This window comes from Cervus elaphus, chromosome 26, assembly GCF_910594005.1.
Source record: "Cervus elaphus chromosome 26, mCerEla1.1, whole genome shotgun sequence".
Lineage (NCBI taxonomy): Eukaryota > Metazoa > Chordata > Mammalia > Artiodactyla > Cervidae > Cervus > Cervus elaphus.
The window spans coordinates 19,328,043-19,616,400 of record NC_057840.1 but is presented as its reverse complement, the minus strand read 5'-3'; the positions used below and the strand labels follow the sequence as shown (position 1 = coordinate 19,616,400).

The 288,358-nt window shown below is 40.1% G+C and overlaps 1 protein-coding gene and 3 long non-coding RNA genes across 8 annotated transcripts in view; 1 reads left to right on the top strand and 3 right to left on the bottom strand.

Annotated features, from left to right (window-relative positions):
• Window positions 1-4,496, bottom strand: part of LOC122684321 — a 25,527-nt gene extending 21,031 nt beyond the window's left edge. The window contains exon 1 of one of the 2 annotated variants that reach the window (XR_006337990.1): window positions 4,428-4,496. This is a non-coding gene — a long non-coding RNA (uncharacterized LOC122684321). Of the gene's footprint in view, window positions 1-371; window positions 507-4,427 lie in introns of those variants that run through there. The other variant, XR_006337991.1, reaches the window with a different exon arrangement.
• Window positions 4,497-77,389: 72,893 nt separating this feature from the next.
• LOC122684337 lies at window positions 77,390-153,629 on the bottom strand. The gene is made up of 4 exons (XR_006337994.1): window positions 153,518-153,629; window positions 132,980-133,059; window positions 77,989-78,139; window positions 77,390-77,571 (listed from the first exon to the last, which is right to left on the bottom strand). It is a non-coding gene; the product is annotated as an uncharacterized LOC122684337 (long non-coding RNA).
• On the top strand, window positions 139,289-250,389 carry SGK1 (serum/glucocorticoid regulated kinase 1). 4 transcript variants are annotated; one of them, XM_043888392.1, is made up of 14 exons: window positions 139,289-139,999; window positions 184,264-184,479; window positions 222,447-222,522; window positions 245,116-245,191; window positions 245,632-245,707; window positions 246,120-246,224; window positions 246,328-246,411; window positions 246,513-246,644; window positions 246,906-247,018; window positions 247,357-247,480; window positions 247,912-248,007; window positions 248,469-248,624; window positions 248,727-248,816; window positions 249,209-250,389. In XM_043888392.1, exons 1-14 carry the CDS (start codon window positions 139,931-139,933, stop codon window positions 249,374-249,376), a joined length of 1,581 nt encoding a protein of 526 aa, XP_043744327.1. In that variant the 5' UTR covers window positions 139,289-139,930; the 3' UTR covers window positions 249,377-250,389. The 4 variants fall into 4 exon arrangements, with proteins under 4 accessions (XP_043744327.1, XP_043744330.1, XP_043744328.1 ...); XM_043888395.1 differs by lacking the exons at window positions 139,289-139,999; window positions 184,264-184,479; window positions 222,447-222,522 and adding an exon at window positions 241,517-242,342; XM_043888393.1 differs by lacking the exons at window positions 139,289-139,999; window positions 184,264-184,479; window positions 222,447-222,522 and adding an exon at window positions 243,635-244,074.
• Window positions 170,210-178,014, bottom strand: LOC122684338. Its single transcript, XR_006337995.1, has 4 exons — window positions 177,999-178,014; window positions 174,622-174,720; window positions 171,282-171,364; window positions 170,210-170,326 (listed from the first exon to the last, which is right to left on the bottom strand). It is a non-coding gene; the product is annotated as an uncharacterized LOC122684338 (long non-coding RNA).
• Window positions 250,390-288,358: the final 37,969 nt, after the last annotated feature.

Here is a 288,358-nt window from a genome sequence, read left to right as displayed (position 1 = left end):
AAACATCCTGAAGAATGACTTCAATATGGCTTTGAGGAAACATAACTAAAACCAGCATTTATCAAACCAGAACACTACAACCAAAAATCTAGTACTTGAAACATTGGGAGGTAAGGAAAAATAAAAGTTCTTTCTAATTCTTTCTAGTAGCTGTGTGAACAATAAACCACGGGGGCTCAGAGCTTATGTAGAAAGACCAACCACGCAACTGTCGAGAGAAACTGAGAGAGAGACCAAAGTCAAGGCGGACTCCCAGACGCCTGAGTGATGGGCAGGACCCGGGTGCTCCACGACGAAGTGAGGAATGGGAGGAGTTCGGCGCTCTGGGACAGGGGGAGGTTTAGGCACTGGTTATAAATAGCAGAACTCACGCAGCCTATCTAAGCAGCAAAGGAACTGTGTTCAGTTTTCAGAGTAGATGCAGGTGAGCCAAGGGCCAGGCCTGGCAGCCCCACGCACAGCCCCAGACGAGCTCCACCGCCCAGGAGACCCGAGGCCAGGTTGACCCCGGACACCGGAAGCTGCGCCCCTGCTGCCGCCAGCCCCAGCTGTATTGTTGCCCTCCCCAGAAAAAAACATATAAATAAATACTGTATTCCATACGCTCCTGCTTCTCACTTCCCTCCTCAGCTAAGGGCCGCCTGAGGGGCAGAGCTGGGTCACCGGCTGCAGAGGACCTGGCCGCAGGCTCCGGTTTCCAGCGGGAGGATTTGAGTGAGACTCCCCTCCCCGCAGAAAGCGATTCCAAGGCTTCACCACCCGCAAACCCCAAGATCTTCTTGTAATTATTCCTTTGCTCATTACTAAGTGCTCAGTGGACCTATTCTTAAAAGGGACATCATTTTCTTCTCTACTTGCAGTTCTAGACCAAGTTTCTTGTCGAATGTGCAGCTGGGCCTGTCTCAAAGCAGATAAAGGCCTGAAGCATCACTGTTTGAGAAACAGTTCTTTGGAGCAGGGGAGGACCGGTTCGGGGAGTGGGCAGGGAACAAGAAGAATAAGAAAAATAAGATATTTGAAACTTGGGAATAAAAGAGTTCCAGAGAAGAGTTAATAATAGTCTTCACATCTTCATTTGGGCTTCCCTGGTGGCTCAGCTGGTAAAGAATCTACTTGTAATGTGGGAGACCTAGGTTCCATCCCTGGGTTGGGAAGATCCCTTAGAGAAGGGAATGGCTACCCACTCCAGTATTCTGGCCTGGAGAATTCCACAGACTGTATAGTCCATGGGGTTGCAAAGAGTCGGACACGACTAAGGGACTTTCATTTATTCAGGTGTAAGAGGGAATGCACACCACATAAATGACAAATGGATAATTTAAATTGCTAACATTAGTATTTAAAAATTGGGAATTTGAGAGGCATTGGTCTGGCACTCCTTAAGAATAGTCATTATCACCAGGTAATTATTAACTCTTCATTATTATTTATTGAGAGGTTACTAATGCTAAATGCTACTGTGCGAAATGCTTACTTTCAACATCTCATTTGACTTTCACAATAGCCACTTTAGGCAAGACTAGACTCAGAGAATTTAAGTATCTTGTCTAACCGGTAAGGAATTCCAGCGTCTTAAACACTCCTCTAGGAAGCTATATGCTTTAATTTAATCTCTAAGAAGACAAAATGTCGTTAGAACCCTGGAGATCCACAATACAACAATCTGCTCCAAATAAATTTTATTTCATGTGTATCTTGTTTTTCACGAATCTTTAAAATAGTTTGCTATGTCTTCATTGCTGGGAATTTAACCTTCATTGTTTACAAAATTATGCACCTATGTACAAAGGCACTTATTCTAGGTATTTTTGTTTTTGTTTTCCATAAGAAGGAAACTAGAACTCTAATGTCATCAATTAGGAACTTTGTAAATAAGTTTTGACATACCTACATAATTGCATTTGTGAGTGAATTATTTTAAAGATATTTAAAGATATTATTTGAAGCTTGAAACATCTTGATGAAAAACAGTGGTTATGGTGTGATTCCATCTGAAAAGCTGGACGCACGAATTTATATGCCTATAGATACATAAAACACTTCTAGGAGGATATGCAAATATTGTAGGAAGGGAAAGGAATTTGTAAAGAGCAAGGGAGACTTTTACCTTTCAGTTTATATCTTTCTGTATCATTTCTACTAAAAGTGTTCTACTTTTACAGTTACTGAAAGGGATTGTTTTCAATAAATTCTCTGTGTGTGAAATGCTGTTGAGCCTTTTGAAGAAGCTATTTCATGCTTTTCTATCCTTCATTTTTAAATTATAAAGCTGAAGAGAACTTTTGCTTTTCATACTGAATGTTTTTATATATTCTTGATTCTTTCTTCAATGTTTGTGGCTAAAGCAAATTGCGCAGTATTAATATGCAGATATTTGCATATTGGCCAAAGCTTCCCTCTAAATAAAAAGAACAGAGAATTGAACACCTAGAAATGGTTAAAATGGTCAATTTCATGTTATATATATTTTAACCACAATTTTTTAAAAAAAGATACAGAACTTCATAATATGAAGTATTGATTGGAAAGGTAAGACTTCTTTGGTGCCTGCTTAGGGCCAGGCTCTGTGAAAAGCGTGTTGCATGTTTATCTCTTTGAATCTTCAGACTTCTACAGTCTTGCTGCTTTTCCTGCCCATCTCACAGAGAACACTGAATGAAATGATTTGCCCAAGGGCCTGCAGCTGGCAAGCAGTGAATGGAGAGGAAGCCCAGAAATTCTGATTCCAGACACAGGAATCCATGTGTTGATATATTACTCTTCACAGCCTCTGTAATTCAAATGAGCTTGACTGCTGGAAATACACCTATGACATTCCCAAAGAAACTAACTCACTCCTTGTATACACACACAGTGCAACATGAAGCTTAAAAACATTTTAAAAATTATTTGGTCATTGTATCTGGGCATTTTAGGGCTAGGTTTTTCTGATTTATATAAAACAAATTTTGACACCAGTACTCGATATTCCTAGTTATTAATTTGTAGGTGGTGTTTTCCATATACAATAAGTAACAGGAGTACACCGGCTAATTAAATTTTCTGGCTATATCAGTGATGAACAGAAAACTTCTTTTGTTTTCATCCTTATTACTGAAAACATTTGAAATATGTTAGTATACCTTCTTTTCTTAGTAAAATAATAATAAAGTCTTCTTCTGATAAAAGAATTTCTGGTGCAATTATTACCATATCAATAATCATTGTCTAAAAATATGTTAAGCTGAAAAAAAGGACCTGAAAATATTCTTTTTTTAAAATACTAAGTCATCAATAGGAGTTTGTTTTAGGTAATTTCCTCATGTTTCTAAAAGTAGAATTTTCAAAGTGATTCTGGCTAAGTGGATTTCACTTAATAAAGTTGTGCTAAACACTGATGTTTCATATAGTCCCACAAACATGTAAGTCTTGAATTACTGGGTTTGGAGAAAGCTCTACATTTACTAAAAGACACTAAATGGAGGACAAATACTGAAAGTATTGTTTGTTATTAATAAAAAGGATATCGTGCTTTTACAAAATACACATTCCTGCCTCATCCTAATCCCGTCTCTTACCCAGATACTCCCTAGGAAACGATAGGTAGTTGTGATTCTGTTCTCTTTTTCTCCTCACCCACACTTTTACATGTTTTCTTTAGGTGCACTCACTAGTGTGTGTGTGTGTGTGTGTGTGTGTGTGTTACAAGATCCTTAAGAATCAGCTAATCAAACTTCTAACCTAGGTGTAGACATGCCTTCAGCAGCATTCCCAACAGGCTATAATCAAATCTGAAAATTAATTCTTTTATTAATAGTTATAGGACATCACTGGACATTCTTCAGACAATTCTAGTTGCTATCATCCTTCTCCCACCAAAACAGTCAACCATGGATACTAGTTCCAGTACCTAGAGAAACCCAGATCATGAACACACTCACTTTTCCACAAAAAGACTTCCAAGTGTTCTTTGCCCAAGAATTTCCCGTATCCAGTTAGGGAGTTACTGAAAATGATAAAACCAGAGGCTGTACAAGACTCCTTATAAGGTCTAAATAAAATACTTACTGAAATGTATTGCTTTGTCTTACATGGCAGAGTATCCCAGACTGAATTTATTTTTAACATGAATGGAAGCAATGCACTTGCATTGTGTATTTGAATAGCACAGGTATCTACATCCAATTTTTCTCAGGTTATTGACATCCAATGGAGCTATACTAGAAGTCATGCAAAACGTGTTTTACTCCTTGTAGCAAAGTACTCAGCTCACAGGATGAATAAATTAAGACAGAATGACAAGCAAAAATATAATAATGATCTATACATACAATCATTAACACACTAAAAGGCAGCAAGATAACAAGAGCACAAGATAACAAGGAGGTAAAAAAATTCCATAATTAAACTTTAAGAATGTCTTTAGTTGTGAAATGTGAATGATTTACCTGGTGATGCTGGATGTGGGTTAGGAAATGTTCACCTCTCTTAAACTATCTGGTAGAAGCCAACCTGGCTTCATGTTTTGCCAGTCTACTGGGTGTTTGCTCTACTGGGAATTATTAGCCAACCAGTTTGACAAGAGTTCTTTGTTTTTTGCACTGATATGATTTATTTATTGAGTTGCCTGAACAAACAGGTTGTAATTTAGGCTATTGTATGAAGAAGCCTGAAATTGTTTTTTGGAGAAGTTAAAGCTCTCTCCCAAGGAAGAACTATTAGACAGTTACAGTAACTGATGAGAAATGAGTCTCTTAATGTCCACACGTCAGTGAGGCCACTGGAGGGTGGGGAAGCAGCACTGTAGTTTAATATGAATGGTGGAACATAACTCATTGAACCAGTTCCCTTGAAAAAATTCTCAGCCAAATATTTCCTAACCTCTCTCCTCCCTGGGGTACTCTTAATAGACTGGAAGGGGAGTTTACACGGAAACCTTTGGTGCTTGATATGAAGACATTCTAAATATTTTATTTGTAGGCGATTTGATGGAGAGAGAAACGAGGCTGCCTGTGGGAAAACATCACCCTTTGAAAGATCAAACTTGAAATCAAACCCCAGTTCTGCTATCATTAGCCTCATGACGTCAGATGCTCTCTGAGTCTCAGTCCTCAACTGTGAAACTTATATGACCCACGTAAAACACCCAGGGTTGTGTCTGGTACAGTGGTTTTCCAGACCAACAGTATCAACGTCACCAGGGAACTTGTTAGAAATGCAGATTCCAAGCCCCACCCTAATGAATCAGAGGGAAACAGGGGGAAGAGAGCAGCAAGCTGTCCAGGTGATTGTGATTAGCACAGTAAGTTCTCAGAACCACTATCCTGGAAATTAAAATTTCCTCCAAAAGGGCAGCTGTTATAAACTTCATATTAGTCCAGTACTTTACGTCAAGGGCTTTTCTCATAGCTCAGTGGTAAAAAATCTGCCTGCCAATGCAGAAGACGCAAGTTCAATCCCTGGGTCAGGAAGATTCCCCGGAGAAGGAAATGGCAACCCACTCCAGTATTCTTGCCTGGGAAATCCCATGGGAAGAGTAACCTGGCGGGCTACAGTCCATGGGGTTGCAAAAGAGTCAGACACAATTAGCGCCTAAACAATTATAGCTTACAGAGTTACTTTTCTGCCCAAAATACCATCTATTAATACTTTGCTCAGATCTTCATTTCTTTTGACCCAATAATTTCACTTTGTGGAATTTTCCTCAGGAAATAATCAGAGATGTTCAGAAAAAAATATGTAGTTGGTTATTCATAGAGGAATTAGTCATGTAGTAAAAATTTGGAAACTAGAGTTAACTAAACACTATGGGATGGATTTAATAAATTATGGCATGTCTAGGTAATATAACAATAGTGTAGCAATTAAAAATCATATCATATATCGTGTTTATCAGAGCAAGGGCTGAAAATCAACTAGACCAGAATCACCTGGGAGGCCTTTCAAAATGCAGATCTCTGGTCTTTATCTCAGATTTACGAGTTAGAATCTGTGAGTGAGGAACCTGAGAATTTTTCCTTTCCATGTACTCCCAGGTAACTCTTGATGCACACAGAAGTTTGAAAATAGTGTTTCAAATTAATACTTAATAACATGGCAAGTATTTGTGGTATATTACTGAGTGAGTAAAGCATTACAAAGCAAATATTTACAGTATCTCAATAATATAGGAACCATGCACATGTCCGTATAAAGATGACCAAAAATACATGCGCTAAAATGCTAAATAATTATCTCTGGATGGTAAAACAGCAATTCTGCTGGTTGTTTATTGCCTTCTTGTTCTAAATTTTCCACATTTCCCATAATGTGTGTAACTTCAATGAGAAAATGAGTATTATTTCTAAAACCACATTTTAGTGTGTGCATCGTTGATCTACGGAATGAGGACTTCATATTTATACTTAAGGAAAGAAAACTCTGATGTAGACACATATGAACAAAAAATTTTAAACATAAGAAAATCAAGACATTGATAGACTTCCCTGGTGGTCCAGGGATTAAGAATCTGCCTGCCAATGCAGGGGACATGGGTTCAAACCCTGGTTTGGGGAGATTCCGCACATTCCAGGACAGCTAAGCCATGTGCCACAACTACTGAAGCTCAAGCTCTACAACAAGCGATGCCACGGCAACGAGAAGCTGGAACACCACAACTAGAGAGGAGCCCCTCCACTTTCTGCAACTAGAGAAAGCCCCCACACAGCAATGAAGACCCAGCACAGCCAAAAATAAATAAAGTAAAAAAAATAAAAAGTAAACACATGAATGCACAAAGCAAATATACTTGTGTCTCAAAAGGGAAGACATTTAAGTCTGCTTGAGGAGTGTGGGCCAAGATAAATTCAGAATAAGGTTGGAAATCATTCCTGCTCTTCTCCAGTCCCTGGGCTCTGCCCAGTGGATACAGATGCAATCTGCCATCCATTAGGCAATGCAGGCGGCTCAGCATACTGGTGACTCTGTGTCCTTGATGATGACTGAGGACAGAAAGAAAGAAGCCAGAGGATGCTAATCTGGCACAGAAGTTGCTGAGCATTCATGAAGCTCTTTTATAATAGGAGAGTAGCCCATTTTTCAGGGGTGGTATAGGCGTGGTACTTTCTGAAGTCAGAGCAATGGTGTAAAAACAAATCACAATGGTTGTAAACATTACAACTGAATTCTTGGCCAGACCCTTCGAGTCCCCTGTGATTGGCACTAGCAGGTAAGTGATAGGAGTACCTGCAGGAGACAGTCTCATGGAAAATGCTCCTCCATCCCAACTGATCACAGCAACTTGCGGTTAAAGACCTTTCAGCAAGGGACACATATTAATAAAACGGGAGGACTTATTGGAAGAGGTTCTTCCCTTAATGAGTATTTCTTATCTGTCTGAAAACACTAATTTACCCGGGAATGGTGTATCCCTTGAAAGGATCACATTTTACAGCAAATTGTGTAGTTAAATAAGTTTCTTTAAAGGGAATCTCTAGTGACTAGAGACCAGAACACAGTCCTGCTTAATTATCAATATATGCTGTTCATTTTCCAGTAGTCATGTATGGAAGTGACAGTTGGACCATAAAGAAGGCTGAGCACAGAAGGACTGATGTTTTTGAACTGTGGTGTTGGAGAAGACTCTTGAGAGTGACTTGAGAGTCCCTTGGATTGCAAGATCAAACCAGTCACTCCTAAAGGAAATCAGTCCTGAATATTCATTGGAAGGACTGATGCTGAAGCTGAAACTGGAGTACTTTGGCCACCTGATGTGAAGAGCTGACTCATTAGAAAAGATCCTGATGCTGGGAAAGATTGAAGGCAGGGGTGAAGGGGACGACAGAGGATGAGGTGGTTGGATGGCATCACCGACTCAATGGACATGAGTTTGAGAAAGCTCTGAGAGGTGGTGAAGGACAGGGAAGCCTGGTGTGCTGCAGTTCATGGGCTTGCAAGAATCGGACATGACTGAGTGACTGAACAACAAAATGCTGTACAAACGATCATTCTAATCCTCTTTCTCTCTCTCAACCTCTCTCTCTCTAAATATATGTAATCTATATATTCTAATATGTATTATATATATAATATATATATTCTAATACTTTTTCTAATTAAAACTAATTAGAGAAAGTATTGGGAGTCTAACAGACAACTGCTTAGGCTTTTGCAAAACAATCCTGGGAAGAAAAAAGCACAATCATAAAAGGGGGTTGAGTTCACCTTTCTTCCTAGAAATCTTTCCAGCAAGTTCTATTATTTTCCTCTTCAGAAAACAGTTCATTTTTAAAAATTAAAAATAGTAAATTGAGCTTTTTTGAAAGCATGCGATCAGTCTGTTCGTTAGCATTCTGGAAGGTTAAGGACACACATGCACAAACAAATTGCAATGCAAATGCTTATTAGTGCAAAATATATGCATATTTATAAAAGTCAATTACATTTCACAATAATTTCTAAATTACCCCATAGAGTTCAAAACCACTTTAGCTGCTCAATAAAGTGAGAGAAATCCATTAAGCTCCTGAGTCCTGCTGAGTGTCCTGATGAGAGAGAACAGGAGCTTAGTCATTACATGGGGAAGAAGGAGTATGTGTTTAAGGAGGTCTTTTTAAGACCTAGACCTTGACCTAGTTTACTTCAAGTCACATGGGCTCCTTCCTTTCCTCTAGCAAATGAATGAGCCAGGATCCTCTTACTGATTTGTATGCTTGTGTGTCCTGTATTATGGAGAAAAGGGTGTAGGTAGGAAGTGGTTGATGGCCTAAGCTCAGCTTCCTGTCAGAGGTAAGATTCTTGTTTATCTCTGTAGCTGGGTATGTTTGGGGAGTTGGGGTGGAGTCTGCAGGTACTCCTGTCCTAGAAAAAAAAAAGAAGTGAAATGAAGTCACTTCAGTCATGGCCAACTCTGTGACTCCGTGGACTGTAGCCTGCCACGCTCCTCTGTCCATGGGATTTTCCAGGCAAGAATACTAGAGTGGGTTGCCATTTTCTTCTCCAGGGGATCTTCTTGACCCAGGGATTGAACCTGGGTCTGTATTGCAGGCAGGCTCTTTACTTTCTGAGCCACCAGGGAATCCCTTAGACCCAGGGAGATAAGACCCAAGCCTGAGGCCCATGCTTTAAGAGGCAAGAAGACTACGCAGCCAAGTGACATGCCCACCTGGAGCCAATATACTTTCTTCTAGAACATGTTTTGGATATCCTGAAGCTCGAAACTTTATAAATGTCCCAGCCTGCTTCTAGAACTTGCGTGGTCCTATTCTTCTCATGCAGTATTTGGGAGATACATCTCAGAGTCATCTATGTGGTAATGTGACTTGCAGGTTAAAAGCCATTTGGGGACTTCCCTTTCCCTGGTGGTCAGTTGGCTAAGAGTCCATGCTTGCAATGCAGGCAGCCTGAATTCAATTCCTTGCCAGGAAACTAGATCCCACATGCCACAACCAAAAAAACAATCCCATATACTGCAAGAAAAATCGAGGATCCCAAGTGTCACAACTAAGAAAAAGTTATGACCAACCTAGACAGCATATTAAAAAGCAGAAACATTACTTTGCCAACAAATGTCCATCTAGTCAAAGGTCTGGTTTTTCCAGTGGTCATGGATGGATGTCAGAGTTGGACTATAAAGAAAGCTGAGCACCGAAGAATTGATGCTTTTGAACCGTGGTGTTAGAGAAGACTCTTGGACAGCAAGGAAATTAAACCAGTCCATCCTAAAGGAAATCAGTCCCGAATATTCATTGGAAGGACTGATGCTGAAGCTGAAACTCTAATACTTTGGCCACCTGATGCAAAGAACTGACTGATTGGAAAAGGCCCTGATGCTGGAAAAGATTGAAGGCGGGAGGAGAAGGGGACGACAGAGGATGAGATGGTTGGATGGCATCGCCAACTCAGTGGAGTATGCTCCGGGAGGCCTAGAGTGCTGCAGTTCATGGGGTCACAAAGAGTTGGACCCGACTGAGCGACTGAACTGAAGACCTTGCCCAGCCGAATAAATATGTATTTTTTTTTAAAAAGTCATTTGATGCCAAGGATATGTCTTTTATTATTTTTATCGAAATATAATTCAAATGCCATCAAATTCGCCCTTTTAAAGTGTAAAATTCAGTCTTCCTTATTGTATTCACAAAGTCATACAACCAGCAGATCATATTAACTGTGGTGCTTCTCCCAGCTTGTTCACTGTAAAGGCCTTTTCAAAAACAAAATGTGTACTTAGGAATCCTTCTTTCTAAAATGTACAAAACCTAGGAATATTTAAAAGGTTCAAAGTAGAAACATGGCACTGTGCTCTACTTCAGTTCTTTGTGACTCTCCTCTTAGAACCACAGACCATGAAAACCAAAATCTTGGAAGATGAGCATAGGAACTTAGCAGGTGTGGGTGAACACTTTTTTCTCCAAAAGGATCCTTCACTCCTTCTAAATAGGGTCAAGAATGGGGAAATATAGAAACATAGATAGGGTTTCCCTGATGGCTCAGTGGGCAAAGAATCTGCATGGAATACAGAAGACACACTGGAAATGTGGGTTCCATTCCTGGGTTGGGAAGATTACCTGGAGCAGAAAATGGCAACCCACTCCAGTCTTCTTGCTGAAAAATCCCATTGGCAGAAGAGCCTGGCGGGCTACAGTCCAAAGGGCCAAAAAGAGTCAGACACAACTGAGTGACCATGCAAGCACCCCATCTTGGTTAATAAGATATGTGTCATATTTTTTATCCCTGTAGACAGCTGACCTGACTACACCCCAACTAGTTGAAAGTGAAAAATTCAGCCACAAAGCATCAAGTCTTTTAAAAATGATAACCCAGAGTTATTTTTGGTAGTCTTCCCCCTTCAAATTTATTTTGTTTGTAGACATGACCACAATTTGAAGAACAGAATGTGTGCTCAGAAACGTGCTACATTGATAAATTATGCCACAAAAAAAGAGGCAGGCTATATTTTTGACTTTTCTAGTTAACAGTTACAATTTGCATTTCTTACTTTCCATGTATGTCATCATAGCTTTTTCCCTATAGGTTTCTCAGTGTTCCTCCCTGTTCCTTTCTTGTTTTCTTCAATTTTGACCCCATAATTCCTGAATCACCATTTCACCACTTGTGATTGTTTTCAAACTAATGTGTTTCACACATACGTTCCAGGGATATATCCATCAGGAGAAAATTGCAAGTGCCAGTAAAAATCGTCTCTCTAATTTGCTAATGCATGTCTGAAAAAATACAGAAAGTGTGAGATGAGTACAGAAATAACTTGAAACAGAAGGCTGAGGAGTGGGAAGGAGAGGAAATGTACATAATAAGTAGTTTGCTGATTTTTCCCCTCATAAACTAACCCACATGTCACTGCCTGCTACGGGGTTTGTCTAGTGCCCGCATTTTTAGCATCCACCGGTGGAGTTCCAGGCCACTGACTCTCGGGGTTCAGGCTTGTCAGTCATTGATCATTCATGCATCCAGCGTGTTCCTTTCCTGGCAACTCTTCTAAGAGATGGAAAGTTGGAGCCTCATTCTAATCATAAGGTTCCTTGGGAAAATCTCTTGGACGCTGTACAAACCACTCAGTTCTAATCTTTCACTAGGGATAACTGAAATTTTCAAGTCTACCATTATGATTTGTATTTGTGGTCCTTGTGATTTGTATTAACAATAAGCCTCCAGAGTGTCAGAAAGAGTTCACTGCATACACAAAGTCACCAAAGATACTGAGGGCATTTGCTGCCTGAAGACCATGATGCACATTATCCTGTGTAGTGGAGACGAAGAGTTGCCCAGCCTGTTCTTTCTCAGTTCAGCTCAGAGAACATTACTAGGCACAGTCCCGTTCTAGGCACCGAGGGGCTTGTAGGAATCACTTGTTCTTGAAAAGCACAGGAAAAGGACTAAGAAAAAATAAATAAGCTCATGATAGAACAATAGACTCACAAGTACATGCTGTGGTGGCATAACATGTGTATACAAATGCTTAGAAAATGAGGAAATCATTAGGTGGAAATAATCTGAGCAGACTTCATTACAGAGTTAATTATTCAGCTGACCATTGTAAGAATGATAAGATTGAGTTGGGCAAAGTAGAGAGAGAATTGCTTCTGATCTATAGCAGAAGAGTTGGATTAAAAGAATAGAGAGAGGCAAAAGTCCTAGCAATGTAACCTGAAATTTAAATGTTTTCTACTCCACAAATCTCTTCTAGTTAAAGGTGGCCACATGACCTAGTTCTGGCCAAAAAGTTAACTGAATTCTGCTGGGTGCCTGAGTGACAAGGCTTTACTTTTTTCTATGCAGTGGCAGACACAGCAGCTACAAACTTCTTTCCTCTCATTCCTGCCTGGAAAGATACAATGAGCTTGATCTGTGAAGCTGCAGCTGCTTGCCTCCAACATGAAGGAAAGGCCAGAGAATCAGAGACGCTGGACTTGACACCTCTGGCTCCTCTGTACATGGGGAAAATAACCCCTCTTGGTTATAAGGCACATTTTCTATTTTTTGTAGCCTAGCATATTCCTACTTGATATTCTTAGGTGGATTTTTGGTCAGGAAGACATTGCCCAGATTTTAGTTGTACTGGGTAAAAGAAATCTTAAAGATGCACATGATCATAACTTTATTTCATGAAAAAGTGAATGTTTTAAAGCTTGCAAGTTTATTCAGTTGAAGAATAGCACTTAAATAATTCTCTCTATATATACATCCATTTCATAATTGTAGCTAAAAGCAGATTTCCTGAGCTTCAGCCACATTTAGTCCATTAAGCCTCACTAGCTCAGATGAGCATGTCTAAGCCCTTCTGTGTGACCGTGAATTTAATGTCAGCTAGGATTTCAAGGGATAGATCCTTTTACAGCGTCATTTATTTTCCTTTAGTTTCTCTCCCAAGTCCACGAAGTAATATGTATCTGCTAGCATTTTTTTTTTTTTCATATTTGGAAGATTGTTGTATCTGCTCCAAAAGTCTAATCTTTTTACAGGGCCTTCTCATATTTCATAAAATAAAAGTGGCTAAAGAATGCATAGTCTCCAAGCCCTTCGAGAGTTACTTTTTCACCAATTTTAGTAACTGTCAGCAGGGATAAAGGATAGCATATCTTAAAAGCAGCAATTTTCCACAGGCTATAAAAATTGGAAGGGACTATAAGGGCTAATGGATCCCATCACTGGTTGATCTTCAAAATCATCTTTTTAAAGATAAAATTTCTGAGATTCATCCCCAGAAACCCTGATCCAGTGGATCAGGAATGAAGGCCAGAAATACCTTTCAAAAAAATCTTTCCAAATACTTCCCAGGCAAGTTGGGAAGTGCTAATCTATCTCAGGACTTCTCCAAATGTGCACAGCACCCAGCTTGGGAGCAGGTTAGAAGGTAGTTAGGATTTCAGCAGGTCTCCAGGTGGTCTGAGATGCTGTTTCTCTAATAAGCTCCTAGATGATGTGCGTGCGGATGTCCATCAACCACACTGTGAGTGAGGGGCCTTCAGGCCACTGGCCACCTCTGTACTCTAGGTGTGACAGCCGAGACCCAGAGAGGTCAAATGAGTTGCCCAGGTCACACAGGCACGGAGTGAGCAGCAGCACCAGGACTAGAGCCCAGATCCCTGAATCCCCAGGCTGGTGCTCCTCTGCACCATTCCTCTGACTCCAGAGAAGCGCCATCTGTCCATGAGACCAGCTGGTGTTGGTGAGGGCCGGAGAACATGGAGTCTCTTTGGTTCACTCTCTTGTTTTACTATGGAAGCTAGGTCTTTTGTGATCCCTTTGGCTACCTATCTTCAGCTTCTCTTTCTACTTCCTATGAGGCAGTGGTGTGCTGGTAAACATTTAACTACTGGCTCTCCAGATGGAGGGAGGAGAGAGGGAAGGCCTGATTTGCAACAAATACTGGTTTCCATGGTGTAGACTTCTAGCACAGCCAATTACAAGATACTGATGAAAGAAATGTTCACGTATTGAGACATAGGAAAGTTATTCTGGCTTCTACGTGAGTTAACTTAAATTTTATTTTTATTTTTGGCTGTGCTGGGTCTTCATTGCTTTGCTTGGGCTTTTCTCTAGTTGCAGTGAGCGGGGTCTCCTCTTCACTGTGATGCACAGGCTTCTCATTGCAGTGGCTTATCTTGTTGCAAAGCACAGGCTCTAGGTACGTGGGGTTCAGAAGTTGCAGCAAGCAGACTTGGTTGTTGTGGCTCTAAGGCTCTAGAATGTGGGCTTAGTAGTCGTGGTACAGGAGTTTAGTTCCACACACACATCATGCGGAATCTTCTTTGACCAGGGATCAAACCCATGTCCCCTGCATTGGCAGGCAGATTCTTATCCATTGCACCACCAGTGAAGTCCCAGAGTTAACTTAAATTTTATGCTAACCCAAACAGCATGTTTGTGGCCTATCAGACATACACTGTACATCTGCTTTGATTATCAGAGAAAAGGGTACATTGACCAGAAGTAAAGAATGTCCATGTTAAAAATAAAGATGAAACACCTCCCTTCCTGGGATGCCAATGCTGGTACTCCTTAGATGATAAAACTCCCCTCCCTGATGCCGAGGCCATGCTGACTTGCTGTGTACATGCTGATCTGTGTGTGTGTGTGTGTGTGTTAACTTGAAGACGCGTATTCCTGACTTGTTTAATATTCTTGACAAGATATAAAACTGTGCTGAAAAACCCTGCATTTCCGGAACAGCTTCTCAGAGTAATCTGGGAAGCAGGTTTCTGAGCTAGTCTTCAATTTGGCACAAATTAAACGTTTCTGTTCTTATTATTGATTGCTTATTGATTACTGACTATACCCACCTGAGGTTACTGAACCTAGAGCTGGATAAAGATGCACACAACCAGCTCTCATGATTTAGAAGGAGCTAACTCCAGCCTTTCCCTCCTCCGGCTCTCCTCTGACCCTGAGGAGTGGAGGCCACAGGTCAGGACAGCAGCTGTGGTTCCAGCCAGACTGCTAGGAGTTGGTACCTGGTTAGGGGCAGGAGAAGAAATAACACTATTGTTTTTTTTTTGCTCTGTTTTGCTTTGTTTTGTCTGCAACTCTCGGAATCTCAGTTCCTGCAACCAGGGATTCAGGGACTGAACCTGGGCCATGGCAGTGAAAGGCTGGAATCCTAACGACTAGGCCACCAGGGAACTCCCAAAATAGGACTATTGTTTTTCATGCAAGTCAACCTCCGGTGTAACTGGTAAGGATGTATTGATTGTGTGTTAACAATGAAAATGTCTTAGGAGAGCTATTTCCAAGAAGAGCAGAAAGATCACGGGGAAAGTATCAGCTTATAAAGGAACTAAAACATTTAGAGACTGAAAACAAGTAAGCAAAAATGAACTAATTAACCCCAAATTGGACAAGTATATAGAAGGGTGCTTGCTTCTTGTTTCATTTGTTTCATAAAAATAGAACCAAAAACTGGATTAATTTTTTAACTTAATTTCTTAATGTATAGTTGATTTACATTGTTGTGTTAATTTCTGTTGCACAGCAAAATGCCTCAGATCCGCATCCAAGTTTTTTCATTATAGTTTATTACAGAATATTGAATATAATTTCCTGTGCTATACCATAGGATCTTGTGGTTGATTCATTCTACGTAAAACAGTTCACATCAGCTAATTCCAAAGTTCCAATCTATCCCTCCTCCACCCGCTCCCTTGGCAGCTATAGGTCTGTTCTCAATGTCTGCGAGTCTGTTTCTGCTTCATAGGTAAGTGCATTGGTGTCGATTTCAGATTCCACCTGTAAGTGATATCATATGATACTTGCCTTTCTCTTTCTGACTTACTTCATTTAGTATGACAATCTCTAGGTCCATTCATGTTACTGCAAATGGTAAAATTTGAATTTTTAATTCAAGACTTCAGTATTGGCTGAGTGCCTCCAGTGTTCAGAACATTCAGCTAGGTTCTTGCATATAGGTTTTATTTTCATGTGATCTGATTGTAATTTTATTTTCTTTTTCCTGATACAAACCACTTCTGCTAGGAGTCTCACCAGAGAAGATAAGACAAACAGTACCTGGATCAGTGCCAGGGTGACTACACTTCATTGACCCCTGGCCACCAGGTAATTTATGATTTTTTTAAAAATGAAAGCTCTCTATTAAAAGAGATTTATTGTGTTAATCAGTTCATACAGTCAGAGACTACACATAGACATGCATAGCAGTTACCATTGGAATTGGATTGAACAAAAACTAGTCCATATAGCAAAAAGTCTACATTATTTAGATCTAAGTCATACTAAATAGTGCAGATATAATATTATTCTTATTCATTAAAAAGTACTTACAAGTTTCATAGGAGTACTATTTTCCCATGTAATTAATGAACAATGAAAATAAGTGCAAGAAAAAAAAAAACAAATATGGGCTTTCAGTATGAAGCTCAGATATCATATTTCTTACAAAAATAGCCTTGTTTTTTCTCTTAAATTTCCATTCTCACCTATTCTCTCTACTGAATAGAAATTCCTTTCACCAACAAAAAAACAATCTCACATCTTCCTCCTAAATGTTATCACCACTCACAAACACTCTCAGAGGAAAAAAAGGTAATTCTTTCTTTCTCATCTCATGTATTTGGTAAGTGCTACATAGAATCAGAAACACCTACAATAAGTTCAGTTACTTTTCTGCTGTTATCAACCCTTGAAGTTCAGTGGGACAAGCCAAAAGTCGAAGAAAATTCAGAGAATTTCTGCTTAAACTACATCTAGCAAAACTAAGCCAATAAGTTTAGAATCATGAGACTATTACCGAGTGACATTGTATATACAAAAACATTAGGCAAAACCTAATATGAACGAATTCAATTTTTTAAAAATTTAGAGATATCTAGACATTTAGTGGAGAACGCAATGGCACCCCACTCCAGTACTCTTGCCTGGAAAATCCCATGGACGGAGGAGCCTGATAGACTGCAATCCATGGGGTCGCTAAGAGTCAGACATGACTGAGCGACTTCACTTTCCCTTTTCACTTTCATGCATTGGAGAAGGAAATGGCAGCCCACTCCAGTGTTCTTGCCTGGAGAATCCCAGGGACGGGGGAGCCTGGTGGGCTGCCATCTATGGGGTCGCACAGAGTCGGACACGAGTGAAGCGACTTAGCAGCAGCAGCAACAGACATTAAACTCCCTGGAGAAAGGAATGGCAACCTACTACAGTGTTCTTACCTGGGAAATCCTGTGGACAGAGGAGCCTGGTAAGCTACAGTCCATGGGGTCGGACATAATTTAGTGAGTAAAACACAACAACAGACAGTAAATCACAAATTCTTTGAATGTTTGTTTTCAACTTACCTGGTGGGTTTGTTTTCATGTTCACAGAATGCCAATTTAGTTCAAGAGTCTATTTCAGTAAATACGTATTGAGCACCTACTATATGCAAGGTCCTGGGCAAGACATTGAAGATACAACTGCAAGTATTAACAGGGAACACAAAATAACCTTCTATTTTTTTTTTTAACATCAGCACTATGCTAAAAAATATTTTGAGCTATGATCTAATATTTAATCCAAGGTGGAAAAATCCAGATGGTTTAGAATATAATCCAGTTGACTCTAATAAAGTAAATGTCTCCATTATACATTCCTGACAATAACAATTCTTAAATATTTTGATCACTAGAGAGCAAGAATACAAAGAAGAACTGTACAAAAAAGATCTTCACGACCCAGATACTCACGATGGTGAGATCACTCACCTAGAGCCAGACATCCTGGAATGTGAAGTCAAGTGGGCCTTAGGAAGCATCACTACAAACAAAGCTAGTGGAGGTGATGGAATTATAGTTGAGCTATTTCATCCTAAAAGACGATGCTGTGAAAGTGCTGCACTCAATATGTCAGCAAATTTGGAAAACTCAGCAGTGGCCACAGGACTGGAAAAGGTCAGTTTTCATTCCAATCCCTAAGAAAAGCAATGCCAAAGAATGCTTAAACTATCGCACAATTGCACTTATCTCACACGCTAGTAAAGTAATGATGAAAATTCTCTAAGCCAGGCTTCAGCAATACGTGAACCATGAACTTCCAGATGTTCAAGCCAGCTTTAGAAAAGCAGAGGAACCAGAGATCAAATTACCAACATCTGCTGGATCATTGAAAAAGCAAGAGAGTTCCAGAAAAACATCTACTTCTGCTTTATTGATTATGCCAAAGCCTTTGACTGTCTGGATCATAATAAACTGTGGAAAATTCTGAAAGAGGTGGGAATACCAGACCACCTGACCTGCCTCTTGAGAAACCTGTATGCAGGTCAGGAAGCAACAGTTAGAACTGGACATGGAACAACAGACTGGTTCCAAATAGGAAAAGGAGTACGTCAAGGCTGTATATTGTCACCCTGCTTGTTTAACTTATATGCAGAGTACATCATGAGAAATGCTGGGCTGAAGGAAGCACAAGCTGGAATCAAGATTTCCAGGAGAAATATCAATAACCTTAGATATGCAGATGACACCACCCTTATGGCAGAAAGTGAAGAGGAACTTCTTCACTTGATGAAAAGTGAAAGAGGAGAGTGAAAAAGTTGGCTTAAATCTCAATATTCAGAAAACTAAGATCATGGCATCTGGTCCCATCATTTCATGGCAAATAGATGGGGAAACAGTGGAAGCAGTGACTGACTTTATTTTTCTGGGCTCCAAAATCACTGCAGATGGTGACTGCAGCCATGAAATTAAAAGACACTTACTCCTTGGAAGGAAAGTTATGACCAACCTAGACAGTATATTAAAAAGCAGAGACACTACTTTGCCAACAAAGGTCCATCTAGTCAAGGCTATGGTTTTTCCAGTGGTCATGTGTGGATGTGATAGTTGGACTATAAAGAAAGCTGAGCAGAGAAGAATTGATGCTTTCAAAGTGTGGTGCTGGAGACGACTCTTGAGAGTCCCTTGGACTGCAAGGAGATCCAACCAGTCCATCCTAAAGGAGATCAGTCCTGGGTGTTCATTGGAAGGACTGATGCTGAAGCTGCAACTCCAATACTTTGGCCAGCGGAAACTCCAATACTGATGCAACGAGCTGACTCATTGGAAAAGCCCTGATGCTTGGAAAGATTGAGGGCAGGAGGAGATGGGGACAACAGAGGATGAGATGGTTGGATGGCGTCACTGACTCGATGGACATGGGTTTGGGTGGACTCCGGGAGTTGGTGATAGACAGGGAGGCCTGGCGTGCTGCGGTTCATGGGGTCGCAAAGAGTCAGACACAGCTGAGCGACTGAACTGAACTGAACTGAGAGAGATAAATGAGAGAGCGTAAATCCAGCAGAAATCCATCCTCAATGTGGAACACCATCTTGAGGGTCTGAACAAAAGGGCAAAAAGTTTTTGTTAGCCTCATAGTTTAGCAGGGTTCAACCTATCTAATAGATTTCTTATGAAGATCAGAAAAGATGAAACATACAGAGAATTTGTAAACTGAAAGCAGCATACAGATATCAAGTGAGATAATTATTATTATGTATTAGGTTTTTACCTACAGAAATTTCCAGGGTTGACTTTTTAAAAAATCGTAGTGTAAAATGTGGTATTTTCTCCTTCTAGAAAACATTAAAAAATTGGTCAGTATCTGACTTTTTTCTTTTCCCACAGTTAATCTGAGTGTACTGTAACTTTCTCCCATGGTAAGGCATATGTTTTACCCTTTATTTCTGAAATCTTTTTGCTTTGCTTGTCTTCTCTTTCTTTTTGTGAAATACACACTCTCCCTTCCTTAAAGAACCTAAAAATCACTATCACCATCATCATCATGACTTTTATAGCTAAAAGAGACTGTGCCATCTTTCATGTTTCAAAGGAAGAAAAGAGAGCCAAAAAAGGAAATGTCAGTCAGAAATAGTGGTGAAGATAAGCATACAGCCTAGATTTCTAAATACTAATCAAGTATTTTCTTTGGTGCATTTGGCCTGATAAGAGGGAAGTAAATCCAAGTTTTGAGGATTCCTAAGCTTTGGGCTCAGGGACAGGAAAGTTACATTAAGCCAGAGTTGAGTAGGATAAAAATAACGTGAATTATTTATTGACTTGGAATGAGGCATTGGTGAGAGATACATGTCAAATAGGTGTCTTCTGTATCTACCTTGAAATACTTAAATTGTTTCTGTTGAATTATATAGTTAAATGCATGTATTCTTCATTCAGTCAGCTGTAGAAAAATGAAACTCTCTGAACACTTTTCCTGAAATGCTTTCAACACAATTGGAACCATAATTTTTTGAAATGTTGGGACCAGACTGTAAGTTTTTCCCTGGAAAGATCTTGTATATCCATCCTTTGATTTCTAATTTCAGATATTGTAGTTTTCAGTTCTAAAATTTCCATTTGCTTCTCTTCCGATCCTCTTCTCGTCCTTTACCAAAATTTTCAGCCCTGCCTTTTAATTCCTTAGACATATTAAGTGGAGTATTTAAAAATAAATGAATGATAGGTGCATTGCCCATATCAATATCTATATGAGTCTGCGTTTATGAAATGTTCTTTACTTTGGTTTTTGGTCATATGATCTCCTTTAATGCTTTGTTACTTTTGACTGGGTTCTGGAAATTTTTTAAAGAATTCTATTTTATTTTATTAATTTTTTGGTCATGCCCCACCCATATGGGGTCTTAGTTCCCTGACCAGGAATTGAACCCATGCCCCCTACATTGGAAAGAAGTTTCTTAACCCTGAACTATCAGGGAAGTCCCAGTTCTGGACATTTTGTATGAAGAAATTTAGAAGTAATTTTATGCTCTTAATGATATCATCTTTATGTAAGGATGATTTACTGTTGCTTCTAGCAAGTAGCTAAACTTGAGGTACTTGCTATCTGAAAATATTGTAAATATGGATTAGAATGATTCAAACATGGTGTTGAGCCTCTATAAGGGCTTATCTGTTAATGAAATTGGCAATCATTTCAGGGGAAAGTGGCTCCCAAATACCAGACTATATTCTCTAGTGTTGTTCCTCTTCCAATCTTTTTCCCTCAATACCTCACTGAACCATTACTCAGTTCAGTTCAGTTCAGTTCAGTTCAGTTCAGTTCAGTTCAGTTGCTCAGCTGCGTCTGACTCTTTGCAACCCCATCGACTGCAGCACACCAGACTTCCCTGTCCATCACCAAATCCTGGAGCTTGCTCAAACTTCTGACCATCGAGTTGGTGATGCCATCCAACCATCTCATCCTCTGTTGTCCCCTTCTCCTCCTGCCCTCAATCTTTCCCAGAATCAGGTCCTTTTCCAATCAGTCAGTTCTTGGCATCAGTTGGCCAATGTATTGGAGTTTCAGCCTCAACATCAGTCCTTCCAATGAATATTCAGGACTGATTTCCTTTAGGATGGACTGACTGGATCTCCTTGCAGTCCAAGGGACCCTCAAGAGTCCTCCAACACCACAGTTCAAAAGCATCAATTCTTCTGTGCTCAGCTTTCTTTATAGTCCAACTCTCACATCCTACATGACCACTGAGCTTTGACTAGATGGACCTTTATTGGCAAAGAAATGTCTCTGCTTTTTAATAAGCTGTCAAGGTTGGTCATAGCTTTTATTCCAAGGAGCAAGTGTCTTTAAATTTCATAGCTGCGGTTACCATCTGCAGTGATTTTGGAGACCCCCCAAAATAAAGTCTGTCACTATTTCCATTGTTTCTCCATCTATTTGCCATGAAGTGAAGGGACCGGATACCATGATCTTAGTTTTCTGAATGTTGAGTTTTAAGCCAATTTTTTCACTCTCCTCTTCCGCTTTCATCATGAGGCTCTTTGGTTCCTCTTCACTTTTTGCCATAAGGGTGGTGTCATCTGCACATCTGAGGTTATTGATATTTCTGCCAGCAATCTTAATTCCAGCCTGTGCTTCATCTAGCCCAGCATTTCGCATAATGTACTCTGCATATAGGTTAAAAAAGCAGGGTGATAATATACAGCCTTGACGTACTCCTTTCCCGACTCGGAACCAGTCTGTTATTCCATGTCTGGTTCTAACTGTTGCTTCTTGACCTGCATACAGATTTCTCAGGAGGCAGGTCAGGTGGTCTAGTATTCCCACCTCTTTCAGAATTTTCCACAGTTTATTGTGATCCACACAGTCAAAGGATTTGGCATAGTTAATAAAGCAGAAGTAGATGTTTTTCTGGAACTCCTTTGCTTTTTTGATGATCCAACGGATGTTGGCAATTTGATCTCTGGTTCCTCTGCCTTTTCTCAATCCTGCCTGAATACACGAAAGTTCATGGTTCACGTATTGTTGAAGCCTGTCTTGGAGCATTTTGGGCAATACGTTGCTAGTGTGTGAGATGAGTGCAATTGTGCAGTAGTTTTAACATTCTTTGACATTACCTTTCTTTGGGATTGGGATGAAAACTGACCTTTTCCAGTCCTGTGGCCACTGCTGAGTTTTCCAACTTTGCTGGTGTATTGAGTGCAGCACTTTTACAGCATCATCTTTGAGGAGTTGAAATAGCTCAACAGGAATTCCATCACCTCCACAAACTTTGTTCATAGTGATGCCTCCTAAGGCCCACTTGACTTCACATTCCAGGATATCTGGCTCTAGGTAAGTGATCACACCATCGTGTTCCTCTGGATCATGAAGTTCTTTTTTGTATAGTTTCTTTTTTTGTATGGAACCATTGGTGGTGGTCGTTTAGTGGCTAAGTCGTGTCCAACTCTTGCAATCCCATGGACTGTAGCCTGCCAGGCTCCCCTGTCCATGGGATTCTCTAGGAAGCATACTGGAGTGGGTTGCCATTTCCTTCTCCAGGGGATCTTCCCAACCCAGGAACCTGGGTCTCCTGCGTTGCAGGTAGATGATTTACCAGCTGAGCTATGAGGGAAGCCCATAGAACCAATACTACCCCAGAATAAAACCAGTAACGTCTTTAAAAATCTTTTGAATGTGCATGATTTCATGTGCTTAGTTTAATATCAAGCATTACATAAAACAGGTTTAAACTGATAGATTTAATATGATTTCCGAAATATCTCAAGCCATGTAATTCAAAAGAGTAACTTGGATAGGATAGACAAAGTTCTACCTTTCTACATTTTCCTCTGATAATATTCAACAATTTCGTATCTGCCAAACCTGAGACAATTCTTCATGAAATTTCAAAGCCTTTCAGTCTTTTGAAGTGTCAGTGACCTCTATGAACCTGCTAACTTGATCTTATATCCCATCTACCCAGGCTCCATCTCTATCTTCTCTTCTCTTCTCTTCTCTTTATCATGATTCTGCTCAGTTCAGTTCAGTGATTCTGCTCAGGCATGGTGAAATAACTAGACAAGACCAGCTCCCTGAAAATTTTGGTAGGCATTAATCACTACTCTTTATTAATTCTCTATTGGCATACATGCAGTTCATTCTACAGTAAAAGAACACTTTATGATTCACCACAGACTTCCTCCAGAAGGGTTGAAATAGATATCTAAGTTTTATATTACAAATTAGAAAGTAGATACAGATTTTTAACCTGATCAGAAAGCAAAAATATGAAGGAAAGAAATGGCAAGATCTTAACCAGATCAATGGCAAAACTGGCAGTAGTAGGCAGTCCTCCTGATTTTGAGTTTAAAATTGTAACCTGAAGAGGTAGATATGTTTAAGTGAAATAACCAATAAGATGATCAGCAAGTTATATCATTCTTTTTTTAAAAAAAAAAACAACTTTTTATATTGTTCCAGTTACTTTGGAGACCATGACTTGTCCCCTTTATGCAAACACAAGCAGAAACAGTGAGTACTTTCATTTTGCCTCTAATGCTAACTGTAGCTCTGGGAGGCTGCACATGAAACCCAGTTCTCTCTCTAAATCCCTAGCTCCACCTGCAGTGACTGGCAGTGACATATGATAATCATATGAAGGATGCACATTTTCTTGTTAACTAAATTAAATATTTTATTTACTTTAATGGTAACTTACAAGTTTTGTATAATCCTTGCAAGATGACAAGAAAGCTCTTTTGGGGGAAGGGAGTATAATCCTCCTCTGTGCTAATTTTTACCCATATCCTCTCCTTCCAGCACCCTCTCACTTCCCTCCAGCCCACCCTTCCCTTCCATCCCTGTTTTAGAAATCCAGTGAACCTGATTATAATCCAATATAAAAGGGAGATCATTTTAATGAAGCATTATTTTTGATGCTTTGCCTTATTCCAGAATTTGCAACAATGCCAAGATTCTTAATAGAGGCAGCAAGTGCTGCATGTATTTCAAAAGGGGAAACACTCAAGCCAAAGAATAGCATCTACCATGGAGAAAGGCCAGCATGGGAGAACAGCTCTCTAATTCACACCATCAGCAGTAGCACAGAATGTGGACTAAACTCTAAGAGCCTGTATATTGTGTCAGTATTTAAGTGCCAGTCATACCTGTGGGTTTCAGAGGTCACTTCTTCATTTGTAGCTGAAGAGTGGAAGGTGACCCTTGTGTCTTTGCTATTGATGTAAATAGAATAGCATGGGTGGCCCTTTGGGGAGATGGAGAAGGGACCGAGTGGGGTGGTACAGGAATGATCTTCCCACCCTCTTTCCTCTTCTCACTTGTCCACAAACTGAGCTTTGTAAGGTGCCTAAGGACATCGACTTAGTCCACAACAGGTACCACTGAGACAGGCTGGGACCTGGGACCCCTTTGGCCCCACTCACTGATCCACTCCCTACCCTCACCACATTAAAGGAAGCAGCTCCTCCCTACCTCAAGCTGTGAGCAAGGACACCTGATGCTTGTTCTCGCTCCCTCCTGCTACAGCCTAAGTCCCAATAAAGCCTTGCTTGAATTCTTCATCTGGCCTCTTAACTAATTCTATTGATTAAAGAGTCCAAGAACCCTGGTCAGTAACACAAACATTCAAGATTACAGTGAGTTTTGACTTTAATTAGCTTAGGTACCAAAATAAATCCCACAGTCTGTCAACCTGACCTTGCCTTTCTTTGGGTGTTTATATACTCCTGGAAAGAAAATAATTCCATGACATAAAGGAAATTACAAAAATAATGTACCCAAGCCCCACAGAGTAATTACAATATTGCATCACTTCTGCAGTAGTTTAACAATTTCAAATCAGCATGAAATGTTGGCCAGGGACAGGAATGAATGTCCTTAAATGTGAACATTTTGAATCTTTTATTTAGTTAAACCCATTGAAAATCTTTATGCCTTTGGTGCTCTTTAGGCACATCATCATTATATGTATGTTGGGAGTTGACTTCCAAGAGAAAGATATGTAAAAGAAATCTTTCAATCCAGCTGTGACATTCTTATAGGGGCTTCCCTGATGGCTCAGCAGATAAAGAATCCACCTGCAACGCAGGACTCGTGGGTCCAGTCCCTGGGTTAAGAAGATGCCCTGAAGGAGGAAATGGCAACCCACACTAATATTCTTGCCTGAAAAATCGCATGAACAGAGGAGCCTGGTGGGTTACATTCCAAGAGGTCACAAAGAGTCAGATACAATTGAGTGATCAAGCATACACACCTGACATTCCTATAGGTACTGAAAATTTGTAGATCTTATATGACAACTGATTTCTGCTCTATCTAGCTTGTAGGATGGCATAAGTTATTTCTAAAAGCACATCTGTTATTTATAATTTCAATTATAATTTGGATTTTTAAGAGTTTCTCTGTAAGAATTGCCTTTCCTTCAGGCTCATATCTACCCTAACTGCTGTTAACATCTGTAATAGAAGGATAGGATTTTAAAGGCAAGATTGTTACTTGAGAATGTATGAATGCTCCCTGTGGCTTGCCATTTCTTTGAAGATAGGAGAGTGGTGTGAGATGCCCTCTCATTTTCAAAAGGTTCTCTGGGGAGCGTTGTCACTCACAGTTACCTAGATGCTGTGAGCAAGATCACACAGCAAAGAATCACCGGGGCTGAAAAAGGCGTTGCCACAATTTCAAATGCCTCCAACTGTCAACACTTTGGTGAAGAGAAACGCGTTTTTCAGCAGTTGTGCTGCGCTTGTTGTGCTTTTTCAAACTAGCCATTGTTGGTGCTCATTTCTGAACAACGCATAGCTTACTGTAAATGGCCACAGGCTTAGTCACTCAGCTCACCCCTCCTTTGAATTTGCATTTCATGAGCACAAGGGGCGAGGCTGCGGTGTTTGCCAGTGAGTCACTGCGGTCCTTACACTCTGCTGCTCTCGGTGATGAATGACCAGGAAGATGACTGCATCCCACCATTGTTGCGGTTTTCAGAAGCTAGTAAACACTGACATTTTGTTTTAGCGACAAATGAAAACAAAACTTTCTTTACATTTTTTGTGAGTATATGTGGACGTAAATATACTCATAAAGGACACATACACCTGGAAATTCAAACAGATATGGGGAGATGTGAGTGGAGTGTCCTCTTGAGATCCAAGTAGGAATAAGTAGTAACTGTCAGATAAGGTTCATTACCAAGAAAACCTAAGGATGAGGTAGATGAAAAACTGCCCAATAGTGGCTTTACCCCACCTTTAGTTTGCTCATTTCACTTAAAGAATGCCCCATAGCCTTATCATCTCTTAGTCTTACCTCTTCAAATATAATATTTTTAATAAATCACACAATTTTATAGGATGTTGAAGTGAGAGTTACAGGTATAAAACTTAGATCTACAAAAATTACACAGAACTGTTCTGCACAGGGGATTCATCTATTCTCTCCTATTTGCTTATTTATTTAATCATTTATTTAAATCCATATGGACATGTGGCTATTTATACTTTGAGTTACAATCCAATACTGATTGATTGATGTCTGTCCTTAGTATAAATAATCTCTGTATATTAATTTTGTTAATTAATTAACTTTCCTCCAACTTTACCAAATTCATTGATGAGCTCTAGAAGTTTTCTAGCAGTGCCTTTAGGGTTTTCTATGTACAGTGTCATGTCATCTGCAAAGAGGGACAGTTTGACTTCTTCCTTTCCAGTTTCATTTCTTTTACTTCTCTGGTTGCTTGGCTACTTACAAGTTATGTTGGAAAAAAGTGGTGATAGTGAGCATCCTTGTCTTCTTCCTCATCTTAGAGGAAATGCTTGCAGCTTTTCACCGTTGTGTTATGTTAGTTGTGGGTTTGTCATGTGTGTGCTATGCTAGTTTACTTTAGTTGTGTCCAACTCTTTGCGACCCCATGGACTATAGCCCACCAGGCTCCTCTGTCCATGGGATTCTCCAGGCAAGAATACTGGAGTGGGTTGCCATGCCCTCCTCCAGGGGATCTTCCCAACCCAGCAATGGAACTCACGTCTTTTATGTCTTCTGCACAGGCAGGCAGGTTCATTACCACTAGCACCACTTGGGAAGTCCAGATTTATCATATATGGCCTTTATTATGTTGAGGTAGTTTCCCTCTATGCCCACTTTCTGGAGATTTTTTTATCATAAGTCAATGTTGATCTAAGTATTCTCAATGAAGATGCCCTTTTACCCTCCAGAAAGATTTTGCACACATTAAGGATCATGCTTTGGGCTGGTAAGTTCTACTCTCTGCTCAAGGAGCTGACATAAGTAACTCTCACCCCATTAAGCAGGAACTGTACCAGTGATTTCCGTCTAGAGGATGCAGCGCAGACGAGGTGGGGAGGAGAGTTCCTCTACGGTGGAGAGCCTGACACTCGCTACCTTGGCCAGGTGGTCAGGGTTAACAGCACCGGTCTTAGATCCTATTGATAGCAAGTACCCTCAGTATGGGGATATGATGAGAATGGAAATTACTTGTGTGATCTTCCTCCCCAAAACTCATGACTTCAGTCTAATCATAAGAAAAACATCCAAGAAACCCCAAATGAAGGACATGCTACAAAATACCTGGCCGAATTGTCCTCAATACTGTCAAAGTCATGAAAAAAACATGGGAAGTCTGAGAAACTGTCCCATTCTTGAGTATCCTGAGGAGACAAAATAACTAAATGTAGTGTGGTATCCTGTGTAGGATCGTGGAATAGAAATAGGACATCAGAAAAAAGCTATGGGTAACTGAATATACTATATTAATACTGGCTTACTAATGGTGACAAATGTACCATAATAATGTTAACAATAGGGGAAATGAGTATACAGTGCATGGAACCAATCTTCTTAACATTTCTACAAATCTAAAAATGTTCAAAAATTAAATGTTTATTTTAAAAAACAAAAAATAAAGCAGAAAAAAATAGATCTGTTGCCTTAAGGGGAAAAAAAAGGACTTGTAAGTTTGAGAAAAGAGACTGTTGGGGCAATGTTGCTTCAGTTCACTTATAAAGCATATTTTCCCTATGAAGAAATCTTGCAGGGTGTTTGACTTTTTTGTTTTTTTGTTTTTACATTTAAAAGTAGGGCACTTCCTGTGAATCTAGCCAGTAGGAATGACCCAGAGGAACTCATCTCTGAAGATGTATTTAGATTGTGTTTCTTACCTTGAAAATGAACTGATGACCCAAAAACCTTATTTCAAATGCTAATCAGCATCTATTAAACAGAAAGTTGTTATATTCTAGGATACAATGTGGGTCCTTTAATTGGCAATTGGAGTGTAAGTCCATATCTACTTCTCTTTGGTACTTTTACTTTAAACACAAGTATTTTACTTTAAAACACAAAAGACTGTTTCTTCAGGGTGAAAACTATGGGTTCAGTTCAGTTCAGTAGCTCAGTCGTGTCCAACTCTTTGCGACCCCATGAACCGCAGCACACCAGGCCTCCCTATCCATCACCAACTCCTGGAGTTTACCCAAACTCATGTCCATTGAGTCAGTGACATCATCTAACTATCTCATCCTCTGTCATCCCCTTCTCCTCCTGCCTTCAATCTTTCCCAACATCAGGGTCTTTTCAAATGAGTCAGCTCTTCGCATCAGGTGGCCAAAATATTGGACTTTCAGCTTCAACATCAATCCTTCCAATGAACTTCCAGCACTGATCTCCTTTATAGTGGACTGGTTGGATCTCCTTGCAGACCAAGGGACTCTCAAGAGTCTTCTCCAACACCACAGTTCAAAAGCATCAATTCTTCGGCGCTCAACTTTCTTTATAGTCCAACTCTCACATCCATACATGACCACTGGAAAAACCATAGTTTTGACTAGATGGACCTTTGTTGACAAAGTAATGTCTCTGCTTTTTAATATGCTGTCTAGGTTGGTCATAACTTTCCTTCCAAGGAGTAAGCATCTTTTAATTTTATGGCTGCAGTCACCATCTGTAGTGATTTTGAAGACCCCCAAAATAAAGTCAGCCACTGTTTCCCCATCTATTTGCCACACTCAATCCTATTTTGTTCTCAAACCCTGTGAAATAGGTTTTTTCTTTTTCTGTTATTGTGGTAGAACGTGTATAACATAAAATTTTCCATTTGAACTGCTTTTCAGTATACAATTCAGTGACATTGATTACTTTCAGGATGTTGTATAACAATCACTGCTATCAATTTGCAATATTTTTTCATCACAACAGTAACTCTGGACCTATTAAACAATCACATCCCATTCCTCCTCCTGCCAGCCTCTGGTAACGTCTAATCTACTTTCTGTCTCTATAAATTTGCCTCCCCTAGACACTTAGTAAAAGTAGAACCATACGATATCTGTCCATTTATTTCTGACTTATTTCACTTAGCACAATGTTTTCAAGGCTTGTCCACATTATAATACGTCAGATGTCCATTCCTTTTTAATGGCCGACCAATGCTCATAATGGGTTTCCGGGTGGCACAGTGTAACAATGCAAGAGACACAGGAGACTCAGGATCAATCCCTGGGTCGGGAAGATCCCCTGGAGAAGGAAATAGTAAGCCACTCCAGTATTCCTGCCTGGAGAATCCCATGGACAGAGGAGCCTGCTGGGCTACAGTCTGTGCAGTCCCAAAACATTGGACACACACACACACACACATACAAAATGTCTGACATGTCTGAGCATGCAATGTTCTTATTGCACATTTTGTTCATATCCATATTTTGTTTATCAATTCATCTGCTAATGGACATTAGTGTCATTGCTATCTTTTGGCTATTCTATACAATTGGCTTTGTAAGCATAAGTCTTTTTAAAAAAAAAAAAGTTTGTTGAACTTTCTTGGAATTCAAAACTTGGCTTAATTGTAGTTACCACCAATACCTTTAATTTGATGCCAAAGGAATAAATACACTAGAAATGAATCAGTGAATTCTGTGTCACTGGCATTGGCAGAGGTGACTCTAGAGGCCCCAGGCCAATGTCATCACTGTATTTTTCCAGAAAGACTTCCTTCTGTTGTCTGTCTTTTACGTTTGGTTTGGCACAATTTTTGGGGGTGGTAGGGGCAACTGTTTTAAATGTTGTATTCTTGCTTTTTCCCTTTTCTTCCTTCCTTTTAACACGGCTATATTATCACCAGTAAACTTGGGTAATTCACTTTTCAATCGAAGTATGTTGATTATTAATTAGCATACCAACCACCACCATAACTTATAAATCAAATTCTGCTGGCTGGCCTAATTAACTAGGCCGTATGGATGACAGGAACATGAACTTAAGAGGTTGAGATCGACATAATCTACCTGTGGAATTTGTACACCCCATATGTAGTTCCTGGTTTTTCCTAAGTAGATTCTCTAAATTTTGCCCCTCGGTTACCAATATTACTATTCACCTCACCACCCAAGAAAGACCCCAAAGAACTGCTGTCGACACCCTCCTCTTTCTCACCCCCTACTATAAATCCTACAGATTTTTGCAGTGTGTAAATATTTATCAAATTTCCCACTCCTCTCTATTCCTTGATTTCTACTTGCTCAGCTCCAATAGAAGCCCTCATCACTCCTCAGAGTTCAACTTGGATACTTAGACAAGAGAGGCCCTTCTCCTGACGCCGTGCTGTAGAAAGACCAGCATATCACAGACACAAAAAGTGGTTGATGAGCACGCAGTGACTATCACTTAGGATGTGATGCTCAGCACTGAAATAGTCAGCCCATAACTCCAAACATCTACTTTCGAGACTAACAGTGTTAAAGCCCCAAGGAAACCCTTCTCTAATTTCTTATCCACATGTCTCCCCTTAGGTTCCTGAAACAAAATGCAACCAACCATGTGAATGCTGTTAAAGGTGACATTTGTGTCATTACCTAGATAAGAGAAAAAACACTGCTCCCTTCATGTTGCCGAGAAATTTAAGTGGGCAAGTGTTTAGGTGAAAAGAAAGGCAAATGAATAAACTTGCTGTGATGAATTGTGTCCTCCCCAAATTTCTGTGTTGAAGTCCTATACCCCAGTACCTCAGAATATGACTATATTTGGAAAGAAAGTCTTTAAAGAAGTAATTACGTTAAAAAGAGGTCATCAGCGTGGACCCTAATGCAATACAATTGATGTTCTCATAAGAAGAGGAAATTTGAACATAGACACACACAGAGGGAAGACAGTGTGTGGACACAGGGAGAAGGCAGCCATCTTCTTCAAGGAGGAAGCTTCCCAGGGGGCTCAGTGGTAAAGAATCCAACGGCCAAAGCAGGAGACACAGGAGAGGCGGGTCTGATCCCTGGGTCAGGAAGATTCCCTGGAGGAGAAAATGGCAACCCACTCCAGTATTCTTGCAGGGATAATTCCATGGACAGAGAAGCCTGGAAGACTATAGTCCACGAGGTCACAAAGAGTCAGACAGGACGGAGCGACTGAGCCTGCTTGCATAAACCAAGAAGGGAAGCCTCAGGGGGAACCGACCCTGCGACTCCTTCATTTTGGACTTTTGGCACCCAGAACTAAGGAAATAAATTTCTGTTGTTTAAGCTACCTAGTCTGCAGTACTTTATTATCATGGCAGCTCTAGTAAGCTAATACATTTGTCAAAGTACTTCCTCTCAGATAGCATGACTGAACATTTGTTCACAGAATGCTTTTTTTCCCCTCTCTTTGTGCTCCAATTTATGGTTCTGAGTAGCACCCTCAGGGTTTAGCCCTGAGCCTGTACTTTAAAGAGCTCCTTTGGCCATGCCTCTCCTCACAGGCTTAGGAGTATAGAGGCCACGACTTGCCAACCTGAAGTCTTATCGCCTCCCATCCCAGAATTCCTGGTCCCTATAGCCCTGAGCTGTCACCAGGGACTATGCCGGCCCCTCCCAAATCCTTGCTCAGGAAGATGGACTGAACCACTGCTGTGTATACACCTAAGCCTGAGAGACACCCAGAGTAGCTGTTTGTGGGTGACACAGTTGGAGTGTGGACACGTGAACTAGAATGTCCACATGCAAGTGTGCAAGAAGGTGTCAAGAAAAGGGTGTGAAGTGTGGGGCTGAAGCTTCAGGGCAGTTTTGCTTTTGCTGTGACCTTCTGACATGGTCTCCGAGAAGCCCAGGAGCTCTTAATTGCATCCTGACTTTCAGATCCATAAGAAGGTATATTCATCAACAATCAGGGAATAGCACATATTTTGTTTTATGGGGTTTTTTTAGAGGGCAAATTTTAAGGACTAAAAATTTTTTTCTGATTAATAAATTTTTGGCTGCACTGTCTTTGTTGCTCTGCCCGGGCTTCCTCTAACTGCAGTGAGCGGGAGCGGCTCTCTAGCTGCGGAGCACGGATCCCTCAGTGGCTCCTGGTTGCAGAGCACAGGCTCCAGGCTCTCGAGTTTGCGGGCACAGTATTTGTGGTGATGGGCTTAGTTAGGGTCTTCCCAGACCAGGGATTGAACCCGTGCCCCCTGCATTGCAAGGGGCATTCTTAACTACTGGACCATCAAGGAAGCCCTATGATTTGTTACTAAGATTTATAACCTTTATGCATTTAGATATATGACACCTGAGTCTTCAAATCTTGCTTCAAATCCCACAAATATTAGGATTAGGCTTGGTGGTTCTAGATGGACTCAAAAATTGCAATGATACTTGCCACTGTTGCACATAGAATCTAGGGAAAAATTTGCAGTGTTAAATAATTCATTTAACCCTTAAATTTGTATGTAAGCATATCTATCTAGATAGAGCATGTGTGACACATGATATCAGTTTTAATATTAGCAATGAGGTGCATATTAATATTAAAATTGTAATACTTGTATTTTTATAAACATTCAATACAATTTCATTGTTTTTAAAATCTTGTACATTTAAATTTTTAAAAATTCAACAAAAATTTTGTCTTGCTTGAATAATTTTAAGTCTTACTGTACTTTGTCATTAGTACTTTGGTTTACATTTTAATGAATTGTATGTTTCAAAACAAAAATACACTTTAAACCAGAGGTAACATTTTATTTTCTTTACCTTATTATAATTTATAATTTTTGACAATACATTAAAATCTTGTAAATTTTTCAAAGAATTCATGCATCTTGATTATAATTACATTTTCTTTTTTATTCCTTTCCTTTAGAATAAGGAAAAATTGTGAGTATAATAGAAATGGAAAATGCAACAATGGAGTGCAGTGAAGATATAAAAAGGGAAAAAAAATAGAAAATCTTCCAAGAGGCAAATCTGCTTAAATTTTTAAAAACTGGACTCAATAAAAGTGAGCAGGTTTTTACTGAGTGTGTCTTCCACGAAAATTTTGACTAACACGTGACAAATTCTTTATTTAATGAGGATTTGATTATTGATCAAAACAATTGAAAATGAACAAGAATACTATTTTAATAGAATCTAAAACTTGGGAAGAGGCCCAATGCAATCCCTGCAAGTTCAAATTCTTTATTAAATAAAGAGTTAAGTTCGGACTGGAACAGTGAAGACCTCTGTGGTCCTCTCTGACATCTGCCCTAATGCCTTGCATTATTCCCAAAGATAGCCTCCTCACAGACCTCTGTACACATCCTCCCTCCCCTCATCCTGTCTTACATGCTGCTGCTAGAATGAGGGGCCTGGCATCTCTCTCCCTCCCCTTCACTGAAAGGCCCTTCCGGCAACCATGTGGAGTAGAACTGCCCCAGGGCATATCCCCTGGGTGATTGATGGCACTGGGCCCAGTGAAGGGTTCTGTGGTTACACAAGTTGTACATAGTACAACCACTCTTCTCTCGGAAGACTTGAATAAATGAATTGCTTGTTTGAATCTCCAAAAGAGATCTATATCAGGCAGATAAAGCAAGTGTTTTCCCTGAGAGGTTTGCAGGACTGGTGGTCTTGGATAAGTTAGTCTAGAGCATTCCCACATGTGGTAGCCGCTAGCTATGGATGACTAGCAAGCACTTGAAATGTGGCTTGTTTTGATTAAGACACATTCTAAGAATAAAACACATTGTATTTCAAAGACTTAAAACAAGAGAAAATGCAAAATGCCTCCATAATAATTTTTACATTGAATGCATGTTGAAATGATAACAAGTCATTAATAACATATATCACTTAACATCAACAACAGAAAGCAAACTCAAAGTTAAAGAGAACAGATTGGCAGTTGCCAGAGGTGGAGGTTGGGGGTGTGCAAAATGGGTAAAGAGGGTCAAAAAGGAAAAAAAACTTCGTGTTTAAAACAAGTAAGTTATGCAAATATAATGTGTGGCATTGTGAGTATAATTAGCAACACTTTACTATATATTTGAAAGTTGCTTAGAGAGTAGATCTTAAAAGTTTCATTGCAAGAAAAAAATTTGTAACTGTGTGGTAAGTGATGTTCGCTAAACTTACTGTGGTGATCACTTTGCAATATGCACAAATATTGAATAATTATGTTGTGCCCTTGAAACTAATATATATATATGTATATACATGTGTGTGTGTATATATATATATAGAGAGAGAGAAAGAGAGAGAGAAATAGATTGCAAAAATTAATTTTACCTGGTTCTAGTTCAACATTGAGAAAACTAAGATCAAGGCATCTGTGAAACAAGTGTCCCATCACTTCATGGCAAATAGGTGGGGAAACAGTGGAAACAGTGGCTGACTTTATTTTGGGGGGCTCCAAAATCACTGCAGATGGTGACTGCAGCCATGAAATAAAAAGACGCTTACTCCTTGGAAGAAAAGTTATGACCAACTTAGTCAGCATATTAAAAAGCAGAGACATTACATTGCCAACAAAGGTCCACTTAGTCAAGGCTGTGGTTTTCCCAGTAGTCATGTATGGATGTGAGAGTTGGGTTATAAAGAAAGCTGAGCGCTGAAGAATTGATGCTTTTGAACTGTGATGTTGGAGAAGACTCTTGAAAGTCCCTTGGACAGCAAGGAGATCCAACCAGTCCATCCTAAAGGAAATCAATCCTGAATATTCATTGGAAGGGCTGATGTTGAAGCTGAAACTCCAATACTTTGGCCACTTGATGCGAAGAACTGACTTGTTTGAAAAGACCCTGATGCAGGGAAGGATTGAAGGTGGGAGGAGAAGGGGACAACAGAGGATGAGGTGGTAGGATGGTATCACTGACTCAATGGACATGAGTTTGAGTGAGCTCTGGGAGTTGGTGATGGACATGGGGGCCTGGCATGCTGGAGTCCATGGGGTCGAAAACAGTCAGACATGACTGAGCAACTGAACTGAACTGAACTGATTTTAATTTTTAATGCCATTACTAGATAGTTTAAAATTCCACCCATGATTTGCACTTTATTTCTATTGGACAGCAATGACCTATTGGATGACATGATACATAAGACTGCCCAGAATCTCTCCAGATCTTTCTCTCATTGCTGTTTCCCTTTGGGCTCTAATTGCTGCATACTCTTTAAAGAAATCCCTCCCTATCCCTACCAATCATGACCATCAGCAGTGTCAAGTGTTGTTTTTCCATTTGTTCAACTCCTGGAACTACATCAGGCTAATTCCTATTAAGCCCTTAGGTATCAAGCATCAATCACTCATACAGGAAGCCTATCCTGAAATCCAGTCATACCTATCCCTTAGCCTGGTTAGGTGACCTTCCTCCAAGCACCAGTAATTTCCTGTCTAAACCTTTAACACGTACTCACTACTTGTGTTTATAAGCATCTGCTTACATATCTCATGGGCTTTCCAGGTGGAGCCAGTGGTAAAGAACCTGCCTGCCAATGCATTAGACTTAAGAGACGCGGGTTCAATCCCTGGGTTGGGAAGATCCTGTGGAGGAGGCCATGGCAACACTCTCCAGTATTCTGGCCTGGAGAATCCCCTGGACAGAGGAGCCTGTGTTAAAGTCTCTCAGCTGTGTCTGACTCTTTGTGACCCCATGGACCCCATGGAATTCTCCAGGCCAGAATACTGGAGTGGGTAGCCTTTCCCTTCTCCAGGGGATCTTCCCAATGCAGGGATTGAATGCAGGTCTCCCACATTTCAGGCAGATTCTTTACCATCTGAGCCAAGCCTGGCAGGCTATAATCCATAGGGTCATCAGAGTCGGGCACGACCAAAGCAACTTAGAGCAACACATGTATCTCACTCTTCTTCATTAAGAATCTTGAGAGCAAAGATACATCCTCCTTTTTTTTTTGACTGTGCCACATGGCATGAGGGATCTTAGTTCCTTGACCAGGGATCAAAACTCTACCCCTGCCGTAGAAGCATGGAGCCTTAACCTCTGGACCACAAGGAAATTCCCTTTGTCTTTTATATTCCTAGCATCTAACACAATAGATGAATGAATGAATAATTCAAGAATGAAGCAAATGTGGTCCCTTCCCAGGTGGAGTGCCTTCCGGAAGAGGAAGCAGATAGGTGAGTAGATAATTCAAATATGTTGCTTTCAAGTGTGCCGTTAACAATATTGAGAATTATAGGGAAATTCTGAGCAGAACACTTAACTAAGGCCAGCTTTATGGATGCACAACCTGTACTATTGCACAGGGCTCCACACCCACCAGACATTCAAGTTCAGGGATGGGATAGGGAATGGATAGAATGAAGCTGGACAGGATTTAGGGGTGGCACCAGGAAGGATCTCATTTCAAGGAGCTCCATTGTTCCACAAAGGCAATTTTATAACTCAGGCTATATAGCCACTGATTTGTGTTTATCCCAGATAACCTTACCCACCTACTATTGGATATCAAGTCACTATAAGATTAAAAAATATCAGATATTTTTTTCTGATGTCTCTATTAAAAAGCTAGTTAAAAGTGAAATTGTCAGTTCTTTGGAAGAATGAAGACAGTTATTATAATGAATTGAAAGGTATTATTTTCTGTTCTGTTTATTGTTTCAGTTCAGTTCAGTTGCTCAGTTGTGTCCGACTCTTTGCGACCCCATGGACTGCAGCACACCAGGCTTCCCTGTCCATCACCAACTCCTGGAGCTTGCTCAAACTTATGTCCATCAAGTCGATGATGCCATCCAGCCATCTCATCCTCTGTCATCCCCTTCTCCTGCCTTCAATCTTTTATTGTTTACCTTTAATTAATTAAAACTAGTCGATGTACTTATACAAAAATTTAAATGTAAATACTCCTTTATTGTTCACTATCGCTTTCCCCATTGCAAGTTATATGTTATGTGTCATCACCTCTCCCAGATTATTCATTTTAGGCCTCAGTCTCTAAATTATAGTATGGATGTTTCCCCTTCCTCAGTTTAAAATGACCATGATTTTCTTTTATGTAGGAACACGTGTTGGTATTTGAAATTAAGCTTTGTTTTTGTCAAAGAATTAAAGTTCTCTACTGGGCTTCCCAGGTGGCTCAGAGGTAAAGAATCTTCCTGCCAGTACAGGAGACTCCAGTTTGATCCCTGGGTCAGGAAGATCCCCTGGAGGAGGGCATGGCAATGCACTCCAGTATTCTTGTCTGGAAAATCCCATGGACAAAGCAGCCTGGTGGGCTATAGTCCATAGGATCTCAAAAGAATCAGACATGATTTAGCACCTAAATAACAACAACAAAGTTTTCTACTGTCTACATATAAAGACATTTATGTTTCTGGTTTGACTGCTAACCCCTGAATTTTGTGTCAAAGCATATAGCGCTGATGGGTTAGAATTTCCTTCCATAAAATGAGGGTTTTCACACATCTTAAGAATTCTCAAACAGGGGCTCTAGGGAGATGGAAGGGAGGTCCAAGAGGGAGGGGACATATGTACCCCTATGAGTGATTCATGTTGATGTTTGGCAGAAAATAACAAAATTCAATTAAAAAGTAAATCAATTTTAAAAAATTCTCTGAATGATTCATTCAACATTGCTCTAGCAATAAAATACAACGTGGCATTGTAAGTTTCCCTCTTAGGGCTTATAATGCACTAATCTTTATAACAGTATTTTCCCTAAGATTACTGCCATATTATATCTTTTACAATTCTTAGCATCAGAAGAAGGAAAAGAAATGGTAAAATTACCCTCCAAAATATTAGCTGAACACAGGCTTCTGTAACCAATGGTGAAAGTTAAATTCAACAAGTTGTTTTGTTTATACTATACTGTTTAAAAGTTATTTTTTCCTGAAAAATAAAATTTTTATATTTTATAAAATTCATTCATTCAACAAGTATTTATTGAATCATTACTACCTGCTACTGTTTTTCTAGGCTCCAGAGACACAGCAGGGAACGAGACACCATGATCCCCAGCCCAAAGGAGTTGATAATCTCATGCAGAAAATAGAAAATAATTGGTACATAAAATATCTCAGATGATGATCTGAAAAGAATGAATGTTGTGAGGAAATGAGAATACGGAAAGTGATCTGTCAAAAGGGGTCAGGAAGATGCACCCGCCTTGAGTGTTGCGTGGCTAAGATTCACTTGACTGCATTCTAACAGTATTAATCTCATCTTGCCCAAGTTTTTGTTGATTCAGTAGTCATTTAATGAAAATGATAACTCTTCTACTCTTGCTGCTCCCTTGTATTTTATTCACATTATTTACTGTTTCTATTCTTTTTCAGTTACCTTTATGACCACATAAATGATAGGCAAAGGAAGAAAGCTCAGCAGTATTTTGGTGAAGATAATCTGTTCAGTTTTTCTTGGTTTACTCCCTTGAAGCAAAAGTCATTTGATGGAAAGAGAAAGGAACATGAAGTCAGAAACTTGGTTTTGAACCTCTTCTTTTCTACTTATTAGCACTTATTTAACCTGAGTCATGGTTTTCTTGTCTCTGAATATGGGGCGGGGGGGGGAGGGGGAAATGACATGATGCCACTGTGAGATGTTAATTAAGAAGTAATACATGGATCATCCAACCAAGCAAAGGGCACCTGCCGAGTATTGACTTTCCATCAGGCAGCCGGTAACTCTGACAAAAATGCAAGACCCACTCTGTTCTCTAAAAGATTATGACAAAATTCCCATTAATATAAACATTCAAGTTCTAGAAACAACACAAAGATCATGCTTCAGTGAAGCAATAACTCAGGAATAACAAGTAAGCATTTAGACATGTGAGGTCTGTTCTTGTTCCATTGGCAAGAAGGTAAATGAAGAATAAATCCAAGTGTAGGAAAAAAGAACCACCTTGACTACTGGGATCTGGGAGTTATCCTTGACTCCTCTCACCTCCCATATCCTATGGATTACCAAATCCCATCAATGCCGCCTCCTTCATATCTCTTGTCTGTTTCCATACCATGTTCTTAGCTCACACCGGCAGCAGCTCCTCACCTGGGCTACCTAAGAGCCTCTTCCCTTTTCACCCACATCTTGCCTAACTAACCCTTATAATATCTTCTGTGCTTGCGCTGCGCTAGATTTCGCTTCTGTCATGCCTGACTCTGCGACCCCGTGGACTGTAGCCTGCCAGGCTCCTCTGTCCATGGGATTTTTCAGGCAAGAATACAGAAGTGGGTTGCCATGTGCTCCTCCAGGGGATCTTCCCAACCCTGGGATCGAACCTGCAAGTCCTTTGTCTCCTGCATCGCAGGCAGATTCTTTACCGCTGAGCCACCAGGGAAGCCCTTATAATGACTCTTGAGGTACCCACATTTCTGTGACTTCCTTCCCATAGATGAGGAAACTGAAGCCCAGAGTGGTTACCTGATTAGTAAGAAGTGAGTCTCAGATTCAAATTTGCCTGGGCTGTCTCCCAAGTCCATGCTCAAACCCCAGGACTCACCAGTTCGGATAATGTTAATTCTCTATCTGTGAGTCCTCATTCTCTGAACTTCTGTTTCTGTTTTTGTTTTTTTTTTAACCTCTTTGTGTATCTTTTCTTTTTTGAGGCTAGGTGATTTTTTATCAAATACTAGATTTTATCAAATCTTCCTTCCTAGACTTTGAAATAACTCACGATTTCCCCTGGATTTGATTCATCTTGGAGTCTGAAAAGTTCAGAATTGTGACTTCCATATATCAGGGCTTAAATAATCTTTTTTCACAAAAGGATGAATATAAGTAAATAAATAAGATAGTGGATTTCTCTGGTGGTCCAGTGGCTAAGATTCCATTTTCCCAATGCAGAGGTCCTGAGTTCAATCCCTGGTCAGGGAACTAGATTTCACATGCCACAACTGAGACCTGTTACAGCCAAATAAGTAAATATTTTTTTTAAATGGATAGCAAGTTCTAAACAGTCCATTTAAAAAGAGTATCACCACTTGGTGAGCTGGGAACTGTCTGTATTCATATTTAGTCAACAATATCTTACAAATTGTGATGATCAACAAAATCATCACAGATCAACTTCCCTCAAACTGTCAGTATCTAAAATGTTGCCTCTTAAGAATTCCTTCTTAGATAAAACTATATTAGGAAATATTGTTAATATATTAACCATAGTTGAAGAAAAATTCCTCAGATTTGCATTTGGCAGACTCATCAAACACATAAACAACTGGTGCCTATAACAATTGTCAGATTCATTTTCCTCATTCTACTTTGCAGTTTAATAAACATAGTCATTTCTTTCTGCAAAAGTTGTCTTCCATGTCATCTCTCTTTCCCTTTGGGGAAATTAAACATCAATATTCATTCTTCATGACTTTTGTTCACACACTTGCCTAAACTTTCACCTGTATTTTATAGTCAGAAGAGGAGAGGACTTTAAATGAAGGAACAAGAGGACACAACCCAGCCCATCCCTTCCCCACCCGCATCCACCAGCATCTCCCCTATCTTCTCTTCCTCAGACATGGCCATAAACCTGTCTAACCACTTTTTCTCATTTCCCTTTTCCTGGAGCCTCCCAGTATTAAAGGTGGCCACTCTACCAGAAAAATATCAACCCTGTTTCCATCTGAGGGGTTGGTGCAGACAACTAGACAACCACCTTCCTGATTGACTCATATCACAGGTCACTCACTGACTCATGACCTTCATCGTCATGAAAGTCTAATCTAATTTACAGACCATGAAACATTCTGTACATCTGGTCAGAGAGCCAGAGAGGTGATTAATATGGGTTGTTGCTGTTGGTAGTGCTTTTTTCCACCCCCCCACAGAAACAAACACTCCATCTCTTTCAATTTGCAATGGAATGTGAAACCTCAGTTGCTGAGAACCTTCCCCACTGCAATTGAAGAATTTTCCATCTGGTAGGAAATTCAGGTGGTGATGAAGAAGTGTTTAGTAATAGTTATTTTTGCTTCTTTTTATTTGACAGCACTTGGAGATTATACTGCCTCAGGGTTTATCTGTATTGAATTTTAAGCATAACTGGGAAATAATCTTAAACTCTCAGGTTCAGATCTGATGTTTCTTTGACCAATAAGGCAATGGAATGAGGAAGTGGGAGACAGAGGTGGAAAGAGAGTGGAAATACATTTTCCCTATGAAAAGTAACTCTCTGATTCCATTAAAGTTTCAGAACAAATCTGGTATGTTAAAAGTAGCCTGAGATGTTTGTTTAATCACTATGTTATTGGACAAACTAGTGTAACAATTCCTTTTGCTTTAGTGAAGAGCATTATCACACCAGTTTAATAAGTCAACTGCTCTGATTTTCTCTGGTTTGTGTACTTGGATGTCCTTTAGACTGCTAATAGATAGGAAAAATGTAAGTCTGCATCATACTATTATTTTCCTTCTTTCCCAGATCCTTTTATTTATTTAGGAGAAGATAACTTGAATCTTGATGCATACAAGAATTTGAAGTACCATCATAAAAAATATATGTCCCCACTTCATTGTCCAAGGGTTGTACTAGGTACGCTGGAGAATAGAAAGATCTTGTCTTTTGAGACTACAATGTAGCGTCAGAGACAGAACAGACGCATGGAAAAAAACAAACTGTAGATGAAAGAGTTGATGGTCTTCATTCCCATGACACACCCACTCATTAAGACGAGAGATGACACAGGTGACATGAAGGCTGACTCTTCTACTTCCTCCTCAAGTCTGTTTATTTACTGACTCTAGGAAAGATCAACTAAGATATCATCGTCATATCTGTGCAATTCTCACGGCCAAAAGCAGATCCTGAGCCAAGAGAAAGATAAAAAATAGTTTTCTTCTTGAGAATTGAATCCGTCTGTCTTCACAGTTCTGCAAGTTATTCCTGCTAAGGATGAAAAGATCAGGCCTGGGGATAGCTGATAGAAGCGTGGTGGTTTTAGTGGAGAGAGTGATGGAAAGTGAGGTTGAATCCAGATTCTTATGTCAGGCAGAGTCTGGGTCATCCCAAAAGTCAAGGAGAGCCATACATCTCTGAGCAGGTAAGAAACAGAGTAAACTTTTGAGCTTGGAGACTGGTATACTTGGGGAGGAACTCACTAGCTCTAACCTTAACTCAATGACATTGTCTTCAGTGAGTTTTTATGACCTGACCTGGTCTGGAGATGTCTTCACCATTTACAGCATTGTTTCTATTGAAAAATATTTTAAAAATTTCAAACAGCCAGCAGGCAAACAAACTTTTGGAAAACAACTTGTTCATAAAATGAGGTATGAGGTTCTCTGGTAGCAAATGGGGTCATGAGACACTGGGGGGAAAAAAGCCACAACAACATAATCTCTGAAGGATTGAGAAGAACGAATAAAGCAACATTGTCTTATTTCTGAAGCTCTCAAAAGATCAGTCAGAAACCTTGCCCTAACATCTTCTGTTATTTAGGTTCATTTCCATATATCATCCTCAAATGATGAAATTAGCATGGTACTGTCATTCATTCTGAGAGCTGTTCAGACAACATATATAGATGAAGCTATGTGCCAAGCACTATGCTAAATTCTTAGTGCATATTATTGAATTTAGCTTTTACAACCCTAAAAAATATGTATACCATCTCCCTTTTCAGAGGAGGAAATTCTAGCTCAGAGTGTTAGCTGATTTTACCAGGGACACATAATTAGCAAGTAAGCAGAACTAGACATGAACCTAAAACCAGGGCATACAACACCTTCCCTATATGCCTGTGTGGATCAATGTACCCTTAAAACATTTTTACTTGAGCTCTAAAAACTTGGTCTCTTTAAAACCTTTAGAAGCAAGTCCCTTTTAATAGAACAACTGGCTTGGGTAACAGGTGCATTTTTTAATCTGTGTTATTTATCCAAACCGTTCCCACCCTTTCCACTCAAATCCTATTGAAGTACTCAAACATAACAATATTGTCTGCTTGCTTCTCAAGTGTATCATTTTACATGTTCAAAAATCTCACACCATTCAGCAAGAAGTGAACATTAATCTCTATCCATCAAAGATTGGTCAGCTGAGCTAGAAAGGCAATGAATGGCACATTCTGGGATATAGCAGAGGTGGGAGGTGTCTCAGCAAACTAACAAAGTTCAGTGGACTCATGAAAACCCAGGAAGAAATCTCCTATCTGCAGTGGCAGCCAAGACGTGGAGACCTCGGGGTGCTTGCTTGGCTAATGTACTTGACTTCTCCTCCCTCCTTTTATCATCAAATCATAAGCACACACATTATCTCATTGGTGAGCCAGCAGCTTTGTAATAACTTATTCACAATATTTTCCTGGGTCTCCTTTGGTAACACATATCAGAATCACCACCAACAAATGTGTTTTCTAGATCAGAACAACACCCCCATATCCAATTAGCCCTAGTTCGGTTCATTCTCTTAGTTGTGTCCAACTCTTTGTGACTTCCTGGACTGCAGCACGCCAGGCTTCCCTGTGCTTCACTATCAACTGGAGTTGACTCAAACTCATGTCCATTGAGTCAGTGATGTCACCCAGCCATCTTATCCTCTGTTGCCCCCGTCTCCTCTTGCTTTCAATCTTTCCCAGCATCAGGGTCTTTTCCAATGAGTCGGCTCTTCGCATCAGGTGACCAAAGTACTGGAGCTTCAGTTTCAGCATCAATCCTTCCAATGAATATTCAGGACTGTTTTCCTTTAGGATTGACTGGTTTGATCTCCTTGCAGTCCAAGGGACTCTCAAGAGTCTCTCCAGCACCACAGTTTGAAAGCATCAATTTATTGGCACTCAGCCTTCTTTATGGGCCAACTCTCACTTCTATACATGACTACTGGAAAAACCATAGCCTTGACTAGACGGACCTTTGTTGGCAAAGTAATGTCTCTGCTTTTTAATATGCTATCTAGGTTTGTCATAGCTTTTCTTCCAAGGAGCAAACATCTTTTAATTTCATGGCTGCAGTCACTGTCCACAGTGATTTGGGAGCCCCAGTTGGAATTCCAACTCAGGACCATGCAGTGTAGCTAAACAGGCAAGTAGGGAGATCGCAGACAGAACGAATTAATGAGGGCGATAGACTGAGTACTGGGTACTTGCCTAGGTCCCTCTTCTGAAGTGCGGGTAAAAGGCAGCCCTTTTGGCAAACCTACATGAGGGCCCCAGGCTCTGGAGACTTCTGTCTTGAGGTGTTTTTGCTCTATTACAAGAAACAGCCTGTAAAAGGCAAAAAGAAACAACCAAATTCCATTGAACCACAGATGCCTTGTTCTGTAGCATTTTTTACATGCATTTTAAAGAAATTCAGTGACCTTGTGAACATTCTCTAGAGCAGCAGACTCCAATCTTTTTGGCTGGAGTTTGGTCCCTTTTTGACACCAGGGACTGGTTTTGTGGAGGACAATTTTTCCACAGACTGGGGGGAGGTGGATAGTTTCAAGATGATTCTAGTGCATTACATTTAGTGGGTACTTTTTTCTGTTATTACTACATCAGCTTCACCTCAGCTCATTAGGCATTAGATCCCAAAGGTTAAGGGCTCCTGCTCTTGATGGCTTCAAACTGATGTTTAACTACAGAATCAATTTTAAAAATGCACACATGTAAGTACATAAGTATAATGTGTACAAACGTGTATATATTTCAATGGATTTCTTTATTTTTAGAATAATGGGTTTCCAACATAGCATTTATCACTTGTCAGATGCTGTGCCAACTGCCATAAACATGTTACTCTGGTTAAACCTCACAACTCACTAGGATATAGGTGGTGTCCTTATTCCTATTTTGCACACAAGCTAACCGAGGTAGAGGATTGTCAAGAACAGCTCGGAACTACCAGGATTTTAGCCTGACTCATTCTTAATCATCACACTCTACTGATGGCAGTCACTGTGAAGATGACTAACTCTTTGATAAAATCTCTGTCACACAAAAAAAACTGACCTGATTTCAGCTTTCTTACTAACCAAATTAGATTGCTTCTTTAGCTGATCTAATTGATCTTCCATGAGGAGCCTCATAAGGAGTAGGTGAAAGCAAGGTAAATGATCCCGGGAAAAACACCCTTGACCAAATTATCTTCAATACATATCTTAGGCTGATGTCCAGAATTCCACCATTATAACCTCAGTTCTGTGTGATAATTCTTCTTCTTTCCTTTTTATTATTCCTTAACAATACAAAAGAACAAATGCAATAAAACTGATGTCCAAATAAGAGTTAATGAGTGATCACATGAAAAAGCAAATGTGTATTTCAACTATAATATTCATACTGATAATAATTGCACCTGATTAAGGCCCAGAGTAAGCTTACACTTCAGTGGCAATAAGCATTTCTACTTTTGCATAGTTCTATTTCCTCCCCTTTTTACTGAAGATTCCACAACTATTTGGAATTCCTAACTCCCCCTACTCCCCTCCTGCCTATTCCTCTTCCAATCCTCCAAATAGACATAAAATTCTAAGGCCTCAGAGAGGAGCAGGCTTAGCTGCAGTCTTCCATATTCTGAAAAGATCCACTGATGTAGAACTTGTTTTGGTTTTTTGTTCCTGTGCAGAATCTAAGAGAAAGAGGAAAGAGAGAAGTGAGGAAGAAAGAAGCTTTTAGAATCTTTTTTCTATTCCCTGCTAGTGACAGATATTAGTCGTGTGTGTGTGTGTCTATGTGTGTGTGTTTGTTAGTTGCGTCTAACTCCTTGTGACCCCATGGACTGTAGCCCACCAGGCCCCACTGTCCATGGGATTCTCCAGGCTACAGTAGCCATTCGCTTCTCCAGAGGATCTTCCCAACCCAGGGGTGGAACCTGGGTCTCCTGCATTCCAAGCAGATTCTTTACTGTCAGCCATCAGGGAAACCCAGATAATAGTTTTAGAAGGGTTAAAAATCTCAGCTCCATTTCTTTCCAACATTGTGTCCTTCATTTATCTCAGCCTGTGTGTTCTATGTTCAAAACAAAAAACAATTCTTAGTCCATCAAGCTTCATTCAGTGAAATAATACATGTGAGTGCTTAATTCGTTATATTTCTAGAAATGCCAACACTTCAAAAGGATTGAACTTGCTCAAAGGAGAGTCTTTGCTCAGAGAAGTTAAGCAAGAAGTTGAGATTGGGTTCTCTCTGCAGACAAGGAGTAAAGACAGTGCTTCTAGTTGGACACAGAGAGGAGAGAGAGTTCTACCACCAGAAAATCCTGCACTTGACATGTTTGCATCCAATGCTGTCTGATCTTTGAGTAGAGAATGACTGGCTTGAAGGTATTCACAGGTGAGCATTCACCTGGTGATGAATCTGCCTTTCCCTCTGAGCTGGAAAAGGTAAGCAAAATGGGGTCAGATGCCCATATTTAATTAATAAGGAGACTCCATCCCAGATTGCCTCATTCTCTAGCCCAGTTAGTGGCTGAGCCAACCCAGCAGGGAGATTCCTGATTCAGCTTAGCACAGGGACTTTGCTCCACATCACGGTGCAAGGCCCTGGGAAGCAGAGGAGGGATGAAAAACGGGGTCACGGCAAGCTGTATCCATCTGCCGTCTCTATGCAGCAGCAACCTTGCCAGGCAGTGGCAATGTGAGGCTAAAGGTTATACCGGTAGCATCCTAGAAAATACAAACCTTAGAGAGACAGCAGAAAGCAAGTGACAGCAGGTGCAGGGAAATTAAAGGCACAACAGAACCCCTGAACACATAATGATCATGTAAGCATCAGCTTTGTCTTTGCTATGGAACATTGTGATAAATTATTAATGAATGGTTTGTGCAAGTGGTGAGGAAAAGGGAGCTATTTTTGCCTAACAAACTTAAGCAAATGGGAGGTAAGGGGCTTTTCAGTCTGAACTTTAAAAATACATTAAAAGCCAATGTGTAAGTGGTGTCTGTGCTCTTCATAAATAAAATGAGGGGAAGAACAAAGGTTAGATCTAAGCAAACATCTCTGAGTAAAGTAAGCTTAGAAGGGTGATGTTCTTAATATACTTCCTATAAACCTATATCCACAATAAACTGTAGCCCAATTTTGGCTTCAATTCTGGAAGATAAATGTTACATTTTAAGACTAGAAATAGTTCATTCAATGGATCTCTTTATTTTTAGAATAATGGACTTTCATTCTTAGATTCCCTGACCTGGACTCACAGAGACAGATGATATTATATTTATTGTAGTCAGTGATTTTTTAAGTGTTTTTAATTTTATGTTATTTTATTTCAACTGGGTTTTATTTGGTCCTTTACTTTTTAATGATGAAGAATGAAAAATTAAATTTTAGATCCTCAATTTTTTAATTAATTTATTTTTTATGAAAGGATAACTGCTTTACAGAATTTTGCTGTTTTCTACCAAACCTCAACATGACTCAGCCATAGGTATATATATACATATATCCCCTCCCTTTTGAACCTCCCTCCCATCTCCCTCCCCATCCCACCCCTCTAGGTTGATACAGAGCCCCTGTTTGAGTTTCCTGAGCTGTACAGCAAATTCCCGTTGGCTATCTATTTTACATATTATAGTGTAAGTTTCCATGTCACTTTTTCCATACATCTCACCCTCTCCTCCCCTCTTCCCATGTCCGTAAGTCTATTCTCTATGTCTGTTTCTCCACTGTTTCCCTGTAAATAAATTCTTCAGTACATTTTTCTAGATTCTAAATATATATGCATTAGAATACAATATTTATCTTTCTCTTTCTGACTCACTTCTCTCTGTATAATAGGTTCTAAGTTCATCCACCTCATTAGGACTGACTCAAATGTGTTCCTTTTTATGCCTGAGTGATATTCCATTGTGCATATGTACCACAGCTTCTTTATCCATTCATCTTTCAATGGACATCTAGGTTGCTTCCATCTTCTAGCTATTGCAAATAGTGCTGCAATGAACAGTTGGATACATGTCTCTCTTCCAATTTTGGTTTCCTTAGGGTATATGGCTAGGAATGGGATAGCTGGGTCATATGGTGGTTTTATTCCTAGTCTTTAAGGGAATCTCCATACTGTCTTCCATAGTGGCTGTATCAGTTTACATTCCCACCAGTGCAAGAGCAGTCCTTTTTTTTCCACACCCTTTCCAGCGCTTATTGTTTGTAGACTTTGTGATGATGGCCATTCTGACCAGTGTGAGGTGATATTGTAGTTTTGATTTGCATTTCTCTAATAATGAGCAATGTTGAGCATCTTTTCATGTGTTTGTTAGCCATCTGTATGTCTTCTTTGGAGAAATGTCTGTTTAGGTCTTTTCCCCACTTTTTCATTGGGTTGTTTGTTTTTCTGGTCTTGAGTTATATGAGCTGCTTGTATATTTCAGAAATGAATCCTTTGTCAGTTGTTTCATTTGCTATTATTTTCTCCCATTCTGAGGGTTGTCTTTTCACTTTGCTTATAGTTTCCTTTGCTGTGCAAAAGCTTTTAAGTTTAATCAGGTCCCACTTATTTACTTTTGTTTTTCTTTCCATTACTCTAGGAGGTGGGTCATAGAGGATCTTGCTTTGATTTAAGTCATCGAGTGTTCTGCCTATGTTTTCCTCTAAGAGTTTTATAGTTTCTGGTCTTACATGTAGGTCTTTAATCCATTTTGAGTTTATCTTTGTGTATGGTGTTAGGAAGTGTTCTAATTTCATTCTTTTACATGTAGCTGTCCAGTTTTCCCAGCACCATTTGTTGAAGAGGCTGTCTTTGCCCCATTGTACATTCTTGCCTCCTTTGTCAAAAATAAGGTACCCATAGGTGCATGGGTTTATTTCTGGGCTTTCTATCTTGTTCCATTGGTCTATATTTCTGTTTTTCTGCCAGCACCATACTGTCCTGATGACCGTAGCTTTGTGTATAATCTGAAGTCAGGAAGGTTGATTCCTCCAGCTCCATTCTTCTTTCTCAAGACTGCTTTGGCTGTTTGGGGTCTTTTGTGTTTCCATATGAATTGTAAAACTTTTTGGTCTAGTTCTGTGAAAAATGCCATTGGTAATTTGATAGGGATCACATTGAATCTGTAGTTTGCACTTAGTAGTATAGTCATTTTCACAGTATTGATTCTTCCTACCCAGGAACATGGAATATCTCTCCATCTGTTTATGTCACCTTTGATTTCTTTCATCAGTGTCTTATGATTTTCTGTGTACAATTCTTTTGTCTCCTTAGGTAAGTTTATTCCTAGATATATAATTCTTTTTGTTGCAATGGTGAATGGGATTGATTCCTTAATTTCTCTTTCTGATTTTTCATTGTTAGTATATAGAAATGCAGGTGATTTTTGTATATTGATTTTGTATCCTGCAACTTTGCTAAATTCACTGATTAGCTCTAGTAATTTTCTGATACTATTTTTAGGGTTTTCTATGTACACTATCATGTCATCTGCAAACAGTGAGAGCTTTACTTCTTCTTTTCCAGTCTGGATTCTTTTTATTTCTTTTCCTTCTCTGATTGCTGTAGCTAGGACTTTCAGAACTATGTTAAATAATAGTGGTGAAAGTGGACACCCTTGTCTTCCTCCTGATTTTATGGGGAATGCCTTCAGTTTTTCACCTTTGAGAATAATGTTTGCTGTAGGCTTATCATATATGGCCTTTATTATGTTGAGGTAAGTTCCTTCTATGCCCATTTATTGAAGGGTTTTCAACATAAATGGGTGTTGAATTTTGTCAAAGGCTTTTTCTGCATCTGTTGAGATTATCACATGGTTTCTATCTTTCAATTTGTTAATATGGTGTATCACATTGATTTGTGTATATTGAAGAATCCTTGCATCCCTGGAATAAACCCAACTTGACCATGGTATATGAGCATTTTAATGTTTTGTTGAATTCTGTTTGCTAAAATTTTGTTGAGGATTTTTGCATCTATGTTCATCAGTGATATTGATCTGTAGTTTTCTTTTCTTGTGTTGTCTTTGTCTGATTTTGGTATCAGGTGATGGTGGCCTCATAGAATGAGTTTGGAAGTGTTCCTTCCTCTGCAATTTTTTGAAAGAGTTTTAGAAGGATTGGCTTTAACTTTTCTCTACATGTTTTATAGAATTCTCCTGTGAAGCCATCTGGTCCTGGGCTTTTGTTTTTTGGGAGATTTTTTTTTTTTTTTATCACAGCTTCAATTTCAGTGCTTGTAATTAGGTTGTTCATAATTTCTGTTTCTTCCTGGTTCAGTCTTGGAAGATTGAATTTTTCTAAGGATCTGTCCATTTCTTCCAAGTTATCCATTTTATTACCATATAGTTGTTCATAATAGTCTCTTATAATCCTTTGTATTTCTGCATTGTTTGTTGTAACCTCTCCTTTTTCATTTGTAATTTTCTTGATTTGATTCCTCTCTCTTTTTTTCTTGATGAGCCTGGCCAAAGATTTGTCAATTTTGTTTATCTTCTCAAAGAACCAGCTTTTAGCTTTATTAATCTTTACTATTGTTTCTTTCATTTCTTTTTCATTTGTTTCTGCTTGGATCTTTAGGATTTCTTTCCTTCTACTAATTTTGGGGGTTTTTGTTCTTCTTTTTCTAGTTGTTTAATGAGTAAAGTTAGGTTGCTATTCAATGATTTTCTTGTTTCTTGAGGTAGGATGGTATTGCTATAAACTTTCCTCTTAAGACTGCTTTTGATGCATCACATAGGTTTTGAGTTATTGTGTTTTCATTGTCATTTTTTTCTAGAAATTTTTTGATTTCCTGTTTGATTTCCTCAGTAAACTGTTGGTTATTTTAAATGTGTTGTTTAATCTCCATGTGTTTGTGTTCTTACAGTTTTTTCTTGTAATTGATATCTCGTCTCATAGCATTGTGGTCAGAGAAGACGCTTGATAGGATTTCAATTTTCTTAAATGTACTAAGGTTTGATTTGTGACCCAAGATGTGGTCTATCCTGGAGAATGTTCCATGTGCACTTGAGAAGAAGATGTATTCTGCATTTGGATGGAATGTTCTGAAGATATCAGTGAGATCCATCTCATCTAATGTATCATTTAAGATGTATTTCCTTATTAATTTTCTGTTTTGGTGATCTGTCCACTGGTGTGAGTAGGGTGTTAAAGTCTCCTATGATTATTGTGTTACTGTCAGTTCTCCTTCTATGTCTGTTAGTGTCTGTCTTATGTACTGAGGTGCTCCTGTGTTGGGTGCATAGAGAGTTACAGTTGTTATGTCTTCCTCTTGGATTGATCGCTTGATCATTATGTAGTGTCCTTCCTTATCTCTTGTAATCTTCTTTATTTCAAGGTCTGTTTTTTCTGATATGAGGATTGCTACTCCAGCTTTCTTTTGCTTCCCATTTGCATGGAATATATTTTCCCATCCTCTCACTTTCAGTCTATATGTGTCTTGACGTCTAAAGTGGGTTTCTTGTAGACAGCATATATATGGGTCTTGTTTTTGTTTCCATTCAGCCAATCTGTGTCTTTTGGTTGGAGCGTTTAATCCATTTACATTTAAAGTAATTATTGATATATATGTTCCTATTGCCGTATTCTTAATTGTTTGGGGTGATTTTGTAGATAGTTTTTTTTCTCTTGTATTTCCTGACTATATAAGTCACTTTAACATTTGTTGTAAAGCTGGTTTGGTGGTACTGAATTCTTTTAACTTTTGCTTGTCTGAAAACCTTTTTATTTTTCTATCAATTTTGAATGAGATCCTTGCCAGGTACAGTAATCTTGGTTGTAGATTTTTCCCTTTCAGTACTTTAAATATATCCTGGCATTCCCTTCTGGCCTACAAAGTTTCTGCTGAAAGATTAGCTGTTCAGCGTATGGGGTTTCCCTTGTATGTTACTTGTTGCTTCTTCCTTGCTGCTTTTAATATTCTTTCTTTGTGTTTAGTCTTTGTGAGTTTGATTAGTATGTGTCTTGACATGTTTCTCCTTGGGTTTATCCTCTATGGGACTCTTGGTGCCTCTTGGACTTGAATGACTATTCCTTTTCCATGTTGGGGAAATTTTCAACTATAATCTCCTCAAAACTTTTCTCATGCCCTGTCTTTTCCTCTTCTTCTTCTGGGACCCCTGTAATTTGAATGTTGGTGGGTTTGATATGGTCCCAGAGGTCTCTGAGACTATCCTCAGTTCTTTTCATCCTTTTTTACTTTATGCTACCCTTCAGAAGTTATTTCCACCATTTTATCTTCCAGCTCACTGATTCGTTCTTTTGCCTCAGATATTCTACTATTGAGTCCTTCTAGAATATTTTTAATTTCAGTAATTGTGTTGTTTGTCTCTGTATGTTTATTCTTTAATCTTCTAGGTCTTTACTGATTGATTCTTGCATTTTCTCCATTATGTTTTCAAGGGTTTTGATCATCTTTACTGTGTCCTTATTCTGAGTTCTTTTTCAGGTAGTTTGCTTGTTTCCTCCTCATTTACTTGGACTTCTGTGTTTCTAGCTTGTTCCTTCATTTGTGTGGTATTTCTCTGCCTTTTCTTTTTTTTTTTAACTTATTATGTTTGAGGTCTGCTTTTCCTAGGCTTTAAGGAATGTTGAATTCTTCCCTTGAAGAAGGTTGAATTCTTTCTCTCTTTTGGTTTCTGCCCTCCTAAGGTTGGTCCAGTGGTTTGTGTAAACTTCATATAGGGTAAGATTTGTGCTGAGCTTTTATTTTCATTCCAATCCCTAAGAAAGGCAATCCCAAAGAATGCTCAAACTACCGCACAATTGCACTCATCTCACACGCTAGTAAAGTAATGCTCAAAATTCTTCAAGCCAGGCTTCAGCAATACGTGAACTGAGAACTTCCAGATGTTCAAGCTGGTTTTAGAAAAGGCAGAGGAACCAGAGATCAAATTGCCAACATCTGCTGGATCATCAAAAAAGCAAGAGAGTTCCAGAAAAACATCTATTTCTGTTTTATTGACTACGCCAAAGCCTTGGACTGTGTGGATCACAATAAACTGTGGAAAATTCTGAAGGAGATAGGAATACCAGACCTTCTGACCTGCCTCTTGAGAAACCTGTATGCAGGTCAGGAAGCAACAGTTAGAACTGGACATGGAACAACAGACTGGTTCCAGATAGGAAAAGGAGTACGTCAAGGCTGTATATTGTCACCCTGCTTATTTAACTTATATGCAGAGTACATCATGAGAAACGCTGGGCTGGAAGAAGCACAAGCTGGAATCAAGATTGCCAGGAGAATTATCAATAACCTCAGATATGCAGGTGACACCACCCTTATGTCAGAAAGTGAAGAGGAACTGAAAAGCCTCTTGATGAAAGTGAAAGAGGAGAGTGAAAAAGTTGGCTTAAAGCTCAACATTCAGAAAACTAAGATCATGGCATCTGGTCGCATCACCTCATGGGAAATAGATGGGGAGACAGTGGAAACAGTTCCAGACTTTATTTTTTGGGGCTCCAAAATCACTGCAGATGGTGACTGCAGCCATGATATTAAAAGATGCTTAATCCTTGGAAGGAAAGTTATGACCAACCTAGATAGCATATTAAAAAGCAGAGACATTACTTTGCCAACAAAGGTCCGTCTAGTCAAGGCTATGGTTTTTCCAGTGGTCATGTATGGATGTGAGAGTTGGATGGTGAAGAAAACTGAGCACTGAAAAATTGATGCTTTTGAACTGGTGTTGGAGAGGACTCTTGAGAGTCCCTTGGACTGCAAGGAGATCAAACCAGTCCATCCTGAAGGAGATCTGTCCTGGGTGTTGATTGGAAGGACTGATGCTGAAGCTGAAACTTCAATACTTTGGCCACCTCATGCGAAGAATTTGACTCATTTGAAAAGACCCTGATGCTGGGAGGGATTGGGGGCAGAAGGAGAAGGGGATGACAGAGGATGAGATGGCTGGATGGCATCACCAACTCTATGGGCATGGGTTTGAGTAAACTCCGGGAGTTGGTGATGGACAGGGAGTCCTGGCGCGCTGCGATTCATGGGGTCACAAAGAGTCGGACACAACTGAGGGACTGAACTGACTGACTGACTTTGTTTGTTTGTTTGTTTTCCTTTGATGGGCAAGCCTGAATGAGGTGGTAATCCTATCTGCTGATGATTGGATTTGTATTTTTGTTTGGTTTGTTGTTTAGATGAGGCGCCCTGTACAGGGTGCTACTGGTGGTTGGGTGATGCTAGGTCTTGTATTCAAGTGGTTTCCTTTGTGTGAGTTCTCACTATCTGATACTCCCTAGGGTTAGTTCTCTGGTAGTCTAGGGTCTTGGAGTCAGTGCTCCCATTCCAAAGGCTCAGGGTTTGATCTCTGGTCAGGAACAAAGATTCCACAAGTGGTTTGTTATGGCATTAAAGGGGAGTAGAAGACATATCAAAAAATGAGAAACCAAAGCTGAACCCCAGACAAATGGCAGTTACAAAATCAGACAAATAATAATTGAAATATGGAATGTGCACATATACATATACAACCATGAGCAAAGTCAAAACAGCCCAACAAAAATAAAGTACAGTAGATTGACCTAGCAAATAATGGAAATAAAAAATTATATTTACCAGTTAAGAACAAAGCTAACTAAAGGACAAACTGGAAAACAAAATAAAGCAAGGTGCCAGTGGGAAATAAAAAAATGAAAACAAAACTAACAAATATGTTGAGAAGAAAGGAAAGAAATAAAGAATACATATGCAAAGTTAAATAGAGTTAGATGAAGATTTATATACATTAAAGATTAACTGCAAGGGGAAAAGGACAATAGGAAAGGCAAACAAAGGAATAAATGTAGAAAAAATATGATAGGTTTAAAAATGAAAAATCAAAATTATAAAAAAGAGGAAAAAAAAGATAAAGAAAGCAAAAAGGGGGGGGGGGGCAAGGAAAACTCCACAGAACTTCAGAAGCTCAACGTAGAGGCAGAGGCTTATAACAACAATAAAAAGTGTGACTGAATATACACAAATGCATATACACCCATAAGCAAAATCAAAACAGTCCAACAAAATTAAGTACAATAGACTGACATGGTAAATAAAGGAAACTGAAAATTATGTCTACCAGAACAAACTAACTAAAGCACAAACTGGAAAAAAAACTAAAGCAAGGTGCCAATTGGAGGATAAAGAAATAAAAATAAAACTAAAAAATATGTTGATAGGAAAGGAGAGAAAGAGAAAAAGAAAGAACAGATATGCAAAGTTAAACAGAGGTAAATGAAGACTATTTATATGTTAGAGATTAACTGCAAAGGGGAAAAAATAGCAGAAAAAGAAACCAAAGGAATAAATGTGTAAAAAATAATAATAGGTTTAAAAAATTAAAATTAAAAAAAAAAAAAAGGAAGACTCCACAGAATTGCAAAAGCCCAATGTAGAGGCAGAGGTTTATAACAACAATAAAAATTTGACTGAGAGAAAAAAAAGAAAGCTCAAAAGCTTAGTTGGATTTCTTAGTGCCAATAAAATCAACAGCTACAACAGAGGGAGTGGGGGAAGGGGGAAAAAAGGAAAAGAAAAAAAATCCAAAAGAATCTACAGAACAAGTCAAAAATTAAGAATAATACATGTTTTTCTTGAGTCACTGCTGTGAGAACCCTTTCCCTTGCTGGGAGTCACAGTCCACCTCCCCTCCCTAGGATGCCCTCCAACACTGCGCTGATGCTCAGAGTCTAATCTGGTCCTCCTCCTGTGTGTTCCTCCCTCCAATGTCCACCGCTATCAGAACTAGTGCGTTTTCTTTTGTGGGAGCTCGCGATGGCCTTTTATATATTCCACAGACACAGCGTCTGCCTAGTTGATCCTGTGGTTTTAACCTGCAGCTTGTACAGGTGGGAAGGCTTTGGGTCTTCTTCCTTAGTCACACTGCCCCTGGGTTTCAGTTGTGGTTTTATTTCCACCTCTGCATGTGGGTTGTCCACTGGGGTTTGCTCCTGAGGCTGCCCTGGAGGACTTGGGTCTGCCCCCGTGAGGGCCAGGTGCGGAGCTGGTGCCGCTGCTTGGGTCGCAGGGGTTCTGGCAGCACCAGGTACTCAGCGGGGTTGGCGACTAGGGCAGCGGGAAATAAAGTGCTCTAGAAGGGAATGGCAACCAGTACTGGCCAATATACTCCAGTATTCTTGCTGGAGAACCCCCCTCCCTGACAGAGAAGCCTGGCAAGCCACAGTCTACAGGGTCGCAGAGTTGGACACGACCAAAGCGACCGTGTGTGCATAGACACAAGGCTTTTTGCCTGTGGCCGCCCTGCCCCAGTGAGAGGTGAGCGTGAAGGTGGCGCAGCTGCTTGCTTGCAGGGACCCTGGAGGTGCCAAGTGTTCAGGACACGGATGCCTCCACAGCAGGAGTTATGGCCCGATCAGAGTCTTTTTTCCAAGCCTCTTGTAGCTGGCGATCGGAAGGCCTCTTTGGTCAGTCTTTCTCTGTAGCTCTGTAGTTCAGGCACTTAGAGGCTCCCTGGCCTGGGGTCCTTCTCTGTGTTCAGTGCGTCAGGCACATAGAGGGGGCCCCCCTGGCTGGGGTCCTACTCTGTAGATTGGAGCACAGGCACTTACAGGGGCACCCTGGGTGGGGTCCTACTCTGTAGATGAGTGCATCAGGTGTTTGATGGGCCAGCCTCTCTACTGTTCAGCTGCCAATTCTGGCGTGTGGGGAGAAAGAGGCTATGGTGATGGCTCCACCCCCTACATGTGACTCAGCAGTATTTCATTGCCTCCATGACTGCCTGGCCTTTCCTCCACCAGCATTTCCCACCATAATCTCCTCCCTCACATCCCCTCAATCCGTCTCTCCGCAGTCAGCAGCAGCCCTCACCCTGGGATTGCTCCACAATTCCCAAACTCCAGCTTCCAGCCTCTGACCCTTCCAGGGAACCAGCATTGCAGTCCAGGGTATATATGGCTGCAGCAAGGACTGTCTGATTCTCACTCCATTTAGGCTGCCACAGATCAACTGTTTCTCCTCTGACTCAGATGATTGCCTGGATGTGGGGATCAGACCCCTGCTTCAGTTCCCCCAGTCGCCGAGAATGGGTCCAGTCTTACTAGCACTCATGTTTTTCCCCCTAGTTCCTTCATTCTACTAAGTTTCACGTGGTTGTGTATATATATTCTTTTCCACTGGTCAGGTACTCCTGTGCACTCTCAGCTGGGGTTCTGCATGCACTTCTGTGTCTGAAGGTGTATTCCTGATGTATCCATGGAGAGAGATGTCCTCCACCTCCACCTACTTCTCTGCCATCTTGTCCTAACCTAGATCCTCAGTTTTTAAGAGAAACTATAAAGATCAAGGTCCACACACCTAAACTGCAAAGAATCAGCTTCAGTCAAGAGCAGCTGCCCCTATGGATGGGGCAAGTGCTTTCCCATTACCCTTGGGCTCCTACACCCCCGTCATCCTAAGTCCTCTTCCTACCCACCCTGCCCCTCTTCCCTGCTCTGTCTCTGGAGATACTTAAGTGTGTTTTAAATCTTTCCTCGTCCTTCAAGAGAGTTTGGTTAAATCATTTTTCTCAACCCGTCTCTCCTTGCTGACCTTGAAGCATGGCAGAAAGGTCACAGGCAGACAGAAGGCACATCGCTCAACAGCATGTTTTTGAACTTCTACAATTACATTCGATTTTTTAAAAGATGCTCACATATTTAGCTGTTCACTGTTCAGTGTTCTAAAGGAAAAATCACTTTGCAAGTTCTTCCTTCAGCTATGCATCTCTTCACTTCCGTGCTTATCTCAGAAGTGGAAAATAAAAGATATATAGCATCTTTTATCTAAGAGTGTTGAAGTAATTAGCAAGCATCAATTAATTTATTTCGAGATGTATTGATGTCATAAGTGTCACAAGTGTTATTATTTACACGGATATTGTGAAGCCTGCCTATAAGCTGTACACATAAAAGTGTTTGGTAAATAACAATGGACTGTTGATGAGGTCGAGACAAAATTATTCAATGATTGACAGCAAATGTGGGAGTGCCTTCAGAAGAAGACAGCATGTTTTAATCCATGCCTGTTCTGTTTGCTGTTTCTTAGAGACCCCAAAGAATATATATGTTTTCTCTTCAAGTCTGAGCTGGTGAATTAGAGCACATGTTATGTATGAAAAGTGGATCTTTCCTGAACAAGTTTACACCCGTTGTAACCACCACCACTCTCTGCCCCAGCATCTCATAAGCATACCATGTGAAACTCTCCTCCTAGCTACTGAAGTTTCCCAGGATGAAAAGATACATGAAATATGAGAGACTTCTTAGTTTTCCAGGGAAGTACCCTCCTTCTCTTCTGCCCCTTTCATCTAGTGGATGCAAACCCAACATGATTTTGAACCTCAACTCTGAAGTCCATTAGCCATGTTAATGCAGTGGAGGGTAAACAGTTCCTCAGAGTTGTAAGATGAGAAGAATGGGGTTTCCTGAGAGGGCTGCTATGAGTCTCTGTGTCACGCTTGATAACTTATACAGGCCCCTCCAGTTTCATGCATTGCTTGAGCAGTGCTCTGGGAGGTTGGCCCACATGAACTGTATCCACAAGTTCTGTGGTCACCTGACTTCCTGGGGGTTGGGCCCTGGAGATCAGGACCACATGTGGGAGGAGAGGGAAAGCCAGGTATTGCTCAAACTCATGTCCATTGAGTTGGTGATGCCATCCAACCATCTCATCCTCTGTTGTCCCCTTCTCCTCCTGCCCTCAATCTTACCCAGCATCAGGTTCTTTTCAAATGAGTCAGCTCTTCGCACCAGGTGGCCAAAGTATTGGAGTTTCAGCTTCAACATCAGTCCTTCCAATGAACACCCAGGACTGATCTCCTTTACGATGGAATGGTTGGATCTCCTTGCAGTCCAAGGGATCTCAAGAGTCATCTCCAACACCACAGTTCAAAAGCATCAATTCTTCAGCACTCAGCTTTCTTTACAGTCCAACTCTCACAACCATACATGACCACTGGAAAAACCATAGCCTTGACTAGACGGACCTTTGTTGGCAAAGTAATGTCTCTGCTTTTTAATATGCTATCTAGATTGGTCATAACTTTCCTTCCAACGAGTAAGCGTCTTTTAATATCATGGCTGCAATCACCAACTGCAGTGATTTTGGGGCCCCCAAAAATAAAGTCTGACACTGTTTCCAATGTCTCCCCATCTATTTCCCAAGAAGTGATGGGACCAGATGCCATGATCTTAGTTTTCTGAATGTTGAGTTTTAAGCCAACTTTTTCACTCTCCTCTTTCACTTTCATCAAGAGGCTCTTTAGTTCTTCTTCACTTTCTGCCATAAGGGTGGTGTCGTCTGCATATCTGAAGTTATTGATATTTCTCCCAGCAATCTTGATTCCAGCATGTGCTTCCTCCAGCCCAGCATTTCTCATGATGTACTCTGCATAGAAGTTAAATAAGCAGGGTGATAATATACAGCCTTGACGTACTCCTTTTCCTATTTGGAACCAGTCTGTTGTTCCATGTCCAGTTCTAACTGTTGCTTCCTGACCTGCATACAGGTTTCTCAAGAGGCAGGTCAGGTGGTCTTGTATTCCCATCTCCTTCAGAATTTTCCACAGTTTATTGTGATCCACACAGTCAAAGGCTTTGGCATAGTCAATAAAGCAGAAATAGATGTTTTTCTGGAACTCTCTTGCTTTTTTGATGATCCAGTGGATGTTGGCAATTTGATCTCTGGTTCCTCTGCCTTGCCCAATAAGCAAAGCCCTCGCCTTTTTATTCTGGGGCAATAGAAGCCTCAAGTGATCTGTAAGCTTCTCTCAGGCATAATAAAATCTTCTCACATGCTGAAGGTTAGAATCCTGGGATCCACCCCAAACCTAATGATTCAATAGGATCTCTGAGGAGGGGCTCAGGCATCCGTACTATAACAGATGCTTCTGATGAGCTGTTTGTGCATACTCAATTGTGTCTGACTCCGTGGGATACCATGGACTGGAGACCTTTTCTGTCCATGGGATTCTCCAGGCAAGAATACTGGAGTCGGTTGCCATTTTCTTCTCCAGGGGATCTTCCCAACCCAGAGATCAGACCCATGTCTCTTGCATTTCCTGCATTGCCAGGCAGGTTCTTTACCACTGTGCCAACAGGGAAGCCCTTCTGATGAAGGTCTCCATTGAGAAACACTGGGAAAGAAAAGGCAAAATCTGCAGCATTCTGCATGTAACTATGGGAGAGTCTTTTCCTTGCAAAGAAGCCTAATAGGCACTATCCTCCTAAAAATAAGTAATCCTAGATCTTTGCATCTTTAAGGCTTAGCAACTCAAATTCTAAGAGAAAAGCTGAGAAAATTTCTTCTGTTGCTCTCAGAGCCCACAATAATTCTCTCCACTCTTTACTATGAAAAAATGTATAACTGGTGGAATTTTAAGTAGACCCAACAATTTCACAGTTCATGCAAGCCATCAATCAATGGCATAACATCTTAATGAATAATGCTACTATCCTCTCCATGTTAGAAATATCTTTAAAGTGAGTTTTCATTGTGTCCTCTTGTACATGTAACTATTAAATGGGATTTGGGTGAGTCAGCTGTGGACATACCACTTTGCTTACCAGACGTGAAGCCACACAGCATTCCTACCGTGCACACTTGGTCTGCAATCTAAACGCAGACACCACCCAACTGTGTGGTTGCATCATCTGTGTGTAACATTTGTTTGCATAAAAGAGAACAGAATAACAAACACACTGTAACCCCATAGGTTACCTCTCTAGTTTGTCAGGATCCACGAACCTTCAGCCTAAGTGGGTGGAAACACTAGTGATCTGTAACAGGGTTTGACAAACCAGCGTCTGAGGATCAAGTCTGGACCACCACTTGTGTTTGTTCAATCAATGAGCTAAGAATGGTTTTTATTTTTTTAATTGTTGGGGGGGAAAAATCAAAAGAAGAATATTTTCTGAACGTCAACATTATATGAAGTTGAAATGTCAGTATTTCAGAGAAGGAGAAATATCATATGACATCTCTCATATGTGGAACCTAAATAAAACAGAAAGACTCACAGACTTGGAGGATGAACTTATAGCTGGCTGTACACACTGTTATATTTAAAATAGATAACAAGGACCTACTGTAAAGCACATGAAACTCTACTCAGTATTATGAGCCAGGCTGGATGGGAGGGGAGTTTGGGGGAGAATCGATGCATGTATATGTATGGCTGAAACTATTACCTGAAACTATCACCACATTGTTAATCGGCTATATTACAATACAAAATAAAAATGTCAAAGCATAAAAAAAAGGATATGTCAGTGTCCTTAAAAAGCATTATTGGCACCCACCTACCCTTATTCCCTGGCTTTAATTTGTTTTGTTTTAATTTGATCTATACACAACACACAGAGTTGTTATTTTTAAGCTTGTGATGAACAATTGGCTTTGTTTTGCTTTTTCTTTTTTACACTCTTCTTAGCAACTTTCATTTCTGGTAAACAGACCAGGATGTTGACGGATTTGGTTTGGTCACACGTGTCACATTCCATTTCTCAATTCATTTCATCAGTTTCACATGCCAGTCACATTGACTAGCAACTGGCAAAACCAAGAGTGAAACTGTGGTACATCAAGAAACTAACCCCAGACAATACTGATAGCATTCTCCTAAAAAATAGCCGGTACCAGGTTAGTCATTTAAAAGAATTATGAGATCTTAACATCTATTCTATTTGAGGTTGAGCTGAATTAGCACCGAATGGTTAAAAAGGGTGGCCCCACTGTCATGCAGCCAATGAAATGGTTGGAAATGTAAGAGGATCCACTCCTCTTCTTATAAAGAGATGCCCTTTCTCAGCTGATGCGTATGCCTCTACTAAACACTTTCATATTGTGGATTACCTCGCTCTATACCCACCCCCAGGTCTTTTAGGGCTTCCCTGGTGGCTCAGATGATAAAGGGCCTGCCTGCAATGTAGGAGACCCAGGTTCAATCCCTGGGTCAAGAAGATCCCCTGGAGAAGGGAAAGGCTATCCACTCCAGTATTCTTGCCTGGGAGATCCTATGAACAGAGGAGCCTAGTGGGTAGTCCATGGGGTCACAAAGAGTCAGACACAATGGAGCTACTAACACTTTCAGGCCCTTTTAAGGGTCCCAAAGCTAAAAAAGCTAAAGACACATTTTCCAAATGTGGTTTACAGTGCCATTCTATATGCGATGTAGGTGCCTCCAATTAGATGCACTCACGCAAGACTTTATTTAAAACTGAGTAATGTGAGAGGAAAGACAGCGTACAGGGGGCTCATTTTGTGGGTGGAGGGGAGTCTGGATCTGCCCCTGGCAGCTGAGGTGGCAACTTCCTGATTTGATAGCTTCCTGATCAGTGGAGAGGGGACAGCCACACTTAATGGTCTAGTTCAAAAACGTGGCTTGGGTCTTGCTCCTTTTAACTCAGCCTAGATTGCGTCTTCGCCTCTTCCAACAATTTGGGAATTATTATCAACATTCTGTAGTAAATATCATTCTGCTTCACTAGCCAGAGTTGATTCTGTGAGTGCTTAGTCTCTTGGTTGAGTCTGACTCTTTGTAGCCCCAGGGACTGTGGTCCAGACTGCTCTGTCCACAGGATTTTCTAGGCAAAATTACTGGAGTGGGTTGCCATTTCCTCCTTCAGGGCATATTCCCAATCCAGGGATCAAACCCAAGTCTCCTGAATTGGTAGGTGGAATTTTACCACTGAGCCACCTGGGAAGCCCAGAAGTAGATTCTGTTCTTTGCAATAAAAATACTGATTAATATGTTGAATTGCCTACTTAAAACTTCCTTAAAGTCCATGGCTTTAAAAATTGTTAATGCTAGAGAAGTGGATAATAATACATTTCTTCTGAAATTCCCTACAGCCCATGCTTAAACAAAGGGGCCAAGGATTGTTGGTTAACCCCTGGTTACGTCTCATTTTCTGATTTTTCTTCTTAGGGATTACTGGTTGAATGTCCCTCTTCCCTCCTAGACTGTAAACTCCACGAGAGCAGGGAGCCATGTGTGTCTAGCCAACACTGTATGTGTGATACCTAGCACACTTCTGGCTTATAGTAGCTGCACAATAAATATTGTGTGGCTGTCTGAAGTAGAGCAGATAAGGAACATTTCAAGGTAAGATACATATCTGTTCAATAATGTCGATACGCTTATCAACAAACTACTAAGAGAACGATATTGTGCTGATCATTTTACTTGTATTATTTCAGCCTTCTATAGAGCAGATTTTATTACCTTAACTTTACATATGAAGGAAATTGAGGCTCAAATAGATCAAGTAAGAGTCATAACTAGTGATTGTGTTTTTACTCAAACCCCAAGATTCTGACTTTAAAGCGCATGATGTGGTTTCTATTACACCTTATATGTTTGATTTAGGAACTCAGTGCCTTTTCAAGCAACTGTGATTCCTTACAGTGGCCCAATCATATAGGAAACCAGAGCTTTTCTGTCCATAGGAAATCCTTTTAAAAGGATTCCTGGCATTTGAACTGCTTCTGTGGGTGAAAATACTCCTTCATGTAAGGGGCTTTTTTCCACTCGTAGAATCATATCTGGAAATGAGGAGACCCACCCACACGTGATCTTCTAGAGGCTAAGAGATGGGGTATCTTTATTCTCAGGATTCTTTAGTGCTTCTGTCAACCAAATTCTAAAGACACAGACTCTAATTTTCTATGCAGGAATTCTCTCCGAGAAGACTTATTTTGCCTGAGGATTGTTTTTGCAATACAGTCATATTCACCCTGAGAATGCTTTTTGAACTCAATTTAAAAATTCCTTTTACACAGACATAGAAAATAAACTTACGGTTACCAAAGGGGAAAGGGGTGGGGGATAAACTGGGGATTTAGGATTAAGAGAGATACACTACTATATATAAAATAGACAATCAGCAAGGACTTGCAGGGCAGGAAAGTATATTCAATATCTTGTAATAAAATATAGTGAAAAAGAAGTCCCTGGTGGTCCAGTGATTAGGACTTGCGCCCCAGTAATTAGGACTCAGGGCCTACTTGTCAGGGGCCTGGGTCTGATCCTGGGTCAGGAGAATTAAAATCCCATAAGCTGCCAATGAAAAAGAATCTGAAAAAGATATAAATACATGTATACACCTCTCAACACACACACACACACACACACATACACACATGTACATACCTGAATCACTTTGCTGTACCCCTGGAGCATTGTAAATCAACTACACTTTAATTCTAAAAAATAAGAAAAATTCTCATTTAAAAGCCAGTATGACACAGAAGGAACTTGATTGATTCCGTCACACTTTATTATTCATTTATATTTTCATTCTTTCACTCAGCAAATATTTACATAGCCTTGACTACATGTAAGACATGGAGCTTCATTTAAATGTAGTGGTTTTATCTCTCCAATCACCACAGTAAAACTAGAAATATTAAAACATGTTGTTTTGAAGTAAATATTTTGGGTGGTTACATCTTTGTACCAAGATGTACTATAAGAAAGCAGTTTCTTCCTTGTAGAAACATTTGGATGAAGCTTAGTCATAGGAATACATATTCCTTGAACTTGGACGTGACTCATCACCATCCTAATTGATATGTAAGTGTCCCTTGGCTATATATCAAATCATACTAGTTCAAACACATGCCCACGGCATCTGACATAAAATCTAATATTTCAAATGTAATAGACTGCCTCTTTGCTTTCTGAGGTTTCTTAGATCCTGACGCCCAATTATATTAACACAATTTTGCTTCTCTCCTGCTCTGCTCATCAGAGTGCAGGCACTGAGATAAAGGTGAAAAAATGAAAGTGCCAACTTCCAGCAGATTTTAAATGAGATATTTTTGCTGGGACCACTTCAAACAAAGACCAATTCTCCCTGACCTTTTCACCCAGCTGTCCTCCTGAGACGCCAGCTTGGAAATCAGCTCATGATTCATTACAGATTCGAATTCAGGTGGAAAATGCACTCAAACAAGAGCTGAAAGCTCATTACAGTTACACCTGCAAGGATCAGTCACTGCAGTTCAAAGTCTATTAGAAAGGTTATAACTTGCCTATAAAAATTTAGCTTTGGGCTCAAATACGGCATGTGAGTTTCTAGCCCATAAGAACCTTCAAATCAGAAAACTCAATTAGGTACTCCTAAATTAAATGGCTGGTAATTGGCAGAGAATTGAATTTTGATGTTTTAAAACTTCTTGCCAAAAGCTTGAGAGACATTTTAATGTTTGAAAATATAGTGTAGTAATTAGAGTAAGAAATCTGAGAAGTCAATTTAAATCTGGCTTCCATCTACCCCTCACTCCCACCTCTCTGACAATGGGAGACACTTCTTCAATATTTCTGCACTAGTGTTTCTCTAAATGAAAAAACTATAATGATATTTACCTTTTCCCAGAGGTGTCAAGGAGCTAATTTAATGACTCTTTTCAAGTTCAACAATGCACTTTTCTAAGGAAATTCTTTCACCTCTCAGGTCCTCTGGGGTAATTGAGCACAGACCCATCCAATGCCTCAGAAAGGTAGGGTTTCCTTTGCTTCCATGTTACTCTTCATTCCCATCTGTCTGGAGCAAGAAAAGGATTTTTCCTTTTGCTAATTCCCAGCAGAGAAGGGAGAATACCTCAGAGAGGAGAAAGGATTGAATAGTGTTGCCCACCCAGGCTTGAAACATAGCTCCCACTTTCTAGACGTGTGGGTTTTTTCTTGTTTGTGAAGTGAGGATCGCTCTTTGTGAGGCGTGAACAAGGTAACAGATGAAAAGTGCCCAGTACACAGGGAATGTCCTCCCCCAGTGGCGCAGTGGTAAAGAATCCACTTGCCAATGCAGAAGCCACAGGACACTTGGGTTCGATCTCTGGGTTGGGAAGATCCCTTGGAGTAGGAAACGGCAACCCACTCCAGTATTCTTGCCTGGAAAATTCCATGAACACAGGAGCCTGGTGAGCTACAGTCCATGGGGTCGCCAAGAGTCAGACACAGCTGAACATGCGTGCACACACAGGGGACAATCCAATCCACAGTAGCTACAACTCTGAGCACTCAAGAGTCCAAGTCTGTACTCACTTCCCTCCCAGCCCTGGGGGCCCTCCCTTAGCAGGCAGGTCAAGTCTAGGCAGGCAGAGGCTTCTTCTCACCCTCATGCAGAGAAGCAAAAGAGAAGATGTGGATTAGGGAAACACACTCAGCATTGCTCTGGGAAAGATGCTCCAGGAAGGGAGGGTATTTTCATACTCTGGAATATAATGTCAGGATTTCCCAGCCAGTAGCACGGCTTTGCTTTTCCTAAATAATTAGTTTTCATAATGATTCCTAATATGAATTTACTTGTTTAATGGGAATACAATATGCAATTCTGTATTTCTTATTAATACTCAAAGGAGCAATAATGATCAAAGCTCAGAAAGCTTATTAAGACTAATACCCGAATGTGGTTAAGTGCATTAAAAAGCCTTAGTAAAGACTATGCACTATTGATCCCGCTCATAGTCTTGGCTTTTGCAGAGGGTCCATTAAGGCACAGCATGTTATCAATGCAAATTAGTCCCCTGCGAGCTGTTCTCCTCTGTCTTAAAATGAGGTGGCATGAAGCTGAAGCTGAAATATTCTGAAAATTACTGAATAATTATAGCCTTTTCCCACGTTTTATATAATCTACTTGTGCAGCATTTTTAATATTTAGTGTCTCATGCAAATAGCAGTTTCCAAATTGGATAATAGGGTATAATAAAAGAGACTTTTCCATAATATCTCAAAATATTATTTTATCTTCCTCCCAAGGGTCCCAATGAAGATAAATAATAGACACCAGGCCATGTTTCATACAAATAAAGTTTATATTATTGAATCCTTGTGAGCCAACATTTTGTTGATCAAAAATCTTCTATTCACCTATATAAAGACCCCCCCTCGTAATTATTATAATTTTTTCCCTGATGAGCAGCCCATCAAAAATATTTTAAGTATTTTCTGCTTGAGAGGATTAAATAAGGTTTGTTTTTTCTTTTCTCAGTAAGTGTTTTAAATTGAGGTGAAATTTACATAATATAAAATTAGCATTGTAAAACATACAATTCCATGGTATTTAGTGCATTCACAATGTTATGCAATTGCCACCTCTGGTTCCAAAATAGTCTCATCATTTCTCAAAAAAAAACTTCCATACACTTTAAGCAGTTATTCCCTATTCCACCCAACCCTACCCTGTCTCCCAGCCCCTGGTGACCACCAAGGTTTGGTGACTTTAAAGCTGCTTGCAACCCATTAGAGAAAGGAATTTCTGTTTTTACCCTGGGAGCTGGGAGTGATCTGGAGTACTCATTGAATATGGAGATTCCTGAGCCTCTATACAAAGATTCCAACAGAAGCAGTCCTGAAGCCATTTCTTTAGTCCTCTCAACCTACTAGGGAGACTTCTCTACTCGTAATAAATACAGTCAGCCTAACAGGGTGATGGAGGTGTGAAGAGCCCTTTGAGAGCTGTCTTCTGATGGAAATGCCAAGGCAGGGTGCAGGGGGGTGCAGGCCAGGGCAGGGGAGGGTTTGGAGAGCAATGCAGGATGTCTACACAGCTGTCCTTCAGTACCCAAGAGGACCAGTTCCCGGACCCCCATGGAGCCCATCCATGGATGCCCTGATCTCCCAAACAAAATGGTGTAGTGCAGCCAGCCCTCTATTCATGGATACCCAGAGTCGGCTGTGTGCTGGAGTAGAGACTTGTGTAGTGAGGAAGCTTCTGCTGGACGGTCCTACTGAGGAGAAAAGTAATTTGGAAGGAGGGAGGAGGAGAAGAAGGAAGGAAGGAAGGAAGGGAACGACGAGGCAGGTAAGGAGGTAGCTATGGCCTTCAGGGTACCTGTGATCACAGGTTTTTGACGCAAGACAGCTGTTGCTCCCTTTTCATCAGGGAGGAAGTTTGTACCGGTTTGTCTTCAGGTGTAAACACAGGCAGTGTGTGCATTCGGTGGTGGGGATCAACAGTGCTTCTTCGCTGATGTTTTCAGCTTTCTCGCCACAGCCTTATACATGATTCATCACTGAGAGTGGGTGGAGGGTGTGTGGGAGTGTGCGTCTCCTCCTTAGAGAAGGGAAAAGGCAAGAAGTTGCAGAGAATGAGAGCAAGCTTTCTGGAGAAGCTGAGCCGGTTTGCAGGGCTGTGCTGAGGGCTGTGATTATGAATGTGCAGTGATTCCAGTTCTGCTGGTTGTTGCGTTTTCTCAGCAGGGCCATCTCCCCAGTGTCATCAAGGCAAAGCAAGTGTGGAAGTTTATCTGTAGTTCATGAAGGTATTTGCAAGGGGAAAAAATTCCAGCTATCTCAAGAATACAGAGAACTTACGAAGAAATGATTTTCATCATGGGTGATAACGCTAGGAACTGATAAAATATTTTCCCTGTCATCACCTGTGGCTCTTTCTCTACTCTGTTCCCTGCCCAGACCTATCACAAATATTCCTTTCCCAGTGGGTAAAATCTTGATGACCTTTAAAAAATATACTTATCATGAAAAGACAATTTATGTAAGAGCTAAAGCAATTTGATAACAAGAAAAATGCTTCGAACTCACTAGCAAAGACATGACAATTTATTTGAAACTAGCTTTGAGTCTTACAACAGAGATGCATTTGTTTTTCAATGTCCAGCCTCCCGATCACACATTTTATAATGTGTGAACCCTCTATTCTTCCCAGTAGGCAGGAAGAACTTCCATTTCCCTTGATTCAGGTTTCCACAGGGAGAGAGTGCCACCGGGACTATTTCTGATTTTTCTTCCTACCTCCTCTCTCTCCTCCCTAAGCAGGGGGATCAAGTGATTTATTTGATGAAACCGAACTTTCTCACCTTCAGACTCTTTTTTCTCTTGCCTGCTTTTTTGTGAGACAACCTATCTGAAAAATACAAATGTCCTCATCTGTTCTGTGTCTTACGGCAATAGGTCTGCCCCTGGTGGGCACCAGGAGTAGCCTAGCTGTATCCTGTGGTCAAGTCAATATATCTGTGTAACTCGAGTCTCACGAATTAGCAAATCCAGTTGGCCACTGATGTAAAACCATATTTTCTAAATGTATTCAAAATAAAGTAAATAATGGGTTAGATAAAAAAATTTTAAAATAAAACACCTAAAGTACTTTAGCTTGTTGCCCAGAACAGAGCTTCCCAAGTATCTGTTCATGGAGCCTGTTAGTGTCTCAGTAATTTCTTCCTGACGTGCCTGAGCCCAGAAAGATACCTTATTAAATTCTACTTATTAAGTAGTTAGGTCCAAACAACTGAGTAAGTCCTTATTTTCTAACAATTCAGTAGATGTTTCAGGGGAAAAAAAGCATAATTTGAGAGAAGAAATAATAACTATTTCCTTCTTAAACAGTCATAAGTACTTACCGATAGGATATGTGTGCTTACTTGTTGGGCCCTACACAGCTTCTGAAATCTTAGAATCAGGTAAAATTCCTTTTATTACAACAATCTCTAAAAAAGAACTTTGCACACAATATGTCATCAAAAGAAGTGTAATGCGATCTCATTTTGAAGCCGTGAACTCCCTTGAGCCATTGGTTCATCTGCTGTTTAGCAGATGTTGAATGTCGCTATTCTTTCCTCAGAAATTTTGATCATTCCTTGGTGTCTCTGTGGATTTGCTGGGGTGACCCAGGGAGCTGTCGTATAGAGATTGGGACCACAGACCTGGAGTTGAGCATCTTGTTTCAAGTTTGGCAGTCACACTATTGTGCCCTCCTGCTCCCCCACCCTCATCACCATGGGAAAAAATGATGCTGATATTGAACACAGACAAAGTTCCCAGGAAGTAAAACAGGCCCAGCATCTCAGTCAGAAAGACAGAGAACCTCAACCTTATGAAGATGATAAGCGAGCACTAGCATCACATCCCAGACCACACCGGGATGAGGGCCAAGAATGATGCGGGACGGACAAAAAGAGAGTCACACTCAGTTAGAATTACTGGTTCAAGGTCCCCGATTATGTGTTGTCCAGTTCCTTAGAGAGGCAAAGAAGACTCTGTTCCCTTGAATACCTTTGTACACTCACCTGATCTAACTCTGAAGGGCAAGACCCTTGAAAAGAAAGAACATGAGTGCTGGGGATAAACGGACCAGGTTTCAAAAGTTCTCTCACTTACAAGTTTGTGGTCTTGAGCAAGCAGTCCTTGCTGTGTTTGGAAAGAAAGTTATGATACCATCTGCCTCGATAGTAGCTGAGCATTGAACGCAGTAATACATAAAGTCTGTCTCACACATTCAGCCCTTATTGCACGGTGATTATTCTGATATTATTGTTATTGCTTTTCTGAAGGAAACATAAAAGGAAAATTCTTCTTGGACAGAGTTAACTATTAAGAGAAAGAAAAATGATCACTAATTTTCATGAGTAAAAGAATATAGGTATATAGGTATAATATATACATGCACGTGTAACTGAATCACTTTGCTGTATACCTGAAATATTGTAAATTAGTTATACTTCTTTTTTTTTTTTTAAAGGATGGGGCCCAGGAGTTGTATCAGTCTACGAATGTTTCCTACGGCACTTAGCATCACAGTGTACCAACAATGGAGGAGAAAAGATTTTTGAAACACATGAAACCAGAAACTAGTTGGAAAATTCTCCAGTCAGCAGATATTTAAAATCTTAAGTGGAAGATTTACTTCTCATGACATCTAGTCAAATTGGAAATTCTCTCCTGTCAAGAACATGCTTGAAACTCAGACATATATATGACTGAGCCGCTTCACTGTTCATCTGAAACTATCCCAACATATGTTGTTAAATTATACCCCAATTCAAAAAAAATAAGGAGTTTAAAGCTTAAAAAAAGAGAAAAAAAAATTCATATGAAAATTCAAAAAAAGAACATGCATGATAAAAGTAAATTTGCAATAATAAATGAAACATATTTCTTTGCTTTTTTCATAATAGTTATGAGAAATAGAATTAATCAGAATTCCTTCTATAAAACACAAATATTTAGCAATATTACAGAGAACTTCTGTGAGAAGTTGAGTGTCTGATTCATCCCAATCATCAATAATAAGAAATAAATTTCAACCAAACAGTAGCAGACTGAATTACTTTCTGTTTTCTTCATGAAAAATTATTTTTAAAAGCTGTTATCACATGAAGAGAAAAGTCAGGAGTACACAGTCATGATATTAAAGAGTTTTGCCAAAGCAATTCATTAATTGTAAATATTACATTGTTTTTCTGGATTCTGTGATGTTTATGGTATATGATATATTTTTAAAGTGTAATTTGTTGAGATTTTTTATAATTCAAAATAAATATTTAATTCATATCCACTGTTGTATACTTTTTCTTAAAGCTGATATACTAAATTTGTACAGTCTAAAGGTCTACAAAAACATGGATCCATCCCCAAGGTGAAAAATTTCCTTAGGAAAACATCTTTACTACAACGTCTCCTCCTAGAAGGGTAAATAAAATGGAAACCAATGTGCTAATCTCTGGCAACCTTTACTCCAAAACAATGTGCAAACATGTTATGTAATAACTTTCCAGAGAAGTCACAACCCATGGCCCACCAGTGAACCAGACCCAAGCAGAGGCCTCAGGGACACTAGGAGGAAGTGACATAGCCCAGATTCAGGGCAGGTGCTTGCCCAAAGGACCCAGCATTACCCAAGCAACACCGATTTTTTACTCTCCCTAAACTAAGCAACTCAGAAGGTAATTTTAAGACTGTTTCTTAAAAAAAGAAACAAGTTCACTTCCTTGAAATATGCTCTCTATGTAAAAACAAAGAACCACAGTTGTCTAGCAGCTGTTACCTAGTGATAGGTAAGTAGGTAGGTGTGACTAACAAATGTGTAAATATAGTAAGTAGGTAGGTTGGGGATGGATGGGTGGTCGGATGGATAGATGGATGGCTAGACAAAAGAAAGAAAGAGGGAGGGAGGGAGGAAGTAAGAGGAGAAGGGAAGAAGGGAGGAAGAAAGAAAGGAAGCAAGGGAGAAAAGGAAACAAAAGAAAGAGATGGAATGAGAGAGAACTTGGGAAGATGTTAAATGTCTTTGTCTTATGTGGAATTCAATATTTTCCCCAAATACATCCTAATTCCCTAGGTCTTCTGATTGTACCATGTGCCCCAAATACTTCCTCCTGCATTAGTTGACTTTGGCGTTAGAGAAATGCACTTAGATGCTCCCAGAACACCAGTGAAAGTCACTCAGTCATGTCCAACTCTTTGAGACCCCATGGACTATAGATTGCAAGGCTCCTCTGTCCATGGAATTGTCCGGGCAAGAATACTGGAGTGTGTAGCCATTCCCTTCTCCAGGGGATCATCCCAACTCAGGGATTGAACCCGGGTCTGTCTCCTGTACTAAAGGCAGGTTCTTTACCATCCAAGCCACCAAGGAAGTCCCTCAGAACCCAAACAACTGCTCTAAACCTTTGCCTACTTCACAAAATGATAAGAAACCTGTAGGACTGAGTCACAGCCCCAGAAGTTACTGTGACTGTCACTCAACTGACCCAAGTAAAAGCTCTGGGAAGAGGAAGGAGACAAGGTTCATGGGAGAAGGTGGAGAGATGTGATGAGCAAGGAGCAGTGATAGTGGCAGAGAAGGACAAAGATGGTGAGCACAGTCAAAACAGCCATGGCTGAGCTTGGAAAAGTCCGGGGGAGATGCTGGTGAAACAACTGGGGTGAGTGGCCACTGTCAACCTAACCTCCGAGGCCAGGGCCCCAGGGAATTCCATCTTGACTTCACATGGAGTTGCTCTGGAGCAACTCAACCCATTCCATCATCGAATTTCTAGAAGCTGAGGCAGGAGGCAGTTTGGAACAATCTGTCTCAGTGCTTTCTGACTTGGGATATTTCTAATTTCCTGGGTGAAAGAATGTGATTAGCACACGTTGACCTCACAGATACATAAGCAAATACCTCAGTTTCATTCTCTTCTCTATGCCCAGTTTCCTGAAGGGTCTTTCAACTGGTGGAATCCAAGCAGAAGTCAGCAGATAAGGGTGCCCGCTCATGTAATCCATACAGCTGGGTCTTGCAGGGCCCAGGGCAGACAGAGAAAGCCAGAGGGAGGGTCTGACAGAATAACTGAAAATGTCCAACACACCAACTTTATTAAGCCAGCAAGGGAGGCAGCCTAAGATTGAAGGCGGCCCGGTAGAAGTCAGAACAGAGACAAAGTACCCGGCGACTGATGACAAGCAGCTCTGAAGTCCGCCCTGTCTCTGGGATTTCTGCTCTGTAAGACAAGTTTCCACATTGTTCAAACCTGTTGAACTCATACGAGCTGTAACTTGCCTCAGAAACTATCTTGACTCAGTGCTTTTACAAACTGCAAGTGGTAACCCGTTAGCAGGTGGTGAAATCAGTTTAGTAGGTTAAAAACACCCCTTTTAAAACACGGAAAGGAAAAGAGAACAACTAGATTAGAATATCTGAGAAGGCATCACACAATAAAAGAACAAGTATCTTTTCATGAAACCTATTTCAGTCATGGTGTTGGAAAAGACTCTTGAAAGTCTCTTGGACTGCAAGGAGATCCAGCCAGTCCACCCTAAAGGAAATCAGTCCTGAATAGTCATTGGAAGGACTGATGCTGAAGCTGAAACTCCGACACTTTGGCCACCTGATGCAAAGAACTGACTCATTGGAAAAGACCCTAATGATGGGAAAGATTGAAGGCGGGAGGAGAAGGGGACAACAGAGGATGAGATGGTTGGATGGCGTCACCAACTCAATGGATGTGAGTTTGAGTAAGCTCTGGGAGTTGGTGACGGACGTGCTGCAGTCCATGGGGTCGCAAAGAGTTGGACATGACTGAGTGATCGAACTGATTTCAGTCGGGTGTGTGTTCATACACATATATACTTTATACTAGACATGTAAAATATATATCTCACTGTGTGCTCTGTCGTGTCCAACTCTTTGTGATCCCAAGGACTGTAGCCCACCAGGCTCCTCTGTCCATGGGATTCTCCAGGCAAGAATACTGGAGTGGGTTGCATTTCCTCCTCCAGGGGATCTTCCCGACCCAGGGATCAGACCCGTATCTCCTGCATCTCCTGCGTCGCAGACAGATTCTTACCCCTGAGCCACCTGGGAAGGTCATAGCTTATTGTGAGTCATGGTTTAAAAAAACGTTTGAAAGTCACTCTGCTAAGTGAAAAAACAAGTTTTTTCCCTCAGAAGTTTCTTCTCAGGCACATTATGCATTCAGGAAATTGCCTCAACATTGAAAACCTGCGGGGCATCTTCAAGAGTACAGCAGTCTTTGTGATGACAGCATCTAGAATTCTCTCTCTGTAAAAAATAGGCCATGGGGTTCAAGAGGCTACAGTTCTCCCTATAGTAATACAACATTGCTCTCTTATTTTTATTTTTTAATATCCGACATGTTTTCAAAGTTTTGCTACTTTCTATGCAAATGAATGCCCCACTCCTAATTTCTGTAGATACTGAAGAATGCTTTGCATTCCTGGTTATCAGTAACTGATTTCTTTTATCCTGATTCTAAAATTCTCTCCAAGACAGGACAACTGGGGATTTTCCTTACAGGTCCCATTCACAATCCCTTATTGTAAGATTGTCTAGCAAACTAAACTTGCTATACTGAAAGGTACTTACTCTGACAGTTGTAGCAAATACAAACAAGCCCCCCACTCCCCTGCTACTCCCCTCTCACCCCCCAGATATCTGCTAGTAAAACACTGAATAGAATTTCTAGCTTATTTTTGAGAGATAAAAATGCAGGAATGTCCAGGGTCTCTTCTCTCTATTGTCAGACAATGATTCTTTTGTCTGGTGATATAAAGCATTTAAAACTAAGGGATTTAGAAAAGGTGTATAAGTGTGAATGCCCTTAGAAATGCTTTCAGCTACAAGTAAGAGAAAAGTAAGGAAGACATTCAGTGATCTCAGTTAACAAGTTGTCCAGGGGTACACAGTCTGGGTTCCATTTTTGGGAGCAGTGGCTAAAAATGACATCAAGTGTTCATGCTCTTTTTATATTTCCACTCTGCCATTTTTAGTATATTGGCTTTTTATCCAGTTATCTCATCACTTCATGGTTACAGGAAGATGGATATAGCTACAAGGAGGTCATCCTCACTTAGCTACATTCAAGAAGAAAGGCTTAAAGGTCAAAAGGCTTTTCACAAGTCTCTACATTTTTTAACCAGGAGAAAAACTCTTTTCTAGAAGCTCCTTCTCCCAACAGATTGCCTTACACCTTTTCAGCCAGAAGTTGGTCACATGCAAAACACTAGACCAACTACCGGCAAACAGGAACCAAATTACCATGAATGGCTAAGCTGCATGAGATTCGTTTCCTGGAGATCACCCCCTGCCTGAGATTTAGGAATCTGAATGAAATTAGGTTTCTGTTGACTATCAAAGAGGAATGGTTGTTGGGTAAGTGCCTTTCACAACACCTTCCTCCTCTCATTCTGCTAGCAGAATTGGACTGCCTCATCAGAGCAGGCTAAATGGCTTTTGTAATGTCAGCTCATTGGGAAGGCTCTTGGGAAAAGCAGTCACCGGTGTGCTTTCCCCATACTGAGTACAATTTTGAATCCTGTGGAATCAGAAAAAAATGACCTGACACTCTTAAACCTCAGCTTCAGCAAAGCAGCTTTAACTAAAGATTTTCTATGCTAAGTGCCAACTAGAATGAGATTAATGTTGTATAAGCCTGAATGTTCGGGTACATGAGTCTGTTAGAATGAATAGTTGAGGATATCTCAGATTTGGTTTTAATTCTCTGTACATCTATAGTCTACAAAATCTTAAGAACAAGTCCAGTTGGCTCTATTATGTACCCAAATACACATCCATGTTAACATACATATACAGCAAAGACTAAATTATTTATTCCCTTAGTTGACATACATCTGAAAATACCTCCTTACTAGATCACTTCATTATTTAAAGCAAAATTGGTAAAGAATCCGAATGCAATGCAAAAGACTGCTTGCAATGCAGGAGACCTGAGTTCAATCCCTGGGTCAGGAAGATTCCTGGAGAAGGAAATGGCAACCCACCCCAGTATTCTTGCTTGAAAATCCCATGAACAGAGGAGCCTGGCAGGCTACAGTCCATGGGGTCACAAGAGTAGGATACGACTTAGCTACTTCACCACCACCACCACCACAATAAATTTCTGGGGAAAATCAAAACTGCTCATTTGCATGGTGAAAATCTTGATTAGATGCTTTTATGGAAACTGGTTCTTTTTTTTTTTTTTTCCAGATCAAATCTATTTATTAAAACTGAATATCAGATCAGTATTCCACTGAGCCAGTAGATAGAGATCACTTACTCTACGAGGTGTGCTGTGCTAGACATTTTCCAGGCATGTTCTCGATTAATCTTCACAAGTCCTGGATACAGGCTTTCTTTTCTTCTCTCTCTCTTTTTTTCCTTTCTTTCTTTTTTTTCTGGCTGTGCCACCAGGCATGTGGGATCTTAGTTCCCCAACCAGAGATCAAACACAAACCCCCTACATTAGAAGCACAGAGTTTTAACCACTGAACCTCCAAGGAAGTCCCAGTTTTCAAAATTTTACACACGAAGTAGCTTCTTAGGAAGATGGTGTAAATATTCCACAGTTATCAAAATATTTCTTTTAGTATTGTCAAGTATGTTGAGGTCATTATTATAAATCTGTTTTAATAGACTTAGCTATAGGTTGAACTAGATATTTTACATTTGCTGAAGTGTATGGAGATTAGAGTTATGGTTTACTTAATTTGTTTAGACTATTCAAGTTCTTTGTTGAATCCAAGAAGAACAGATTCTGGTTAACTTAAATAAAACTGAAACATACTGGAAGAGCATGGAGTACCTCACAGAATCAAGGGAGAACAAATAACTGGCTTATTGGAAGAATAAGAAACACAAAAATCCAACATCTAGGTAGCAGGAACTAACAAACCAGTTCCCATGGAGATGATCTATTCTGCTCACTTCTTTGGACATGGCCTAATTTCTGGGAAGTTGAATCTGATTGGCCAAGCTTGGGTAACATGCCTTACCATTTTTCGAGAGGAGGGCAGAGACCTTGATTATTGGCACAACATAAGAAAAGAGGAGTTCCCTAAGGGAAAAAGAAGGTGCTTTTTCCAGAAGATGAAGGTAGGGATCCAGAGTTGGCAAAAACAAGTACATTGCAGAGCTGGTATTCAAACCATGCCAAATCTTTTGCTCTTAACCATTTTCTTCTTTTATTTTTTCAATCATTCATTAGTAAAATAGTCTCAGTGAAGCAAAGTGAGATAAATATATGATAATTATGGCATTCCTGTAGTTCAATGATTAATACCAACACTCACAGAAAAGATTCAAAGGAATCCAATGGCAGGTCTTGCTGATGATTTTGGCATCTTGTTCTGTTGATCTCCTTTTGGCCATGGCCTGCTTATAAGGAAACTTTTGTTAGTGGCCAGACTCATCTATTCAACCAAAGCTGGCATCACTGAGTTGCCTTAGTTCAATTCAATTGCAGAAGTGTGTACTTCCTTTTTCCATCTTTCTGACATCAGAAAATTAACATTATTACTACTCTTAGTGTCATCTAGCAGTTTCCCTTGTGGTTTACTCTTCCTGTATCAGCTCTGGGAAACAAAATAACAACTCATATTTTAAAATTTCCAAGTTCTCTTTTCATATAAAGATTTGCTTTTCCACAAAATTTCCACTGTTTTCATAAATGTTTAAAGAGACAACTCAGGTTATAAAATTTTGCTTTTTAAGTTTCCAAGTTTTGTTTTTTAAGGTTTCAGATTATAAAATAGCCATCTGAAAGTCCCTTCGATATTTTTAAATTCTCACCATTCAATATCTTTATTCTTCAAAGCTGTAACATGTATTACTTGAAATGCCCAAAGGCTTCATTTGGAATGATGAAAGCAGGCTTCTTTTTTCTCATAAAACACTGTTTGTATTTTAGGGTAGCTTGGTCCTGGTGAATAATAGCTAAAACCTAGCAAAGAAATAAAGAATGGGAGAAAGAGAGGAAGGAAGGAAGGAAGGAAGGAGAAGAGAAGAGGAGGAGAAAAGAGGGGAAAGAAGAGGAGAAAATTAAAAGATATAACTATTTAACAATTATTTTTCTCTACAATTTATTGAATTTGTCAGGATGTGTGGGATAGGGTACACATCTACACACAGTCTCAATTGATGACAAAGATAATTGCTACTAAAAATAAATATAAGCTTGTGAAGGAAATGAAAGAATAAAGCAAAAAAAAAGGAACCATGACACTGGTCCATAAAAATGGACTATGGCTGTGCTACACTGAAGAATTTAATGAAAATCTATCTGCTCTTCTTAAAAGGACTCCTGAAGCTCCAGTGAGACTTATTGAGTAGAGAGACTAAAGATGTTGCTCTAAATCTAGATTCTGAGAGTTCCACTCCTAACTCTGTCATTGAAACACATGTAATCCAAATCAAATAATACCACACTACCTCTGTGGGCCCCCCATTTCTCATATAAAGTGAAGATAATAAAACCACCTACTAAAATTTGTGTTTGTGTGAGATAGCATTGCCAAGGCACCTAGAATGCTACCTGCACTTTATATTATTATATCTATGTGTTGGATATTAGGGAACCGTGAAAAGTATATTGTAGAAACAATATCCATTGACATGAGGAAACATTTGTTATAAAATAGTTACACAGCATGAGTCTATTTTTAATGAGCTATATATAGCCACTGACAATGAAAGCATATAATATGTGAATAGTGGTTATCTCTGAGTGGTAGGGTTATCTTTGAGTGATAGGATTAGGAGTGGTATTCATTTGTTCACTGTGTTCTTCCATATTTTCTAAATTTTACCAAATGAACCTGACTGATTCTATAATCAGGAAAAAAAAAATCACCAGATATACAGCTATTTTTTTTTGTTTGTTTGAATGGTTGTAACTGTGTGTGTGTATCTGTGCTCACATCTGACTCTTTGCAACCTCATGGACCGTAGCCCACCAGGCTCCTCTGTCCATGGGATTTCCCAGGCAAGAATACTAGAGTGGGTCGCCATTTCCTTCTCCAGGGGATCTTCCTGACTCAGGAATAGAACCCACATCTCCTATATTAGCAGGCAGATTCTTTACTACTGATGCACCAGGGAAGCCCAACGGTTGGAAGTAGGAAAGATGAAATCATGTTAAGAAAAAAAAAAAAAACTTTTCCTTTTCTGATAGTCAAGATCAAAGGAAAAGTTGCTAGATAAGAGAGAAGTTAAAAATCTTCAGTTTAGTCCAGGGTACCTGGAAGGAAAGAAAAACAATGTGGGATTCAGATTCAAGTGTGTGTTTAGATCTTAACTACAAAACAATAATCCTCTGACCTTACATAAGCAACTTAATGTCTATGACCTTCAGTTTCCCATTGATAAATTAAGGCTGGTTCCTGCCTGTTGTGGAGACTTGATGAACTATATGAAGAGTGAGACACACAGTGTGCATTCAATAATGATACCTTTATCTCACAAAGAGGCCAATCTATCATCTTCAGTACTCATCAAATGAAAAAAAGTAAGAATATTTTTATATAGCTTCCTGCCATAAACTGGAATTTAAGTAAGTTCATGAATGTAATAAATAACTCAATAATCTGTATTCCTTTTGTCAGTGTTTGAGTACAAAGAGCAAGATTGGGCGTCATTGTTTTAAAGAGACTTTATTTCTGCCTGATCTTGATTATATCTACTATCTACATGATTTTAAAAAATGATGAGCTAACTGAATCTCAATTTATTTAGGAAAAATAATAGCTTCTTTAAAATGAAATAATAGTAATTCTGTTATTTATTCTGGGCCTCCATGCCACCCACCTTGACATATTGGGCATTATTTCCATTGTTTTGAGGTTTCAAGTATATTTAGCTTCATGGCCAGATGAGCTCTAAAGCAAAGGAGGGGGGGGGGGGGGAGAAAAATCCCTCTATTATTACCTGGTCCCAAGCTTCATTACTCTCATAAGACATGTTTTTCAAATTTTAGTGTGTATGTGAATGTTCTGGTGACTCAATGGCTCTGGAATAGTTTCTGGATACTGTTACTAACAAGCTCCTGGGTAATGATGCTACTGGTCCATGGACCAACCTTTGAGTAGCAGGCTCTAAAAGGGCTCCAGTCAACAGTGTAACTGGCATAAATGCTCTTATATTACGGGGGACACAATTGAGGAAAATGGAAATTTCTCATGATTCCTCCAACACCCAATATTGTGATTAATGTTTCTACGCTTGTGCTCACTTTGATCCTGATGACTCGCTTTCTTCTAAAGTCCTCATTCATTTGGTGAGTTGTGACTTATCCTTTAAGTTTCATGTTCTAAGCTATGTCTGCTGGCATTAAGACCTGCCCGGTGGCCAGGTCCCTAACAAGTCCTTGTGGGCTGAAGGGGACACTTCTGCTCTTGTGTCTATCCTCAGAGACAAAATGAGAATGTCTATCCTCATTGACTCACCTTCTCAGAGTCCATCAAAGGCCCACAGAGAGACTCTTGGTATGAACAATGTGCCCTTTTGGGTGCAGTCCTTCTGCAGCCCTTCCAATCAGGTATTTTCCTAAACTCAGCCATCTTTCGGGACATCTAGTCCACTTGACCAGGAATGGTCCGTGGGTTTTTAACTGTTCAACTTTTGCATAGTCTTTTCAGTTCTTTGAGGGGAAGATGCGTATAAAAATACAAAGTGATATACAAATATCCAAATAACATAGTGGGATTAATAAGAGCTGTTTTCTTTAAAACATCAAAATATTTCTATGCCACTGAGCCTCTCTTCTATTTGGCAAGGGAAACACAAACTTCTTGTGGCATGAGTGAATGAAGGTGGTCCATCAGGGACAGGGTCCTGGCAAGTCCATGACTCTTCTGAGCCGCACAGCATCCAGCCACCCTCCCACATGGGAATGCCACCCAGAGTGGTCAGATTTCCCAGATGCCAGAATTATAGATTTTTATATGAAATCTCCCATATCAACAAATCCAGTTTGGGGTTTTATTTAAACACTATGAAAGCCAAACCAAACAAATCTATGGACCAGATGCAGCTGGTTGAGGAGGAGACAAGGAGGAACACGTGATTTTTTGCATTTGATTTAAAGTGACTCTGCTTTGAAAACAATTTTCACTTCTAGCCTGCTGAAATCCATCAGAGCCGCATGTAAAGCTTACCAGCGCCCGACCTAGTCTGTGCTTGGCGACAGCTTCCCTCTTAAACTGAAGTATGAGCAATAATGTCAAGTCTTGCTTAAGATATTCTTAGCCTCTTTCCATATAAACTTATATACGTAGTCAGCAAAACCCAGAATCATCTGGAAAGTCTGGTTTCTATGTCTGCATTCACTGATACAGTATTTTCTTTTCTCTGGGCCTTCTTTGCAGAAAAAAGCTACCATGTAACATAAAGAATCAAGAGGGCTGGATGAACCCATCTGTTTCTGACCAAAGCCAATGTGAGAAGTGTGGCACCGAATTCCAATTCTGTTGGCGCAGCAGCTTCTCAAGTCTGACAGGTAAAAGTCTCTAGATATTTAGGCTTAGAAAGCCAAAAAGAAAACTACAAAACTTGCCCAGGTTGACCAGCACATAGAAAGGAGAAAATTAGTGGTTGGGTCAGCAATACATTCCATATTCAACCAACAGCATCCCAGGTGGCTCACTGGTAAAGAATCCTTCTACCGATGCAAGAGACGCAAGTTCGATTCCTGGGTTGGGAAGATCCCCTGGAGAAGGAAATGGCAACCCACTCCATTATTCTTGCTGGGAGCATCCCATGGACAGAGGAGCCTAGTGGGCTACAGTCCATGGGGTTGCAAAAGAGTTGGATGTGACTTAGCGGCTAAACAACAACAACAACAATCCTGCAAATCAAATGACTACACCTGTAAAAATATTATACTCAAGGTGCCAAAAGCACTACTTTTAAAAGATACTTATTTATTTATTTTGGCTGCACAGGGTCTTAGCTGCAGCAGGTGGGATCTACTTCCCCGACCAGGGACCAAACCGGGGCTCCTGCATTAGGAGTATGGAGTTTTAGCCACTGGACCACCAGGGAAATCCCCCAAAAGCACTATTTTTATTGCTTTCAGTTTTTTTTCCAGGTTTTTTTCCTCATTTTTATTTTTCAGATAGGAAAACAACCAGCCCCATAACCAAAGTAATGACTTCATGTCTTTGGAATTCTTTGTATGTCCAAAGACATACTTTGGAATTCTCCTTGCAATTTGTCAACTCAACAAATGGGTGAATATATTATCTTAAATCACAGAGGCTAGAACAATGACTGTTTTTACTCTGTCTTATGTACAAGGTAACAAATCACAGGTGCTCATTTATTCCACATAACAATGAATGAATAGCAGTGAATGAATAATGATGAATAAGCAAGAGGCTTGCAAACTCCTCTGACCACTAATGGGCAGTATAGTATTTCCAGTGTAATAATTATCATAAAGGTATCAATATATGGAATTATGAGACTATATAATAGGAGGTTTTGACTTCGGGGTATCAGTGAAGTTTCCCTTGGGGAAGAGATAAAGGGTACATAGGGCTGTTCATTAAGAAAAAGGGTAGAAAGAACATTCTGGGCCAGGGGTCAGCAAATTAAAGGCCATGGGGCAAATCCAACTCATCACATATATTTATAAATATAATTTGATCAGCTGATAGCCATGCCCACTCATTTACATAGGGTCTGCAGCTGCCTTTGTCTAAGATGGCAGATTTCAGTAGTTGGGAAAGAAATTATATGATTTGCAAAGTCTAAAATATTTATTATCTGCATCTTCACAGGCAACATGTTATCGACCTATATTCTAGGCAGAAGGAATAGGATGTGCAAAAGCCCTGTGGCCAGAGACAGGATGAGTAGAAACAAGTGAGAAAAGGCCTTTGTAATCAAAATGAGGAGAGTAAGGGGAAAGATGATAAGAGATGGTAAACAAGGTCAGAGATGAAACCAGAAAGATAGGTGGGCCAAAACCAGATAAAGTCTTGAGGGCCACATTAAGGAGTTTGGGCTTTATCCTGGAGGCAATCTGAAGCCGTTGGAATCTCTTAGGCATGAGGGGGACAGATTTGACGTGATTAGTTTATATGGGAAGGCCATTGAAGGTACACCATGACACATGGATTGAAGGAAGATGAAGTGGAGGTGAATGCAACACAACAGACTTTTGAAGGAGACTAACAATTTGCTCGGGATAAGCAAACTACTACAAAACTTTGAAATTTCATTGACTTATCATAACAAAGTAGAATTCCTTGCTTACATCGCAGCACAAGTGGACAGGAGGTGGACTCCCTCCTGAGAATCATCAGAGCTCTCTCTATTCAGCCAGCAGAATGTGTGGGAAGAGGGCCAGGGACTTTGTGGGAAGGTTTATATGGGCAGGACTAGAAGAAACACAGTCACCTCCATGCACATCCTTGGCAAAAAGTCAGTCATATGGTCACACCTAACTGCCAGAGAAAGAGAGAAACATGGATACTGATGGGTCTTTGCAGGAAGCAACTAGTAGTTCCTGGCCTAAGCCTCCATCAATAACTATGAAAAGTGATCCCTATTGCTGCTAATTTTAAGCAAATATTCACTGTAGAGCTGTTCCATTATAACACGGCTTGTTGATATCTGTTATATATATATGTAGGCTTGATAGTATATTAGCTTCAAACACTGTTTTTCAAACTGTAGGTCACTACCCATTAGTGGATCATGAATCAATTTAGTGAATTATAGCCATCATTTAAAAAAATAATAAAATAAAAGAGACTGTTTAAAACATCAGAGCACATCACACGTAGTAAGAAAAATATGTTAGTAAAACTTTTCTTCAGATACACACATATATACTGGATCATAGTAAAAAATACATATTGTGGATCATGGTCAAAAATTTTGAAAAAACACTGACTCATAAGATAAATCAATAGTCCTATTTAATGCCAGTCTTAGAGTTCTAAGATAGTTTTTTTAATCAATAGATAATCTATGCATTGCCTCAATTGATGTATTCTAATGTTTATGTTTGTTAAGATCAATATTGTGCTTTTGAAGATGAATGTTTAGGGGCATTCACTGGGTATTCACTCAGAGAATTAAAAAAAAAACATATTCAGTGCATAATCTGCAACTATATTTAGTGAATGATAACTCCTAAATTTATAAACAGAACCAAAAAAAAAAAAAAAAAAGAAAACGCCTCAAAAGAAAATCAATTAGAAGAAGAAATTCAACAACAGGACACAAACCAGTAGACAAAGAGAATCTGTCACCAAACTCACGTTCCTCTTCTGTGTGTGGTGAGTGGCCAGGGGCACTGAGAGAAATTAAAAGACCTGACCTGACATTTTTGTACTGAAAAAATAGTTTCCAATAATACCCTGATGATAGTCAGTTTGATTTGGGGTAAAGAAAACAGTCTATTCAGCAAACAGTTTTGTTCCTACACATCGTTTATTCCCTGTTTAAGTGACTCTCTAAACACACACACAGAATACAGTTGCCTATGAATGTTTAAAAGCAAGCAACCAGAGACTTGATCTTGCCAGCCCTCCCTGGGATCCAATTCACTTAACAGTCTACCAAGGTCACAAGGGTTATCAAAGATTTTGCTTATTTAATAATTAGAATAAAAACGAAGTAGTTAGTTAACCAAGTTGTCATCAGGGGATATTTCTCACTGTTATTTCATGATTATTCCATCATGGTAGAATGAAAAAGTGTGAGCTGTGTTGTTTGAAGCAAGCAGTTTGTAAAGCCACAGCTGAGATGAGCCTGATATGTATATTTCTAGAATGTTATACTCATAGGCAATACATTGCAGAGTTTTATTAATAGGTCTGGAAGGGACCTATGTATGGGTCATGTACATCTCATCATATTGATGAGAAAAATATGTGTTGAAGTGATCCGCTGGGATTCAACCCAGGTTTTCATCCATCAATTCATCTTACTTTACTGCTACCCTTTGAAAACACCCATGTTTGCATGGGGCGAGCCTGAGTTCCATCCGGTCTGTAGCTCAATTCTCTGACAGATGGGAGGGAAGACATCTGAGCAGCTGGGGCTCTGCATTGCACCAGGCCTGCTTTTCTGGGATGGACCGAGCAGCTGCTTTAAGCAACACGCTCTGTGTTTCAGAAGCAACACTGAAGGCAGCGAGGCAGGTGAACCAAACAGATGGTCTCTGACTGATACACTTCACATCCTACACTCCTCAAAGGGCATTCTGAATCTCCACACCTGCATCTCAAGGAGATGCTGTCCATGCATTGTACACACTGTGTGTTCCTACACAAGCACGTTTGTCTTCATGTATTTATGAAACATTTATGATATGCTGAGGACATGTTATGTGGCAGGTACATAACCAGAAAACAATAGCAATGAAAAACAGGGTGAAATATTCTAAGTGACACCCTAAAAGTATATACGCTTCCCAGGTGGCTCAGTGGTAAAGAATTCTCCCGACAATGCAGGAGATGCAGAGTTGATCCCTGGGTCAGGAAGATCCCCTGGAGGAGGACATGGCCAACCCACTCCAGTATTCTTGCCTGGGAAATACCATGGATAAAGGAGTCTGGTGGGCAATAGCCCATGGGGTTGCAAAGAGTAGGACACGACTTAGTGACTAAATAGCAACAACAAAAGTACCCAAGTAGAGTTAAAACTAAGTTATATTTATTGCATCCATGCATATAGGACTTGAAGTCAGATTTAAAGACGTCAGATTCACAGACAAATCATTGCCTTGGCTTTCACATTTTCTGGGATCAGCACTATTCTGACTTAGTTTTCCTGGGAACACCAGTGTCTGTTTGCAATATTGATGAACTTGAGTTTGGAGCTCCTAGCACTGTATCTCTCTCTATGAATAGTAGGGAACACATAAATGATTAAAACAAGGCAACCAGAAACCTGATCTTGCCAGTCTTCCTTGGTATCAAATTCATTTATCAGCCCACCAATGTTACCAACCTCAATTCCCTAGAGCCTAGCTACTAAAATGATTAACTGGTCCATTCTCTTATTTCATTCATTTAATTTGAAGGAGAAAAAAGCGAAAATATTTTTAATGAGTTGACCTATACACAATTACATTTAGCTTGCTGCATCCTCTAAAATATATACTAATGGTATTGAGAAGCATCAATACATACCCCAACAGAGATAAGAGTGAGCAAAGAAACCATAGCTTTTATTACATATCTTCTTCATATTAATTAACTTGTTATCCCAGGTTTAGTTCTCTCTCTACAATTCTGCAGACTATTCTAACCTCAAATGCATATGAATTGAAAGAATACACTGGTAGATATAAAGATCTAATTGGATTTCTCTAGAAGAAATAAATATTTAAGGGATTTTTAAAATGTATTTACATTTGTAGTGATTAATGGAAAATCCTAATGTTGAGTAAAGCATAGTTTCCCTCAAACCTCAGGGTAAAATTAGTCTGTTAGACATTTCATGAAAATGATATCACCTTCCTCATGGAATAATAAGCACAGAGAAAATAATAAAAGCATATGTATAGATTTATTTATTTTCATTGCAATGACCAAGTAATCAAAGGATCAATTCTTTCTAAGCACCTGTACAGTATTATGTAGTATTTTAAAATGATTAAAGTGGATTATACTCAGCAGTATATTGGTCAATATTTAACAACTGGTTAGGGTGTGGGAGCCCTGATTTGCAGTGTGTTGGTATCTATGTGATAAATACACACACCATGACTGGTGTCAAGCCTTCAATATAAATTCACTGGACAGAGAGTAAAGAAGAAATGTGTTGTAATGCATCATTATATATTATTTTCTCCATACAGAATCTGCCAGATTTAGTAAATAAAAAGCCAAAATATCCAGTTAAATCTGAATTTCAGATAGCCAACACATAATTGTTTTAGAGTAGGTATTTCCATGTGATATTTGAGATGTGCTTAGAAACTTATTCATTGTTTTTATCTGAAATTAAAATTTAACTGGGCATTCTGCATTTTATCTGGCATTCCTAATGTCAACACCATAGACATAACCTCAAGGGCATAAATAATAGTAAAATGGAATGAGTTTTGAGGATTTTTTAAGTTTCTCTTGAAAATAATTTACACTTTAAGTTTATATAATTTGATTTTTAATAATGGCTGTGTTTGAAAACTGGCTCACAAAATTCCTAACAATTTAACCATTTGCTATTGCAAGTCAGTGCTAGCACACCTCTGATATTATGTTTAAGTATAATATGTCTAAATCAGAGAGTTAGACTTTGAAAATGCAATGATAGTACAAATTTTAAAGTGTATCTTTATTATTCATAATATTACTAATGAATTTAAAATGGCTCATAAACACGGCTTCATTCACTTTCCATTGAAATAAATTTCAGTGGAATTGACCTCTCCCAACGCCCACACCACCGCTTAACTCTCACTCCTGGAAAAAGTTCTCTGTAGCAAGGAAAAATCCACTTTCAGATTTCTTCCTTTCCATTTTTAGAGATTTGTGTCATGACCAGCCGTCTTTTGAATTGGGTGATCTTATGAAAAAGCTCTAACTTCAAAGTTTCTGCCACTTTTCCATGGGCTGAAGGATAGAGATGGAGAGTAGGTGGTCCTTTTGTTCCCATGTTTAGCTGAGCACTTTGATCAGATATTGGTAATGTAAAGATAAGCCTGGAATTCTGTTTGGAGGACAGGTGAAAAATCTGTGCCAGTTCACAGAGTAATGGGATTAGGAGTGTGTAGGCTTGCAGATAAGGAGAAGAAAATGGGATTAAGATGAGCTCTAGAGAGCTGAGTATGGAGGAGGCCTGAACAAACGTTTACCTGATTTTGAAAAATAATAAAAAAAAAAAAGATAAAATAAATAAAGCAAGTATCCTCCACTTTAGTCAAACTTAACACTCAAACGTTTTCTCTTTTTACATGAGGGTATCTCTATTTCATGGTAGAAGCTTGCATTGTGAATTCTTTCTCTGTAACACATACAGTTTTGGTTTTTTTTATTAGATTAAGCTTTTTTTTTGTTTGTTTTCTCCAAGTGACGAATACCCAGTACACATTCTATTTCATATTACAAGTTTATATACTATCTAGTTCAATTCTCAGTCAACATTTGCCCTATATATTGATTTCAGAACACCAAATGCAGCATTAAAACAGTAGTTTGTATTTTATGTCAGAACCTGTACCTGACAAAGACATCTAGATGAAAAATACCAAATTTTGATAGCAATACTAGTTCTGTAATCTAGCTTCTTTTCTTAATTTTCTCATTTCTTATATTAGAAAATTGTGTCACAAATAGACCCTAATGCTGGGAATGATTAACAGCAATAGGAGAAGAGGGCGGCAGAGGATAAGGTGGCTAGATAGCATCACTGACTCGGACATGAACTTGAGCAAACTTCAGGAGATAGTGAAGGACAGGGAAGCCTGGCGTGCTGCAGTCCTTGGGGTCGCAAAGAGTCAGACGCAACTTAGTGACTGAACACCAACATCACAAATAGGACTGTTGAAGTCTTTTCTATTTGAAGTCTTCAACATGTCTGAAATCTTTTCTATTAATTCAAATATTAACTCTGCAAAATACTCTTCTAGGTTCTTCATAGATATTTATAGACTTTAGTTACCAAACTTGAATTTTAATTATACCAGAAATCTATATTATTGGTAGTAATTGAACAAGACAGAATTCAACTATTTTGCTAAGTATAACAAGGTCTTAAAAATCTCCTGGACTTCCCTGGTGGAGCAGTGGATAGGAGTCCACTAGCCAGTGCTGCAGACACGGGTTCGATCCCTGGTCAGGGAAGATTCCACATGCTGTGGGGGCAACTAAGCTTATGTGAGCCACAGCTACGGAAGCCCACTCACCTAGAGCCTGCAGTCCTCAGCAAGAGAAGCCACTGCAATGAGCGCCCTTGCACTGCAAGGAAGAGTAGCCCTGCCAGGAGCAACTAGAGAAAGCCCTTGTGCAACAACAAAGACCCAGCACAGCCAAAAATTAATGAATGAATGAATTTTAAAAAGCTACATATTCCTCTAAAATAGCTTATCAAGGGAATGCCCTGGCAGGCCAGTGGTTAGTGCTCCATTTCCACTGCAGGAGGCCTGGGTTCAATCCCAGGGTTTGATGTGTGGTTGGGGAACTAAGATCCCACATGCTGTGGCCCAAAAGTAAATAAATTAATTATTTTTAAAATAAAAGAAATTAACTTATCAATATTCCAGCCATAACCAGCTAAAAAGTATAATGGACAAAACATAAGTGAATGAGAATAATATTTCTGACTTCCTTTTTCCACTACTCATTTCATTTTTGTTGTTCTTGTTCTTATCCAGAAACTCAAGATGTCTTTACCCAGTGGAACGGTCTAATTCCATTCCTAAAGCTTATGAATCCTTGGTTCTGACTTGTTCGGATCCTGTAATTTTCCATCAGCTTTACATTTGGACCTGAAAATACTGAAAGACAGCCCAGAGAATTCCCCTGGCTTTCACATATCGGCCTCCAACTGTTTAGTGGCAACCCAATTTCCTCTTGGGAATTAGAATGAATCATGTTAGCCAGTGGATTAATCCCCTTCTTTTCCTCTTGGTTCAGTGGCACGAGGATTCCAAACCGGCAAGGTGGTAGAGTCATCTTCCAATTCAACAGAACTACTATTGTATTCCCAGTGGAGTATTACACTCTTGGGAAACAAGAACTCTAAGCCAAAAATGGGTGGCCTTCCCTGATGGTGCTACAGTTAAAGAATCTGCTTACAAAACAGGAGACACCTGAGATGCAGTTTCCATCCCTGCATTGGGAAGATCCCTTGGAGGAGGAAATGACAACCCACTCCAGTACTCTTGCCTGAAAACTCCCATGGACAGAGAAGCCTAATACAGTCCAAAAGGTCTCAAAGAGTCAGACACAACTGAGCAACCTAACACACAAGCCAGCAGATCTCACAGTATTGGGACAGAAAGCAAAAATTCTGCAAGTAGATTAAAAGCTGAGAAACTATAACTTGAAAACTGGCACAATGGTTAAATGAACAAAAAGAATAAAGAATACAGACATCTTAATGGGCTTCCCTGGTGGCTCAGCCTGAATTGCAGGAGACCCTGTTTCGATCCCTGGCTCAGGAAGGTTCCCTGGAGGAGGAAATGGAAACCCATCTGGTATTCTTGCCTGGAGAATTTCATGGACAGAGGAGCCTGGAGGGCTATAGTCCATGGGGTCACAGAGTTGAACGTGACTGTGTGACTAATACACACACACACACACACACACACACACACCCCTTAATTAACACACTGGAGAAACAAAATTACAACCATGAAATGAAATCAGAATATTATACAAAAGGAATACTCAAAGAATATTTAGGAAAGAGATCTTAGAAATTAAAAATGTAATAGCAGAACTTTTAAATTTAATATAAGAGGATGAGAATAAAGCTCTGGGAATGTCACAGAAACTTTAAAAATTAATTAAAAGATAGAAAATAAAAGGGAAAAGATACAAAAATTAGAGGACCAGTCCAAAAAGTTCATCATCCAATTGATAATATTTCAGAAAAAGAGAAAAAAAATAGACAAAGCGAGATATTTTAACAAAAAACTGAGGGAAAGTTTTCCAGAATTCAAGAATGTGAGTTTTTTAATAAAAATGCCCATAACAGAGTGAGGTAAGCCAGAAAGATAAACACCAATACAGTATACTAATGCATATATATGGAATTTGAAAGATGGTAATGATAACCCTATATGCAGGACAGAAAAAGAGACACAGATGTATAGAACACACTTTTGGACTCTGTGGGAGAAGGCGAGGGTGGGATAATCTGAGAGAATAGCACTGAAACATGTGTATTATCAAGTGTGAAACAGACCGGCAGCCCAGGTTGGATGCATGAGACAAGTGCTCGGGGCTGGTGCACCGGGAAGACCCAGAGGGATGGGATGGGGAGGGAGGTGGGAGGGGGGATCAGGATGGAGAACACATTTAAATCCATGGCTGATTCATGTCAATGTATGGCAAAAACCACTACAATATTGTAAAGTAATTAGCCTCCAACTAATAAAAATAAATGAAAAATAAAATAAAATAAAACATCAATACTAAAAAAAAAAAATGCCCATAACAGTAGACTGAACATAGACCCACACTAAGGTTCATTGTCACTGATCACATACACTTAGAACAGAGAAAAGATCTTACAAGTTTCTAGAGAGAGAGAAAAAAGTTACATGCAAAGGATCAGGTAAAAGGGTCCCACTAGCAATACTGGAAGGAGCTGTCGCTACTGCAGTCTATATGGGCAGACCTTGTTCCCACCTTGAGGAAAGCTTTGTTCAGTCAGACCTTGTGCAGAAGTCCATTATATTTACATAAAAGATAGAAGATGAATAAAGATAAGGGTAGAGATGCTCTAGTTTAATCAGGTATAGGGAGCCTGGCGCCATCTCTGCGTCTTCTGTTCTTTGAACACAGTCCATTGGTATGAAACTACTGTCCTGACAAACACTGTATTATCATCTCAGGGTGAGGGGATCGTAGTGTCTCAGCAGTGAAAGGATTCAGTTTCAGTAAGTCCCAGGAAGATGTTTGCCTATCAGTCTTGTTTTAAACTTTCAGAGAATTATCTATATTACTAAGTTTGGAATAGTTTGGCTTTATCATCCATTCAATGGATGAGTGCCTTCTGTAGGTAAAGCATGGAGGACACAGTGTGAAGAGTCCTTACCAGGAAGATGGGCTTTTAACACCTAATTACACCATCAATTATTTAATTATGATTGTGTTGAATGCTATGAAGAGAAAGTACAGGATGCTTTGACAGTGTGGGGTTGTGAAGACTTCCTTGAGGAAATGACATTTATAAAGATCACTGGTTGATTAGTGGGAATTAATTAGTCCAAGAGATTGCAAATCCAAACTCCTGGGTGGCAAGCAGCTAACACCAATGTGTACCTAGCTAAGATTGAAAGAAAAACGAAAGGCCCTACGGCAGATTGGAGGAAGTCTACTGGCCTTAAGGCATTCAAATTCAAGCTTTAAAAATCTCTGGATTGGCCAAACAAAAGAGGTCTGCAGCCAAAGACAGCAGAAGGCCTGGCATGCTGCTCCGGCTCTCAGATCCAGGCCGGAGGAAGAGCAGAAACAATGGCCCTGAGGCGGGAGAAGCTGTCTGTCGATGAACCAGGAAACAGCAACCTTGACGGATGAAGGAGAGAATGGGTCCACCCTGGAGAAGAGCCATATCACTCAAGGCCTCATCGGCAGGAGAGGGCTTAGGTCTCCATCCTAAGTATCCTTGGATGCACTGAGGGTTTTAAGCAGAGAAGTGAACTAATTCAAGTTGTATGTTTAAAATCTCACTGGGCAACAATTTTAAAATCTCCCAGCGAAGCAGCAGTTCGGGAGCCATTGTGGTGGTTCCCAGTCTCTTAGCTTTTCATCTGCATTATGTAAATAACTGTCTTCAAGCAGCCTTGCACCTGTATTCCTCATCCTAGGTGACCAAATTTGATGTTTCCTTCTTAGACCCAATGATGACCAAAAAAAAAAAAAAATTGCCGTTATTAGTGCTCTGGAGTGGAATCTTCCATGTGCTGGCTGATATGGCAGTTGGTTCACTTACTGAAACTAGGATGGCTAAGACAGTCAAGCCTCAAGAAATTCATGTGACTGGGGAAAGAGATATGTAAGCCAATAAATATTAAGTGCTATGGTGCTAGCAATGCTAATGTAAATCTGAAGTATTACAGAAGCAAGAGAACATGTACCTAACGTATCAGAGGAGGGGCAGATCAAGCAAACATAAAAACTGTTGCTGGATTGATCATTTGCTCCAGGATTCTAAAAACAATTCTTCTTTCGAGAGGATCTCATTCAAACTTTGCCAATTAACAGATATAAATGTATATGATTATCTGATTTGGTGTATGAATAACTTGCATCATTTGTTTGTCCACTCTCTTGGTGATGCCATTCTTGGTTCTTAAAGAGCCAAGAAGAAGGGAAGTGCTGTGAGTCAGCAAGTCTCCATAATGTTTATTTAAAGATGAAAACTTGAAGTTGGGGAAAAAATGAGTAAGCCAGACACATTTGCTTCCTCTTTTAAAAAATGGAAATGACAAGCTCTTGCAACTTTCATACTCAGAGCAACATGATGTATTTGTGTTTTTGTTGTTCTTGTACAAGACAAATTGGGTGAGCCTTCTGATGTTAAATCACCTTTTTTCAACTTGTTTATTCATTGGTATATTTAGGCTTAAAATTAATTTCTTCTCTTTTTCTTTGCCTACCACTTTGCATAAAACATACTCATATGATATTAATGCTACAAATAAAAACACTGGGATTAAACATCATTTCCTTAGGAAAATGTACCTTCCTTGATGTAGTAATCTTTCCTTTTTATGACATCTGTAAATCTAGATTCAGAACTCTCTAGGCTTGTATTAAGATTTTACTTTATAGCTATTTTGTCCTTGGATAACTCACACAAAATCTTGTGGTGTTGGAAAATCAGTTTTTATGCCAAGACCATTTATTTCTGCTCTTGATCAAGGGAAAGGCTCTATGCTACAATCTCTAGGGTGGAGGGAGATTTGCACTGCTCTGAATAGGGAACAGAAGACGGGAGTTTCTTTAACGCAAGGATTTTGATCCACATTCCCATGAATAGCATGGCAGTACAGTTGTGGGACTGGCAGATCAGTCCAGAAGTGAGCCATGCAAGGTTGGCATCATCATGCTGACTGATTCATTTTCAGAATGTTGTTCCAATGTCTCAGACATAAGCCCAAACATCTCCTAAGCCTGTTTTTCCCTCCAAATGACCAAACTAAAGGAGAATAGATGACAGTTGTCACATCTCTCTTTTTACTTTGATTTATACAGTCCTTAGCAACCTACATTAGGTTGTACCTACATTAGGGCACATTGCAATGATTGTCATAACTGAAGAAACCAAATTTCTGACCTTTTTAAGAAATGTGTGTCAACCTTTTGATGGTTAAAAGATTTAAAGCCTGATACTGAGCAAAGCAAAATACATCATCTTCCACTAAAAACTTTTTGAGCTGGATATAGAGTTAATATCTATAGTACAGATATCGCATGGAATAGAGTTAATAATGGTAATAATAAGTAGGTAATGACTACTGTGCACCATATGTTAAGACTATATTATATTATAGTCTTACTATATTATATTAAGTCTATACTATATTATTTCATTTACTCTTGCAACTATAAATGGTAATATAAGGAGATTGTGTTTTGTTTTGATGTAAAACATATTTTTTTCCTTCACTTATACTTTGCTTCACTTTACCTGAAAGTTATTATTTAGTTTAGCACAGTATCTATCATATAGGATGCATTCATTGTATTCACTTATTCAAACAAGTATTCATGAGTGAATGCCTTAAAAGTGTCTTTCAATTGGTAGTTCTGATATGGCTCTTTAGACGTCTCTAAACCAAAAAGCGATTTTTGAGAAGCACTACCAAGATGAAAGTTACCCTTCCTTCTCTTTAGAGGCGTACACATTTATATGACAAACACATCATTAGTAAAGTAAAACATGGGAGGCAGGTGCGGTGGAGTGGAAAGAACCAGAAGCACTGGCTTTGAACGCTCCGCCTACGTTCTGCTCTAGAGCCCTAGGCAGTCTGGCCCTCCCCAGCTTGCAGCTGGTATTGGGCACCGGAAAGCGGGACAAGACATCCCCTGCCAACCCGGGGGAGATGTAAACAGATGCTCAGGGTCCCATTCCCGTGCACAGAGGGTGAGGGCAGGGCTGCAGTCTAGACAGTGAACGTGGGTGTCTGTGAAGGTGTGACTCAAGACAGCCAGGTGTGCAGAGCTCACCACAGAGACCCCAGGTGCAGCTGGGGAGGACCCAGGCTGCCAGGATGATCCTTCCTCTGGGAGGACTCAGATTCGTGTCTCTCTGGACCCAGGCAACTGAGCTGGTCAAGTTCCCACTCCTTAGCTTGCCACCCAAGTGTTCTCAGGATCTCGCTCTAGTAGAATTTACTTCTCACCACCTTCAGCCTGTTCTGTGTCACAACCCAACAGCTAGTTTATGGGGCTGGAAAGTGCTCAGTATTTTCCTAGGGCTAGGCATCGCCCCCGCTATTTCCACTACCTGCGGCACCATATCTCCACCCACCAAGACTTGTCCAAACCCCTGCCTCCCTCAGAACCCAGCACCAAAAGCCTCCCCTGGATAGAATATTCTCTGACTCTCCCACTCTCTCCAGACCCAAGTCAGACATTAACTTATTCTTCTCAGCAGACTTACAGCGCTTTCTCGGTATTTCACAGTTGCCACTTTCTTCTTTGAGTTAGTAATTTGTATCTGTGGCTTAATCACCTTTACTAGAATAGAAGCCCCTGGGAGAGGATTTAAGTCAAACATTTTTGTACTCACCCCAAGACCTGGCCTCAGTGCCTTAAATGAAGCTGTTACCCAATAAACACTTATTGAGTTAATAATTGTCTATATTGCTGCCTTGCCTGGTATGCTGAGTGAGTAAATAATCATAGTTTAATGATTCATATATGTACACAAGTTATTGGAGAAGAATGGCAAAATGGAGAAAGCAGATCATATTATATGACAAAACATAAATGGTGACATGTGTGTTTAAATGGATACAAAAATATATGTCCTTAAATAATACTGCTCTTAGTGAGAGGTAACAATAAATCAATTTGGTATTAACTACCAACAGCACAGGCTTTCTGACAGTCTCAAAGGAATAAGAGGAATGAGGTGAACAGAGGGCTTGAAGACAGTAATTTCAGACTTGCCCTGGGAGTAGGCAGGCAGAGAGGCAAGAAAGCCTGATTCCCACCTGCAGTGGAAACGTGTCTGTGTTAACTATCCCATCATGAAACGCACTGCTTTATGACTTCAGTCATTCCTGCTTTACTGAGAGCAGATGAGTGAGCGATAATGAGGAGGCCTGCTGCCTACCTCCGCCTCTCCTGGGGCCTCCACCTGCCACAACAGGACCACCTTCCCACCCCCGCCTCCCTCTGTGTTTCCTTCCCAGCTCAGAAGGCTCCACTGCACTTCCTTCTTTCAAGGGAAACACCAAGGCCAAGGGATGCTCCAATGTAAGTCCTGAGGAATTCATGCCATGCCATCAGCCTAGCTAGTCATGAGCTTTAACTAGCTGGTTCCATTTGTCTGGGTTTGGGAGATAAAGTATCGTGTTGAACTGCAAGGCTGATTTTCATTCTGGAAATGAACGTTTAGTTCCTACCTGATCTGTTGTCAAAGTCCCCACAGCTTTTGCCCTTGGGAATGATTGGGTGCCCTTGAGAGGCTGTGTCCTCCAGCACAGGTAGCGCCGGCTCCCATAGCTACCAAAATCCCCAGAGGGTCAGAATGCGGAGGCTTCACTGCAGCTGGAGAGACCTGGGCAGCGCCAGAGCATTTCAGGTCCCTTCTGGAGCTCACATTCTATGACTCAACCAACACTGCATTGAAAGAGATTGTCTTTACGAGGACCTGGGTCAGCTTGGTCCTGGCTGAAAGCACAGTCTTGAAGGAGAGGTGAACAGACTTCCATTATTTTATAGGAAAACTTTGCCTTCTTCGTAAAGGCCAGGTATTTGACATATAAATGGAAAAGCAGGCAATTTAAATGAGATGATCTAATGTTTTAACTGAATTAGATAAATCAAATCATTCATTTTCATTCTAAAACTCTATTTCCATTCAATCCAATTACTTCTCTCTATGACTTTGGCTTTAAATGGATGTCAGCAACGATTGCATTGGATTCCTGCTCCCCTTCCTCCGCCTCCCCAGTTTTCATGTTAAAGGTGCAGGGTTTAAGTGATTGCAGTAGCCAAATGCACATTCCTCCTATTAACACAGGGGCAGACACCAGCTAAGGACACCATTTAAACGGATGCCCTTTAAAATGGATGCCCTTTTTTTGGTTTCCAAAAAAAAATAAAATAAAATACTGGTTTCCTAGAGACTGTTACACTAAGTGCGGTAAGTCAGAGAGAGAAAGACAAATATCATATGATATTGCTTATATGCAGAATCTAAAAAATAAATAAATGGTATAAATAAATCTATTTACAAAAAAGAAATAAAGTCACATGGAGAAAGCAAACTTATGTTCATCAAAGTGGAGGAGGGATAAACTGAGAGATTAGGATTGACAGGTACACATTACTATATATTAAATAGATAACTAGTAAGAATGCTACTGTAAAGTACAGTGAACTCTATTCAATACTCAGTAATAACCTCTATGGAATACACTCTAAGAGTGTATGTATGTATATGTTTACATATATAAGCTAATTCACTTTGAGGTACAGTAGAAACTAACACAATATTTTAAAGCAACTATACTCCAATAAAAATTAATTTTAAAAAATACTAGTTTCTTTTGTTTTTTATACCCTCTTGTTCTCTTTGCCCCCTCCCCTTCCTTAAAAAGTTAAGATATGTGTGCTCAAGGGCTTAGCAACTTAGCTCTCATAAATTCTTGACATTTATCTTTCACCAACATTAAAGGCCAGCAATTCAGTTCACAAATTGAGGGGTGTGTACTTCCCTCACGGCACAGTGGATGAGAATTTGCCTGCCAGCGCAAGGGACATGGGTTCAATCCCTGGTCCAGGAAGATTCCACGTGCTGCAGAGCATCTGAGCCCACATGCTACAACTACGGAAGCTCACGCACCTGGAGCCTGGGCTTTGCAAAAGTGAAGCCACCGCAGTAAGCCCTTGCTCGGCCATGAGAGAGTAGTCCCTGCTCTCTGCAATTAGAGAGAGGCCGCGCAGTAATGAAGACCCAGCACAGCTGAAAATACATAAATAAATACAGCAGTGTGTACATGTCAAATTGAGGGGTGTGACATCAGGTAGAAAGGGCATCCAACTGCTTCCTCAGCTGCTGGGAAGGTGTCCAGGGACCTCCCCCACCTAGTGGACCTGGTGGAAGCATTATCTCAGGTAATTACTGTCCTCAAAACCCAAACTAGCCTTGTCCTAGCCCGCTCTTGCTCGCATGAAAGTTATTAACTTGGCTTATGGGTGGACATAACCATATGTGGCAAAATGAATGCTTCACAGCTTTGACTGGCTCGGTGAACATAGATTAGCTCTAGACTAAAGTCCCCCAAATCAATTAAATGTAAGATAACTGCAAAACCATTCCAGTTAATTTTGTTACACATATTGGGCTTCACAGAGGTTAAATTCTCTCAAGTTTTGAGGTTGGAAATTTTATGGACAACTTGAGAAAACAAGCTTTTGTTAGCAATGTTACTGGCTGAATTTCTTGCTGAATTCTGCTTCCAAACAGTACACTAATATGAAGATTGTTGTTTTTAGTCACTAAGTTGTGTTTGACTCTTTTGCAACTCCACGGACGGTAGCCTGCAGGTGCCTCTGTCCATGGGATTTCCCTGGCAAAAATACTGGAGTGACTTGTCATTTCCTTCTCCAGAGGATATTCCTGACCCAAGGATCAAACCCGTGTTTCTTGCACTGGCTGGTGGATTCTTTACCACTGAGCCACCAGGGAAGCCCCACAAATATGAATAGGGGATTTGTTATTACTGCTTCATCATTGTGTGATGGAATATTTCTATCTGTAGTTTTGGGATTCTGAATCCTGGAATTAAACTCCTGCCACTTAAATTGTGAAAGGTAGCCAAATTCCCAGAAAAATGTCAAACTAAGAATAATATCTGCATAAACTACTGAAACATTAGGGTGTGGTCAAATCAAAAGTTTTGTTGTTGATGGTGGTTGATTTCATATAATTGACTTTTGTAAGTATCATGTCATAAAACTAGCAATGGTGCTACACTTAAAATCACCTGGAAGCTTTGAAAATTATGGTGCTCAGAGCCTACCTTAGATGGAATCAAACTCTTTCCTATAATGGGGCCTGGGTGTTAGAATTTATTAAAGCCCCCTAAATGACTCTAATATGCAGTAAGAATTGAAAATCACCAAGCTCTAGCCTGAAATGCAAATTTAAGAAGTATTATGTCTGGAAAACAAACCAAAACAATAAAAATTATAATTGTTATTAATTAGAATTAATTGTAATAATTATAATTGTTATTAACAGAATAACAAAATTAACAGAACTAATTTCCTGATTAACTCCAAGTCTCCATCCATACTGCCATTTGAGGGACAAAAAATATTTTATTTGTGCAGACTACATGGTGTAGCATGTAGGCCTTGGAGCAAAGCGACTTCGTAAGATCACTTCGCCAGAGGTGGGGTGGACTCCAAGCTAGGGAAGCCTGGCAGGAAGCAAGGTGGGGAATGTTGGCTCAAGGTGGTTCCGGTAGGAGGGCTGCCCTTCTCCGTCATCCACACACAGGATGGGTGGGGGTCTCTGGGCACATGTTCCATGGAACTTCTTCACTAGTTCCCAGGGAAGGAATGGGACTTCCCTTAGCCCTGCAGGAGTAAATTCTTTAGAGAACTAAATTGGGCCTTCTGTACCAAGAAGACACTATTCCTTTATCCAGCATCTTCTTTCATTGTTTGCAGGGCTCAACTAATCAACAGGAATTGTAACACTTCCCTGACGAGACCAAGGCTGTCCCTTCACCTGGGATGACTCCACTTTTGGAAGCTACTGTGTCCAGCTGGGTTACAGTCCCTGATGAGAGCTTCATCTGCTTCCAGGAAATGATTGAATTACATTCTTAAGATTAAGCTGAGCAGTTAGTGTTCTTTTTTCATTTCCAAGGAATTCTTTTTAAAGTTAACCTTTATTGCCACAACTATAAACATTGATTTTGAGAAATGATAAGCTTTCTGAAAGTTAACTGACATTAGTGATGTGCGTACGTGCATGTAACGTCTCATTATTAAGGCATTTTCTTGAGTAATTCAAACTTTACTGTGTAGTCCTGCCAGATGGGAAATGGGCCCTATTCAGGCTCGAGGTCCAAAAGACAGCAGTTCTCAAACTCTAAGACATACTGTAGCTATTTGTGGGATTTGAATCTGCATTTGAAAGCCATGCTCCAGGTGCCTCTGATGTGTTACTAGCCGACAGTCCTCAGACTTCAGACATGGGAGATGAGTATAGAGACCGTATTTGTGTGTTTTGAACACGGAACAGTATCAGTTACCTCTGACAATGATCTTCTGAAAGTGAATAAGATTCTTTTAGTTATACATGTTAACAATACGAATTTGTTTTGTTTCTGAGGCATGACAGCCCAGCTTATATCTCTAAAGAAAACAGTAAGAAAATCATTATCTAACTAAGGGATACCCAGGAGGCCCTTTCATCACCACTGTAAATTCCCTTCTCTGTGTTCCAACTCTTTGCCTTCCCCCAAACGGGTTCTATGTCAGCCTCCTGGGAGGTACAGCAATGTCTGGTGCTGCTGACATTTGAATCACTCTTTCATGAGCCTACATACAGGCCACAAACACATTGTTTAGACATTCGGTAATATGCATTTTAAAAACCTGTGTCTGAGGACTTCGTGGTGGTTCGGTGGTTAAGAATCTGCCCTGCAATGCTGGGGAGCCGGGTTCAATTTCTTTTGGGGGGAACTAACAACAGTTAGAACTGGACATGGACCAACAGACTGGTTCCAAATAGGGAAAGGAGTACGTCAAGGCTGTATATTGTCACCCTGCTTATTTAACTTATACGCAGAGAACATCATGAGAAACGCTGGGCTGGAAGAAGCACAAGCTGGAATCAAGATTGCCAGGAGAAATATCAATAACCTCAGATATGCAGATGATACCACCCTTATGGCAGAAAGTGAAGAGGAACTAAAAAGCCTCTTGATGAAAGTGAAAGAGGAGAGTGAAAAAGTTGGCTTAAAGCTCAACATTCAGAAAACTAAGATCATGGCATCTGATCCCATCACTTCATGGCAAATAGATGGGGAGACAGTGGAAACAGTGTCAGACTTTATTTTTTGGGGCTCCAAAATCACTGCAGATGGTGATTGCAGCCATGAAATTAAACGATGCTTACTCCTTGGAAGGAAAGTTATGACCAACCTAGATAGCATATTAAAAAGCAGAGACATTACTTTGCCAACAAAGATCTGTCTAGTCAAGGCTATGGTTTTTCCAGTGGTCATGTATGGAGGTGACAGTTGGACTGTGAAGAAAGCTGAGCACCGAAAAATTGATGCTTTTGAACTGTGATATTGGAGAAGACTCTTGAGAGTCCCTTGGAGTGCAAGGAGATCCAACCAGTCCATCCTAAAGCAGATCAGTCCTGGGTGTTGATTGGAAGGACTGATGCTGAAGCTGAAACTCCAATACTTTGGCCACCTCATGTGAAGAGTTGACTCATTGGAAAAGACCCTGATGCTGGGAGGGATTGGGGGCAGGAGGAGAAGGGGACGACAGAGGATGAGATGGCTGGATGGCATCACTGACTCGATGGACATGAGTTTGAGTAAACTCCGGGAGTTTGTGATGGACAGGGAGGCCTGGTGTGCTGCGATTCATGGGGTCGCAAAGAGTCAGACATGACTGAGCAACTGAACTGAACTGAACTGAAGATCCCACAAGTGCCTGACTCTTTGCCGCCCCATGGACTGTAACCTGCCAGGCTCCTCTGTGCATAGAATTATCCAGGCAAGCATCCTGGGGTGGGTAGCTATTCCCTTCTCTTGGGGATCTTCCCAACCCAGGGATCGAACTCAGGTCTCCTACATTGGAGGCAGATTTTTTATCATCAGAGCTACCAGGGAAGCCCCATGCTACAATTATTGAAGCCCAAGCCCTCTGGCACCAGCACACCAAAACTAGAGAGCCTGTGGGCCGCAACAAAGATCCCTCATGGCAGAACTTAGATACAACACAGTCTAATAAGTTAATTTCCTAATTAAATTTTATTTATTTATTTTTTTTAATTTTAAAAACCTGTGTCTACACATAAACCAGCTTAACTTACTGGAGATCATTATTGTTATTGTTATCACATGGCTGACTTTATTTTTTTATTATTATTTATTTTTGTTTGTGCTGGGTTTTCATTGCTATGCAAAGGCTTACCCTAGTTGCAACGAGTGGGGGATACTCTCCCATTGTGGTGTTTGGGCTTCTGATTGCACTGGCTTCTCCTGTTGCAGAGCATGGGCTCTGGAGTGCATGGTGGACTCTGTAGCTGTTGACTCTCGGGCTTAGTTGCTCAGAGGCATGTGGGATGTTCCTGGACAAGGGATTGAACCCACGTCCCCTTCACTGGCAGGCAGATTTCTAACCACTGGACTATCAAGGAATCCCCATAGCTGATTTTAAATGAAGGTTTTATAAAGAAAAGAAGAGTACAGGTTTTGGTGGCTTAATCTTATGGACACTAACATAAATATTTGTGGATTAATTGCTTGTCAAGAGAGTGATTTGACTAAATGTTTCACCTGGCATCTGAAGAACCCTGATATAGACCAGAGGACTGCAGATGAAGTTCAGGACCCTATTGTAGAAAAGCTTAGAGAGGGTGAGAAAAAATATAGTGCTGGTGAAGAAATTGTTCATAAAGGAAGCAATTATCTCTGACGTAGGGAGATGCAAACTGAATGCCAAGGGTGTTCCATAAACAAAGAAGGCTGCTTTTCATAATAGAGAGGAAACAGAATGCGGTTGATGAAAGCCACCCAAGGTCACTGTCAGGACAGGAGAAAGACCTCTTTTCTCAGCACATCCCTGGTCTGAGGGAAATAGATATGGATAGATAAAGAAATAGAGAATTGAGAGAGAGAAGGATGGCAGATAAAATAAAGTTTCTGGAGAGATATAGCTAAATTTATTGATCTCTTACTATGGGTGCTAACAGAATATGATGCAAAAACCAATTCTGTCTGCACTTTAAGATAAGGCATAAAAAGGTTAAGTAATCTGCTCGAAGACCTACTGAGCTGAGATCCTAATACACAAGGAAATTTGACTCTAGAAACTGCACGCTTCACAACTCTGCTTTAGAACTGAAGAAAAGACAGCTCACAACATAGGAAGGCCCTATTTTATGTACATCTTACTGTACCCTTGCTATCAAATTCATAATCATACCTAGGGCACAAATAAATGGAGAAGATTTAGAAGCAGTGATAGGCTAGTTTTTAAAGTGTGTAGATTGGTAGAATCTGGCAGCTAAAAATCACATAAAACAAAGTAAAACATGATAAGAAGCCTGCTTACCACATCCTAATAATTTAAAATAAGAAAACTGAGATCAAAACCAGAAACGATGAGTCTTTGTTTAACCAGCCATCACCAAGAGAGTTAAAACTGGCCCTGAACTCTCTGCACTTGAATGTTCTCTACATTTACAACAAATGGATACTAACAGATCTTGCTCTTTCACTCTAAAAAAGTTATCCACAGTGCTTGATTTATGTGATTTTTTTCCAAATATTTTATTGTAGAAGTTTTCTAACACACAGCAAAGTTGAAAATTTTCAGTGAACACACAGTATACTCGGCACCTAGATTTCAGTACCGATTTATTACATTTACCTTAGAAACAGCCTTCTTGATTGATATTTAGCTTCATCTCTGAGTCATCTCACCATGCCCAGCAAGATGCTTGTTATTAGCTGAGTCATTTGGATGGATGCTATCATCCACTGTGCCTTAGGCAGGAATAAGTGATGAGCAACTAATCAAGGGCACAGTCCAAGAAGCAAAACACAGTCCTTTGTATGCTGTGCGTGTTATTACTGGTAGATTCTCCATGCATAGTTGTGGTCAGCAGTCACTCAGTGGTAAAAGTTTTGAAAAGATATCAGGGTTATAACATTTGCATATCAAGTTAAGATTTCTTAGAATTCTCTTTCTTCCTTAATTTCACTCTTTCCCTTGCTTTTCACCCATATGAGTAATGGAATCTGATAGGACTCATATGCTATATAAGGGAGCATTTATTCTCACAGGCAGTGGCCTGGTAATCCCAAGTGCACTTGAACTTCTGTTTCAGCAATACTCTCCCCTGCAGCAACCTTTTGAAATGGAGGCCACATTTATAGACACCTCAACCTTTCTTTCTTAGAAAACCAACATCACCAATCTCATTGAAATACCTAGACATGTGACAAGGAAGACACACACCATGAACAACAGCCGTGAGAGCATTGCTGGCCCTTCATAGTGATGACTGACTGGGTATAAACACGGATTGTTAAGGGTTAAACTCTGCCCCCCCACCCCCACCACCACAAACAAAGAGTTGTGTTAAAGTCCTAACTTCCAGCATCTCAGCATGTACCTTGTTGGAAAATAAGATCTTTGCAGATTTAAACAGTTAAGTGAGGTCATTAAAGGAAGCCCTACTCCAATATGGCATTTTTATTAAAAAAAAAAAAAAGGAAGGGGGAGGGAATTTAGACATAAAGACAGCCAGGGAGAATGCCATTGAAGATGAAGGCAGAAATCAGGTGATGCATCAACTCTGAATATTCATTGGAAGGACAGATGTTGAAGCTGAAGCTCCAATACTTTGGCCACCTGATTCAAAGAGCCGACTCATTGGAAAAGACCTTGATGCTGGAAAAGATTGAAGGCAGGAGGAGAGGGGATGACAGAGGATGAGATGATTGGATGGCATCACCGACTCAATGGACATGAGTTTAAGTAAACCCCGGGAAATGGTGAAAGACAGGGAAGCCTGGTGTGCTGCAGACCATGGGGTCACAAAGAGGTGGACACAACTGAGTTACTGAACGACAATCAGCAGACTATCTGAAGCTAGGCACGAGACCTGGAACAGATTGTCCTCACAGCTTTCAGAAGGAACCAGCCATGCCAACACCTTGATGTTGAACTTCTAACCTCCAGAACTGTAAGAAGATAAATTTCTTTTGAGTCACCCCATTTGTAATACTTTGTTACTATAGCAGGAACTTGAAGACCATTGCCTTTGAGGATATCATGTACAAGGCTAGAAGCAGTGGTGAGGAAAAGAATTGATTAGAGAAAATCTAATTATACAAATTTCCTTTGAATCAATATAGTAACATTCCAAAGATCTCCTTTAAAAGGTAAAATGTTTAAAAATATATTTTAAAATGAGTTTTACAGCCCATGTCTGATCATTGTTTTGTTACCACTTTGGCATTTGATTACGACTTATTTCCATCTTATTGTGAATGTGCAATGTTTTTCAGGAGGATAAAAGAGTATGTTCCACAAAATACAAATATATAATAGGTGAGTAGATCTGGGCAAGAAATTACGCATTCTGTCTTATCAACTCAGCAATGTCAGTATTCCGTCCTTCCTACAATTATGCTTAGGAGCACGTAGGAAGTAAGAGGGTAGGAATTGCTTGGTGGTCCAGTGGTTAAGACTTGGTGCTTTGACTGTCATGAGCGTGAGTTTGATCCCTGGTTAAGGAACTAAGATCTCACAAGTGATGTGGGGGGAGGAAATAAAAAGGTAGTATTTTTTAACAGATAATGTTTCACCAAAATTTTCAGAGGACAGTAGAATTTAATTTCTTAAGTCTAGAAATCAAGTAAAAGGAAGCAAGTCCAATTCTCCCAGAACTGGAAGGCCTCTTGGGTTTGAATTACTGCCAACCATTTCAGAGGAAATACACTCCCTCAAGGATGGCCCAGATACTTTGGGTTCATCCTTCATTCTTTCCACCAAAACTAATTGTTGTTCAGCCTCCTTCATTCTAATTTCTGTGTGCCCTAGCCCTTGAATACTGGAAGTTCGCTAAAGGCACCCAGCTTGTGAAATAGGAAGTGGCTCTGACTCCATGGGCTGTCCTAAGATGGCCAGATTATTCACTGTGGCCCAGAAACCTGGGAAGCAGGTCCCTGCAGGTGCCGATGCTGTGCTGACCATCGTCACAATGAGGACATGTCCTAGGGACGGTCAGAGCCTCTGGTCTGCAGAACCAAGACTGTATCACATACTTATAGGGAGCCCTTCCTCCCCAACTGGACATAAGCTGGGTCAGAATTCACTGGGCATCTGTTGACTTTTCTACAACAGTGAAGATAATTCCAGTAATTATTTACCTTTACTTTCTTCAGCAGATATAAAAGTATATTACATTTGTGTGTCTATATATATATATATATATATATATATATATACATATACACACACACATATATTTGATTTTTAAAAATAAGTTGAACATTTTCTTGATTGCCATGTGGTTATTATCAATAAATTAATATATATTTACATAATATATATTTATTAAGCCATTTATCCAGCACAGGGATAAGCTTGGTGAGGAAGCTAAAGGAAGAATAAGCAAAGATCTCTGCCCTAAAGGTGGATTTACATTAATTGAATAAAGAAAATAAAGGCTCCTATTACACTTGAAGTACAATTATTGCCAAAATCTATGGCAAGTACTGGGTAAGAATATTTAGCTTCAAGTATAACATGAGTCAAAAGAAAGACATTGGCTTGACTTAAACAGCCAGTACAAGCTCTTTCAAGGGTATTGGATGTGAGATGCTTTAAAAGAGAAAATTACAAAGACAGGCAGAAGATCAGGGTCTTATGTATTAGATTGCGCAGAAAACAGGAACAAAGCCATGGAAATGGGACCAGGTATGATCTGTGTTGGGAAAATTAGCACATCTGACCCAAGAAGGCGGCAGATCTGAATGGAGGCAAGAGGGAACAGGTACGTCCTCAACATATGTGTTTCTCTCTTTTTTTCTTTATATGTTCTTTCTTTCCAATGTTGATTGAAGGTCTGTTAGGTGCCTGGCATTCCTCTAGTTACCAAGGGGAAGCGACAACACTGGCGGATCCTACATTGCAGTCAGGTAGACAAAAAAGAGTGGTTGAAGGGGGGCATGTGGGACAAAATTCTGGAATCTCAAAGAAAATTAAGAAAGAAAAATGATTTGGAGTTGGCTGCAAGAATTGAGAAGCAGCTACTCCATCCTTGGGCCCAGCGATACCCAAGGTATGGAAGAAACCACTCCCATATGGGAGGGATGCACAAGAATCAAGGTCTCCAAGGGAAAGCAAAGTTTTAGTTAGATCTAGAAGATGAAGTGCATATCTTGAAAAGAGGTCAGAGGTACAAGGTATACAAGGCGTTTTGTTGATGAAAGACGTGATTTATAAAGCACCAAGTAGAAGTGTTTAGAAACAAGGAAGGAAGAGAGGCTGGGCCGACCTTATCGTGTTGAACCACATAGGAAAATAAAACTCTGTGTGCGTGCGTTCACTAGTCAGTTCAAATTTGGCTTCGGTAAAAGAAATCTAATTTGTGGTTGAGCTATATTCCTTAAATGTGTCTTTTGCTTATTATCTTTCTGCAGAAGGACTGGCTCTCCAGGTAACTTTTAAGATGGTATCTGTCTCCCTTCAACATTTACCGTCATCATATCTGCCAACAATAAAGGCCTCATTCTGAATGCCCTCAGTTCTGCTAGAATGAAATTCTCTTTCCTCTTTGGGAATCCCTTCAGATTCTGGAAGCTTTCCTGCATCAATAAAAGTCTCCACCTTAAATATACCTAAAGGCCCAATGCTCGCCAAGATACATGCTACTTCACAAGACTGGAAACAAGTTCCAAAACCTTTGAAGTTTGGCTCCACCAAACTCTTTATTTTCTGGTGCTCTGGATTGCTGAGAATGGGTAATTTTTTTTTTTTTTTGACAAAAGTTAAAATACACCCCCATAACAGAATTACTGTTCCATCTATTGAATTCTTCAAAACACTCTTCAATTTGACAATAAACTGAGGCTTGTACTGAGTAACCTAAAAAACAAATGAGTTCATTTTTTTCAGGCTATCATATATGCTTATCTTATTTGGTCCTCACAAGAATTCAGTGAAATAGATACAGAAACTGAGGTCAGAGAGTTAAGTCACTTGCCCACATTCACATCAGATCATAGGAGGTTCACCCTAAAGCTAACGAAGGTTAAACATCAGGGCCCATCTCGTACATGGGCTCTTTTTAAGATGCTGGAAGGGAAAAAGGCCTCCTAATGTGTTCACACTGTCATAAATTTCTATAAAATCTGTAAGAGTGAGACATTTTAGTCAAAATTATAAAAATCACTATTTCTTGCCACTCCAATTCCCCTCCATCAGATTTCACCTCATGTTTGATGGCCTTGAACATGAAGAAGTGACTGGTGAACATGCAGCCAAGTAAACATGAAAAAAAGAATATTATAGAAGTGTGTCAGGCTAATATAAATATTGTGTTGTTTTATAGACTGTAATATATACGGCATTTGCCACCTTTTTAAAATTTGGTAGTCCTTAGTATTTCTTTTCTCATTATAGATAGATATTCACTTTCATGCCTAATTTTGTATTTCTAATCTGTATTCTTTTTCTTATAGAGCTTTGCCAAGTTGTATAAGCCCTCAAGACACTTGCAAAGAAACTGAATATTTTAACTAGCTAGACTAATCCTGCAGCCTCTCAGATCTACCCAGCTCAGAAGTTACAGTGGAGAATCTGACCAGTGGCAATTTCCACTAAGAGTAAGTCTTTTTTTTTTTTTTTTTTCTTTTTCTTAATGACATATCCATGTTGAGCGTTTTGAGCCATGAAAATATTGAGAAATTTCCCTTTCCCCACCCCAAACCTCCACCCCAGTAATTTTCCTTTTCACACTTGCCTCTTCATTTCCTGGTTCTGGTCTGGGCATGAAGCAAAAGTACCTGAGTCCAGGCAGAAAAGCTGTTTTTAAGATAGTTTTGGCCTAACAGGGGCAGGAAATGCCAATAATTTTATGCAAACTATTTCTCAATGAAGAGCCAACCTGAATGCATAATATGGGACCCTTGCATAATTCAGTTGATGCTCAGATAAGGCCCAAACAATTAGAAACACCTTCCAAAAACACCTTGGAGGCCACTGGGTAGGTATGGATTCTCCCACAATGAAATTCTGAAATAAGAGACAATAATCACAATTTTTTTAAAGTGCAAACCCCCAAGAAATAACAAATAACATTTCTATTGGGAATATTGCTCCAAATACTAACTTGACTGTCAAACAGTGGGGAAAAAAAATTGGATTGCCAGCAAAACCACAAAAGATGAGGTCTTATTCGTTGAGGAAAAAAGATTATTTGATTCACTCGTCAGTCCTTGCCCACTACATATGTTCACTTCAACCAGGCCCTGAGCTAAAACAAAATGGGATTCCTTTCCCTGGTGTATTATAAGGAAGAAATAAAGAAGAGGAGAGAGAAAAAATGAGATTATCCAGGCAGACTGCCTGATCTTCCCACAAAGACTATAAGCCACTTTAAAAAAAACACATAAAGCACATCCAACATTGATGATATTTTACATCACCTACAAATTGGCATTCACCATAGGCACTTGCCATCTACCTCTGTAAGGATTAAATTATGAACAACTGTGGCTGCTGACTCTCAACGCCTCTTGAAAGCAGCTCAGGGTGGAGATCAGGAATGAAGCACTCAGTCCTCTGAGGAAATCTGACAGAACAAGTGTTTCAGACAGTTAGATACTCTCAAGAGAAGACTTTACACACCCAATTCTTGCATTTCCTCATATCTGGAAAAAAGCACTAAAATCCTCCATGGTGACCTCTGTTCCTAGTGACTAGTAGAAACCTTCTGCAAAAAATATGCACTTGACTGCATGAATTCCCCCTTCACCAAAATCACAGGTATACTGACCTTTCCCCTACCTTTTTGGAGCAATTTCTCAGAGCTATCTGGAATGCTGTCTCCCAGGCTATAGTCCTCATTTTGCCCCAAATAAAACTTAACTCAGCTCTCACATTGTGCTTCTTTTTTTTTTTTTTTTAAGTATTTATTTATTTATGTACAAGGTCTTGGGTGTGGTGCACAGGATCATCGATCTTCTTTGTGAGATGTAGCATCTTCAGTTGTGGCATGTGGGATCTAATTCTCTGACCAGGGATCTAACTCAGGCCCCCTGCATTTGGAGCTCAGAGTCCCAGCCACTGGACCACCAAGGAATTCCCACATTGTGCTTTTTTTTTAAATCAACATATACATCTTTCAGTGAAACATGACGCTAACAAACTGATGTTAACAATATCTGGGTTACAAAGTTTGAAACTGAATCATCCTCTTCAACTGTACCTTAAATTCTTAAACTTGGGTGTTTATGATAATCTTTTGAAATTGTTATTGCTATTTGCAGTCATGGTTTGTAGTCCTGTTTACTACGCTGGGAATAGCATTCAAGACAAACAAACATTTCAGAATTTGCATTGGCCTTGTTGTGACCCGCCCGATGAATCACCTTCAGTCGGTGGTTTCCCAGCACTACCACAAGACTGTTTTCCCCCATTAATTGCAGAACGCTGTTTACGCCAATTCAAATTCATGTCCAGGCAGGGCTGTTTGAACTGCTTCAGGAAAGAGCACTAAGGCAAGGCCTATAAGTAGCTAACCCCTTTCCCTAAAGTCTAGATGGTAGGAGAGGGTATGAAATGAGACTTTCGAAATAACTCCCTTTCCAGAAACCCTGAGCTTTTGTTTTCTTTGGATAGTTGATTCTGAGCATAATTCCATTACTTTAAAAATATATGTATTTATTTGGCTGCACCAGGTCTTAGTTGTGGCATGAGGATCTAGTTCCATGACCAGGGATAGAACCTGGAACCCCTGCATTGAGGGAACACCACCAAGAAAGTCCCAGTAATTCCATGACTTTTAATAGCTTTGCTCCTAAATAGTTTATGACCATTGAGAATGGTCACAAAACAGATGGTGGGACTGGGTAGAAGGATGCTTGATGACCAGAAGAGAGCCAGCTATTGTACATTTTCTGCAAAGTCCTGCAACCAGAATAAGAGCGCCAGTCTGCGTCTGTCCATAGATAATCAAATGAATGAACACATAAAGGAATGAGCAGAAACAGAATACTTAGCTCAACTTTACAAGGACTGAGACCCTGAAAACCCCAGAAGCTCACTTGGGCAAGGGCCTGCTAATTCTAAAGACATTACAGTTGGATGGGTTTCCTGGCACTGATCAAGCCCCACCAAACAACCCAGGTCAGAGGTTCAGGATGAGACCCTTCTTCACTGTATTGTTGCTAAATCAGCATGCATATGGATGACCCTCAATTCCACTGAAATCTCTATTTTACGAATTATCCTTGCTCCAGGCCACTGTTCCTCCACCCACTTGCTACCTACCTAAAAGCCTTTATTCATTTCAATCTCCTCCCAAATTAAAAGGATTAGGGAGCAGCCTTAAAACCAGTTTTTCTTTGAATTAATCACTCTCACAAAAATGAGACCAGGAAATAGGGGCGAGGCAAATGATAAAGAGAAGAGGTTGCAAAGCAACTGTGCTGTGTGACCAATTAAATCCCAGTCCTACTATAACTAACACTGTAAATCTGATGATGCTGGAGGAGGGGTAAAATGGAATCCAAACAATAACAAAGGAAGTGTAGTACAAACAAAGAATGAAACCACACTGAAGAGGATAGGGGAGAAAAGAATTAACCTGAGTAACTCTGGGAAATAGTATTTTGCTTATATACTAACAAGCTAAACAGATAATAAGAACTGTACTCAAATACATTCAAGTACACTACATCTCTCATGGTTGTGGACTAGCAATTCTGAAACTATCTTGTATGGGAATACCAGATCACCTTATTTGCCTCCTGGGAAATCTGTATGCAGGTCAAGAAGCAACAGTTAGAACTGGAAATGGACCAACGGACTGGCTCTAAATTGGGAAAGGAGTACAACAAGACTGTATATTGTCACCTTATTTATTTAACTTATATGCAGAGTACATCATGAAAAATGCTGGGCTAGATGAAGCACAAGCTAGAATCAAGATTGCCGGGAGAAATATCAATAACCTCAGACATGCAGATGACACCACACTTATGGCAAAAAGTGAAGAGGAACTAAAGAGCCTCTTGATGAAAATGAAAGAGGAGAGTGAAAAAGTTGGCTTAAAACTCAACATTCAGAAAACTAAGATCATGGCATCTGGTCCCATCACTTCATGGCAAATAGATGGAGAAACAATGGAAACAGTGACAGACTTTATTTTGGGGGGCTCCAAAATCACTGCAGATGGTGACTGCAGCCATGAAATTAAAAGATGCTTGCTCCTTGGAAGAAAAGCTATGACCAACCTAGACAGCATATTAAAAAGCAAAAGACATTACTTTGCCGACAAAAGCCCATCTAGTCAAAGTTCTGGTTTTTCCAATAGTCATGTATGGATGTGAGAGTTGGACTATAAAGAAAGCTGAGCACCAAAGAATTGATGCTTTTAAACTGTGGTGTTGAAGAAGACTCTTGAGAGTCCCTTGGAATGCAAGGAGATCAAACCAGTCAATGCTAAAGGAAATCAGTCCTAAATATTCATTGGAAGGACTGATGCTGAAGCTGAAGCTCCAATACTTGGGCCACCTGATATGAAGAACTGACCCATGCGGGCAAGAACTGATGCTGGGCAAGACTGAAGGCAGGGGAAGAAGGGGATGAGATGTTTGGATGGCATCACCAACTCGATGGACATGAGTTTGAGTAAGCTTCAAACAGGGGGGCCTGCAGTCCATGGGATCACAGAGCTGCTCACGGCTGAGTGACTGAACTGAACTGTTGCTGGTGTTTAGTTGCCAAGTTGTGTCTGACTCTTTTGAGACTCCATTGACTGTGGCCCACCAGGTTCCTCTGTCCATAGATTTCCCAGGCAAGAATACTGAAATGGGTTGCCATTTCACTTTCCAGGGGATACTCCTGACCCAGGAATTGAACTTGAGTCTTTGCATTGGCAGGCAGATTCTTTACCACTGAGCCACCAGGAAAGCCTCTATGTGTATATTAGGACTGAACAAAAAGCAAATCTACCATGGATAGTGAAAGAAAGATCTCTCAACTGTTGGAAAAAGGAGTCACAAATCAGGAAAGGGGAAAGTTAGGTAGAATATATCCTGTATTTCACATATAGTGTAGGGTCAGACTGTTTCTGTTAGGTATCAGTATAAACTCACGAATTTAAATGTGTGTACACAGGTGTGTACTCTTAAGAGTGATGACTTAGAATTCATCCCCTCTCCTTTTTTTTGAAGGGCTCCTGTAAGGTCCTTATAGACAGAAGGAAAATATATTTATTCTGTCAGTATTTTTAAGGGAAGTAAATACCAGGTTCACACTAAGAAATGGCTTTCCAAATGAGGAAATGAGGGTGTAATTAATGAAAAGCAGAGCCTTATGGCAGCACTGCATAATGGGGTCCGGAAAAAGTGAAGAAAATACTAGTAACAGTAAGAAGGACCACTATTTTCAAGATGTCTTAATCTAGGAGCCATGTACTAAGTACAGCAAACTCCATTTACTCCATATAATGCTCATAAAATAGTCACACATTTAGAGACCACTGCTTTACTTAAATAAAATCTCTTAATCTGCAGAATTTGTTTAAAGGCTACTCACACATTTAGAGACTACTGCTTAATTTAAATAAAATCTCTTTGATCTGCAGAATTTGTTTAAAGGCAGAAGTCCTCTGGTTTAAAATTTTCAGAAAAGCAAATCTAAACTTTTAGGACAAGGACACTTTTAAACCATTTTTGAATTAACAGTATCTGATCAAAATGAAAAGCAGAACAATTCAAGAGCCGATCTGAGATTCTTCAGACTCAAGAAATTTAACACAGCAACAAACTCACTTTCTCCAGAAAACTTTCCCATCTATTAGTCACTTGCACAACTTCAATGAGACATTAGTCAAACAAAGAGGCTTGACACCACATGGAATGAATCACTCCCAATTCAGAGAAGGTGCTGAGGGGGTACTGACAAGTAATCTACCTCTCTGTTTCCGAGGAAAGATTTATTTGTGTGAGATCAAGGAGAGAGGATGACTGTAACACTTCACATCAAATGAAGACATGAATCAGAGAATTAGCATGTACCCAAAGACTTAGGTTGGTGGAAAGTATGATGGCAGGCACTCTCCACAACATTGTCTGACCTAGGATTTTCCTGTTTTTGTTTTACCACTTAATTGTGTTGTCTTCCCATTGTCTGTAGAAAACTTGTACCCTACTAAATCTGCCTGTGCTATACCAAACAGAAGCCCCAAGAGACCAAAAAAGTTTAAATCGAACTTCAAGTGTTTGCTTCGTTTGCTTGACTGATCTTTCTGAGAAGTTTACAACAGGAAAACCAAAGAAATCTGAAAGATATCTGTTGTTGTTGTTCAGTCACCAAGTTGTATCCAACTCTTTGTGACCCCAAGGACTGTAGAACTCCAGGCTTCCCTATCTCTCACCATCTCCCAGAGTTTGCCCAAGTTCATGTCCATTGAATCAGTGATGCCATTCAACGATTATATTGAAAGATATAATCATAAATAATTATAGACCCAGCCAGGAGCTATTAATAAAATGATTGTGCACAGTCCTTCTTTGAATTTCAAAGCCATGGACCTAGAAGGATTACCACTATGTATGAAGTTTATATTACAGTTCAGCTGAGAGTTCAGGTTTTTTGAAATTTATTGAATAATGTATTTTAATTGAATAAATTAACATGTGTTGAATATTGAGTAATTGCTAAACCTAAAATCTAGAATTCATTCGTGCAACAGATAATGATTGTTTATGATGTATCAGGGAGAAGCAAATGGCAACCCACTCCAGTATTCTTGCCTAGAGAATCCTGTGGACAGAGGAGCCCGGTGGGCTGCCGCCTGTGGGGTCGCACAGAGTTGGACACGACTGAAGCGGCTTAGTAACAGCAGCAGCATGATGTATCAGAGAATCTGTCTACTTACTGAGGAAATAGAGACAAATCAACTGGACACTGGTCTTATGAAGCTTATGAATGGAAGAAGCTATATAAACAAATTGATGCAATATAAAGTGTGAAAAGGATGCAGAAATAGAAAAAGGAGAGCGATTTTAATCCTGGAGGTGTCAGGAGTCTTAAAGAGAGAGTCCTGCAGAAACTGACGTTTGAGCTGATTCTGAAGGAGAAACAGGAAGTGACCAGACAATCTTTAGGAGAAAGAAAAGTGGAGGAAGAAAGGGGGCAGGGCTTTCGTGGAAGCAAAGAACACAGTAGGTACAAAAGAAACCATGAGATAGTGTCTCATCCTATAAAAGTTAAAATAGCATTCCTGATGGTTAAAGGTGTGAGGTGATAGGGAGCAAGCAGGTTCCAAGCAGGTTCCTGGGACGACAGGAGAAGACCCTGCAGGAGGTCTTCAGCAGGCCAGAGCCACCTGTAACACAACCACTGTCAGGCCCAGCCTTGAACTAACAGCCAATGGGATGCCAAGGAGAGGTCTTTGGAGGAGACTTGGTCAGACTTGCATGTGTATGAATGTCTCTGTCTTCCCAGGTTGCCAATGCAGGAGACACAAGAGAGGCAGGGTTGATCCCTGGGTCAAAAAGATCACCTGCAGTAGGAAATGGTAACCCACTCCAGTATTCTTGCCTAGAAAATCCCACAGACAGAGGAGCCTGGCGGGCTACAGTCCATATATACAGTCTGGTTAGAAATGTTTCTCCCCAGTGTTAATCTTTTAAGTATGTTCTAGCTGTTCTTATCTAATTGGAAAAACTCAAATCCCATCTTGCAATGCCTTTGTTACACGCCCACACTGTACATTATGAAGTTAGTTTGGGGGAGTTATGTCATTCCAAGTTTTAACCCACTCAGATCTTCACTGGGTTGGTATGTGTCTCTGTCTTTTCAGCTGAGGGTCCCTTTGTAATCAACTGACTAATATAAACCCTCTGACCCCAGTCATCAGTACAGATTTCAAAGTTCTTTCAAACAAGACTTGCTATAAAAGATGAAGTAGGAAATGTACCTAGCAAGTGAATGAATGAATGAGGTTCCTACTGCTTCTTGTAGACATTCCATTAGATGGAGCAATGCTGGCTTCACCACCAGCGAGAAAAAGTACAAGTAGTTTATACCTGCCACCAGCTCATCCACTCAGCATGCTCTGGAAGAATCAATCCCTTTAGAGAACCTCAGATTCATCCATGGTGAGAGCAATATGTTGGACGGCACTCTTAGGGAGTGGTTTTGTCAGCCATATATCACAGACAAGATCTCAGAAAGGCATGGGGCAGGCTCCAAGCTAACCATGAGCTGAGATTGCTCCACCAGCTCTTACATCATCGCCAATAAGACATTTGTTTTCATAGGAAACTGTCACTACCAAAAGAGCAAGCAAAAAACTAAGCTTCTGGCTTTGACTTTAAAGGAAAGATGCCAGCTTCCAAGCTCATCATTAAATTGCCTTATACGTAATAGAAGCGGTTGTTAGTGTAGTGAGCAAGCCAGAACAACGACGTGGAAGCCCACGGTTCTCTGTTCCCACCATAGAAAGTTCACTGGGCTGTGTGATCTGAAGTAAACCAGAGGATGAAGGAGATGGAGAAGAGCTCCCTTTCCGTCCAGGCACACAGTGAAGTACGATGCCTTTTCTCCTTTGCAAAGCAACCACCAAGTACTTCTCAGAAAGATGCTTCAACCTAGAACAAGAGTGAGTCATAGTTTGTACAACTCAGTGGTGCTGCCAACCCGCCTCTCCTCTCCCTCACAGTTTTTGTTTTCTTGGTATGATAATTAGTTGTTGGCATTATGAAAGTGTCTTCTGAGGGAAAAAAAAAAAATGTGGGCACGTGTTATTTCTGGAATGAGGATTTTATGCGCCCTACTGAGGTAAGCTATCCACTCAGAGGCCAAGTCCCAGCCAACATGTGGTCACTTAACCCAGAGCACCACTTCCCTCACGTTGTTTTACCATGGAACATGATTTCCAGTTATACTGACTGGCTTGTGCTGAGTTACACAGAAAGCAAACTCTGTTCAGAAGAAGTAGCAGTTCTACGGTTACCCAAAACTTGAAAGTTGTCGTCGGGTGGTTTCCAACCTCAGGACACACTAGAATCACCCTGAGAGCTTTTGTGAAAACACCATTGCTGGGGGCCTCCTCTGAGCAAGTTAGAAAGAATTCCTGGGACTGGGGTCAGCCAGGGCATGGGTGTTCTTTCAGAGCTCCTCAAAGTGCTTCTGAAGGAAAGCCAAGGTTGAGAACCACTGATATCATCCATGAAAACCCTTCCAAATGAAACTGAGATCCAGAGAGGCTGATGGGTTATCCTAAGGCCCACAACATGGCGTGTTGGTTAGCGTGCCCTCATCTGTGTGTCTGCCTCCTGCAGGATTGTGAAAGCCTTCAGCATTTGAACCAGTGTTGACATATAAATCCGAGTGCCCCAAAGTAAATGTTGGATGAGGGCAGAGCCAGGAAGGAAAAGAAGGACCAGAATCTGTCCTGCCTTTGGTCTCACAGCTTCTAAGAAAAACTGTTACTAATGTAAACGACTAGGAATGTTTTAGCCCCCAAATGAAATAATTAAATATCAGTTTCCCCAGACTTATGACTTACTCATTTCTGGAAAAATCCTGAGTCAGATCACCCCTAAAATCTCAAACTGAATAATTTTACCTCAGCATATCCAGCTGTTAAAGCCAAGTGCTCAACCTTGTTCAATACCTTATGCTTCACTAAATTCTTATTTTGTGGAATTTCATTTATTTCCCTAGTTAGACTTGACACTTTCCAGTTAGTATCCACTCAAAACGGCATATTGTCCTTCAGTACCAAGACTGCAGAGGGCAGAGAATTGTGGGACGTCAGTGCTGTGATTAAGGAGACATAGGCTTAGAATCTGAGAGTTGCTGAGGACTCAGCAGAGGATTCAAGAGTGTTCTATGACTTTATTGGCACTACACACTGCCAGCTACACATCTTTCGCCTGCCAGTCATCAATTCAAGTGAAATCCAGTCCATGAGGCATGATGTGAGGACTCAGAATTGGGCCACAGATGTCGGGGACCCTGGAACTTTGCATCGGATATTACCGTGTTGGGTCACGTTCTCCCACTTGAAATTCTGACACACTCTGACCAGTTTCCAAATGCCTGCATCCTTTGTCTGAGGGTGCTCTTTGGACCTGAAATCCACTTTACCCACTCATGTAATACACTGGAAGTGCCAGAGAAGGAAAATCTCCCCTCACCCCCGCCGTGGCTTTTGACCCCAAACTGGCAGGAATTGGGATCTCTGGCTCCCATTCCCCTCAGATGCAGAAACTCCAAGGTATCTACTGAGTTTTCTCCAGGGGTTAAGGCCGAGTCGCCCGCAGTTACCTGTGAGTTAATGCACCTTTTATCAGCAGCCTTCTCTTCTTGCTTCCCTTCCCAGTTCCTCGCTGGTGTTTCCTCTCCTTGTGTTGTGTTGGTCACTCAGTCACTCGGTCGTGTCTGACTCTTTGTGACCCCACGAACCATAGCTCACCAGGCCCCTCTGTCCATGGAACTCTCCAGGCAAGACTACTGGAATGGATTGCCATTCCCCTTCTCCAGGGAACTTTCAAACCCAGGAATCGAACCTGGGGTTCCTGCATTACAGGCAGATTCTTTACTGTGTGAACCACTGGGGAAGCCCACCCAACTAATGCAATCCTGTGTCAAGGTCTGATTCTGGGGGAACCCAGAGAAGACACACTGGCCTTGTCAATACATGGTCATTGGATTTTAGAAAAGCCACTTAAACTCTCTGAGCCTCCCTGGCTTCAAATGTAAAATAAGGAGAGGATTTTGAGTACTGCTTGGTCATAGCAGCAGCCAAGGGCTGCTTCATTTGACTGCCAAAGTCCTCCCTAACCAACCCCGGTCTCCTTTCTGCTCCCTTTCCCCGTCTCTAAGTGTACCCTTCCCCCATGCTCCTCTCTAGTCACAGAGAGTTTCTTTGAATTCTTACAAGTGGTACATTTCCCACTTGTCTTAGGACTCTTATTCATGCTGTCCCTCTGCCTGGAACACTCTTCTTCCTTCTGTTTATTTGGCTCACTCCTACATATCCTCCAGCTCTTAGCTGAAATGTCACTTCCTGCAGGGAAGCCTTTTCTGACGCCCCGTCTAGGATCCTGCTCTTAGACGCTACTAAATATAGTGGTCCCGCCATCACGTCTGGCATGCTTTATAGTAATTCCTATTTTCTCCTCAGAGTCCACCTCCTTCCCCAATAACCACCATCACTGGCCTTTAAGCTCCTTCCAGACAGAAACCCAGTTTATCTGGCTCTCCACTGTATCCTGATACCCAGTCCAGTGGCTGCACATGGAAGATACTTGATAAATAATAGTCTCACAAAAAGCATCCTTGTTTAGTAAACATTAGAGTTAATGAATAAGATTTTGGAATAGAATTCAAAGCAAAGTTTCCCAACCAGATGGTCAAGGTACTGCCTCAAATGGTTTGCACCCAAGATACAATGTTTCCCTCAGCCCTTCTACTTGAAGAAGGGGTATATGAATTGGAGCTACCTATATTCAGATAAGAACAGCTTAATCTTTTTATCTTAGTGAAGGCTGTCACTATTTTTAACAAGAAAAATTTAAAAGTTGGAAAGCACTGTGTTAAAATAATCCAGCCCAATACTTTTAAAAAACGTGGAGTTGAAATTTGGAAAAGAAAATTTAGTAGTGGAGGGGAGGAATAAATTAGGAGGTTAGGATTAATGTATATACACTACTATATATTAATATAAAATAGATAATCAACAAGGACCTACTGTATAGCACAGGAAACTATACTCAATACTCTATGATAACCTAAGAAATGGCAACCCACTCCAGTATTCTTGCCTGGAGAATTTCAGGGACAGAGGAGCCTGGCGGGCTACAGGTCATGGGATTGCAAACAATCGGACAAGACTGAGCAACTAACACTTACTTACATACTTAACCTATATGGAAAAAGAAACTGAAAAAGAATAGACATATGTATGACTAAATCACTTTGCTATATACCTGAAACTAACACAACACTATAAATCAACCATTGTTATTCGGTCACTCAGTCCTGTCAGACTCTTGGCAATTCCATGGACTGAAGCATGCCAGGCTTTCTTGTCCTTCACCATCTCCTAAATCAACTCTACTCCAACATAAAACTTTAAAAATTTAAAAAATAAAATTTAGTATCAAGCATTGTACCCGAGAGATGTCTGGAAGCAGAAGGCATTGCATTCATCAGCTGTTAAGGTCAATGCAGCCTTCATAGGTGGGGCCTTTCTGACATTCCTTGAGGCTTGGTGGCCTGGTGGGGGTTATCTCAAAAATTCCTGGATCCTCCAGAGATGGGACCAAGTACTGAAACAAACAGCCACTCCCAACCTTTTCCAACCGCCATCTGTCCTGAGTACAGCCCAAATTCCTAGCATGCCTAGAGGACTCCTGGGACCTAACTTTGCCTGTCTTCTCTCCATGCTCATCGTCCTCCGTATCCTGCCTCCCACTTGCCTTATCTGTATTTATTTCCAGGCATAATGCGGTGCACCTCTCTGTGCTGTTGCCCTGCTCTTCTTCCCCAGTCATAGACTCCTCCCTCTCACAGTTCCCGCCCACTCGTCACTTCTATTCATCCTCTGAGATGCCACTCAAGCGGACTGGAAGTTCCACTCCAGCCTTCCCCTGCCTAACCCCCTCCCTCCCCTCCCCGCCCCCCACCCCCCTGCGTGTTCTTCCAGTGGGTTTACATATGGGTTTCCTGTGACCTACCTACTCCACCTTCAACCACACGAAAGGCATTTGAGGACAGGACCCACATCATTTCCATCTCTATCTCCTCGGAGTCACAGTGCCTGTGACTAAGGTATTCAATAAAAATTTGATCAAATGCACTAAACATTATGATTCATGCGTGCGTGTGTGTGTGTGTGTGTGTGTGTGTGTGTGTGAGAGAGAGAGAGAGAGAAAGAGATAGAGATTTAACCCTTGTCTGGCCAACAATTGGCCCACTTTAAATTAACTGCAGATAACTGATTTACTTCCAAATTGTAATTTTAAAAAGTGTTCCATGTGTAGTTGAAGTACTATTCAATAATTTGCACAGATGGGCAAAAGTAAACATCTTGGCTTAAAGCCAAAAGCAGAACAAAAAGCCAAGTTCCCATAAGGTCTACAGGTCTCTCACTTTGAGTGCTGTGATGGCGGCAACAGCCCTGGTGTGAAACACCTGGGGGAAGGAACAGCATTCTGGACGCTGAGCTACCAAGAATAACTGGCTATTCTTCAGGGTTCTCACACGTGCAAATGGGTGGCAACTGTGACTCTACATTGATAATTCCAAAGAAGTCTGTTTTCTGTTTTAATCAAGCTGAATAGAAGTTGTCCTTTGTTAAGGTGAATGAAATCTGCAGTTATGTATTGGAATTCATTTCCAAGGGAGGGGTTATCCTAGAAGCCTTGCTCCATCTAGCACCACCCTGGCGCCTGCCCTAAGCACCAGGCCAGCTGTCCACACCCTGGCCAGGAAAGGGCAGGGCCGCCTGCACGGATGTCCAGACCCTGGGATGGGGGACCGCCACCCCGCTGTCCTGTCCCAGGCTTTCAGCTCAGCCTGAGGTCTCAAGAGATTGGGTTTCTAGGGATCTGGCTTGTTCAGACCTTTGGCGTACTCCCCACATCCCCTGTAAACCACAATATTGCTATTTATTGAGCAGTTGTCAGATAATGTGCTGCAAATTTGCATAAGACCTATCCTCCTCTCACATGTGGAATAACTGAAGTAATTTTTGAAATCAGTTTCCTAAAGCCGGAGAATAGAAGTGTTGAGTTAACCCCTAGGGGGCAGGGAGGTAGTGGTGATGTATTAAAGCTGTGATAATACTTATAACTTCTTTGTTTTTTCACAAGTATCAGCTCATTTTATCCCCACAAAAGTCCTTTTAAGCAAACAGTATCCTCCTCTTACTGATGAGACAGGAAATTGAGACAGAGATTAAGCAAAGGATGGAGAAATTCACTTTTAAGCACGTAATGGGTGTGGGGAAGAAGACCACGTCCTGTCTTCTGATTCAGAGCTGTACCTACCCCTTAACACACACATACATGTACACACACATATGTATACACATACACACACACACACAGAAAGGTTTCACATTTGGGAAAAAGGAGCCAGGTGGGAAAAGAATTGGAGAAAGCCCGATATGTAATTTACATAACACAGGTGCTTCAGTACCATAAGAAATAAATTATAAGATCACTCATGGATAATTTAAGTACAAGCTAGGAGGTCTGGTAGACTTCAAAATTGGCTCAGAGTAAGGATAACTGTCTGAATTTTTGCAACCTATGAAGTACACAGTCCATGGAATTCTCTAGGCCAGAAAACTGGAGTGGGTAGCCTTTCCCTTCTCCAGGGGATCGTCCCAACCCAGCGATCGAACCCAGGTCTCCCGCATTGCAGGTGGATTCTTTACCAGCTGAGCCACGAGGGAAGCCCAAGGATAACTGAGCTCTGCCCTGGTTTCTATCTACCACTGCTTAAAAGAAGAGATCAAAATGATGAAAAGACGAATGTTTTTGCAATTTAACTCCACCAATAAAAGCATTCAAACTGAATTCCATGATAGCACCAAGAATTCAACTTCAAATGAAGACAGATTGTCTCTTGCTGTGAAGTGCAATACGCAGCCTCTAGATTCTGAGGATCACAAACTTTCACTTAGTCTGAAGGCCTAGATTGTGGATGAGAATACAGGGTGAAAATAGCCCTTATAAAAATGAGCTGTTGGTCTTATGAGAGCTGCCGGGGAGTAAAGTGCTTTAAGGGATGAATAAACCTTGCAGTCCAAAGCGTCACCTTCGTCCATGAAACAACAGTGTTGGTTCTTATCACTTGCCCTGGTCCAATAGTTATTCTTCCTAGATTAACATCACATTGGTTAATAATGACAAGCCAAACCATGCTAAGTGTCAACCTCCATGAAAGATTGCAAAACTATGTAAATCTAAAGGGGGACATCAAGGAAGGGGCATGATACTGAAAATAGTTTCCTTGTTACTCTGACGGTTAGGGTTGACATTAGAATGAGGTCAAGCCATGACAATTTTTGTTTTAGTTTGTCAGTAGGCAATCGGGATTGTAGTCACTGACTGCCATCATCACCAACTTTCTAGGTGCCAGTATTAGAGAAACTGCCAATCCTGCTGGGATGACTTAATACTCTATTTCCAAAGAAGAACATAATACTATATTAAGAAATTAGGTCAATATTTAGCCTAAGTATCATTTGTCAGTAGATAATTTTAAGCAAAGGGCAGATGTAAATTTACCTTGACCAAAAGCTCATCATGTGAAATATTAAACCATTGGAATTCTGGAAACTTTAGTTTCCTGTACCACAATAGCCTTCACGTATCTTGCTTAGGGCCTTTCTGGTTCCCTTGCCAGCTCGTTTCTTTTTGCCACAGGGCTCATTCCATGGGCTCCTTTAGGCCTTCATTTGAAGTCACCTTCCCAGAAAGGACTTCCCTGTTGTTTTTCATTTTAAATTTTTATTTTTGGCTGTGCTGGGTCTTCATTGTGGTGCATGAAATTTCTCTAGTTGTGGAGCCCAGGCTCTAAAATGCATGGGCTCAGTAGTTGCAGAACATGGACTTAGACGCCCTGAGTCATGTGGAATCTTCGTTCCCCAACCAGGGATTGAATCCACATCCCCTGCATTGGAAGGCAGATTCTCAGCTACTGGAACATCAGGGAAGTCTCCCCTGCTGTTCTTTTTACACTTAAGCCTTCCTTCCATCAGCCCTGTCACTTCAAATCGCCCTATCCCACTTTCTTTTTCTCTATGATATACTTCATTTTATACCTATTTATTTTATTGCTTGTCTTTCTCCCCCACTAAAATATAAGGACCAGGGACTTTTTTATCTGCTGCTAAAATTCCTTCTCTTAGATGAATTTCTAGTAAATAGTAGCCATTCAGTTGGATAGACAGATGAGTGGATAGATGGATGGATGAATGGATGAATAGATTGGGTAGGTGGATGGATAATTATTGGACCCATGAATTCTTTCAGTTAATTGGCATCCAACACAAAGAACACAGGTCCATAAGTAAGAAAAGGACAAGCTGATTTCTCCGTTCTTTTCTTGGCAGTGTTGTTGGCAATGTTAAACTATCTGTCATACAAGTCAGTTATTCAATTCTACCCTATCAGTCCTGAAACCCTGTATTGATCATATTGCTACTTGGTAATTTTTTCACTTATCCAGGAGAGCCATGTGATAGTAATCATTTGAGTCAATCCTAACAGAACAGCACTTTATGATTTGGTTAAAGGGAGGAGTTAAAGTGGTTATCGAAGATGTGTCTATGGAAGGATCTCAAGTCCTTATGTGAGTTGGATGTAATATAACATAGACCTCATCGGCCAGACTCTGCATATAAGTTAATAGGCCACTTGTCAGTGCCAGTTTTTATGCACTTAATAATTATTCAAATTGATCTGTTCTAAATGCATTGTGCTTCCCTGGTAGCTCAGCTGGTAAAGAATTCGCCTGCAATGCAGGAGATCCTGCTTCGATTCCTGGGTTGGGAAGAGTCCCTGGAAAAGGGATAGGCTACCCACTCTGGTATGCTTGCCTGGGGAAACCCCAGGGACAGAGAAGCCTGGTGGGCTGCAGTCCATGGGTGGAAAAGAGTCAGACCCCACTGAGAGACAAAACACAGCAAATACATTAGATGCTAGTTCCTGTACCTGTTCTTTTCTATTATATACTAGGGATCATGCAGCCACCAATGAGCTCACTGAAGGGGAATTTCTTACTGGTTTTGTTGGGTCCTAATTTGATCTGAGTTGGTGATGGACAGGGAGGCCTGGCATGCTGCGATTCATGGGGTCGCAAAGTGTCGGACATGACTGAGCGACTGAACTGAACTGAACTAAACTGAATTTGATCTGAGGGTTCTGTCTTCCTCATGTCTATGCCCCTTTCATCTCTGTTGGAGGTGAGGTAGAAAATGGATTTGCAGGAGTTTAGCACCTAAAGATGGTGGATCCTCCAGTCAAGGAGCAGGAGGGGAAAGAGGACACCATCATTCAAAGGTCCCATCATCACTGAAGGGACCTCATTAGATAATCTGCCAGATCTGCTTCTTCTCTGTTCCCTAGTCTTAAAGATGGAAGGTTCTTCTCTTCCTCTCCAGTTTCTGTGGCCAATTAGTCCTCTCCTCTCCCTTCTCCAGATCTAGTTGTTTTTTTTTTTTTCAAGAGGGAGTAAAAGCCTGCTCCCTGCACAGTAATAAGCTCCCACTTATTTTTTCTGTGAGCCTTGTTTTGACTTCACTGTAGCTGGAGGTGGGGTGGGGTTAGGGGAGAACAGCCAGATGAAAGAATATACCTAGAAAATGCACACATTAATATTTCAAGATATAATCCTTTTTTTTTCAATATATTTTAAGTTCAGTTCTTGTTTTGTCTTTCTAACTGTGTATTTAGCTCCTTAGGAGCAAAGAAAGTTTCTGAAGATATTTTACAAACTGCTGTGCCTTACACACAGAAGATATTCAGTAAAAATCTGCTGATGTGTTCTTTGAAGGAACCCCAATATGGAAGCATCTGTCAGGAACACATGCCTAAGAGAGAACGGAAGCTAGTGAACATGAAGTGGTATTACCCATCTTTTTTTTCTTTTTTCTTTTAATATTTATTTATTTGACCATGCCAAGTCTTAGTGTGACATCGGGGATCTAGTTCCCTGACCAGCGATCGAACCCAGGCCACATGCATTGGGAGCACAGATTCTTAGCCATTAGGCCACCAGAGAAGTCCCAGTGTTATGAATCTTTGATGTAAACACTCCTATCCTGGTTATCATGGAGGTCCTGACACTAAATGCAAGGTAAGAGTCACATAGCCCAAAGAAATAATATGACAAAAACTGTAGGGCAAAGTTTATATTAATGGTGATGATATGATGATAAAGATTTTACTTTCAACTATGTTCCAGATGCTGTTCTAGGTCTTTTACATACATGAACTAATTGAATCCTTATAATAAATAGTCTATGTGATCTATGTTCTTGTAGGAAACATTTGTATATGACATAAGACAATCGACTCAATATGAAATAGCAAAATAGAAATTGAAAAAGATTAAGGTTTTGAGTCAGTGTCATTTTCCCGTTAAAAGTCTTAATACTCACCCCAGGGAAGCAGCACATTGCATGATATTATAGACATGTACATGCTCTAAAGCTCTCCATTACCACGGAAAAGGATTTCCACTCAATTAGATCATGAAGCAGAATATCATGCAAGTTGAGTCCCAAAATGTAAAAGACCTAAAGAGATTGTGTGTCGGGAAAAACTAATTGAAGGCAAGAAGGGCTGCACTGGAATGTATGTTTGCACTGTAGCAGTGTCTGCTGTGAGCAGTCAAGTATTTATCCCTCTTCCTTTGTTCCTTCATCTGCATGCCTTGAATGGTACCACTCACTTACAGTAGAAATGAATCATGCATCCTCAAATTGGATGTGGCTAGCTGAGTCTAGAGGGTTTCAGTCCTTGAGTCTCACCCTGTCTAATGTCAGCACTGTTTGTTTAGAATGCAAATTAAATTTCTGAGCTGGGACAAACCAGGAGAGAGACAGCCCCTGAATTTGCTGTGGGAGGAGTGAGTAAAATACTCTCAAAAAATATATTAAAGATGCAAATTAGGGTAATAAAAATGTTGCCATTTTTATCAGTTATTAAATGTTGTTATTTAATCTGATGCTTCAGGACACTGGAATTTATGGAGTTATAGGACTCCATGGAATAAGAAAAAGCTGAAGGAAGTGAAGTGAAGTTGGAGAAAGACAAGCACCGCTTATATGTGGAATCTACAAAAATGGTGCAAAAGACACAAATGACTTATTTACAAAAAGCAGAGATAGACTCAGACATAGAAAACAAACTTACGGTAATCCAAGGGAAAGACAGCGAAGTGTAAATTGGTAGTATGAGATTAAAATACAGCATACATACTACTATATATAAAATTGATAACCAACAAGCACCTACTGTATGTCACTAAGAACTATACTCAATATCTTATAATAACCTGTAATAGAAAAATATATAGAAGAGAATACACATACAGACTCAGTGACTGAGCAACAAGCAGCGATATATATACATATTCGCATGTGTGTGAGTGTGTGTGTGTTAGTCACGCAGTCCGACTCTTTGCGACCCCATGGACTGTAGCCTGCCCGGATCCTCTGTCCTTGGAATCCTCCAGGCAAGAATACTGGAGTGGGTAGCTATTCCCATCTCCAGGGGACCTTCCCAACCAAGGGAAGAGATCAAACTTGGGTCTCTGCATTGCAGGTAGGTTCTTTATTACCTAAGCCACCAGGGAAGCCCAGATATACATACACACACACACACACACTGTATTTCAGTAATTTTTTTAACTGAAGGAAGTAGTATTAAATTCTCAATCTGGTTTGGTGGCTGATTTCTTTTTAAATGCAATAAACTCGTGGTGGTCATTTTATTTTCTACTTGAATGACAGTAATAAAATGATGGTCAATTTTGGTATTTAGTTTTCTGAATGAGGTTTTGTTGATTGGATCATTTGATAAAGCCCTGAACTTGTGAGATCAAAGTTTCATGTCCTGAAATTCATCTGAGCTCGTTTATCTTTACTGCCCCACACTGAACCCCAACATAATTGTACTGCTTGTCATCACAAGGAGGACCAGATGGAAGAGCGTGACTAGGGTAGAATGTAGTTGATGCTCAAGAAATAGTTGTAGAATGAATGCTGGTTAAAATTACAGCCTCAAATGTTACATTTGGCAGCAGTTATCAATAAATGTCATCCCTTTTAGCTACATTTGGTTCTTCCATATTGTAGAGTATGTCTGAGGATGAAGCAATAGGAGTGTGGAAGATACTAAAAATAGTCATTCCATGGGTAGCCAATGAGTCATTCCCTGACACTTAAAGTGCAATAAATGTCACCATCTGTGGGACATTCAAGAACCAGCCCCCTACACACGCACACATACAGAGGGGGTCCAGGTCTAGGGGGCACCCCACCCCAGACTACGCTATGTGACATAGTTAGCCAGCCTACACCTCCCCAGCACGCAGACCTGAGAAAACCACAGCCCTTTCGAAATTGTCTTCCTGGAGCCCAGCAACCTCATTCTTCCTCCCTCTTTTTGGTGGAGAACATGAAAGAAAAAGGTTTTATATATCCACTGAGGCAATAGAGAACCTAGAAGGGACCACAAAAGGCTAGATCCAGCCTATAGATAAGTTTTTGTTTCATAGAGAGTTTTTAAAAATTAGAAAATTTTTCAAAAATATATGGTTATGCAACTTCTATAAAATGTCAGACAACCTGACACCCCCAGACTAATGTTTCTGTGGGTGATAATTCACTGGGGCTGAGTAGCAGCAACCTTTTTCACAGGGCCCCATTCACCTCAGTTCCTGACATTTTCATTCATTTCCTTAGCCCACCTGGCCCCTAACAGGTTTTAAGTTTTTGACTTGGTCTAAACATTGGTGGTGAGGTGGGACATCTATAACAGTGAGAGAAATCTGAAAAATATCAATTCATTGATCAACGTGATTGTAGCAACGGTTCGTTGAGTGTTTGCACTCATAGCTTCTCTCTTCTTCAACTTCCCATAGCAACAAGCAAATAATTGCACAAAACTTCTCATGGGTCTGGAAATATTTCAAAATTCATATAATAACTCATTTCAATCTTCTCAGAAACTTTCTGAGGCAAGTATATTTTTAGCTCTATTTTTAGATGAGAAAACTATGGGGCGGAAGTTAAGTAACTTTCTCAATGTCACGTTGCTAGAACACAGTGCAGAGTGAAGAACAAAACCCAAGCAGTCTGACATCAGAGTCTTTGTTTTAGTCATAATATGCTTCCATGCCCTGCATCCATTCAGTTAAAAATTCTGTTCTTCAAAACATCTCCTCATATCTATGAAATAGGCTTTCCCGATGGCTCAGAGATGAAGCATTCACCTGCAGTGCAGGAGACCTGGGTCCAATCCTTGGGTTGGAAAGATCCCCTGGAGAAGGGAATGGCAACCCACTCTAGTATTCTTGCTGGAGAATCCCATGGACAGAAGAGCCTAGCGGGTCCGTGGGGTCAAAAACTGTTGGACACAACTGAGCCGCTAAGACTTCTTACTTCTCCTTATAAAGTGCCTAACCCAGTGTCTGGCAGTTAAAAAGCCTTCACAATCTAGTGTTGTAGATGCTACTAGAATATTTCATTTAGCATCCTTTTTGTAAAGGCATAACCAGGTCCAACTTAAACTCCTGCCTCCAGCCTGCATGTGACTTCTTTCTCATCTTCCCCTTGTGTTTCTCCATCTGGCAACAAGGACAGAGTGCCAGAAGCCACAGAAAAAGTAGGTCTCAGCCCCCAAGAAGAGAAACTGTACTTGAGGACTTGTGTGCAAGGTGGAAGAAGCATATTACTCTTATACGAATACCTATGAGCATATGTTATGTAATATAATACAAAATTGGCTTGTATTTTTCAAAAGATAAAACGTGACTTAAAGAAAATCTTTACTTGCAGGTGATTGCTTTGAGTTAATATCCTCAGACCCCTTTAAAAACTAGGTCCATAGTCCTATGAAAGGATTGTCCAGCTCCTGACAGAACACTCCAAATGCTTTCTGCCTTCTGTGCTCTGAATGCGCCTTTGCAGCCCCCGGTTTCAATGACATCTTCCTCTCTGAATGTTTTCAGGTAACGGCAGCATCAGCAGCCATATCTTGCAGTGTGCCAAGAACCCTGCTGAACAACTCACATATATCTCTCAATTATTCTAAGAACTCAAAGAGATAGGTACCACTGTTGTCTCATCTTTAAAAACCAGAAACAAGCTTGGAAGGCTTAAATCATGTGTTCCAAATCACATAGCAAGGAAATGATGAAGACATTCAAACCCTGGCATTCTGACTCTTAGCCATTAGACCCCACTGACTCTAGTACAACAACCCATTGTCTCATTATTCCTCTGCAGTTGATTTAAATATTGGAAAAGACCCTGATGCTGAGAAAGATTGAAAGCAAGAAGAGAAGGGGACAACAGAAGATGAGATGGTTGGATGGCATCACTGACTCAATGGACATGAGTTTGAGTAACCTCTGGGAGATGGTGATGGACAAGGAAGCCTGGCATGCTGCAGCCCATGGGGTCACAAAGAGTTGGACATGACTGAGTGACTGAACTCAATTGAACTGATTTAAATATGCATATTGAACCAATGAGATAAAGAGGTGAAACTCATTGTCCTTTATTTAGACCATATTTCCTTCCTCATCCAAATAGTATCGATATCTATCTAGTAGACTACATAAATATAGTTTAGCATATAGACACTTAAAATTAGAGAGCTCTTATTTTCCTTAAGATTTCATGTCTGTGCATTTACCTAGAATGCCTGGCAATAAAACAAATTTATATTACATTTTAAAGCTTTTCAATGGTCCATTTTAATATAAAAATAGCACACACAGGGTAAAAATAAGAGTATTCCACTGAAAGTACACTTTAAGCCCTTTCAGAAAAGTTAAATATTGGTATTTTGTTCCGCCAAAGCTGAGAAGGGAATCAAGGCAGAACTCTCCAGTAAAACCCTATATTAAAAATTAAAAATAGAAACATAAAATGATAGGCTAGATAAGGAGTTTGTATTTTTAAAATATAAATAAATAAACAGGAGAATTTTAAAAGAATATACTGGTCTTTCCCCACTCCATTCAACAGCTTCTGTTCAAATGTCAAGCCTGTATGTCAGTGACAAGATAGTGTAGAAGGAAAGGCCAAATCCAAGGAGAAACATAGTCACTAAAATGTTTAACCATTTATAATAGATGACCTTTCACAGTCCAAGTGATTTTGATTGCACATAACTTCCCCAAATAGCTAGCTTCTCTTCAGAATGTGCTATTATATTTTGAACTAAACATTAATTTCCCCATCCCATCTAAAAAAATCTAACCTTCCATTCAAATTCTTATAGATCTCTTGACTTTAGGAACTTGGAGAAAGTTTCATGAATACCTTATGACGCAAACTCAATTAAATTCTCAGTCACTTACCAGAATCCTGTTTGTCTGAGCTTATCTCTTTTGATTAAGAAGGTTACTTATAGGGAGAGGTTGTTTGACTGATTTTGTAATCAGTAAAAAAAAAAGAAAGAAAAGAAAGAAAGAAAAAGAATAGTCAATAAAAGGAGGAGCTACCACTCTTCATGCAAATTTTATTAAAGAGGATGTTATAAAGAATATGGATTGGCAGCCAAAGACTGGATCTAGGGAAAAATGAGTCAGAGCCTAAAGAAATGTGATTGATATTTAGTCTTGAACCCTGTGCCTAAGGAATGATTGAATCATCAACAAATACTTGCTGTCCTATTGCTTGATGGATACATTTTACTATATTTTTTATTCTCTCTTTAAAAATAAATTTTTTTTTTAAATTTGTTTGACTGCACCAGGTCTTAGTTGTGACACATGGGATCTTTAGTTGCAGCTTGTGGTATCTAGTTCCCTGACCAGGGATCAAACCCAGGCCTCCCTGAATTAGGAGCATGGTGTCTTAGCCACTAGAGCATGGTGTCTTAGCCACTGGACCACCAAGGAAGTGCCTCTCTTCTCTTTTGTATAGATTTCATATATGCCTGTGATTGGCTAGATTCAAATGGGAAAGTCACTAACTGTAATTAACTTTGGGCAAGTCAGTCTCTCTGTGGGCCTCCATATTATCATCTATACATGAAGGGTTTGACTGAAAGATCTCTAGGATCCTTTGCAGCTATATGTTACACTCTACAATTCTAGGAACTGGCTGTGATCAAATACTATTCTTTGTAAATGTCCAAACATCAAGCATTGCACCTAAAATCTATGAGGTATATAGTCAGAGATGAATATCATTTTGCTATGCTCACAAATGCTATCTCTGCTCCACAAAGCCTGAGAGCTCAGCTGAAAAATCTCAAACAGCTGAGATGATTCAAACACTTCAGGGCTGGAATTATCTGAAACATTATCTCGTAGGTCTGGTTCCTGGGCTGGGTTGACTTGAAAGCTGGACTTAGTTGAGGCCATCAACCAGAGAACCTACTCCTGGCCTCTTCATGCAGCTGGAGGCTCCTCACAACACTGTGGTCTTTAGGCCACAAACTTCTTACACGGTGGCCCAGGACTCCAAGTCAGACAGTTGTAATGAACAAAATAAAACAATTTGACCTTTTACGACCTAAGCTCAGAAGTCACATAACAGCATTTTCACTGTTATATTGATTGAAGACACAAGCCCAATCAGATTCAAAGCAAGGGGTCATCAACCAGATCCACCTTGTCAATGAGAGCAAATTGAAGAATTAGCAACCATGTTTTAAAATTGTCATAGGCAGATATAAACATATAGATATAGAAATATGTACACATATGTGTATATCTCCTTTAATTTTCACAACCAATCAATTAGGTAGTATTATGTCTATTTTTAGCTTGCCTGGAGTCACATAACCAGTAAGTTTCAGAGGCAGAATTCCAGTCCATCTGTACAAAGCAATGCTAATTCTACTAAACCATATTAACTGGAGGAAAGACCCCATTCATTTCAATGCTTATTATTGCCATTCTAATAGTTTTGAGTTGATGTTATATACATGGTGTCTGATTTCCCTTGAAAACAAAATAAGCCAAATTAGATGAAATTGTGTTCAATTTAAATAAGCATAATTTACAAAACAGATAAATCCCAGTTAAACTCTGAGAGAGTTTCAAATTGGAGCCAATCGCATTCAGGGATCAATTCACCCTAAGGCACAGCAATTTCTAGGATCCTAAGATATGAGGCTCCTGGTTCTTTGTCTCTGCTGGGGCCACTCCCACCATTGGACCTATCTACCCCGATCACTCACCCTTTTGATTTGAATTATCTGAGAAATTGATTCAATTTTTCACTGCATGGGCCTCTTAGAGATAAAGCCAAAGATCGTGCCTGTAAAATGGAGAAAACATAACTCTGTTAGAGGCTGCTAATTTCCCTCTAGCATCTTCTCAATCAATACCAATCCCAGTAGCCTATTGCATCACATACAGAGCATGGCGAGATGACTGACAAGAGCAACCCTCCAAGCCAGTGTTCATATGTGCTCTCCATAGAGAAATAGTTAATGAACATCTTTTGGACAAATCAAATTGAAAATATAACTTCTGACCTCATTTTTAGGAGTCATATTGAACTTGATCTTAAAGGTTGAATGTTGAGAGAAAAAGGAGAGACATTGCTAAAAATATTCCCCCACTGCCCAAAATTGCATCTAATAATAAGGCTATAAAATCCATTACCATCTAGAGTTTCTAGTTCATTTCTCAAAGTCATTCAGAAGGCAATCTAATTCACAGAAGATAATGACCTTTGTAGAATGCTCTCCTGACCTGCTCTATTCATTCCCACTGAGTGGGTACACGTGCGTGCGCACAGGAGTCTGAATTTGTGTGTTCTCCAGGTTTCCATCAATGAGACTTGTACAATGGCAAACTCTTGCTGCCTGTTGAAAGCATCCTGACTCAGGAAATAAGGATGGTCAAGCCTAAAGGGAGTTAAAAGGAATATATCTTCTTTAAAATAAACAAGCTTTGCAGGTTCTAAATCCCTTGTATGATTTAAGTGAGGGAACAGAAATAGATGCATAAATGTGAAATCTGGCAGAGCTGCAAATTCACTGTTTATGTTGAATGAATTATCACTAATATTCAAATGAGCAATTACTAACAAATTGATTTGTCCCCTTGGGCTACATGTTGTCACATTGTTACAAGAAAGAGCCAATTTTTTAATACCTTCATGTCAGAAAAGGCTATGTCATAAATATGTTTGATATCTTTATTATGTGGAAACAATGAGAGAAAAAACAAAGGAAGAGAGGTCAATGTGTGTGTGGGTTCCTGTGTGGGGGAGCAGGCCCAGGTTAAAAGCAAATAACAGAGAAATGTAGGGAGGTGTCTTGAATTTTTAATCAGTTGCTACAGGGTCTCTTGAACTAAGGAACTAAATTTTGCAATTCTATCAAAAAATCTCTCAGGTAATAGAGATAAAAGTCCAATTTATTTGGTGATCTGGCTAAAACCACACCATGAAAAAAAAATGTCAAGTGCCTTAAATGTGAATTAAATATTATCATTAGGTAAGATTTGCTAAGACAAATACGGGTCTTTTTATTAGATTGTTCCTTTTCTTATAATGACTAGCATATATTTGACATTTAATAGATAGTCAAATCAGATAACATTGAAAATATATTTGCCAATTAGATCTTTTTGCTAGTTAGAATATAGTTAATAAATATCTCTGTGAGGAAGCTGTATATCTATGAATTGCATGATTTTTTTTTTTTCTTTTGTAAATGTAGTTAGACTGAAAACCAACTGTAAGGATGTAGTACTTTTAGCCTTACTTAGTCTCTTATCTACAAAAGGGATGCCATAGTTACCGGCATCTTTTCTGCAAAGTTCCATGAACCCATTCTGGTATTGATTCTTCTTATGTACATAATTCTTTCTCTCAAAAAAAAAATCATGAACTGATATTCAAGGCTTGATTTTTATTTTGTAACTTATCCTTTGCTACATGCATGAATTAAATGAAAACTAATTTGGTGAAACCAAAGAATTTTAATTAAAAGAAAGATTCTTTCCTACATACAAAAATAAATCCATAATTCCCAGTGGGCTCTCCTAACTCCTAATTGCCTACGTACCACTGTGGCTGGAGTTTTAAGCAAACGATCCAATCATCTGGGTCAAATAGGAATGTAAAACATTTCTCATCATGTGGTCTATTTGTGTCCTTTTCTCCTTAGGGACATTTGTCAATAGATGGATCTTTTGTTGTTTATCTTTTATGTTTTCCAGGTTGCTTTGTGGAAAAAAAAAAAAAAGAATTCACATTCCATTTAGCAACTAAGCGTACGACACAAAGACAATTTGATCTTTGGAAGGTGAACTTTCTAAAAAGTACTACAGCACTATACCCCTCTTACTTCAGTAAAACCAAAAATGTAGAGTTAGGTATTATTTTACAAGGCCTTTTTATTAATACTATTATTTGATACTTTTGCTGCAACATGGATGGACTTAGAAATTAACATATTAAGTAAAGTAAGTCAGAAAGACAGATATCATATGATATCAATTTTATGTGAAATCTAAAAGAAAATGATGGAAATGTACTTATACACAAAATAGAAACAGACTCACAGACATAAAAAACGAACTTAGGGTTACCCAAGGAGCAACCAGGAGATGGATAAATGAGGAGTTTGGGATTAGAATATACATGCTTTTATATGTAATGGATAACCCACAAAGACTTACTGTACAGCACAGGGAACTATATTCAGTATCTTGCAATAACCTATAATGGAACAGAATATGAAAGAGAATATGCATATATATGTATAGCTGAATCACTTTGCTGTTCTCCTGAAACTAACATAACATTGTAAATCAACTATCAATGAGATTTATTTTTTGCATTGATACTGACAATTGCCTTATGAGGTAGACGGAATGCATTTTGTTATTATTTTATAGATGAGGAAACTGAGGTTCAGTGAGTTGAAGGGACTTATTCAAGGTCATCGGAGAAGGCAATGGCACCCCACTCCAGTACTCTTGCCTGGAAAACCCCATGGACAGAGGAGCCTGGTGAGCTACAGTCCATGGGGTCTCGAATAGTTGGACACGACTGAGCGACTTCACTTTCACTCTTCACTTTCATACATTGGAGAAGGAAATGGCAACCCATTCCAGTGTTCTTGCCTGGAGAATCCCAGGGATGGGGGAACCTGGTGGGCTGCTGTCCATGGGGTCACATAGAGTCGGACACTACTGAAGCGACTTAGCAGCAGCATTCAAGGTCATACAATTAGGGAAGGGAGATTAGTAATCAGATCTTCCAAATCAACATAGCCTCTCTCCATGTCTTTTATATATTGGTAGTCAGTCCTACCTATTTGCTTCATTTTATTCTTTGTGTTATAGTCTAAACATTATACTTGAGAGGAAAAATAAATATATTCCACAAAGCAAATAGAGGATTAAGAGATTCTTTTTAACGTGAGAGTTTTTTAATAAAAAAGATGTGTCATCCCAGGGTCTCAATGTCATTGACTCTAAAAGTACTGGAAAGAATTAAGGATTATTGGGTCTAATCAGAGCTCAGCACATTAATAATGATGGGAGTTTACTTTATGGTTTAAGAATTTCAAAAATATTTAACAATTCTTACTAACAGCCTGGTGCCAGAGTCACTGATGTTAGCTTTACACAGTGTCTTTGTTTTTTTCAATTCATTTAAAAAACATTCATTGAGTGCCTAGCATGGTCCAGGCACTATAACTGTATGCTGAAGCTACAGAAATGAATGAGCATGTTCAATGAAAAAAAAAAAGTAAGAAAATAAATGAATTAAATTGAAACAAGTTTAATATGTAAGCAGGATATTATAAGAGTCCAGGAGTTATTTTCTGTTCTACCATAAGAGGTAGTCTATGGTCCTTTGTAGATACTAATGAGCTTGGCAAAGGAGAAATTTATAAAGAGTAGTTACTCTGAGCCTACCGGCAGGCAGTTTTATTTATGAAGAGAGAAGTAAGAGATGAGAGATGCTTGCTTTTCCCTGAGAAGCCAACACAGTACAGTTAAACACATTGATCTATTATTACAGTGATCAAAATACCATCTCAAATAATAGGCTACCTGATCCGGTCAGAACCCCTGCCCTTTGCTTTTCCTTCTGACCAACCTCTACTTATTCTTTAAAGTTCTGAACTAACTTTGAGGACAACTTCCCAGGCCTTCCTCTCCAAACCACTCAGCCACCCCTCCGAACCAAGGTGAAGTTAACACTTGTACATATGGAATCATATATAATATGTATATTCTTATTACATAACATATAAAGGCAGAAAGAGAAGACGGCAACAGAGGATATGTTGGATATGGAGGATATATCCAAATGGCTGGATGGCATTACTGGTGCAATGGACAGGAACTTGGGCAAACTTTGGGAGATGGTGAGGAACAGGGAGGCCTGGTGTGCTGCAGTCCATGGGGTCACAAAGGGCCAGCCATGACTTGGTGATTGAAAAACAACAGCATATATTACATAATATATGTCAATTATAACATACAGTAATATATCATTCTTTCCACAATATGTGTTTCTTCAGCAGGCTGTGACTTCCTTAGGAACATGAACTATTGATATTCGCATTCACGGGACCTACCACAGGATCTAACACGGGCTCAGTGGCAGAGTAGCAGCTCCAGGGGGTGGCATATAGTGGTGAGGAGGGATAGGATTTAGCTTTATCCTCACCTCTTCCTCTCTGGTTTCTATTAACCTTCCTTTCTTCACTCCAAATAAGTGTACAGTGCACTTAAAACCAGTATGTGTCGTGTATCAGTGTGGAATCAAGGCAAGGTCCCTAGTTCCCACTTCCAACAGGATGCTTAGAGAGGTCTTCTTTTGCATATCACTCAAATTCAATTAATATCTCTTAAATACTTTTAAGGAAGGGGCAGTATGAGAAGCAGGAAAGAATTTGAATGGCCATGATTTATTTTAATCAGATTTATTGAACTGTAATTTACATAGAGTAAAATTTTCCTCCTTCATATATAAAGTCTGATAAATTTTGACAAATGCATAATCATATAATCCACCCCATCATCATGATAAAGGATATTTCTACCTGCCTTAAAAATTCTCTTTGGGGAGTTCCCTGGTTGCTTAGCGGTTAGGATTTTGTGCTTTCACTGCCGTGGCCTGGGTTTAGTCCCTGGTGGGGGAACTGAGGTCCTACAAACCGCCTGATGGGGACAAAAAAATAATTCTCTTCAAATTACCAGAATTTTAATGAACTCTTTAGAAGAACCACAGCAAGCTATATGTGCTGGAGTTTAAACAATATATACTTCTTGCATCTCGGACAACTTAACCTATCTCTCTAAAATAAAGCATGTATTTTTCTTCAGTTATAATACCATCATGTGGTCATGCTACCTTTTCTTTTGGAAATTTCAAGGCATTTAGCTAACAAGATTTCATTATTATTCCCTGCCAACCCTGGCCCAGCTCTAAAGATGTATATTCCAATTCAATGAAATCAGTGCATCTCTTTCCCAGTTAACCTTGCTGCAGACCGTCTTATAAATATGTTAATAATGTTAGGCATATCGCTTTTAATGAGCTGGCCATTCATTTTATTAAGTAGACATTGTGCCTTTCCCTCATTTATTAACTATATTCCTTTGTGGTGACATTGAAAAGGCTCTACATCATGGGGACACTTGCTCCATTTGGATATAATAGATACACGGAATGACGCAGCAAACAAGTGAATGACTAAGTTAATAAATGAGTGAATGAACGAGTGAGTGACTGCCTCCATTTCATGGATGAGGCACCTTCTAAGAGGCACCGTGAGGTCAGTCGACTGGCAGAAAGCCACACACTGATGTCGTAGCAGTGCCCAATTGGATGCCAAGATTGTTTGCTTTCTCCATTTAGCTATCAACTTTGTTTAAAAAAATCCCCATAAAATATCGACAGGAAAAAGTAAACATGGAAAAATTGGCCACACACAAACCACATGGCTCTTCAAAATGAATTGAATGTGCAAAGAATAACATGAGTGAAAAATGAGGAAGGGTAGATTTTCACTTGATGGGAAAAAAAAAAACCTTTCTCCTCTTACGCATTTTGAGTCTTCCTTTCTGTTAAATGAATTCAGTGACACTTTTTGGTAATGCCCTTTGTATTTTTTGCATAAGCCACTTTGGATATATGCCCATTGTGTGCTTTTTTAAACAGATTCCTTTAGTGGAAAACACACACACACACACACTAATGTTCACAGTTGCCTATTATCTCATGACAAGTAGGAAGAGGACACTAGCAAGGTTCTACATAATGAGAGATCATCCATTGTTACACTTTATTTTTCTCCACATTTGGACAGATCGGGAATACATTTGATTAAATTTCCATTGAGAACCGTCCCCTCCCCGCCCCCAGGAATATGTATCAACAGAATTTCGATGAGCACAAAATTAAAACATTCTGCATGTTATAAGAAAGTCTGATTTAAAGGATCCTAACAAAAAGAAAGGGGCGGGGGGGGGGGGGAAGCTATTAAAGTAAACCTCCCGAAGGGAGCCAACAGCTTTTCAGAGCATCCTGCGCTGATGCCTACCCTCCATCCGCGCTGCTCAGATATTCATGAATCGCTGTCTTCCAGCACTGCTTTCCCTCTCCCTCTGCTTTTCTGGCGCGGCTCTCCCGCCCCCCTCCCCCTCCCTTTCCTCTGGCTTCGGCTCTTTCTTACTCCTTCTCTCAGCTGCTTAACTACAGCTCCCGCTGGAACTTGCACAATCAAAAACAGCTCTCCTCTCCGGCAGCCTCCACAAGCGCATCACCTGGAGCAGAGCGACTGTCCCAGTGCACACGCCGCAGAGCCGCCAGGTAGCTGGGGGCGCGCAGGGGGTGCCCTTCTCCTGCTGGGCAGCAGCCAGAGCCTCTCCTCGGAATCCGGGGCATCCTGGGGTCCTGTTGCGGTGATGCCTGCCTTTCGGAGCCGTGATGGAAAGAGAAGAGCCACTGTCGGTGGAAACTGAGAGCGGGGAGAGGTTGCTGCAGTAGCCGGTGCTGCAGAATGTGTGAGTGAAAACCTGAGCCGCGCTGGATTCTCCATCCCGCTCCGTCTTCGTCAACTATCCCAGGAGGCAAGTCGGGAACCAGATGCACTGACCAGGTGGGGGCCACCCTGGATCTGTTAACCGTGAACTCCCCACTGTGGAAAATGGTAAACAAAGACATGAATGGATTCCCAGTCAAGAAATGCTCAGCCTTCCAATTTTTTAAGAAGCGGGTAAGGACAGGTTTTGTTTGCTTCTTTTGTTTTCTGCTCTTGTCTGAAATGCCTTTGATTGCTTGCCGGAGGTAAGCCCGAGTTTCGGTGGCAAAGCCCGGAATGGAAGTCCTGTGTGTCTGGTGGCAGTGGTCCAGCTGGGAAATAGACCTGACTTGATGCAGATTTGAGGGTGGGGGCGCCTAGGCAGAGTTGCTTTGGGAGGAGGGGGTTGGGCTGAGATGTCCTAAGGATGGTTTAGAGCCGGGAAAGGGAATTTCCCAACCAAAGCCACAAGATTACAAGCAGTTTCAAAGAGAATTGGCCTGGGCACAGTTACTGGCTAGTTGATTTGGTTGGGGACTAATTCCGTGGTGCGCTCTGGCTCTCTCTTATCTTTGAAGGCTTCAACTTTTCCCACACCTTTCATTCACTCAGTCTCAAGTGCAGCTTTATCATCTTCCTGCCTCAGAAGCAGCAGCTTCTAGCTTCCCAGATCCATCCAGCCAATAACTTGCTGAGTCTCTATCTATGGTAAAAATAGCAAAGGACTAGAATGACCTTTCAGAGAACTGATGGAGTCCAGCATTTTAAATCCTCTGTTTCAAGTTGCCTCAGTTTTACTTGGTACAACCGTCTTTCTTTTCACGGGCAGTGTGAATTCAAGTGATAATATGGGGTTATGCTGCGGTATACTTTTATTTCATTCTTGTTCTTGTATTCAGGACGTTAACGTTCACCGCTTGTAAATGAGCAAAGAAAAGGGAGGGGGTTTTCCTTGTGTTTCACAATAAACTCAGTTCATTGTAATGGTCCCACTGGTGGTCGGCATAAATCTGCAAATTTACACATAAGTGGGAGGTAAGAAATGAATGATTGTTAAGCAACTGATGACTGACATTCCTCCAGCCCCCAGCTGCCCTGGTCTATTTGATACCCTAGGGCAATTCCATCAAAATGATTCTCTTCATTCATTCTCAGTTCCTTCATTCAGGTCTTTCAAGTGCTGCTCCAGAAACACTGCCCTTCACTTAAATCACCACCAAAACACAGTGAACTGGGCTGGACTACGTCCTGCACCAAATGGGCAAGCTGGGAAGGCAGGGCTGGGAACAGCATGTCAGTCCAGGCCAGAGGGCTAACACAGTTTCCCACACACCTGTGACTGAATTCCCATCAGTAGAGCAAAACCTCCCCTAAAGTCCATGGGTCAAAACATATTCATTAAAACCAAAGCAAAACCCACATTGTCCTGGCTTCTGCTCCAGAGGCCTCAGCGACTGGCAAGGAGGTCTCCCGCTGGAGGAAACTCAAGTTGAATTGGAGCAAGGCAATGCTACTTCTCAAGAGTCCACTGTGTTTCTTCATTTTCCCTGTAGCCAAGATATTTCTTTCCAAGGAAAGAGCACTTTGTAAAAAAACAATTTCCAACACAGTAAACAAATGTTTTGATAATAAACAAACAACGCCAGAGCTCATAACTCAGTAGTTAAAACTCTTTACTCTCATTTAATTAATTAATTTGGTGGTACTGAAGGGACAGTGATGGTGATTTTTTTTTTTTGGTTGGTTGACTTTTGGCTTGTGTTTATTTATTTACTTTAATACTTCTCAATCAGATATATTTAATCAACTGAGTAACTGTCAGGTAGATTTTAAGTTTTCTCTTCTTTGCTATCAAAATGTGCTATAATAACTGTTAATTTACTATCTAGTTTCTTTTTTGCTTAAAAGCAGAATTTAACGGTAGCCTTCAGTTGTTGCTTCTGTAGACCTTGCATTTTGCAAAGAACTAGCCAGGGTACTGATGTCTAACCTGAGTGCTTGCAGAGAGAAAGAACTTGAAACCAAGGTATGTAGGAGACCTAAGAGACATGGGTTCTATCCCTCGGTCAGGAAGATCTCCTGGAGGAGAGCCTGGCAACCCCTTCCAGTATTCTTGCCTGGAGAATCCCATGGACAGAGGAACCTGGTGGGCTATAGTCCACAGGGTCCCAAAGAGTCAGACATGACTGAAGCGATTTAGCACACATGCATCCAGCCCGGCAGCTTCATCTGCCTTTGAACCTGGGTCTATCGTTTTCTGGAGATAGTATCAGAAACCTCCCCTCTTGTCCTTACTCTTCAAGGACAAAACAGCAGAATATGCCTTTGTGTCAAGTCATGGAGGGCCCTAAGGGATAAAGTCTTTGATTCTTGTCCATACATTATCTTTTCTGAAAGTTCATTTCAGTTTGTACCATGACTTTGCTTTAGGTTTTGCTTTTTGATTCCTTTGTTTGTTTGGGGCCTTTAATTACACAGCTGATATGTAAATAAATGTGTAAAACATTAAGATAATACCCAGGTAAATCCCTCTGCCTCTCTTATCCAGAGGTAAATGTTGGCATCTATCTTTCCCAGATCTTCTCTATGCATCTTTATGCACATTTGTATACTAGAATGCCTTTGTTCTCAGCTAAGAATAATACATTTTTCTTATATTCTATTGTTGAAGTTCCACAGATTTCTGCATATTTTATTTTTAACCTACTTAGACAGTCTTACAAAATGAACCTTTGTCCAGTGCCCACATTAAACCATGAATAGATCTTGGAAAAAACCCATAGATTTTTTAGGGCTTACTAAAAACATGGAGGTTTGGACCCAAATTTTGATGGCAGAAAGCTTAACTAGTGCTTCCTACACCTCTGAGACATTTCATAAGAAGCCTAAGAAGGTCGCCAAAAGGGAAGGCAGAATGATCCACCCTGTGATTCATTTAGGACAGTAAGTGTGGCACCATTTATTGAGAGCTTGCTATGTTCTAGAAGTTATGGGTCAAGTGTTTTATATGTATTAGCTCATGAAATCCTCAGAGTCATCCTGTGAAGTAAGAAAACATTAAATGTGCAAAGCACGGCTTAAGAGAGATTAAACGACCAGCCCAATATCACTTAACTAAAAAGTAGCAGAACCAAAATTTAAATTTTCTTTGACCCAAAGCCCATATTCTTAATCCACACTTTCTATTTTTGAATCACACTCCCACCCCCTTTTTTCTTCCATAACAGAATCTTTTTTCTCCCCAAGTAAAATCTTTATGCCATTATGCAATTTATAAAACCTATGAAGGGGACTAGTCCTCAGCTGGCTCTCTCGAAGCTTCTTTCCAACCCTCAGTCATGACTGAGGCAGCTCTGGGGAACCCAGCCTCAAGGAACACAATCTGAAGAAAGGCAGTCCTGGTGCTAGTTCTCCCAAATCCTTTGGATTTATGCTTCCCACCACTGTGTCTTTAAAGCTCAACTAAATCAGCTTAATTTCATTTAGTTGAGAATAGCTAAGCTAAACTAGGTAAGAATTCTACTTTCATTCTGTATGTGTTAATGGTAAGTTAACATTAGATGCCTATGGATTATTCTTTATTCTTAGAATCTCTGAAAAATTCATTTAAGATAAATGGGAAAATGTCCTTATCAGTTTTATTGTCACAATCTAAGAGCTTTAAAAGGTATAGCGTTTGCTAAAGATAATCCATTTTCATGGATTTAAAGATTTGTTCATGGTTCAGATTCTTGCATGGACTGTAGCCTGCCAGGCTCCTCTGTCTATGGAATTTTCCAGATATGAATACTGGAGTGGGTAGCCATTCCCTTCTTTAGGGGATCTTCCCAACCCAGAGATTGAACCTGGGTCTCCCACATTGCAAACAGATACTTTACCATCTGAGCCACCAGGAAGGCCAGCATTATGACTCAGAAAACACCAAAAATGATATTATCTTCAACTTGATAATCCATTTTGAAAATTCCTTAGGTATGTAAATCAGTTCAGTTCAGTCGCTCAGTCATGTCCGACTCTTTGCGACCCCCTGGACTGCGGCAGGCCAGGATTCCATATCCTTCACCAACTCCCGGAACTTGCTCAAACTCTTGTCCATCAAGTCGGTGATGCCATCCAACCATCTCATCCTCTGTCATCCCCTTCTCCTCCTGCCTTCAATTTTCCCCAGCATCAGGGTCTTTTTAAGACTTCTAAAGACAGAATCACATTATCTTTCATAACATTTCAGAGGATAACTAGGTGGGATGGAATTTTGGATTTGGAATATGCACCTTAGAAACTTACTGACCTGCATTGACCTGCCTACTTTAAAGATGTAGAAACAGTGCTTGGCAGGTGAATCGTTTACTCCAGTAAAATGGGTCTAAGCCACTCCTCACAGGTAGGGTTTTCACTTCCAGATCAAGTGTCTTTTTTTAATTATTATGCTCTCAAACTGGCTCAGCGCTTCAGGCCTCATTCATTCATTCTTTAAGAAATAGAGTAGGGACGAAATCCAGTTCATCTACCTAGTACTAACTGCCTTGTGACCCCCAATTTTGACAAGACACTTCTTGTTGAACTTGTTTTGACTCAGTATATCATGATTTTGTGCATTTGAACAATCAATCTTTTGCATTGTTCTTTACTGATGACAACGTTTTATAATGACTATCACTTATGCTTACCCCGGTGGCTCGGCAGTAAAGAATTCGAGTTCAATGCCGAAGATGCAGGAGACCAGAATTTGATCCCTTGGTCAGGAAGATCCTCTAGAGTAGGAAATGGTAACCCACTCAGGTATTCTTGTTTGAAAAAGCCCATGGAAAGAGGAGCCTGGCAGGTTACAGTTCATGGGGTCACAAAGAGTCAGACACGACTGAGAGACTGACCACCACCACACTTACACAGCCCTGATACTGCTGATCACTGCTCTCAAAGGCTGAAGTATATTACACATTTAATTTAATTTCTCAAACATGAAAAGTCTATGGGAGATACTATTGTTATCCCAATATGGCAGATGAAGAAGTGTCGTGGGCCGAGGTAGAGGGAGTAATCCTACATCATGCAGCTAGTTTGTGGGAAGTCAGGGGTTGGATCAAAGCATATGGCTGCAAAGTCTGTATCCTTCACCACTGCACATCCTATCTGTGATGTTAAACAATCCAGTGTGGTCAAAGGAGACTTGAAGAGGTCTGATGGCCCTAGCTTCCTCCTTTCTCTAAAAATGATGGGGAATAAAGCAAAGGGTTTCAGGCTAGTTATGATGTTCCCTCTAGCGGAACAGAGAAACAAGATCAACCTCCTCTGAAGTGGTTATTCTCCACCACTGTTTCAAACACTTCATCCCTTTATATTTTACTTCCCTTGACTGTTCTATTTGTTGCTGTTCAGTCACTAAGTCGTGTCTGACTCTTTTTAACTCCATGGACTGCAGCATGTCAGGCTTCCCTGTCCTTCAACTCCTGAAAGCAGCTGAATTGGAATGATAATAAAAGTCCTTTTCTTATGGGAAGCTCTTTACGTCTTCTCAGGGGGCTAGCGTTTATTGAATGTTTCCTAAGGGTCAAGCCTCGCTAGTACAACACTTTACTGGTATAGTCATCCCAATCACTCCATTATGCCCATTTCACAGCCAAAGGAATTGAGTCAGAGAAGTTGAGTAAGCAGTTCAAGGTCATGGTGCTAGAAAGAGGTATAGCCAAAATCCAAACTCAGGCAGTCAGCTTTAGCACCACCAGTATTTCTATTCGAGCCACTGCAGTAAATGACAGTGAGGCATTGACCTCTGTAGGGATGGCTTTTCCCACTGAAAACTGTAAATTCCATCCAGAGAGGATTATATGGGGCGGAGTGAAGCCGGGAGACCATGGTGGTCACAGCTGTGGTGAATGACATCTCCCCCTGGACTCCTAGAATGACTTCCCACTGGAAGGCAGTAGGAATCAGAAGTCTGTCTTGGATTTCTCCAAGATATATTTAATCATACTTCCTGAAACCACAGTGGAGATTTCAATGGCTTCTACTGTACTGTCTTCAGAAGTAGCTAAATTCTGAGCCATTTGAGTCACCCCTGTGTGCACTCGAGGGCATAGAACACAACTGCAATCACCCTATGCTGTAAACCCACCGGTTTTACAGACCCACCGGGAGCTCCCATAGGGCAGGAAGGTCCTTAAGGATAGAGAACCCGTTATCTTGTTCTCTATATCCCCGCCTATGTGTGCATGTTAGTTGCTCAGTCATGTCTGACTCTTCATGACCCAATGGACTGTAGCCCGCCAGGCTCCTCTGTCCATGGACTTCTCCAGGCAAGAATAACGGAGTGGATAGCCATTCCCTTCTACCGGGGATCTTCCCAACCCAGGAATCAAATCTCAGTCTCCTGCATTGCAGGCAGATTCTTTGCCATCTGAGCCACTTCTATATTCCTTACTAGTCAAACCATATTTGTTAAATGAATGTATGAATCAAATAAATCAATGAATCCCTGTATTAAGTGATCCCTAAGTGGTTTCTGTCTTGAGATAGATGAATGGCTTAGGAAGGTAATGCATTTTAGTTCTGTGTTTAGATGTGGATAATATATGTGAGGACTTTGAAAAATAACTTAAATCCAACTCGAAGACAAGTTGTCACTACACTTAGCAGCTGGCAGGGAACCTTGAACTCAGCTCATTTAATGATCAGTGCCCACACCACAACTTCTTTTGTGTAATGATTTTCTAGTCGGGACAAACAAGATAGACATAGTCATGATTCACTACTGTCTTTTGATTTTATATTAATATAAATCACTGACTTCAACACTATGCATTACGCATTGTGTATTCTATTACCTAGAATCCTTAAAGCATTTTCCTAATTACTATGGTTTTTCCTCATTTTTCAATGTGCTCTTAGGAGCCCCTTAGTGTGAAGAGAACTTTGAAGTCAGGAGGTCTTTCCTGCTTTGCACAGTGAGTCTTAGGGGGGTTGGACTGCAGCAGGGACTGGCTAGGTTTGGTTGTGCTGGGGGATGACTCTTCAGCAACACCGTACACAGGTAAAGAGTAGCAGGTATTTGTCACTTTGGCAGTTCTCAAGAAAGCCCAGGATAGTTAGGCTCTCATTCTGCCACAATGCTTAGAAAATATTGTGAAAGGAAAGCGAGTTCCTTAAAAGTTCCACTTTTTGGAGAACAAGTACATATAAGCTGTTGTAAGAGACATTCTGAGTGCACCCATATCTTATGATCTGTAAATGCTTAACAAGATAAAGCAAATCTAAAATGGAGCATGGCAAGTCATTGAAACACATGCCCTCATTTGGAGATTTCTGATTATAGAAGTGTAAGGGGAAGAACTGATAGGAACTGAATGGACAGAAAAGCTTAATCAGTAATTTAAGTGAAGCTAAAGATAGTTTTTTATTAAAGGAATTATCATGATGTTATCTTTTTTAAAGTGTGATGTATTTTTATGCACACTAGTTAATCCAAACAGCTAAGCAATACATTTTTTTCCCCCTCTGGCCGTGCCTTGAAGCTTGTGGGATCTTAGTTACCTGACCAGGGATTGAACCCCAGGCCACAGTAGTGAAAATGCTAAGTCTTAACCATTGGACCACCAGGGAATTCCTGAAGTCAATGTTCTTAACACTGCCAGATAAGGAGAAGCCTCCTGACTTACGTGGGATGCTGCTTCCTACCTGCTAACTAGAACCTTGGCTCCTAGCTTGGAGCATAGACTCCCCACCAATGATGGGATAAGGATGTTTGTCCCTTGCATGGAGTTGAAGAAGGCTAAGTTCACAGGGCATACGGTTTCTCAAAGGGCTTTAACTGGAGCAGTGGCCACTACTTCTCTGGAGAGTCCCATCCTTCAGAAGTCCAATCCTTCCTAGCAGAAAAGCAGGCTGCCCAGGTCCTTAGACTCAGTGTATCTGCCAGACCTGGGAACAAGAAGGTCATCCGCCAGCCACCTCCCCAGATCCTTGGTCTAAGGGCAGGTGGCCCCAGCCATGGGCCAGCTTCCTCTGGCAGCCTACACAGTGAGCTGGCCGATTTTGAAAGCTTCTGTGTAGGAGCAAGAGGAGAAGGGGCCACGAGGAGGGCAATGGAGAGAGCAGCCAGCCAGGCGGTGAGGTGTGGCCTTGGCTTCCTTCTGCAGTGGCTCCGGCATCTGCGGACAGGGTTCCTATTAGTGTTTGTTTTCTCTCTCACCTATTTCTTCGCGGCATTCTGAAATGATTTCATAAGTATTTACAACAAAGAGAAATGAAAATCAAGGCTGTAACTAGGACGGCAGGAGAATCTTCCCCTTGGTGATGCAAGATGCCAAAATATTACTCTAATTGCTTTCCAGAGCCTGCTGTGACATTTTTCTGGGAAGAGTCCGCTGAGCTATTTTTATAGCATGGGGGTCACCTTGGTCTCTTTTGTCCTCCTAAGTCAGGGCAGTCACCCAAAATGCCTTTGTTTTGGGGATGACTAGTCATAAGGTTCTTTTCGTTTTCTCTTCCTCTAGCCCTCCTCTTTTCTCTTTTTCCTTTTCTCCCTCCACCCCTCTCTGTCTCTTTCTCTCCTGTCTCTGAAAGATAAGCTCACATCAAGGCCAGAGAGGAAAGCTTGACAGAAAATACCCCCAGACTCATGTTCCACAGGGAACAGGGAACCTGCCTTCTTCTCGCTCAGCAGCTTCGGGAATGTCTTGCCACCTCTGAGTCTGGTAGAGTGAAATAAGCCAGTATCAAAGATCCTGACAGCGCCAAGATTTTAGTTTCTAGAAATAGCAAGGTAAAAAGGGCCCCCAAATAGTTAAAACACTTGAAGACTCAAATTTTTGTGGAACCAACTTTAAAATATTCCGAGAAGGAAAAAAAATTAAATCGTTCGATATGTAAAAGTATGTATTTTCAATGTTTTCTAGTCACAAATATCTTTTCTATAGATTGCTCTTTCTGAAAATTGAATATTCTTTGAAGCCTAAATCTTTCTAGACCAGTACTAATTTGGGTTATTTGGGGGGGGGGGGGGAAGTGTAAGAAAGAAAACTCAGTATGTAGCTTCTAGAGTAGTTAAAAAGATTCAAGTAAAGCTAAGTAACAAAACAATGGAGAGGTAGTGTGAAAGTAAAGACATTAGAAATGAACTCTCTTTACAGTCTCTTATAGCTTCTCTGAAACCTTGAATATAAACTCCCTAAGCCCAGAGATTTTGTCTGTCTTATTCAGAGCTTTGCCTGAGTGTCTGGTACATAATAGTATATATGTCATAAACATATGTCAATAATATATGTTTAATGGATCAATAAAAACAAAAGGGCTTGGGGAGGGCAGATGAAGTGTAATTATAATAACAAGACGGTTAAACAGAGAGGACATTGATAATGAGAAAGAATTTAAAGAGAATCTTAATATCCATTTTTCACTGCTTTAAATAGTGCCTACATCACAACCCATAAAAGTGAAGAAGAACTAGAACCCAAGGCATTAATGAATTAAAATACTCTAACACAGGTAGTGAAACAATGTTTTTGTTTGGTCAGGCTTGGTAGAAACTAGATTTGAGCACAGAATTTGAAACTGGATTCTCTTTTGATGATTGGGTTAGTATTTTTATGCTGCTAGATATAAACGATTTTTTAAATATCCTTGTAACAACAAGAAAAGCTGAATGAATAGGGTTTTACTGAAGAATATGTTTAACAGAATTGTAAGGCTTAAGGAGTTAAGAAATATCAAAGATATTAGTCAGTTCAGTTCAGTCGCTTAGTCGTGGCTGACTCTTTGCAACCCCATGGACCGCAGCACACCAGGCTTCCGTGTCCATCACCAATGCCCGGAGCTTGCTCAAACTCAAGTTCATCAAGTCAGTGATGCCATCCAACCATCTCATCCTCTGTCATCCCCTTCTCCTCCTGCCTTCAATCTTTCCCAGCATCAGGGTCTTTTACAGTGAGTCAATTCTTCGCATCAGGTGGCCAAAGTATTGAAGTTTCAGCTTCAACATCGGACCTTCCAATGAACACCTAGGACTGGTTCCTTTAGGAGTGATGAGTTGGATCTCCTTGCAGTCCAAGGGACTCTCAAGAGTCTTTTCAACACCACAGATCAAAAGCATCAATTCTTCAGCACTCAGCCTTCTTTATAGTCCAACTCTCACATCCATACATGACTACTGGAAAAACCATAGCTTTGACTAGATGGACATTTGTTGGCAAAGTAATGTCTCTGCTTTTTAATATGCTGTCTAGGTTGGTCATAGCTGTTTTTCCAAGGAGCAAGTGTCTTTTAATCTCATGGCTGCAGTCACCATCTGCAGTGAATTTGGAGCCCAAGAAAATAAAGTCTGTCACTGTTTCCATTGTTCCCCCGACTATTTGCCATGAAGTGATGGGACTGGATGCCATGATCTTAGTTTGCCATGATTAAAGATATATATGGCACTTAATTCATGGAGGTAGAATATAGAATTTCTAATTCATCTCTCGGTAAGAAGTAAGAAAAGCTTCCAGGAACTATCTTTGATTTTCATGGAAATAGTTTCCATCAGTTTCTTGGGGCTTCCATAACAAACTGTCACAAACTGAGTGGCTTAAGCAATAAATTTGTATTGCCTCACAGTTCCGGAAGCTAAGAGTTTCAGAGGAAGGGGTCAGCAAAGTTGCTTCCTCCTGAGGGCTGCAAGGAAAGGATCTGTTCCAGGCTCTCTTCCGTGCTTCTGGATGGCCATCTTCTCCCTATATCTTCCCTCTATATTTATCTGTCCAAATTTTCCCTTCTTAGAAGGACATTGTGTGTGTGCTCAGTCACTCAGTTGTGTCCGACTCTTTGGAGCTCATGGACTGTAGCCTGCCAGGCTCCTCTGTCCATGAAATTTTCCAGATAAGAACACTGGAGCGAGTTGCCATTTCCTTCCCCAGGGGACGCATCTCCTGCATTGGCAAGTGGACTCTTTACCCTATCACCACCTGGGAAGCCCTTTATAAGGACATTAGTAAGTTGGATTAGGGCCCACCTTATTTTAACTTGGTTACCTTTGTAAAGACTCTATCTCCAAATAAGTTCACATTCTGAAGTTCTAAGGTTAGAATTTCAATATAATGATTTGGGAGCTGGACACAGTTCAACCCATGACCAAAGTTTTTCTTTATCATTGAAGTTTCAGTTATATATGAAATGGAGAACATCCCAACAGGATGGGCTCTAAGGTATAATTTTTTACTTTGTCAAAATCATTTATAAATTCTAGGAAACAAAATATTGCAGGAAATCTATCACACTGGAGAGTATCAGGTTATATACAGGGGTCTGGTACATGAGAATATGTTTTTAAAAATATGGGGATGTGTTAGAAGTAGAAGTAAGTAGTAATTTAGAGAAAAACATTGCTGCTAAATGTTATGTAATAAAGCTTTAGGAGCTAGATGGCTGATAAGATGTCTAATACAGCATCAAAGAACTTGCAACTAAATAATAATGATCTGTAAATGAATTTCTCCAAAGAACATCAAAATAATTGCTTTCTCTTCCAACCACTTACCCTAAAAGATTAAATGTTACATAGTAAGAACCAGGACTTGGCACTTACCATATACAAGGCCTTGCTTATCAGCTCTGACAAAACAGTCATATCTAATTTATTTGTCTATTAGTCAGTTTCTACGTAAAAGGGCCCACACCTTCTCACCTTGCCACTAATAAGATGCTGAAGCCATTGCTAATAATTAGTCTTCTAGCACAAAGAAAACACATTAAATCAGTCATCTGAGAGTAACCCTTGGACCTAATCTCAATTAGATGGAATGTTTTAATCTGATATCTTGACAGCTCTTGCGTTATGTATTTTATTCTTTTCCAAAAATCAGAACAATGAAAATTTCTAGCCTTGTCTTTCTTTCTAAAGTCATTATCTTTCAAAAAACAGGTTCAGAATTAGTGTGGAAACTACCCCTATTTTGTTTTTTGTATTATCATCATCAACAGCCACCATGAATTTAGCACCTATATGTGTTAGGCATTATGGTAGGAATGCAGACATAAAAATTATATCTTCCTTTAATAAGTACCTACTGTATAGCACAGGGAACTAAACTCAATTATCTTGTAATAATCTGTAAGGGAAAAGAATCTAAAAAATTATATATAACTGAATCACTTTACTGTACACTTTAAACTAACACAACATTGTAAACCAACTATTCTTCAATTAAAAATAAGAAAAAAGAAAGCATATTTACCTTCAGTCTCCCCATCTTACCCCATCCCCAGGAACTTGGATGACATCTCTCTGGTATATACTTTTTATAATGCCTTGTACTTTTTATTAGGGCACTTGTAAATCTGTAATCACATATTGGTGTATCTAAAATTAACGTCCTTTACATCGATTAATATCCTCCTGGACTATGGCTCAAAAGGTAAAAGCATCTGCTTGCAATGCGGGAGACCCAGGTTTGATCCCTGGGTTGGGAAGATCCCTTGGAGAAGGAAATGGCAGCCCACTCCAGTACTCTTGCCTGGAAAATTCCATGGATGGAGGAACCTCGTAGGTTACAGTCCATGGGGTCACAAAGAGTTGGACACGACTGAGCGACTTTACTTTCACTTTCCTGAACTATGATCTCTATGAGGACAAGGACCTTCTCTCTCTTTTGCTTCCAATTATACCCTCAGGGCTTGGCACTGGGAGGGTTATCAATAAATCCTTGGGACTGGGAGGGTTAACAATAAATCCAATTTATTTATTTAAAAATAAATTGAAACAAAAAGATAGGATATTATGAAATGCTAATAATGGGAGAGAAGAGAGAGGAGTTAATCTTAAAACCCCTATTGAAATGAAAAGTCCCTTATATTTAATTCTGCTTTGTTTTAAGTGGAGGCATATGTGAACACTCTGTGTCTGAGACACATTTATATTCTAAATGACATGTCTTTGGAAGCTGGTTTTTTTTTTTCCTATCATTTACTGTTCCCTGTGAAGAGATCTACATAATAAATTGCCCTTATAATTTAGCAGTAGGCGAAAGATTCTTCTTTTCTGAAAGAAATCACAGTTAGCATGATATAATCCCACAGGTTTGCCTCAGTTGCCAGGAAACTCAAAGCTAAATTTAAAGGTAAATTTCAGTGAAAAAATCAGACAAATCTTCAGAAATGACTTCTCAGTTGCTGAAGTTAGTTTTGAGCTCGTATTTTTATTTTAATTCTGTTGTTTCTCACTGTAACCTGCCTCAGATGGTCTCTAAACCATGATAGATGGTATATTTAATATAAAGAAAAAAGCAAAAAGGACCTATCAAGGATGAGTTCCAACTATTAAAAAAGTGGATAATGATTACACAGATGCATCACTCTGATGATACACAGCATACACAGAAGAAAATGTAGTTCTAAACTATGAAGTGCTTCTCCGCTAGTTTTTCTTCTTGAAAATGCTGCTTGTTTCAGACCTAATGAAATTAACCACTGGGCCACAGAGCTCATGGGTTTATCATCTTGGCTGTCCTACATCAGCCACTGGGACTCAAAGTAGAACTGTAGGAATGTTTCCTCTCTGTCCCACCAAAAGAGAGCATACTTTTTTTCACCCAAAATGTACTATGTTTGTGTTGTCTATTGTTTGCATAACAAAATAACCCCCCTCAAAAAAACACCCCAAATTGAGTGCTGAAAACATCCCCCCCCTTTTTTTTCTTCTTTTTTTTGGCTAATGATCCTATGGATCAGGAATTCAGGTTGACTCACTAGAGTAGCGCTGTTCCATGATGTTGGCTGGGTCCGTTCCTGGCCTGCGTTCAGCTGGTGGCTAGGCTGGACGGGCAAGTCCAAGAAAGCTTCACTCTCATGTCTGTTCCCCGTTGCTTCTCTCTTGGCCTCTCTCTCTCTCTTTGTGTAGCTTGACTTTCCTCACAGCGTCACGGTCTTAAAGACGGTCAAACTTCTTAAAGGGCCACTGGCTTCTGAGAGGATATATTCTAAGAGCAAAGTGGAATCTGCCAATCTCATAAGGCCCAGACTTGCAGGTTCTACAGTGTGACTTCCACTGCATTGATTCATTAAGAAAGTCACAGGGCCAGTTCAGATTGGAGACGTGGAAACATAAACTTCGCCTCTCAGTGGAAAGAGCGGCAATTTACTTCTACTACTATTGAATATTTCAATTTGTGCCATTTAGCCATAGTGTAATTGTCCAAATTGTGTCCAATTGCATTGATTTTATCTCTAAACATTTTTTTAAATTTATGCATTTGGCAGCATAAAGTTTTAGTTGCAGCATGTGGGATCTTTGATCTTCATTGCACATGCAGGATCTTTAGTTGCAGCATGCAGGATCTAGTTCCCTGTGATCAGGTATTGAACTCAGACCCCCTGCATTGGGAGCTTGGAATCTGAGCCACTAGACCGCCAGGGAAGTCCCACCTCTAAACTTCTAAAATCAAAACATTCTGAGTTATACTAAAAAGTAGCTTAGTCTCTCAGTCATGTCCGGCTCTGTGACCCCATGGACTGTAGCCCACCAGGCTCCTCTGTCCATGGGGATTCTCCAGGCAAGAATCCTGGAGTGGGTTGCCATGCCCTTCTCCAGGGGATCTTCCCAACCCAGGGATCAAACCCAAGTCTCCTACATTGCAGGCAGTTTCTTTACCATCTGAACCACCAGGGAAGCCCAAAAAGTAGAAGAAACACCCAAACATTTATAGGACAAAACTATTGTCCTCCTAATAGCAATCAGACAAAGCCAGTTAGATTCTTAGCTGCATTCTTACCAGCTTTGTAATATTGGACAAACGGGAAGTTCTAAGCCTATTGACTTATCTGTAAAATGGGTTTTAATGACAACTCTTAACCTCTTAGAACCGTTGTGAGAATTAAATGATATAATGTGTGTAAAGCATTTGACCTCAGTGCCTAGTATATACTAAGTGCTCAAAGCATGTTAAATATTATCAAGACAGACCTCAATATTATGACCTACCTTTCTAGCCTGCCTTTCTACACTTTCTGTTATGGTGTAAGTTGTAATTTTACTCATAAGTCTACTTGTAAGCATGCTGCTCTCAGACCACTTTGCTTTTGGATTTTATTGCTTAAAGGTCATTTCTCAAAAGACTTCTGCATGGTCAGTAGGCTCACACTTTTACTAAGTTATTTAGATGCTTCCAGAGGCTTAAGAACTAGTGAACACAATTAATTTATCTTCTATGGATACTTCTCCCTAGAGCAACTGCAGTGGTCCAGCTTCATTGCTGAAATGATATTTCATTTGCCCAAGATCTCTTTAAATCAAATGACACCAAATTTCTCTGCTTCCTTAGCTATATGTGCACAAAGCACTAAGGAAAGAACAGATGCCTAAACCCATAGGTCCAACATGTAATCAGTCATTAATGCCATTTGATCTGAATTTAATGCCAGGTTTTCCTTTCTAATCTGTCTTGCATTGCCAAGTCAAGACTTGATAAGAGTTTGAAATTCTAAATCAGAAGGCATTGTAACTCATAAACACTCAGATGACTTTTAAAATGCTTTTCCGACTCCCCTTCATGAAAATATTTCTTATTAAAGGCTCAGAAACTTGGATTGCAGTGAATTTTCATCCCTCTGTTTGAACTCTAAGATCAAGCTCTTTGGTATTTCTCTTGTCATGTGGACATTTATCCATCATCTCAGCTTCCTCTTTCTTGGCATGCCACCCAGTGGACCACTCTTGCATGAAAAGCTCATGGCCCAGGACTGACCAGGCTGTCCTCCTACCTCTGGGCTATTTCTTAGTTCCATTTCAGGCTCCTCCTCTCCATTCTATGGGATTCTGGGGGAATATGAGAGTGGTTCTGGTTGCATGGTTGGCTAACTTGCCTATCTCTCTCTTTCACCATCTCTTTCTCTTTTCTCTCTCCCTCTCATTCCCCATTTTTCTCGTTTTCCACTCTCCTTTCTCGCCCCTTCCTCCCGCTTCTTGCAACACGCCGATTTATTCATTTCCGTGCTTTAAATTCAATCCATATGTCTTTCTTAAATTGATCAGTTCTCTAAATGTCTGATTCCTATTCCCAGTTGCCTACTTAATATTCCTGTTCAAATGTCTCACAGATAACTTGAATTAATCATGTCCAAAAATTGAACTCTTGATTTTTCTTCCTAATTTTATTCCTTCTCCAATTTCCCCCAGCTCAATAGCTGAAATTGCCAAAGACTGGTTTGTTACAGCCAGAAACCTAAACATATTCCTCTTTCTTTTCTTGCAATATCAATGCAATAAATTAATTAGCACATACTATTATTGAGTTTACCTCTAAAACGACTTTTGTTTTTAATCCCCTTCTCTTTATTTCCAGGGCTTTGGTGCAAGCCACCCCCATCACCTTATCTTTTGGACTCTTTAATAAAAAGTCTTTTTCACTCTCATCTCTAAATCCACTCCTCCTTGCCTTTCCCCTCCTTGACTATCCCATTAAGAAATCTCTGCACTTTAGTCAGATTATAGTGGAGATTTTCTTGAGGAAAAAAGGCAGTGCAAGAGGACAGAACTTCTCCAGAGTCTTGTAGAGAAGTAGCAAACTTGGCCTTAGAAGCTGAAGTTCCTTCTTTGTGGCAATAAATTCTCTCAGATACCTACTGTTGTTTGGTTTTCTCCTTTTCTTGATGTACTTTTTTTTTTTTTTTAATTCAAAGAAGTATTTCATTTTGTGAAGAACTGAGGTATTTGGGCCCTCTTGAGAATAGCTGATGCTAATATGCTTTAGCTTAAATTATATTATTCATCCCCACCTACCACAGGGCAAAAATAAAGTCATAATTTTGCTAATCGCAAAGCTACCAGAGGCTTCAAAACCCTGTCAGAAGGAAATGGCCTAATTCTTTCTCTGAAACTAGAATGAACAGACATATCTAGACACTGTTTCCAAATTGGAAATCTTTTTTCCAGATTGGAAATCTTTGTTAGTTGGCTTATGAAGCAGAAGCATAAACTAATATTAGGAACCATATTTTTGTATAGGTTTTACTATAATGTCAGCTGACCGCTTTGGATGGTTTAAGTCCTCCACATTTGGGACACATTCAGCATCCCTATACCCTATACTCCTTGGCATAACTCATCACCTCTGTTATCTCAGGAAGACAGACACTAGGCCTCCATGTCAGTCTTACCATTCTTCTACCTGAGAAGTCTTATTGTTGCCTATCCCTCACTCTTACTCACACTCAGCTAAATTCTACACTTTTTTCCTAGTCAGCTATAGTTTCATGAGATCCATAACACTTAACCAGATGTTAGAAATTGCATGGGTTACTTTCTTCAAATGCCTCTTCAACTCTTAGTAAATTCTGACTTATAATAATTACCCTTTAGTGACTGATTATATTTACCCACAAGTAGCATTTTTATAGCCCTTACTTTAGAAAATGTTCAGTGGTTTCTTCCTCCCTGTGTCTAATAATTCAGCAATGCACGTAGGTGTCCTTAGCCTTTCTTTACCAACAAAGATTCTGGGCATCAGAAAGATTAAGTAACTTCCCCATGGTCACACAGATAAGAAGGTCCACATCAATTGGTGACATTTGAGATTCTCTTTCCATTACATTACATCACTTCTCTAGCAACTGCTGTGGTTTTTCACTGGGCATTTTATACTCATCATCTATTATTGCAGGAACTTCAGAAAATGGAAATGGAGTTCTTTATTTTCCTGCTAACATTTGTCAGATTCTTTGGTCTGGGATTTTTTTTTTTTTTTTTTTTTTGGTCAATTCTATCTTCTAAGTAGCTCTGGCTCCCACTTTCCTTACTTACTGAGCGCCTGCACTGCCTCTTCCCTAGCTCAGCCCCCCTCCATTCTTCCCTGAAGAATTGCTACCGCTGTTAAACTGGCTTCCTGTGGCCAGTTTTACCCCCACAGAATCCTCCAAACTGCAGTCTGGAAGAATTTTCTAGAACACATGTTGGAGCTTGATATAACCACACTTTTAACACTTCAATGTTTCATCATAGCTCTCAAAATAAATTTCTAACTCCTTAGTATTGTATGTAAAGCTTACCAACACCTGGCCCTTGCTTACTTCTCTCACCCCTCCCATCTTTCTCTTTTTCCTACTTCCTCATCCACAAATTTCATTCTCCAAGCATGTTGAATAACTTAGTTTTTTCCATCTATATATCTCACCATCAATCCTGGGGCTCATTATCTGGGGTTTGCAGAGAGAGATGTCTCTGGATGGAATCCAGAAACTTGGACGGACAAAACTTATGTTTATTTTCACCAAACTAACTGAACTTTAGTACTTCCTCCAATTATGAATGTAACCCACAAATGGCAGTAGTATTATTAGGACCTATAACTTTATCACTAATAGAAATCACATATATTTTTATATCACATGGCAACTGTTGAAGGTACTGCAGTATATTATGTACGATTATCATTACAGAGAAATTTATAGTTGTTATCGTTTCTCATCTAAACCTTGGTACCTAGTACAGCAAGAAAGAATCACATATAGTGCTGAGTATATAGTACTGAAATATCTTAAAAATTTTCCTAACTGCAGTTTAATACAATCAATTGCCTTTGTAATCCTATGTATTTTACTTTATTCATTAAAAACTTATTCTAGGAAGGGACCCCTAGGCTTCACCAGATTGTCAGTAGGGTTCAAGGCCCAGAAAAGGCAAGATCCCCATCATCATGGTTCCCCTTGCTTAGAATGTTCTTTTGAACTCCACACTCTTCACCTGGTCAACTCTCATTCATTTCCCTGAATGTGATTTATATTTTTTTTTTTCTCTTTCAGTTTGGCTATACAGCAGGCATACAAAATCTAAGTTCCCCAGCCAGGGATTGAACCTGTGCCCCCTGCAGTGAAGGTGCAGAGACTTAGCTACTAGACTACCAGGGAAGTCCCAGGGGTAGGATTTAAAGGTAGCCCTTGAAGGTCTTTTCCCTGGTCCTCCAAGACTGGGAGAACTTCATGTCTGTTTTGTTGGCAGTGAACTTTGCTTAGTTATGGACTTATTTCACTATGGTATGATTATCTTTCAATCAACTGACTCTAACACACATTCAAGGCCAGCCCAGTGGCTTTATCTCTGTTATATCCACCATGTCCAACACGTAGAGGTGCTCAGTGGTCCTCTGTTCAACTGATTCTCACCCCATTTTAGCAGCATGCCATCAGTGCCATTCATTCATACATTTATTCTGAATCTCCTAGGTCCCAGGGACTCTCTAGGCACCGGAAATTAAGCAGAGAATAATACAGAAAGAAATTCCTCACCTACATGCTTACATGCTCACGAAGTGAGCTACTCAATAAATAAAATTTATGAAGTAAAACATTCCAGTCACAAAAGAGCAACTATGTGAGTCCTCTGGTACAAGGTACCTAGAGTAGTCAAAGTCACAGAGACCAAGAGTAGAATGGTGGTTGCCAGGGGTGACGAGAGGAAGGAAGGATGAGGAGTTGCTATTTAACAGGTACAGCCTTTCAGTTTAGGAAGACTGGTCTGAAGATGGATGGTGGTGGTCACACCACAATATGAATGAACTGCACACTTTGAAATAGTTAATATGGTAAAGGTTATGTATATTTCATCACAATTTTTCAAAAGTAAACAACACTATATTAGATGGGAAATGTGCTGGAGAAAAGTAAAGATGGGAAGTGGGGAGTAGGAAGGCCCGAGAGAAAATAGGCTGAGAGAGGCCTCAGAGGTACAGGATTTCTTGCTTGTTTTTGCTCAGGGTCTGAGCTTCAGGCACAGACCACCTCTTTGGAAGAAGATTCAGAAAGACCTGACTCTTCTATATGACCATCAGCAGTGGATACGAAAGGAGAGGTTTTTTTTAACATGCGTTGCTAAATTCCCAAGAACTGGTTGCCTTGCATTCCCCTAATGCCTTCTGGGAAAAGCATACGTTCAGTGAGTGAAATCCTTAGGAAGAATATTGGCATCTCTAATTGTTACTTGAACCTACCGTTTTATCTTTCTCCTCCACTTTTCAGTTTGACATAAGCACTTTTCTGCCGTGCATCATCAAAGAATTATGAGACCATTTGTGGAGGTGAATAGGATTCATTTTTGAAAAATCAGATAATTTTATCTGATTTATGTCTCTTGGGTCCTCATAAATCACCTTAATATCCATGCTTCTGTAATTTTGGCTTTATACTATTTATTTTTCTAACTCACAAAGATAATCAATGGGGAGTCCAAGTCTAATTGTAAACTTTCAGTGAGTAGTTTGACTTCTGTTCTTTTTTTATTAAAATACAGGCTTTTATTCAAGTAAATACTATCAAATTTTGAGGTTTAAAGGTTTGATTTCAAAGTTTGACCTACAAAATATCAAAACAACTGGCTATAAAGTGAAACTTCTTTTCAGTCAAGGTTGTTTATGCTTTGCAATATCAACCACAGAGCCTGGTTGATTTTTTTTTTTTAGGATATTTTGACAAATAAATAAACACAGAGCTCCTAATACTCTTGTTTGCCTCTAATCTAAAGTTTCTGCTATGCAGGGACACTGCAACCAGAAAAGTCTCATGAAATATTCTATCCACTACTCCTTTTCTTATTTAGTTATAAAAACTGTTTAGGATTTTAAAAACTCACAAATCATTCTCAATGAAATAGTATTAAGACTTTCATACCTTACTGGAAACTGGCAAATGATGAGTCATCTTATCTTGCCTAGATCCTAAAGTACAGATTGCCAGAGCTGAATTCTTTAAATATTAAAAATATTCCTTCCCTCTTCTTACCATCTTCTGAGACATTCAGACAAAAAACATGGAGTTGAACTGAGAACACAATCTAGAAATAAGCAAGTTATCTAATTATAAAAATGACATGTGACTTAGAGAACAAGCTTCTGTGATCATGGTGCTACCATTAATTTCCCTCTTTGGATCAGTTTTAATTCTTTCAAATAGGAACCCTTTGACATGACATTTCAATCATTGTAAAGATGTATTAGTACCACTTCTAACATTCTTAGCAAATGGAAATATTTAAGTGACTGCTAAAATCAGAATCCTTGACTGAATATGTTATCAGTTTCAGGGTTTTAAGGTCAGCAATGTCTAATGTCAAAAACTTTTAAAAGTCATTTCTTAATTTAAATTTCTTAATCTAAATTTCATAATTTAGATGAATTTTGAATCCTTTTCATTCTTTTCTCCACTTTCTATATTTAATTTAATATAAAATAATCCCTTCTCTTACAACATGTAATCTATTCCTAGGCTTTATTTTCATAATGAAATTCATTTGTGAACAGTAATGAACCCCATGGTTTCATTAAAGGAAAGGAATCTAACTTGTCTGAGTCTTGCTTTCCTCATCTGTAAAATGGAGAAAGCTCTTATCACCTCTAAGAGCATGATTTGTGGCATGATTTTCTCTCTTGGTGTAATTTGTAACCAATGCACACACCTACCACTCTCCTTCAGCACACAGCCTGATGAATTCTCATCTGGGCTCTTTCCAAAGGCTCCTTACAGGGCTCTCCCCTGCCCAGCTCTCCTCACTCCACAAACTATGCCACACATGGTTGAGCTGCAGACAAACATTTCACATGCAAGAAGCAGGTGTGAAACTGGCTTGCTCCAGAATTCATTACAAAGCCTTAAACCCAAGGTCCTCAGCAGCATGCTTTGCCAATTGCGTGTGCGCTAAGTCACTCAGTCGTGTCCAACTCTGCAACCCCATGAGCCTACCAGGCTCCTCTGTCCGTGGGATTCTCCAAGCAAGAATACTGGAGTGGGTTGTCGTTCCCTTCTCCAGGGATCAAACCTGAGTCTCCTGCAACAGTAGGTGGGTTCCTTACCACTAGCGCCACCTTAACTCTCTTTCCCACTTGCCTTTCTTCTAATCTTCCTCCTCCTCCCTCTCCCCTTCCTCTGCCCTTCTTCCCCTTCCTCCTCCTCCTCTTTCTTCTTCTTCGCGTTCCCCGCAATTGCTCATTTGTTCGTTCAAATATATTTACTGAGGACTGACTCTCTGAGCACTTTGTAAGGCGCTAAGAGCACTTTGTAAGAAGCAGTGATGAGCCAAACCAAAGAAGCTCCAAGTAGGGCACTACTTATATAAAGACCTAGGTGGGAAGAAGTGAGGAATCTATGAGAAGAGGTGTATAGGCTGAGCAACTGGAGTAGAGAGTCTGAAAGTAGGGGCAAGTTTGTGGGATAAAGTGAAAAAAACAAAAAAAGCACTAGAACCTCACAGACTTCCTAACGTGTTGCGTAGCTGTGTCATTATTCTGAGCACAAGGAGAAACGCCTTTGATTGAACAGAGCTGCAATTCCCTGCAATTTTCCTTCCCCCAAGTTCGTGCTTCCGCAGTTTCTGAAGTATGAACTACAACTCTTCATCTCTCCAATTCATAAGCATTATCTCGAGGACCAATTTCAATAGCCATCTCTTCCATGGAAAAGTTCCTCCTCTCCCTAAGCCAGATGAACTTGTATTGAAGCCATTTAGGTCCTTATCTATTTCAAGTATGACACTTCTAGGGTCTGATATGGTAGCTACCAGTTCCATGGGGTTATCAAACACCTGAAATGTGACTGGTCTGAGTTGAGAGTAAGTTAAAGTACATACCAGAGGTTAAAGACTTTTATGAAAAAAAAAAAAAATAAAGAACATAAAATACTGCATTGATAACTTCATATTGACTACATTTTGAAATGATAATATTTGATTATGTTGGGTTAAATAATTATATGTGCAAGCTCAGTCCCTTCAGTTGTGTCTGACTCTTTTTGACCCCATGGGCTATAGCCCGCCAGGCTCCTCTGTCAGTGGGATTCTCCAGACAAGAGTACTGGAGTGGGTTGCTATGCCCTCCTCCAGGGGTTCCTCCTGATCCAGGGATCAAACCCGCTTCTCTTCTTTACCACCAGTGCCACCTGGGAAGCCAAATAATTATATGATTGAAATTAATTTCCTCTTTCATTTTGCTTTATTTAATGCAGTTAGTGGAACGTTTTAGATTATTGATACTTATGTGGTTCACATTATATTTCTAGTAAACAACACTCCTCTAAACTGTATACTTCCTGAATAGTGAATGTTTATTCAATTATGTATTTGTTTATTTCCCCTAAGGAACACACTAGCTTGTCCATAGTAAAGACTCAGTAAATACCGTTTAAATTCATTGCCATTCTCTAAAGTATTTTTTAAAAGTACTTTGCAATTTTAATACACTTGTCATTTTTAGAGATGTGTAGCCAAAACTCCCCAGTGAAAATAATGGGTGGGGAAGGGGAACAGGTTTTTTCCCCCTTGGCCCCAAGAAGGCTTATGTACAAAACATGTGGTTTGACCATGGCAGACACAGTGGGTCATGACGGATGATTCAGAAGGTTGTTCTGTTTCCAAAACAAGAATTTTTATTGCAGTATGTGGAAGGAGCATTAAGACGAGAGGATCCTTGTGGTTTCTCGCTGTATCTGTGGAAAAAATCTGTGGTTAAGGTTTAAATTAAACTGACATTAAAAGAGCCTTTGTAGTTACAATGTGCATTTTAACATCTGTTGCTATAGCTATACCAACACTGAATATTGTGAGTGATGGTTTAGGAGTGATGGAATAAAAATGTGGTTTCCTGCCTATGATTTTCTAGGGTTGACTTCGTCTTTTTTAATGATGAGATACAGACTAAAGAAAATTATTAAGCACGTAGAAAAGAAAACAGAAAGCAAGAATTATTAAGATTCTAAGCACTTCTGGTATGAGGGAAAAAGTACTTAGGACTTCCCAGCACCACATCTGTAATTTCATGGATTCTTTTGTTTTGGCCAATTTCAGGTTTAGAGCAGTTTTCCTTATGGTTCATGGAGGCTCTCCCATGGCAACCCTGCACACACATTCTCCTCTTTGTTAAGGGACCTTTGAGGATGAACTAAAAAGTATTTTTCATCATAAAATAGTTGGGAATACCTCTTAACCAATTTGTAAAACTGACTGCAAAGATGTTTTGTTTTATGCCCTGGATAAGATGTTTCATTTTAGACTAGTTTTCATTCAATCGACTGTGGCCAATGGGAAAAAAAATCACATTATTGGATTTTCCTCTGAAGAAGCAGAGGGGGGCTGCATCCAGAATTAATAAACACCTCTCTAATATACCATCATCATATGTATTTATGGTAATGATGTTTCTGTTTGTTCCTCAATACTCCTTTGAGCAAGCTCAAAGAACTTTTGCTGAAAATAATTTATTTAATTACGCCAAGCATACTGTATATGACAAGTACTAGGACAAAAAGGTGTTTGTATATTTGTTGTGGTGGTGTAAGTACATTTTGTGGCAAGGCAGCAAGAGGGAATAAATAGGATTCTGAAAAATGTCATACCTGATTCTGCATCTTACTTGCTATGTGACTTTAGGCAGGTCAAGTGGCCTCTCTGAGCCTTAGTATTTTATATATATATAAATATATATGTAAATATAAATATAATATAAAAAATAGGGATGCTGTTGGCCTTGTGGGGTGTTATGCATAAGAGGTGATAACTGCAGAGTGCCTGGGACATAATAGTTCTTCAGTAATAGAAAACTGGTTTTAGTGTATTAAGACATTATTGATGGAATCATTGGTAGAAATTTGAGATCATTTTTACTGAAATAGAGTTTTTATTTGAATGAATGCTGAACATTTATGAATCTAGAATGGGGAAGAAACATCAAACTCAGGTTCTGTAACCTCAGATATTAGCTCACTCACAAATCATGACATTTTACATACTCACTGTATATGAGTATACATATGGCACCAAAAATTCAATGAAAACAAAAACAACCTCTCGAAAGATCATTTGAATTTTAGTGTATTTGATAGCATTTTTTCCCCCTCAGAAACCTAGTGTCTGAGAGGAAGGCAAGAAATTCTATGAAAACTGACTTTAGAAAGAACAGTTAATATTTTTCTGCTTGCTCATTTATATGCAGTAACCAAAATTAGTCATTTAATCACTGTTCTGAAATGATGTTTTCTTTACCAGGCTACTATCTTCTGAAATCAGGTCTGAAAACCCAGGTTAACTAGAAAATTAATGTCAATTACACTTAAGTTTAGAGTAACTTCAAATTCCAAATGAATAAACTTCTTCTAGTCAAGGACTAAAAATATTTTTTTCACCACATGCAAAATCTGGACATTTTTTAATATGTCTGTTAAAAATGTCTTCATTTCCAGGAAAATGAGAGAAAATAATTAAGAGCAGCATGGAGATTTTAGAAGGTGAAAATAGTAGTGAAAATTACATTCAATTCTAAGATTTATGATTTCTCTTCAGATCGATATAAAATAATACGCTTTTAGAAATCCCTTTTTAAAATATTTCAAAGTCTACATTCTTTTGAATTAATATAATTGCATATAATTTAATGAAATAAAAGAGAACAGAAGCAAGATTTTGTTAATCACTATCAGAATACATACAATATCCTTCAAGATAGCTAGACATAGAGACTTTAAACAGGCATAATTTCTGTCTAAGAACTAATGATTAGAGTTAAAAGGTGTCTCATTTTAAATGAGAAAATCCATTATATTCATCTCCAGTGGTAAGCGATGGTTATTATATTGTAATTATATTCTATACTGGCTCCATATTTCAACCAAAGTTGCTGAAGAGTAGGAAAAATAATTACAGCAAGAAATTCTATGAAGTGTACATCAAGGAATGTAAAACTCGAGGGAGAAGTCCTTCATGAGAATGGCTTGCATGCATCAGGGCTGGGTACACAGGGCACACATTTAACATGTATTTTGCAAGCTGATTTCTAAGTCACCTCCTAGCTTTGAAGTGATTTTCATAAGATTCCATCAATAGCATTGAGAGATGTGACAGTTGGCATTAGGCATGACAACATTATAATGCCATTTGTGCATTTCAAAAATTCTTAAAATTCTGGATTCTATGCTTATCTATATAGAATAGAATTTGCTTTTCTGGCTACACTCTCATAGAAAAATTTGTGGAAATTGTACATCGTTAAAGCCATTTGGTCTAGAGATGACACCTAGTTTGGTAAGAAAAACTCTTGCTATTTAAGTTTATAAGTTTCCTAACCTTCTCCAAGTCCTGTTCTGTTACAGAATGGTTGGATGACTTCAGAAAAGCATCAGCTTTATATTTTGCAAAATTAGAACCATGTGAGAAGATTTACTCAGAGGAGGAATATGCAGCTAGGAGATTTGAGTTTAATACAATGGTCCACAAATTAGAAATATTATTTAATGAACCACAGCGAAGCCTGGAAAGAACAGTTATAAGAGCAAATAAAATTTCAAAGAGTAATAAAAGAGCTGTAAAGAAGAGACTAATTTAATGCCTAGAACCAAAGAAAAAAGCATCATTTGGGCACTTCACAGAATGAAAGATGCTCTCCAGGATTTCTGGAAAGCAAAGTCAAGTGGGCCTTAGGAAGCATCACTACGAACAAAGCTAGTGGAGGTGATGGAATTCCAGTTGAGCTATTTCAAATCCTCAAAAAGATGATGCTGTGAAAGGGCTGCACTCAATATGCCAGCAAATTTAGAAAACTCAGCAGTGGCCACAGGACTGGAAAAGGGCAGTTTTCATTCCAATCCCTAAGAAAGGCAATACTAAAGAATGTTCAAACTACTGCACAATTGCACTCATCTCACACGCTAGTAAAGTAATGCTCAAAATTCTCCAAGCCAGGCTTCAACAGTACGTGAACCGAGAGCTTCCAGATGTTCAAACTGAATTTATAAAAGGCGGAGGAACCAGAGTTCAAATTGCCAATATCTGTTGGATCATAGAAAAAGCAAGAGAGTTCCAGAAAAACATCTGCTTCATTGACTACACCAAAGCCTTTGACTGTGTGGATCACAACAAACTGTGGAAAATTCTTAAAGAGATGGGAATACCAGACTACCTTACCTGCCTCCTGAGAAATCTGTATGCAGGTCAGAAGCAACAGTTAGAACTGGACATGGAACAACAGACTGATTCCAAATAGGGAAAGGAGTACGTCAAGGCTGTATATTGTCACCGTGCTTATTTTACTTAAATGCAGAGTACATAGCTTGTGGATGAAGCACAAGCTGGAATTAAGATTGCAGGGAGAAATATCAATAACCTCAGATATACAGATGACACCACCTTTATGTCAGAAAGTGAAGAGGAACTAAAGAGCCTTGATGAAACTGAAAGAGAAGAGTGAAAAAGCTGGCTTAAAACTCAGCATTCAAAAACCGAAGATCATGGCATCTGGTCCCATCACTTCATAGCAAATAGATGGGAAAACAATGAAAACAGTGAGAGACTTTTGGGGTCTCCAAAATCATTGCAGATGGTGACTGCAGCCATGTAGTTAAAAGACACTTGCTCCTTGGAAGAAAAGCTAGGATCAACCTAAACAGCATATTAAAAAGCATCAGTTCAGTTCAGTTCAGTCGCTCAGTCGTGTCTGACTCTTTGCAACCCCATGAATCGCAGCACGCCAGGCTTCCCTGTCCATCACCAACTCCCGGAGTTTACTCAAACTCATGTCCATCGAGTCGGTGATGCCATCCAGCCATCTCATCCTCTGTCGTCCCCTTCTCCTCCTGCCCCCAATCCCTCCCAGCATCAGGGTCTTTTCCAATGAGTCAACTCTTCACATCAGGTGGCCAAAGTACTGGAGTTTCACTTCAGCATCAGTCCTTCCAGTGAACACCCAGGACTTATCTTCTTCAGGATGGACTGGTTGGATCTCCTTGCAGTCCAAGGGACTCTGAGTCATCTAAAACACCATAGTTCAAAAGCATCAATTTTTCGGTGCTCAGCTTTCTTCACAGTCCAACTCTCACATCCATACATGACCACTGGAAAAACCATAGCCTTGACTAGATGGACCTTTGTTGGCAAAGTAATGTCTCTGCTTTTTAATATGCTGTCTAGGTTGATCATAACTTTCCTTCCAATGAGTAAGCATCCTTTAATTTCATGGCTGCAATCACCAACTGCAGTGATTTTGGGGCCCCCAAAAATAAAGTCTGACACTGTTTCCAATGTCTCCCCATCTATTTCCCATGAAGTGATGGGACCAGAGGCATGATCTTAGTTTTCTGAATGTTAAGCTTTAAGCTAACTTTTTCACTCTCTTCTTTCACTTTCATCAAGAGGCTTTTTAGTTCCTCTTCACTTTCTGCCATAAGGGTGGTATCATCTGCATATCTGAGGTTATTGATATTTCTCCCTGCAATTTTAATTCCAGCTTGTGCTTCTTCCAGCCCGTTTCTCATGATGTACTCTGCATATAAGTTAAATAAGCAGGGTGACAATAGATAGCCTTGACGTACTCCTTTCCCTATTTGGAACCAGTCTGTTGTTCCATGTCCAGTTCTAACTGTTGCTTCCTGACCTGCATACAGGTTTCTCAAGAGGCAGGTCAGGTGGTCTGGTATGCCCATCTCTTTCAGAATTTTCCACAGTTTATTGTGATGCACACAGTCGAAGGCTTTGGCATAGTCAATAAAGCAGAAACAGATGTTTTTCTGGAACTCTCTTGCTTTTTTTGATGATCCAGCGGATGTTGGCAATTTGATCTCTGGTTCCTCCGCCTTTTCTAAAACCAGCTTGAACATCTGGAAGTTCACAGTTCACATACTGTTGAAGCCTGGCTTGGAGAATTTTGAGCATTACTTACTAGCGTGTGCCATGAGTGCAATTGTGAGATAGTTTGAGTATTCTTTGGGATTGCCTTTCTTAGGGATTGGAATGAAAACTGCCCTTTTCCAGTCCTGTGGCCACTGCTGAGTTTTCTAAATTTGCTGGCATATTGAGTGCAGCCCTTTCACAGCATCATCTTTGAGGATTGGAAATAGCTCAACTGGAATTCCATCACCTCCACTAGCTTTGTTCATAGTGATGCTTCCTAAGGCCCACTTGACTTCACATTCCAGGTTGTCTGGCTCTAGGTGAGTGATCACACCACTGTGATTATCTGGGTCGTGAAGATCTTTTTTGTACAGTTCTCTGTATTCTTGCCACCTCTTCTTAATATCTTCTGCTTCTGTTAGGTCCATACCATTTCTGTCCTTTATTGAACCCATCTTTGCATGAAATGTTCCCTTGATATCTCTAATTAAAAAGCATAGACACTATTTTACCAACAAAGGTCCATCTAGTCAAAGCTCTGAGCACCGAAGAACTGATGCTTTTGAACTGTGGTGTTGGAGACGACTCTTGAGAGTCCCTCAGACAGCAAGAATATCAAATCAGTCAATGGTAAAAGAAATAAACCCTGAGTATTCATTGGAAGGACCAATGCTGAAGCTAAAGCTCCAATGCTTTGGCCACCTGATGCGAAGAGCTAAGTTACTGGAAAAGACCCTGATGCTGGGAAAGATTGAAGGCAGGAGGAGAAGGGGACGACAGAGGATGAGACGGTTGGATGGCATCACCAACTCGATGGACATGAGTTTGAGCAAGCTCCGGGAGTAGATGATGAACAGGGTAGCCTGGCATGCTGCAGTTCATGGGATCGCAAAGAGTCAGACATGACTGAGTGACTCAGTTGAACTGAACTGATACACGTATACTCATTTCACATACTCACAGAGGGCTCACAGAGGGCTTCCTGGTACTATCATTTGTTGTCTTCTAATTCTTACCACTTTTTAGATAAGTATGATCTACAAAGACAGTCATGAATAAGATATCGGCAATAAAGTGATAATAGAAAATATCCTCCGCAGGGTAGAGATGTCCTCCAGCAGAGAAAGGCCTTTGGAAGACTGAATGAGGCCTCTGTAAGACTAAATGAGACTGGGAGACACTCTTTACCCGGGAGAGCAAAATGATCAAGAACAGAATTGAGGATTCCTAGGAAAATGAGCCAAGCACACCAACCCCACGCCTTTTCATGCTGGTTCTTATTTGTTTCTGGAGGAAAATTACTAGGCGGGCAATAGCTATAATGAGAAGACAGTGATAAGTAAGAATATTAAAGCCTGATAGAATCAAAGAGGCAAAATTAGTACCCATGAATAAAAAACACTTGGTGATAAAATTATAAGTAAATCATTGATCACTCTCTAAGTCAAATAAATGTCAAAAATCAAATAACTGTTGTGGAAATCACTGGCCCAAGGACCTGTTAGAAGTTTTAGAGTAGTTCTCAAGGTCTCCTGCAGTCTCTTAGAAAAAGGAATGGCAACTGGCAAAGAATCAGTCTTACAGACTGAACCCTCAGGGGAATTCTGAGTATAAATGAAGTCCTCCTAGTTCATATACCCATGACAAGTTATTCTCTCCTAACCCTTCTTGTGTGATATTATGGTGAAAAATTCTGTATTTCTCATAATCCCAAGAGGGGACTATACCTCATGGTAATCATCCATGAAAATAAATACTAGCTGGAATCTTTAAAGAGTGCATTCATCATGGTGCCATACAGTATACTGACTCACATGAGAAGTTTGAAGTCAAAATGTGGGGTTCAAGGAGGTAGATACTTCATGGAGTTGTAATTAACCTTCATGAAGATGGTTTTAGAGCCAGGTTTTCAAGTTTGGGTAAGATCTGACCTGCAAAATTGAGAAGAGATGAAGAATAAAAGTCACTCCTATTGACAAGAACATATGAGAATCCAGAAGCTCAACGGTCAAAAAAGGCTCTGTTAAGAAAAGACCAAATAATCTGTGTTGGCTGGTACATGGCAGAAAGGTAGGCGAATCATGCGGAATCAGACAGTAAATGTTACTTGGGCCAGCGCATGGAGAGATTCCAGGTAATAGCTAAACAAAGTGACTTGGCTCTTATTCAGTAGAAAATAAAAAGTCATTGAAGGTACTCAGTAAGGAAGTAATATAATCAACACTGTTTTAGGAAGAAGACACCAGCAGGAAAGTGTAAGGTAAGCTGGAAGGGGGCGAAAGAGAAAGGGAAATGAGTAGGCTGCTGCAGTAGTGTTTAATCACCACTTAACCTATGACTCCTGGGTTCCTAAAGAATATTCCCTACGCTACTGAGCAGAGAAAATGTTCTGTTGAGCTCACTGTCTGCTGACCACAGTTCTTATTTCAGTGAACAGTGTTTCCTTAATACTCAATTCACTAGAGGCAAGCCTAGAATTCAAATTCCTTGTTTTCATATACTCTGAATTTTTGTTTTGTTTTGGTGGATTTATGACCCAAAGTACCCACCAAAATCCATTTTAAAACTTTTATTTCACGTTTTTGAAAAATTCTTTCCTATTTTTTGATTAATTAGGATTAGTTTCTTTTATATCGGAATGTGCGCTTAGTAGCTCAGTCGTGTCCAGCTCTTTGTGACCCCATGGACTGTAGCCCGTCAGGCTCCTCTGTCCATGGGGATTCTCCAGGCAAGAGTACTGGAGTGGGTTGCCATGCCCTTCTTCAGAAGATCTTCCCAACCCAGGAATCGAACCCAGGTCTCCCACAAGGCAGGCAGATTCTTTACCATCTGAGCTACCAGACCAAGTATTTGCCCTATATTTCTTTATGAAATGAAAGTACTTACCTTATTTAACCCTGGACATGGCCAGTCAAATGATTTAACACTTTTTATTATCTTCTGGCACTTGGTGAAGGGTTGAGAGATAGCTGGATTATGGAAAGAAATGAAATTTTGGTCATTATTGATTTTGGATATAAATAAAGACCATAAAATCCAAACTGTAAGAACAATTTGAGTTCAAGCAATTGGACAGTGTTTATGCTACGTGCAGTCTTCATCACACAGTCTGCTCTGTCCTTTGCACAGAGAATAACCTGAATTCCATCTTCTCTTTCCCCAAACAAGGACTGATGTTCAGTTGACATGCATTGGCAAGACATACTGATTCTGAAGTACTGAAATATTTCTATAAGGGTTAGTATAGCCACTATCCAGAGCCTTCTGAGTGTCCTCTCCCTCCAACCAACCCAGCTTGTTCCTGCCTGCCCCAAAGGACCCTTCAAGAACTCTCTACAATCTAAAAGCAAAGAAGTGAAATTGGAACAGCAGGAGCCCCAGACGATCCTGCCTGGGTCCTACGGACAATGCCTCATGCTCTGTGTCCCTGCTGTTCAACTGGTGAAATATTTTGAATTATATCTACCTAAAAGCAACTTTCTTTTCCCAGGGAATTATATTCTTTGCATCTAATTACAATAAGAGTAAACAAATTTTTTTAAAAAACTGCTTACTTTATCTGGAATCCGAGTGTGATGTGTCTCTGCCTCTCAGTTCCGCCTCTCACTAGGTGGATTATTATCTCAGGCTTCTTCATGTGATAAGAGATAGACTGCTGGTATTTCCTCAGGACACTTCCCTAGCATCTGCTATCCAAAAAGTAGAAAATTCTACCTCCCAGTTTCAGTATTAAAAGATTGCAGAGAAGGATTCTGATTGGTTCTGATTAGGTCACATGCCAACTCTTGGACCAATCACCATGGCCAGAGGCATGAAAGTTTAAACAGTTGTCTTTGCCTGAAAGTTATAGATGATGCTCTCCTCATAAAGCTGAAAAGTTTGGTATTTCCTTTTGAGTTTAATTAGGACCATGTTACTATAATGCATTAATATGTATTTCTGGATTATATTCTCCATTCTCAGTTACTTATTTTTCTTTCAACAACACATCGGCTAATGATGCAAAGTATTGCTATCCATGGGCAGATTACAGCATTTCTGGAGAGTGTGGGATCAGTAGGGATAATGTTGTTTGCTGGACTCTCTCTGATTCAAATTCTTTGTTTTAATATTATTATTAGTTTTTTTTCAAATCCCCAGAATTCATCTGTCCTGAAAAAATGTCTTTTTCTCCTTCTCCACTGACACAGATTCATAGTAATGATTATTTTCCTCTGTCTCAATTGTCCTGAGGTTGCAGTGAGTCTTCAGATTTCAGCAGTTTTCATAGGACTTTCAAACATCTGCAATTCATTCTCAATCCCTTCTCCCATCTCCCACAGTTTCAGTACCTCACAAAATTCTTGAACATAGTAAGAGACTTACTAAGTATCTATTTATTAGCTTTGACTCCCTTCTTGTTTTCAGGGAACAGTTAAATCTTAGCATTTTCTTTATAAAACATGAAGTGAGGGAAAAAATAGAATACTGAAATAGAAACCATTACCAATGCAGCACAAGCATCATTTGGAGGAAAACTGTTTTTGCATAAAATTGAAACTGACTGTACTGTGCAATTTCTTTTATAAGAAGATTCGAGGAAGAAGCAGGAACGTCAGGGAGTAGTAATAAGCCCCCATTTTGGATGTTAATCATCCTCCCTTTCATTTAGCACTTGCAATTTAATTAAGGAATGTACACTGTTCAAATAATGAGACTTTCATTCAGTCTGTATCATTGCAATTTAAATGGATTTTCTAACAACTGCCCTTAAGACCATAAGATTATTTTAAGAGCTCTGTGAGGTTATTTTTTTTTTCTTTTCAGTTTATCTAATGGAGGTAATACACAGTTAGGGATGAATGTGACTGGATTGGCAAGCAGAGGGAAAATGTAGTGGGTAAAAACAAATGTCACTTGATCATTTGTTCATTCAACAGCCTAAGCACAGCACACTGTCGAAATAGGAGCTCCAAACTGTCGTAGCAGAACCCAAGGAAGGAATGGCCTTGAATCTGTGATGTGGTTGAAAGGCATGGTGGGGCTTCCCTGCTCCAAGCTCTTCATCTCACAGATAAGGGTAGTGAAGTTAAGTGACTTGCTCACATGACTACAGAGCTAGAATGAGAACCCTGTTGTCCTAAATCAGTTCATTCATTTCTGTAGAAGATTGTTTTTATATCTTAAATGTCTTTTCTGTTCAGTAAATTGTGAGAAAACCCAAATAACTTATAAACTGACTGTTTCACTCCAGAATAACAGGTGACTCAGCAGTGAAGAATCCATCTGCCAGTGCAGGAGATGTGGGTTAAATCCCTGGGTGAGGAAGATACCCTGGAGCGGTAAATGGCAACCCACTCCAGTACTCTTGCCTGGGAAATCCATGGACAGAGGAGGCTGGTGGGCTACAGTCCATGGGGTAGCAAGAATCAGACACAACTTAGGGACTAAACCAGTACCACTAAACCACCACCGTACCTAGATTATTAAGGAATGTAACTGTTGTATGAAATAACAAACCTCTGACACTATATTACATTTGGGGCAGGGAAAGAGATGGATCTGAAGGATGATAAGGCAGCACTCCGAAAGCCGATGCAGATGGCACTTCCACTCTCCCTTCTCCTCTGGGATAACCCCTCCCAGGGCCCCCTCCTGGGTCTGTGCCACCCCCGGTCACCTCCTGCCCTCCTATCCGACACCCCCAGACCACCAAGGCCCCATTCTTTTCACGCTTCATTGTTTTCCCTGACCTTCACCCGGACACAGAGAGCCTAAAAACAAAATATTGTTAAAAATCACTGATGAACCTACATTTTTAAAAAAACTCCCCTGGGTTTAGAAACGCATGTAGAAGATATGCCTCCCCAAGATGCCCTCTGTACACAGTGCTCACTCCTCTAATCGAGGCTGCCTTTCCCCAGGATGTATTCTAACCCATCCAGTTCAGTCACTCAGTCGTGTCCGACTCTGGCGACCCCGTGGACTGCAGCATGCCAGGCCTCCTTGTCCATCACCGACTCCCAGAGTTTACTCAAACTCACATCCATTGAGTCCTGTGTGTGTGTGAATTTGAAGTCAGTTGTGTCCTGGTGGTCCCTAATGATGACAGCTAGCTTTAGCACTGTTTTACAGCTGTTGATTTCCCTGTTGACTCTTAAAGACGATTGCTTCTTATTTTTTCTTCACTATGCCTTAAATGGTATCAGGCTTTAGGCCAACGAAGAAATATTTCTTTATAACTTACTATATGTTGGGATCTGTGCTCTGGGGCATAACAGTGAACCTCTTTCCTTGGAAGCTTCAGCTCAAAGTCAAGGCCGACAGGAAATGGGGAGGGGATGGGCTTAGGAAGAGGGAACACAAAAGAAACTTTGTAAATGCTACATTAATGAATAAATGAGAAAACAGTGTCTTTCTCCTTGTGAAACTCACATTCTAGTAGAAGGAACAGACAAGTAAACCAGAGTGAATGGGTGTTTCCATTTGAACAAATAAATACCCTGGTGGGTCAAGGGGGTGGTGAGAAGTCAAACAATGGCCGACTGTCCTAAGCGTGTGACACTTAGCCAGGCTGACCCAGATGAACAAGGTGGGTTGGAGGGAAGAGTCTGTATCCAGTTAAAGACTTAGGAAACCAGCCTTTAAGACATCTGCAAATTGAATGACATGGTGGAAGAACTGGATGCACTGGGGGCATGATGGGAAAGGAGAATCCAGATCATAGGGGAATTGGTATCCCAGGCCAAGGAGTTTAGACTTTACCATTTAGATGAGTGTTTGTCAATTTTATGTCATCTGTTAGTGGGTCATGAATCGTCAATGGGTTGCATCATTTAATAAGCATTTTAAATGAATATATTAGAATAGAAAATGTCAGGGCATTTCATGTAAAAAATATGTTTGGAGGTAGATCAATTGTTTCAGTTATATCTCTCTACATTATTATATATGTGTATGTGCACAGGATTTTCTTCTCTCCTTTTTTCTCTCTCCACTGTACCTGCAGCTTGTGGGACCTCAGTTCCCCAACCAGGGGTTGAGCCCAGGTCATGGCAGTGAAAGTGTGGAGTCCTAAGCACTTAGGCCACCAGGGACTCTACGGGATTTTCTTATAGCACATCCACCCTCACCAGGTTTGAAAGCCACCGCTGCCATAGTGGGGGAACCACTGAAGAGCTTAAAGCTGGGACGAGATCAGCTTTTGCATTTGGAAAAATGCCATGGTTTCAGTAAGGATGGATTAAAGGGTCAAGGCGATTTAGGGCTTGGCTTGAAGAAATCAGATAAAAGACAATAAAATCATGTGTCTCCGATGGGGAAAAGGCTGTAGATCTGAGAGCTGCCTGATAGACTGATCTGCTGACTCATTCCCCCTTTTCACCTGCAGTGCTACTCTTCTTTTTGGCCGTATCATTTCTTTTCTAATCAATGACTCCTGACTCATCCAGTTACTTGTGTTTTAGACTGGCTCAAATCACCCTTCATACTGCACTGAAAGATACCCTGGACCAGGCCACTCTCCTGCGTTAAGTACTTCAGTGACCACTCAGCACCTCGCGACCCAGCCTTTCTATTAAGCTTCAGTTCCCACCTCTCCTTTTGGCCCTATTTTCAATACATCCCATGCAGATTCTTATCTCTGTGTTTTGGCTTCTGTCATCCTCTCTGCTGGAAGTGTCCTTCTCACTTCAATTCACCTGGCTTCCTTCAACTCAACTTTCAAGACTCAGTTTAACCATCACTTCCTCCAGGAAGCCTTCCTTGATTTCTCCCAATGGGAAAAATGGGCCAAATACCTCCCATTTTTTTCTGACATGCCACTTTATATAAAACTCTCTCAGGACTTGGAACCATAATTATAATAGTTAATATAGTAATCATGTGTTCACCCAGTGCCAGGCACTGAGTTTACTTGCATTATCTCATTTAGTCTTCACAAAACCCTGATGAGATTGGTATTACTATTATCTTCATTTTACAGATGTAGAAGCTGAGCTTTGAGAAGGCTCAATGAGTCGCCTAAGCAGTGATGCTAGGCTTTGCAGCCAGGAAGTGTGGTTCTAGAGCTCATGTTTTTAACTTATTGCTACATTAACACTTACTATGATGTGATAAGCCACAGGCTCCTGGGGTGGTACCCTTTGAAATGCAAGCAACCGCACTCAAAGGTCACTCAAGCAATTCTATTTCTTTGTGTCTCCACCACCCAGCATAATGCCAGGCGGAAGAGTTGAACTTTTGTTAAAACCATTAAATGCTACAGAGTTTGCCAACCAGGTTAACTACTGAGAAGGATCCATTGGATTTGGGAATGAGGTTTGTTGGCATCTCAGTAAAAACTTGTTTTAATGGAATAAGATTCTTTGTCACATTCTTCCCTTTAGTCCCAGAAAATATAAAGTGATCTATAACATTTGTTTGGAGAAGGCAATGGCAACCCACTCCAGTACTCTTGCCTGGAAAATCCCATGGATGGAGGAGCCTGGTAGGCTGCAGTCCATGGGGTCGCTAAGAGTCAGACACAACTGAGCGACTTCACTTTCACTTTTCACTTTCATGCATTGGAGAAGGAAATGCATGAAACCACTCCAGTGTTCTTGCCTGGAGAATCCCAGGGACGGCGGAGCCTGGTGGGCTGCCATCTATGGGGTTGCACTGAGTCGGACATGACTGAAGCGACTTAGCAGCAGCAGCAGCATAACATTTGTTTAACGGATAAATTGCAATGGGTTGAAGAGTAAATTAGAGGTAAAGAGATGGAGATGATGTTTTCATGCAGCTTAGCTAAGAAGGAAAAGGGCTGCAGTGGTGGTGAAAGGGTTTTTAGAACCAGGAGGTTGGTGGGTGAAAAGGTGGTCTTAATGTGTTTAGTTAGTTTGATGGCTTTTTAGAGATATTGCAAGAACAATATGCTAGGAGACAGTAGCCAAGAAAGAAGTAAAAAATTCTGGAACAGGGGACTATCAGAGGAGCCAAAGCATGTGTGGGTGGGTTAGCTGTGGCCAGGCTAGCCAGGTTCTTTCCGGGGGATCAGCCCAGCCTTGCCATTTTCGCTGAGTCTTATGCTTTCAATTCAAAAAGCAAATGGCACATACTGTTCCTTACAGATATTACCTGAAATAATTCCCTCCTACTTCCTCTTTTTTCTTTTTGTCTTTTTTCTTTTAATTTTTTCAGTCCAAGAAAGACTAATTCAAACTAAAATCTCAGTCCCAGAACTTAAAGGACTGAGAAAAACTTCACCTCCATTTCCAAAGAATGACTCAGGTCAGTGAATTCTGAGTTGTGGTGGGTGGGGTGGGGTGGGGTGGGGTGGGGTCCTCAATAGGGAGGAAGAAGAAGGGGATTTACAGAGCTGAAGTGTAAGGACTGTGTTTGGTGTTGAATCCTCACAACCTCATGCTGGTAGAAAGGGGAAGGCAGGCAACTGTATCAGGAGATACAGCTGTATCAGGAGATCAGGAGATCTGAGGGTGTTGGTAGCCGCGTAGAACAGACGGAGAGATGTGGGCCTTCTCATTGCTGCCTCTTCCCCCTAGCCCTCCCCACCACCCCACCCCTAGCCTAGGCCTGGGGAAACACAGGGGTAGACCCTGAGAATCTAGAACAGGATGCAGTTACCTCGGTCAGTGCTGAGAAGAAAGGACCGGGAAGTCCCAAGGGTGATGGCATGAAAGGATGGGGAATTCCAGAAGCCACTCTGTCTTCTCATGGAGTCTGCTCTGCGGAGCTGTTGCCTTGTAAGGGAAATAGTTATTATGCAGAGCATATGTGATTGAGGATGGTAGCAAAGTAGTGTTAAGATGTATAAAGGAATAAATATAGTTACTGTCAAAATAATCAACCAATTCCTGTTTCTATTGCCCACTATTTAAGCCCCAAGGCTAGCATCTGTGGAATCAAAAAGGAGCCTGAGATGTTGTCCTCACCGTTATGCTCCAGTTAGACAGATGACACAGGATAAAAACCAGTGAGCATCAAAGTCCCTTTTTTTTTTTTTATTAAAAAATTATTTATTTATTTAGGATGTGCTGGATCTTCTTCGTTACTGCTTGGGCTTTTCTCTAGTTCCAGCGAGTAGGAGTTATTCTCTAGTTGTGGTGCACAAGCTTCTCATCACAGTGGCTTCTCTTGTTGCAGAGCACAGGCTCTCTCGGGCTTCGGTAATTGTGGCTTCCAGGCTCCAGAGTGCAGGTTCAGTCGTTGTGACACACAGGCTTAGCTGTTCCGAGACACGTGGGATCTTCTCGGACCTGGGATCGAACCCGTGTCTCCCGCATTGGCAAGCAGATTCATTACCACTGAGTCACCAGGGAAGCACCAGAATACCATAGTTTTATATAAGCAATAAACACTACAGATGTTCAAAGAAAATAAAGCTAGATGATGACCACAAATAGCTGAAGTGAAGAAATCAGATTATTATCACTGACCTTGTCTCACAGCACTGTTATATTTTAGGACTCATGCTGTGAAGCAGCCCCAGGCACCAAAGGGAGAGGAATTTGCCTTCCAGGATCCTTCTCCTGAATTACATTACTGTCACAACCAGCCTGTTGGCAGGCACCCCTCTGGAAAAGGAATAGGTATGGAGATCTTTTTCCATAATCAGTTGAATTATTCAAATAATTTTACTGGGAAAGCTTGCTTGAATATATCTGAATTGAAGATTATGGTGGCATCATATAAACAAAGTCAGTTTTCTATAATAAAAAACACCCCTCCGGAAATTGCCAAAGTGTGTCCAACATCAAGTTCTCTTAGATTTAAAGGAAAAGACAGCTCTTCACTCCCAACAAACAAAAGGAAAGATGCTGCCTTGTGAATTCACAGATAAGTACCTGAACACTCTATAATGGTTCTGCATCAGTTGACATCATTATCGGCTAAACATATTAAATTAAGAATAATATCTGTTTACTATTTTGTAATGGGAAAAAAGCACTAGTGGAAAATCCCTCAAAGCTGGCCAATCTCTTTAATCCCATCTGGTGATTTTCTAGTCAGGGATTATTGCTTGTAGAGATTTGTTTTTTTCACATAAAGAAATTAACAAAACCAGGACAGACTGATTTAGCTAAGAAATTGGCTTAATACTTAGCATACACATTGTTCAGCAAGAGTAGCTGCGAGGTTAAAAGAAAGGCCTTACTCTTTGACCCTGCTGTCTGGGGAGGTAATTGCTGCTTTAAAAATCTGGTGCAGTTTGGAGACCAGGCTTCCAGAAGCCCCAAGTGAGGGAGTTCTTGACTGGTCCAGGGACAGAGGGATGTCTCACCCCCAGCCTGTGTTTGTTTACAAGGCTAGCCACAAACGGGTGTGTGGCTCTGAATAAAACCAGGGCCAGGTGGCCTCGGAGCCGGGCCGGCAGCCTGTATCCGGGCATTGATTTTCCTCACACACGCAGCTGCTCCCGTTTTCCGAGCGCCATTGTGACAGGTCTCTGCGGGGCTCCCCAAGCCACTGGCTGTCAGCGACTCCCGGCAGCAGCGCAGTGCATCGCCCGAAGGAACACAATGGGCCGCTTGAAGCTGGAAGTCCCTCGGGGCCGGGAGCGGCCCCGCACTCAGCAGTTTCGGAGGGCACCTTGCCGGCGTCCGAGGCCGGACGGAGGGCCGGGGTCCTCGCCGCCGTCCAGCCGTTCGCTCAGACTCAAGCACACGTCGTCAGCCGCGTCACGGATCAGGCCGAGAGAGACCACTTGGGAGGCCCCAGAGCAATGCAATGTGTAACGGAGCAGTGCGGAGGGGCGGGCGGAAGCCGGGGTGAGGGCTTAGCCAGAGGGGATAAACCACTTCTAGACAAGGCGGGCGATTGCTGCCAGTCACCGTCCTGTTACCAAATGTATTACTTTGTCTATTTTTATAACACCTTTCCGCCTTAACGGCTCTGGAGAAAGGGAGTAGTCATAAACTTTCCTCTCCACATCCTCTGTAGAAAGATAAGGAGGGTCCTAGTCACGCGTCGGTGAGACTCTCCCAGGGGGTTACTTTGTTGAAGGTCATTTGGAATCAGAGACCTTCCTAAAGAAATGTCACCCCACCCACTCCCTGCCCCCGGGGCGAGGTGGTGTTAAGCCTCCAAACACTCCCTCTGAGAAGACTTGAGGAAATCATATATTCAGTGAGTTTACTTGAAATATAATAGATTCTAATAACCAAAGCCCCAAGGATATGACACATGCATCACAAGTAGATCCTGGCAAGTCACTGGGCTTTTTCCCTGGAAGACTTCGGCAGAATGTGGCTATTGGTTTCAAGTCTCCAACTCACCACCTTCACAGCTTCTCTTTCCCCAGAAATCCCATAAAATTAAAATTGAGTCCTCCCACCCACTATGAGCCTGATCATTCTTCTCTGCTTTACATCTCCCCTTATTATTTATTTAAATAATTTATTCCCTTAATAAATAAATTTATTCTTGTAGTCATAAGTCGAGCTCCATGAGGGTAAGTTTTGGGGGATCTGACTTGCAAATTTTCAATGACTAGATTATGCCTGACTCGTAGCTGGTCTCCAACAGTGAGTGATAAACCCGTGAGTAGAAGTTACTGGATTCTTTTTAAGTTAGAAGATACCAAATCATTTTATTTCTACTTCATAGCATTCTATTTCAAACATACTCTACTTGAAAGAATAACTTCAAGGGTCAAGCAGTGATCTTTGAAGGTGTAGGGTATATTTAACTAGGACTTTATTTGGGCATCATTGTTTGCTTGGGGATTTTATTTGTGTATTTGTTCATTTTTTTAATTTAAATTTAAAGAACCCTTAGCAAGGCATGCACTCCTAGTTTGCCACAATCTCCAACACTCCCTATCTTTATACCCTAGTCTTAAGGCTTTACATGTTTCCTGTTCTTGCCAGCCTCTGAAGGCACTGAGTTTGCCAACTTTTATCCTAGTAGAAACTGACTTGCTTAAACTAAGATGTGTAGTTTTTCCTACCTAATAATTCACATTGTGACTTTGGGCAAATTGCTAAGATCTTTGGGTCTCTTTCAACTCTCGAATTATCAACCCTGAATATTCACTGAACTGATGCTGAAGCTGAAGCTCCAATACTTTGGCCACCTGATGCAAAGAGCCAGCTCATTGGAAAAGACCCTGATGCTGGGAAAGATTAAAGGCAAGAGAAGAAGGGGGCAACAGAGGATAACATGGTTGGATGGCATCACTGATTCAATAGACATGAGTTTGAGCAAATTCTGGGAAATGGTAAAGAACAGGGAAGTGTGGAATGCTGCAGTCAAAGGGGTTGCAAAGAATCAGACTTGATTGAGCAACTGAAAAACAACAACAAATGGGTTGTTTGACAGCCCATGCTCAGTCATCTAAACTATTTTGGAAATTCTTAGCTGCTGTCAAATAAAATGACAATCCTTTATGTGACTCTTAATCCCTATGATTTCTAACATACAAAATTTCACAGATCATTTGTATTCTCTGGAGTGAGATGTCTCTAAATTCTTGTCCCTTTATAAGCCCCCCCCCTTTTTTTTTCTATAACTTAATGAAAAGTTAGATTCAGTCACATGGAAATTCTTCCACTATACACTGAGCAACTGTAAGACCATATTGCATAAGGCTTAGTCTAGATATCATGGTCCATAAATATGAAACTTATATTTCAATACACCTAGATTCTTAGGAAGGTCATACAAATTTATATGATGATAAATCTGTTTAAAATTCTAATCATAGTAACCCCTAAGTTAAATCTACTTGGCAAAAGAGACATTGAAAGTCAGCCAGAATAGATTGATATTAAAATAAAAGGTTGGCAACTAATCAGAAATGGTTACCAAACTTCAAGCTCAAATCTCTCTGAAGAATAAGAATAAAAATTATTTTCCGTCTCTAATGAAATTTAGTACTTTTTAGATTGATCAAAAACACATTTGGTACTATCATCAGGAAGAAAGGTTCTACTGTAGTCTTTGAGAGTTTCATTTAGACTTTCATTAGTGAATCAAACACTTTGAATGCACCCACTAACATGCTTATGGGACCCCAGAGTGCAAGAAATACTGATGGAAATCGTCCCAATGTTAACATTAGGATAGTAAATGTAAAAAGATTATTTTAAATGGCATTTAAAAGAATATCTATACATAAAACAATTAAAAGATCCATATATAACCAAAGAAAGAAATATGGTGACTTTATTTGCTTGAGATTCTTATATACTTTAAAAGAAATTATTCTTTAAAAAAAATTAAAGAACAGGACACTATAAAAAGAAGGAGAACTAAGGCATCCATGATCTTAACAGGAAACATATCAGTTTCTATTTTGCCTGTTACTTTCTTGCTTTGTCTATAGCTTTGGCTATAGATAGTACATGTATTTTTACATTTGCAATTATAGTGATTGAACAATTCTGTATTTGGCTTTTTTCGTATAATTGCCTTCTAAACATTTTTCATGTTGCCGCAGGGTCCTCACAATATTTATTTTTAGTGATGGCATAATATTCCATCAAATTGCTTAAACATTCTTATGCTATTGCAATTTTAGTTTATTCTCAGTATTTAAAAAATTTTTTTTAAAAATCTAGTTGTCAGCATTACTGACTAAAATTTAGTACCATGATTTTATTTTTTTTCATCCTTTTAGTATACACTATTTTCACCAATTGTTTGACTGTAAAAGAACCCTCTGGAGTTTCAAAGAACATGAAAAAGACGTATTAAATCAGGATAAATTTCAAGCACTTGATGACAAGTCATAAAGTACTCCACCACTTGTTAAAACTGCATGCTTGTAAAGCAGTAGACTCTGGATTCAGGATGCTGGGTCCTGCCTTTGCTTGACACGAGTATTGTGTGTTGGGGAAACTTGCTTCATTTTTCTGTGCCTCTGTCTTCTCATCTGCAAAATGGGATTAGTAATAGTACCTGTAAGACTATTCAGGTCTATTACTTACTATTCAGACTATTCAGTCTTACTATGTAAGACTATTCTGAGGATTAAACAAAACTCTGCCTGTTAAATACCTAGAACAATGTCTTTCATATTTAAAGTGCTATATAAATGTTATCCTTTAAAATTATTTATTTATTTTTTAAAATTTTGACTGCACTGTGTCCTCTTTTTTGAAGTACATAGGCGTTCTCTAGTTGTGGTGTGTGGACTTAGTTACCCCTTGACATGCAGGACCTTATTTCTTCAACCAGGGATTGAATCCTCATCCCCTTCATTGGAAGGTGGATTCTTAATGACTGGACCATCAGGGAAATCCCATAAATTTTATTCTTTTAATGTTAGAATAGCTTTACTTTTTTTTTTTTTCTCTACAAGAATTCTACATGAAAGTAAGGGAAGTGGTGAGTTTTAAAACTTTAAGAAAAATAATAAGTGAGATAATTTCCTAGCCAGGAGCAACATTTTTTATAATCACGTTTTTACAGTAGTGAAATATGTATTAATTCATTTAGCAGCAGTTAGATCCTAAGCTCTGGCATTAGTGTTTTCTCTGGTTACAATACCTAGCAATTCACCTCAGACATTTGTGACTATCATTCTGTTAACATAAACTTAATAGTAAGAGTCAACGTAAAATAGGCACCGTTTACTTAACACTGTGTGCCAGGCAAAACACTTGAACATTTTCAAATATTTTAACATCTGGCTCAACAACCTCGGGGGAAATTTTATTCCCCGAATCTTACAGATGGGGAGACAGTCTCAGTAAGTTGAAATGATCAGCCAAAACCACACACTCTGGGTAAGTGAGTAGCCAGCATTGATGGATTCAGAATAAGACCCAACAGAGAGGTGGAGAGACTCCTTTCAAGAGTGTCCATCCCACCAAATTTCCTGCCAAAGCCCTGTTAGACATCAAAGTAGGTAAAACACACTTTTTCTTTCCTTTGCACATTGTAGGTACGAAGATGGATCAAGAGCCCAATGGTCAGTGTGGACAAGCATCAGAGTCCCAGCCTGAAGTACACGGGCCCCTCGGCGGTGCACGGGCCACCAGGGGAACCAGACTTTGAGCCTTCCTTGTGTCAGACGTGCCTGGGAGACCATGCTTTCCAAAGAGCGGTTCTCTCTCAGGAGAAGGAGTCGTGCTCGTGGGAAACTCAATCCGGGTGTGAAGTAAGTTTGCTGTGGATCCATTCTCCTGAAAGGATTCTAGGTCTTTGTGTGTGTGTGTTTTGTATCCGTTCCAGAGTATGCTTTGAAATTTTTTTTTTTTTTTAATGCACATTTGTAAAGCTTTTGAGGAGAACATAGAATCGTGGCCTGTGTTAGCTCATTGTACTAGCTATTTTTTCAAAAGACTTTACTTTTTTGAGCAATTTTCGGTTCAAAGCAATGCTGAGCGGAAGGTGTAGAGATTTCCCATACATTCCATACCCCCAGACATAGAATCTCTCCCACTAGCAGCTTCCTCACCAGAGTGGAATATTTGTTACAACTGATGAACCTACACGGACACATCATCATAGTTAGTTGTGTTCATAGCTTATACAAGGGTTCACTCTTGATGTTGCACATTGTGTGGGTTTGAACAAATGTATAATGATGTGTATCCATCATTACAGTATCATATGGAATAGTTTGTGCTCCACTTAAGCATCCCTCTCTTCTCCCAACTACTGGTCACGCATGGATATTTTTGCTCTCTCCATTGTTTTGTCTTTCCCAGATGCCACCCATTGGAATCGTCCAATAGGTTGTCTTCATTTTTTATGCTATTCCAAGATTGATACAGCAATGTTTTGGTCAACTAGAGGTTGCTCCTAAGTTGTTTGATTGCACAGAGATCAATTCTTGTATGATGCAGGAAATATAACAGTCATCTAAAGTTTGTAACCACCACTGAAATATTTTTTGCTTAACATGGTTTGACCCATAACAGAGAACTTTATCAATAAGTTTTCATATATACTTATATTTTTATTTTTCTATACCACTCCATGAGGTTTTTTTTTCAGTGGTAGTAGGGGGTGGGAGTTGGTATAATAATTTCTCTTTTTCAAAAAAGCCAAATAACTGACTTATTTCATAGTTCTAAGATTTCAAAGATTTAATATTGTATTTTTAACTTAAAACTCAGTCTTATTTATTTTGACTTTTTAAACCATCAGATTATATATTTATATTATTACCAACTTACTGACATAAAAACATAACAGTAAGAAAACAGGATGTGTTAATACAATGTACAATTAATTGCAAATAATCTTCTACTATATTATTTCAAGTTAGTGCATCGTAAGATGATGTTAATAACTCCTCCTTCCTTTTTTTTTAAAGCCAGCAATTTGCAGAGATAAAGAAATCAATTTAACTGCTAAAAAATAAAGATAAAAAGGCTTGAATCTGAATTCCTTTTAACCCTGAGAGAGGTAGTATCTTTGAAGCTGTTACCTCATGAAAAAGTAAGACCCTTCTTTCTAGAGTTACTGGAAATATCAGATGAGATACATATACAATATTTCATAATCTATAAAGTGCCATGCAAATAGAAACCATTATTACTTATGTTTGCTGATGCGCATGTTAGCTAAGCCTGTAAATCTGTAACACTGAATTAGACTTCCATGCGGAGGTTCGAAGTTTGCTGATCTACTAACATTTATCACAAGGCATTTATTGTTTCCCCTCATGAAGGAAATGGCAACCCACTCTAGTATTCTTGCTTAAGAAATCCCATGGACAGAGGAGCCTGGTGGGCTGTAGTCCATGGGGTCGCAAAAGAATTGGACAGGACTTACCAACTAAAATAGCAACAACAACAAATTTGTTGTTTAGTTAGTCACTGGTTCAACTCCATGTTAGTCATAAAAGGCAATAAATAGATTTTAAATGCAAAGATTGGCAAACTTTTTCTGTAAAGATTCAGAGAGCAAATACTTTAGGCTTTCTAAGACATATAGTCTCTGTCACTCTGATTTAGCTCTGCTCTTGGAGGAAAAGCAGCCATAGATAACACACAAATGAATGGGCCTGACTGTGTTCGAATAAAACTTTTATTTACAAAAACATGCGGCTGGTCCACCAGCCATACTTTGCAGACTCTTGGACTCTTAGTGTTTAAAAAGAGTTTGCCAAATCGTTAGAGTCTAAAGAACTATTCATTACTCAAAGGCAGAGAGAGAGCTCTGCAAATCCTATATAGAGCACAAATGGCTAGTCCTAAATGTTTACTGGAGGGCCTACTATAAGGCCCAGCAGTTGGGAGGAGAGCTAAGTTAATGAATAAATGAAATTCCACTCAAGAAGAAACAATAAACAAAGAACTAGAAGGGATTTTTCTTTTACTTTATCCAGGATTATAGGTGACTCAGTCTCCAATTTGCAATAGATTACCTGGTTTTGACTCGGGCTTCCCTGGTGGCTCAGTGGTAAAGAATCTGCCTGCCAATGCAGGAGACATGGGTTCAACCCCTGAGAAGATCACCTGGAGAAAGAAATAGCAACCTACTCCAGTATTCTTGCCTGGGAAATCCCATGGGACAGAGGAGTCTGGCGGGCTATATAGTCCATGGGGTCACAAAAAGTCAAACATAACTTAGAGAGTAAAGAGCAGCAACCTGGTTCTGACTAGGTGGGTTTTTTTTTAAATGTCATCACAAACCAAAGAGACACTTGTATTTTGACAGTCTAAAAATGAATCTAGGTACTTCTCTGAAAGTCTAGCGGCTAAGACCACGGTTCTACTCCCAGGTCCATGGGTTCAATCCCTGATCGGGGAACTGAGATTCTACAAAAAAAATGAAAAAGGTGAGTCTATACTTTGTGTCCTTTAGGAACTGAACCCTGAAATAGTTCCTTGAGAAGGCACCTCTGTCCTTTTAGGAAGTAGAGATGTGTGCTGAGGAGATGGAGAGTTTGTTAGATGCAGAGGCCTGGTAGTGAGTGTCTCCAGTTGTCCCCAACAACTCCCGATGTGGATTATCTTAAGCAAGTCATCAATTCATCCTTCCTGCTCAATGTCCCTTCCTATGAAAACTGAGATTATTCATGCTTGCCATCAAGATTCTTCCTTGGAGTTTCTTGGTACTTTGCAGATGAGATGGGGTTTAAAAAGTCTTCCGTAAACATAAATTTACATATAGTGTTCTGGAGTCAAGCAACCCACATTCTGCTATAGCTCTGCCCCAAGGTCAATATGTGAACTTGAACATGTCACAAAAGCTCTTAAACACTGTATGATTGGCCTAACCTAATTAACTCTAAAGCCCTTTTTAGTCTGAAATCTTGTGGTTGGAATTTGATGACCTATAAATGAGAAAAAACAATGCTTGATGTATAAAGATAAAGCATAGAAAATGAGGTGAGAAGATTTCAAATAAATAAGAAAGCAAACAAAGCACAAGAGTTTTATGAATAATTGTGAGGGTTTTTTTTTTTCCTGACTTTAAAAATAGTACAGCCTAAATGTTACCTTTAATGGCCAAAATATCACTAAAATATATACTGCTATTAATTTGTGCCAGGTCTTGCCAATTGTCTAGTTAGTAGCCTTTAAACCTGTCTCTTCCATGGAAGAAACTGGGATATACGTACTGACAGTAAATCACTTAGAAAAACAATATCGTGATGTTACTAGTAGCGCTGTCTGAAAATGGACTGTTTATTAAACAGACCTTCCTGGGAATGAGATGGGAAAAAGATAACATGGAGCTGTGTATGCTGTTACTGAATATGCATGCCAGAGGAACTCAAGTTGAAGTCAACTTTTAGTTCCTAAAGAGATGGGAACCATACTAGGTTTTCAACGGGTGCATGCTGACTAAGCATAATTATAAATTCTATTCTGCACCTTCTCTCTCACAGCACCTCCATTATCCAGATCATCCTAGCTGGAAAACAAGAAAGGAGTGTTTTGGTTTAGTTTTTCTTTTATTTTACTTTTTTAGTTTTTCTTTTAAATTTATTTATTTTTATTTATTTCTTTGGCTATGATGGGTCTTAGCTGTGGCATGTGGGATCTTCAATCTTCACTGCAGCATGTGGGATCTAGTTCCCCAACCAGGGATTGAACCCAGACTCCCTGCATTGTGAGCTCAGAGTCTTAGCCACTGGACAACCAGGGAAGTCCCAAAAAAGGAGTGTTTTGGAGTGGCAGAGGGGAAGGAAATCTGGTGTTAGGGAAAGCATAGGATTGGATCAAGATGGCAGCCTGAACATTTAATGTCGTCTCTTCTTCCCTTAAATGACAGAAAACACTCACACACACAAACACACACACATCTTAATTTATAATAGTGCTAGAAAACAAGGTATGCCATTGTATGGATAAGATCTCTGAAAAACAGAAGGCAGGTAGGATTGATGAGAAAGAGGTTGATGAGAAACTACAGTCCCAAAGGATCACATCAAAGACATATCTAAGAGATTGGAATATTGTAGGGTTTTGTATTCAAAAGAATACAGTATGTTGAAAAAAAGAAAATGATCCACACAAGACATAATAAAAGGAAAGCAGGGCTTCCCTCATAGCTTAGTCGGTAAAGAATCTGCCTGCAATGCAGGAGACCCGGGGTCAATTCCTGGGTCGGGACGATCCCCTAGAGAAGGAAATGGCAACCCACTCCAGTATTCTTGCCTGGAGAATCCCATGGTCAGAGAAGCCTGGCGGGCTACAGTCCATGGTTCGCAAGAGTCGGACACAACTTAGCGACTACATTACCACCACAGGGTTAACAATATTAATATCAGAAAAAATACAATGTAAGGCAAAAAAAATTTTGAAAGGAACAAAGAGGAATATTTCACATTGATGAAAGATAGCTATTAAGAAAAGAAAATAGTCACCAGCCTTTATGCACTTAGTAACATAACATGGAAATATTTAAAGCAACAAATAATAGAAAAACTTATGTCATAGAAGAATATTTTTGTCATACTTCTCCCAGGAATTGCCAGTTCAAGAAGACTGATAATATGTGAGGACAGAGGACTTTAATACAACAATTAACCATATCTGATTTATGCTGAGATTAGTATCCAGTAAAGAATATTATGTGCTTACTATTCTAAGCACATAGGGAACGGTTACAAAAACTGACCAAGAATTAGATCACGAAGCGTATCTCATCAAATTCCAAAAGGCAGAAATCACACAGGCCCTACTGGCTAACTACAGTTTGATAAATTTAGAAACTGGAAACAGTGTGAGAGTCACACTGCCTTTCCCGGCCACCCACCCACCTGGGATCCACAAACATTCTTCCTGTAACTCTGGGCTTACGGTGGAGATAAAACTAAAACTAAAAACTATTTTAAGTGCCTACAGTTCCACCAGGGAAATGCAAATTGAAACAATGAAATCCATTTGTTTTTAATCCATCAGATTGTCAAAGGTTGAAAAATTGATAATGTCATGGTAAAAGTTAGGCCAAAACACTAGTAGTGGAAGGATTTTTTTAGCAATGATCCTCTATTAAAATTTTTAAATCTTGTGCCTTTTACCTCTAGCATTATCTTGCGCTGATAGTGGGGACAGATACACTGATATTCAGTTAGAAAAACAAATTAAAGATGAATATGTTTATAGCATCATCACTTTTTTTAATTTATCATTTCTATCTTCATATCTGTGTATGTGTATGTGAATCTATGAGTGTGTGAGTGTGTCTGTGTAAATGCAAACAAAATGATCTGGAAGTATATGTATCAAACTGAAATGGTGATTACAACTCTCCTGGGATTCAAATGGAGAGATGAGATGGGGGAGAGTAATCAAGGAGTTTAGCTTTGTCAATATTGGTTGAACCTCTCAAGATCATATTAGTGTATTACCTGTGAGCTTGGAGAACATCATGCTCACTAGAAAACTCATTTGTAGAGAGGGAGTTGCATTGGTTGAAAGTCAGGCACCATCACAAAGATGGTTTCACACCATGAGAATGGTGTGAATGGTGGATGGTTTCATTCCATCACTACACCACAGAGAAAGGCATTGGAGGAAAATGGAAACATACAATGTTTGTGCTCCCACAATGGCTTGCTTGTCCTTCTGTCTGTCAATCATCTCCCCCCTGCCCTTTGTGATGTTTGTTAGTACGCACACCCATTCATTCTTTCAGCTCCCCACAATTTTTAAATCTTACATGTTTATTTTCCTGTCTCCTCGCTGGGTCTTGCCTACATACTCAAAGTTAATGTGCTCTTTTTTTTTCCTCTTTGCCTTTATTAGCTGGAATGGAAATTTTGTACATGGAATTTTTTTAGCATGAAAAGGAGAGGCTAAGAAACTGTAGTCCATGCTGGTTATAAATCACTTACGTTGCAGAGGCGCTGCATGCCAAGGGCTCATGACTGATTCTCATTAACTTCGCCCTCTCATATGGGATAGATTTGGCTGAGTGAGGATTTTGTTAGACTTCTCTGTCTGTCTTTCAACTGAAGGTAGCTCTAAAGATGCTTAGTCAGCGGCCAACAACTGAAACCAGGGCACAGTGCACAGGTTTTCAGACCCGGTGAAGTCAGTTCCCTGGAAAGAGCTGCCAACTTGGAGAAATTATTAACCACGTTACTAACCCAAGAATTAACGTTGAGCCTTTGACATGATTAAATATAAGGTCGCTGCCTCTTCTTCTTCCTCAGCGAATCATCACAGACAATAATAGAAGGCACTTTTAATTAAGCCAGCTTGACACAGTTCTGGGAGGGTGTCTGCCTCATGTGGCTTTTTCAGCGTCTGGGATGCCTTCTCTCCATCTGTTAGGCTATTGCGGCTCAGCGAGGTACACCATTACCTTTATATTTCTTCTCAAAACTGTTGAGCTGTTCCTTTGAAGCCCAGGAAGCTTGGTAGTAAAATGATCAGCTGAGGAATGGTTTCCATACTGATTTACTTTCACATGGTCTTGCGTTTTTCTGATCTTTCTTAGGAAAAGGCTATAAACGATAGACTTGAGTCAGCCAGATGGCTTTATAGATTTCTGGTTTCTTTCAAGTTAAATAATAAAAATGGGTTTTTGTGAAGGCTTATAGGCAATAAAGTAATAGTCCTTCCAATGGCCCTCTTCCCCATTTTTCTGGTCTTAGCATGACCGATCATGGTCTCTGGCTGGGGCATCTGGCGATTTCTAAGCTTATCACACACAGTAGTCTTTTTCTGCACCAAATTTTAAGCCATGTCATCTTTGAGAAACTCTAAGGCAGGGACAAGAAAATGCCCTGGGATGTGATGGGGTGAATGGCATTCTATCTGGAACCAGAGAAGCTGGATTCTTCATGCAGCTCTACCACTGACAGACAGGTCGCATGACCATTCACTTGCAACTTGATCTCCAGACTGACCTACAAACCCTGAACAATAAAATAATGCTGCCCTCTTCACCCAGCTGATGAGAGGATAGGAATCAAATGAGAGAGTCTGTGCAGAAACTCCTAAAAAAAAAAAAACAAACCCTCCATAAACAGCACTTGAAACGTTGTTGGTGTTAGTCACTCAGTTGTGTCTGACTGTTTTCAACTCCACGGACTCAAGCCCTCCAGGCTCCTCTGTCCATGGGATTTCCCAGACAAGAATACTGGAGTGGATTGCCATCTTTTCTTTTTCTCCAGAGGATCTTCCTGATGCAGAGATTGAACCCATGTCTTCTGCATTGGCAGGCGGGTTCTTTACCACTGAGTCACCTAGGAAGTCCCAGTTGAAATACTGATATGATTAGTTGACAAATACACTTAAGGGCAATAAAAGCTAAAAAGACTTTAAAACAAGCATATCAGTCTTTTTCTTTTTTTAGATATTTATTTATTTGGCTGTGCTGGGCCTTAGTTGTAGTGCTCAGGATCTTTAGTTGCTGCATGTGGGATCTAGTTCCTGACCAGGAATCAAACCTGCATTGGGAGCTCAGAGTCTTAGCCACTGGACCTCCTGGGAAGTCCCAAAATCAGTCTTAAGCAAAGTGTTCACACATTTCCAAACTTTCCTAATAATAATAATCATAACAACAACAACAAAGAATGCTACCTAGAAAATAATGTGTCCTAGGAAACATTGAAAATGACTTAGTTACCCTCTTGGGAGAGTGAAAACTCCTATGATCACTATTGCCAATATTCATCTGAATATTATTGTTCTAAGACTGAGGCAGAATTGGAAAAAATAATTAGTCTTATTTCCCCAAAAAATTAGAGTTTGTTTTTTCCTAGAAAAACAACTTAAAAAAAAAAAAATCTATTTCAGACAGGGGTATATAAAATAGGAGAGACTCTGCTGATTTCTCTTGGCAGTTTTTGATTTTTTTTTCCCCTTTGTTCTACAGTAATTTGGAGTGTCCCAAGTAACTTACAATTCAAGCATTTCTCTTTGGCTAAGAACCAGAGGAAAGATTGCCTTGCTATCCTCGCTAAGAGTCGCTAGTTAACTGAAATTTCCATTTTTAAATTTTAAATATCTTTTACTATATATCTATCTCCTTTCTGACTTTCCCCCATGATTTTCAAAAATTAGGTAAGAATTATCATAGTAACATTACTGAGATGTTTAAACATAATTCCAATTACTTTACATGTGCCAACTCTTTTTCATTTTTCTATGTTCTCTTTCAGTTTTCTTCCTTGGGTACCTGGTTTACCCATAATTGTTTGTCATAGTGTATATATAATAGTGAAGCTGCCTTTATTCTACTTAACCTTTATTGAAAACATTTTTATATTGTAATATACATTTAATAATTATTATAGTTAATATTGCATCAAATTGATATCATTTAGTGTAACCATAGTCCTACCCTTAGGTCTTTCATTTTCTTTTTTTTTCTGTTTTTGATAAACCTGCAAATGAATTCTCCCCTCAATCTGAATGATGTTAGAATAAATCGGACCTTAGTATAAATCCAAAGCAACAGAGGAGAGTTTAAAGATAATTATGGTTCTTGGCAAAATACTTTCATGACCGATTTAGAAAAAGTCAAATAAATAAAAATGCCACCAGCATTATATGAATAAACCTGCTCCATAAGGGCTTTACTTCTAAAGGTAGTGACATGCTTTAATTTTTGTTCATTTAATGAAATGACACTTCAGTGATGTGATAGCGTTTCTTTCATTACAAAAAAAATAAGGGCTTTTTCTGATTTTTTAATTCATTACTTGTAAGTCTTCATGGGAACTGTTTTGTTCTATCCTTGCCTCTTTATCTGTCAGAATTCTGCATTTATTTTTGCTAATTTAAATGAATTATTTCCATGTAGTTTGACATTCTCTTTCAATTTCTTCCAAGTCTATCTCTGGCAGATTTTTTTTTTCCCATTCTAAAAATTGATTATTATGGCCACAAAAATGAGACAGGCTTGATTTTTTTTTTTACTATTAGAGAGGAGGTATCTACATTTTGTTGTTGTTTAGTCATCACACAGACTACAGAATGCAGCTTGCCAGGCTCCTCTGTCCATGGGATTTCCCAGGCAAGAATACTGGAGTGGGTAGCCTCCCTCTCTAAGGGGTCTTCCTAACCCAGGAATCGAACTCACATCTCTGGTATTGGCAGGCGGATTCTTTATCACGGGGCCACCAGGGAAGCCCAATATCTATCTACCTTAGCCTAAAGCTAAAATAAGCACACTCTCCTCCATCCAAAAAGATACAGAGCAAGGCCCTGTTGCCAACAGAAGGGCGCAGCACGTGACAGACTGCCGGGTCCTGGGAGGCAGTGGCTTCCTGTCTGTGCCACGCGCACCTTTTATGTCTGGCTGGACAGCCTGTTAACCAGGACACCAGTTTCTCCTCTTCCAGGAGTACTTCTGTGTTTCCAGTCTGTGTTTCCAGGGCTCTCAGAGCCAGAAGGCCACCTTCATCCAACTCAGTGACTCCAGAGGCGAGGGCCAGGAATTTGCTGGGGGCGGCTGGGGGTTGGGGGAAGGAACGTTCTGCCAGGACTGGAATACGGGAGGAGGCAGCATGGCATCCAGGTCACCAGCTTTCCCCTCTAGGCACTGACCAAAGGATTGCTTTCTTCATAACCTGGCACACACTTCTGCTGTATTTAAGGACATGATTTAAGTCACAAAAATTACATTTGAGAGTCAGACTTTGGAATAAAACAAGTTTATGCCTGCATTCAGTGCTCACTTCATTTTGATTACCTAAGCTCTCCTACGAGGTACATCCCACCAGAATGCCTCCTTCCCAGGAGATTAGTCTGGAAAGGAATAAGGGAATCCATCCAGGCTATTTAGGACATAAAATATTCCAGGAAAGTTACTCCCTGTCTTCTCTAGAAATCTCTAGCCAGTGTTACACTTACCCTTGGATTGGAGCATATTTCATTGGCTCTTGCTGTATGTAACCAAATCTGTCCTGCTTCTAATTAAACTTATTCCTTTTAGTATAGTCCTTTCCCAGAAACCATATGGCTATTTTCCACTATAATAATATTCCTTCTTAGTAGTTTTGAGACTTTAAAATTTTTAAAAGAAGGCTTTTTACAAACTACTAAAAACCTACAAGCAAGAACAGAATTTAAGGGAAAGCAAGTTTAACTGTATGCCATTTGATTTTTTTGTGTGTCATTATTTCTTGTTCCTCAAAATTTACACCTATATTTTTTCTTGGATTATTTATTGAAATGATAGAATTTATCAAGATGTATCCCTTTAGTGTAAACTACCCTATAAAGACCAAGCTAAACAAAAATGTGAAGAATTTTATGAACGACTTACTGATAAGTTTCTTAAAATGGTATACCTCAACTCTAAACGTTACCTTTGGGGACCTGAAAAGACTCTTCTTAAAAACCTTCTAAAGACAAAGGAAATGAAAATGATTAATATCACCTTGATATTTCCTATTCACACAAAGTAAATTGCTTCTCGTTCATTCTGTTTACACAGAGAGACTTGGTTAAACACCTAAATGTGCCAAGACACATTTGTCCATGTTGTTCACAATAAATAAGTCATTCTATTTTCACTTGTCTTTGTGAGCCTGTAAATAAATCGATCTATTTCTAGGCAAGATTCTAGCAAAGCTTGATTTGGTGACATCATCTCTTCAGAGAATCATGACAACCAGTAGAAGTACACTGATATTACGTAAGTGACTCAGCTGTGTTCCATAAGAAGATTAAACTTCTTGTATTGACCTTGAGTAGCAGACATTGGCTTAAGACCATATAAAAAACCCCTTTGAAGTCAAGCCAAACTTTACAGCTTGCTATCGATAATTTGAGTGTACTTTTCCAATGTCCATCAGCCTTGATAATTATAAATAAACAGTTCTGTCCTCAATTCACTTTTCTTGTGCTGATAGGTGGTTTTCTTCGTGAATAGATTTTATTTTATTTTTTAAACTCTTTTTTTGTGTGTTGGGGGTATAGCTGTTTATCAATGCTGACAGTTTCAGATGAACAGTGAAGGGACTCAGTCATACACATACATGTATCCATTTTCCCCCAAACCCCCTCTCATCCAGGCTGCCACATAATATTGAGCAGAGTTCCCTGTGCTATATAGTTGATTATCCATTTTAAATATGGCAGTGTGTACGTGTCCATCCCAAATGCCCTATCTCTTCCCCTCACCCTTCTTCCTGGCAACCATAAGTTCGTTCTCTAGGTCTGTGAGTCTCTTCCTGTTTTGTAAGTAAGTTCACTGTATTATTTCTTTTTAGATTCCACATATAAGAGATGTCATACAATATTTCTCCTTCTCTGTCTGAGTTGAGTTTAAAATGCCCTTTCAAGAGATTCACCTAGATTTCTTGGTGAGGGGAAAACACCTCTGGCTGGGTGGCTCCCTAGTTAAGTAACACAGGGAGAAGAAGTTTTAAATCTTTGTAGATTAGAAAATGCTAAATGCATTAACTTGGTAGAAGAAAAAACAAAAATAAGAAAAGAGACATATGAATGACCATTATCATTCTCCACTCGGCTTAGCATTGCCGTATCGGCAGCACTGAGTTATTTTTTAAAGAGCAGTCTGATATTAGCATGAAGGCAGAGTTTTCAGGCAGTGACCACCTAAGAAGGATACTGGAATGTGGAATTTCCTCTCAGCCCATGACACAGTCTTGGTTTTTTTTCTCTCAACTCATGTCTATTGAGAGCTTCTATTATAGTTCAGGCAACAAGTAGTATCTCACAGGGTACTTCCAGGAGAGCGGACAATACCATTGATTACCCAGGCAGTTACAGTTCAGTGATACATGGCACCAAAGGAGAAGGTACCGACTGCACTTAAGGGGTCTCCTAGTCCACTGCTGATGGTCAATGAAGGCGTCAGCAGACAGAAATGCAAACAAAAAATTGAAAGACGGTGTTCATAGCGGCACTATCCACAACAGCCAAGACATGGAAATAGGTTAACCTACGTATCCATTGATAGAGAACTGGATAAAGAAGACGTGATATATATGCATGTATGTGTGTGTATGTGTGTATACATACATAATGGATATATTGCTCAGCCATAAAAAAAGAATGAAATAGTACCGTTAGCAGCAACATGGATAGACCTAGAGATGATCATATTAAGCCAGACAGAGAATGACAAATATCACATGATACGGCTTATATGTGGAATTTAAATAAATGATGCAAATGAATTTATTTACAAAACAGAAATAGACTCACAGATATAGAAGACAAACTTGGTTACCAAAGGGGAAAGGTGAGGGAAGGGGACAAATTCAGAATTTGGCATTAATAGTTACACATTATATATAAAAGAGATAAACAAGGATCTACTACATAACACAGGGAACTATATTTAGTATATTTGAATAATCTATAATGGAAAAGAATCTGAAAAAGAATATATGTGTTTTGGCTTCCCTGATAGCTCAGTTGGTAAAGAATCTACCTACCATGCAGGAGACCCAGATTCAATCACAGGGTCGGGAAGATCCCCTGGAGAAGGAAATGGCAACCCACTCTAATAATCTTGCTTGGGACATCCCGTTAGCAGAGGTGCCTGGCAGTCTACAGTCCATGGGGTCACAAGAGTTGGACATGACTTAGTGACTAGACCACCATATATATATACACACATAAAGTGATTCAGTTTATACATAAGCTATACACCTGAAACTAACACAGCATCGTAAATCATCTACACTTCAATTAAAAAAAGAAACCCAGGCAGATGGGACAAGTTACCAAAAGCCTGGAAAACTCAAGTGGCATAGTAAATTTGGAGCAAGGAAAATGAAGCTGAACTGGGACACAAAGAGTTCACATCATTACGGCTTTTCACAAGTCATTTTAAATAATTTATGACTATCCTCAGGAAACAAAGGTCCACTGAAATATTTTCATTACAACAGTGTTATCATAAGGCATAAAGAATGGATAGGAGAGAGTCAAATTCCAGAAATTCTTCCACTGGAGATTTATGGCTTTGGATTAAGGTTTATGGCTCTGACCCTGTTGTGGATAAATATGCTAGAGATTTAATACAATAAGCTTGATTCTTGTTTTGCAAAGAAAAACAAGGATTCCAGATTTGGAAAAGGGTAACATTAACCGAATTACTAAAAATTTCCTCATTATTAAAATAGGGAGGAGGATAAAAAAGAAGAGTCTGAAACCATGAATGAAATTTGTCATTTGCCGAGTTGGTCGTTATTTAGTGACTGAAAAGCAAAGATAAAATTAAGATGTGGGAGAACTGAAAGTTTCAAGGAGTTTGGTAGCTGGAGGGAGTGGGAGACAGAAAACAAGAGAGGGAATACATAATGATCACTAGCTCTAAGCCATTTTGTGTTTGACTTGAGGAATCTAACTGCGTCTTGCAGAGGTAGAGCCTACGTGGATCCGATTTAGGGAGTTCTCTCTGTTGGGAGTGATTATAAGTAAAAAGCTCTAAAAAGCCAAGGAGAGTGGATGTTTTTAAAATGCCTCTGGACCAGCGTCATCAGTCTTTGTATGGGAAGATGACACTGTTGACCTTGTATCAATGGTGAGCATGGTTCCTAGCGTTGAAGACTGGATTTGTCTTGATCTGTTCATACTCTCTTGCCTAATCTCACAGAAGACTAATAGAACAAATTTTCAGTAGACTTGGAGGGTTAATCTGACTGACCTTCCCTGGGCTTAAACAAGGGCCATGGTCTTATAGCACAATGCTCTAATCAGCTACACTAATCAGATCCATGGTTTGCAATACACATGAGGAGAAAGAAAATAATAGCATTTGAAGAAGTGAGGGGGGGGGTTATAGTGATTTTTTAGCCACTGGAGAATGTAAAAGTTCCAATTTTCTTCATAATTGAAATCATAACAGCTGTGGGAACTTGGCTATTTATCAAAGACACAAGGAGGAGTCATAAGGCTTTATTTCATGGATTAAGCCTAAAAGCTGTATGTGCTTTCATGAAGTCTCATAATGGATTGGTAATGGTTATTATGGAAGATAATATTTATTTCGACAAGTCAGAAATACCAAGTACAAAATATGTTTAAAGCACAAACAGCATAGACTGCTTCACAAATGCACAGGCTGAAATTATCTATAATTTCAGTGAATGGCATAAATTGTATGACATAAAGTTGGCTCTGGCTTTCATTTTCATGGTAAGGACAGCTTGTAAATCAGTGGCATGACTCATGGGTCTCGGGGATGGTGCATCAACCCAGCACCTGCTTTCCCAATCAGTCAAGTTACACTCATATCAAAACACAAACAACCATAGTCTTATTAACCTTAGCCACCAAAATTAATCTTTCAGGTTGAGAGGATGTGCAAGTTTAAGCTCAGAGGGTTCATTTCCTCCTGGTGGCGTATACCATACACTTAATTCATTTAAAAAAAAGAAGTGCTATTTTTTTCTGTAGAGCACCACAGGGGTGAATACCATTCTGGATTCCGTGTTTGTGGACTTGTGTGGGCCATATATAGATACATTTCACAAAAGGCCACGCACATGTGACTTTGAACCAAGGCCATGTGACAGGCAGCAGCATGTCACCCTCACCTCACTTTGGGGAAGTCCAAGCTTCACAATTGCTACACAGGATGTCTCATCAAAGAGGGATTTTCCCCCTCTCTCTGGAAGGAACACATTGCTTCCTTCCTCTTCCTCAATTCTACAGTACAAAAATGTTCTCAAAACAGTTAGCGATTTCCCCTGTCATGAGTGACAGGGAAAGGGGTGGGGTCAGGCGGTGAGGGAAGGGAATGAGGGTTGGGTGTTGGAGGGTTATGGTGTAGAAGAGGCAGTGAGAACAAGACCTCCTAAGCACTCTGGTCAGCCCTTCATGTCTCTGGGCATCCTACTTGATAGTGACAGATATTAAAGAAAGAAAAAAAATTATCACCAGCTCACATTTGTATCCAGCATGGTTTTATTGTCAGATCTCAATTCAAAGCCCAGTGCTGACACTCACCAGCTGTATTCTTGCGCTTCCTCATCTATAATATGGATAATAATACAAAATGAGCAGGATTGCTGTACAGTTTCAACAAGAGAATGTGTAGACATGGATTCCATTTCTCTGTTTCCATTCTCCCTCAAACCCCTTCCGAGTTTCCCAAGCCTAGAAGAAATTAAACAGGTCCAATAGCGAATATCATATGCTGATTTTGAACTATGTGTCATGAGCCCAATGTGCTATATCTCTTAACTTTGTAATTTGTGTGCATAGGCTACTATACTTATTAATCAAAGGCTATGCCCTATGTCTTTTTGTTCAGTGAAAAGAGAATTAAAAGAGGAAGTAAAGGTTGCAGAACAGCTAAATTATTAAACGATCTTGCATCCATGTCACTTTTCTAAAACAAGTGAGCTTTTGACTAGTCAAGGTATTCTGTCAACTTATTTCTCTGTCTCATTTCCAAATTTCTTGAATGGAACTGGTGGGAAAACTGGAGGAAAGATCATCAAGGTTGCTTTTCTTTAGGGCAAAATTTTTAGTATTCCCATCCCCAATTCTGAAAGCTGTGTGCTATGCTTAGTCATGTCCAACTCTTTGCAACCCCATGGACTGTAGCCATCAGGCATCTCTGTCCATGGGGCTTCTCCAGGCAAGAATCCTGGAGTGGGTTGCCATGCCCTCCTCCAGGGGATCTTCCCAACCCAGGATTCGAATCAGGGCCTCCTGCATTGCAGGCAGTTCTTCACCAGTTGAGCTACCTAGCCCAATTCTGAAGGCTAGGTCTCTCCTGAATACCTGTAATGGACAAAGCTACACAGATTATTTGCTCAGTCCACAATGTGATCTGAAATATTCTCACAGAAAAATAATTTCACTGACAGTTTTTTCCCATTGAGCTGCAGCTTCCAGAAAGTCGGATTTTCTACATAATCTCAAAATTATCTCATGCAGGTATGTCTTTAATTCTAGGAAAAAATTACTGCCTAGAAGACTAAACTATTAGGACCTAAAATATAAATAAAACCACAGCTCCTAGAGTTTTTTAGATTGTTCTTTAGAGTTTTCTCACATTCAGTTTTAACCTTATCAAGACAATTTTTCTTTGCCCATAAAGGTAAAAATGCAATAGAATGTTTAAAACATAAATAATAATTATCTATAAATTAATAAGCAGCATCCTAAGCTTTCTGAGAACAAGCCAGACAGTAGAATTCCTTTGTGCAAGGTTAATGCATAGCATAGATTAGAAAACCACTAGCAATTTAATTTCTTCTACGATAGTAGGTTAAAACAGTAAATTAGAATGAAAATAACAAGGCCATAACTTGGTGTATAATGAATTGCCCCAATTATACTTTTGTAATGTACTTTTAATTTGTTTCCATTCAGGCAATTTAGAACTAAAACTTAATCATTAGTATGTTAAAGATGGCATATATTCTTTATTATTCTCACAGTCATCCATTATTATTGATTCTACATTTCTTATACCAGAAGGCAAAAGCTAAACAAGAAAATGTATCAGTAACAACACTTTTAAGTATTTTTTTATTTGGAAGATTTGAGAATCTTTTTAAGGAATTTTATCACTAGCTGGAATTCAGACTGTCACTGTATAATTTAGTTTATACTCAAGGACAGGTTACTATTTTGAAAACAAAAAATTCTAAATGTTGGAAGAGCTATAAAGCAACACTGGATAAATTTCACATATTCAAAATAGCTCCACCACGGGCCCAGGCCACCTATCACCCTCACTTTTATCCCGGGTTTCAAAGTTCCATTTCAACACCGAGTCAGAGAGACATCTGTTAATAGATCAGCAGCCCATCTGCCTGCCCTCACATTCTTCTCATTGCTCTCCTCCTTCAGCTTGGTGATGCCTGAGTCCCAGCGTCACGGCAAACACTCCGGCCCTCTCAATCCCTGTCTCAGTTCTCATCCCACCCATCTCTGGTCTGTTGTTTTTCTCACTCAGCAACACCATCAACCCCCATCACTTTCCCTTTCTTCAGCATCCTCTGGGACTGTTGTCCGTAAAGGCCATCATATCATCAATCAACTTTTCCTCAAAACCCTCGCTCCACATTCTTACCTTGTTATGCAAGATGGCAATATGTGCCATGTACTAAAGAGGGTTTGTTGCCAATCGTGCTTTGAGAAAGCCAGGTTAGATTTCTCAGCAGCTCCATTTGGACAGTATGCTCTGTGAATCCCCGAGACAGAATAGCCTGAGTATTATCTGGATTCACTGGACCCAGCAATCTCCTATAAAGAAACATCCTTAGGAGAGTGCTGCCTTAGTTGTGGCTTGGCTTTCTACTGGAGATGACACAGCTTCTCCCGAACCCTTGAGCAGAAATGGCCTCTTTTCCAGCTTTTTCTGCCCAGAAGCCAAGAACTGGGCAGGTGCTCTCTAACCTCTGAGAAACTTCACCGCCTTTACTCAAGCACAGACTTATTGTCATCATCTATTAACCTCCAGGACACTTCTTCCTATTCCTTAGTCACTTTGGTGGCTGATTAATAATTTTCTTCTCTACTCTTTCACAAGCAATCATTCTGTGAAAATTCAATATTTGCTGTATGCTTCAGCTAATACTAACAATCCAGATCCATTCCCTTCCTCCCATCCCCACTATTGCTCAGCCATATCCGATTTTTGCAACCCCGTGGACTGTAGCCTGCCAGGCTCCTCTGTCCATGGAATTATCCAGGTAAGAATACTGGAGCGGGTTGCCATTCCCTTCTCCAAAAATAACAACAGTAGTAGTTATAATCACTGATAAATTATTTTTGAATGTCTTCTGGTCACCAGTGAGTATCTTTAACACCTGACATCTATTATTTAATGTCCACAAGCACTGTGAGTAAAAGACATGCCATTGCTTCCAATTTACTGATGAAGATAACAATAGCATTTAACAAGTCCAAGTTTACACAGGACATTAAGTAGCAGAACCGGGATTCAGAGCCATATTTAGCAGATCCGCAATGTTCTCCCTGCTTTATAGCTATTCAAATTCTTTCATCAGAACTCTGTACCTCCACTTCACATCACCAAGAGGCATGGACATTTGTTGCATCTTATGACTATCCTACACTGTTTCTTCTCCAAGTTTTTATATTCTGCAGTTCTCTCTTGACTAAGACTTCCTGTACCCTCCCCCACCTCCTCTCTCATTTTCCTTTTTTTTGGCCATTCTGAGTCTACATTGCAGCACACAGGCTTCTCTGGTTTGGTGCACAGGTCCAGTAGTTGGTGTCACGCGGGCTTAAGTTGCTCCACCTCATATGGGATCTTAGTTCCCCGACCAGGGATTGAACCCATGTACCTCGCATTAGGAGGCATTTTCTTAACCACTGGACTGCCAGGGAAGTCCTTCCTCCCTCAATTTCATTGGCTGTCCTTCTCCTCATCATGCCCTCCAGTCATCTCTCTTATGCCCCCACTCTTCATCACAGAGATCTCATTTTTATCTGCTGAAATTCCAGGTCCTCTCTCTAACTACCAGAGATTCCTACAGTGTGTTTGATGTGAGGTGGACCCAACAAGTGGGGCATAGTTTGTAGACAGTTTAGAGCAAAGATAACATGGCAAGATTATAAAGCACATTTATCATCATCTGAGAGGTAATCTTCGAGTATCACCTTCTCCCCCAGTGATCTGGTGCCACTAGAGACCAAACTCTCCCAGAACCAGCTTCATGTTTGCTGTTATCCCTTCCTCCTCCATAGCCCCTTCTCTCTGCACCCAGAGTATATCCTCTAAAATCACAAATTTTGGGGATGTTGAGATTAGACGAGGCCATAAAGTTCATGGAGCCCAAACCCTTCATTTTACAGATAAAGAATGGAGGCCTGAAGAAGCCCACAAACTGATATTATCAAAAAGAAATTTCAGAAAGATTAGATAAAGGTAACAGAATGAGCTGATGTCCTTTAAAAAAAGAGATTTGCTTCCCCATTACATCCCTATTTTTTATCTGCCATGCTGTTGTGGTTTTAGATCTCAGTCTGTTATGAAGCCCCCGTGCACGCAGATTTCTCTTGCTCACTCGCTGGTTGAGAAGCTTGTATGTAATCAGAGGGAAGAAAGGCCCACTGCTTTTCACAGCAGCACAATGAGGCTCTTTCTGTTGGGTGGGACACTCAGTCTAGATTTCCTTTGCACCAGATGGCTGTCCCCCAGAGGCCCCAGAGCTCCTGGGGTCATTAGGATTCCAGGTGTGCTTGCTACCGCTGATCTAGGCTAATGTGATGCCAGGTCTCTTCTTGCCAAGTATGTTTTCAGCTGTTAGACTATATTCAGATATATTGTTTGGCATGCTCTTAATACATGTGGTAATTTTCATTTTCTGTTTTGATCCTCAAAATAGGCATTATTTAGTATTTAAAGATATTTAGAGTTTAAGTAGTTAACAAACACTGATGTATGAATAGCGTGTTCTAGAAATGTATTAGTGAATATCTGAGACAATCTGATTCCCAGAATTCCACAATGTCTCCTTTCTTAACACATCGAACTTGTTCTGAATTCAATTATACTCTTTCCAATTTGCAAAATAACTCATTATGCATGTTCGTCAGTAGGATATACTTCAATATTAGGGGAAAAAAAGTTTTTACTTTAATGTGCTGCAGATTGAAAACCCTTATTAAGGCTGGTCTGCCTTATTTCCCAGTTGTACTAATTAAAAGTACTAATTATTTCCATGCTAGTATCTCAAGGCCATCTTGTGATGCATGAAAGTTTTGAGGGTATTTTTTAAAAAAAAAAAGAAACTGACTGACTTTGGGAATCATATGAGAGAACTGATATTCTTTAGTCTCAATTAAAAATTTTTTTTACATCAGTCCATTTGACTTTTGTTCTTACTTCTTTGGTTTCAGGTCTGTTCTGGATTTCTGCCATGTGCCATGTGGGAAGTAGTTGCCAGAATTCTTTTTCTTTATATAACAGTTAGTGTAATTAATGCTGAAAGGAGACGCACCTCCCTCCTGAAGCTAATCGGCTTCTGAAAAGCAGTTTTCATACCGAATTCTTTTCATTTATGAAGGAGTTAAACCAGATTTTCAGGATCCTTCTTACATCTAAAGTCAACGATTCTGTAAGACCTTAGGGTCATTTTTCTAATTCTTAATTCAACCCATTTGTTACTCTCATGAGAAATAATCCAGGTGTGCTTAGGCAGGAAGTCAGTTATTTACTTTTCTATGCAAAAGGTAGGAGAATGGAAGAAAGATTATCTTTCCAGCTGGAAGGCAATCCTTTCCCAGAAATATATATAATCTCTTTAAAATTTTTTTTTTATTCCAGAACAATCATACTCTAAATAATTATTAAGTCACATAAACTGAGGGAGCCTTCATGTTGGGGGGTAAGGTTTCTATTCACACATTGACAGGTACAAAATTTTGTGAGTTATGTGAATTATCTATAGTGTGTGCTATGTGTGTGCTAAGTCAGTTGTGTCCAGCTTTTTGTGACCCTGTGGACTGCAGCCCACCAAGCTCCTCTGTCCATGGGATTCTCCAGGCAAGAATACTGGAGTGGGTTGTCATGCTTTCCTTCAGGGGATCTTCCCGACTCGGGGGATCAAACCCGTGTTTTCTGTGTCTCCTGCATTGGCAGGAGGGATCTTTACCACCAGGGCCACCTGGAAAGCCCTTTATCTACAGTATACTATTCTCAGCGGCAAGTTTATTCTATTTTAGATTCTCTGGGTTTGCAAACATGTTAACTTATTTGCTCCCTTCAGCCTACCTTTGCTTGAGAAAAGAGTGTATCTGGGGGCAAGCTGTTTCCGTAAATTCAGACCAGACAAGCAGACATAAATAAAGTAAAACCTTCCTAAGAAGTGAGTGTATGGATAACTGGAATTGAGTTTATTTTACAAAAATAAGGCCAATGTAAATGAATCTCACAAGTGGAATGTATTCACTCAACAATGATTTTATTTATAAATAATACCGCAGCATTAGAGATGCTTGCTGTGGGTGCTTTGTTGTTCAACTGCAATGATGTGGGAGGTGTAAGGAAAAAAAACAGCAGTAGTGGCTTCTACCTAAATCCCATTAGCATTTGGGAGTTAATATCCCCCTTATTTTTAAGAAGAAAACTGGAGCTCAAAAGGTAGCAGACCATTCCATTCTGCAAGTATAATTATCTCAAAAACCTTTAACAGTCACTAGTTACAATGTAGCTATTTCAGATATTTGAGTTGCTGGCAAGCTACTGCAGAATAGTCATTTCTTAATGATTTTTTAAAAATGACTTATCTAGGGCTATTGATAGAAACAGCTAACTCTGGGGATGAAGCATAGAAGCTATTATAGGAAGAGAAAATACTCAATAGTATGTAAAATATGTTGGAACTGAGTCATATGTAAATTTTTTTTTAACTTCTTTCACTCTTAAATTCTAGTTCCTGGAATTCTCTCTTCACAACTGACTCGAAATTTATTTTGGGACAAACCTGCCAGTACTACAACCCTTTCACTAAACATTAGAATTCACATAGAAAAGTCAGAGACTAATGGAATAATCAGCTAAGACTGACCAAGGAGCCTTTCATATATGTGGCCCTGTGTTACCATGGAGCATCTGGCCTCCAAGTCCAGGCTGACCTAAACTTTCTGTGGTTTTTTTTTTTTTTTAATTTTACATTTTAAAATTTTTGTTTATTTATTTAGTGGCCATGCACTGTGGCACGTGGGATCTTATTTCTTCCTCCTGCAGTGGAAGCACAGAGTCCTAACCACTTGGCTACCAGGGAAGTCCAACTCTTTTGAAATTAAGTTTCTTAATGGTGTGTTTGGAAAAATGAGTTGATTAGAAGTACTGAGCTCATAATTTAGGTGAAACACTGGATCTTTTACTTTATTTACAATAGTTATTGTTTTCTACTTCCTTCCTGTCAAAATCTTTCTAAGCCTTTTAATAGTGAATTTCATGATTTTTAAGTAATCCTTTTTCTTTTTTCTAAAAACAGTTGGAAGCTACATTTTCATCTTTATCTTGATTGCTTTCTTTCTTCTCTTTGGTTCACCGTGTTCAGCTAATTTGGTTTCAGAGTGTACAGTAACTGAAGAAGATTCTCTTCAGGGACTAGAATCTTCGTCCTAGAAGGGATGTGAGTATGTCCCTTCCCTTCAGAAAGAGCCAACCAAAGATACCACACAATAATTATTTTTATGGCTCTACAGAAGATTGCCCAACCTCAACCTGAGTCTCATTTTAACATAGAAATACTCTTACTCTGTTTTAGTTCAGTTCAGTTGCTCAGTCATGTCTGACTCTTTGCGACCCCATGACTGCAGCGCAACAGGCTTTCCTGTCCATCACCAACTCCCGGAGCTTGCTCAAGCTCATGTGCATCCAGTCAGTGATACTATCCAACCATCTCATCCTCTGTCATCCCCTTCTCCTCCTGCCTTCAATCTTTCAGCATCAGGGTCTTTTTCAGTGAGTCAGCTCTTCACATCAGGTAGCAAAAGCATTGGAACTTCAGCTTCAGCATCAGTCCTTCCATTGAATATTCAGGACTGATTTCCTTTAGGATGGACTGGTTGGATCTCCTTGCAGTCCAAGGGACTCTCAAGAGTCTTCTCCAACACCACAGTTCAAAAGCATCAATTCTTCAGTGCTCAGCTTTCTTTATATTCCAACTCTCACATCCATACATGACTACTGGAAAAACCGTAGCTTTGACTAGATGGACCTTTGTCTTCCCAATCAAGTAATCGAACCCAGATCTCCCACATTGCAGGCAGATTTTTTACCGTCTGAGCCACCAGGGAAGGCCTTACTCTGTTTAACCAAAGCCTTTTTACTTCAAACCCAGCCTGTTTTCTCTTGTTTCATGCATAATGCAGATAGCCCACCACCTCCTAATAAAAAAGCTCTCCATGCACCGAAAAAATGTGCTCAATTACCATCTGGACTTCTCTTCAAGAAAATGAAGAACAGTCCTGTTTACTTGAATCATCTTGCCATCTTTCTGGTTATCTTTTAAATAATTTCTAAGTTCTCCAATTAAATCTCCAAACATAGATTCCAAGAGTTCCTGCTTCCAGGATAATATTAAGATCATCTACGACTCCTTCACATCATACTCTCATTTTACACTTATTTACTTTTATATTGGTCTTTTTAAATGTCTTATTATAAAAAAAAAAACAAACATGATTTTTGAATCTAGATTCAGATCTGTTTTGAATGCAACTGATTCATTTCAAGTATGGGTGTCTATATAGAGTAGAGGTTTTAATGCAACATAACATACATAAAATTTCTCCAGGAAATATCTATAGAAATTATAACTTTATAATTATATCTTTATGGTTTCTCTATTTAATTTTTGTTCCTAATATTTCTCTCCATTTAATGTTGGATGAATTTTCCAGTTCTATGTTTTTCCAGCAAGTTTCTGGCCAAAAAAAAAAAAAAAAAACCCAGAAACTAGCTGCATAATACCAGTACAATAACTAGGCCAATTTAATTTGGCATCAGTGTGATTATGAACAAATTTAGAGCCTTTTGGAATGTTTTGAGCTATTTCTGCATGAATTATATTTGAATCTCAGGTTGATTGTTCCCTTTTTTATTTTTTTGAAATCAGGCTGAAAATGATTATAATAGATGCAAGTATACAATTTGTAATCCATTAATTTTGTTAATCCCTCTAAAGTTCCAGACCTTCGTAACTGGTAACCTTGGTGGACACTGGCATTATTCAGTGTGGGTCTCTGGGAAGTTCAGTAAAACGCTTCCCTGGCGTATGTACTTTCATTTACCTTGGAAGAGAATCAGGTCCATGGGGAAAGGTGGGCAATGGAAAAAATTATTTCCATGGGGAAAGTAGGCAATGGAAATAATGGAAATAAAGTCCTAGAGCTTAAAGGAAAATCTTCAGAGGGGAACTTTGACACCCCCCCCATCCCCTTTTTCTCCATGACATAAAATAAACCTGTCGTGAATTTATGCTAAAGGGCCTTTTCTTTGCACAGGCCCAGAGAAATTTGAGAACACCAAACTAGAAGAGAAAACTAGAGGTGGGGTCCACATAGACACATGTTTATCAACAACTCTGTGCTGAAAGAAGCATGAGATTATAGCGCAAAAGGCATACCACTTGTTCATTTATTGTCTTTATCAGGGCCTTTCTTGATCATTAGGACATTCATTCCTATACTATACTTCCTAGATATGGACAAAGTAGTTCTGTTTACATTAAGATAAGAAGACAGATAGATAGACATTTATAGACGTAGATGCTAGATAATTTTTAAATTATGAAGACAATATAATATTACTAAAAATCAAAGAAGAAATTAAAAAAAGCATCTATAATCCCACTACAGTAAAACAACAAATATTGCTTCATGCACTGACCTGTCTATCCTTTATACACAATTGAAATACAATGTTATATTGTGATTTCTTTTATTTAACATAATATAGGTAACATTTCTCCACATCATCAGAAACATTTCAGAGGCACCATGTGAACTGTGGCTCTGTCTTTCTTTACTCAGCCATTTCGTTAAAAGTTAGGTTGCTTCCACTGTTCTGTAATTGTGAACAATATTAAGACAGCTTTGTGCATATAATCATATGAATTCTTTATTTAGGACAAATTACTAAAATGAAGCAAATAAAAGTATCGAGGATCTTAAAATTCTTAAATAAGTTATAATAGCTTTCAGCAAGTGTTATGAAAATTAAAATAAAATGAACAGCCTATGAGAATACTAGTCTTCTTAAACCCTTGCCAGCATTAAATATTGCCATTAGAAATTAATCTAAATATTATTATGAAAACAACTATCTTTTGAAACATGAATATTCTAACCAAATACCATCATTGCTAACCTTGTCTTCTTACATGGGGAAGACTCAAATAAGTTTTATTGAAAATATTTGAACAGGCATTTTCCACTAAGCTTTCCAATGAATAGCTTGAATTATTTGAGGAGTGTGGTGATAAACCAGTGCGTGGTCTTCAATCATAACCTACCTGAGTAATCCTTGAGGCAGATTTTCCATAACTTCAAAAGCTAAAGTCTCAAAGAGACTTTATCATCTCAAGGAGAGTTACATAAACCAATGTGTTCTGAATGACTTTGTTCCAGCCTTTCTCAGCAGTTTTAATGCAAGGTCAGATTCTGCTAATTATCACATCATACTCTTATGCCCTGAACTAAATGCCTTTTTGTGTACAGACTTCTTATTCTTAGTGGCTTAAACTGGGAAACAAAGTACTGGTGAAAGAAGTATTGAGTCTGGAAAGAATCGCAAAGGTTCTAAGCAAACCTTTTCCTTTTTATTTGATTTCCCCATTTCTGACCCTAACACCCCATTCTTGCTCTTTTCTACAGGGAGCAAAATTTAGAGATGTATGTGTAAGCATGCATGCACACACACATGCACTCACACACAGAGGACCTCATTGCAAATATTTGTGTCCCTGCGCCTGGGCCTTTCCTGGAAGACCCATGAGAAACAGTTTGTGGTGTAGGATTGGGGACAGATAGTCAGGAGTAATCCTTCCCCTTAATAATCAATTTAGTTAAGAAATGGATCACTTCCGTGAATATTCAGACAGACTATTCTATCGCTTTTAAAAAACTAAGCATATGTGACTAATATAAATGGTCATAGAGTAAATGTAAGAAAGTGGAGTGACTTCAGCAGATGTTGATGTAGCAGACTGTTCTAATTCATTTTTCTTTATGCACTTGACTGCTGCAGGTTTCCTCTTCCTTTTTTCTTAATATTTTAAAAATATTTAAAAAAATATATTTTTTGGCCACACCACACAGCATGTGGGACATTGGTTCCCCAAACAGGGATTGAACCCACACTCCCTGCAGTGGAAGCGTGGAATCTAAACCACTGTTCCACCAGGGAAACCCAGCTATAGGTTTACTCTTGTTAGGTTAAAATACTCAACAGAAAGCATAAGAGAGCGTTTGGGGACCAAGTCAAGGTAACTGACACCCACAGTGTACGTGAAGCCAAGCCTTGTCATAAATCTACCCCCCAGTCTCTCTCCTCTGTGACTCCAGTGATTTGTAGCAACCAACCACAGCAGGCCTAAGTCCTGAATTTTCCTTCTGTTTGTAAAGAGTGTTTGGAACTCGCCATGGGAAACCTTGGAATACACAGAAAATAAAGTAACATGAGCAATCACCTGTATCTATGTGCCTAGGACACAGTTCTGTTTTGAGCAAAACTGAGTAATAAGATATGTTTAAATGTAAAACCACAGTTTACCTTTCTTTTATATATGAAGTTATCAATTGATTGCCTACTAAGTTTGATGTTAGTATGCTGCTATGATATAGCACTGGAAACTTGTGACTAATTCAGAACACAGTCTTTTTTCTACAGCGCTTATGACCTAGTAAGATCTAAATTATAAGTAATAAGCAATGGAAAAACCCCGTTTTATTCAGGAAGTATACTTTTTGTGATTTGCTTTGCTTCCTCTCTCTCCCTTTTCATTTTTATTTCCTATAAATGGAGAATTATCCTTACTTAATTTTTTAGGACTACTTTGTGAACAGGTATCATCTTTTTTGTTGTTCAATCACTAAGTCCTGTCCGACTCTTCGTACCTCATGGACTGCAGCATGCCAGGCTCCTCTATCCTCCACTGTCTCCTGGAGTTTGCTCAAATTCATGTCTGTTGAGTCAGTGATGTTATCTAATCATCTAATCCCCTGCTGCCCCCTTCTCCTTTGGCCTTCGATCTTTCCCAGCATCAGGGTCTTTTCTAGTGAGTCAGCTTTTCGCATCAGATGGCCAAAGTATTGAAGCTTCAGCTTCAGCGTCAGTCCTTTCAATGACTATTCAATATTTATTTTTTTTTAGGGTAAAAAAAAGGTCATCTTTATCTCCCCACAACAAACTAATGATTAAAACCATAATATATTTTATATCACCTTTGAAGAGAGTGAGCACTGATGCTACTGAGAATGAATTTCATTTTTTCTTCTCTTTCAAACAGCTTTAAAAGGCAGATATAAAGCCCTAACATTCAAAAAAATAAATTTCAAATTTTCAAATAAGATTTTATTAATATATACTTGTGTGTAATAGTTATAAGTCATTTGACTTCAAGTACCTATATATATTTGGAGGCAGTATGGTATAACAATTAAAATGGGCTTGATGGCTGCATTTACCTTTTCCAAGGTACCTCAGTTTCCTCATCTGTAAAGTGAGGATAGTGATAATAATACCTTTCTCAGAAGGATGCTGTAAGCATAAAGCAAGTTAGCGTATGTGAAACACATAGAACACAATGTGTTTCCTTCTTTGGTTTAACTGTGGTCTTTTGTCCTGGAAAACTACAGCTTATTTATCTCCTTACAAGGTTTTCCAGAAATACCTGCCATTTTTCTGAACTGGATGGGTAATTCTCGCTTTGCTTCAGCCCTTAGGTAACTCCCAGACAAGTTCTAAGGGACGTACATTCAGCAACCAACATACCTTCTGAGACCAAGGACTAAGAATGTGGGTTGTAGGGGTGGGGGGTTCTGACTCTTCAAGATGGTCACTAAACTGGGATGGGGTGGAGTGCACGCAGCTAAAAATACTACAAAGCTTTCTTACAATTTTTAACTTACTCCCTCTCCCTTTTTTATTGTTTTTGGCTGTTTTATTGCATTTGATTGTAAACCTTTGACGGTTTTCCAGAGTTTTAACAAATTTAGTTGACAATGTTTGTTTACTGTTTGATGTTTCTGTCAGGGTCAGGAGCTTAGAGGTGCATGCTCTGCCATTTGGCTGATGACACCTTCCTAGATAAAATTTTGAAGGTTAGCTTGTCCATACTTTGTTCTTTCCTGCAAAAGAGACAAGAGTACCCAGAGGTTGTTCTAAGGCTAAACTGAATAATGAGGTAATTAATGTGTCTGGCCCATTGCAAACAGTCCATAATTTTTATTTTTTTTTTAGTAATTATTATACTGAAATAAACTGACTTGAAATGCTTGATATTCTAAGTTAGGGAAAATTTCAATACCAGATTGTAGTAACCTTTATTTCCCTTTTAAGACAGGTAAGGGTAGCACTATTGCTTCTTCAATAGTAGTCTCTTGCCTTTAAATATCTGGAATGTCTATTTGATCCTTGGCCAAACTCTGGATCCACAATTATATTTCATAAATATTACAGGATCTCTATAAGGAATGATAAAATATGAACTCAATTCATGTAAGGATTTCCTAGAGCCCACTGAAGAATACATAGAAAAGAAAATATAGACAGAAAGAAAAGGTAAAAGTAAAGCTGCATATGGAATACCTGCAAAGGGAAACAACTCATGCAGGATCTCCTTGGAATACTCACAGACTCACACTGTTATTCTGCTTACTTCCCAGAAGTGAGAGCTCAAATGATCTGGCTGGGATCACAACCTTGCATCTCTTGAAGTTGAAATTTAGTACTCAGTAAAACTATCCACTTCTCCACATGTTATATAGATGTTTTTTCATTCCCTGGACATTCTCCTACTTATTTCTCCATGGGCCTGATGACCTACCCACTGAATACCAAAGAGATGTGGGATAAAGAATCGTTGTCAAGATGTATGATTAACTTGGCTAAACGTTAACACAGTTTTGCAATGAAAACCTTCCATCTCTGCCATTCAAACCTTTGTAAAAAATGTATTTATGGTGGTTTTGCTTATGCAAAAACTGCATTTCATAATTGTCAGGTGTTGTTTTTAACATGTGTTTCATATCAGATACAAGAAAGGTCAAATGAGAGCTGAAAAAAAAAAAATGTTGGCTGGATCTGCTGTGAGTGAGTCTTCCAGCACATCTGGGAACCTCTGTAAAAAATTAACATTCTGGACTCATGGGAGGGCAAGATTATTAACTGTTTTTGCAGAAGCAGTGTATGTAAGCCAAGGCATATAAGAAATATTTTTAGACCTGTAGACCATTAAATACTGTACAGTTAGTCCATTGCATGAGAAAAACAGTGGGCACTTAAATGAAGATGTCTAGTTCCATTCACAGAGGAAAAAAAATTAAACTGTGCATTTGTTGGCAATTGCATTTGACAATTTAGATTCTATGTTTAAAGTGTTACTGGAAAATTGAATATCGGACTTTTTTATTAAAAGAAAATTAACATTAAGAGTTATAGCATAGAGCAAATTACAATCATATTGGCCTTGAATCTGACATAGCTTCTGTATAGAGAAGTAGAAATATTTCTCCTAGAACCTCACACAAAGTCTAGATCTTATTTTTTCTAGATCCTAGAAATATAAGATTAATAAATAAAAAGATTCTATTTTTTCTTCCCCTCCTGTCAAGTACCTTTTTGGAGGTAAGTTCAAGGAGAAAATTACTAAGAAATATATTGTCATTTGCAATGAGATATTCAAAACATTTGTTTTCCCCAGAAAACCTAGGTGTGGATGTTTGTTCATCGTTTAACTTCAGTATGCGAATCATTCTTTATCTTACCTTTAGAATGTACAATGACCTTGAAATAACCATATTTAGTTTCTCCCCTGTACCCAGTAGATAAATACGATTTAATCCAGGTTATTTCTGTTTGGTTGAAGTTGGTTTAAGCATGTTAGAGATCCCTGGGGAGCTTAAAATTATACTGACACTTTAGTCTCCTCTCTTCTTGCCTGTGGCCCGGACGCTGGTGTTTATTTTTTAAGTTCCTCCATGATTGAAAGCCACTGGAAAGCATGTGCTTAGATGGAGGAAAGAAATCTAATCGAGGACTAGACACGGATCAGTCATGGACAAATCCAAATGATTTATCAAATGGAGTCTGAATCCATACAGATAGTTTTGAAGATTACTTTTTCCCAGCCACATAGTGTGTTATTATCACAGACAATAATCTGAAAGACGAAAAGCCAATCATTAATAATTTTTCCAATAAATATATCAGTAATGGAGTATAGCCTACACAATTTTCTGCAGTTTTATGAAAAGAAAAAAAATGGTTTGGATGACAATGTCGAGAACTAAATATCAGCTCAGCCTGGGCTGGGGAACAGTTTCTTTCACTCCTAATTATTTATGGGAACATCAGCTACTCTGAGTTGACCCTACTCTTAATCATTTCAGTCCCCCTGTTGGGGGGATTTAACAATGACTTAGTTCAGCCCCTTATTAAACAGATGGGAAAATGGATTTCTGAAGAAGAAAAGTGACTTACAGAAAAAGATACAAAAGTTATTTATATTGTTTATAATATATCCACTGTGGTTAAGAGAAACTTCCTTGCATTTACTGTTTATTACTGCTTATCACTCTCTGTTGCAGTGCACAGGCTTTTCATTGAGGTGACTTCTCTTGTTATGGAGCACAGGCTCTAGGCTCCTGGGCCTCATTAGTTGTGACGGGTGGACTCTAGAATTCAGGCTCAGTGTGGCTTATGGTGGCTTATGGGCTTACCTGCTCCACCACATGTGGGATGTTTCTGGAGCAGGGATCGAACCCATGTCCCCTACGTTGGCAGGTGGATTCCTATTTACGGTACCACCAGGGAAGTCCTATTTATTTTAGATCAAAGTTGACAGAAATAATAACATATAGCTGTTTAGATCATGGGCTTTGGAGTCAGACAGACCTGGAATAAAGCATGGCAGCCCCACCCTTGACTGGGCATCTGACCCTGGACAAGTTACACAGAGCTCTCTTAAGCTCTGTCTCGTTATTGGAAAAACTGGCAAAGTTAAAATTAGGGTTAAATTTAGGGTTAGATTTAGCTTCTTCTAGGTTTCAATAATTGGTCAGTTATTGTCCACAATTATATAGTCAAATGTGTTAATAGGAATATCATGTTAGAGTGGCGTGTGGAAGAGAAAATCTTTTGATAGAAGAAATTTACTCTGTTAATTGAATTATCTATGCACAAATAATATTGGCAAAAGTAAAATACTTCTTTCTAGGCACTGTGATTGTTGAGCACTGAAGCTGGAGCTTTCTCTACTTCAATATCTGCATAACTTTAATCTCCTTCAGGTTTCTGCTTACACATCACCTCTGCAAAGCCTTTCCTGATACCCTGTTTAAAATGAAAACTTCTTTCCCCTTCCTGCTTTATATTTTTCCATGGTACTTAACACCATTTCATATGTAATTGTCTTCTTCATTTCTTAAAATGGTCTCTTGTAAGTTTCATGCGTCATAAAGGTTTGCTTGGCGCACAGTAGGTACTCAACAAACACGTGCTGAATGGTTGAGTTTTTAATCTCTAAGCAGTTAAAAATAAGGACCATAAATCTCACTCAAGCTATTCAAATGAAAAAGATAGTCATTATGCCAAAATAATGTGGTTTAACACGTATCTTTATTTCCCCTAGCGCTTTAACCCTTCTGAATTCTTACTGTTTTTGGTGTTTCCTGAATTCTTAGGAACTGAATTGAACTGAAATCAATGGCACAGTCAATAAACATGCATTGATTGTCTTTGCAGAGCTAGGCACAGTCTACAAACACAATGACCCCAAATAATTTTTACTTAAGAATTTAATTATATGCTTTGGTATAGAATTTATAAAGGTTTGACCTGGATTCCAGTCAAGCCAACGCTGTGTGCCTATTTTCCTTTGTGTTTTAACTCATAATTGCAGATGTGTTACTGTTGATTCTGGCAATATTATTAAAAAAAAATATGTAAGAAAATGGACTACCTTAAAGCATCCCAAATGATCATATATTGCTGTACTCCCTACCGATTTCATCTTATTTGTTACCTCCATCATGCTCATCTCAATCATCAGTGTTAGAAAATAAGTTCCATAAGGGCAGGGACATGTCCATTACCCATCTGAGCGTGTGGCTCCTATTATTGTACCTACTATACAATTGGTTGTCCACAAATATTTATTGAATGAAGTGGATAATTAAATTAATTTCAAAACTGAGGATAGGTCTAAGTCTTAAGAAACCTGTATCAGTTCTCCACTGAAATGTAACAGTGGAGACTTGGACTCCAGCCCTCGGTCCACCACTAACTTAAGCTATGCTGCTCCCTAGTCCTGTTTCCTCATCCATAAAGTAAAGAGGAAGGAGAGAAAAGATTCCTCCCAGCTCCCCAAATTGCTGATCCTCCAAACTCTTCTACTGTCATACAACACAGAAAATATCTAATTTAATAGAGTGAAGTTGAACCTGGATATCTTGACTTTATGAAACTGAAACACTTACTGGGCCAGGCAGGAAACACATAAGAAAAATGGGTTGGGTGGTAAATTGCCTTAGGCAGGTCACAAGGGCTAAACTGAAAAATGTAAAATCCCAATAGGAATACAAGTGAAATAAAGCCACCAGAGGAAGATCAGTGGTCTAGTTTCTTGGAACCACAGTCTCTTCAGGGGCCAAGAATAGTCTCTATGCTCCATGGTATGTATAGGGGTGTAATTAACATCGAGCAACTGGACGAGGATGAATCACTAGGCTATAAATGATAAGACTTGTGATCTCTAGGACTTCCCTGGTTGGTGGCCCACAGGTTGGGAATCCACCTGCCAAGGCAGGAAACAGGAGTTAGAACTGTGGTTCAGGAAGATCCCACATGCTACAGGCAACTAAGCCTGGATACCATAACTACTGACCCCATGCCCTACAGTCTGAATGCTACAGCTGCACAGAAGCCCGCATGCCCTAGAGCCCATTTTGCAACAAGAGAAGCAACTGCAATGAGAAGCTTGCACACCACAACTAGAGAGTAGCCCCCACTCTCAGCAATTAAGAGAAAACCTGAGCACAGCAATGAAGACCCAGTGAAGCCAAAAATAAATAATTTATTAAATTATTAAATAGAAAAAAGAAACTTGTGATCTCTGATGAGATTCCTCGACCAAGCTCTTGATCAGACTTCTGCAGTCCTTGTCCAAACTGTCATCTTTATGAGGGTGGAGGTTAGTAATACCACATCTGCTGTACTGTGGGATGTTTGCTGTAGTGAAATAGTGTGAGTGGATTCTAATCCTGCCCTGTGTGAGGTGGAGGATTGTAGCCCAGAGGTGGAAGCCAGAGAAACCTACCTGCCCTTGACTATGTAAGTTGAAACCTCACCACTAGGCACCCAAAGGGGTTGTAGTCTGAGCAAATTAGAGATAAAGCAGATGCTCCTAGGAGGACTGAAGACCCAGCACATACACAGGGGACCACAGGGGCTTGGCAAACCTGCCATGCATGCTAGCTTAAACACAGTGCAAAATGATCCCTTTAGCTTCCAGAAACTGTGGACAGCTGAGACCACATTTGACCATCCTCCTGTTCACCAAGTTCTGAAGTTCTGAAATGTTCTGGACTCCTCTATCTTCCCTCATGTTTAGCCTCTAAAGTCTTCCCAAATGATCCCAGTCCCCCTTCATAACCATCCCTTCCTTCCCATATTCACAGTCCGCATTCCCACCCTGCTGTCACCCACTACCCTCTGATGGTACAGCAGCCCCCTAATCTCCGCAGTTTGGGTCTTTTCTGACTCTGGCCTCTCACACAAACTGCCAAGGCTCTTGAATTTCCTCAGGGTGAAGGACTCATTGACATTCAAAGCCTTCCACTATCTGGCTTCTACCTAGTCTCCAGTCATTTCTCCCAGGAGCCTTCTACTTCCGTGAAATTGTTCAACCAACAGTTACTAAGACATACTTTGTTAAATCGTGCTTCCACACCTTTGTATGGTTCTGCCAATTTGTATACTTTCCTACTGCCTGCCCACCAATCCAAATATTGCCAGTAATTTTTTTTTTTTTTTGACCGTGCCACACTGCCCGCAGGATCTTAGTTCCCCAACCAGAGATCAAATATGTGCCCCCGTGCCCCCTGCAGTGGAAGCACACAGTCTTAACCATTGGATCGCCAGGGAAGTCCTGTCACTATTTTGAAAGCGTGTCAAATCTTCACCACTGAAGCCTTGTTTGACAGCTTTGCCAACACTGTTGCTTCCTCCTTTAAACTGACCAATTTTAATAACTATGCCACATGCTTCACGTTGGGTTTAGAGGTACTTGATATCAGGCTGCATATGATTTTGTGGTTGTCTATATGCTGTTCCCAAATCAGAACTCAAAATCCAAATGATCAAGTTTCCTTTGTGTCCTTATAAACATCAGGATTGCATCTGGGATTTAAATAAATGATTAATATGCTTTGGATGTAATAAACCCATCCAAGAGAAAAAGATCAAGGAAGGGTTTTCTTCCTCCCAGATTCACAGAACTGAATTCAAAATTAATGTTTGCAGGTTGGTTTTACATCCAGTGGTAGTGTCCAAGGGACATTTCTAAAGCCTTACAACAGCAATTTGAGAAGAAAAATTTCATTTCTCTGGATATAAAGTTTTCTTGCTTACTTTTTAACATCATGTAACCTAAGAGGGGAAAGAAGGAAAAAAACCAAAGAGCCTATTGTTGATTTATCACTGCTTCAGCCACTTATGGAAGGTCTTGTGAAGACTCAGCAGGACTGACATCTGATCTAGACTTTTCTCATTCTGTGAAGTGCCTAAAACTATGGGAATCAGTTTCAGAGCATAACTTACAAACAACTGCAGTTTATATAATTGTGAATTAATTTGCATAAACTTATGCTAAAAATATACTCCACGAACTCTATAGATACCTTGCTGTGGGTATTTTGGTGCTTGGGAATCATGAAAAATAGCATGTTCTTCTTACACGAAAAGCAAGAAGGCATTCTTGATAATTCTGAGTTTAACAGAAGCAACTTTAACAATGTAGAAGATTTTTCCAACAAAAAGTGATAAAGAATTATTCATAAGTAAATGAGATTTCGAAGAATGATGTCTGACACAAACACCACAATTAGCGCTGAATGCAGGAAGAATGCTCATACATGGCAATTTTCCCTAGTGGGTCCATAGTTATAAAATCAGTTAGAACTTTCCAGGTAAAGAAGTATCAAAGTGTGGATAAGTCACAGTGCATTCTTTTCTTTCACAGTACTTTCAATTTACAGGCTCTTGGGAAACATTTTAATTACTCACATTTGGAAATAATGCTTGTAGTCCTTCCCAAGTTGTTCCTCAAAACCAGTTCCTTGTTTCTGGGGCTATTATCTGGCCCTGGCCTAAGAGCTCCTAAGGAATTAGCTCACAGACCCGAGAGGATTTATTCTGGAGTAGAGTGATCTCAATAAAGAGACTTAAAACCATTTCATGTGGAACATTGGAAGGAAAGAGCATCAGCTAACCTGAGAAGGGAAGGCTAAGGTGAAATATATTATCTATTTTCCAATATTCTAGGTATTATACTATCAAAGAGAGAGTAGATCTCTTCTATGTAACTCACGAGTGAGCTAGAACCAGTGAGGAAAATTTCAAGTATTCAGATTTCAGTTCAACTTGTAAAGAATTTTCTAACAAAGGGAGAAATATTTCAGTGGAAGATGTAATTCCTTTGAAGGAATTTAGACTGGGGCTGTTTAGTGAAGTTTGAGGAGGGGTTTTGCTTTGCTGCTCAAAATGTTATCCATGGAATGCTGCTGATCTGCATATTCTTGTTTTCCCCCTTGAGATTTAAATTTTAATGATAATTTTCACCATGATTTGACTTCTGAAATTATGGTTCCTATCAATTAAAAATGTACTACATTACCAGAGACGTTACTTTGCCGACAAAGGTCCATCTAGTCAAAGTTACGGTTTTTCCAGTAGTCATGTATGGATGTGAGAGTTGAACCATAAAGAAGGCTGAGCGCTGAAGAAATGATGCTTTCAAACTGTGGTGTTGGAGAAGACTCTTGAGAATCCCTTGCACAGCAAGGAGATGAAACCAGTCCATCCTAAAGGAAATCAACTCTGAATATTCATTGGAAGGACTGATACTGAAGCTGCAACTCCAGTTCTTTGGCCACCTGACTCATTGGAAAAGACCTTGATGCTGGGAAGGACTGAAGGTGGGAGGAGAAGGGGACTATAGAAGATGAGATGCCTGGATAGCATCACCGACTCAATGGACATGAGCTTCAGCACACTCTGGGAGACAGTGAAGGACAGGGAAGCCTGGTGTGCTGCAGTTCACGGGGTCGCGAAGAGTCAGACACACAGAAGCCACTGAACGGCAACAACATTACCAAAAAATTCCATTAATAAAACGTAGACCACTTACGTACTTATGTATGAAATATTTTGTGTGTGTATCTGATACACTAACAGACACAGGATGATGATTTATTAGTAGATGTTTTTGTTGTGGGTGGGGGTAAGAACACAATATGAAGTCTACTCTCTTAAGAAATTTTTCTGTGAAATACAGTAATGTTAACTATAGTCAGAACGTTGTTAGGTAGATCTCTAAAATTTAATCTTCTTACATAACTGCAACTTTATACACATGTTATGGCAACTCCCTATTTCCCCTTCCCCCCGACCCTAGCAGCCAACATTCTACTTTCTGCTTTTACGTGTTTCACTACTAATGCCTCTAGTAAGTAGTAACATGCAGTACTTGTTCTGTGTCTGGCTTATTTCACACAGCATGGTGTCTCGAAGTTTCATTCATGTCATTGCATATGGCAGGATTTCCTTCTAAGTCAGAATACTATTTCACTGTACTCATATACTACATTTTCTTTATCCATTCATCTGTCCATAAGCACTTAGATTGTTTCTACCTCTTGGCTATTGTGAGTCGTGCTGCAGTGAATGTGGGGGATGCAAAGAACCCTTTGAGATCCTGATTTCTACACATGCCCTGATGGTAGTTCAGAACAAGAGAAAGAGTTTGTGCCAAGTTGTAAATGAACACACCGCTTCCTTTTTCAATAAAGACTTGCTATGGAAAGAAAATGTCAACAGAACTAAACAATATAGTTAGTGACAGTCCTGCTGCAATAGAAGGTGTATTTTGAGTATCTTGAGAGTTGCTTTGACTGTTGCTGGAATGGAAGAAATTTATTCTTTAAATAATAAATACTAGGGAATTTTCACAGTAATAAAAATATCACAGTGCTATATATACATATATATATGTAAATGTAACTTCCACTTTAATGCTAATATTTGTATTTCCCCAGTTGAAAATATGTTTGAAAGCTAAACATCACGATCATAAAATCACATGCACACACACAAAAACATTAAATAAAATGATCATTTTAGGTCTCTGGTGGTTATTGAAAAAGTCTATTAGTTGAATGTGCATTAGGCAGTCTCTAGTTTGAATAAATAATATATATTGCATATATGCATGTGCTACTATTTTAAAATACAGATTCTGTTATAGTGATAAAATATAAGAATTCATTTTAAAGTGCAACTGGATTAAAAGTAGCTCTTCCTTATTATGTGTTTTCCCAAGCATATATACTGAAAGTACCATCTCTGTTATGTAGAAGTCCAAAATGCTTTTTATGTGATATAAGAATATACACTACATAGATACGCTTGCTAATCATGGTGGGGAGGGACTTTTGCATCCAGGCATGCAGTTTGCATACCACAAAAGGCACAGGAAGAGGGAGAAAGTGGGAGAGGAACTCCAGTTCCCATTCACCTTGGCAGTGAAATCACATCAGGCCTGGGGGTCACCATCCATTCCAGTTTGTCCAGGACTGAAGGGTTTGCCAGCATTTGAGGCTTTCAGTGGTACAAGCAGCATAGTCCTTGACGAACAAGGAGGGTAGGTCACCTTAATCAGGGCAGAGATGTGCTGTATGTGCAAACTTCAACCTTGGAATCTTGCCCATTGATCTGTAGGCCTGAAACAGTGAAGCCATTTTTTCACATCACTTCTTTCCTCCTTATGTTTTCAAGGTGAAAGAGCCAAGTAATCATGCCAACATCCTGACCAAGCCTGACCCAAGAACCTTCTGGACTAATGATGACTCAGGTATTTTTGAAAAAGTACATTCTGGCCCTATGCTCTACAGGAAGCATGCTCTAGTAATAACCCTACACAAAGGCAAGGTTTGAAGAAAAATTTTGGCTTTGCTTGCTTTTTGCATTATACCTAGTGCAACACTAGAATGTACTTTCACAATCACTTTTTTTAAGTCCCTTTATTATCTCTTCTTTTGCAATATCTAAAGCATGTATACCATTAAATACAGCTTGGTGAATTATGTATATCCAAATGTTGAGGGAACAAAACAATGAGTCTACTTCATGGAGTAGAGGACAGAGAAATAGGAGAAATAGAGAAATAGGATAAGGTGGGCAAATACACGGGTTCCAGTGTCTCTTCCAGGGTGAAGAAAGTTATTAAAAACCCTAAGTGAAAGTGAAAGTCGCTCAGTCGTGTCCAACTCTTTGTGACCCATGGACTATACAGTCCATGGAATTCTCTAGGCCAGAATACGGGAGTGGGTAGCCTTTCCCTTCTCCAGGGAATCTTCCCAACCCCGGGATCAAACCCAGGTCTCCCGCATTGCAAGCAATTCTTTACCAGCTGAGCCACAAGGGAAGCCCATTAAAAACCCTAAGGCAAGTCATATTCCAAATACTCAGTGAAGGGCAGGTATGATTTGTGCTATCAGTCCCAAAGTATACATCTAATCAGAATCAGAAGAACGCCACTTTCTGAGTTTGGAGAATATGCTTCTGTTGTATACTTAAAAACTGCACTCCGACCAAAGGTAGAGTGTGCTTTTACAGGAAACTGAAGACGTTTTTTCACTCTTTTTCACAAACACATTGAGCCGTGAGGCCTAATGACATGAAGTAATGACACTAGAAATGAGAAAGAAGCAAAATAATTAAGACAGTGATACTAGAGCTTTCACCGTCTCTATTTAAATAGGGTCTAATTAAATGGAGAACAGTGGTGACACCTACTATTTGTATTAAGTCTCCTGGTTTTATGAAGTATGCTCGCAAAAAATCCAATTCAAGGTTTGGGCCAACCCTGTGAAATAGGAGGGGCAGCCTGTCCTTACACCCCATTGTGTGAGAGATGAGATCAGGTGCTGAAAGAGGGTAGCTGACATCCAAAGCTGATGAGCAGAGAACGCCGGGGCTGGTGGTGGGATGGAGAGCCTGCATGCTCAGTTCTGTGTTACTCTCCCTAGGAAGAAGTAGCTCTCCTTTGAGAAGCAGCATGAGCTAAATTGGTGCTTTAATCTTTTATTTATGAAAGATTGTCAAAGACCATGCCTATTTGCAAAAGCGGGAGAGGTTGAAGAGGAGAGTGAAAAACACTCTGCTGCCTTTTTTTCTTTTCAAAGACCAGGTTTATAGTCTAAACTTATTATCAGTTTAATCTGTCAAAAAAAAATGTTCTTTCTTTTTTTATGTCTTTTGAAGAAAGATGAAGAAGCATGAAAGTGAGTTGGCCTTTTTATGCCATCATTGCAGTCCATTAGTAGTAGTAGAGCCACAAAATAAACCATCCACTGGCTAATACTGCTGTTAAGATCTACAGCACTTATGTTCTAAAGAAGCTATATAGAGCAAAACATTATAGTTAAAATATAAATGATTCTTAAAGTTAAGTAAAGAGAATGAGATGAGAAGAGAATCTTTACAGGCCAGATCCAGAAAATGATGCTCAGGCACTTTTTGGAGACGAAGAAATTATGTTACAAGAAAAATAAATGCAGGACATGTACAGAAATGGTGATGGGAATCATTCAGAACTACTCACCTTAGAAACTCTGAAAATTGTTTGTCTTATCAGTGGGGTTACAAAGAGAGTATCCCTTCTGTAGTAGCAGGTCATCTAATAAAGATCCTTTCCAATAATCAATTCCGAGGCCTATGTCTAATGCTTTGGTTGGAGAAGGTAGTTATTCAGTTACTGAGAAGTGGATTTTAAAATCTCTACCTGTAGTGGTAGAATGATCTTTTGCTTCTTAAAATTCAGTCAATTTTTGCTTTACCTATTTTGAAGTGCTAATATTAAGCACATACACTTTTATAATTGTTATAATTTCCTGATGAATTGTATTCCTCTTTACCTCTGGTAAATCTTCATTTGAAGTTCTGTTTTTTGTTTTTTTTTCTGACATTAATATAACCAAGTCAGCTTTCTGATGCCTACTTTTCACATGGTATATATCTTTTCTATCCATTTACTTTCAACCTATCTGTGTCTTATAAAGTTCTTCTCTTACAGACCTCATATAGTTAGGTTTTTCTTTTAAAGATTATTTGACATTCTCTTCTTTTTACTTGGAAAGTCTGGACCACTTAAATTTAGTGAAATTGTTAGATATAACTATACCATCTTGGTTTCCTCATGTTCCTTCTTTTCTTCATTTGTTGTTCTTCCTTTTATGACTTCTCTAAAATCATTTGATTATTTTTAGAATTCAATATTAATGCATCTACTGACTTAGTGGTGGCTCTGAGGATTAATTAATAACTAAGTTTTCAAAACGGTTATAGAAAACTTGCTATCCCACTCATCCTCCCATCCTTTACATTATGGTTCACATATATATTACTTCTACATATGAAATTAAATCTACAGTATAATAGATTTAAAGGAAAACAAGAGGAAAACTATCTTTTGTATTTTCCAAGATGTTTACTATTTCTGATGTTCTTTATTTCTTCTTGAAGATCCAGTTTTCCTTGGAAATCATTTCTTTCTAGCCTGGAAAAACTTCTTTTAACATTTCTTATGATGCAGCGATTCTCTAGCAATGATATCTCTCAGTTTTCTTTTATCTTTATGATATGCTTTTATAAATGAAAATATTTTTATTTAATTTTTTTTAATCCTTATTTTCAATATTTAATGATGGGAACTTTTTATTTTATAAAGGCTCTTCTTATTGTTCTTTTTTTTCCATTTATTTTTATTAGTTGGAGGCTAATTACTTTACAATATTGTAGTGGTTTTTGCCACACATTGACGTGAATCAGCCATGGATTTACATGTGTTCCCCATCCCGATCTCCCTCCCACCTCCCTCCCCACCCCATCCCTCTGGGTCTTCCCAGTGCACCAGCCCTGAGCACTTGTCTCATGCATCCAACCTGGGCTGGTGATCTGTTTCACCCTTGATAATATACATGTTTCGATGCTATTCTCTCAGAACATCCCACCCTCGCCTTCTCCCGCAGAGTCCCAAAGTCTGTTCTGTATATCTGTGTCTCTTTTTCTGTTTTGCATATAGGGTTATCGTTACCATCTTTTAAAATTCCATATATATGCATTAGTATACTGTCTTGGTCTTTCTCTTTCTGGCTTATTTCACTCTGTATAATGGGCTCCAGTTTCATCCATCTCATTAGAACTGATTCAAATGAATTCTTTTTAATGGCTGAGTAATATTCCATTGTGTATATGTACCATAGCTTCCTTATCCATTCATCTGCTGATTCTTAAAGGATTTTTTTTTTCTAGGTATAAAATTCTGAGTAGATGACTTTTTTTTTTCTTTTATCATTTTGAAGATTTGGGCCATGGCCTTCTGGTCTCTATAGTTTCTGATGAGAAGTCAGTGATGATTTAAATTATTGCTATCCTGATTATAGTATGCTGTCTTTTACAGGTTGCTTTAATCTGTTTTTAATCTTTGTTTTTTTTCATCAGTTTGTCTATGATGCATCTAGACTAGAATCAGTGTTCTTTAAGATGTCGATCTCTGAGGTTTAGAAAGTTAGACACCTAATCTATGAGTAGTTTTGTTAGAATTTGAATCTGAGGGATGCAATTGTTTTAGTTGTAGTTTCTACACCGTAGTGTGCCCTTTCTTTACCAGGACATCAGTACCCCAACTAAGACTTCTCCTCGATGTCTTCAGTGCCATGAAGTGGAAGCACAAGCCAAAGCAACTCTGCAGCTGTCCTTCTGCAACATGCAAATTTATGAGCCTGCAAATGGATTCTTTACAAAGACAACATTCTAGTTCCAGTATGAATTTTATTAGGGTGTATGTGTGTGTTAGTTGCTCAGTTGTGTCCAACTCTTTGCAACTCCATGGACTGTAGCTCGCCAGGCTCCTCTGTCCATGGAATTCTCCAGGCAAGAATACTGGAGTGGGTTACCATTCCCTTTTCCAGCGATCATCCCAACCCAGGGATCAAACCCAGGTCTCCCTCATTGCAGGCAGATTTTTTACCATCTGAGCCACTAGGGAAGCCCTTTATTAGGGTAACTTTTACCAATTCCTAAAATAATGGTGATGAAATGATTCCATCATTTCCTCCAGAAAATATATTTCAGTGACTGGAATATTTCCATTCAAAGCCAGCCATAATCAGAGTATTTTATTTTCATTTAATATAATGTACAGTCTCTTGATGTACTGCTTTAAGTAGAGTTCAGTGTTGAAGATAACTATTCAAGATGGTTTGATAGAAATAGAAGTTAAATTTAAAAATCTTTTGTTTTGAAGTAGGGAATTACTGAGGGTTAGCTTGCCTTGAAATCTGGTGAAATGGCCTGAATTTTCATACTCAATATCTTTTTGCATGATTTCCAGAGGATGGGCCAGTGTGCTCAGTGGCCATATACATATATGGTGATGGGAGAAACAAAAGTAATTTTTTAAAAGCTTTTTTTAAAAAAATACTTCATATAAAAGTAGTAGCATATGTTTATTACAGGAAAGAAATGGAAAATTAACCACCCATAATCTTCCCACCACACTTCTTTCATTCTCTCTCTCGTTCATTTCCAGATTTGTTCTGACAAAAATCAAACAGGCTGCACAAGTTTAGGCTCTTTCCTATTGTCTTTGTTTTTAGGCTTTGAAACCTGATTTGTTTGTTTTTGCACACCTTTATTTTTCCATCGCTGGTCCTGCAGTATCCTGTAACATCCTCTTAAACGAGAATTTCAAAGTAGGATGAGTTTCCCGACACTTTTGGAATGTGTGTTTTTCCAGGTATTATTATTAGCAACACAGATAATGGTCCTTACTTAGAGGAAGTCAGATAATGAAGTGGTTAAACAATAAAGTTTCTTTTGCAAGGGCCATGATTGAAATGGGCACCTGTTTTGCCAGGTAGGAAAATGTAGCTTCTTCATGTTCTCCCTGGTTCTTCCTTGAAGTCACCTTTTAACAAAATGCAGTTCTACCTTTGGGATGTTCAAAATGTCTAGATTTCATTCAAGCAAAAATTAAGGAGCAAGTTTCATTATTGTATAAATTTTTCCCAGAGGGAAAATTAAGTTTTCCCTTTTATTTTCAGGATTATCATTATTTCTTTCTATTTTATAATGATTCATCACATTTTAAAATTAAGCACAAATTTTGGGGGATGTAGAAATCAATATAAAGAGGATTATTCATATTTATTCGGGAGCAGTAATATTTTCTGCACCAAATGTAGAAATGAAATGAGTCGCAGTTTAGAAACATATGGACTACAGAAATATTTCAGTGTTTCAGAGAATACATAAAATTAGATCATTGAATTAATATAAGGAGAGGGAAAACTTCATTCCACAGATCTTTTAAAATTAAGAAAACATAATTTCTAGATTTTTTTTTCTTAAAAAGCATAACACTCTGATACTTAATATCTAGGAAACAGTTGCTTCATCCCTCAAATATGGCATTATCTTATGAGAATGTTAAATACATTCTCAAATATGAGAAAAGTTAAACACACTCATCTACAATGGAAACCTTCTATCTGATACTTGTTGGCCAGTATAGACTTTGCCTCTTGCTATTAGAGATGAACCATTTAATAAAAATCTGTGGATACATGAAGATCCCAGGTAGACTGACCTCATTTACTCAGTTCTTAACTAAAAAAAAGTAGCTATCTCAGTAATGAAAGTCATCTTACCCACAGCAAGAAATTCCAAATAACACATAATGTCACGGATGGGACGGGCTTTCCTGATGGTTCAGTGGGTAAAGAATCTGCCTGGAATGCAGGAGACATGGGAGATGCAGGTTTGATTCCTGGAAAATCCCCTGGAGGAGTAAATGGCAACCCACTGCAGTATTCCTGACTGAAAAATCCCATGGACAAAGGAGACGGGTGGGCTACAGTCCATGGAGCCTTAAAGAATCAGACATAACTGAGTACCCATGTGCACGTTCGCTGGTGGGAGCAAGATGGTGCTAGGCTTTGGGAAGGACAGGGGCATGATCATAAGAACTCTACATTCCTGGATGCTTTTGACTTCTCTGCAACTCAAACTTTTCAAAATCACACTCGGTAATTTATTCCCCCCATCTTTGATCAGGAAGCCACAATCATCCTCAGTTTCCTGAACTACATCTCTTTCAGTCAACTGGACTCACATCAGAGCTGGCCGGCAAACCATCTGGCCATGCCTCCCAGGGAGTCATGCATGGGTCAGCAGAAAACTACTCAACACTCGACCTTCTGCTGTGGTTAGTGTTGCGAGCTCTTGAGGCCGCCTGAGGTTGCCACACAATGCTTATTACCTGTGTGACTTAGCACAAATGAATTCACGTGCAAAAATAGAATATTATAATAGATCATAGTTTTTGTGAAGGCGAAAGGAGATAATTCAGGTAAAGGTATTAATAATTTAGAGCTCTGTCAAGCATATGGTTAGTGGTCAATTTATGATGACTCTTCTTATTTGGAGAAAGAATTATGTCATTTCTACAAACCTGAACACCCATCCCCCTGCCGTATATAAGGTCTGCAAACTATGGGTTGGAAGAAGAGTACATTTTATTTTGTCAGTATTACTCAGTATTTCCTACTGTTCTCAACCCATTGCTTGTTTATTATTTTATTTTCTTCTCCCTAAACTAAGAAGCTCATCATCCATGTTTTCTGGGTCCCCACACACAGCACTGATAAGCTTTCTGAAAATAAACATGTGGTTGAACTGGAAAGAACCCTCAAACTGGAAAGAACCTTAGACATTGCCTTGTCATTTAGATAAAATACCGCACTTTGTCAGCAAGGATCCGTATATAGCAAAAAACAAAAATGCTTAGCTTTGCATGACTTTAACCATTTACACTGATTTAGAGGGTTCAAATTGATTTAGAGGGTTCCAAGTTCAAGGACAGGTTGTTTATTTCTGTAAGTGAGTAACAAAATGTCATTTCAAAAGTTTTCTGTTTAAGGATACTTAGAGTCATGGGCATCTAGCATTTAAGTTTGACAGCAAAATGTTATCAAATCTGATCTCATGACAGTCCTGCTCCCTGGTGTGTGAATGAACAAAGGTATAGCTATAGACTCAGCCAGTTCAGTCCAGAGAAGCACCCCCTCTCTCCCTTGAATTGTGTTAATTAAGCTTTACAGTTAGAACAAAGTCTGTTTCTCTCCTTGTTAAACTTATGATTTTCTCTTCCTCTTGATTATGGCCAAAATTATTATACCTGTTATTTCTGCTGTTTGACTCTAGGCTGTGTGCACGCTCAGCTCCATCGTGTCCGACTCTTTGCGGTCCTTTGGGCTGTAGTCTGCCAGACTCCTCTGTCCTGGAATTTTCCAGGCAAGAATGCTGGAGTGGGTTGCCATTTCCTCCTCCAGGGGATCTTTCCAACTCAGAGATCTACCCTGTATCTCCTGTCTTTTGCTTTGGGAGGTGGGTTCTTCACCACTGTGCCATGTGGGAAACTCAAGGCTACACTAGCAACTTTTTCACAATGGCTGATGTTTCTGATTCCCTAACATTCTTTTAAAATATTTCCACATCATAGTATTTCCTTGTGCCCATTTTATCCAAATCACTCTTTTCATGTCTAAGATCTTTGATTTCCATAGTATTAAAGGACATTATATTGTGGTCAACAGGCGAAATGGTACCAGGAAATTCCCTCACTTAAAATAAATAAGGAAAATAGATTAAACTCAACTTAATAATTTTAGCTAAGTTATTTTTCTCATATTTTAATAAATCTTTTCTCATTTTAGAAGTTTACACCAGACTAATGTGATAGATTTTTAAAAATCTAGTGGATTTTAGTTACAGCTAATGTTAAAATGCCCTCATGCATTTTATTATTTTAAACATGCTGAAATATTCAGCTTTTGACAGCTTTCTTTTTGCCCAAGAAAGTGTCCTACAATACATGATGCATAGACATAAGACAATCCAGGAGGTAATATGTATATCATAGGAAAAATAAATGAAAAAAAAAGTTTTTTAAAATTTTATTTTATTATTGAAGTATAATTGATTTACTATTTTGTGTTAATTTCATGTGTACAACAGTATGATTCAGATATATACATATGTATTCTTTTCCAGATTCTTTGCCCTTATAAGTTATTACAAAATACTGAGTGTAGTTACCTGTGTTATACAGTAAGCCTTTGTTGGTCATACATTTCTGTCCTACTGGTGTGTATGTTAATCTCAAACTCTTAATTTACCCCTCTCTCCACACTCCCCTTTAGTAACTTTGTTTTCTGTATCTTTGAGTCTACTTCTATAAGTTCATCTGTATCATTTGAATAAAGGGTTTTGGACTGTTTTATCATAACAGAAATATTTCAGCCCCATCAACTATAAACATAGCTTACAAAATTTGAATAAAAATGATTTTACAACTTTAAAATTGTATGTAGGAAGAAGAATAGGCCAATGACAATAATGAAAATGGGTTTCCCCTGGGATGAAACAGCCCAGAGAGGGGTGGGTGCAGGATTAGGGAGTGAGGGTACGGGTACGGGAAGGAATGGGTAGGATGGATCCGGTTGAAACTAGGGAGAGGGAAGTTTGCGTAAATCGGGGATACTCAGAGATGAAAACAGAATTAAAATTTAGGGCAGGGAGACCCAAGCAAACTCATTTGTAAAATGAGAGTTTATTGAAGTAAATCAATTCTAAGATTCTTTCTTACTTTGAAGTTCCTGTATTCTATGAAGGTGTAAATTTGAAAATAAAAAGAAAATGCAAAAGGATTTAGGGGAAAAAATGGTTTAGAGAGGGCTGGGGCCTTTGGAATAGACTTCAATGAATGTAGCACTGAGAACTCTGACCCTTTCTCCTCAGAAACATATGACAATCAGTCCTTTATTAAAATTTTGGCTCTTAGAAGAAAATTTTATATTAACAGTTCAGCTACACTGTTCTTACAGGCATTAAATTACACAACATACTTGAGTTATCAAATTGTTCTCCCATACCTAATCTTATCTTTCCAATCGCCCTGAGGGATTAACTATAATAAATGGGTGTTAACCCTGAGGACAGTTAAAAGAAGTTAAGTGCTCTGCCCAAAGCTAAATACTAAGTTATACATTCTAAAACACCCAGCTGGAAACTCAGATCTCCTGGAAACTCCTCCAATTCTCTTTCTACTGCTTCAGAAAGGTAAGCGGGGAGTTTTGTAATGAAAGTAGTTTTAATTGAGCACAAGTGTTTGAGGAAACAGCAGTCAAGGAGGAGATTCTAACTGACCTGTGAGTTTGCCATTGGGTGGGGCACTTGTGAAAAGGAGAAAATTAAGGCAAAGAGGGGGTTTGTTTTACAGAAATTAGATATACTGTATCTCTTTCTGCCTGGCACTCTGCTAGGAGGAGGAAGAGTGCCTGGCACTCTATGGACAAGGAAGCACAGTTTTCTGCCTTGAAAGCTTAGGTAGACGAACTAGACAGTCACTGGTAGGCTGTGAATAAAATAGTGTAAATACAAGTTAACATCATGATAGTTGCTGCAGATGAAGGATTGGTTTTTAAAACAGAGAAGCAGATTGTTTTACTGGTTAAAAGTAGAGCTTTTGGGATTGGTTTTTAAAACAGAGAGGCAGATTGTTTTACTGGTTAAAAGTAGAGCTTTTGGTATCAGAACCTACACTTGCATTCTGGTGGGGTTTTTTATTTATTTTTGGCTGTACTGGGTCTTCAAAGCTGTGCGTGGGCTTTCTCTTCATTCCTACGCTCCAGCTTCTCCGTGCGGTGGCTTCTCTTGGTGGCCGGAGCACAGGCTCTAGGTGTGTGGGCTTATAGCTGTGGTGCTAGGGCATGTAGGATCTTCCCTGACCAGGGGTCAAATATATGTCCCTGTATTGGCAGGCAGATTCTTAACCACTGGACCACCAGGCAAGTCCCCTGGTTGTTTTGTTTTGTTGTTGTTTTTTATTTTTTTATTCAACTACGCCTGATTCATAATATCATGTAAGTTTCAGGTATACAACACAATGATTCATTTATACATATATATGTGTATATATATATTCTTTTTCAGAGTTTATTCACTTATAGGTTATTATATAATATTAAGTATAGTTCCTTGTATTATACAGTAGGTCCTTGTGCATTCTGGTTTTGCCAATACTAGCTACTGTTGTTTATCTCTGTAAGCCTCAGATCTTAAGAATGAATAAGGGGTTTATAACAGTTTTCCATAAGGTCATTATGAGGATTAAATGAGAAATTGTATAAAAAGCACTAAAGCATAATATCTGCCACTTAGTATAATCCTTCAGTGTTGGCTACTATAATAAATGCCCTAAACTGTGGAAGTTACAGGGAGGAACATGTTCATTTCTGCTTACTAGTATGTTAGCATCATCTGGCTAAGTGCCTGGCTTTAGAACATGCAGGAGAGCTATTCCTTAAAATAATTTCATAAGGATATTTGAACATAGTCTAAGAAAAAACTCTACCAACTGATGCAATGGTAGAGATAGCCTTGGAAGTAGAGGTAAGTCTAGTGAAAAAGAGAAAACTGAACAAATGGTTGTCAGGAATATCATAGGGAGGTTCAGAGTCCCTAGGATCGTTTTAATACCAACAGAATCCATTCACAATTCTATGCATAGCATGAAATGAGGCTGGAGGTGCTATTCAGACAAAAACTCCAACTTTCACATATACACACAACGGTTTCAAACTTTAAAACAAAGAGGAAAGGAGCATTTAATGTGCTGGCTATGAATTCTCCTATCCTTCGTACACATGCCTATGAATACAGTAGATCTATGGTGAGTAGTGGTGGGGTTGCTTCTGGAAATGGCAATGGGTCTATAATGGTCCAGACACAGGCCGTCACCCAATCTCTTTGTGAGATAAACGATCAGAAAGCAGACTGTGAATAAGAAAAAATTGCTCTGTGAAGAAAAACAATTGGCTTATCTGGGGAAGGCAATATGTTAGACCATGTTCTAACAAGACTACCTGTGTTAGAAACTCTACCTATATCTGATATATTTGTTCCTTTTTGACCTCTTTCTGGAAATGTACTTTCTACTATTTTTTAAATTCTAAAATTTTAGCATTTAAATAATATTAATGTTGGCATATACTATATATCACATATAATATATATATGTACATAATAATCTATAATTGTTTTAAGAAAAGAGATGGAAAAAGAATAGTCATCTTGGAGTATCTTATAAGGTTCCTGTTAACCTCATAAAAACTGATGATCTTAAATAATGAAAGTTGTAAGAAAAGAATATGGGAAGTGGAAAGAGATAGGAGGTAGAGAAGAGTGGTAAGTGGGGCTTAGACAGAAATTATGTACCTTGGGCTCCTTTCTGCTCTTTGGTTATTTGTTATAATTAAAAGGGAAAAGTCAGAAGGCTGTGGGCCATCAGTGTTGCTTACAAGAGCAGCTGGGGATATAAAAGCACAGTATTTACAAGGAGGTAAAGAGAAAAAAGAAAAATGCTTTTGCTTTTAAAAGGTAAATTCAAAGACTTGTTAAACAGAACTTGCCAAACTGGATTTAAGTTGGTACATAAAAACAATATGATTTGAAGAATGAATTTCAAATAGGTTTCTCATGATGATCTATGTTTGTGTTCTAAGGCTTTAGATTTTTAAGGAATAGTTTATGAATTGTGGAATAGAACCATTGTAGATATTAATGATAGTAATAGTCTGATTTCTTTTAAATCTCCTATAAATGAGGATAGAATATAAGGCAATTTTAAGCATAAAATTTTATAAACAAATAATACCATAGGAACTTCTTCAGTGACCATATTTATTTAGTGTAGAAAGGGAAGTATTATTCATGATTCCTGTCTTTTGCTCACATCTGTTTAATTTCTCCTCTGTAATTTTCTTGTGATCTTAAAAGAAAGCTTATTTTTATTCCTTTAGATGTCATTTATACCTTTCGTGAAGTGGTGACTATGAAACAACATGGAAAAATAAATAACAGAAGTAGCTAATATACTTGAAACATCTGGCCAAACCATCAGCTTCCTTTTTTTTTGTTTTAATATTTATTTATTTGGTTGCGGGTCTTTGTTGGCGTATGTGGGATCTTCCCTTGCAGTGGTCACTCAGCGATGCTGCTTAGGGGTTTAGTTGCTCTGCGGCATGTGGGATCTTAGTCCCCCGAAAAGGAGTCAAACTGCTACAAGGCAGATTTACAACCGCTGGACCAGGAGGGAAGTCCCAAACAGTTTTACGTCTGTCATGTGTGCGTGTGTGTGAGAGAAAGGGAGACAGAGACATAAAAATAACTAATCTTCTTAAAAACATTCAATAATCCCAACTCCAAAACAAACGAGTGCTATCAAAATCATCTGATGGGATGACCATATGCTCTTAGAAAATTAGGCTCCGGTGGTTACCAGGAGAAGGGCATGGCAACCCACTCCAGTATTTTTGCCTGGAGAATCCCCATGGACAGAGGAGCCTGGCAGGTTACAGTCCATGAGGCGGCAAAGAGTTGGACACAACTGAGCAACTAACATTTGTACTTAATCGTGGAAGTTCTGGTCAAGGAAATAATAATGAAAATAAAAATAAATTTACTCCTATTAACAAATCTAGAATAAACATTTCTCACTGAAATGTATAATCTAACAAAGAACTGAATCTTTTAATGTCCATTTTAGGGTTTTAATCCGAGAAATAAAGATAAGTAGGAGAAATTATGTTGGGTTCAACAAAGAGATTTATCCATCAAATATACCCAATATTAATTGAACACTGATTACAAGCAAGGCATATGTTAGGAAGGAACGAAAGACAATTACACAAAATAATTCTGCTCTTCAATGTCTCAAGTTACTAGAAAAATATAAACATGTGCACAAATTCCTAAAATTCCTGCTCAGCTGAGGGAGCCATTGCTAGTGGTGACAAGACCAATGAGATTATTGGTAGTCTTCACAGATGGGGATGAGCTTTAAAACTTTAAGAAAAGCTGTGGGGAAACGGGGTTCCTGCCATAACTTCTGCAGTTCTCAGAACAGCCAATTATGGAGATATAATGGGCACCTCCCAAAGTAGCAGATCAAGAAGTTGGGGCTTTTTAGACATCAGAAGGTCTAAAGATGTCATACCCTGACACCTGGGGTATTTGCCTACTTCTCATTATCAAGTTGTGATGCCATTGAGTAAAATATACCATGTGCTTTAGGTGACCTTCTGAATGTCCCACAAAAACTGTGCAGTGTCAAGACAATGCCTTCCATACATTTGCTCAATATTTTCAAATTATATTAAGTAGATGTCAGATAGTATAATTAGCGCATCACAGTGATCTTTCTTGGAATTTTTGCTCGATGAACTGTTGCAGTGCCCAATTTTCATAAAGTTACAAAGAATATTGTAAATTATTAGCTAAAAAGAGAGTGGGAGGACTGCAAAACAACAGAACCCAAATAGTAAAGTCAGCAGGAATGTTTTAAAAATAATGAAACATACCCAAATCTACCAAGCACTAAGAAAAAGCAAATGGAGATGTAGAAACCTCAGGAAATAAAAATCCAGGTGCTTAGTATCAAGTCTGTGGGTTCTTGCATTTTCATATCGCGATGTGAGGTGAAGTTGTGTCCTACCCTCATGTGATGGAAGACACCACAGAGTTACTGGCAGAATCAGCACGTCCTCAGCTTTGATCACAAAACTGGATAGCTCCAATATGATACCCCCTTTCTGGGACATAGCTGGGGGCCAGTAGTGAGGGAGAATTCTCTCCGTGTGCAGAATTTAAGAGAAGTGCACCTGGTTCCTCATTTTGCTTGGAAGGAGACATGGGATTATAAGACCAATTCGTGATCAAGAAAAACAGTCAACAACTTGCAAGGACTTTGCATCCTCTATTAAAGGATTAGTAGGATTTGGGTTGTATGCAGGATAGTTGCATCATGTCAGGTAGAAACATGACCTTTTATAGAGATTAAGTGAGATTTAAGGAGATAAATATGGGTCCAAGTTGACAAGGGCTGGGTTGTTGGTAGTTAATTTTATGTATCAATTTCACTGGGCCGTAGTTTCCAGGTATGTGGTCAAACACTTCTAGATGTTTCTATGAGAGTATTTCTTGTGTGAGATTAACATTTAAATCAGTGATAGTCTGCAGAAGAGGTAGGTACTATCTGTGGCTCACAGAGACTATTTTTAGTTGGGGGAGATATATAACAAATGCTCAAAAAGTCAGCTAATAAAACTAATATGCAGATCACTGAAACAGCATGAGTGATGCCGTGTAAGTGGTGTTGACTCTGAGAGACAAATGTCAAGAAGGATCCAGTCACGTGAGCACCCAGGGAGGGAAGCATTCTAGGTGAAGGACACAGCAGAAGTTTCTCTGAGCCAGATACAAGCTTGGTCTGCAAGAAGAACAGCTAGCCTAGATGGCACAAATCTGGAAGGGGAAGGGAAAGGGGAAAGAAGGATCTAATCAGTGATAGCTAGGCATAGGAGCAACATGAATTGTTTGTGTTGTCTGGTCTTCAAGGAACTCAAAGTCCAGAGAGACACCTGAGAGTTAAATAAGACCCTTGAGATTTAAATGACTAACAGCACAAAATCCTTGACAATGGAGGGAGGGGAGAGGCATGCAAAGGACTAGCTGAGTATGGAGCATTATTAAAATAAGTCACATGACATGGGCCTTCAGAAGCGCCTTTTTTGATTTATCTTTTCCTGGATATCACAGAATTGTACACTATGAAAATTGCAAGAAAACTTCCTGCACATTCACTTGAGAAAGTGGATAATCGAAAGGATTCAACATGCCCAAGCTTGTATTGTAATGGCATTAAGGCATAGCAGGGCCTTAGGAAAAGGAGAAATATATGTAAGCATACTTGTGCTTCTGGGAAAGTGCTGCTCAATTTAACAATTTAAATACAGACTTTGCCCTCCCTGAGTATAGCAACACTGCTCATCTTGGGCATTCTTGTTAGATCCCGGTTTTAGCACAGTGCCTGGCACAAAAGAGGTGCTCCATGGAGGCCTGAAGGATTAAAGAACAGGCCACCATCCGTTGGAGTTTGTACCTCTCTCTGTAGCGGAAGGATATAAGCTAAACAACTAGAAGATGTATCTTTTGTGCTGCTTGTCTTCTCTGACCTGCTTTCATTGATTCTCCCCTCTCAATGGACCTATATTTACATTCTGTTATCTCCCATCCACCTTGAGCAAGCAAAAACTCCCTTGGTTTAGCTTTTTAGCTTGGTTTAGCTCTCTGCTTTTTTCATCTTAAAATTTAGCTTTTACTTCAAACACTTGGTGGTAAGAATTTATTCTGTTATCATGGCATTTAGTTTTTTTACTGCCTACTCTGGAACATTGTGTGCATGGAGACCAAGGGAGGACAAAGGACTTTGAAAAACAAAGAGGATACCCTTTTCAAGCCTTTGAAGGAATTCCCATCCAACTGCTCTGACCTTGACCCAGCAGATTAAGTGGCCCATACCAGGTGATGCTAGTGGTAAAGAGCCTGCCGATGCAGGAGACATAAGAGACTCAGGTTACATCCCTGAGTTGGGAAGATGCCCTGGAGGAGGGCATGGCAATCCACTCTGGTATTCTTTCCTGGAGAATCCAAGGTACAGAAGAGCCTGGCAGGCTGCTGTCCATAGGGTCACAAAGTGACTAAGCATGCACACACGCCTGCTAGATTATAACTATGCTTGTCTGAACTTTCACTCATCCATCTTCCAACTACATAAATTTCCCCACTCCAACTTCCAACATTTCTTTATATATGCTTGCGTATGCAAATTTGTTCATTTTCAATGAGATGGGGTAGAAAAAAAAGCAAATATCCTTTTAAGGAGTGAGTGATAGTTGAGTGACCAATCTCATTTTGGTTTGAATTAACTTTCCAAAACACTTTGTAATGTTTTGCTACTTAAAAGGGATTTTCCTTAGTGGCTTTCAGATCTATTCACAATAGGGCTCAATCTACCTTTGTAGGTAATTCTGCACCCGGCGCCTACCAGGTGAGATCATGTGTAGTACTGTATCTCCTGCGTCTAGCACGATGTCTGATGCATAGTTCTAGAAGAATCTGTGGATGAATGAATCAATGAGTTCCACCATGCCTAGAGGTGTATCAGATAGACAAGTGCCTCTTCAGGCTAATAATCAGCACACCTTCAAATGAATATGTTTTCTGAGACATTATTAATTCCATATTATTGGAGAGGGGGAGGTGCAGTGAGAGGAAGAGGGGAGAGGCAGCTAAGATATTTTTTATTTCACTTGAAAGTGCTGTTTTCCCACTTCAGCAGTACCAGCAAAAGGGACATATTCATTTGCTTGTGTGTAAGGTTTGACTAAGGACCATATTTCCAAATTATTCAGAGATGCTACACAGCACCTTCAAGTTTGGTGCTCACTAATTCCTCTGCCTAGATTGGTGTCTCTCTTTTGTATCTAGTTGGTCTTTCCAGTATCAACCCAAATATCACTTCTTTGTGGAGACCTTCCTCAAAAACTTTGAGTCCGCTGCCCTCCCCAGTAGAAAATTCCTCTCTGTTCTATGGCAGATTTCTCAGACTCTTGTCTTAATAGTCATCATGTCATATCATAATTTATGTGTATGTCTCCCCACTCAGAATGAGTGCTTAGAAGTTAGATAACCATATTACTCATTTATGTTCCTTGATCTTAATATTGGGTTAGCCAAAAGTTCGTTTGGACTTTTCTATAAGCTGGTAAGGAAAAACCTGAAGGAACTTTTTTGCCAAACCAGTATTTTTACTTACTTGATACATGCTTGCTAAATGCTTGCAGGAATGAATATATGGAAAGGAAGGAGGCAGTGGGGGAGGAAGGAAGGAAGGAAGAGATGAAGGATGGATCAGTTCAACATCTCCTGTGATGATTAGCTGAGAGCAGGGCTTTGCAGCAGTTGGCATTGACAGGAAGGAGATAGGAGGCAATATTTCAGAGTTTGGGGGACCATAGGGTATGCTGCTTTTGGTCAGTGACAAAGTAAGGCTACTGGAAGGAGATAAATCTGGTCTTCAAAGCAAGCATTGTTACTTCACAATTCTGCCTATCATCTGTCCAACTCAGAAGTAAAAGAACTTGCTTAATCCTTAATAACAAATGCTTTTAGAGGAAACAAAGCAAGGTCTGCAGACTAGACAGCTAAATGTCCATTATTTAACAGAACTCTATTCCGAGGATCTTACAGTGTATAGTCTTGCTTATTCGAAACCACTGTCTAAGGGGGAAAAATAAGCCCTGCATAAATAAAGCCTGTAGTTTTGTGGGTTTTAAATAACTCAACACTACTATTCTAGATAATGTGTTCTCTTAGTTATCTGCTGTATCACATTCCTAACACCTTTATGCATGTCAATTTTGGCGATTACAAATAGGGAAGGTAATAATCACTATAGAACCTGTGTTCTATACACAGACATTGATTTAACCACCATTGCTAGTAATTCAGTTCAGTTCAGTCGGTCAGTCGTGTCCGACTCTTTGCGACCCCATGAACTGAAGCACGCCAGGCTTCCGTGTCCATAACCAACTTCTGGAGTCCACCAAACCCATGTCCATTGAGTCAGTGATGCCATCCAACCATTATTACTATTACTATTATTGCTAGTAATAGCTATCTTGAACGGGCTCATTTGTCATCATCATTTTCTAACTGATGAATACAGTAAAAAAGACATGCACTGGGTGACAACCTTCAACAAAAACTAATCCGTTTTGTCGCTCTCTGGAGTAATAATTATGTTTTCTGGATGTCCTTTCTTTGATGATATTCCAAGGAAAAGATTTTCTATGCATTAACCAATAAACCAATAAATATGGGAACCTAAACTGTGCACAGGATTGTTCTAGAATTTATGACACTTTGAGAATATGAAATAATTATATTGCTGTATGGAAGATATTGTATCTAGGAATGAAGGATTGAAGACTAACACACACAATACATTATTAAAGAAGTAACTCAAGAGGGGAGCTTGATTATTTTGCATGTTTGTAAATTGCAGTTGTATTAAAATGGGGAAAAATGCCATATCTTTTTAAACCCCTAAGATTTATATGTTTTCATATTTAGACTTCTGAAAAGAAGATAAATCATTTTAGAAATCAATGTCCATGTTCTGAAATTTGCTAGTGAAACCCTGATTTTATTTTATATTGACATTAAAACACTTTAACAGTTAAAAAAAAAAGTTAAGTCTTTTTAGGTTTCAAAATACTTTCTCTCATAGGTTGAGAAATACCAAGAATCTGTTTTCTGGGCCTTTAAATTAAACAGAAAGAATCATATCTCAGTAAAGCTCTCAGGCCGCAGTATTTGTAGTTCATCAATCAGGAAAAATTTTACTTAATTACTAAGAAGAAAAGCTAAAATAATTTTCGTATTAAGATACACATATATTGAGAAATGTTTTGTTTCAGTGAATAATTCCCATTAGGGAGTTTTGATTGCAGTTTCCCCAGTATGAGGAATAAAGGAGACGATTGGCTTGGGGGAGTGGGGAGGTGATTAGCGTATCTCATATCAAGCCGTCTATATATTTTTCTTTGCGTGAGGTGTTGTAGAGGAATTACCTGGAACTGATTAAGCCCCAGGAGAGAAGTGGGGGAAACGCGCCTTCGGGAGTTTTTTTCCTGGAGAACGCGAGCGCCCTCTAGACTGTATTTAAGGACAGATTCTGGTGACGCAACTCCGGCCACTGCACCTCCGCGGAGTGGGAGGCGAGGGGCCGGATTCCTCCCGGTGGGAGCACTATCTGAACCAAAGAAGGAGGCTGGCGACGGGAAGGAAGAACAGATGCAGCGTCGGAACAGTGGCCACAGGACAACCTAAAGCCCGTGCAGAGTTAGGCGCGCGTCACACAGTTTCCCCGCCTACCTCCCCCCTACCCCCGTCCACCCGCCGCCGTGTGTCACTTTCCTGTTCGGAAGTCTTACTAGGTTGCTGGGACAGAACAGGGGGCGCCTGCTCCACCCATCAGGTATCCGGTTGGAAGAAAAGCCAGTCTCAACAACTTGATTCTCCCCGTTAAATGATAAGTTTAGCAGACCGTCTGTCTCCAAAGGCTGTACATTAGGGGAGGGGGAGGGGTGAGCACATCAGAGGATGCCTTTCGGTTCCAACCACAAATCATATGGTTGTGCCTCTTCTCTATTCCACTTAGAGGCCTCTGACTTAAATTCCTCGTTCCTCCTGGAATGCGGGAAAGAGCGTCTTTGAGAGAAAATGAACCCTGTGCATGTGTTTTGAATTTTTTCTGCACTGATTTGTGATGATAATCAGTCAGGTTACATTTCTTGTGTGTCTTGCTGGGGGTGTAATAAACCCAGGACACTGATGACTATAATTTTCTGGGTGATGTTGCAATGAAGGGAATAAAGTGGCCCAGTGATGAACTTTGCAGCTTGTTCCCTTCCTGTATGGAAATTGCCTTTATATAAAGTGGGTTCATAGCGAAGCTGGGACAGTCGCCTCCGAGTCATGCTTCCTTGTCATCCCAGCTTCCAGTCTTATCAAGCATATAGCAGGGAGGCTACTCTAGCCATAACTAAGCTCTACCTCCAGCCTCCAGAAAGGAATCCCCAATCTTCATATCCTAGGCAACCTGAGGAATGAAAGAGGAAGCTATAAAATCCCCTTTGAAAGGTTTGTCTGCTTTTATTACTATCATTTGGATGGAATGGGTAGAACAAAGATGTTGCAGAGGATTTGGGGTTACTTGGCATGGTGTGGGCACAGGAAGTAAGTCTCTGGAGGTTTCTTAATGTTTAAAAAACAAACTGGCAGAAACTTTGGTGCAGTTTGGTGTTTCTGGGCATTCTTCAAAATTTTGACTTTCTCAAAAGGGGAAGGAACCTCGTGGGAGCAGGCCCCAGGCTAGACTTGTTGAGGTGGAGCATGGGATATGGGGGCATGGGCAATCATAGAGTCATGTTATATGATGAATCCATGGACGGGGAAGCAGAAATGGGCCAGTTTCTGTGATTTGGAGTTTTCTAAAAACCTTGCTTTGGGTTGGAAGTGTCCCTTTCAGGCAGTAGGTAAGTGCTTTTTAAAGAGTGGGTGCTTAAAAAAATAAAGAGTGGGTGCTGAGCAAAATCTCCCGGCCAGTCTCCAGGATGTGTTGTTCTCTTCTGCCAGTTTGGGTCTGTTGTAACTTAACCAAGAAGCAGTTGAGGCTGCAGATCACATTCAGGCAAACGAGGTGGTTGTGCCTGCAAAACAAATTCCTGCCCAAGACTAAAGAAACACCCCTTCACAGGCTATTCTTGGTGTGACAGCTGGTATTTTCGGAGTGTGTCAGATCCAGTAGGCAACTTTTAAAATGGCAAGGCCGTTGGCAAGTAAGGGGTCATGGCAGGGCAGCCGCCGCAGACAGGCGCCCGACCCTGCGAACTTAGTAGCTTGCAGCCCCCTCCCGCTCCTGGCCCAGTCGCCGAGCTCCTGGCTTTCCTGCCGGCGCTGGCGCGAGTCCTCGCACCGGCGGTCAAGCTGCAGCTCCCAGGCATCTCGGAGCGGCGGGGTTACTGGAAGGCACCGCACGGCGGTTGTGCAGCGCTCCCCTCCCTCCGTTGCTTTCTGGAGCGGAGGAGGCGCCCGACTAATCTTTCGGGAGTCACAGTTACCAGGGACTCGAGAGAAAGAGCAAGGTGGTAAAACTCCAGGGTCTGGCCTTGAATTAAACCGGAGGAGGGCTAGGGAAGACGCGTACAACCGAAGACCATGGGGTGCGACCTAGCGGAGTTCGGGGAGCGGGAGAACCCCGCGGTGCCGGCTCCGCACCAATCCGGGGTCACGGCAGGTCGGTCCCCTAAGTTGCCACCTCCTCACGTGTTCTTGCCATGGCGGGGATTAAAAATGCAAGGGGAAAAATTACATGCGGAAAGGACAGAATGTTCCCAAAGATTACATTAGGAAAAAAAAAAGTGAAATGCAGATTTTTTTCCCCCTTAGTGCAGAGACGAATTTTATTTCCGCCCCCTCCCCCCCACATTCCTGACCTCTCTCCCTCCCCCTTCCCTCTTTCTTTCCTTCCTTCCTCCTCTTCCAAGTTCTGGGATTTTTCAGCCTTGCTTGGCTTGGGCCAAAAGCACAAAAAAGGCGTTTTCGGAAGCGGCTCGGCGGTGCACAAGGGCCATTTGTTTGTTTTGGGACGCGGGGCAGGAAATCTTGCCCGGCCTGAGTCACGGCGGCTCCTTCAAGGAAACGTCAGTGTTCTCCTGTCGCCCCAGCCCGCTGCGCGCCCGGCCGCCGCTGCCCATGGGGGAGATGCAGGGCGCGCTGACCAGGGCCCGGCTCGAGTCCCTGCTCCGGCCCCGCCACAAAAAGAGGGCCGAGGCGCAGAAAAGGAGCGAGTCCTTCCTGCTGACCGGACTGGGTAAGCGCGGCTGCCGCCACGCGGGGGACTTGCCTTGCGCACTCCTCCACTAGTTGCTCGGATCGGGAAAGAGGGGCTGGGTATCTGGGGCTGCACTGGGGATGGGACCGGGGAAGGAGGGCGGCGGGAGCCAGGGGACCACGCTGACCCCAAAGAGAAGAGCGTGCGGGGCCGCCCTCCCCCGGCGCTGCCGCCCTGCGCCTGAGATAACTATTGATGGTGCGCTGCACGCCCGGCGAGGGCTCGGGAGACTGCCTTGTGAATTACGGGAGAGGATCAGAGTCGGCGCCGGGGCAGGGGGTGTATCCAAACTTAGGGTTTGAGAAACCAGAGCGGGCGCAGAGCCACCCCGATCGCCGCGCACCGGGCAGAAACCGCTCTGATTTCCTGATCTGCCGCGACTCTGATTTCCTCTCAAGGCGGAATAAATGAGAAAGGTGGAAAATTACCCCGGCTGCTCCCTCCCTCCCACCCCCTCCGCCTGCGGTTTTCCCAGTCTCCGGCCCGGGAGCAGAGGGAGGCGGATAACAGTCCCGGGCCGGGCCCTCCCGGGGCGGTCCCCGAGCCCCTCAACCCCTGCTCGCGGCTGGCCCTCTCCTCGGGGGCGGAACGGCCCGCCGCCGGCCCCTTTGCCGCCAGTCAGGCCGCGCAGAATCTGGGGGCGGGGCCGAGGGCGGGGCCGGACTGCGGCGCTGACTCTTTGTCGCGTGGGTCCCGCCCCCGCGGCGGCACAACGCTTATAAGGCTGGAGACGGGGCCTGAGCGCAGCGTTGGCTGAGCCGGTCTCCCTTTTGTAAGGAGTCCCCGTGCTCTCTCTGGCGATGACGGTGAAAACCGAGGCTGCTAGAGACACCCTCACTTACTCCAGAATGAGAGGCATGGTAGCAATTCTCATCGGTGAGTGTAGGGATACGACTGAACTTCTAGGTTATTTCTAGGTTACGCGAAGTGGAAGTTTTTGAATGCCCAGGATCAGATTAGTGTGTGTGGCGTTGGATTTACAAAGCCTTTGTCTAAACGTTTCTCCTCTCTAATTCACAGCTTTCATGAAACAGAGAAGGATGGGCCTGAATGACTTTATTCAGAAGATTGCCAATAACTCCTATGCATGCAAACAGTAAGTTTCGGGGGGGAATTGGGGGAAATATAAATAAGTAGTGAAGTTTCCATTTACCAGTAGTAAAGATACACTTCCCATTAATATATTGATCAGGAAGCCAAAGACTTCCCACGGGTGGGGATCCCTTTTCTCTTTAAATTCTAATTATTGAAGACATTTAAAACATTAAAATTAATTTGCTGATTTGGCTTGCGCTAGAGATGCAAGATAACATTTTCATGTTTTCCCCATTCACCTCCTCTCTCCTTGAAGAACAACCCCCATTTCTGTGTTTTAGTGGGTTTATTATTTTAGCTATTAGTTTCTTTAACAGTAATTGATTCGGGTTTTTAAACACTGAATCCTCCGGAGAAGTTGAGCCAGAAATTCACTGTTGGTGTTGTCTGCCCCCTTGTGGCGAGTTAGTATGTTCTAAATTGTTCCTTTCCTCTTTGCAGTCCTGAAGTTCAGTCCATTTTGAAAATCTCCCCACCTCAGGAGCCTGAGCTTATGAATGCCAACCCTTCTCCTCCAGTAAGTGTTCTCTATTCGTGAAACATCAATGGAGGGATCTTAAAAATGAGTCAGTATCCCTACGTGGATGAATTTAAATAGCATTTTAGTTAGTATCAAGGCAGGAATGCCTTGTTAGTTCATAGCAGACAACTGACATAAGCACTTAAGTATGAATCAGTGGAGCATTTTGAAAGGCGTATTTCATAAAAGTGTTATCTGCTTAAGAACAGCATGATTGTGTACAACTTCCATACTCTGTTTTGCAATATGCACATGTATGGACAAAAGGTATTTTGAAATGTGTTTATAGATGTCTGGGGACCTGCCTAGTCATTTGCAGATATCCCATCTCTTACATTGCCTGTACTTTACTATCACAATCTTCCTTTGAAGCAAGGAAAAGATTAAAGGAAAATCTTTTATTTTCCAGCCAAGTCCCTCTCAGCAAATCAACCTGGGCCCATCATCCAATCCTCATGCTAAACCGTCTGACTTTCACTTCTTGAAAGTAATTGGAAAAGGCAGTTTTGGAAAGGTAATTTCACGTCTGAAGCTCTTGTTGTTTATAGTCTTTCATATGCTAATTTTACATTTTCCCTGGATGTGAACAGGAAAATGATTTCTAATTTAAATTTCAGGTTCTCCTGGCAAGACACAAAGCAGAAGAAGTATTCTATGCAGTTAAAGTTTTACAAAAGAAGGCAATCCTGAAAAAGAAGGAGGTATGACCTGGGCTTGGAGATAAGACGGTCATTTAACATTACACTGGGATCTTGGTGCCAAGTTGAAATTTGCCACCGAATCTTCATTGTCCTTTTTCTAGGAAAAGCATATTATGTCGGAGCGGAATGTTCTCCTGAAGAACGTGAAACACCCTTTTCTGGTGGGCCTTCACTTCTCCTTCCAGACGGCCGACAAACTGTACTTCGTCCTGGACTACATTAACGGTGGAGAGGTGAGCAGAGGGGGTGGGAACCGATGGGTGTCTGTGCGTGGCCCGCTTCATTTAATTTGAGAGGCAAGTTTGTAAAAGATAGTTAGGAGGAAAGTTAACAGCATTAGCATTTCCCTTAACCTGCCGGCATTCAGATAGTTAATGGACTATTTACGGCTGCTTCCTGCCATTGTCTTCTTTAGTTATGTATATGTCAAGCCTGGTTCAATGCATTGTCCTCTGGCTTGGCAACCCGGGCTAACTCTGTTCTGTCTTCTGCAGTTGTTCTACCATCTCCAGAGGGAGCGATGCTTCCTGGAACCACGGGCTCGATTCTATGCTGCTGAAATAGCCAGTGCCTTGGGTTACCTGCACTCTCTGAACATCGTTTATAGGTGAGTTGAAGAGCTCTTAAGGTGCCCTTCTGGTGTAAAGGGGACCATAGCCCAGGCTTTGACAGCACCTTAAAATAATTTGTGTTTAGGCATAACTTGTTCACCTAAAACCAGATCTCCAGCATGTGACTGGTCTTGACTCCCTTCCACTAGGCAACTAGCCAATACGGATTGTGCCTAATTCAGAATAGATTAACAGAACAAGGACTCCCTTTTAGATTTACTAATACAACTACAGTGAATATAAAGTGCTTCTATAACAGCCCTAGCAATGATCTTTACAGAGAATTACTCATGCTGTGAAATTAATTTATGTGACTACTTTTTTTTTAAAACAGAGACTTAAAACCAGAGAATATTTTGCTAGATTCACAAGGACACATTGTCCTTACTGACTTTGGACTCTGCAAGGAGAACATTGAACACAATGGCACGACTTCCACCTTCTGCGGCACGCCCGAGGTAGGCACACTCTTGATTTGGTGCCTGGTCTTCCCACTCCTCCAGGAAGAGATCATTGCACTAGTGCCTTTAACTACTGAAAGAGTATTCTTAGAAGTGTTCTAGTCCAGTTCAGTGCGAGTAAAATGCATTTACTCTTGGAGGCACGAGAAATTCCAAAGCCTCATGTTGCTTTAATAAAAATGAGCTGTTGATAAGATTATCCATGATCATAGAAGGTTTCTAAATTCTCAAGATAGCTGAGGGGTACCCACTAGCTTTCTAAATATCAGGACATATAAGTGGACAGTCAGCCTCAAAGGCATCAATTTTATCAGGAAGTAGTCATCCTCCAAGTAGACCCAGTGTGTCTCGGCCCTTTGAAGGCGCACCCCTGGTCTTGGCGGTGCCTGGTTTCGGGGGCTCTAAGCTCTCTTTTCCTGGTCTTTCAGTATCTGGCGCCTGAGGTGCTTCATAAGCAGCCCTATGATAGAACGGTGGACTGGTGGTGCCTGGGGGCCGTCTTGTACGAGATGCTGTATGGCCTGGTGAGTAGCCCATTGAGAATCAGAGAATATTGCCCTGGGTGGATACATTTCTCCCTCCATACTCATCTGGGCACACAAACCCCTTTGCAGACTTGATCCTCATGTCTTGCCCTTTATCAGTAAGCTTAACAGATGCTGATGTGACGGGGCGTATTGGCTAAATGATAGGTGTCTTAGGATAAACCCTTACCTAGTGGGTTTTTCTTTTGTAAGTTCACACTTGACTAGGTTTGACCACACTTCACATATTTGAGAGTGAAAAGCATGGCTTATTAGCATCTACCCCGCCCCCCATCAGAGTGGCAAAATATAGCCACTGAAAAATCCAGGGCAAAGAAAACCTCTCAAGTGATAGACTTTGTCAAATCCAGTTTCATGCATTCCGGTCTGAGTCTTTATTGGTAATGAGTGCTCTCCAGGACTTCCAGCTGACTAGTAAGTGATCCTCCCCCTTCTTTCAGCCTCCCTTTTATAGCCGAAACACAGCTGAGATGTACGACAACATTCTGAACAAGCCCCTCCAGTTGAAGCCAAATATTACAAATTCTGCAAGACACGTCCTAGAAGGGCTCCTGCAGAAGGACAGGACAAAGAGGCTGGGCGCCAAGGATGACTTTGTGAGTCATTTTCCTGTCCTCCTGGGCTGTCTGGGTAGAGCACTAGACCTCACTGCCCTTCTTGAATTTCAGGCATCTAAGTTCATGTTTCCTTCTCAACAGATGGAGATTAAGAATCATGTCTTCTTCTCCCTAATTAACTGGGAAGATCTCATTAATAAGAAGATTACTCCCCCTTTCAACCCAAATGTGGTGAGTAGCTCTCGGGCATGGATGGAAACCCAAAGTCAGAGTTGATGGCATTGGTGGGGCTGGGGAGCCCCCCAAGGAATCAATTGGCAGATATTTTACTCATCAACCATTATTTTACCCACAGAAGAAGTAGAACTTCTATCTCAATGAAGCTCATATAATTTTTCAGCACATTTATAAATTAAAGTAGCGAAAGACAGAAAGAAAACATGACCTTCGTAGCTTACACTTTACGTGGCCTGTGGGTTTTGTGCTTGAAATGGGTTGTGATGGTCTCTATATAGCGCCTAAAGCTTGCACGAGAATCACCCTGCCTTATTATCTGCACTGTGAATTCTTGACATGGAGCATGTTTTGTTTTGTTTTGTTTTGTTTTCCCCTTCCTGCAACAGAGCGGACCCAGCGACCTGCGGCATTTTGATCCCGAGTTCACCGAGGAGCCGGTCCCCAACTCCATCGGCCGGTCCCCGGACAGCCTCCTCCTCACGGCCAGCGTCAAGGAAGCGGCTGAGGCCTTTCTGGGCTTTTCCTATGCACCTCCCACGGACTCTTTCCTCTGAACGGTCTTAGGGTTGGCTGCAAAGGATTTTCTTAGTTAACCTTTTGGCAGAGCTGCCAGCTGACAGGACATCTTAAAAGAGAATTTGCACATCCCTGGAAGCTTGCACATCTTGGCAGTCTTATTGCACACTGTTTGCTGGAAGCTTTTCGAAGAGCACATCCTCCTCAGTGAGCTTGTGAGATTCTCCTCTTTATTCTTCCTTCCAATGTGGTGCTATCTCTGAAATGAGCAGTAGAGGGCCGCCCGAGACAGATGCAGTGGTCTCACTGGCTGTTCTGAGAAGGAGCTTCTGGAGGTCTGTCTGGGCCACGATAACGAATCTTATGAAATGTGCCTTTTCTGATGAGATCGTGTTAGCTCCAAAGCTTTTCCTGTTGCCGAGTGTTTTCGTTCTCTGTTTCTCCTTGTGGACTCCTGTGTGATCCGCCGTATGAGTGTGGTATGCTTGCTCACAGAAGGACTCAGTTATAAGCATCAATGTGACACTTGCAGAACACTACAACGTGGGACATTGTTTGTTTCTTCCATATTTGGAAGATAAATTTATGTGTAGACTTTTTTTTTTTTGTAAGATATACTTAATAACTAAAATTTATTGAAAATGGTCTTGCAATGACTTGTATCCAGATGCTTAAAGAAAGCATTGCTGCTACAAATATTTCTATTTTTAGAAAGGGTTTTTATGGACCAATGCCCCAGTTGTCAGTCAGAGCCTGGTGTTTTCATTGTTTAAAATGTCACCTATAAAATGGGCATTATTTATGTTGTGTTTGTTTTTTTTTTTTTTTTTTGCATTCCTGATAATTGTATGTATTGTATAAAGAAAGTCTGTACATTGGGTTATAACACTAGTATATTTAAACTTACAGGCTTATTTGTAATGTAAACCACCATTTTAATGTACTGTAATTAACATGGTTATAATATGTACAATTCTTTCTCCCCTCCCTACCACACACCTTTTTGTGTGTGATAAACCAACTTTGGTTTGCAATAAAACCTTGAAAAATATTTACAGAAATGTATCATGTGTGTTATTTTGTATATTTCAGTTAAGGGAACAATAGTAGATCCACTTAAAATAGAAAACCAGGGAAATGCTGCTGTGATTAACAGTGGCTTGCTTCCTCCAGAAGCATCAGCTTCTGACTTCAGAAGAGAATAGGGCAGTCTTAAAGTCTTATTTTTTTTTTTTTCAGGCCACACTGTGGTTTGCAGAATCTTAGTTCCCCAACTAGGGATCAGACCCGTGCCCCTGGCAGTGGAAGCTCTTGAGTCCTAACCACTGGACCACCAGGGAATTCCCTAAAGCCAATTTCTATCTGGGGGCTTTACCAACATTTTATGATGTGAGTCATTTTCCAAAAATCCATCCAAACAAATTCTTGTCCATTTAACTGCCTCAAGGACAGTCATGAAGTAATGTTCCCTATGTTTATTGCCTGCCCTGTGAAGTTGGCTGCTTGTCCTGACCTTTGACTTGTCTGAAGTAACAGGTAATTCTTTAACAAGTACTTGAGTGCCTTCACTGGGCCAGGCTCTATTCTAAGTACTGGAGATAAAGCAAGACACACCTCTGCCCTTACAGAGCCTGATGGGAAAGGCTGACTTGATCAATAAAGCAGTTTGTTGAAATGTAAATCTAGATAATAGTCTGCAAGTCTAGGAGAATGCCACTAAAGAAGATGAGGATAAGTGGCTATGTTCCCAAAATGCTGAGCCGGCAGGACTCCTGGTTCCTGAGAGTAACCAGAGCTGAACTGAGTCCAGTGTCAGCTCTGAGAAGGAGCCTAAAGGGGCACATCCCTGACTTGGATCAGAAGCCTCTGAAGCTGGTATGCACCCGGCACTGCGTGGGCCCACCTGTATTCGGGCCACTGGAATAGTTCCTGTGGGAGAAGGGAAAAGAGCATTGTAGGAGATGGTCATCTTGCATCAAGTTGTTTGGACTTTTTCTCTTTTCTAGGCCTTCCACAAATTCCTCGCATACACGGGATCCTCCGGTAGTTGGTCTTGCTGCTGTTCTAAGCCTCCTGCACACCCTTTATCTTGACCTCTCAGCTTGCACAGGGATTTCTCTGGGGACAGTCACTTTCCCTTTTATCGTGGCTCTTATATCTTGCTGAAGGGTAGCCCCTGATCAAGCTCTGCATTTGAGTTACTGCTCTTCCCTCCAGACACTAGCTGCATTTTAAACCCCTTACCTACCGCAAATGCCAAAGTCAACTACATGCTTGCTAAGTCATTTCAGTCATGTCCAACTCTGTGACCCCATGGACTGTAGCCCATCAGGCTCCTCTGTCCATGGGGATTCTCCAGGCAAGAATACTGGAGTGGGTTGCCATGCGCCCCTCCAGGAGATCTTCCCCACCCAGGGATCAAACCTGTGACTCATGTCTCCTGCATTGGCAGGCAGATTCTTTATTACTAGCGCCACCTGGGAAGCTCAAAAGTCAACTACAATGATAAAGAAAATCTATAAAGTCCTAGTAAAGATTGATGCTAGTCCTGACAGAAAGGCTTTCTGTGTATCTTCCCCTCATTCTCATGATGAATAACAGTTAAGAGCCCCTCTATGAACAATAAGTACTTAAAACATTTTTATCTGAACATGGATCTTTCAGCTGGCATTCTCCCATCTAATTAAACATAACTCAGAGGAGCTAATCATGGATTACACAGCTTTTCAATCTTTTGAGGGTAGAAAGGTGGCTTCTGGCTTCAGTCAGTTGCTATGTAAGATCTGATTTACGTTGCTGGAGAGCAGATAAGAGCCACAGGAGACCGAGTGTTGTCGCACAAACAGGAGGAAATTAGATCAAGCACAAGTGGGGGGGAAGGGAACAGGGCCAGAACAGGTAAGTCCAGAAAGAACAAGGGATCAATATATTTAAAAAAAAAGAAAAGCAAATACTTACTAAACACTATGATGTCAAGTAGTACATGTGCAGAAGTATCTATCTTGGGGTGTGGGACGCATCTTTGTCAGCATTTGAAACTACATTTGAGCGTGATGGTGGATAAAAGGAACAATTCACTTCTCCATAGGTTTTCAGCTGGGTAGCTGCTCAAATATGGATTTAGGGGGAATGTGTTCAGCTAAGATTCCCACAAATTGAAGTGGGGCTTTTAAACCACTGCGACCATGAAGATAACTCAAGTACCATGCTTAGGGAATTTGCCATCTACTTGGGGCACCCACCCGTGGTATAAGGCCGGTGGAGAATGAGGGCTAAAGGGAACCTCAGCAATCTAGAAGTTCTCTGTGGGGTTGGCTGCCTAGAGCAGACTTCTAAACTCTCTAGGTTACTAGAATCTCCCTAGAGATTGTTTCTAGGGAGTCTAAAAGGATATAAACCTTAAGAATTAGACAACACAAATAGTTAATATTATAAAATTCATACTATATGCCAGGCATTGCTCTAAGTACTTTATACAAAATTCATTGACCCCCTGATGTCAAAGTGAAGAGATTAGCACAGAAAGGTAATTTGTGGGGACATGGTGAGGTTAGAAGTCAAATCATGATAGTCTGGTCCCAAAGCCTATGCTTGTAACCACTACACTATTCTGCATAATGTCACTGCTTAAGTGACAAGAATATAGAAGCCAACACTTCTGTGCTTGTTAGTCATTTACTTACTATTTCACTAGACTTTTACTCAGATACCTTCTAAGTGTCATGCTAAGGTAACGAGAGAAAAAGAGAAAGTGGGGTGGGGAGGGAGAAAGAAAGAATTTTCAATTATAGAATTGCCCTGGTGGTTCAGTAGTTAAAACTCCACGCTTTCACTGTGGGGGTATGGGTTCGATCCCTGGTCAGAGAAGTTCCACACGCTGTGTGGTGTGACAAAAAAAAAAAAAAAAGAATTTGCAATTATAACGTAGACATTTATAAGTTGTTGATGAAGATGAGATGCAGGGGGAAATACACATTGCCATGGGAGTATAAACCAGTACAACCATTTTGGAAAAAAAGTTTGGCATTTTCTACTAAATAAAGATGAATATATTTATAACCTATGATCCAGTAGCTTCACTCCATGGTATATGTACCCCAAAGAGTGCACATATATTCAATAAAAAGTTTGCAATGATATTCACAGTAGGACTATTTATATAAGCCTCAAAATGGCAACAATTCAAAATGTCTCCCAACAGCAAAATAAATATAATTAGTAAAATAAATAGATATAGTGTAATACCATATTCTAATAAAAACAAATGGATAATTGCTATATACAATAACAGGGAATAAACATCACAGACATAGAAGCCACACTGTATGATTTGATGTATATAAAATTTGAAAGCAGGCAAACAAAACAAAGCTGCATAGAAGTCAGAATCTGATTGCCTTTGGGGAGGGGAGAATGGAGATAGAAATTAAGAGGGTAAGCGAGGGGGCTGGTCTTCTGGTTGCTTGCTGGTAATTTCTTGATCTTGGTGGTTTCAGGCCTGATTTTGCTTTTTGATATATCATTAAGCTAAATACTTATGTGACTTCTCTATATGCTTGTTATACATCAATAAATATGTTTATTTTTAAATATATGGAATTTCCCTTGTGGTCCAGTGGTTAAGAATCTGCCTGCCAATGCAAGCTACAAAGCTTCCATCCCCGGTCCAGGAAGATCCCACATGCCACACATAACTAAGCCAGTATATTACAACCACCGAGCCACACACCCAGAGCCTGCGCTCTGTAGCCACAGAAGCCACCGCACGGAGAAGCCATGCAGCGCGACCAGAGAGGAGCCGCCGCTCACAACCAGAGGAAGCCCGTGCCCAGCGAGCAAGACCAGCATAGCCAAGAGTAAAGACATAAAACTGAAAAACATATGATATGATAAAAATAGGATGTTATGGGAACCCAGAGGAGGAACATCTTATCCAGTTTGGGGGTCAAGTAAAGGGGTTACATTTTCAGGGAGTTTGGGACAGAGAAGCCTAGGGAGATCTTGAGGGTCCAGGTAGATTGTCTTTGGAACTGGATCTTGAAGTTGAGGCAGAAAGGAGGGCATTCCAGGTCTGGGGAGTTGAGGTGGGGGGTGCCAGAGGGCAACCTGTATGAGCACGATGATTGGAGCATTGGGAAAAGGGTGGGGCTCGGGAAGACCGAGGTCAGAATCCCAGCTCCCCCAACCCGCTTTGTTGCACTGGGCAAGTAGTAACTTGGGCAAACATCTCCTAACTTCAGTTTCTTTAGGGGGGAAACGTGCATCCCCTGCCTGTTTTTTCACAGTTATCCATGAGACAAGGTCAGAAGGAACTGGAATTTTAAAATGTTAGTTAATTTCATCTTCCCCCACTCATTACTTTTCTCGACTTCCTCTTCTCTTTAGCAGATTATAGGGGGAAAATGTTTTAAAGAGCAGTGAGAAGTCATTTTGAATAGGGAGATGGACCTTGTGACTGATGTTTTTGAAAGTCTTGTGAAATTTAGATTTCATTAGGTAGTAAAATGAAACACTTGGAGGTTTTCCATGAGGAAAAGGCATGATCAAAATGCACGTTCTGGTGACTCTTGGCAAGAGTTGTAATTGTGGGGAGAACTTTGGGATTAAAAAAATAATAAGGAAGCCACTTAGGAGACTTCTGACAATCATTCCATTGGTGGTGGGAAAAAAAGGACAGAGAGAGATTTTGAAGGCCTCAAATCAATGGAACTTCGTGAATTGATGGGAATGAAGGAAGAAGAAGGATGTATTAATGTAGTTTATTTCTTTAACGTAATTGACTCCACTTATTGGAGTGGTTGTCTCAGCTGCAACAATACCATTTAGGACAAAAACCACCCACTAGTTCCTCCAATATCCCCAGGATGTGATGAATCAGCCGATGGATAATCAATCAGTGTACTTGGCAAGGCGAGATGTTACTCATTGTACTCAATCGCTACCCCATCCTGTTAAGACATTTCTCACCTCATCCATCAAAATGCTCCTAAAATCCTACTCCATATGCCTCAAGCCTTGGACTGGGAGCAGAATGATGTTAAACCTAACCTGGTGTGAATCAGAACAACACTTCTATTAAGAAAAATACACTCACCCACATTAATTAAACCCAATTGGAAAAACTGGTTAAATGTGTTTTCACATTGCATGAAAATTGTTAGCCAGTCACCAAAACTAACAAATTATTTTCTCTTAGACTTTGTGTGACTGACCTATGATCTTTCCTAGTTTGCTTTGGCCAACGCATATTTGCTCTATAAGAACACGCTTCATCTCTCTCTCTCTCTATATATATATATATACATGTATGTTTTGTTTACTTTCCACACCTGTTCTGTGGAGGACTCTCTGCAAGCACAGAGCAGTCCCAGATGCTTATTCAGGGCTTGCCTATAACATCATGTTTGTGCTTGGAGAGCTTGAAGACCGTGGACTCCGACAGGCAGGGTTCTGGGTTTCCGCCTTCTGTGTGGTCTGTTCTGGGCCCCGCCTACTGTACCAAAGCAGGCACGATGACGATGCTATAACAACAATATAGAGGGTACAGACTGTTCACAAGAAAACACACGGACAGATAATCACTCTGGTCAACAGGATTATGAGCATGAAGACATAGTGTCACTTTACAGACACATATATAAAACAGATGAGTGGCTGCCAATGTGTTCGTGACATCCGGTTGGTTTTAACATGGTTCTGCTCAGCCTTATTTTACTGCCACTTTGGCATTCCAGAGGCCAAAGTCATCGCCTTCCCTAGCCAGACCTAAGCCATCTGATTTCAAGTGTGTGGCAGCGTTGCTAGTGAAGGTCAGGACAAATCTATTTGTTTTGGTGATAATTAATTAGAGTTCACTTCATTAGATTAATTAGGGTTAATCTGGAAACAACTTGGAATTGCAAAGTTGTTTTTTTGGAATTGCAAAACTTGGAATTGCAAAAACAAGTCCGAATTGCAAACAATGATTATATTTTCCTCTGAAAGATCATGGAAAAGGGACATATGGAAAAGATCCGATGCTTGAATTAGATTATATGCTACCTAATAATAATGGACAATTTGGGATAAATTTAGAGAAAATACAGTCTCTCAAACATATGTGACAACTGTTAAAATCACAGCAAACAGAAGAACAGATAATTAGGGAGGAGGAAAGAATATGAAATACATGATGCTTCCTTAGATTTTCTTTTTTTATATGTAAATGGATAACATGCTGTTGTTAAAGTAAATAAATAAAAACTTGATGGGTCAAAATAAGTAATCATTTCACAATTGTCTCGATGCTCAGCAATTCCCAGCCCAATTTTCCCTTGTTGGAGATAACCAACAGTAAGCTGCTTTTGTGTGTCCTTTCAGAAATTCGACGTGCATAGGCAAGCATGAAGGCTTCCAATAACTCAGAATTAGGATATTAAAGGCGGAACAGAGGAAGTGTCTTGGTTGCTGGTTGATTTTTTTCTTTAAGTTGTTCTAATTGTCCATACTTTTAAAAAGTTCAAAATCTCACGTGTGTGAGTCTAGGGCTTAAAAAATTTCTGTGTAATGCAACTCTTATACCACTTGTCAACTTTTTCATCCGGTGAAATGAAGACACAGCAATCTGGTTTCATGTTGCAGAACAAACAAAACAGTAAGCTCACTGAGACAGGGGACTTGACTTTCAAGGTTGCCCTTTGCAGCTATGCATGACTTTTGCCTGGTCCACAATGCTTAAAGCCTAACAATTCAGCAACCTCACTCTGGTTACATTCTTTCTAACACAGCTAGGAATCATCTTGATTTTCCAGTTACTAGATAGCTGTTTCGTGCCTACAGCATACCTGAATGTTTTCATAAAAGTGACCTGAGGAGGGGGATAATACTTCCCCTTCCAACCATGCCTACATTCCTTCAAGTCATTCTTTCTATCAACTGTCCTGTGCTTTCCAATATCATAGAACCATAAAAATGTCAGGACACGGGAGTCACCACTAGTTCCAGGGGTCATAAACCCAGGAGTCAGGGCTGTAAATCAGATTCGATGAAGACAATAGAAGCCATGAGCATGTGTTTTCTCTTAAAAGCACTGAAATTAAAATCATAGTTAACATCAAAACCAAAAACCACTAGTTGGCCGAGTGAAATGAGTCTATGGCCAGAAGCTTCTGCAAGTGTTATAGTCTAATGTCATATGCAATTCTGTAAAGTTCAGTGGGCCATCCTCTCCTTTGCATTCTTGTCTGTTCATACAGGAGCAACACAACTGTAAGCAAAATCCCAGAAACTGAGGACTGAAAGCTCTGCTTCTCCCAGCCATGCAGCAGTGAGGAAGGAAGCGTCTGTGGACACTGGTTTGGCATTGTGCTGTACACGCTCAGTCGTGTCCTACTCTTTGCAACCCCATGGACTGCAGCCCGCCAGGCTCCTCTGTCCGTGGGCATTCTCCAGGCAAGAATACTGGGATGAGCTGTCATTTCCTCTGCCAGGGGAGCTTCCCGACCCCTGAGCCACCAGGGAAGTCCAGTTTGGCATTCGATAACACCAAATCCATCACTCCAGCTTGACAGAGACTGTTCCCAGCTTCTAATCATATGCACACACCTGGTGGCCCCAGTGTCCATCAAAATTCCATCACCAGCTTTGGAAAGGAGGCAGAGAGGCTCCCTGGTTTATGATCCAGGAATATTTAAGGCACCCTCTTTAAAGCAGACCATTCATTGACTCACACATTATGTATAACCATCTAAAAATTTTTCTATTTTCTATAAAAGAACAAGGAAAAAGATGGCCAGGCTCTCCTGGGCCCCAAAGAACAGGAAGCCAAAAAGAGATATGTTGAGGGAGGGCAGTATAATAAATTAAGAAAATCTCTAATTCTTGAAACCCAGTCTCTCTGAGCCTTGGTTTCTTTTCTCCCAAATTAGGACTAAAAGCACTTCTCTTGTACTGCAGAATATCTGAGGTAATGTGTCAGAGTGCAAAAAATGTATTTTAATTTAACTAGACAGTAAATAACGGTGCTGTTGGTACTAGCCTGGGGAGTGAGGAGCTGGGACCACGAAGACCTTCTGTCTGTAAGTTTCATAACCTAAAACGTGGCTTCCAATCAGCTCCTCTCGCTGTGTGCCTTTGGCAGCATGGAGAACAGTCTGTGTGCTCAGATTCTCAGGCAGGCCCACACTTCCAGTTGCAACCAGTAAATTGTAGGCTGAATATTAATTAACAAAAAAAAAGATATCGCTAAACAGAGAAAATACAAGTCTCTATTTCAATATTTTTTAAACTTTGTTTAAATGAAAATCCCAAATGAAGAAAGGGACAGAGAGATAGAGACAGAGAAATAGAGGAAGAGAAAATGATAAGAGACAGAGAGATAAGAGAAAAGGAGAGTCTGATAACATGAATCCTTGTCATTATTCAACATATTCCACATAGCTTTCAAGGTCCCGGCCATGCAAAATAAATAAAAACAAAACTAGAAAAAGACATAAGAAGTGTAAGAATCAGGAAAGAGAAGAAAACATTGTCATGGCTGCAGATGCTGTAATGACTTACACAGAAGTGCCAAAGGGATCAACAAACGATAAAACCTGTTTGGAAGCTCATCAAGAATGCCTTATCCAGTATCTACCTATACAAATCAGTGTTTCTTTACCAGCAATAAAAGTTCTAACTTTTAAAACAGGGAAAAAAAATTTTTGTGTGTTTATAGAGAAAAAAAAATAAGCTCTATTATGTTATGTATGTTATGTTAGTGGACTGGATGTCATAATTTGCAAAAATATTGATCCTCCCAAAATTTATGTTCAGTAAATTTCCAGTGTAAATCTAAAAGGACTTTTTTTTGGAGAAAACAGAATATTTACTAGATGATGTTAGGAAATTTAGCTCATTATTTGAAGAAAAATAAGTTAGATCTCTATTTCACATGACATTTAAAAATAAACATCATTTAGATTGAAAAAGACCTAAATACAAAAGATAAAACTATAGAGGTAATAAAGTGAAGTCTCCCAGTTGTGTCAGACTCTGTGACCCCATGGACTGTAGCCCACCAGGCTCCTCTGTCCATGGGATTTTCCAGGCAAGAATACTGGAGTGAGTTGCCATTTCTTTTTCCAGGAGATCTTCCTGACCCAGGGATTGAACCCAGGTCTCTGCATTGTATGTAGACATTTTACCATCTGAGCCCACCAGAGAAGTCCAATGAAAGAAAATACCAAAAAAATATACTGCTATTGATTAGTTAACTAATGATCAGACACAGCAAGTTGCCACCTTCGGGTTTGAAAAGCTAAGAGAGTCTTCAGTATGGGACTCCTGGTTTGAACATCATTAAAGAATGGGAAGAATTTTAATGAAAATGGAGTAAGTTTCCAGAATGTAATGAAAACCTACATTTACAGAACACTTCCCACCATTACATATTAACTCATTTTATGTATTAGACTAGTGAGGCAAATGGTAAAATTTTCCATTCCCTGCTTGCACATGCTAAAATAGAAGCTCTAAAAAGTTTAAATTAATAAACGCTGACGGCTCTGACACCAGGCCTTGGGGCGCCTTGTGAGTACCCTGGTATCTTTACTGAGCAGTGAACCCCCCCTCACCCCCAGGAATGTGCGGCCCAGCTATTTCAGTCTCCCTTCCACAGAGACTGTCTTTTTGAGACAGACCCTGGAAAGTGGAGAAAGGAACCAAGGGTTACCAATAAATAACTCTGGAATACGCAGCTCAAAGGTGAATGGGCCATTATAAAGAGAAAATCTCCATTAATATGTATTACAAATCTCCAGAAAGGCAGTTTCTAATGATCAGTGGCGTCTAAAGTCGGTGTTTAAGGGATAGAAATACATAGGCTACATTCCTCATAGAGCTGTTTTGAGAATCAAATGAAAGAAGAAACTTTTTCATGCAGGGGTAACTTTAGAAATTTTCTGACGCTCTTTAAGTGGTCAGCATCAGTCTGCAGCGCCACCCAGTGGACGCAATGATGCCTGACTCAACGTCTCTTCCCCTTGTTTGGGGTCAATATTACCTTTATCACATGTCTGTTACTGAGGCGTTTGGTTCACATTCAGTACATTTCTCTCAGGTTTTTTTTTTATTTATAAATAGTGTTTATATGAAGTGAATTTTATTTTGATAAGTCAAGACAGAAAAAAAAAAAAAGCCAAGTTTTAGGTCACGAATTCATATTTCACTCAGAATGCTTCACCTTTTGTAATTGTCCTCATGAGAATTGCAACCCAGGTGTTTGATAAACAGTCTGTGATTTAACATGAAGAGAGAAGCTGGGAGTGTTGTTGGAACCGTCCTATTCCTTCTTGACTGGCCCATAAGTTGTGCTTGAAATTGCTGAGTTCACACCTGAAGCTTTTCTTGTTATATTTCGCTCATTCATATGCAAAGCACTGCTTTAATTAAAAACAAAAATCATTGAGTATGTTTCAGTGTCAGGCACTGAGCTTAGTGCTAGTGATAGAATGCCAGGCAAAAAGGAACAAAGGTCCCCGCCTTCAGGGGGTTTTCAATCTAGTCAAAGACCTACACAATAATTAAAATAATCACACTGTCAACTGAAAAATAGAAAAAAACACAACCTAAAAGTTGAGAATTACATTTTGTTCAGCAGACAAAACTGAAGACTTAAGCCCAAGATGCAGCCTCTCAGATAACTGCCCTGAAGAGGCAAGGGAGGAGCCAGCACATATGGGAGGTTTTGCAACAAAGTCTAGATAGTCAGAGCTTCAAATGATTACTGTTAATTAAGGAGAACCAGGTATCTTGAGTTAATGAGCTTAGTACTTTTCCCTGTTTGGGAAGATGTAAGAGGCTGGGCTCATTGAAATCATTCCTTTGACATGCATCTTCGCCACCTAGGTCAGTATCCTATTCTTTTCCATCGCAAGCGCCCTCTGGGTGCATCTCTGGGTGAGGGCTTGCCAGCTAGTAACCATTGTCATCATCCTCAGCTCCCTCAGGGCTCACCATGGTAGGGGGTGAGGTGGGGATGGCAAATAGTGATTTGTTGGCTGCAACATCCTCTGTTGCCAGATAGGCAGGCACCGTTTTTATTCACAGTACAAAAGTTATTGCCTTATTTAGCTCAGGAAATGAGAATATTTGTTTCACTGTGGTTTTTAATGTTGTTTTTTTTTTTTAATATCAAGAGTCTAACTTTTCCTCATATGCATCTGGGTGTTTGAGGGGCAGTGGGTTGGCAGTGGAAGACATTGAAGCTCTTTTGTTTAAATTAATTCTGTTTATTAATTTTGTTTAAATTAAGGCGTGTGCTCTCCTTGTTACAGTATAATTGTGTGAAGCAGTGAAATGTCAAGTCAGAAACACCAAATAAAGTTGTGTTCTCCATATATATGGAATTTAGAAAGATGGTAACGATAACCCGATATGCAAAACAGAAAAAGAGACACAGAAATACAGAACAGACTATTGAACTATGTGGGAGAATGTGAGGGTGGGATATTTCAAAAGAACAGCATGTATACTATCTATGGTGAAACAGATCCCCAGCCCAGGTGGGATGCATGAGACAAGTGCTCGGGCCTGGTGCACTGGGAAGACCCAGAGGAATCGGGTGGAGAGGGAGGTGGGAGGGGGAATCGGGATGGGGAATACGTGTAAATCTATGGCTGATTCATATCAATGTATGACAAAACCCACTGAAATGTTGTGAAGTAATTAGCCTCCAACTAATAAAAAATTTAAAAAAAAATAAATAAATAAAGTTGTGTTCTCTTACTAGCCTTGCGATCATAATCAAATGATTTTATCTCCCTGATACACACTTTTTCTTTTCTATAAATTGGAAATAATGATGATACCTACCTTGATGAGGGAAAGCCATGAATATTACAGTGCATGATACATAATATATGATTAATACTTTGCCTAAAATATCATCTAACCAAAGGTCCCATGATTATTAATGCATCACTCATATTTCACTGGTCCCTAAAATGGTACAAAAAGTTTAAAATAATAAGAAAAAAAAATGTAAATGTGTAAAAGCAGGCAGAAATTAGCGTTTTTAAGAGCATAGTGTATAACACTGTTGTCTTTGAATGCAAATACAAGCTACTCACAATTCCAAAACATCTAGTGACTATACTGAAATTCTTATTTAATAGCCTAAGAGTTGGACTTAGGCAGATGTCCAAATTCAACTGGTCTAATGAAGGAGGAAGCAAAACTTAATTGGTTATCTTAGGTCTCATAACTAGTTAAAAGCAGAAATGGAACTAAAACACATGGCTCTTACTTCTTGGGTTGTCTCTTTAAACACCATCAGAAAGAATGGCTACTTCTGGATATCCAAACAATGTGAACAGAGAAGTCTTCCCAACATTGTTGGAAGGCTTGCCTTGCAGACAGATTTTCAGGTCATTCCCCCTTATGTATGAGCAGAGGAAACGTAGCAAATGCTGTTCCAGTTATGAGAGAGTTTTCTGTCCTGCTGAAAGTATACACAGTCCTGGACATAACTCAAAATAGCTCAGAAGGGAGGGAAAGATGAAAGAGCTAACATCTGCTGCTGCTGCTGCTAAGTCACTTCAGTCGTGTCCGACTCTGTGCGACCCCATAGACGGCAGCCCACCAGGCTCCTCCGTCCCCAGGATTCTCCAGGCAGGAACACTGGAGTGGGTTGCCATTTCCTTCTCCAGACATCTGGTGAAACCTACCTATGTATTAAGCGCTGTAGATACATCATCTTATTTCATCAGGTAAGCACTGTCATTCCTGAGTTATGGAGAAAACCTGGGGCTAGCAAGGGCAAATAACGTTTCCGTGGAGATAGTAAACAGCAAAGACAGGCCTCAGGTCAGTCCTGCAGACCCCGGAGATCCTGATAGTCCCACTGCTTCCCAGTCAGAAGACTGACAGATGAAGACAGAGCATGCATCATTCTGACCTGGGTATATTTCCCTCTTTATGACGTCCAGTCACCCAGCCGTCATGGGCCTTACTCTACGTGGCATCAAGAAATTGCAGGCTGCTAATGTCGGTGTCTTCATTTTTTACAGAGGAAGTTGGGGAGGTTAAAATCCCTCTCGGAACATTACAGAATCAAAGCAGCCCTATCAAAATAAGTACACATGATTTTCTACTGTCTGCTTGGAGGAAATCCACGTGGACTGAATTTTTATTACTATCTCTCTTCTTCTGGAGCTCTGACCGTATTTTTGCTATTTTTCCCTCTGCATCATGGACTTCTGAGAAAGGCCCACAGGGCGGGTCCTCCTCAGCTCCTGTCCTCCTTGTCGAATATGATGTAGGGAAGAAGGAAAACTGGAGGGCAGAGTTAACCTGGGCAAGAGCCTGGTATCACAAGACCTCGATATTAATTTTCCAGATGACTTTGCTGCTGAGTTGGCATAATATCTCTGTGACATGAGAAGATTGAAAGCAGGTAATAAGGTTAGGAATCTGCCTGCAATACAGGAGCCTCAGGAGAGTGAAAGTCAAAGTGAAGTCGCTCAGTCCTGTCTGACTCTTTGCAACGCCTTGGACTGTAGCCTACCAGGCTCCTCCATCCATGGGATTTTCCAGGCAAGAATACTGGAGTGGGTTGCCATTTCCTTCTCCAGGGGATCTTCCTGACCCAGGGATTGAACCCAGGTCTCCCGCATTGTAGACAGACGCTTTACCGTCTGAGCCACCAGGGAAGGAGCCTCAGGGGACCCAGGTAATAAGGAATCTGCCTGCAGTCAGGAGCCTCAGGAGACCCAAGTTCTATCCCCAGGTCCAGAGGATCCCCTGGAGGAGGAAATGGCAACCCACTCTAGGATTTCTTGCCTGGAGAATCCCATGGACAGAGGAGCCTGGCTGGCACAGTCCACGGGGTCACAAAGAGTCAGACAGGACTGAAGCGACTTGTCAGCAGCCATAAAGTTAGTGGAAGGACTGTGTCTGCAAGATCGCCCGCGTCCTGAGTTGTGAGAGCAATGCGCCAGCGTGGGCAGTGACAGGCGCATGGCGCTCCGCGGTCCGGAGACTCTCCAAAACCCATGCCTTGTATCTGGGCCTGCTCAGCCTGGGATTTCAGACACGTGCTCTTTCAAATGGAGATGTCCCGTGACCTGGTCCATTAGAGAGGCATCCCGCACTCACCAGGCGAGGGCTGGTGAGCCGCTGATGTTCTCCACCCAGGGTTGTGCTCCAGGGAACGGCTCCTCACTGCGCTCTGATACCTGAAAGAAAGAAAGAAAGGCAAGTTGCTCAGTCATGTCCGACTCTTTGCAACCCCATGGGCTGCAGCCTACCAGGCTCCTCCGTCCATGGAATTTTCCAGACAAGAATACTGGAGTGTGTTGCCATCTCCTTCTCCAGGGGATCTTCCCGACCCAGGGATCGAACCCGGGTCTCCCGCACAGCAGGCAGACGCTTTACCATCTGAGCCACCAGGGAAGCCCAAAATTAAAGTGAAACTTGCTCAGTCATGTCTCTTTGCGACCCCATGAACTATACAGTCCATGGAATTCTCTAGGCCAGAATACTGAAGTGGGAATTCTGAAGTGGGATCCTTCTCCAGAGGATCTTCCCAACCCAGGGATCAAATCCAGGTCTCCTGCATTGCAGGCAAATTCTTTACCAGCTGAGCCACAAGGGAACCCCTCTGATACGTGAAGTCAGGAGCAAACCCAAGAAATCCTGTGCTGGACGTCAAGGTCAGAGTCAGAACAGGACAGAGACCAAACTAGATCATGCATCTCTGGATATACTGGTCAAGGTCTTTCCTGTCTCATGACTTCCTGTTTGCTCTTCTCTCTTCCTGTAAGGCTTCCCTGATACCTTAGTTGGCAAAGAATCTACCTGCGATGCAGGAGACCCTGGTTGAATTCCTAGGTCGGGAAGATCCGCTGGAGATGGGATAGGCAAGCCACTCCGGTATTCTTGGGCTTCCCTTGTGGCTCAGCTGGTAAAGAACCTGCCTGCAATGCAGGAGACCTGGGTTCGATCCCTGGATTGGGAAGATCCTCTGGAGAAGGGAAAGGCTACCCACTTCAGTATTCTGGCCTAGAGAAATCCATGGACTGTATAGTTCATGGGGTCGCAAAGAGTTGGACTCCACTGAGCAAGTTTCACTTTCACTTTTCACTTTCTTCCTGGAAGGCAGCCTCGCCTTCTCTAGGTTTCGGTCAAGATGTGTTCTCTCCATTCTGTCTAAAGCAGCTCTCTTAGAAATTATTCTGTCTCCCCACCATGTTTACTTCCTTTATTATACCATGCTCTGCAATCATTTATTTACGCCTCTTTGTAGAATGCAAGCCCCCTGAGAGCAGAAACTTTATCAAGCAGATCTCTATGGAATCCCTAGTGCCTGTGCCTGGCACATGGTAAGTGTTCATTAAGTGTTTGTTGAATGAATGAATGAATCATTCATTTGTGCAATCCTTCCCATACATTTAAAAAACATCTCTGTGTTAGAAAAGCAAGGAGGATAGTACTTACATCAATGACAACTGGTCAATTAGTCAAAACAAAGAAATAAACAACAAAACAAATGAATGAACAAAACAAGTCAATAGCCTGAAATTTAAACTTGAGACAAAAAAGGACCTATAACATGATATATGAGAGAGTTAGAATTCAAAACAATTATTGAATCACACAAGATGAAAAATGATTATAAAATATATAGAGAGTTTCAGATAAAATTTGAAAGAATCAACTTCACAGCTATACAAACAAAAATGTTGGACTTAATAGCACATGGAAGGACTTCCCTGATGGTGCTGTGGATAAAAATCCACCTGCCAATGCGGGGGAAATGCATTCGATCCCTGGTCTGGGAAGATCCTACACGCCGTGGAGCAACTCAGTCTGAGAGTGGCACTTTAAGGGAGAGTAGCCCCAGCTCGCTACAACCAGAGAAAGACCATGAAGCAATGAAGACCCAGCATAGCCAAAAAAATTAATTAATTAAAAAAATTGTACATGTGAACATTAGCCAACTTAATTGACTGCATTTTCACATTTTCAGTATGAGTTAAGTGCAAATGAAGCTTCCAAAAATCAAATTGCTCTTGACAGAAATATTGTGTCCAAAAAAAAAAAAAGCCAGTTCTCACCTCCACCTTTTTTAACAATAAATAATACCAAGAGAAGAAAATTTTGTTTCTATCAACAGCAAGCTATTCCAAGAAAACCATTCAGATGGAAAGGAGCAAGATGGCAAAGTTAGTGAAAGCAGGTTCCATAAGCAAATATAGCATCTATCTAGCTGGGAAAGGAGGAGTTTGGGGAGATACTTTGTTTGAGAGGGGAGTAAAGAGGGTATGCAGATGGACAGCATGATAGCTTCCTACAAAAATTTTGTGCAGAAGTGGAATTAGTCATGTCTTGCCATGCTGTGTGGCAGGACAGAACTAGAAATGGGTGGAAATCAAAGGGAGGCTGATGCAATCTGAGGAGACAGCGAAATATTGGTAGTGATCCCAGAGTTATTAGAGTTCCCCAGAGAAACAGAATCAATAGGACATATATATAAGCAGGCTTCCCTAGTGGTTCAGCAGTAAAGAATCCATCTGCAATGCAGGAGCCACAGGAGACACAGGTTCGATCCCTGAGTTGAGAAGATCCCCTGGAGGGGAGCTCATGGCAACCCACTCCAGCATTCTAGCCTGGAGAATCCCCGTGGACAAAGGAGTCTGGTGGACTAAAGTCCAACGGGTCACAAAAAGTCGGATACAGCTAAAATGTCTTACCACATGCATGCATATTTATATATGTATGTTATGTATCATACACACACACACACGAGATTTAGTGTAGGATTTGGCTCATGTGATTATGGAGGCTGAGAAGTTCCACCATCTGCCATTTGCAAGCTGGACAGCCAGGAAAACCTGTGACATAATTCAGTCCGAGTCCAAAGTCCCTGAGCACCAAAGTCAGAAGACAGGAGATGATGGATGTCCCAGCTTAAGCAAATGGAGCTTAAGGATACACTCCTCCTGTATCTTTCTGTTCTCTCCAGGCCCTCCACAGATCAGATGATGACAATCATTAATGAGGACTCACATTGGTGAAGACAATATTCTTTATTCAGTCTGCCAATTCAAATGCAGATCTCTTTCAAAAACACCTTCACAAACACACTCCAGTATCATGTTTTGCCAGCTCTCTGGGTATCCTTAAATTCAGACAAGCTGACACATAAAATTAACCATCATATTCTCAAACTGTTTTGGTGGGTGCGAGAGGGAAGTGGTGGGCAATTTGTACTGGAAATTCCTTCATCAGGTAGAGACCTGGACAGGTAACTCCCACATTCCCTTCTAGTTCTAAATATTTCACACTTCAGATAACCTCTCAGAAATGTCAAGAATCAAATAAAGCCATTTAGAAGTATAGCGAAGTGCTCTACAGACATAAATCTATTATTTTTAGCTTCTATTAAAAATTTCTGCTGATATTTTATAACTTAAACCCAAGTTTTCACATAATTCGTTGAAATAACTAAGAAAGAGTCCTAGAATCAGATTATGACCAGGAAATGAAAAAGCCATTCAACTGACTATTTTAGGTGATCAGGATATAGAGGTGCCATGTCTGTACTTTACTTGCTGGGACAGACTATTTCCTGCCAAAACAAGGGGACCACATCCCATTCTCTTAGAGGCTTACTAGAGTTATGTTTATTTCAGCCACTGATGTTTCACAAAAGAATCCTCAGGGAAATTAGAGTTAAGGCATTGTCTGGGAAAAGCCTCATTACTTTTATTTTGAACCAGTATCACAGCAACTGCCAGAACAGCCTGGGACACAGCCTGGAAATAGACATCCCCCAGGCTCCCCTCCTCCATCCCCCAATCTCCAACCAGACTCTCACAAGAGAGTACACGGCTCATATCACAGATTTCCCCATCAGTGTGGGTTGTAAGTTAGTGTGCAGAAGGCTGAACACAAAACCCTTCCTTAGAAGTGATAGTTAAAAAATACACTAGATCCTCACTTGCTGGGGGGCAATTGAAAGCAGTCACTGAGAAAGATTACTTTGTGCAATCCAGATCATCCAAAACACACCTGCTTCTAGCACCTACATCATGGATGCTCAGGTAAAAGTGACACAAACCTAGGATCACACGGTTAAGATAAAACAAGTCTCTTCAGATGCAGATCTGTGCTGACGAGGATGCAAGGCAGTTACTAGGCTCAGATGGAGATCGAGTCTGCTCCATTTGCCAGCATATGAGTATGTGGCAACTTCATGACATTTCTTTCTGGAGGCGGTTAGTGCCAGCTCTTGTGCTTGCCTAAAATTACAGACCAAGTGCACTGAGTCACATCCAATTTCTAGACAGGAAAATTAAAATGAATTGTGAGTAACCCTTAACCGATGAGAAGTAGTTTCCAAATCCAAACCTGGACCTAATTTCCAGGAAGAAACTCCCAGGAGTCTAGCATCATTCCTGAGGGTCAGGGAGGGACAGAGCTAGCAGACGCACTCAAGAGACTGGCTATTGTCCCTCAAGCTCCTCTTTTCTGAGACCTACTGTGTATGGATTATTTCTGCTTCGCATGGAAGTCTTTGGCTACTGGCTTCTTCCATTCCGTTTTCTCCTTAGAGCCCATCAGAAAAATCTGGCATTCTGGTTGTCTCCAATTTTTGCCAACTCCTGAATTTCAGGTCCTTTTAAATCAGTCTTATGTTCAGGCATTTGACTAAATGGATATAAGCACTGTATTTTCTCTTTAGTCAAAACTTTTAGTTTTATCAAATCGAGAAAAAATGTTTTATATTCTTTTCTCCACCTTCAAAAATGGCAGTGGTTTGATTTTGAACTTTCTGTGGCTTCATAGTAAAAATGCAAGCAACATAAGAAATCGTGTTATATCCATTGCATTGGGCACAAATACTGAGATCAAATAACCAGTAAAAATGTTATTAGTTTAACTTCTTCAAAGGGAGGCTTTTCCTGGTCCATTATCCCACTGAGTAATGCAGATGCATTTTCTAAGTTTTTTTTTATTAATCCAAGAGTTAGAAGTGCTTTGTAAATGGGGCATTGTGTTACATGTATTGGCGCTATTATCATTCCCACTTTACAAGTGGGAAAAATGAGAGGTTAAATATTCTAGAGCTAAGGCACAAGGGACCTCTCCAGCCCGGATGTGAGGCCCTGCTGTTGTGAGGGGAGATGCTGGCTCCCCATTTCCATTTTACCAGCAAGGTCACCACCCCCTCTTCCTTGCTACAGATGAACTTCTGTTGCTGGTGCAGAAACTGCAGAAGGGCAACTGGTGGAAGCTCCCTGTGAACATGACTCGGTCCTTGCTTTGATTCTTCACTACCACATGTTTCCTCGCCATTCTAAAGCATGTAATCAGAGAGGCAAAGCACACAGGGGTGGAAAAGTCTCTTTGAGAAATCCAAACCTGGTTACTTCCAAAGGTCATTCCACATAACCACCCCCAGAGTGAAACCTTAACTAGCCCAGATCTCCAAGCTGTAACAGCAGTAACAACCAAGAAGAGCAAAGAAAGAAATTGTCACCTTTCAGCTAAAACCTACAGGGCTTCATAGCACCTTTTACCCACCCCCCACCCCCCTTTTCTGTGACTCCAGACTAGTGTCCTTTCCCACCAGGCTAGAGATCACCTGGGAAATGAAGACAGCTTTTATTCTTAGTCTCTGTAAAACACCAAGCTGGAAATCAGCTGGAGACAGAGTCAACAAATAAAGTTTCTTGTCTTCCCAGAGGAAAATACATTGAATTTCCTCTCCAGCTTAATATTTTGGATCCAAGCACTTTGTTTGCTTCCTTTTATGACGCTGATCAAAAATTGATCACGTGCTTAAAAGAATACAGAAATGCTGTAACATAATTTTTAGTACCAACCTTTAATTATGTAAATAATATACAATCATTCTCTTTGTAGAAAACTAATATTACCTGTAAGCTAAATTCTCTTTGATCATAGTTTTAATCTAGTTCCTTTCCTCTGAAGGTAAAAAATTTAAAAATGTAACAATTTCTTGCATAATCAGTTTTGTTTTAGGTTTTATGTGAATTTATGTAGACCCACACAAATATACAGCATTATTCAGTGTACTTTCAACTTGTCATATCATAATACCAACTTGCTTTTTCACTCCACAATAGGTCATGAAGGCATTGTTCTTTTAAATTGCAGTGTATAAAATTGTGGTAGAATATGCCATGATGTTTGTATTCATCTTAAACCTTTCTGCAGATCAGAATACTAAGACATGGGAAGAGTAAGTGACCCCAGGTCACATAATTAGGGAGTGACAGAACTAGGATTTGGTCTCTGCAGGTCTCCTACACTCTGGGCTCTTTGTTATCCAAGACAGTCTCTTACTTACCACAGCCTGGTTTTATTCATTTCTAACTTATTTCCATTTGCCACTTAAAAAGTGGAAATCCACTTACTTGGGGAATAACAGATCTTATTAAATTGTGTGTGGAGATTTTTTTCAGATTGGAAAGCTATCTTCACAGTATTAGTTGATCATGGTGTGGCCTTAGGCAAAGCAGTTATAACAGCAAAATAAAGAAAAGAGAAACTGTTGCATTGTCACCTGTGAGATATAGAATGAAGTCAGGAGAGCCTGAAATATAGAACCTGAAAATACATCAGGTTTGAAGCTTTGCTCTACACAGTCAGCAAAAACAAGACCGGGACCTGACTGTGGCTCAGATCATGAACTCCTTATTGCCAAATTCAAACTTAAACTGAAGAGAGTAGGGATAACCACTAGACCATTCAGGTATGACCTAAATCAAATCCCTTATGACTATACCGTGGAAGTGAGAAATAGATTTAAGGGATTAGATCTGATAGACAGAGAGCCTGATGAACTATGGACAGAGGTTCGTGACATTGTACAGGAGAAAGGAATCAAGACCATCCCCATGGAAAAGAAATGCAAAAAGGCAAAATGGTTGTCTGAGGAGGACTTACAAATAGCTGTGAGAAGAAGAGAAGCAAAAAGCAAAGGAGAAAAGGAAAGATATTCCCATTTGAATGCAGAGTTCCAAAGAATAGCCAGGAGAGATAAGAAAGCCTTCCTCAGTGATCAATGCAAAGAAATAGAGGAAAACAACAGAATGGGAAAGACTAGAGATCTCTTCAAGATAATTAGAGATACCAAGGGAACATTTCATGCAAAAATGGGCTCAATAAAAGACAGAAATGGTATGGACCTAACAGAAGCAGAAGATATTAAGAAGAGGTAGCAAGAATACACAGAAGAACTGTACAGAAAAGATCTTCATGACCCAGATAATCACAATGGTGTGCTCACTCACCTAGAGCCAGACCTCCTGGAATGTGAAGTCAAGTGGGCCTTTGAAAGCATCACTACAAACAAAGCTAGTGGATGTGATGGAATTCCAGTTGAGCTATTTCAAATCCTGAAAGATGATGCTGTAAAAGTGCTGCACTCAATATGCCAGCAAATCTGGAAAACTCAGCAGTGGCCACAGAACTGGGAAAGGTCCGTTTTCATTACAATCCCTAAGAAAGGCAATCCCAAAGAATGCTCAAACTACCACGCAATTGCACTCATCTCACTCGCTAGTAAAGTAATGCTCAAAATTCTCAAAGTCAGACTTCAGCAATACATGAACCGAGAACTTCCAGATATTCAAGCTGATTTTAGAGAAGGCAGAGGACAGAGATCAAATTGCCAATATCTGCTGGATCATTGAAAAAGCAAGAGAGTTCCAGAAAAACATCTACTTCTGCCTCATTGACTATGCCAAAGCCTTCGACTGTATGGATCACAATAAACTGTGGAAAATTCTGAAGGAGATGGAAATACCAGACCACCTGACCTGCCTCTTGAGAAACCTGTATGCAGGTCAGGAAGCAACAGTTAGAAGTGGACATAGAACAACAGACTGGTTCCAAATAGGAAAAGGAGTACGTCAAGGCTGTATATTGTCACCCTGCTTATTTAACTTATATGCAGAGTATATCATGAGAAATGCTCGGTCAGAAGAAGCACAAGCTGGAATCAAGAAGGCCTGGAGAAATATCAATAACCTCAGATATGCAGATGACACCACCCTTATGGCAGAAAGTGAAGAGGAACTAAAAAGCCTCTTGATGAAAGTGAAAGAGGAGAGTGAAAAAGTTGGCTTAAAGCTCAACATTCAGAAAACTAAGATCATGGCATCTGGTTCCATCACCTCATGGGAAATAGATGGGGAGACAGTGGAAACAGTACCAGACTTTATTTTTTTAGGCTCCAAAATCACTGCAGATGGTGATTGCAGCCATGAAATTAAACGATGCTTACTCCTTGGAAGGAAAGCTATGACCAACCTAGATAACATATTAAAAAGCAGAGACATTACTCTGCCAACAAAGGTCCGTCTGGTCAAGGCTATGGTTTTTCCAGTGGTCATGTATGGATGTGAGAGTTGGACTGTGAAGAAAGCTGAGCGCTGAAAAATTGATGCTTCTGAACTGTGGTGTTGGAGAAGACTCTTGAGAGTCCCTTGGACTGCAAGGAGATCCAACCAGTCCATCCTGAGGAGATCAGTCCTGGGTGTTCATTGGAAGGACTGAAGCTGAAGCTGAAACTCCAATACTTTGGCTACCTGATGCGAAGAGTTGACTCATTGGAAAAGACCCTGATGCTGGGAGGGATTGGGGGCAGGAGGAGAAGGGGATGACAGAGGATGAGATGGCTGGATAGCATCACCAACTCAATGGGCATGAGTTTGAGTAAGCTTCGGGAGTTGATGATGGACAGGGAGGCCTGGCATGCTGCGATTCATGGGGTCGCAAAGAGTCGGACACGACTGAGCGACTGAACTGAACTGAATGCCATTATCATTATTCTGGTGCTCAAGTTGTCCCAAATTTGCTATGTGGGGACCTCTCTAATTGGATTTCTATGTACTTTAATCAGGTCACCATATTATATTTTTTTATGCTGAAATGATGTTTATTTAAATGTTTGATGACACTTGGTAAGAACATAATAATTATAGTTAGAGCCAGGAATAAACTATTCCCCACATTATTTGAACATTACTTTCTGGCAAAAGAGATGTTAATCTAGCCCTGAAATCAGCCATTTATCCAAAACGCTCTTGTTCCTTTTAGTGGAAAATGGTATTTAGAGACCAAGGGTGTTAGGCGCGCTCGCCGCTTTACTGAGTCTTGGGGTGTCCCTGCTCCCAGGACTCCCCTGGGACTCTCTCTCTCTCTGGCCCCTCTCTCGCCCCCCCTCCCGCTCTCACTCTCTGCCTCTTCCCTAGCTCCGTATCTCTCTCATCTGTCTAGATTAAAGAGCAAACTGACATCAGTTTTTCTAATTCCAATTCAGTTAATTCTTGTCTTCTCTCATGATTGTAACTCCTCGTTCCAACAAGAGAAACCTGCTTTCTTTATCGTTATCCTAGCCCCGGGGCAACTTGGGCATATGCCGATTGGAGCAAATAAAACAGCTTCTCTGTGAGGAGGAGAGGGCCTCTTTCCTGTTGTTCCTGCCACCCCCTTCCCTGCATGGGTGTCCTCATCATCTTTTTCTGATGACCTGATCTGAGCAACTCTCCTAGAGTGACATCTGTCTACACTGCCTCCAACTGGTCCTACATTGGCTCCAGCACTTCACACCAAGATGCTACTTCTCATGAACGCATGTCACACATGGGCACCTTGACCTGTGTGAACACCTGCCTTGCTCCAACTCATCTGATTGATTTGAACAAAATTGCTCAAATAGCAGAAAGGAAGAGTAAGGGTTGTGTGCCATTGTGGGTTTGCCTGTTGTAATTTTTGGTTACCTATTTATGTATTTATGTATGTATGTGTATATTTTTGGTTGTGTGAGAAAAGCTGGATTTAAGTTTAGCTACAAAGGATCTCTGGTATTTTGAGTTACCTTAATTGTATTAATTAATTATTGACTCTCTTTTTGCACTCGTGGACCTTCTGAAATAGTAACAAGAATAGCCCCAGGCAATCCAGGCAATCCACAGTTCACTCTATTTGTATCTCTGTGGGTTTTTCAGAATCTTGCTTCCTGATGTCTTTATTATAAATATTTTCATTTTCCCATGGAGGTAACTTTAGCTCCTTTCACACTGCTCTGTTCCCAGCATTTCCCAAGCTCCATTCCTCTCAAAGCATTTCTAAGAACCACCCCAGCCTGTTTTCCAGAATTCGGCTTTTGTGTCCCCCTACGTAAATGTTCTTGTGAAGCCACGTATTTCAGAAAGCACAGTTGCATTGGTTTATGGAGTGTTTGAGAAATGTAGGACACTCTGTTCCATGATTCACTGGGGAAGGCCAGTAACTCACTGTTTATAAGAGAGAGAGAGAGAGTCTTTTGCATTTTGGTTGCCCTTTCCACCTCACAGAGAGGCCCTTTTATTTGCTCCAATCGGGATACACCCAAGTTCCCCCAATGCTAGGACATCTGGCCTCTCCAGCATGGGGTGTGCATCTCCGAGGACAGCTGTGGCCCACAGCTCCCCACCCCCAATATAAAGAACCCATGGTTTGTCCTCCCCACAAAAATCCAGTCAAGAATATGAAATGATTTGATTCTGTGCCGTAACTATGAAAAGAAATGAGAATAGGATCGTCACCACCTGTCTCCAATAACTGAATGTTGCATTTGGAAGAATTTGGCATGAATCTGAGTTATGCCAGTGATTTCTTAAGAGTGAGCTCTTGGGTTGATAACTCTGCTGACTGGTTTCTGAGGCAAAAGAATGATTTTCTTATAATGAATATCCTTTTCTTTTCACGGGAACACTACATGAAACAGAATCACAAATATTTTCAAATAACTTGCTGATACATTTTCTCTAAATGCCACATGTTTTAGAGGGAGAAGGATTCGAATGAAAATAACTGAAACATGTAAAATCTGTGAACTCATTGCATCTGAATGCAGGGAAGGTATGCAGTTCTTTGATGAATTTGCTCCAAGAGGCCGGGAGATAAGCCTGAGGAGAGTAACTGAGGTCATTTGGGGAAAATGAACAGCTCTGAGAGGGAGTAGAACTTTTATAGAAGATACTGTGAAAGTGAAAGTGTTAGTCACTCAGTCGTGTCTGAGTTTTTGTGACCCCATGGACTGTAGCCCATCAGGCTCCTCTGTCCATGGAATTCTCCAGGCAAGAATACTGGAGTGGGTTGCTATTCCCTTCTCCAGGGGATCTTCCTTACTCAGGATCGAACCTGCATCTCCTGCAGGTTTGAAGCTTTGCAGTCACTTCTTCTATAAGGGAGTGGGGAAGGGTGTGTATTTCTGTGTTTAGAGCAGGAAAGCAGGAAGAATGAAAAGAAGAAAGATCTAGCGGGGCCAAGGCAGGATGGAGGAAATAACTCCACAGTGTGGGAATGTGCCTGATCCTCCAGGGACACTGAGGATAGTTTTGTGACCCCATGTGAGAACAGTCACAAGGACTTTGAGCTAAAATTACTACTCTTACTTTAAATTGGCCTCTTCACCTCAGAAGGCGTTCAATTAAATTCACTTCTTCCAGGGCTTCCTGAGTACCTTCTCCCCTTGGGATTCCTCAAGAGACTGTCTAACGTTCCCAGAGCTTCTTTATATAACAGACCAGTGCTTTTCAACCACCCTCCCTCCACTCACTGCTTCTGAGAACTTTTCTTCCTTCTCTTTGGACAAGTTTTCAGTGTTACTACAGGAACGAAGTAGGCAACAAATTTCCCATGATGTGATAACTGTGTTAAGGGGATTTAGGCTGCTTGTACTTTGAGAAGTCTGCATAATTCTGCAAATCTTCTTAGAGTTCCTTTTAGACCATTACTGTTGTTCTACAAGCCAGAAACATGCAGCCTTTGTCTGCAGGAGAGGAACAACCAAACATTCCACTACCAAGATGGCTTTTGGTGTTTGCTCCTTCTGTGAAATACTGCTGGGTACTTTATACATATTTAGTTCTCAGTGGGGATTTTTAACTTATTTATTGAGGGGTTGAAGAGAATGGTGACTCACTCCAGTATTCTTGCTTGGAATATTCCATGGACAGAGGAGCCGGGCAGGCTACAGTCTTTGGGGTCACAAGGAGTCAGACATGACTGAGTGACTAACACTTTCACTTTCTATCTTTACAATGGACCTAGGATGAAACCAAACAGTCTTTGACTCCATAATTAAATATATGGTGAATGAAGCCATTATAACCAGATTTTTCATTTCATACAAGGCTGTTTCCTCAAACTTAAATACTTTATAGAAATCTTACTTAGACACAGTGATGCAGCTCCAGCATATAAATATCCTTTGATTTTCTTTTCATTTATGAATGAATTACCATAGGTCAATGAATATCTTCTCAAAATTAGAGATGCACAGCTTTTGACATGACTAAGGATTTACATTTTTTTCCCAAAAAGACCTATCCTTTTTTGTTTATAAACTGATTTCTGGACTTCTATATTTTCATTTCCCAATTCATTTGTGAAACAATAAGTTCTGGTGCAATCAAATATTTTAGAAATTTAGCCACCCCTCTGCACACACACCAGGGTTTCCCTGGTGGCTCAGCTGGTAAAGAACCCGCCTGCAATGCTGGAGACCTGGGTTCGATCCCTGAGTTGGGAAGATCCCCTGGAGAAGGGAAAGGCTACCCACCCCAGTATCCTGGCCTGGAGAATTCCATGGACTGTAGAGTCCGTGGGGTCGCAAAGAGCCAGACACAACCGAGCGACTTTCACTCACTGCACACGCACCTTGCAAGGAGACCACACTGACCTATTGGCTGAAAGGCAGGAACCCCATGCAGAGCCGAACATGTTTTTTCTCAGCTGACTGTACAGCCGTCTACAAGCAGCACTCCTATGTGTCAGGTGAGAAAAGTGGAATATTGCCTTTACAGAAAAAGGTGTCATGGCAGTCTTCCGGATGGAACAAGGAAAAGAAAACACAGCTGTGTGCTGCCGTCTATATATCAGACACACCTACAGTGGTAAAACATTTCCAACTCACTAAACTTTGAGGGATAAAGTTTTCTCCATTTTTTTAAATGAAAAAAAGTTTAGGCTCAAGGAAGCTAAATAACTTGCCCAAGGTCATAGAACTAATAAGTGCATAGCAACCAGAAGTATTTAGGTTGAGAAACTATCCTCTCAAGCAGAAACAAGCTACCATCACCCCTTAGTAGCTTTGAGGAATTGGTTCCAGGACCACGCCCACTCCCACAAATACCAAAATCCATTGATGCTCAGGTTCCTTATATAAAATGGTATAGTATTTGCATATAACCTGTATGCATCCTCTCATATACTTTAAATCAACTCTAGCCTACTTATGGGCTTCCCCGATGGGTCAGGAGTAAAGAATCTGCCTGTCAATGCAGGAGACATGAGTTCAATCCCTGGATTGGGAAGATCCCCTTGAGAAGGAATATCCCACTCCAGTATTCTTGCCTGGGAAATCCCCTGGACAGAGGAGCCTGGCAGGGCTACAGTCCATGGGGTCGCAAAAAAGTCAGGCACAGATTAGTGACTAAACAATAAGACTGCTTATAAATACCTAATGCAATATAAATGCTATGTAAATAGTTGCCAGCATGTGGCAAATTCAAATTTTGCTTTTGGAAAATTTCTGGGATTTTTAAAAAACAGTTTTGATGTTCAGATGCAGAACTCACTGGAACAGAGGGGCAACTGTATGCCAAAGCAGCTCTAGCCTCCTAAAATGATAACTGTTATAGAATTTGCTGGTACTGCTGATGCTGTTAACTGTTATTAATATCATCATCACTAAAACTATTTAACTGACTACCCTGAGGGACTTGGGGTAGACCAGTTGCTTCGTCACTCCACACATTAAAAAAAAAATCTCTGATATAGCTCTAAACACAAACGTAAGTTATTAGAAGATGTGAAATCCTTATATCAGAGATTAGCCATCTAGGTCTTTGTAATATCTTTTTCACTGGTTTCCTGGCTTTAAATTTGATCTTTAATAGTTGTCAGACAAACATTGATATGAAATACATACAAAAGAGAAAAGTCAAGGAGAGAAATGAGGTATTTGACAGAAAAAGCAATTTTTAGAAAGCTGTAAATGAAGACACACAAACCAACAAAACTATTTCTCTTCGTTATTGTTCATTCTTGTGAAAGCATTTGGCTGATGAATCATCTTAGTAATGCTTTTTTAGAAACCAGAAATGTGCTGAGCTGGCTTTAGAGCTGAGCTAGTTATGGTCAAACATGGCTCTAATTCTAGCTGATTCCAAGAGTTTCTTTTTAGCCAGTTGTTATAAATGAGGTCACTTAATATTAACACTTGGAGAAAATCTTGATACTCGAAGCCCCTGTCTGCTTGATTAGCTAGAAATCTAGTCTTTTCTCAGGGTTTGCCTCCCCAAATAGTTCGAAGGGTACCTGGGTGTTAAATGTGTCTCTGATTCAGTTTCCTTTGCCACCAATTTGGGAAATGAACAATCACAGTTTACTCTTTAAGACCAGACTCCCGATGTTATTGGGAACTTCTTATTGTCTTTTTATTCAGTTAAGTGCACAAATCATACGTGTACAAATTAGTGAATGCACACACGCACACACACATATGAAACCACAGCTATGATCAAGATATACAATGATTTCAGTGCCTCTGAGACCTTTGTGAGCTTCTCCCATTTAATCCACCAAAGATAACCGCTATAGTGATGTCTGTCACCAGAGATTCTGGGTACAGCTTGGAGCTGAGAGAGAAGCTTGGGTTTTGAAGTTTAAAAGTTCAAGCATCCTTTTTCTTTAGTTTCCCTGGGTATCCCCTTGTATATAGGAATTATACATGGTATTGAAAAATGTAGCAATCTGATAAGTATAAGAGATATTTTTCAGAAAACTTGAGGGGCATGAGTCTGTCCAATTTATTTATTTTTTTTTTTTTTGAGTCTGTCCAATTTAAAACATATATTATTTATGTTTTACATTATTTATATATTATATATACATTATTATAATATACAATATAAATATATATAATATATAAAATATAATAAATATAAATATGTATATAAATAATATATAATAACATATTATATATTATATATAATATATTGTTTATATATTACATTATATATACATAATATATACATTATATATTATTTACATTATATATGTAAACAAACATAAAGGCACTCAGGTTAAAATTTTAGTAAAATTATGCTTACAAAAATCATGTAATGACAGAAGAAAAGCTTAATGACATCACGCTAAAATTGTCTAAATGTCTGGGTTTGCATTCTGGTTCTGTCACTTTGCAGCTATCAAAATTTTTTTTTATTACATTGTGTAATCTCCTGCAGTCTCCTCTTTAGTTAAATGAAGGTAACATGAGTTCCTACTTCAGGGGGATGTCATGAGTCTTTAAGGAGGTAACGTATGTGAAGTGCTCAACCCTGTACCTGACACATTATGAGCACTACAAATTTCAGTCATTATTATGACCATCATCATCATTTGTGAGTCCAGCAAACAAAAAACGATGCATGGAAGAAAATGGAAAGGAAATGCACAATTTGAGACTAGTCAAGGAACAACTCCTAACAGCAGTGAAAAAGAAATTCTAGAAATTTATAATAATATAAGGTAGACCTTTACTTTGACAGTTTAATAGCTAAACTAGTTTAACATCGTAGCTGAAACTGTCTAAAACTGTCTTAATCACCTTAAATGTAGTGACATCTGCTGGCATAAAGGTGAATTGTTCAGCTTGTGTAGTGTACCCATCCTAACACATTCAATTCAGCTATTTTATTGAACATAAATTTGACATCAGATGCTTTGCTAGAGTCTGTGGACAAGGTGATTCATTCCCATGCTCAAGAAGCTTAGAGTCTAGCAGATCAGTTGTAAACTGCCTGTGCCTGAGAAGGGAAAAAAATCAGGACACTGTTACCACAGACCTTTCAGTTTTGTTCAGAAAATTAAGTCTAGCACTAAGGAAAAATTAAATAGCCGTATAAAGCTGGTGTACGGTCAAATTCAAAAATTAAAACTTTCAATAGTAGAGCCATATGAATGTTGGGAGGGATGAAATCAACTAAGGGAACCCGTGGACACTTATTCAAAGGAGTGAGTCTGTAATTTCTTTTAAAGACAGAGGGCAGAGAGGCTCTGAATGTTTTTGAGCAAAGAAATGATAATAAAGCTGGGGGGAAATAACTTCAAACAAAACAACTGACAAAAGATTAATCTCTAAAATACATAAGCAGCTTATGCAGCTCAATATCAGAAAAACTAACAACTCAGTCAAAATTGGGCAGAAGAAAGACCTAAACAGACATTACTCTAAAGAAGACACACAGATGGCCAACAAACTCATGAAAAGATGCTCACATCACTCTTTATTAGAGAAATGCAAATCAAAACTTCCTCGTGGTATCACCTCACACTGGTCAGAATGGTCATGATCAAAAAATCTACAAACAGTGAATGCTGGAGACGATGCGGAGAAAAGCGAATCCTCTTGCACTGCGGGTGCGAATGTAAATTGATTCAGGTACTGTGGAGAACAGAATGGAGATTCATTAAAAAACCAAGAGTAGGACTTCCCTGGTGGTGCAGCGGATTAGAATCCACCAGGCTATGCAGGGGACAGGGGCTCAGTCCGTGGTCTGGGAGGACTCCACATGCTGTGGAGCAACTAAGCCCATGGGCCACAAGTACTGAGCCTGTGCCCCACAACAAGAGAAGTCGCCACAATGAGAAGCCCATGCGCATAGCAACGAAGAGTAGCCCCCACTCGCTACAACTAGAGAAAGCCCATGCAGAGCAACAAAGATCCAGCACAGCCAACATTTTTAAGTAAATAAATAAGAATTTAAAAACAACTAAGTTTAAACAAGCAAGCAAACAATAACAATAAATGTGCTAAGTCACTTCCGTCGTGTCCGACTCTGTGCGACCCCATCCCTGGGATTCTCCAGGCAAGAACACTGGAGTGGGTTGCCATTTCTTCTCCAATGCATAAAAGTGAAAAGTGAAAGTGAAGTCGCTCAGTCATGTCCGGCTCTTTGTGACCCGATGGACTGCAGCCTACCAGGCTCCTCCGTCCATGGGATTTTCCAGTCAAGAGTACTGGAGTGGGGTGCCATTGCCTTCTCTGAACAATAAAAAACCCTAGGAATAAAACTACCATATGACCCAGCAATCCCACGACTGGGCACATACCCTGAGAAAACTACAATTCACAAAGACACATGTACCCCAAAGTTTATTGCAGTGCTATTTTCAGTAGCCAGGACATAGAAGCGACCTAGATGTCTACTGACAGGTGAATGGATAAAGAAGTTGTGCTACATATATACAATGGAATATTACTCAGCCGTAAAAAGAACTATTGTGAATCAGTTGAACTGAGGTGGATGAACCTAAAGCCTGCTATACTGAGTGAAGTAGGTCAGAAAGAGAAAAACAAATATCATATATTAATGCATATATATGGAATCTAGAAAAATGGTACTGATGAACCTATTTGCAGATAAAGAATGGAGATGCACACAGAGAAAGTGGATTTGTGGACACAGCGGGAGAAGGAGACGGTGGGATGAATTGAGAAAGTAGCACGGGTATATATATATATACATTACCGTGTGTAAAATGGCTGGCTAATGGGAAGTTGCCGTATGACACAAGGAGCTCACGCTGATGCTCTATGATGACCTAGATGAGAGGGATGGGAGGAGAGTGGAGGAGGGAGGAAGGCGCAAGAGGGAGGACATATATACTTATAGTTATGGCTGATTCTTGTTGTCATACAACAGAAACCGATGCAACATTGTAAAGCAATTATCCTTCAATTAAAAATACATTAAAAAATAGAATAAAGGGATCATTCCACTAATAAAAAAGAAACTAGTATTCTAGGAAAATTAACCTTTCAACATTGTATAAAATGTATTGGCTTGAGGGTTAGACTGGAGCAGAAAGAATTATTGAGAGGTAAATATTAACAACCAGGATGATAAAAATCTTGACCCAAAGTAGGAGAATCAGTAGTCACTTTGGCAAATGTGACTGTATCAGACTTTGATCTTGAGACACACACATGAAGAAAATAAGTGTTTTTGTAAAAATGGTCAAGTGAATATGGGTGCCCATAACCAGCTTCTGCTCCTATAATCATGCAAACTCAGTTACTCCTTTAAGTATAACTCAGCTGTTATGAAACCACGCTTTCAAGAACTTTTATCTCTACCTACTGAAAAATTGCCCTTCTGAATATAAAATGAGTTCAAAACATTGCAATTAAACATTTTACAAATAATAAGAAGCAGATACGTATAGTTCCATTCTCATACAAAGACTGATCAGAACAGAATTTTGACCCCCAAACCACAAATGCAATGGACACAGTCGGCAGAAACATGAACTGAAATATTCAAAGAGTTGCTCTGACTGATTGATCTGCTTAAAAAAGATCCAAATCTTTCGATTTTGAAACTTAGAAAGTAAAAGTGTTAGTCACTCAATCGTGTCCAACTCCTTGCAACTCCATGGACTGTAGCTCAGCAGGCTCCTCTGTCCATGGAATTCTCCAGGCAATACTATTAGAGTAGTTTGCCATCCCCTTCTCCGGGGAATCTTCCCAACTCAGTGACTGAACATAGGTCTTTAGCACTGCAGGCAGATTCTTTACCATCTGAGCCACCAGGGAAGACCCTTGAAACTTAAGTCACTGACGCTTTTCCCAAAGTTCTATTTTCTAAATATGCTTTTCTATCCTACTTATACAGAAAAAGTATATTTTTATATTCCTCAATTTATGAACTCACAATACTTCAGGTTCCTATTATGAGTCAACCATACAATTTGTCGTTCAGATGGGGATAATTTTGAACGTGAAAGGAGATGGGACAAATACTAGACAGGCTGGATTGCAGCAGTTCTCATTCCTATGGACCATCATGAGGTACACTAGTCATGACTGAGTGGAACTCACCTGGGACCCCTTTGATTACATCCACCCTCAAGCTCTATATATGCATCCCATCTTCTCTTGGTTTGTCTCTTCTTTGATTCAGTTTGCCCCAGCATTCTTACTGCTTTCCTCTGTCCCAGTGTTCTTACTGCTTTCCTCTGTCATCCAAGGTTTGCTATAATAAACAGCTTCCTGAACTTGCAAAATTTCAAAATTCAAATTTTGAATCAAAATTCAAAATTTCAAAAATTTGCAAAATTTCATTAATCTTATTGTTCAGTTGCTCAGTTGTGTCCTCATCTTTGCAACCCCATGGACTGCAGCACCCCAGGCTTCTCTGTTCTTCACAGTCTTCCAGAGTTTGCTTAAATTCTTGTCCGTTGAGTCAGTGATGCTATCTAACCATCTCATCCTCTGCCGCCACATTCACCTTTTGCCTTCAATCCTTCCCAGCATCAGGATCTTTTCCAATGAGTCAGCTCTTTGGATCAGGTGGCCAAAGTATTGGAGCTTCAGCTTCAGCATCAGTCCTTCCAATGAATATTCAGGGTTGATTTCCTTTAGGATGGACTGGTTTGATCTCCTTGCAGTCCAAGGGACTCTCAAGAGTCTTCTCCAACACCACCATTCAAAAGTGTCGATTCTTCAGTGCTCAGTCTTTTTTATGGTCCAACTCTCACACCTGTACATGAGTAGAAAATGGACCTTTGTTGGCAAAGTGATGCCTCTGCTTTTTAATACACCGTCTAGGTTAGTCATAACTTTTCTTCCAAGGAGTCTTTCAATTTCATGGCTGCAGTCACCATCTGCAATGGTTTTGGAGTCCAAGAAAATAAAATCTGTCACTGTTTCCACTTTTTCTCCTTCTATTTGCCATGAAGTGACGTGAAGGGACTGGATGCCTTGATCTTAGTTCTTTTAATGTTGAATTTCAAGTCAGTTTTTGTGCACGTCTCCAGGTTTACCTCAGCAGAAGGGCAGCCCATTCGTTACTCTGCCGCCTCAAAATAAAAAAAAAAACAAAGAGTATCAAATGAGACAATCAGTGTGAGAATGTATGAAAATTATAAAATGTTATCCAAACAGAGCCAGTGCTAAGGGAAAGTAGAGGGAACAGGACCCATGGGAGCTGACATTGTTGATCTACTATTCGGGTGAGGCAGGCTCAGCCAGTCTGTCGGCTGACGGTGGTGAGAGCTTCCTGGCATCACTTAAGTGAAAGTTCCTGGCTGTGCAATTAGGAGGCGGTTTCAGTTCTGCTTGAGTTCCTAAGACATGGAGGCCTACTCAGGGCATCTCAGTTCACAGGGGGCTTTCTCTGAGCATCATTGAGAAGTGAGAGGGTCAGGAAACCCTAGGAGCAGGGGCAAAGCCAGGTCTCCCACGGATGGGCCCCTCACTGAGCCCGCGACAGACATCCTTGCTCTACCTGCTTCCATGGAGCCTGGAGCAGCTCCTGGCCACCTCCCTTCAGAGGCAGGTGCTAGTAGCTTCCTGTTCCACCGTTTTGCTTCAGCAGTTCCTCTCCTGGGTGCTTCCCCTGCTCCTGTGGTTAATGACTGACCCTTGTTGATTTGTCATTTCTGCCCCCTTGGCTTCTATTTAACAGCTGTTTCTTTATGTGCGTCTCTTCTATGTCACTTACTGCATCCATGTCTGAATGTCTCCCATTCAGGCGCTTCAGAGGAGGAGCTCCGATTGGCTGAGGTTGTTGCCATCTACTGCAGAACCTCCCTGCCTGGGCAGAGCTCTGGTGCCAACTGTTTTAGCTGTGATGAGTAGATAATGTTGTTGTTGCTCAGTTGTGTCCAACTCTGAGACCCCATGGACTGCAGCATACCAGACTTCCCTGTCCTTCACCGTCTCCCAGAGTTTGCTCAAACTCATGTCCATTGAACTGATGATGCCATCCAATCATCTCATCCTCTGTCGCCCCCTTCTCCAATAGATAGCTGCTTAACGCCCAATACTGATTCCTGATGTAGGGATCATATAAAACCAATCATTTATGTATTAGAAAATCTTCAGCTCTTTGCCCTAAGCGTGGTCCTTTTTGGTAGAACTCAAAGTGTTTCATGTTGCATTAATTATTTTTCCTGCCTGAGTCAAGTTAATTTCATCTCGTTGATTCTGCACTCCTAAGGCTCTCACGGTTTTGTGTGCATGCTCAGTCTCTTCAGCTGTATTCAGTTGTTTTCAACCCTATGGACAGTAGCCTGCCAGGCTCCTCAGTCCATGGGATTCTCCAGGCAAGTATCTTGCAGTGGGTTTCCATGCCCTCCTCTAGGGGATCTTTTCTATCCAGGGATCAAACCCATGTCTCCCGCATTGCAAGTGGATTCTTTACCACTGAGACACCAGTCTGAACAATTTTATATTTGCCACATAATTCATAACACCTAAAATGATCAAACAGGTCACCTTTGAATATGAACACTCTTTCCTTATAAAACAGTACAATGATAATTATAGTTGAGTTCCTACTCTACCACACATTTGACACACATTCTTTTTTCATTTAATTCTTACAACCTCAATACAAGGTAGATATGATTAACCTCTTTTGCCTATGAGGAAAGTCTTAAAGAGGTTACATAACTTGTTTACAGACAGAGGATTACAATTTCAACTCAACTTTGATTCCCAAGCTCATGCAACTTCTTCTTTACTCATAGTATTTATCTTACCTTTTCTCTCTCATTTCTTCTGAGATTTTTTAAAATTATTGTATCAGAATATACACAGTGCTATAATCATACTTCTGAGATCTTGATTCAGTTGAATAATAGCTAATACGTTTTTGGTGTTTCAATCTTAATTTCTCGATTTCAATTTTAGTACAAAAAAAGTCATTATCTATTTTATCTCCTCCTTTACCTCGATCCTTAAACTACATCCTCTTGAGTCTACAGGACACCAGGGAGAACACTTCCAGGACAGATTCTGTTTGAATTCGGCGGGTGGCACATGCACAACCACCTCAACTCTGCGCCAGCTACTCTTAGTGTCCACAAGACTGGAAGAATCTTTGAAACTTCTGGATGTTTTCCAAGTCCTGGCCATTTTGCCTGTGGTTGCAATGCTACCAGGCCTAGTTGAGAGGTAATTTGAGGAAGCTAATTTCACCACAGAAAGGCCATCTTAACACTACATTTTATCATCCCTTTAGGAGATGCTAAGGTAGGGGATGGGGAGGTTTAAAGCAAAATGTAGGCTCCCCAGCTGACAAGTATTCACTGGGTATCATTTTTTAATATATCTTTAGAAACCTAAATCAAACTGGCTTAACTAGTGTGTCGGGGTGGGGGTACAAAAAGAGAATTTCATGTAACTGAAAAAAGCCCTCATTAGATACGGCTTGAACCAGAAGCTTAAAGAATGTCTTAAGACCAAATCTCTCTAACATTGAGTCCTGCTTCTGGCTGTGGGGGGTTTATTTTAAGCAACGTCTCTTGTCTCTTTGAGTGTGGTGGAGATTCAGGGTTAATTGCTTTGAGCTCTGGGTGCAGAGAAAGGAAAGAACTTTTCTTCTCCCAAATGGAAACCAAAGTCTGGCTCCAATTGGTCCATATCGCCAGCATACCAATGAGCAAATTGCTGCAGCCAGAAATTTTGAGGGGCTTAAGCAGGCACTTCTCTTGGCCTCTCATATTGGCTTGCAGTATGTATAAAAGGGGGCCAATGTACAAAATATAGAAAGGCCATGAAGCCATCCTGAGAGATAACATTAACTTAAAAATTTCTAATGTTCTCTGTCAAGGTGGGCATATGGCCTTTGTACAGAAAGGTCCTCAGGGACCCTCCTAGGGGTCCCACCAGGGGACAGACCATGGGGCTTGGGCTCAGCAGTAGGACGTGGAGCTTGGTGGCTAAGCTTTAGAAGGTCCTCTGAACTTCAGGATGCTTTGGAGACAAAGGCTGAGCCAGCGGGTATGAACTAACAGTTGTACCCTAGAGACTACAATAAAAGCTGTAATAATACCCTGTGTCTAGAGTCTGCAATGGATTGAATTGCATCTTCTGTCAAATTCTATAAAATTTTAATACCCTGTACTTTTCAGAAAGTGAACTTATTTGTAAATAGGGTCATTGCAAATGTGATTTGTTAAGGTTAAGTTATACTGGAGTAGGGTATCCCCTAATTCAATGTGACTGGCATCCTTATAAAAAGAAGTTTAGAAATGGATGTGATCGTAGGGAGTCTTCACACACATGAAGACTGGAGTCATGCAGTCACAAGCCAGAAAAATACCAGGCCCAGAGCAGAGGCTTCCTTATGGCTTATAGACGGAGCACGGCCCTGTCAACCCCTTGATTCTGGACTTCCAACCTTCATGACTGTGAAACATCCATTTCTAAGCCACTTAATTTTGTGGTAGTCTCAGGAAACTAATACAGAAGGCAAAGTTGGGGCACCTCTGGGACCTGTGAGAGACTGAAATTTAGAATCAGTGGGCATCACTGCCTCAAGGGATAAAGGTCCTGTAAACCATGCAGGATTGGAGTTTCACAGATATACCCTGTGGCAGAAAGAAAATCTATGGTACCTGTGGGCTCACCATCACCATCTGGCGTTTGAAAAATTGATGGCTTCTTTGACAATGAATTAAGAAGGAAAGTGATTATATAGGATTACAGAGCTAGTTGGAAAAAATGCTTTCCTTTTTCATCAAATAATTTTTGAATATCTAATATGAATCAAACAATTTTCCAGGTCTGAGAATATAGTATCGAACACAATTGATAAGGTTTCTGCTCTGGTAGTGCTTAAGAAATGGAACCTTATTTTCCCAGTAAATTATAAGGTAGGTGATATGTTACCTGGATCCCTCTAACTCCATAGCTGATGAGAACTGTATTTATCTCTCAAGCCTAGTCATACGACCTCAATCATAGTGGTGTGTGTTCAAAATTAAAATCTGATTTGAAGAAACAAGAATGCTATATGAACTGTGAGGAACAGTATTTGGTTATTGACGAATGTATGAACGTATAGCTCAGATTTCAGCAAAGCAATGTTTGGGACAAGATGACCATCCAAGAAACTTTTTTGAGTTTGATATTGGGAATTTTACTCCTTTGGCAGAAACCAAACCAAAATGCACTAACA

Coding starts and splice junctions, on each gene's coding strand:
- SGK1 (XM_043888392.1), top strand. CDS start 139,931: ATGGTAAACAAAGACATGAATGGATTCCCAGTCAAGAAATGCTCAGCC. Junction 222,523..245,115: donor CTGGACTAATGATGACTCAG/GTATTTTTGAAA, acceptor TCTAATTCACAG/CTTTCATGAAACAGAGAAGG. Junction 246,645..246,905: donor ACTACATTAACGGTGGAGAG/GTGAGCAGAGGG, acceptor TGTCTTCTGCAG/TTGTTCTACCATCTCCAGAG.